This window comes from Embiotoca jacksoni, unplaced genomic scaffold, assembly GCF_022577435.1.
Source record: "Embiotoca jacksoni isolate LCO1_2020_lvr unplaced genomic scaffold, fEmbJac1.0.p SCAF_15, whole genome shotgun sequence".
In the NCBI taxonomy this organism is placed as follows: Eukaryota; Metazoa; Chordata; class Actinopteri; family Embiotocidae; genus Embiotoca; species Embiotoca jacksoni.
Window position 1 is genome coordinate 2,803,728 of NW_027185285.1, and position 255,439 is coordinate 3,059,166.

The 255,439-nt window shown below is 41.7% G+C and overlaps 15 protein-coding genes across 42 annotated transcripts; 6 read left to right on the forward strand and 9 right to left on the reverse strand.

Annotated features, from left to right (window-relative positions):
• The first annotated feature begins 831 nt into the window (after positions 1 to 831).
• On the forward strand, positions 832 to 19,248 carry elavl3 (ELAV like neuron-specific RNA binding protein 3). 15 transcript variants are annotated; one of them, XM_069148822.1, is made up of 8 exons: positions 833 to 1,333; positions 8,311 to 8,530; positions 8,621 to 8,724; positions 10,930 to 11,083; positions 11,235 to 11,460; positions 12,005 to 12,058; positions 12,620 to 12,658; positions 13,439 to 19,248. In XM_069148822.1, the coding sequence occupies exons 1-8, from the start codon at positions 1,325 to 1,327 to the stop codon at positions 13,785 to 13,787; spliced, it is 1,155 nt and encodes a 384-aa protein (XP_069004923.1). In that variant the 5' UTR covers positions 833 to 1,324; the 3' UTR covers positions 13,788 to 19,248. The 15 variants fall into 15 exon arrangements, with proteins under 15 accessions (XP_069004927.1, XP_069004931.1, XP_069004923.1 ...); XM_069148819.1 differs by having other exon boundaries at positions 834 to 1,333; positions 11,232 to 11,460; XM_069148823.1 differs by having other exon boundaries at positions 834 to 1,333; positions 11,232 to 11,460; positions 13,460 to 19,248.
• A 191-nt stretch (positions 19,249 to 19,439) lies between these two features.
• prkcsh (PRKCSH beta subunit of glucosidase II) lies at positions 19,440 to 26,110 on the reverse strand. Its single transcript, XM_069148818.1, has 18 exons — positions 26,079 to 26,110; positions 25,602 to 25,746; positions 24,720 to 24,836; positions 24,518 to 24,613; positions 24,373 to 24,430; positions 24,122 to 24,239; positions 23,555 to 23,684; positions 23,202 to 23,286; positions 22,632 to 22,710; positions 22,415 to 22,498; positions 22,162 to 22,329; positions 21,975 to 22,068; positions 21,555 to 21,624; positions 21,262 to 21,351; positions 21,104 to 21,178; positions 20,907 to 21,006; positions 20,635 to 20,794; positions 19,440 to 19,679 (listed from the first exon to the last, which is right to left on the reverse strand). The coding sequence occupies exons 2-17, from the start codon at positions 25,690 to 25,692 to the stop codon at positions 20,648 to 20,650; spliced, it is 1,602 nt and encodes a 533-aa protein (XP_069004919.1). The 5' UTR covers positions 25,693 to 25,746; positions 26,079 to 26,110; the 3' UTR covers positions 19,440 to 19,679; positions 20,635 to 20,647.
• A 518-nt stretch (positions 26,111 to 26,628) lies between these two features.
• pde4a (phosphodiesterase 4A, cAMP-specific) lies at positions 26,629 to 67,890 on the reverse strand. Of its 3 annotated transcripts, none has more exons than XM_069148815.1 (15): positions 66,688 to 67,890; positions 42,851 to 43,036; positions 42,304 to 42,340; positions 42,057 to 42,127; positions 41,197 to 41,246; positions 40,430 to 40,542; positions 35,059 to 35,152; positions 34,754 to 34,917; positions 34,331 to 34,429; positions 34,073 to 34,237; positions 33,799 to 33,898; positions 33,528 to 33,682; positions 33,271 to 33,393; positions 30,998 to 31,180; positions 26,629 to 30,772 (listed from the first exon to the last, which is right to left on the reverse strand). In XM_069148815.1, exons 1-15 carry the CDS (start codon positions 66,981 to 66,983, stop codon positions 30,260 to 30,262), a joined length of 2,349 nt encoding a protein of 782 aa, XP_069004916.1. In that variant the 5' UTR covers positions 66,984 to 67,890; the 3' UTR covers positions 26,629 to 30,259. The 3 variants fall into 3 exon arrangements, with proteins under 3 accessions (XP_069004916.1, XP_069004917.1, XP_069004918.1); XM_069148816.1 differs by lacking the exon at positions 66,688 to 67,890 and adding an exon at positions 45,247 to 46,234; XM_069148817.1 differs by lacking the exons at positions 40,430 to 40,542; positions 41,197 to 41,246; positions 42,057 to 42,127; ... (1 more) ...; positions 42,851 to 43,036; positions 66,688 to 67,890 and adding an exon at positions 37,481 to 39,259.
• Positions 67,891 to 70,574: 2,684 nt separating this feature from the next.
• raver1 (ribonucleoprotein, PTB-binding 1) lies at positions 70,575 to 90,098 on the reverse strand. Of its 2 annotated transcripts, none has more exons than XM_069148839.1 (15): positions 89,775 to 90,098; positions 88,622 to 88,688; positions 86,837 to 87,309; positions 84,980 to 85,171; positions 84,759 to 84,879; positions 84,580 to 84,680; positions 83,882 to 83,963; positions 83,365 to 83,567; positions 83,146 to 83,227; positions 82,852 to 82,994; positions 82,656 to 82,727; positions 82,397 to 82,531; positions 82,132 to 82,197; positions 81,869 to 81,998; positions 70,575 to 70,954 (listed from the first exon to the last, which is right to left on the reverse strand). In XM_069148839.1, the coding sequence occupies exons 1-15, from the start codon at positions 90,096 to 90,098 to the stop codon at positions 70,830 to 70,832; spliced, it is 2,316 nt and encodes a 771-aa protein (XP_069004940.1). In that variant the 3' UTR covers positions 70,575 to 70,829. The 2 variants fall into 2 exon arrangements, with proteins under 2 accessions (XP_069004940.1, XP_069004941.1); XM_069148840.1 differs by lacking the exon at positions 70,575 to 70,954 and adding an exon at positions 84,366 to 84,437 and having other exon boundaries at positions 81,504 to 81,998; positions 83,882 to 83,960.
• Positions 90,099 to 93,804: 3,706 nt separating this feature from the next.
• Positions 93,805 to 103,471, reverse strand: tyk2 (tyrosine kinase 2). 2 transcript variants are annotated; one of them, XM_069148837.1, is made up of 24 exons: positions 103,331 to 103,471; positions 102,567 to 102,770; positions 102,331 to 102,454; positions 102,108 to 102,240; positions 101,833 to 101,996; positions 101,161 to 101,539; positions 100,868 to 101,053; positions 100,398 to 100,555; positions 100,188 to 100,305; positions 99,907 to 100,090; positions 99,709 to 99,824; positions 99,453 to 99,620; positions 99,271 to 99,358; positions 98,906 to 99,033; positions 98,366 to 98,501; positions 97,616 to 97,767; positions 97,346 to 97,496; positions 97,157 to 97,248; positions 96,887 to 97,076; positions 96,445 to 96,563; positions 94,846 to 95,018; positions 94,644 to 94,761; positions 94,417 to 94,527; positions 93,805 to 94,323 (listed from the first exon to the last, which is right to left on the reverse strand). In XM_069148837.1, exons 2-24 carry the CDS (start codon positions 102,748 to 102,750, stop codon positions 94,180 to 94,182), a joined length of 3,516 nt encoding a protein of 1,171 aa, XP_069004938.1. In that variant the 5' UTR covers positions 102,751 to 102,770; positions 103,331 to 103,471; the 3' UTR covers positions 93,805 to 94,179. The 2 variants fall into 2 exon arrangements, with proteins under 2 accessions (XP_069004938.1, XP_069004939.1); XM_069148838.1 differs by having other exon boundaries at positions 102,567 to 102,779.
• A 904-nt stretch (positions 103,472 to 104,375) lies between these two features.
• LOC138197854 (hsp90 co-chaperone Cdc37-like) lies at positions 104,376 to 108,821 on the reverse strand. Of its 2 annotated transcripts, XM_069148843.1 has the most exons (9): positions 108,666 to 108,821; positions 108,428 to 108,550; positions 107,852 to 108,133; positions 107,015 to 107,120; positions 106,807 to 106,922; positions 106,479 to 106,601; positions 105,885 to 106,067; positions 105,720 to 105,791; positions 104,376 to 105,553 (listed from the first exon to the last, which is right to left on the reverse strand). In XM_069148843.1, exons 2-9 carry the CDS (start codon positions 108,533 to 108,535, stop codon positions 105,413 to 105,415), a joined length of 1,131 nt encoding a protein of 376 aa, XP_069004944.1. In that variant the 5' UTR covers positions 108,536 to 108,550; positions 108,666 to 108,821; the 3' UTR covers positions 104,376 to 105,412. The 2 variants fall into 2 exon arrangements, with proteins under 2 accessions (XP_069004944.1, XP_069004942.1); XM_069148841.1 differs by having other exon boundaries at positions 108,428 to 108,821.
• Positions 108,822 to 110,244: 1,423 nt separating this feature from the next.
• cmc4 (C-x(9)-C motif containing 4 homolog (S. cerevisiae)) lies at positions 110,245 to 111,965 on the reverse strand. Of its 4 annotated transcripts, none has more exons than XM_069148502.1 (3): positions 111,878 to 111,965; positions 111,710 to 111,769; positions 110,245 to 111,616 (listed from the first exon to the last, which is right to left on the reverse strand). In XM_069148502.1, the coding sequence occupies exons 2-3, from the start codon at positions 111,765 to 111,767 to the stop codon at positions 111,489 to 111,491; spliced, it is 186 nt and encodes a 61-aa protein (XP_069004603.1). In that variant the 5' UTR covers positions 111,768 to 111,769; positions 111,878 to 111,965; the 3' UTR covers positions 110,245 to 111,488. The 4 variants fall into 4 exon arrangements, with proteins under 4 accessions (XP_069004603.1, XP_069004602.1, XP_069004604.1 ...); XM_069148501.1 differs by having other exon boundaries at positions 111,844 to 111,963; XM_069148503.1 differs by having other exon boundaries at positions 111,710 to 111,788; positions 111,878 to 111,944.
• Positions 111,966 to 112,499: 534 nt separating this feature from the next.
• LOC138197706 (hemicentin-1) lies at positions 112,500 to 132,846 on the reverse strand. Its single transcript, XM_069148564.1, has 21 exons — positions 132,704 to 132,846; positions 131,009 to 131,275; positions 130,615 to 130,935; positions 130,070 to 130,291; positions 129,165 to 129,392; positions 128,800 to 129,063; positions 126,827 to 127,081; positions 126,573 to 126,725; positions 125,818 to 126,033; positions 124,612 to 124,854; positions 123,044 to 123,245; positions 120,833 to 120,852; positions 119,815 to 120,093; positions 119,375 to 119,704; positions 118,994 to 119,257; positions 117,775 to 117,926; positions 114,654 to 114,789; positions 113,800 to 114,066; positions 113,374 to 113,706; positions 113,035 to 113,289; positions 112,500 to 112,949 (listed from the first exon to the last, which is right to left on the reverse strand). The coding sequence occupies exons 1-21, from the start codon at positions 132,759 to 132,761 to the stop codon at positions 112,942 to 112,944; spliced, it is 4,473 nt and encodes a 1,490-aa protein (XP_069004665.1). The 5' UTR covers positions 132,762 to 132,846; the 3' UTR covers positions 112,500 to 112,941.
• Positions 132,847 to 155,279: 22,433 nt separating this feature from the next.
• Positions 155,280 to 171,498, forward strand: s1pr2 (sphingosine-1-phosphate receptor 2). Of its 3 annotated transcripts, XM_069148849.1 has the most exons (3): positions 155,280 to 155,816; positions 165,174 to 165,245; positions 168,399 to 171,498. In XM_069148849.1, exon 3 carries the CDS (start codon positions 168,525 to 168,527, stop codon positions 169,638 to 169,640), a length of 1,116 nt encoding a protein of 371 aa, XP_069004950.1. In that variant the 5' UTR covers positions 155,280 to 155,816; positions 165,174 to 165,245; positions 168,399 to 168,524; the 3' UTR covers positions 169,641 to 171,498. The 3 variants fall into 3 exon arrangements, with proteins under 3 accessions (XP_069004950.1, XP_069004949.1, XP_069004952.1); XM_069148848.1 differs by lacking the exon at positions 165,174 to 165,245; XM_069148851.1 differs by lacking the exons at positions 155,280 to 155,816; positions 165,174 to 165,245 and adding an exon at positions 167,103 to 167,739.
• Positions 171,499 to 173,443: 1,945 nt separating this feature from the next.
• dnmt1 (DNA (cytosine-5-)-methyltransferase 1) lies at positions 173,444 to 186,058 on the forward strand. Of its 2 annotated transcripts, XM_069148844.1 has the most exons (35): positions 173,444 to 173,694; positions 174,145 to 174,181; positions 174,731 to 174,838; positions 174,934 to 175,159; positions 175,286 to 175,358; positions 175,466 to 175,589; positions 175,690 to 175,730; positions 175,816 to 175,870; positions 175,983 to 176,066; positions 176,152 to 176,261; positions 176,401 to 176,519; positions 176,629 to 176,721; positions 176,811 to 176,962; positions 177,101 to 177,288; positions 177,699 to 177,713; positions 178,963 to 179,143; positions 179,237 to 179,334; positions 179,490 to 179,637; positions 179,744 to 179,859; positions 179,940 to 180,141; positions 180,234 to 180,367; positions 180,462 to 180,641; positions 181,522 to 181,746; positions 181,845 to 182,037; positions 182,215 to 182,305; positions 182,385 to 182,522; positions 182,640 to 182,922; positions 183,040 to 183,181; positions 183,491 to 183,657; positions 183,789 to 183,966; positions 184,060 to 184,255; positions 184,359 to 184,522; positions 185,131 to 185,247; positions 185,552 to 185,645; positions 185,740 to 186,058. In XM_069148844.1, exons 1-35 carry the CDS (start codon positions 173,648 to 173,650, stop codon positions 185,775 to 185,777), a joined length of 4,557 nt encoding a protein of 1,518 aa, XP_069004945.1. In that variant the 5' UTR covers positions 173,444 to 173,647; the 3' UTR covers positions 185,778 to 186,058. The 2 variants fall into 2 exon arrangements, with proteins under 2 accessions (XP_069004945.1, XP_069004946.1); XM_069148845.1 differs by lacking the exon at positions 177,699 to 177,713.
• Positions 186,059 to 186,635: 577 nt separating this feature from the next.
• On the reverse strand, positions 186,636 to 189,702 carry eif3g (eukaryotic translation initiation factor 3, subunit G). Its single transcript, XM_069148852.1, has 10 exons — positions 189,627 to 189,702; positions 189,473 to 189,519; positions 188,756 to 188,844; positions 188,172 to 188,231; positions 187,944 to 188,048; positions 187,640 to 187,835; positions 187,419 to 187,529; positions 187,187 to 187,323; positions 186,829 to 186,935; positions 186,636 to 186,745 (listed from the first exon to the last, which is right to left on the reverse strand). The coding sequence occupies exons 1-10, from the start codon at positions 189,647 to 189,649 to the stop codon at positions 186,730 to 186,732; spliced, it is 891 nt and encodes a 296-aa protein (XP_069004953.1). The 5' UTR covers positions 189,650 to 189,702; the 3' UTR covers positions 186,636 to 186,729.
• A 1,527-nt stretch (positions 189,703 to 191,229) lies between these two features.
• Positions 191,230 to 198,016, reverse strand: LOC138197707 (suppressor of SWI4 1 homolog). The gene is made up of 13 exons (XM_069148566.1): positions 197,828 to 198,016; positions 197,464 to 197,634; positions 197,150 to 197,251; positions 197,001 to 197,051; positions 196,633 to 196,803; positions 196,346 to 196,422; positions 195,914 to 196,021; positions 195,704 to 195,827; positions 195,541 to 195,619; positions 195,226 to 195,355; positions 194,980 to 195,137; positions 194,493 to 194,899; positions 191,230 to 192,454 (listed from the first exon to the last, which is right to left on the reverse strand). Exons 1-13 carry the CDS (start codon positions 197,840 to 197,842, stop codon positions 191,486 to 191,488), a joined length of 2,562 nt encoding a protein of 853 aa, XP_069004667.1. The 5' UTR covers positions 197,843 to 198,016; the 3' UTR covers positions 191,230 to 191,485.
• A 1,405-nt stretch (positions 198,017 to 199,421) lies between these two features.
• angptl6 (angiopoietin-like 6) lies at positions 199,422 to 203,650 on the forward strand. Its single transcript, XM_069148847.1, has 7 exons — positions 199,422 to 199,701; positions 200,316 to 200,806; positions 200,910 to 201,047; positions 201,148 to 201,355; positions 202,197 to 202,390; positions 202,863 to 203,133; positions 203,232 to 203,650. The coding sequence occupies exons 2-7, from the start codon at positions 200,342 to 200,344 to the stop codon at positions 203,414 to 203,416; spliced, it is 1,461 nt and encodes a 486-aa protein (XP_069004948.1). The 5' UTR covers positions 199,422 to 199,701; positions 200,316 to 200,341; the 3' UTR covers positions 203,417 to 203,650.
• Positions 203,651 to 203,822: 172 nt separating this feature from the next.
• On the forward strand, positions 203,823 to 208,976 carry LOC138197857 (vascular cell adhesion protein 1). The gene is made up of 10 exons (XM_069148846.1): positions 203,823 to 204,087; positions 205,047 to 205,328; positions 205,422 to 205,739; positions 205,827 to 206,132; positions 206,245 to 206,508; positions 206,835 to 207,161; positions 207,261 to 207,497; positions 207,651 to 207,875; positions 207,990 to 208,253; positions 208,384 to 208,976. Exons 1-10 carry the CDS (start codon positions 204,033 to 204,035, stop codon positions 208,560 to 208,562), a joined length of 2,457 nt encoding a protein of 818 aa, XP_069004947.1. The 5' UTR covers positions 203,823 to 204,032; the 3' UTR covers positions 208,563 to 208,976.
• Positions 208,977 to 209,211: 235 nt separating this feature from the next.
• On the forward strand, positions 209,212 to 225,306 carry trip10a (thyroid hormone receptor interactor 10a). 3 transcript variants are annotated; one of them, XM_069148853.1, is made up of 16 exons: positions 209,212 to 209,506; positions 214,863 to 214,978; positions 215,506 to 215,562; positions 215,994 to 216,141; positions 216,867 to 216,929; positions 217,402 to 217,506; positions 217,614 to 217,742; positions 218,243 to 218,389; positions 218,508 to 218,696; positions 221,120 to 221,284; positions 221,559 to 221,582; positions 222,249 to 222,358; positions 222,623 to 222,755; positions 222,987 to 223,075; positions 223,167 to 223,300; positions 223,717 to 225,306. In XM_069148853.1, the coding sequence occupies exons 1-16, from the start codon at positions 209,483 to 209,485 to the stop codon at positions 223,866 to 223,868; spliced, it is 1,785 nt and encodes a 594-aa protein (XP_069004954.1). In that variant the 5' UTR covers positions 209,212 to 209,482; the 3' UTR covers positions 223,869 to 225,306. The 3 variants fall into 3 exon arrangements, with proteins under 3 accessions (XP_069004954.1, XP_069004955.1, XP_069004956.1); XM_069148854.1 differs by lacking the exon at positions 221,559 to 221,582 and having other exon boundaries at positions 223,717 to 225,305; XM_069148855.1 differs by lacking the exons at positions 221,120 to 221,284; positions 221,559 to 221,582 and having other exon boundaries at positions 223,717 to 225,304.
• The last annotated feature ends 30,133 nt before the right edge of the window (positions 225,307 to 255,439 follow it).

Sequence of the window (255,439 nt, forward strand, 5' to 3'; positions counted from 1 at the left end):
CATGTCTCAGTGAGCACTCACCACACAGCTAAGGACATAGGAGGGAGCAGCAGGAGGTGGACAGAGAGGGCTGAGAACTACTCAGGAAGGGGATACTTTGACTGTAAAGTGAGACAAAAATCACTGATGGCCACGTTGTTGTTCATAAAGCAAAGAAAAAACATCTTTCAGCACAGCGTGGTCACGGCTACAACTGCGACTTTCTCAACTTTTTCCTGAATGGACATGAATTAATTCAGCGGGAATTTAATTTGTTATTCTCATGTCCGCACCTGACCGTATAGCTAACCATCTGCTTTGGGAGGTTCAGGAATCATCCACTCATTGGTGGCAGTATGGGTTAAATGCTTTGTTTCTAGCCACAATTCACACCCAATCATTGCATATTTCTGTCATCTTCCACTTTGCTTTAATTCTGCTGAGAATGTGGACTCAGAAAGTCTGCTGATCTGCGCTGTAAATTGCTTTTATTTGCAAAGACAAAGGCGTACGGAGTGCGATGGTTTGCTATGGTTTCAGACAGGCCCAAATGGAGAGTACGAGAGAAAGGAAGGGGCTGTGCTGAGGCAGAAGTAAGTGCAAAGTGTGGGGAAGGAGAGAGACAAGTCCACTGTCTTCTGCTGCACCCATCTGTTCCGAAAGTGCAGGTGGAGCCCTATTCACTCCGCTCTGTGTGTGTGTGTGAAGAGGGGGGCAGGAAGAAAGGAAGGGCAGCGAGAAGGAGGGAGTGGAGAGATGGAAGGGCAGGGATGGAAGAGGGAAGAGGGGGAGGACTCTTGGTGATCTCTCCTGAAGGGGATAATGGGAGAGGAGCGCATTGCAATGGCTGCCATGTAGTACCCTCCCTGCACAATTAGCCAATCAGCAGCGCGCTCTGCCAGCCAGGAGGATGCATAAAAGAAGAACATTGCAGCAGAGGCACAGAAGGAGACTGCGAGAGGAGCAAGGAATTACACACAAAAAACAGCAGAACCAGAACACCCTCCCCTGGACACACCCTGCTGAGGATCACTGCTTCTTTTTTTTCTGAACCATCGCCCACGCCACTCGGAGAGAACGCTCTCCCTCATCACCATCCAGTAGAAAACCCCTTTCTCCTCATTTTCATCCTATAGAGGACACCTACAATCTCAGAGGGCTGAGATCCCTTGGCAAAGATTGTATTTTTTTCCTTTTTTTCTTTTTTTTTTCTTTTAATTTGGACTCCTGACAGAACACAGAAGGGCCATATAATATAAAGGCCGAAGAGCATACAAGACACCCAGCCTTCAGCTTCAAGACCAGTGCAAAGAAGGACCTAGATTTCTTTCATTGTACGTCAAGAATGGTTACTGTACGTATGACTCTATTTCTCTTATTTTTGTGAGGGGGATGCTGTAGCATCACACTTCCATTGCATCTCAGCCCTTTTGTGTTGGATTTGTTGTTAGCTGCATGTACACATGTGTTGTGGCCATAAACAGATTCATTTACCATCTTTGCTGCTCGCATATCTTTTGTGGAGATGAGTATCATTTTGAGTGGAGCTCCAGGGTGATGCCCACATGCCAAAACACAGAGGAGCTTTGGGATTAGTGTCCTACGTTTTGTCCGATATGCGTTGCCATATTATTATGATAAGATTAACGATCGATACAGGCAACTAGCAATCTCATACTGAGTGATGCGCCATGCCGGCTGCGCTCCAGCCTGCAGTCATTCTCAGCGCTGGATAAAGTCTTTATCCTGCCATTTTAGATAGCAGAGGTATTACGTTTTAGCATTTCGGCCACTCGACTGTAAATATCGCGGCTCTCAATATATTTCTTTGACGATCAAGAGTCAAGGTTTAGGAATTCCGCAGGATTACAGCGGTGGAGAAGGAGAGATGCGATGAGGCGCTGCGCTCAGTGGGGGGAGGACAGGCTGTCTTTGCCTGGTGCGGCACAAGGATGCTGGAGACGGGATTCTGAGACAAAACATGATGCCTCGGAGGCTGCGGGCCCATCCAGCAAGGCAAAGGAAAAAAAGGGTCGAGTCACTCCGAGGGAGGGGGGGAGGGGGGGGAATTACGCATCCATTGGTTAGAATTGAATCAGACAAAGTCCAAATTCCTCAGGGTTCTCGTTGCGATGCAACCTAGTAAATGGCCTGGAAATCTCAGAGGCCGCGACAGTATCGGGCCGCGTACGGACATCTCCATTTTAAAGCGCATTTCTCCAAGTATCACATCACGTATACGTACAAGATGGCCATGCTTGCGTTGCGCTTGTCGGATAAAAGGAGATGGGAGCGCTTGATAAATTAGCTTTGCTGTGCGCCGACGGCCGGATTGGGCGTGTCTCTGCTGGACTTGAGCACCAAACGAGGGCCTTGAAGCCTCAAACGGCCTATTCCACTTTGCCTCTTGACACGCTCCACGCTTGAAAGCAGATAGTTTATTTAAGCAGGCCAATTAAGACCAGACGCATTTACATAAAATTACAGAAGTGAGACAATAAATAGGAAACAGGGAGTCAGCGTGGATGCTGCTGATGGTGCAACCTTAATATTACACACAGGTGTTAAGAAGTCTGTTTATGAAAGTCAGACGTAAAAAAAAAATCACTATTAGTTTCTTTTTTGTTTTAGGAATTACACCATTATTATTTGGATTGCCTGCTATTTACACATAAAATGTTTAGACTGTTCAGTCAGCGGCTAATAATAGTACACAAAATAAATTATTTAGAGGAAACAGGGCGAGAGAGTTGGTTATCCAAATATAGGACCATGATTAACTTTAAGGTCTCATTTCAATGAATTTGAAATGGCCAACTTCGGAAATTATGGAGTTGGTCAGCACTGGCTCGAATTGTCCACCTGACACGTTCAGTCGCAGGTTTTATTTCCTCTTTGTTGTACGTTACCTATTGTCCTTTGCAGGCCTAGACAGTGTCACACCGACAGTGACTGTGGCTCCCTTCCACATGGTCCGCAGTCTTCCATGTCTGTACCGCAGTGGCAAGCAAATAAAAGCGTTGAGTCAGATAACCTTTCCAAGGCACTTACACAATTCAAGGACAAGGACAGTCGAGGCCATCACTGTAAAGCAGTTGTTTGATCTTATAAGTTAAAACTACCGGGCCTATATAGAATTAAACATTTACATTTTGGGACGATTCATTTAAAAGCTTAGAGCAATTTTAGACTGTCCAAAATAAAATGATGGTTGTTTTTGTGTTATGTTTAAAAAATTTTGCAGTTAAGATTTGTCCTGTCTACAACTAGGTTGAGACGTTAAATGCAATTACGTTATGTAAGCGCTGATTTGCCTCCTGTTGCCCCTGACTTCACGTAATTATCAGCATCAAATATAACGCCTGCAGGGAAGAAAGAGGTAGCTACCTTCTTCTGAGGCTGCAAAATGAATCTGTTGGACTACAGTTTATCCTTGCATACCTCTTTTTAGGCAATATAAATTTATTGCACAGGATATATAAAACTAGTATTCATATTGATAGATCATTTTACTAGGGTTATGGAAATACATCATTTTCTCTGATGATATTATTTACAATTATAACAGTGGTCATTGTCCAATGCTCGCCGTGTTAAAGCCGGTTTACCGAGCTTTTTAATGTTCAACTTAATTCAAGACTACTAATTCTGTGAGGGAAAACAATCTCGATAAAGAATAGTAAATAATTGGTGATTCTATATTTGACCATATCACGGCATTTTGGACTTGAAGCTGGCAACTGTAACAATCATTGTTCCCGGAGAGTCTTGCAGCCCCTGGCCACGACACAAAGCGCCACTGTTTACATTAATATTCATAGTGCTGCCATAGCCTCTGCGAGGGAGAAGAGGAGGAACGGGTGGCTCTTTTGTTTGGTCGTTTCAATACGTTTATTCAGCAAATAGGCGCTCCGGTTCATGAATGCCTGCAGAGCTCACAAGTCTTGCCTTTTAAAAGAAGGGGGGGTTAAATAAAATTAAAAAAAAAAAACACACAAAAAAACCCCAGAGAAATCGAGGGATTCTGTTATGCATTTGCCAAATTGAAATGATCGGGGGGGAAAAAACAAATTCTGTTAATAACTGGGATTAAAATGCTTTTAAAAATCAACAAAATATAAATAAGGAGGCCTCGGTGATGTTTGGTTGTTTCACGGCCATCTGTGGCCTCAAATAAGATCGTCCGAAAGCCACTCCCTTTTTCAGCACGCTGGATAGCGCCCCGGATGCTGCAAGGGCTTGCAAGGCAGATTTGTCTCCCCCAGCCTTTGACGTTGTCTCCCATCGTCTTATCAAAGCGCCACATAACTCCGGGATCTGAAATCTTGTAGAAATCTTTTATTTGTAGTCTGCGGAGCGGAGAATAGGATGGAGTCTCAGTGCATGGCTGACATGAGCTGTGACTCCTGTCGTCCTGTTGTGTTACAGCTGCCACCATGATCCCTTAAGCTGCAGAGAGTGTGGCTAATGCCCTTTGTTTGGGATAATCCTGTAATCTGTGTTATTTAGAAGGCTCATTTACACTTTAGCCTAGCATTCAGTTTTGATTCATGCCTTCGAGAAAAAAAAAATCTTGATATAATGCATTATAATGTGAACTAGAGACAAGGTTATGAGGAGATATCTTATGTTCAAATTGTAATTCAAAAAATATATCAATTTATATTTACTGTGTGCTTTGATTTATAGTTTTACCTACACTAAAATAAAAAATACATATAATAGACATACAGCAATTGAATTTATTCTACATTAACTTATCTTTCCCAACACTTGCATAAGAAAACTAAATACTGACGGTGAGAACATCTTTTTGTGTTACAGACATTCAAACTGTATGTAAAATTACGAACTGGGAGAGACTTCTCCTTCTGTACATTACAGCCTTAAGTGCTGTACTGCATCTGGAGCAGAAATGAAATGGAAAAGCTGCTTGTATGCATCAGAAGACAGACAACACAGAATGCATTTACAATTAGTCCTCTAATGCTTCTGTGTTTTGTAATTTAATAGTGTACAGTGTAGGTGGTACGTGTGCTTGGCAGTGGAGGCAGGGCTCTTGTTTGCGTGCAAGTCTGGGTTCATGTGTTTGGCAGTGGAGGCAGGACTCTTGTTTGCGTGCAAGTCTGGGCCCATGTGGAGGCGATGCTGATGCAGTCCATTAAATATTAAGGGAGATCTCACAGAACCCCAAAATAGAAAAAAAGCAGAGGGGGACACAGAGCTGCCATAACAACTGAAATCATTGAGCAATTTTTCTACAATTTTTTTTTTAAATCCTTATTTCTTTGGCACATTTTTGTCTTTAGTAGTTAGTCAGAAATATGTTGAGAAAAATTGGGGGCAATTATGTGCAACAAAGGTCCCGGGCCATATTTACACCCAGGATGTGATGCACCCCTGGAGTCACCCTATTTATTGTCTTCATTAGATGAAAATTAATGGAGTTGATAACCGAGGTATACTGAGTTTATTGTGATGATTCATATTATTGTAGGCCTTTCTATAACATTACAATAACTCATCTTCAGTACATAGAAATTCGGTTTGTCTAGACTATTTGATTTTTGTTTGATTTGGTGTACAACATGAAATAATGAAGCAATCCTCTGTAATTTGTATCTATTGTATTTGTTTCTAATAACTTCAAAGCATGTTGTTGCCCTCTATTTCTGTGAAAATCTTAATCTTAGTTGCTGCTTGTGTCAGCCAATCTCTGTGCCCAGCCCATCCTCGGTGGGTCTGTGAATTATATAACTTCACACTGTTCACTGGGAATGTGTGTTCTGCCACGCTGAGGGTTATTTCAGTTGGCGAGTCAAATTTGCCCTAATATGTTTTTTTTTTTCTGTTGTTTTTTTTTTTGCCTTCAAAATGTTTTTGTTATATTTGGGACACACTCAGTTGCTCATATTTCTGTTAGTCACATGTATCGCATCGCAACGTACAAGGTTTATATTGCCATAAATATAACATAACAGCCAAATTTCACCTTTTTTTTATCAAGACAAGTAACCCATCATCATTTATAAGGGCACAAAAATGATATTCAGGTGGCATTTTAGTTGTGCATCAAAATCTTTACGTGACAGATTGCTTTTTTATGTCATTCGCCCTTTGTGCGTAGATGCATGTTTTGAAGTATCTTATTTTTAGGCCATCTTATCTCTGTCACTGTGCTACTTCTCCCCTTGTCATTATCAATTTGACTTACTGATATTCTCTGATTCTACAAAGCCATATAATGTGAATACAAGGCAGACAAATCTAACCTGTATATCCGCTAATAATAAGCGCAGACAAACACACATTCAGCTCAAAGTAAGAAAGCCATTCAGACAATGCAGAAACAATGCAGTCTTTGAGGGGCTGGTACCTGGGCAACGCGAGTCAAGGTGAGGCTCAAAGCTAGACTGACGGTTACACAGACGAGTGGAAAAAGCATGGTTCGTTGAACCGATCCATTCACTGGCACAAGACAAAGAAAGAGAACACAACATGATGAATGCATTCAGAGATACAAATGAAGAAATGTTATTTTTTTTTTAGTGATGTAATTAATAACACATTAACACAGCCTATATGGATACAACACAGCAGTGGATTTACAAGAGATGATAAGAGGTAAAAAGAAGGAAATTCAGATGCTGACAATAAACAAACAAACTTAAAGAAGCATAAAATGCCTACTCTGCTGACATAATAAAAACAAAGCTGATTGTGCATTATTAGAGGACATGATGTAAAAAGCCAGGGGCTATTGGCCAGGTAAACATTTCTGTCATAAAGGATGTTTATGTCTCAGTGACATCTGGACTAAGGTGGGAAATTCCCTGAATATAATGTTGAAATATTTCTGAAGCTTCATTAATTAAGTCCCTTTGTTGCTTTGGACTTCACTGTAAGACCCCAAGGGCTTTAGAGAAGACTCATTTAGCCCTTTTGACTCACATAGCACTCACCAGTTAAAGATCTGCAACAGCTCGATCCCACAACCTGACAGAACTATTTACATGTTGGCCCCCCTAGCACACAAGCATTATGTATGCCTGTTTATCCAGGCAATTTACAAAGCTGCTGTAACAAAGTATTGAAATAAAAAAATTAATAAAATGCAAGCAGTTTAGTTAAAAATATATACTGCAAATGCCCACACAGGGCCATTTTGAAGAGGTTATATTTGAGTTGCATCACTCAATAAACACATTCTAACTCTGAACACACATACTTATAAAATTTGATAAGTGAAATTTAAATATTTAATGATATCAGAGCATTAATTGAACCGCAAATGAAAATAACCGATAAATGCACATCATTATATTCAAAATGTTCATCCAAAACTGAAAGTAAAATTAAAGTAGTTGATGATGAGGCTGAAACTGTCACTGGTTTAAAAATGATACCTCTAGGATATATTTTCTAATTCAAACAGCTGAACAAAAGAGTAGAACCATCACCATCACCATAACCATCACTATCACCATCAACATCACCTTCAAAGTAAGTCACGACATCCTGTAATCTATCGATACATTGAAATTATTTGTATTTAAAAAGAGTTTGCAGTCTTTTATTTTGACTTTAGAAGTAATCAGACACAAAGAGCAAGGTGTTGAGAGTGAGGAAGGGGAAAACGGGGCAGCACATTTTTTTTCTGACCTCAAGGGGCTCAAGTTAAGCACCATGGTGCACACCAGAGTATCACGAGAGATACAAACAGGACACTAACCCTCCACTTATAATAATAAAACCAGCCGATTATAAAGGAACCTTAACACAGTCAGAAGAACAAACATGTAATCCCGATTTATTCTTTTTAACCAAGGCATGATATTCCAAATTTGTCGTAGCGCTAAATCCATTTAACAATGTCCCTCTCCCTTTTGTCCATCATCTCGACCTCTGCCACTCCTGATTCCCCCGACTCGCTTGGCAGCCTCACACACCACCATCACTATTATCCATTCCTGTGTAACGATGTAATGGTGTTTGACCCTGGAAGAGAGTGGGGGGAGGGGAGGAGTAAGGAAAAGGGACTGTGACATCTGCAGGACCAGAGGCAGGGAGCGAGAGATGAGGAAAGATGGGGTGAAAAGGGGGGGAGGGGAGATGATAAATCAGACCCTATATCCATCTCCATTTTAGCAATGCTGATTTCCAACCTTTCCCTCTGACAATGACAAAGTGGGCAGTCTGTTGTGTGTATAGCTTCTACTTACATATATATTATAGTGTGTTAAATATTAGACATGAAGCATATTAATGCCACTGTATATCGCCGCTGTGTCTCTTTATAAATTATGAATCTAACTCCACCCTCTTCCTCAGCAGATAATCAGCACCATGGAAACCCAGGTGTCCAACGGTCCAAGCGGAACCAGTCTGCCTAATGGCCCGGTCATTAGCACAAATGGCTCCACAGACGACAGCAAAACCAACCTGATCGTCAACTATCTGCCTCAGAACATGACCCAGGAAGAATTCAAAAGTTTGTTTGGTAGCATTGGAGAGATTGAGTCCTGCAAGCTAGTCAGAGACAAGATAACAGGTACAACACCTTCTCTGCACTGAAAATATCATCACCACAACTGGTTTTGATAATCTCAAACATCACTGTGCCTCTTTCCTTTGTCTCCAGGTCAGAGTTTGGGATATGGCTTTGTCAACTATGTGGATCCAAATGACGCCGACAAGGCCATCAACACACTCAACGGTCTCAAACTGCAAACTAAAACAATCAAGGTGAGCAAGCCTCTATTTTCGACCACAATCCCTCTTATTTTTTTTTTATATTCTTGACAGCGTGCCAGACAAAAAGATAGGAAGTGGAGATTTTGTCAAGGGGGCTGTGGAGAGAGGTGGTGACAGACGTGACAGAGGGAGGGGAGGAAAACAAGGAGGAGGAGGAGGAGGCAGAAGGGAGCGGTGCCTAGAACAAAGGAAGTGGGAGAAAGGGTGAAAAGAGAAGGAGAAAGTGGAGGTCAGAAAGCAAGGGGCGGACAGCATGCAGAGGTTATTGTGATGGAAATGTAATTAGGGAGCCTGACTGCAGTGCACCAGGGTCAGTCCAGGTTAGCCCATCTGCCTCCAATCTAGGATAATTAGGGGGGCGCTTTGTCCTAAAATCAGATGAGGGAAAGAGGGAAAGATTATTAAACCCTAATTCCTTCCATCCTCCCCCCTGAACCTGATCAAAGTACATCAAACATTTAGAAAAACTGCAGGGTTGAAAAATCAAATCTCAGAGAGAGAGAAGAGCAGGTGATCTTCCAACAGCTGTTCATGAAAAGAGGCGTTAATTCTGACTCATGACCGATCAAACAATGAGCTTAAAGTCAAGAATTATTTGCTCACTTGGATGAACAAACACATAAAGGCATTTATATAATATAAAAAATATGCACAAGATATCAAATGCAAGATACATTACTTTTATGTTGGAGCAACCATGTACATAAACTGCCATGACAATTATTATACATCATTGTTAATCTTTTCTTTTGACATTCAATAATTATGTGATGTACCCATACACAGACCGCTCCGTTTATAATTACATCCTTAAAAGTCTATTTTCTAATTTAAAAAAAAATAATTCCTGTGGTCAGTAGCATAGTTTTATGCTCCTGATTTTTGCAGGAGGCGGTGAGGATGTGAGGGTGGGGGGCAGCAGTGGAAGGGTAGGGGGTAGCTCAGAGAGCAGAATGCCAATGACAGGATTAGAGGCCATATGGGCTTCAGGCACCATCTGTACTGTGGGAGCGAAAGGGAGAGGGTTAATTATAGGGCAGCCTCTGCTCCCCGAACACAGCAACTCCCCCCTGACTCGTCCAGAACACCCTAATCACTGCACCACACAACCCTCCTGCTCATACAGTCTGTCTGTGTACACAAAAGACACTGGTGCTTAGTGCTGATGGATGAAATCAGAACACCTGTATTCATTTGAAAGATAATATGTTGATATCACAGCTTTCTTTGTGCCGATGCAATAAGCAAAAGAAATTTGACTATGTCTAAAAAAAATTCTTAAGCATTTGTATGCATCATAGCATATGGATGTAAACAATGTGTGCGTGTGTGTGTGTGTGTGTGTGTGTGTGTGTGTGTGTGTGTGTGTGTGTGTGTGTGTGTGTGCGTGTGTGTGTGAATGGTATGTTTATAAGTTGTTAAGGATCTTGCAAGTCTTGTGATGCAGTTATATTGTTTGCTGTTTGCCTGTGGAGCTGTTCTCCCCCAGAGAACAGAGACAAAGGAAAGGAGGCAGGACAGGGAGGGCAGCTCAGCCTATCTCAGACAACACTCACTCTGTCTCTTCATCACACACAAACACACCACTCTTAACAATGCGCCGGACCGGACTATCTATCCCAGAATGTGTTCACACATGCTCCCATGAACACAAACACAAAAACAAGAATATGTCTTATCGCTTTTACGATCAATTAGATATTGCTCCGCAGTACGAGATGAAAATGGTCTGAAAGCAGACCAATAGTAAACCATATGGGATATAAACACAGATGCGTGAAAAATGGCCGCGCACTAATTAAGTCACTGGTGAATTCAGGAAAATATATCAACTAAGGCCGATGTTTTTCACTGCGAAACAAAGCTGACATCTGGCCTTGTTAACCGATGATTGGATTCAATTTGGGTTTTGGGTTGCAGTCGTCTTAGAGTGTCTGTGATAGTCCCATTGTGGCTGAGCATGAGCTTAAAGGCACTGATTAAGTCCACACACTTCAAAATGACAACTGGGTGTGTGGAGATAACAAATGAGGATGAATCAGTAGGACCTAAAATAAAGTCTATTGGGAACTTAGTCCAGTTCCACAGGGTCCAAAAAACATGTTTGTGAAGTTAAAGTGATGATTCTTCTCTGATTGAAGCCCTCTAAGACAAATAAAATGCACCTGACTGATTGTTTTAATTTGTGTTTAATAGGTATCATATGCCCGGCCAAGCTCGGCTTCCATTCGTGATGCCAACCTTTACGTGAGTGGACTCCCCAAAACCATGAGCCAGAAGGACATGGAACAGCTGTTCTCCCAATACGGTCGCATTATCACATCCCGCATCCTAGTGGACCAAGTCACAGGTACAGCCTTAATTCATATCTCCTGCTGTGACTCAATACATCTAGATAAACTGTATCTAATTACCCCTAGTCAGTTTAGTCAACCTTGTTTGGCGGCGGCAGTCTCTGATGCCAAGGTAGTAACATTGGTCTGTTTTCTTAATCGGAGCAGGCATATCACGAGGAGTGGGCTTCATCCGGTTTGACAAGCGAAATGAAGCAGAGGAGGCCATCAAAGGACTGAATGGACAGAAGCCTTTGGGTGCCGCCGAGCCCATCACTGTCAAGTTCGCCAACAACCCCAGCCAGAAGACAGGCCAGGCCTTACTGACTCAGCTGTACCAGACTGCTGCCCGCCGCTACACGGGGCCCCTGCACCACCAGACTCAGCGTTTCAGGTACCTAACCTTTAAAAACCTCATGCCACCCCCCACCTATGAGTCCCCTACTAACCAGCAGATAGTCTGAAAGAGATACTGTTTCAAGACCAAGTCTGAGGTAATCCTGCTCTGTTGCTGTGCTTGAGCATATGACAATTGTTAAGTGTGTCAACGTTGCATTGTTTTAGTAAGAATATCATTACTGTGTCAATAGCCAAAGTCAGTCTGCAAAATATTATTTTTTTTATATTTATCAAGCCTCAACTACACCAGAGAATGGCTAACAGTAAATATTTCTCAGTGGCTATGTTTAATCCAGCAGAAGGAGTGGCACTTCTACAAAACAACAAATGTGATTTAGATTTATAATGCGTAAAACTGTGTGGTTTAAAACATTCAAAAAAACAAAAAAATATATCATATATTTTTCTGTCACTATAACACTAACTATTAACCTCTTCCTTTAAGTATTTATCACTATTTTATAGTAAAGAAGGAAATGGCAATATGATATTGTCCCTCCTTCTCACTCTTTTTCCTCTGACTTTCTTTTAAACTGCAGTGTGATCCCTTCACTTGGAAAGGGACCAGATCCAAATAACAGCTCAAAACCAATGTAAGAAACCAGATTTTTCCAAGTACAATAAAAAAGTAAAGCTAAATAAATTTTGGTTTAAATGCCGCCTATGCTTCATAGGCTTTATAGGCATCGTAAAGATTGAAATTGCCAGATGTTAGCCACATCTACATGGGTAATTACGAATAAAGCCTTTGAAAGGCTTCCAGAACTGAACTTGTCATTGAATCTCACAAACAACTGTAGATAACCTTTGGTTTGGAATGTTCGCTTACTTTTTTTAATCAGTAAATGTAAAATGGCCTAAGTTTCAAGATTTGTTTAGCTTACAATTAATCTATTAAAGGGGATTCTTTTTTTGGGAGCTTAAACGGAACTCAAAATAAAAATAAACAATAAATACCAGCTGAGACCGTATTCAGAGGACTATTTCACACGCCAGCAGTTTGTGGTTGGATGGTTTGGGAGTGCGTTGCAGTGAAGGATGCCCTCTGGAGGCCAGCTGGTGAAGGAGCTACATGATAACATGAAAGCCCTCCCTTCCGTGTAGATCTCATAACTAACTTCTGCATCCCCTTCATTCTCCCTCTTGCGTTGCAGACTCGACAATTTACTAAACGCCAGCTACGGAGTCAAGAGGTAAATGCCAAAGGTGTACTTTCAAAAGCATCCATGCCAAAATAAAACCTCAAACAAAGTGCCCGGAATACCACCTGCTGACTTCATCTCGAAAATCAGATATAATAGCCATGATTCTTAACGCCCTCAGCCCATTTAACCATGTTACCGAAGCAGCTCAGACAATAAAATACTATCTGTAATTGCAAAAAGCAATGATGACGCTTTCTAACAGCAGGGTATTCTGGCATGGCTTTGTTTAACCTTTTCGTTCTTTTGTTTTAATTAATAGAAATAATTTCTATGTATTTATTTATGAACTAACATTGTCAGTTTCAGTTGCTTTAATGTCCCCTTTTTTCACCAGCATGGACATACCAGATTCCGTTTGCGTCTCCTCTGTTTGCTCCAGTTTTTGTATGATTTGATTCCAATTTGCTTTTCATCCCTCTCTAGGTTTCTGTGTTTTGTTCAATACCGTGGTTTCAGTTGAACATTGTGATTCATGTGTTTAATTCTTCCAGAGGCTTTGGTCAGCAGAGAAAATGAGAAAATATGCAGATTGCGTGGGTGTCTGGTCTCAGGGCACGCGGTGTCATTTTGTATGAAAGCAGGTAGTTTGGAGCCACTGTGGTGCCCACACATATCTATCTACTTACTGTACAGCCGAGGGGATGGAGATGGGGTCCCCTGACTCCATACCCGACTGCAAGCGTTATCATTTGTCACACACACATGCTCATAAGAGACAGTGTAGAGCATTGAATGCTGTGTGGAACTTCAGAATGACACCCATGGTAGTTCTCCTACTCTCTTCCCCAGATTCTCACCCATCACCATTGACAGCATGACCAGCCTGGCCGGGGTCAACCTCACTGGTCCAACTGGAGCCGGCTGGTGCATCTTTGTGTACAACCTGTCCCCCGAGGCGGACGAGAGCGTCCTGTGGCAGCTCTTCGGGCCTTTCGGTGCCGTCACCAATGTCAAGGTCATCCGTGACTTCACCACCAACAAATGTAAGGGCTTTGGCTTTGTCACCATGACCAACTACGATGAAGCCGCCATGGCCATTGCTAGCCTTAATGGCTATCGCCTGGGCGACCGAGTGCTGCAGGTTTCCTTCAAGACCAGCAAGCAGCACAAGGCCTGAGCGAGAGAGGCTGCTGGTACCAGCTCCTTCGACCTGCATGGAGAGCAACCTGAGCTCCCTGTGCCATCACTCTACATGGGCCTGGACTGAGTCTCTCTCTGACATAATCTCACGCAAATTCATGAAATGGAAACACAAACACAGACATGAAGATGCACACATAGATGCACACAGGACACAAATGAATCCATACGCAAGCATACACAAGTCAGAGTTCCAAACAAACACACTCGTGGAGTTTTTCTTTTCTCTTTACACAACATGCTAGTCCTTCCCTATATTTGCCTGGATTGAATTAGAAGGGGTACGTAGCTGGTTTGTTGGGTAGGGGCAAGAGCTATCTATTTAGGAGACAGTCTAACGAATGTGACGGAGAATGTGTACGGAGTGCTTTGATTGAATTCAGGCAAATAATGACAACTGATGAACAAAATGATCAAAAATTTACGAATATGTGCAATTTACCCAAACTCTTTCCCCGCCATCTCTCCCATTATCTTGCTGGAGAGGATGTAGTCACTTTTTTTACACTTGGGCATTTTGAATCAGCGATTTTTTTAGATCAAAGAAAATGAAATTAAAAAACAGTGTTCTCTTATATACGTCTATTAAAATATAACTATATATTCAATATTTAAGGTGGTTATAATAGCCGAGTATGTAAGCATTTTCTAGAAACTTTGACTACTGTTTCCTGACCTATTAGGTGGTGCCTAGCGTAAAGGCAGTCTCTCTACCCTATCTGAGCTTCTTAGCTCAGACCCACTATGATTTAGGCTCACTAATGAATACTGGTCACAGAAGAGTAGTCCGAAGGCCGTTAGAATCACTCTTTCCCTCACAGTCTCACACCGAACAACACAATAGTACACTTAAATGTATCACAGAAACACAGTTCAGTAAGTAGAAGATTTACACATATTTAGTCCACTAAAACTGTATTTTTTTCTAATCTATCCTCAAGATGGATTCGATACAAGCAGACTGTCTGTGAACTTAGAGCAGAGTGGCAGCGCTCCCATGGTGACGATGTTCATTAGTAATTCTCCGCTGGGCGAGAGAGTGACGACTGCGAGGGGAAAACCGTTCCGCCACAACACAGCCATGTCAAAGGAAAATACCGGTGTTTTTCTCCCTTTTTGTATCATTTTCTCTGACTGCACCTGTGCTTTACATGATCCAAAGGCCTTTTTATTTTTGCACGGCTTTTGTCAGCCATGATCTGGTGTGGGATTTTGTTTTAACAATGAGAGGTCATTGGGTGCCAAAAGGTTAAGAAAAAAAAATGCTAATTGTCATATCAAAGGCAGGCAGATGATGCTGTTTTTGCTTACGTTTTGATACGTTGTCTTAAGACTGAATTCGATATTTTTTAATGTAATTACGATTCAAGTAGCAGCAATTATAGCTATGAAAAATGGTGAAATGCCACACCCATGGACTGAACAATGATCGAGGCAGCACACATGAGCAAAAACGCAAAGAGCACCGGTATTCTTCTTCAGTCTAGTGCACAGATAGAAGCTCCCTGAATGAATGAGGTCAGCGTTTTACATTTCAGCAGAGTACATGCGATCTACAGTAACAACAGGAGTAGAGCAGATTAAGAGGACTGCAGTTCCTAATGACTGAACATTTAAAACTGACTTAAAGCCGTGTGTGTGTGTGTGTGTGTGTGTGTGTGACGATATCTGGCGATGTAAAACAAAATGTATCACTGATCTATTGAGGAGAAAGATTACCAGCTCCTCCAACTTTGCCAAATGCTCCTCAGTTTTACTTTGAAAAACCCTTCGATTCGCTTAAAAAGCTTCCCAGAAACTTTGAACTCCTGCCCTGTCAAAAAGATGACTGTACAACATCAAGCTTACAAATAAGTGTCATAATTAGACTTCTGTTTACAACAGAAAAGTATCTATTTATTTGCTTCAGATCTGTTTGGCACTACCACAAAAATAGCATTTCTAAAATATCCCCAACCCAATTGCATGAAAATTATTTATGGCACCTTTGATGGAACATTAAGGCCAACCTGTCTAGTTGAAATGTCTGTTACAGCCCAGACTTCAGATTTACCATGGGGAGAGCTAATGTCTTTTCAATATCAAGACATATGCACATGATAATAGATGAAATAAGGTCAACTATATTCAAGACATTTTTGCTTTTGCTTTTCTAAATGACGCTGTGTTAGCCAAAGAGGACGATCTCTTTGAAAGGATTACATTAGAGATAAATCTATTTTTATACATACAAAGGAACAAGACCTTGTGCTGAATTTTTACAGATTCTTAAGCTTGGAAAAATTGGGACATCGCATGGCTTTATTTTAAACCCTCTGATCTTTGCAGAGCAAGGGGGAACAAGCATGCGGTGTATGGGTGGGGATTTAGGGAGGGGGCGAAGGAACAATGTATCTCATACAAACTTAACTGTCTAACCATATCCAAACGCTTGAAATGAACCGAACAACACCAAATTTGATGTAAAAAAATAAATAAATTTAAACAGTTGGGGGTATAACCTGACAAAACACATCTGTACTTTTGAGTGCTTAGACACACTCGCATCTCTTAGTCATGAAGTTGTGTACAGTGTTGCTTCAACGATGGTGCAGTGAAGTGAAGTTCTTTGACTTGAGAATCCCAGACAACGCTGCAGTGAGAACGGCTCGTTGCCCAGCTGAAAAACTCAATAGCTGCTTGCAAAAAAAAAAAGAAAAAAAAAAAAGGTCAAATGCAGATTCAAACAGAGACGCAGATTCATAATGAACATTGAGCATGAGTCTTCATGATTAGATAGATTTGATTTTTGCCAAAGAATTGCTTTGCAAGTCAGTACCAAGAAGGATAAATTAAGACTAACTATATTATTCCCTGAGTAATTGCTGTACAAATCTATGTTATTTATTGAATAAGGACCCTCTACGATTTCAGTTATCATTATTTTTGAACGTATAAGTTGCGCATATCAGTTTACATTTGTAAATCTTGGAACCACTAAACCAAATGCTAAAATGAAACAGATGCAAGCAATCCCATTTGCACACGTTTAATGCAGACGCTGAATAATACAAGGCATATACAAAATTCTATTTGACATATCAATTCATCAATTGACAAAAGGAAAGTTGCATCCAACTAATGTATTTCCCCTGACATTTAGATCATCTGCTCTGTCTTTATCCTTTAAAACCGTCAACATTGCACCACTTTAAATACTCCTCTCACTCATACTGTTTCATCCCTTGAAATACTCTGAATGATTGTTGCTGGTGTGTCCAGAGCTGGCCATATAAAAGGACGAATCGAGCTATTTTTGGGTCGAGCAATTTGCAGGAGATAGCACAGTAGGACTGAGCACTTGGTAAGACCAGTGATAGACGTTAGGAAGAACCGAGATAACATGCCGCGGTGAACTGCAGCTGGAGTTGTTTACCCAGCCATGTCCAATGGAGTACAGTCAGCACCCACAAACCAAACCCACAGTCGGAAATGCCCTTTTCATACACAGCCTACACAAAAACCTACACCTCGATGTACAGCAGAGAGCCAAGGACCATGGCAGGAAACAGTACTACACTGCTTGAGCAACAACAATAATCATTTAAAAATACAAAAAAAAACTTTCCTATGGAACAGTAAGTGCAATGTGCTTTGTTTTTATATTGACTGAGAACAAATGATATATATTTTTTAAAAAAGAAATTAAATGTCACACTGAAAAGGTTTTGCGGAATAGTGAAAGGAGCAAAAATGTTGGACAAAAACATTCAAATGAACAGACTAATTATTAAATCAAACAAGCAATGAGAGCTCTGATCTTAAAAAGAAATTCCATTGTCACTTCCTCAGCCCCCTAATTTGTGCTCTGACCATGCAAGCTCAAACAAACTGCATTATTTGGCTGACTTAATAGATCAATTCTCTATGACCTTGAAAGGAATACTGTCTAATATATCATCAGTTTTAGCCCATGTCGATTTCAAATATAATTTTTTTCCTGTAATTTATTGATTTCATTTACATATCAAGACTCACTTGTTAAATTAGCGTATTTGTGTTGTTGCTGTTGCCATAGAGAACACACATGGGTCAAAGATTATGTTTGGTTGCATTGATTGGGTACATTTTGTTATTTTTCTTCCATTATTTAATTAGTTGCAGTTTTTACAGTGTATGCAGATTTTAGACTTAGTTAGATTTTTTTATTTCAATCAAACTGTGTTCAATTGTGTTTGTAAAGTCTGTGGTAGCTTTTGTTGCAACATAAAATAATTTAAACAGAAAAAATTCAAAATAGCGCCAACAAACTTGTATTATTTGGGCGACTTTAAGCTTGTAGTTTTAACTTATTGTTAACTTAAAAACTATTTATTATGATTATTATTATTGCCTCGTATAAAGTATGTTTTGTGTATATTTATGGTTTATTTCATTATATTTGCAAGTTTAAAAGACTTTAAGTTTGCCAAAATTGTGGTTACACCATTATGTTTCTTAAAAAGGGGGACAAATAGAAAAACAGCTTTAGAAGTACAATTTGGAAACGTTCTCCATAGTCAAAGAATGCACTGCTATATTTAACTAATTGAAGTGTATAAACATACATGCTGTGTGCTAGATGTTATGCCTTTACTGCCTGTGTTCTGTTTGTCTTGTTAAATGAAAATCTTTTAATTATTTAATCTAATCACAGTCTTGTTTTTTCAACCACTCGATGAACCCCTGAGACATGGAGCAGCCCCTGTAGCGAGGCTTTGGCCCATTTGAGGGTCCGACGACTATCCAGGACCAGAGGGGGATGTCCTCGGTTTAATATGCTCACAAGATGCTTTCCTGTTTATGCTGATGGATTGATTTACAAAAAGGGTATCAAGAGTAATGTTTCTGTAAAAGCATTGTATTACTGGAATCACCTGTATCAATTTCAGTGTCAATTTGTGCTATTGAAACAAAGGCGTTCTTTGGCACCGATACACATTTGGAAACCCAGCCAAGAGCTCAAAACAAAAAAAATATTACGGAGCTCAGACAAGCTGCAGGAAGGTTTTCTTGGGAGTCTCTAGGGTAGTAAAGGGGTGAGTGGTCCTTCTGTTTCTCAACCAACTGTATTTTGTGTCTATTTATTTAGAAGAGGGGACGCAGTAACTTAGTGATGTTTTTCTTACATTTTCCTGGAATGGTAGAACAAATCAAAAAGGTGAAAATGATCAAAACAAGTTCTGCCGACACCAATGTCGGGGGAAAAAAAATACAAAATCTCATACTTCCAAACATGACCAAATGAACAATGTCAAAATTTAACAAAGAAAAAAAAAAAGAAATAAACCTTTCAGTTTAGACTAGGATATTTATTACTGGGATTTCAGCTGAAGACGCTTGAAGACTTTTTCATGGAATTGTTTAATTATTTGTACTTTACATGCCAGAAAAAAATAAAATAAAAGTTACAAATATGACTGAGCCAATCTTTATTGACTGTCAAAACAATAATAAAAGTTCAACCAAACGGATTAAAATAATTGTATTTTACCATAACGTAGTCACCTTCGCTACGTCTGGTTTGTTTGCTTACCTTCCATGTTTTGATCATTGATCAAGACAAAGCGACTATACTAATAGTAAAAATGGACACAAGTTTGAGACGATATGGGGAAAAAAAACAAAAACCTTTATTGAAAACAATGGAATGACGCTACATTTGACAGAAAACACCAGAATCAACCCAACAGGTAGCCGTGGTTGTTGGAAGTGTATAGATGATACTACGATGAATTACTCATTGGAATTTCCATAATTTATTCTCAGTTGTCAACAGACACCGAGGTGATGCCGCTCACAGCATGGCAACTTCGTTTTGCTGCAGTGGTTGTGGTCCCATGAGAACAGCCTGCAAGGAGAGCGCATGCACGTTCATTTCAGTGGCCAGTTTGCTTAAATCACGTCTTTCTTATTATTAGAGGGCTGGGCAATTTCGTTAAAAATGTATCCCTGTAGGTTTCATTTCCGAGGTGTAAGCATTTACGCCACAGATTTATCCGCTTCTCGTGTTATTTTAGAATGAGCACTTGCACATGGGCTTCATGCCATGTTATTTTAGGACCATGACACATTCAAAAAGTCCACTCTTGTTGTAACAGGCCCTCTCTACTCCACTCTTGGACAAACCTAAAACTGCTATTAAAGTTACACAAGTTGCAGTATTACGATCATTGACTAGTTTAAGGGAAGTTATACCCGATATCTGTTCAGTCTTTACGGCATTAGCTGTGGGCCTTGCAGGCAAACTGACAATACATCACAACATATCATTATTTTGATATGTCATATAAAGCATAACAATCTCTATGATGGAAAAACAAAACATGAACCTGTATTGGTAAAATTATTTTTTAAATGAGAAAAAGGAGAGCGCATCACAATATTACTGTCAGTTTACTGATGTGGCACACCCAACTTCCCGTTCATTATACGATGGACTGAAACGAAGGTGCTGTTACCTTGGTCTTGCTGCTGTCCTGCTCTTCCTCTAAAAATGAAGCTGTAACTGCTCAGGGGATTTTCTTCAAATCAAAATGCTAAAATTTCACACTGTACAGCTTTGACTGTCACAGATGTTCATTTTGCTTCAGTGAGCAACATGAAGACATTGTAATGATTAAGAGTGCCTTGTATCCATGTTCAAAAACATGACTTCACTAAAACACCTCGGGGCCAGAGGACCCATTTGAGGATCGATATGGGACCTCAGAATACGGAGAGAGATTTTGCTTTGAATTACCGAAGAGGTTTGCTGACAAAAAAAACCAAAAAAAAAAAAAACCAGACAAGTTGAAGTTACTCACAAATCAAGAGGATCTAAAGCTCTTCGTGCTCATGAAGCACAGAATCCAGGCTCGGAGGGTCCTGGCAGACAGCAGGGGTGATAAACTCCATCTGGTACTCACAGCGACTTGGCTCTGAGGTAGATGTCACAACTGTCTCCTTTCCACATGTTAATTTAACCTGACGGACAAAGAATATATATTTTGGCACTTTGTCCGATAAGAAACAAGCATCAAAGCACAGTTAGCATAACAAAAAAAGACTGAGTAAGGGCAGACTGGCTGAGACTCACAGTGGTGGATCTGCTGGGGCCTTGCCAGCACCCTGTTCCATGTTCATACTTCATCACAGAGTAGATATTATCCTCAGGGCCTGCCCAGGAGCCCCATGATCTAAAAGCAAATGACGAAAAATACAAGATGAGTCAAGTTTGCAGCAAAAAAAAAAAAAAAACTGAGCAAAACTGCCACGACAAAAATATTCTCTTACCCTAAATTAGTTTCTGAACCTCCATATTTGGGTTTCTGGGATACTCTGTTGAACGGACAGAACCTGTAGACGTACCTGAAAAAAAGATTTAGGTCCTTCAGATGTAGGAACTTGCATCAAATAATAAATACAGAACTTTTTTTTTTGTGTGCACATACTCGCCAGTAGACAACTCATAGCACTGGCTGTAGAGGTAGGCAAATTCTGCACTTGGTCCAAAGTCAAAGGAGATTTCCTTCTCAAGGTTCCTGCAAAAAAAAAAAAAAGACACCAAATCCAAAATGTAACTTCTTTTTGTTTTACTTGGCAGTCTTTTGACTAATAACACACTGATTGTGCTACAAAAAAATCATCCACTTTGGCTGATGAAAATTTAGACTGCAGTTGTGGTAACAAACGCTGATTGCATTATTGGCACAGAAGCTCCTTCATATTCAGGCTGAGCACTTACTTGATCTGATCATCCACTTCCCGGAGAGCTCTCTCAGCTTCGTCAAACTCATCCCTGGCTTTCTGAGCAGCTGGGAATCAGACGCAGCGACTTAAAACATACCCTCGCAGTAAATTCAGCCCAAACATGCACACGCAGTCAAAAGTCTGAGCAAATTATAACTTCTTGTTGAAAGCATTTATACAAGACAAGTAACGAACCTGTTCAACATAAAAGAAACACACCTGTTCAATAAACCCTTTTATTTCTACAATAAAGAGTTATTGCGGAACAGAATGAGTGAAATGTTTTAAATTCAAACATTAAAATGTGAACTGATGGGTTATGCAGTCACATCTGTGGTGTCTTTCTGGTATTTTACAGTGTGACCCAAATGCTCAGGACTGGCTGAGTCACTCAGTTTCATACACACACACTCACCATCGATGAGGTTCTGCGTTTCTTGGTTAAAGGGTGGCATCGTCCCTTCATCGTCGTCATCCTTCTTTTCTTGAGTCTTTGTCGTAGGAGGGACCTGCAAATCAAGCAGAGGTTAGAGGTGACGCGCCAAAATAAACTTGAGAATCATCCAACATCAGCTTGATGGGAGAAACTCGGGAGGGCTTGCCTTATAGTCTCCCTCATCTGAGTCATCATCTTCCTCCTCTTCATCATCCTCCTCCTCTTCATCCTCTGGGATGTCATCTTCAGGGTACTGGTCAGAGTCGTTGTCGGAGACTGGCTCGCTCATTTCTTCCGGTGGAGTCTCCACTACTGGTGGGGTGCCCGCGTTGGACTGATGCCAACAAAGTAACAAACTTGGAGGAGCAGCGCCTTTTTTTTTAACACAGATTTCTTTAAAGGAATTTACAGGTTCTTACCTCAGAAATATATTTCTCTTTGATGTTGTTCCAAACAGACTCAAATGCTACCGAGTCCACTTGGTCCACTCCTCCGAACAGTCCCTATACAGACCAAAGACGACATTCACAACTTTGATTCGTTCACCTCCTTAAGCTTTTGAATCATTTGGCATTTGTGACGAGTACAGTTTCTGCGCAGCGCGTTTTAACAACAATGCAAAGAGAAAAGTCTTACCTGAGCCTCAGCTTCTGTGAATGAACCGTCTGAATCTGGGTCGAGCTCAGAGTGGGACAGAAGCTCAGCCACTGAGACACTGACACAAAAAAGTGTTATTCAATGAGTTGCAGTACCACATCTTTTTTTATCTCCACCAGTCAATGAGGAAAACAGTAAAAAAAACAACAACAACAACAAAAAAAACTGAGTTACTGTCTCACGAAAGATCAGCCAACGTCTATATTCTGTACAAAAAGCATGGCCGTTCAATCTTTTCATTTGAAATAGCGATAATCTATTCATTGACATTTTTAGTTCAGAAAACGTAGTGATCTCTGTGGCATGTCATCAGATTTGAGTTGGCTGTGTGACAACATTTTGGATTTCAGTAATTTAAATTACATTAAGAGCAGTAATAAGACAACTTCATTAAATACGATGGCATATTTACAAATCCTGCATTTTTTTCTTCTTCTTTGGACTAGATAATTAATGATTGTTTTTGAAGCTGTCCGTGGTAGGCTTGATTACACCGGACATTTTCCCTCATTCTGGGTGCTATTCATTTTGGAGGTTGCCACTACTCACAAGCCATCAGCATCATCATCCAGTTCAAGAAACACTTCAGCCAATTTAGCCTTGTCTTTTTCCATGCGGACGACTTCTTTTAGATCTGAAACCAAAATAAGATTTTACTCCGTGTTCAGTTATCAGTGATTCCGAGCACACACACATACTTTTATACAGTAATACAGGATCAAACATTTCAGGTTATAAGCTTTGCACGAGTGAGTGTTTTGTCTACTACTTATAATGTACGCATCATCCTGAAAACAATATCTACCCACAAATGTTTAAATAAAAGTCACTCACTACAGAAGCTGTAATGTGATACTCTTTTCAAACAGTAGATGGCGATATACTTTCAAATCTCAAATTACCTTCCCAGGCCTTCAGATGGCGCTCTTTAGCCTCTTTCTCTGGCTGCTCTGCAGTCTCCTTTACTGTTCTCAGAGCCTCCACCCTCACTTCCAGATCCTTCTTCCTGGCCTGAACATCGGCAAGTTTGAACTGTTGTGACAAATTAAAATAATAAATTTAAACAAATGTGATCTGCACAATATCTGTAAATCCATTTGATTTAGAAAACAATGCCCAACATCTCCTCTAAACAATTTCATAGAAAATGTGTTAGATGCAAACACAGCAGCACAAGTCACATAGAAAGCTATTGTAGTATAATTCAAAGGCAAGTTGTTAATCTAAAATGTTTTTTTAAAAGGAGACTTCAGATGGCCAATATGTAGTTTCTGGATGTATAAAATAAGCAAAAGACAGGCGAGATAGTTTGATAAGGTAGTTTGTGTAAAGTAGTTCTAAATGTCTCTGCTGGAGTGTCAGTATCGCAATATAAAAACATTTTTTGACATTGCAATAATCCACGTGTCAGAGCTCTACATCTCAATTATTACACACACAAAGACCAAATGTTATCTCGTCATTCACACCTTCTTGTCTTCTAGACCACTTTTGGCCTCCTGGATGAGTTTCACTTTAATCACAAAGCCCTCCTTTGCAATCTCCGCCATCTTCTGCACGCTCTCTCTCTCTTTACGCCCCAACTCCCTGCAACATCCCACATACAAAAATTTACTCAACTAAAATACATTTTTTTGACACTCCGTGTGTTTGTAAGTACATCTATAGGCACTTAAATCATACACAAGTTATTAGAGTTATAATCCAAAAGCAGTCCCACCTGCAGGTGTTCTGACAGGCAGCACCACTGTTGTACTCATCAGTTGTGTCACAGCAGTCTGCAGAGGAAACGCGGATGTTAAAGAAAACCACGGCCACACAGCACATCTAAAAAAGACACAGTCAGCAGAGTTTAAAATCCGTACCACAGATTCCATCATTGATGCGGGAAGAAGGGATGAAGCCCGGTCGGAAACCTGCATTGGTGCAATGGAAGCTGCCGTTTGGACAAGCAGCAGTGCCTGAAAGAAATTATTTATTAAAAAAACAAAACAAAAAAAACAGCTGCATAATACTGTGGGAAAGAATATTTTTGGACAGTAGCACAGGACTCTTCAGCACACATACCGGGTTCATCAGAACCATCCTGGCAGTCACAGTAGTCGTCGTTTACCCAGTCAAAGGAAATGGTGCGGGAGCCATCCAGGCAAGTAAAAGGTTTCCCTTCTTCATAGAACTGCCGTTCTGTGGAAGTCGAACAGTGAATCGTATGAGCACGGTTAATCATATTAAAAATTGCCATCTCGATTCATACCTCGATGGAGATCTACTTCCTAAATCACAGCAATTCCGACACAAACAAATACTTCTAAAGACAAAATGTTGTGACACAGAGCATTATGAAGTTGATCGTTTTCATGTTCAGTAGATCTCATTCATGAAGCGGTTGCATTCAAGGTAAAAAAAAAAAAAAAGTTTTCCCTTTCTGTTGTCCAAAGTTGATGTGCATTGCATGCATCTCACAGGACCGTGCACAGCTGCAGGGAAAACTGACAAGATATGATACCAGATTCCAGTAATGACCGCTAGTCATCATATTTTTATTAGACCAATTAGTAGCAGCCATTCTTTGGTGGATTATTATTATTATTTTTTTTTTTTTTAAGAAAAAGAGCAATATAATGTAAATTGCCCTCCATGTAGCTTAACAACAGTCCTCCCATGTTCATGGTTTAACAGAGGGAGCCGGGGAATTGTGAATCCAGGTCAAACCCACCATTAGAAACTCTCGCCCATTAAGTAAAATTAAACGTGCAAGCAAAAGTTTTTGACTTGGAAAAAAAAACCAGGGGTCTGATTTACAAATCAAAACTTTTTGTGACGTAATAAAACAGATGGGCATCATTTACGAAATTTGAAAGCGCGTGTGACTGAAACCAACAAAACGGCGAGGCATAATTAAACACAAACCTAACTCGATACTGGTGGGTGAGATTATTAGATGCTCACTTGACAAAGGGACACCGCGGGGACGGTGGACCTCCACCGCCGAGACTCCCACACACAGCAGCGGCAAAAGCAGGAAGTACTGACAGGACATTGTTGACGGGTCCACACGGCGAAGTTAAGCACAATTCAGCTGCAGCGGCACCGCCTGTCGATCAAATAAAAGACGGATTAGATGATTTGACAACTACACGCGTGCAACGCAAGCCCCGATGACGTCATAGCCTGACAAAAATACGACGTCGCGTATCTGCGGTTGTTCTTTTAGTTAGTTAGCTTGAGCTAATAAACGCATGCTAACTAGCGAATTTAGCTCACGCTTCGGCAAAAACCCACAAGTTTACTCGCAAATAATAATAAAAAAAAAATAACAAATGCATGTCCTTACAGTGAAGCGACAATATATATATAAAGGTCAAAGTAAAACAAAAACACAACATGTAAATGATATGTTCGAGGTCGCTAATAGCTCATCCTTACCGGTCAATACGGCGACTCGTTCTGTATCGTACAAAAGCGCATGCGCGCATTTTATCCACTCGCTGCTTGTTTCGTTCTGATTGGACGACGCTTTGTGCAGCTCTTGTGATTGGCGGAGAGCGGGGAGAGTGGTTACACTCGTCTGAAGCAGAGGCTTCTGGGTACATTTGAGGATGCAGCCATCTCATGCCAGTGCCAGCCAGCGTCAAACAAAGGTATTCACAGCTGTTTACGCTTTTACCCACGTTATAGTTAATAATAGGGTGTAGACAAACAGGAAAGTAGCGTCCAAATAGATAAAAATGATATTTTAAACTCCCATAATCATTATATGCTTCTCAAATATAGTCTCACTACCTTAAACAGCCATCCATACGGACATATCCATATATAATTAGGAATAAGCTTACACTACCAGCCCCGAGTTAATAAATGAACAGTATTAATGCAAACAATGCTTACTGACAACTAATTTGCCATGAGACCACCCAGTGATCCACTAGCATACAAGGAAAGTGATAGCAAACATGACAATGATCTTGCATTTAATATAAAAATCTTGCTTTATTTGTATTTTTAACACACTTTACAGTACCGAACAGTGAAATAAAAGAAAAATATACTGATATACTATAATATTGTTTTATATATATAGATGTTTGCTTATTAAATGCATTTATTCACAAAATGACACCTCAGCTCTGTCAAGAGGAAAAACTTTCATAAAAATAATATAATAAAAAATAACTTGGACACATTTTACACATTACAGCAAGATCATTTACAAATATTACAATCATTTCATGTTTTTTTTTTTTTTTTCCCCTTAAATAATCGTTCTTACTTGTGAACAAACACGAGTTAAAGCCCAGAGAATTATTCTCAGAGGGAGTCAGTCTGCGACAACATAACCTGACAGCAACCCCGATGGGAACCAGCTAAGTAGGCCACCATGGGACGGACATTTAGGCTATCAGGCTAGATAGTGATTAAAGTTACTAAGAAAACAGAGGTGGTGATAGTGCTAGGAATGGCCAAGTTAGATAAGGACACATTTACCTCCTTTGAATGTGTCACATCCTATGTGACTACAGCGGCATACATTTGACTTTATCAGTCAAATAAATTCAATCTCACATGGACATTTAATAGAGAATGACTAGCTTGTTTGATTATGCCAATAGAGAGGGGTTAACACTAACTGCTGCACAATGAAGGTTTGTGATTTGGCCCAGTGGAATATAATCAACAAGTGACTGCCAAAGACCAATCCACCAGCATAGACTGTACACTACCTGAAACACACTACCTGCCTCAAAACCTGATGAAATAAAGTGCTGGTACAAATATATTTGACTTTAACAATAAATGTGGACGATTAAAAAAATAGGACAGAATGTTTGCACAAGTGAGTTAAAACATGATCAGAGAATGAAAAGGTGAGGATGTGGCCTGCAGTGCTTCAGTGGTTCACTTAACTATTTTAAGTGGTTATTTGTCAATCATTATGACTTGGATAAATTTATAATTTACAATCCAATATTACATTATATACAAGAGTGGTAATGCTTATAGCTATATCATCAACACGTGATTCATTTTTCCAGACCATCCACCAGAATGATATAAAAATAAACTGTACACAAACTGTTCAAAGAAAACATTTCCCATGGTTTTCTTTTCGTCATTTAAAAAGAATGGCAGCAATCAATTAATTGAATAATTTCCTTAATAAGAAACAATTGCTACAGTATCGTGTTTGTATGGCAATTAAATATTAATGTTTTCATAGTTTATGACAGAACAAGAAGCCACAAAAACAAAGCGACATGTTTAAAGTAAAAGGCCAATGCATATGGGAATCTTTTATTTAAGTAACTGCAATAGTAATCCTGGATTCCCATTCCACCAGATGAAAAGCCTGTGTGGTGGCCCACGGCTCTGCTCCATCCTGCGACAGAGCAGGTCAAACACACAGGCTTCTGTTGCACCAAGCTGTGGCGTCTTCAGATAAGCTCAGTTACTGACCTGCAGAAACTTGCTCCTAAAAGGACCACATGCGTGTTCTTCTTTTTTTTTTCTTCTTTTTTTTACCCTGTGAAAAACAAACACAAACTGTGACCTATTTAAGCTGTGCTGATTGAATCCTGGACACCGTTCAACGGGATATGGTGATGCCAGTGAGGGAACAATGACACATATGACAACATCCTGCTATCTCTTACTGGTATTCACTTGCCTACTTATGACCACACAATTAGTCATGCAAACAAACACACACACATCAACTCCCAGCCTGTCCATAAATCAGTATCCGGTCAGATTTCAACAAAGGACATCGGTAATCAATCTGAGCTCCTGCATAACCTTCATTCCCGTTTCTTATTTTCTCTGAATGCCTCCAGATAGCTTTAAGATAGTCATTTTGCCGTCCTGATAAAAAAAAAACAAAAAAAAAACTACAACACATTCTTTATGTTGGTCCGAGCACAGCAACAATATAACGACTAATTGGCAGCAATGTTTCCCTTTCCCCTTCAAATGCAATACATTGTGTATAGACACACTGATACTCACAGAAATAAGCATACAGACGTGATATAAATATACTAGGATATCTATTATATATCTTATAAATCTACATACTGGCAGGTATGTGTCCTGCGTCTGACATTAAGGCAAAAAAGCATCAAACATAACAAGGATGATTAGGAACTGCCAGACCTCCTTTTGGCCAAGTCACGCTTCTTTCCTCTGACATTCTGCCTCCCTGATTTTCTTACTCAACTGTCTTCCTTCAAATCACTTCACCCACTGAAGTTTCTCATCCTTTGGCTTTGGTGAGAATCGATGTGTATGAGGAGACATAAACACAAGTGCAAGTGGGCGTGAGATGGCGAGTGAAAATTTGTTCTGCTGATGAAATAATTCTGTATCCCTTCAACATATTAAGCAATTGGTAAATACAAAATAGGCAAAAATGTATGCTTCAAAGCATCACATGGCTTATTCTCAGAAAGATTAAAAAAAAAAAAAAAAAAAAAAAAAAATCATTCTCGTAAGAAAAACAAACAAACAAAAACAAAAGCTGGAAAGAGTCCACTGGTGGTTGTGGTGGTGGTAGTGATTGCTCTGCATCATTATATTACCAGAGAGCAACAAAGGAAGACTTACAGCCGAAAACATATCACCACAGAAACTGTACGTGTGAGATACACACCACAATACCATGAACAGTAAAGAGAGATCTTTAACAAGAGACAATAAAAAATAAAAAAAAAATAACAAAATCAGACACTCCTGTCCCACAATGCATTGCTTCACGACAGCTCCATCCAGGAAGCTGGTGTTTCAGAAAGGCACAGAGCCATCTTGCACCAGTAGCACTCTCTTTGTAAAGGGAAAAGGGGTATGGGACCCGGTGGTCCCTTCGTTGCAGCATCTTCCTTTCCTTCGATCACTTTCCCTCTCCTCCTCCAACTCTGTGGAATTTCTTATTTTTCTTTTCCGACAGAAATGGAAAAAAAAAGTCACTCGTACGTGTAGCTTTTCTGAGGAGAACAGTTTCTATTGAGATTCTAACAAACATGAATTACGAATACTGACTGAACACTAGTTAATACTCCATTAAGGGATGGCTTTTTCCAAAGAGATTCATTACTGATCAGTGTCCCTCATGTAAATGCACACATACAAACATACAGTCAAGTGTGTGTGTGTGTGTGTGTGTGTGTCTGTTCATTTCCAAAACAGAATATAAGGACTGCAATTACACTGCATGACGGCTGCATGCAGGTACACACATTGCATTGGTAAATTCTACATGACTTGCTCCTGGTCTTGTTTTTTCCATGTGTTTTGACGTGTCATTTCATGCGTGTTTATTTGTGTGCATTTCAGTCCCAGAGTGCTACGCTGTCTTCAGTTTCCCATCATTAACGCTCTCCTAAATTCCTCTGTCTAAAGTTCATTGTGAAATCAGTCGAAGGACTCACCATCACTCCAAATCTACAGTTGCTGTGTAATTAACTTCTCTTTAAGCGATTTAAATTTTTTCCCTTTTTGAAAAATATACTTAAAGGTCTGTATTGTCATTGCAGTCTTATTTGTTCTTGGTTTGGCCATTGAAAGGATGAACAAGATAATGTGTGCAAGTGAGGAGGGAGATACAGGAGCAGAACTCATGTATCTTCAGCTTGTGAAGAAGAATCTTCCTCTTCCTCTACAGGACTTGTGTCAGAAAGTCTGTCCTTTTCTGCCCCCTCAACCAACTGAGCTTTCAGCTTCTCCTCCACTTCCTCTTCCTCCATTGCCACCTCGTCCTCCTCTTCTATTATGTACTCATTTTCCTCCTCTGCCATTGTGTCTTCCTCTTCCTCCTTTTTACCCTCCTCCTCCTCATCATCCCCGTGACTGCAGTCCTGTTCCACGTGGTTCGGTGTGGCCTTGTCACCCTCGTCCTCCTGTTCTCTGTGAGAGCTCTCTTCGAGGGTGAGCTCAAACTGGAACTTGTCTATGCAGGCGTTTAGATCCTTGTCTTGGCCTACGGGAGGTGGTGAGGGGCTTTGTGGAATAGTGCTCTGGTACCAGTCCCTGTTGTCCTCCAGAGTGTCTAGGATGTCCTGGGCATCGGGATGCACAAGGTCCCCCCATGTCTCCCACAACGGGTGGACAATGTAGTCAATAAAGCCCACCTACGTCCAGAAAAGAAGATTGTTACTGACATGAAATAAACTAGCCCAGTGGTGTCACTTCGCTTCCTGCAAATCAGCATTAATAATGTAGGAGGATGACTGCTGTGATCAGAGCTGACAAATCACTCTCTGCGCTGTATTATCACCCCACCCACAGTATTAACAGTTCTCCAGTTGTGCACAGAATCACATTCATACATGTGTGTTTCCCTGCTGATCATTTACCTGACTCTTTTCCACAGATGCAGTGTGTTTATCGCACATCGGACTGATCTCCATCCCTCGCTCCCTCTCCTTGTCCCCCTGCCTGAAGAACTCCTCCATGATTCTCTCCGTCCATTGGCGATACACAGCCAGCGGCTTCGTGGGGTTACTCAGGTCAGCACAGTGTACCATGTTCCTCAACACCTGCACAAACACAAAGTCACATCACACACTATTATGTAAATGGAAGTTATAAAAATCACCCTGAATTTAAAAAAAATGATGGGGATGGTGTGCCCTTAGTCGGACATTTTGGATTTTAAACAGACAAAGCTTCAAGCAGCTGAAAGGAGGTGGTGCAAACTAAGCTTTCTAGTGACCTCTTTCACGTTTACTTTATTTTCTCCTTCTTTCACTTCTTCTGCTAGTTGCTACTACAACTCCAAAATCCAGCTTTCTCAAGCGTTTTACTTGTTCTCCAGAATCTCAACACTTGCTTTTCTCTTCACCTTTCCTTCTGTGACATTAAAGTTTGTGACGTTTCCAAGCTCAGAGAACATTCTCCACCATGTATTACTGCATTAGCTTTATCTCTACTCTCCTTGCATATGCACTGAAAACCATTTGCACCTACAAACTAACATGATTGGGATTGGCCCCAGAGCAAATATTTTTCTTGGGCCCTTTCCCCTGCCTCAAACGCTCCACATAGGTGACATACCACAAATGACAGAGAGTAAGCTCATTGGACAAACAAATCAGCTTTTCCCAGCATGCCTGTCTCCTTCCTTAACCCTTGTGTTGTCCTTGGGTCAAAATGACCCGAAGCTGTGTTCAACCAAGTTCTATTTTATTTCTCTATTTTTATATTTTTTGGGATCATTGGTCATCATTCTTTAAAGAAACCCTCACAGCCTCCTTGTCACCAATGATCCTAAAAAATATGAAAATAAAATAGAAATTTGTTGAACACAGCTGTGGGTCATTTTGACCCAAGGACAACACGAGGGTTAACTTGAGAACAAAGCAATCAGATTAAATAGGTTGAATAAGGGATTGGTCAACATAATATTCATTTTCTAGTAAAACTTTTTGGAACATTGCAATACAGACAAATAATGATACAAAACAAGGGCGATGACTCAAGTGTACAAGGTGGTAAGGTGGTATATATTCTGATCCCAATCAGTGTAAGACTTTTGTAGCATTGTTAGTTGATCAGGCTGAGAATTGAGATGGCCTGGACACACAAAATCCTGTCCCGAAAACCTTCATGGGCCCCATTGCTTTGCCCCGTTAGTAGTTAAGCCATTCACCAGCACTATTAACCAAGTCCCCTTAGCTACCTCTTCTAATGTAAACCATCAAATCAAACTTCTGGCCTTTGAGTCTCCTACTTTCTTTAATGATGAAGAAGAACTCATCACCCATCAAAATGCAATAAACCACACATTTCAAAACTGTTTCAAAAACTGCTGACCTGCTGCTTTGTAAACTGGCAGCAACCACCTCTACCTTGGCCCTCTTGCAGACACTTAGACATCTGCGAAGCACTTGCATGTTTCTCTTCATTTCCTTCCATGACCATCTTCATTGAACCTCAGGTTCTTGCTTTTGTGTCTGACACTTAACTACACCACAGTCAAGTCAAATGAGATAAAATGCAGATCTGTCAGCTGGATCACTTTGCAAAATCCCTAAAACTAGATCTATACAATGCTGCAGCTCTTCATTTCTGCTCAATCTTTAAGAAATACACAGGATCTTTCTTTCGTCATTGACAAAATAAGATAACACACACCTTATCTTTTCATATGATGCTTGATTACCAGATCTCAGCTACGAAAACATACTTAAAAAGAAATGTCAGCCTAATCTTTCTGTCAGAGCCACCTGGTTTTAGAAACAGCACAGAATACAAACAAGTCAAGATCCAGTGTATTGCCAAAAGATTTAATGGGGATCCGTGCGAGTTATACAGACAAGTTGTACATAGGTTACGAGCTGCATAGTGCAGAGGTGCCTCAGAAAGTGTTCTACCCAGCTCCCAGCCATAACCCCCGTTTCATGTTGATCCTACAGTACATCCATTTACTCCAACTAAATCCAAGCCAGTGTCTAAGTCCCGTTAAGCTTTCCCCACAACATCTTTGTTTTTACAGCACTCTGAATTAACTGAATATGCCATCTCAATGTTTCAGAATTTATTTATTTTTTGTAGCAGGATCAGGATAACATTTGCTGAATGGCTGTAATTGAAGTTAGTTGTAAGTAACTTGAAAATGACATCCTACCTGTATCCGGTCAGTGTAGTGGTCGAGCAGCAGCACTCCAGAACTTGTCACTTTCTTGGTTTCTACCATAGTCTTGAGGTCTGCCAGCAAACTCATGTGTTTAGACATATCTGTTGCCAAAACCTGGGGCAAAAAAAATAGAAAGACAGGGAATAGAAAGTTCATAGGAGATGAAGGAGAGCTAAGAAGCAGTTAAAGACAAGCGAGGAAGGTAATTATGTTCATAATACACAATAAGTGTGCAGACAAACACTCACCATATCAATAACAAGCTTCCTCAGGCTCTGTCTTTGCCTCTTGCTGAGATTTTGGAAGATGTCACAGTTGTCCTCGTGCAGCAGCTTAAAACCCACAGCCAGGTGATGGTTCTCCAACACAGACTCGTCATTATACATCAGGGCTAACTCTGAGTCTGAGGGAAGCATCGCACAACAAATATGAGTCAAAAACATACACAATAATCACAGCATCACCGCAATGTGCTTCAATTTATGCGTTTGTGTGTCTCTTAATCTCATTTGAACTCACTGGTATTTATGAGGAATTGGTTGGACACTCCTGGATGGTCCACATCATGGATGGCAGCAGCAAATAACGCAGCTAGTATCTCTAGATCAGTGAATACAGCCTGTCAGAGATGAAGAAATGAGGGAAAATTAAAAAGCAGTTTGACCCTGAACTGTTGTACTCTTTCTAGAAGACCCCGAATTTGTGAAAGACTCTGAATGTGAAGGTAGCTGTGTATCGGGTATTTATAGTCATGCTGTGTTTCTGACATTGGTAGACCAATAGAGGTATTTACATCTAGAGCTGGTGTGGATAGCAGTACATGAGTAGACTGAGTGACATCTGCAGCGTGGAGGCTGTTGTGGTAGGCCACATTGGCATGGTAGTGGTCCTCCAGGGTCATCACATACGTGACAAACGTATCCACAGGGATCCGAAAGGTCTTTAGTAGATCTCTTTCCTGCAGCGGGGACAGTGCACAGGGGTTAGGGTCACAGTCATGCTACGTTTCATTAGCTACTGCATAATCCATGGTTCAAGCCCAGTCTCTCACCTGGAAGATGGCAAACATTATGCAGCTGAGGGGTCGATTATTTGAGAACTCCGCCACACGAAAGATATTAAGGCCCCACTTGTTCAAGTCGTTCAGCTCCTGAAGGTACAACAGAAGACCTCTGGTTCATTTTGAAACTATTAGACTGTGAGTAGCCTTTAACCAATCGGCACTGACCACCATATACCGTGTGTTGTGCGCTGTAACTCCATCACTGTCGCCCTTGTTTGAACTACTTGAACATCACTTAGCAACCCCAACCTGTTGTTGATTGGTCCACCTTTCGGAGTTGCAGAGCAAACCTTAATGTGAACAAAGTTCAGACTATAGCAAAGACTGAGGCTGTGAGCGGAGCCATGCTAAGTTTGTGTGCATGTGTATACAATAGCTTTGATCTCTTGTGTTGTTTTTCCATCCATTTACCCTGGCTAACCCGTCCTCGTGTTCAGTCTTCACACCGAAGCGAGGCATGGTGGAGTTGGAAAGGCTGGAACTGTGCGTGAGCTTCTTCACCCCACTGATGTGACACATGGGCTTCTCCCTCTCCCTCAAGGTCGGGGACGGGATCTCCACCTCGTTCTGCTTATCTGGAAGGATCAAAAGTTAAAAGTCAACCTCGGGATGGAGACTTACAGAGGGTTGTACTTGACCTGGAGTCAGAACTGTTAAGAACTCTTTAACTGTTAAGAACTCTGCCATCCAACAAATGGATGGCAGGTTTACTTTACCTAGAAAGGTAGTGGAGATGTATTCTGACACTTGGTTCCCTGAGCGACTCATCTCTGACAAATGGGACAGCTCCCTGTTTAACATCCTCTTGAACTGAGGGGAGGACAGACAAGAGACAGCAGTGAGAGATTTGAATTGTAGTTACAATGTAGAAGCATGACGGATTGCATGCAGATTGGTAAACCTCCAGGTTTATTCACATTGTCCTCTGGATTCAATTTGCTGATACATATTGATACATAACAACATTCCTATGATTCATAAATGAGAAAATAAATTATCACCCTTATTTACTAAAGGGTGATAAAAATCAATTATGAATAATGCCTCCTCTTTTTCTCGGATGAGAACAGACTGTTCAATGCCCCAACTCGGTGTGCTTGCACTTTGATATGCTGTGATTTGCTGCAGTAATGTGGCACGTTTATACGTATTGCTCTCAATAGATCTACGGTGTCAGTCATGAACTACTAGTCTGCAGGTCCTTGCATTGCAGACATAAATGTGATTAAGTGAAGACATTATCTGCGCAGGCAAGAAAACACCGTTTCTGAATGTTCTCTCTGCTTTTATGTAATGTTTTATTGTCGCAGACGAACACGATGTCAGGAGACTTAACGTCAGACTTAACCCCGTCAGACGAGTCATGTGAAGGCACAATGCGATTCGGACAGACCCCTCAGTCTGTGTCCTACTGACTGATCTTTCACACATAACAATCTCCATGGCAACCGAAGCAGTTGCCGTGGCAACTGCCTCCTCACAGTCAGTCCTTCAGCTTGATGTGAGAGCGGTGGCTGCTTGGGTGACAATCTGAGGGAGTAGGCAGGTGTCTCTGACCTTTACCAAGGTCAACCCTCCCCTCCTCTGCTGTCTCCCTCTCTACATCCCTCTGTTGCTTATATCTGCTCCTCCCTCCCTCTTGAGGTAAACAACACCATTACTGCGCTCGAGCCCTAAAATCCTGATTTGTCACAGGCTCCACTTTGCCTGTTCCACACACCTCATGTATTACCACCATTTCCCCCTCTTTCCCTCACAGTTTTCTCTCTTTTTTTTTTTTTTACCCAGCCATCCTATTCCAGCCTGGTGCTCGTTACATGATGGGCCAAACGAATAGGCGCCGTAACAGAAAATCGTGGAAGGAGTCAGGCAGAATCAGTCATCGGGAGCCAGGAAATCTAGTCAAGCCCAGTGGCACACTTAGGCAGCAGGCTCAGCCCAGACCTCCTCCTCGATCTCTCCCTCTCTCTCGTTCTTTCCTTCTCCAATGCTGTAACGCTGAGTCATAGCTGCCAACCAACACTTCTACAGTGCCAGTCCGAGTGCCAGGACAAACAACACTCTTCCTCTGACAGCGACTACTGAAGCAAACATGCAAACATTGAACAGCCGACACACACACACCTGCATATGTGAGGTACCAGGAGGGATATATGTTGTCTGACTGTCAGCGGTCAGGAATAACACAAGTACAAACACACATGTGTAAAGTGTGACAGTGCTCTAGACATTATGTGCATCATGATTCAGATGGCAAGGTAAGGTAATAAATCCTGTAATCCCAATTCAATAATCAGTAAAGACAACAGCGAGTATTTGTTTTGGTAACACAAATCCAGATTAAATCGGACGTATCAAAAGAAAACTTTTCTATATTTCTACAGATACAGAATGATGAATGGTAAAATGATACAAAAAAAAAAAAAACATCTTGAGACAATAAGCTTGTCCTTCACTGACAACACGCTTGACTCCCTTAAATCTGTATTGAGGCCAGCCTCAGGCTAGCAGGAGAGAGAGACACAGGAGATGTGGGACGCAGGTGTGGAGGATGGAAACGGACATTATGTGACACTGCATCGTACCTGCAGTAAAGACTGCTGGACTACTTCAAAAAGTCCCCAAGGCTATTTCTTCGGGTTTTAAGCAGCTCAGTGTGTTCACAAAGGACAGAGATGTAGACAAGGTATGGAGGGTTGAAGAATGAGACTGATATTGTCTTTTTGTTTACAGTGCTGCTGCTGTGTGGAAACACTGAGCAGAGTTCATAAATTCTCTTCCTTTATCATTGTTTCTCCTGAGTGGATTCATGGGTGAATTAGGAACAGGAACACAGTCACCAATGTTCTGCCTCAGTTTCTCACAAAGCCACTGTCAGACCCACAAGACCTCATAAACTTAAACATAAATATATGATAAATCCCATGTAGCACTTTTGAAGACTCCCTTATAAACACATGACATTCACAGACTGACACAACCACAGTTTAATTAAAACACCTAAGTATGGAGCTAGCAAACAGGTGAGTTGTTAATGCATGCATAGATGTGGAAGTAACACTTGAAGAGTCCACAGCATCTATCCAAGATGGCCACTGCCTGGCCTTGTTTGCTCTCTGCAAGTTGTCTGAGTCCTACCTGGTCCCACCAACCGATGAGCCAGGGCCTGGAGCAGGTCTCACAGAACAGGTCCACTAAAGGCGTCCTGCGCTCTGCTGCCGTCCCACCCCCCTCCAGAACTCCTCCAGCAGCCGCACCGAGGTCCAGCTCTGCCCCTGACCTCCCCTGCAGGGGGCTGTAGCTGGAGGAGCGGGGCAGCCTGTAGCCCCCTGGTACAGGCGAGGGGCAGGGGGACGGCGTCGGGTCAATGGCCTCCACCACACCCATGTTGAGGGTGACGGGCGGTTTGGGCCGATGGCACAGGCAGGAGGTGCGGTAGTGGAGCGGGGTGGGGGCACTGCGGGTGCCCCAGTGGCATGAGGGCGTCGTCAGGGTGTGTGGGGAGAGGCCACAGCCAGTCAAGCCGGGACACTCCAGAGTGACAGCTGCCCCGAGAGGGGGAGAAGGAACGGGGGAAGGGGGCGAGGGTAGGGGCTGCTGGTGCAGATTGTCCTTGCCTACATGCAGTACCCCAAAGCAGGCCACCCAGTCAGTCCTGAGTCAGGGTCCAGCCTCAGTGTGGTCAGAAGATGAGGGTCCCCCTGATGGGCAGACCAGGAGCCCCCTGGATCCGGCTTGCTGTGGAGACTACATCTCATCCCATTTGCTGAGCAGACTGACCCAAATCTATAGTCACTGCAGGGTCGAGGTGGATGGGAGCCGAAAGAGTGAAGATGGAGGGAAAGGGAGAGGGAGCGAGGGACCGTCTGAAGGGCACAGAGAGGAACCGATGGAGGAGATGAGTGAGACAGATGTAAACTAAAAAAAATGTTGTCGCGAGAGCTGAGCTGCTTGACAAACTGTGATAAAAAAAAAAAAATTTAGATGACGGAGGTGAGAGGAATGGAGGGATGGTGACGGCAGGGCAGAAAGATAACTGTAGTATCGAAAGATGGAGGTGAAGGGAGCTTGGATGAAAGCAGGAACATCGGGAACAGGAGAGGAGAGTGGGGAGGGAGGGAGAGAGGAGAGGGGGGGGGGTCAGATGATATAGCAAGAGAAAAACAAGAATGGAGAGAATGAGAGAGAGAGAAAGAAAGAAAGAGACGGAGAGGGATGCAAGGCAGGCCTGTAGCAGACGGTCAGGCTGAAGAATCACACCAGAGCTGTGGTCTGGAAAAACATTCTCCCTCTTCCTGCGTCGACTGCCCCTCCCCCACGGTACGGATCCACAGGCCCGGCCCAGTCCTACCGGTGCATCAGCCCGTCTGTGCCGCCTCGCACCGATCGCAGCAACACACTGTCAGTGAGCAGGCGGTCAGTCAGGCTGCCCCCTGATTGCTCCTCCGCAGCTCCAAGTCCTCCGCTCCAAGTCAATCCATGCCTCAGCTGGCCAAAAATGCCAGAGGTCTAATGCTGATGCTTCAGGCTGCCGTTCCTCCTCCAACGCTCTGCCTCTTGCGCCATTTCCCTGGATGCTGTAGACAGCTCTCGCAAGCTAATCAGGCAGTGTGGCTGCAGGCGCGTGCATGTGCATGTGTGTGTGTGTGTGTGTCTGTGCTTTGCCTCCTCTCGGCGGCGGTGTGCGCATGTGCGACTAGACAGCATGTACGTCTGTCGAAAATATGTGTGTGAGCGAGGGTGTGAGTAAGAGTGAGAGACCGAGTGGGAAATATTCATGTGCGCACCTCCATGTTGGCACGGTGTGGCGGATTTCTGTAGCTTAGTTGCGGCTGCTAAGAGGCAGAAACATATTCACAGACTCTTTGTTTCCCCCAAGGAGACTTCTCTCTGCACATTGTACACGCGCACCACATGTTGACTGTAACCCCACACATACATGGCGTCCCGTCATCACTCTCCTGTTATTTCTCCTTGCGTTATGAGCCTGATTATCGACATGACGAACCCTTATTAATAGCGACGTGCAACACGGGAGGGAATTCTGGAATAAAATAAACAAGGTGCTCGATGCTGTCTCTTTAAGACGGAGCACTATTAAAGGAGCACCGCCTCGATTTCATTGGCTGTTGCCTAAACCACATGGCTTGTGGTCAGAGTGGCAAGCCAATGAGTAAAAGGGAAGGGCAGACCTTGCTGCTGTTCGATAGCAACCAAGGTTACAGCAGAGACATCAGCATCAGGACCCGTCCCCCCCCCCCCCCCCTCCCTCTCATGCCCTCCGCACCCCCCCCCCCTCCTCTCTCCAGCTCTCGCTCTCTCTCTCTCTCTCTCTCTCTCTCACCTATTTGTGCCCCCACAAATACAAATGCATGCGAGAAGCCTGCACATGCCGGCACGTAGATGTACTCTTGCAAAATGCACGCTTTCCAAAAATCCATTACAACCTGGCTGCATGTCTTGCAGCTACAACAACAAATGCTCCACCACAACAAACCAATAGTGTCTCTCAGTTTAGTTTAACAACCGCCATGAAAACCCAATGAGATGGTCGAGGTCGACCACATATGTGCTACAATACAGTCCACGTGAATTATTTATTGATACGTTCACCACCGCAGGACTGAAAATCAACCCACGAAAGATGTTTTTCCAAGAATTACTAATTATGATATCGACAGAAGAAGAAGCAGTTCACCATTAGCTGCTGAGTTGTTTGTTGAACAATATCACATGAATATGTGTGAAAATGTCATGTGAAAGGCATTGCAGCGAGGCTAGAAAAGCCTCCTCTGAGGTTTACATGCTGCTACAGATGTTCTATCATTCACTTCAATAATCTAGTGAAATTAGTGAAGCTGCATTGTTTGTATTTCCACGAGAGTGGAGGTTTAAACAGGAAGTCAGACATGTTGATTATTTCTGTGCGCTGGGTGATACAGCTCCAACCCAGTTATAATCAGATCCCTTCAGATCTGTTCTTGTGAACCACATTATATGTTGTATGTCAACATTTCCACACCCTATAACACTGAGGTAAATGTGAAACTTCATTGTGAACATGTTTGTGTGTTGACAGGTGCGCACCTTGTTGGAGGCCATCTCGCTGACTGAGCGGTGGGTCTGAATAGTCTCCAGCTGGTCCAGACACCAGTCCAGCTCCTCCAGAGTCTCCCGAGCCATCTGCTGGTATGTCTCCTCTGGCAAGGACACACACAAACACAGAGTTAATATATTTAAATGAGCAGTAGAGGAGTAACACAAAAAGTGTCATAAAATCACTGATGACTTGACAGAAAATCCGTCCCTGTTAAGGTCCCATCCTTTAGCTAAGTAAACTGACACATACTTAAATTCAGAGTTTAAGTTGAAAAGTTTCATAGTTGAAAGTTGAAAGGTTTTATAATATGCTGATATATTCTGAATATTCTTTCAACTCTTTTGTTTTTTGAGGTCCTTGATTAGCCAGTGTTTGAAGCATAAAGTGTAAAAATGTTCAGGTCAGGTTTTTCAGCTGAGGAATCAAACTCTTCAGGGTGATTTAAAACGAGCGCTGCTGGTTCTGAATTTATCCCCCAACAAATAAAAACTTAAATGTACTGTACGCAGTAACAGCTTTATATTATATAGCATATATAGCTTCACTATTATCCATTTGTAAGATCCATCCAATCTCTTAAAATGTATGCGATGCAGTTAATTAAACAATTCCTCATTAATAATAGGCACAGGAGACTGTGTGATGATCTGCAGTCATTTCCATTACTGATGATGCAATTGGGGGATGTGGGAGACTTCGAGTGTCCTTAAAGGAAACCCTTTGCACTAAGAGTTTTAATTAGCTGACAACATACCAGAGAGCGTAGCTTGGGGAACAGTGGGTTGGCTTGTCACTGGTGACCTCCTGTGGACATACACAGCATTACATCATGAGGGAGAACTTACACACTGCTGCCCCCTGCTGGGGTTCAACACACATTGAACATTACAGTATGAGGAAACAAAAGGCTTGGCTCACACAGGGGATATTAGAATTTGTATTCATTTATGTGCCCATGAAACGAGACTAATGGAGGAGTGTGTGTGTACATTAAATGTTTTTAAATATTTCAAGATGCTGCAATCTGTGCGTTTTTAAAGTGCTTATAAATGTCCTTTTTTTCTCTTTAAATATCCCAAAATAGTCAAAGACAAAGCCTGGGTTCTGCTCGTGTCTCAAATAGCTTTTGTAATTTTATAATTGCGTAGTGAGGGAGGCACTTTCAGGGTACAACACTGTGTAATTATAGATGCTGATAATTCTGTGGTGCATTGCTTTATATATCATATTGACTTGGAGCTAAGAGCCTGCCAGCTCCAGCTCCTTTCTGTCTACTGCAATACAAGGGAGAATCATTTTTAGTGTTATTGAATGTCTCCATCGTCTGGGTACAGAGTCAGGGACATACATCTGAGGCATGGAGCTCTCTGCACTCAAGTCCTCGTACAGCTAGTTGGAAACACGGCAAAATAATGCAGATGATATTTTCCTTGAGCATTGTCTGATAATCATAAAGTGGTTAATCATGAGAGCTACAGTGTTTCCCCACAGGAGCGAGGAGATGGAGACATTAGCATACACACTGCAAACTAAGCAGGCAGTCGTGACGAGTGTAAGTGGGGTGGGGAGGGGGGGGGGGGAAGAGGGGAGGTTGTCTGACAGCATGATACTGACTTGTTAGTGGGTGTTGTGACATTGGCGAGGATGGTGAAGTTGCTTCTTACAGTTCGTAGGCTGGCCAACACCTGGGGGATGGATGGACAGCGTAGGAGGGGAAAGAAGGAGGGAGGGAGGCAGGGAGGCAGTGAGGAGGGGATGGGGGAGGAGGGGGGGGGAACAAGTTCACTGCACTAATTAGCCACCTTTTCTAGTCATTTACAGCGATTAAAAATGTCAGACGAGGAGCACGAGGGAAGCATACCTGAGCAAAAGGGGTGACGATCATGTCTTCGGCGTGCCTGCAGGACAAAAGGGGAAAACAAAAAAGCGGAGAATGAGGTGAATGTGAGGAGCTTTTGGCCAGCCGCGGTGCTCGGTATGAGTGTTTATATGAGAGGCTGCATCTGTGTGCTGGGTGTTTACAAAAACCTACGTGGATCTAAACAGAGAAATAATCCTGAGACTTCACTAATGGGAAGTGTTGGGTGGTCTAAGCTGACTGAAAGATAGGCCAGCAGACAGAGCACATCAGTCAACGTTATGAGGATTTGTCATGATTTCATTAGCATAATGTTTGCATAATTACAATCATAACCCGTTGCTGTGTTGATTGAGATAATGTGCTGTGCTGTGCTGTCACCATGGTGTGTGTGTGTGTGTGTGTGTGTGTGTGTGTGCGTGTGCGTGTGCGTGTGCGTGCGTGCGTGTGTGTGTCTGTGTGTGTTTGAGTGGACAATGCGGCTTTAAAAAAAACATGCTTCAGTCCATTCTGCAACATGATGGATCCAGGATGATGGCTTCATGCTCACCCCTCACTGTTGATGGAGGAGTTGCGTGACATGGTTTTGGGGGATGTGTCGTAGTCGGAGTCGGAGCGGTACAGGAAGGACTCCCTGCGCTGGCTCTGGGGAAAAGAAGGGTGCAGCACCAACCCAGGACTCGCCTGCGAATCCATGGGGCTTCGGCCTGGTGAGGGACCATTCTCCGAATCGAAGCTGCGGGGGTAAGAGAAGACGGGGGAGGAAAACCGGGTTTACATGTGTTACATTTAGTTTAGGTGCTTGTTTTGCCGCTTTTTTTTTTTATCTCACAGTGACAAAAAAAAAAAAAAACAGTGGCAAGGTAACCCTAATGACTGAAACACAAAGCGATGTAGCCCGTCTTCCTGTGGTGTTTGTAATTTCTTGGAGGGAAAGTTGAAGACAGAGAGATGTGACAGACGCTGCAGCACGAACACACGCAGCCGTGATTCTGCCGTGCCGCTGGATTGGCAGACTGTCACCGGGCTGCTCCCCTGAATTACACTATACTGACAAGTCATGTTTTAGAGATTCATGTTTAAGTGAGCAAAATGAGCCACTTCGACTGACGGTTCTCTCCGGGGCCGAAGCTGTCAAGTCTGAAGACGTGAGTGATTGAGATTTCTGATTCGGTTTGAGATTTATTTTTTTTGACTCAAAGGTTAAAACAAAGTCTTGACCAAAGAGGAACATTCATGCATATTAAAGGTTCCCTGTGGACTTTTTGACCTCTAATGACATGAGGCTGTTGTTTCTGTGACCGTGTCGCCATTTTGTTTATCTCGTGCACAAACATGAGGAAGCACATGCACACAGTCCTACAGTGGTATCACACCGTTCCCCTGATTTACAGGTGGCGGGAACACGGCGAGACATGCAGCAGAGTGACAACAAAATCTCGTAAACGCTGATATAAAGAATTTTTAATTTAAAGTATTTTAGAAATGTTTTTGCACGTGTTTTAATGGGAAGTAAGTGCACTCTATGTTAGAGCTCAAGGATATAAGCAGTATGTTTTGAAGGGTAATGCTGCATGTTTATAAGAAAACTCCACATACTACCTTTAAGACTACTTTTACTCATCATCATCATCGAATGAAACATCAGTAGAGAAAGAGAAAAGGGTGGATAGTCACATCTAAACAGTGTTAATTATTGCGAAAAATATTATTGCCTTAAATTTCGTACATTTACACATCTGTAAGTGAGTGTCTTTCAGTTTGGAAGTGAAACACAGCATCACTCCGACACATTGCTGATGAACAATGAATCTCAAAACACAAAGCTGAAACTAATCTGCCAGGTCCGTTCAAAGGCGAGCTCAGCCACAGGGGACACGGCAACACGCGTCTCAGGTTACACGCGTCTCTGTTTTCACCACCACCTGCAGCCACGAAGCCTTTACTCTCCGGCAGCCCTCCACAAAACTCCACGGACCTACTTTTTCTGAGATGAAAGAAAGATTCGATCTCACAGCAACGAAATGAAGTCAGTATTGATTCAACCGGGTTTTTGGAGTTTGGCATCATATAACAAGAAAATGATGGACAATGTCGAGGTAGCAGTGCAGACAGATACCGAGTTATCTGACAGTGTTTGTGAAAGATATGCTTCTTGATTTGTGGGTTTGTTACACAGCAAAACAGCTAAAGCAATTCCATATGCAATAATGTGAATCTATAATTGTCAGTTTCAGCGCATTTAAATGTCAGGGTGGCAAGGACAGATATGCAAGCGCACTGCAGTGCTGCTGCAGGATCTATTTTTAATATAGGATAACTTTGATCTCCACAACACCTGCCCACTTTTCTGAGACTTCTCAGGCTTTTGTTGTCAACACAGTTGTGAACGCCTTTCAGGTTAAAATTAAGCGTGAAGTGTCATATTTTTAGAATTTACTTATAAATCGGTCAATTAGGAGCCACTCCTTTCCCCAGAAGGCTTTGTGAATTTGGCAACAGATCAAAATATCAATAAACAAGTTTACTCTAATGAAAAACACAAAAAATGTCTGCCAGGGGGATTCTGCAAACTGCACGCGCTAATCCCCATTTTTTTTTATTTTTTTTCCTGCAAACTTTGAGTGATTATGAGACTTCAGCATTCTGGATTCGGCTCTTCTCAAAATCGAATCCATCCTACTCGGGTTATTACAGTGTGTGCATGGAATAATTTACTCTGAAATCTTCTTTAGTGCGTCGCATTCCAGTCACATTGCACAAAAGTTTTTAGTCCTAACACCTTCATGAACTGAAAGGCAGAACAATCGCATATCACTGCAGCTGCTTTTTTTTTTTAAATTATTATTATTATTATTATTATTATTATTATTATTTTTAATGGAACAAAGACAAATTAGTCACGACTGGGACACTGAACATCAGTGGCTTGGTGCACAACTGTACCTGTAAATACATTGAGATGAACGTCTGCGCTCCTGAATGCTTCGGTTCAGTTTCATACGCCGAAACAGGGAAGAGCTCCCGTTTCCGCGAGACTGATCGCCCGGCGACATAGGTGAGGTGAGCGAGGGCACAGGAGGTGGACCATCAAGACTCTCCCACAGCTTCAGCTGTCGTGTCGGCTTCCTCTGACTCATCGCTGCCTGCTCTGGCCCTGCTGGAGATGACCAGTTTAAGAAAACTCCCCCAGCCTCCACTTACAACTGGCTGTCTCGCTCTGTATGGCTGTCTCCCTCCCACGCAGCCTCCTCATCCACTTTCTGGTGCGTACTCACGTCTCAGGCAGACAGAGACGCAACACCTGCTGTACGTGCCGCAAACTGTCTTCAGTCCAGAGGAAGATTTAATAACGAGGCCTGATCCTGCTCTCCCACTCGTCTCATGCCGGAGGAGTCAAAGTTCATCAACATGCATATCCTGTACTGGGATCCTCGGGGCCTCGGTGCTTAAACTCCACTTCCCACTTCTCACATCCTCAGTTTGTTCCCTGGATTTATTCAGGTCTCCTTAATCCTTGCGTGTGAAGGCTTGTTTGGGGTTTGTCTGTTCCTCTGCACCGGCAGCCTCACAGCGGAGAGCTCTTCTGAAATTTCACCACATCAGGTCTGACTGACTTCCACTGCTGCTGAAACCAGACCTCTGTCTCCTGTCTGGTCTCCAGGTTCTCGTGGTTCACCCCGTGCTGCAAAACCAGCCAAGAGACCTGCGATGATCTCGGTCAATTTCCTAATTAGCCAGCCTTTTACCCTCTTGTACGTGTTCGTTTTTTCCTCCTCGTTCCCCCGCCTCTCCAAATGCAAGCATGTGCTCTCACTATTCTTATCTCACTGCTCGCAGTTCCTCTGCGGCAACAGGAAGGCTGATCAGTAAAAGTAACAGACCACAGGCGCTTGAATAGAGCAACACACTGAGGCTGTGTAATGAGCATTTGAAGAGGAAATACAAATAAGCCAGGAAAGAGGAGGAGAGCATTGAGAGGGAAAAAAACAGTCAGGGGAAAACGGGTTGACTCATGCCCCCGTGTAAATGTTTACATGTTCTACTACAGAGCGTGCAAGGTCTGTGCCCAAAACATTTGTGTATTTTGACATCAACGGTCTTGTTCACCAACAGCGCTTTCCTTGGCCTTTACATGTGAGCAGACACAGTGCTACCTTAATGTTCTCTGTGAGCAACAATTAGACCATGAAATAGCTTTGAAACAAGGTGCATTAGGTCAACCACAACTAATTCAGCGATGACGTCGGAGAGAGACAACGGTAGACAGCCTCCAGCGGGATTTTCTTCTTCTTTTTTTTTTTTTAACACTTACATTGTTTCCTCACGGAAAACATGTCTGCTTTTTCTACTTGAAATGCAGAAACATTTTACTGCAGTGGTAATAAAATCTACGCTGAAGCCATTGAGCCACTACAGGCATCATGTCTGCTGGCAGCACAGCTCCTGAGGTGTCATTTATTACTTTCATAATAGGAGGTATTGATTAATAGCTTTGACTGACTTGATTAACCCTGGGATTACCAAAGTGGCATTTGGAAACAACACTGTGGCAATTTCCTTTGAAAAAAAGGAGGAAAGTAGTGGTGAGCAGTGAAATATTGCATAATATGTTTCTCGGTAACAATTGCGAAGTTCAGTGTTTTACTGACAGCAGCAATGACTAAAACCACAGAATAGTATTTCTCAAACAGTCCATGTAAAATTAGCATTATTAATACAAATTTGTGTTCATAAATTATATATTTCTTTGATAAAAAGAAAAAGTTATCCATGAAAAATTTACAAAAACAGCATTAGAAAAATATAGGAAACGTGTTTCTAATTAAAAGACTGCTGAGAAATAGCAGATTCCAGTAAAGTGTTTCAGATTTTTTTTCAAACAGAAATGCCTATTGAATATGTGTGTCAAGCAGGTTGTTGTACTTCTGAAGTAAATAAATGTCACAGCATCACATGCTGTTGTTTCTTAATTAAATGTAATTTATTGTTTTTGTGAGGCGAAAACTCCATCCAAATACTTTTTGTTTATGGTAGCAGTGCCAACCTATTGCCAGTGTTAGAATACAGATGAGACATTTTAGAGTGTCTCTCTCTCTCTCTGTGTGTGTGTGTGTGTGTGTGTGTGTGTGTGTGTGTGTGTGTGTGTGTGTGTGTGTGTGTGTGTGTGTGTGTGTGTGTGTGTTTGTGTGGTTTTTTTTTTCCATGTCAGTCGTGAGAAGACACAAAGACATTCAAACTTTGTGTGTCACAATTTGAATATATACTCTGCAAATACCAATTGAGGGCACAAATGAGATGACTTGTGAATAGTATCTGTTTTTCCCTCAGCCTTTTTCATTTTTCTGCAATGGCAGCTGGCAAAAAAGAAAAGAAAAGCAAGCAAAACCTGCTGCATGAATTCAGTGTTCCACCTTTCAGCAGGCAGCTTAAAGCCTGAGCACAGCGAAGAACAGAGTCAAGATAAGATGCCTTGTCAAGCTGCTTCCTCCCCTCCTCTTGCCATCCACATTCAGTAGTTCAGCCTTTCTTCTGAGTCTATCTTTTCCCTCCCTTCTTTTCCTGGTAGAGAGTAACTACCGTTTGTTTATGACGCACAGGGGATGGATAGTGAAGCTCGTCTTGGAAAGTCGCTTCTGAAAAGGCCTCGCATGCAGCCTGTTTGAACAGCGTCTTTCAAAGACAGACTTTGGAAAAATGTCAAGAATTCTAATTCACTTGACAGTTACTATTGTAATCTCTGGAGAGCTGATGAAGAGACAATTATTCTATCTCCTATTAAATACAGAGTCCCAGCTCAATAATAGCTGGCGAAGCTCTCAAAGTGACTCATGCACACCCGTGGATGTATACACACACACACACACACACACACACACACACACACACACACACACACACACACACACACAGGTGGACACACACGTTGGCAAAAAACACCCCCCCATGCACACACAGATGAGCGCAAACGCTGAAGCTCTTTTGTTTTCACTCAACAGTATAAAACAGCAAACTGGATGCATGAGCACACACACACACACACACACACACACACACACACACACACACACACACACACACACACACACACACACACACACACACACACACTACACAGGGTGATTACACGCCGGGCTGCGGGCACCGCTCTTCGTATCATTATGTGAAAGCAGAGTCCCTGGAGTGTATCGCTGCGGACGATGACATGATGATCAGAGGTTTCAGAGGGACGGGGATTTGTGCCGACAGAGTGACTCCTTCTTATGGAAGATAACAAATCGTCTCTGTCAGGATGGAGAGGAGCACATTAAAGCTGCCGTCTCTCTTGTCGCTACCTGAACTGCATCACTCTGTTAACCCACTGATGCATGCCAGAGGCAAACCTGCGGTAATGGTTACATTAACGTGCGGCCACTGACATGGAACACGTAAAGTTCGTTTATCGCATGTGCAGTCGCCCTGTGACATCGAGCTGAACTGTATTTCTGCTGAGGAATCTTTTACTCAGGTATTACTGGATTACTAGTTTCTTTATTAAATTACTCCTGTGCATGGTTTCGCAGAGTGCTTGTGTGCACTGTAAGCCGGGAAAATTAGACTGTGCTGCAGCAGCGCTTCATTTAGTCTCTTCTCTGCACACATTTCTGCAACAAAAGAAGGAGCCTGATTTCATGTCATTAATACAGCCGGCTTCAAAGGACTCTGGAGCCATGAGTCAATACAGCGATTAGTTTAATTAAACCTATAAGTCCTATGTGAGAGTGTGGAGGAGATTTACATACATCCCCGCCGTTGACCCTCTCACACCATCGATTATTCATTAACAATCATCCCGAGGAAGCCCCTGGCAGGCTGCTGCCGCATCAGCGAATCCCCAACAGTCTGGTCGGTGTCAGCTCTCCTTTCTCTCAGCACACTGTACGCTGCTGTTCATCAGGCCTCTCTGAGGGATGAGCCAACCCTCGTTTATTTAAGCTTCTTCTTAAAAAAAAAAAAAAAGAAGATCACTAAGTTAATGATTAACCTGCCTGAGTCTGTCACCCTCTCGCTCCCCGTGACACACAAACACACACACACACACACACACACACACACACACACACACACACACACACACACACACACACACACACACACAGTCTGTACTCTCAGCCTTATTGGAGAATGACAGTTATTTCCTGCCCCCGCTTCCTACTCTGCCAAGCAAGCACAGATGCTTATTTCCACGTGCAATTTCAGTACCCCCCCCCCCCCCCCTCCACTACACCCCCACCCACTACACCCCCACCCACCCGCCAATGTGCTGTGCCTCACCCTGGCATTTAGCACCTGGCTGATTGCTACCAGAGATGGGGTGGCAGTGAGGGCAGTTGAAGGGAAAAGGAGTGAGGACTTGCAAATTGGGAAAGGGTGCTACTTTAATAGGCTGGCCATATAATCACAGCTGTACTCTGCTGCTGTGGTTGAATCATCTGCGGATCTATCGAGCACATCAGTGGTTTTTTTTTTATTATGAATCACACTCAGGCTGGGGCACGCTTTTAGGGCAGCATGCCCATAACTGACACATCTCAAATGAAATGTCCAGAGCAGGCTTGCCATTTCCGCTTGCCTCAGCTTGCCCTTTGCTGCTTCTCAGGCACACACAAGAGAAGAAGAGAGACGGAGGCGCGCTCTCGACTGCTTATGTTTTTAATGCCGACATTTACAGTACAATGCACAAAGAAGCAGAAGCCCTGATGGCAAAGTGCTGGCGCCACACCACACGAGCACAGAGAGGGCATCTGGCCACTGGAGCTTCACAGGGGGCAGGATGAGAATGAATAGAGAACATACATGGAGGAGGAGGAAATAGACACAGGTGCAGGAATAAACAGTTGGACAGAGCTGTGAAAAGACTGCCAGTGTGACAGTGACAGGTTGGTCAGCAGCCACACTGTACAATCTCGCTGTTTCCTGCAATCTATCAATCTTTGATCAGCGATTCAATAATTCAGAGAAGCATTTCAGAACTTCTAATCATGTCATTCTGGCATTGTGTCTCCTTGTGACCTGGCTACTGCCGCTCATTAAACTCATCAGATTAGAAAAAAATATCCCCTTGCGGGATCAATAAAGTATCGATCGATGTTAGTTAAGAAACATTGCCGTCTGATTAGCATACTTCCCGGCATGCACTGCGTTTGAGTCGAAGCTCTCCAGAAATCTTTATCCAGCTCGAAAACAGCTGCATTACGAGTCTTTTCATGCATGCGTTGGAGATGAGTCACAGATAGTTTCTCAGATAAAAATGAAAACAATGCTAACCCCAATGAAAATTCAAATCCATTTCAGCCCCTGCCCCCACACTCTCACTTTATAAGTCACCAGAGCTGCAGTGATATCCACTTTTCTCTCCTATTACTGGGCTGAATATGATCGAGCACAATATTAGAGAAACTGTATACTGTGCATGGTGTGTCATAAACACCGTAGCAAGAAATAAACGTTTATCTGACCTGCAGCTTTGGTCCAAATGACTGAATGATTTTTGCTATCTTTAATAGCTTAGGTTAATATTTGAAGATAACATTAAAATATCAACTAAAAAGATACATTTTGTGTTTGTTTATGTCTGATAATGTATATTTTAAGGGGAAAGTGAACGTTTGCACTGTGCAAGTGGCCCAGATCTCCCTCAGCCCTGCCCCGTCCGCTGCCCCTTCTGTCCGCAGCCTCTCCCACCCGTCCAGCTCTCCGCTGTGCTGCGGTCAGATCACAGACCAGGAGATTACAGCAGATTATCCTGCCCACAGGATCACCAACCCAACTCCGGGCGACCGAACACAGAGCCGGCCACAGCCTCTGAAAGTGCAAAACACATGCCTTTCAGGAAGAACCCGGAGGGATTGGCTGCAATAACACACCTGGCAAATACCACAGGAAGGGGATTTATTTTATGGGCTACACTAGACAGGATAATCATCCTTTATTCCGCACAGCAACAGGCCCTCCACATTGTGAAAGGACAGCCACAGCCAGGTCTCTTAATCTATTAATGCACTGTACAAAATGAATTCCACCAGTAAGCTGGTGCACACAAAATGCTCTTAGCACAGTATTTTCTTTCACCTGAGAAATACGGGTTCTGCCTCTTGTGGATTGTCTTACACTCTGTGTTCTTCGAAATCCACCAGTGGCGACCGTCACTTTGCATCAGCAAGGCTCTGAACTCCCGAGAGCTCGCAGGAGTCTTTCAGGTGCAGACCGACTCACTCTGTCACCGCCTGCTTCACGACTCTCAGCTCTGTTTAGCTGCATCTTTGTGACATGGCCTACTGCACAACACACAACTAATATGTGTCAGATAGTAAATACAACAATAAGGTGAAGTCAGAAAATATGAAGAAGCAAATATTTTTGTTGTGCTGGTTTTACACTTTGAATTTTATCTGAAAAAAAAAATAATCACCATGTGGTTAAAATTCTTCCTCTCTTTAATATCAGAATGTTAACATCAAGAGGTCAAAACTGTAGGAATTACAATTATTTCGTCATTAATAAAACCCACATTTCAGGGCATAGAGAGCAATTCAACAAGTCCGAACAACTCGTCCCATTTCATATGTGGCTGTAATTCCTTGCGCCATGCTCTGCCAGGCCATCTTCACTTTTTGCAAGTTTTGTGGCCATTTTTGTTTTAGTCTGTCTTCTGAATGTGAAACACATGCTCAGTTGGACTGAGGTCAGACCACTGACTTGGCCAGCCATGACTGCTTGCCTTTTCTGTGTGTTTAGGATCATTATCCTGCTGTAGTGTACTAAAATTGGGGGACTTTTGTATGCAAGGAGCCACAAGAGATCACCCAAAAGATGCCCTTAAATCTGAAAGTCACCACTTAAAAACTGCAGCCGCTGTCATTAAGGAGAATCAAAGAAACAAAAGCCCAAATGCTCTTCCTGCACGCTATCTCCACTGTTTTGCTGTCGTCTGCAGCATATATTAGAAATTAGGGGCAACAGGGTCAGCGAAGCTTGACAGAGCAATTGGGTTCTTTTCTATTTCTGTTATGAGGTGGTGTTTGAACGGACGTGAGCACAGAGGGAAGTCCAGAATGCCTGTAAGCCGACAACAGTGACTACCGACCTGGGATCCTTCCGGGGTCGAGGCAGGAACTTTGGCAGAGGCGGAGTCCAAGCCGGCTAGTGAGTGCGTCCCCACGCTCTACACCGGGCAGCGTGGGTTCGGGCGGAACCGCAGCGGTGACAGGGGGTCACAACCAGAATGGCAGAACAAGCAAAAGGACTTACTGAACTGCAGCGTGGTACCAGGTGAGATAATCGGACGGACCGACGCAGGTGGAGTGCAGGACCGGGGCTTGATATACTGCCAGGTCGTGATTACTGGAATGAGAACCAGCTGAGCCAGCTGAATGAGGGGTGGTAGTGGGGAGGGGGGGGTCACTGGAGGCGGCCAGTGGAATGAATCCACACCCTCCAGACACAGACCAAAACATTGAACACACGACAGACAAAAACAAACAGGGGAGAAGACAGGAAACATGAGGAAAAGGGTGATCGGGGGAACAGAAGGAACGACAAACAGGGACAGGCAGAGATCCTGACATTTTCTCTCTTTTTGTGTTATTTTTATTTTGTTCCTTTTCTATTAGTGTTTTTGTCTCTCCTTTCTCACTCTGGCTGTATAAAAAAAATATTAATTACAACTTTGTTATGTGCACCCAGCACCAGCACAAACCTTCTTCCTCTCCTTCCTTCTCTCGTCATCCTTCTTGCTCCATGGAGATCCCTACCCTTTTATATGTAAATCCCCCCCCTGCGATCCCGGAGGCTGTTGAGTGTGAAAGTTAAGTATTTTAGAAACCGGGACTTCCAAAACCTTGGCTCTTTTCATAAGCAGCCTTCCAAATCCTGAACATCAGGGTGGGGAACCACGGGAACAGTTTATTTAATGGGCATTGTTCCACTCAGAAACACCTCGTGGGTTTGTGTTACAGGAGCCCCGCTTTAATTCCCCCCCTCACTGCTGTTGTTGAGACTGAGGCTGGGCTAGACAGATGGATCAACTGACATGGAAAGCCATCCTGAGAGATGCCAGATAGAGAGACGTGTTCAATTGGTGTTCTGTTTAGTTTCCCGCTACTCACATCCAGATAAATTAGCAGGTGAGAGACAAACTCCTCGACTGGAAGAGTAACCGGTCTGCGGCGGCGAGAGCAATAGAACGATATTGATTTGCTTTTGATGTTTAATGGAGTTTCTTAGAGACGAGATGTAAGCAGCAGGGGTGTGGTGGAAAGAAGGAATGAGTGTCAAAAAGATGAAAGCGGAGTAATGAACTCGATTATAATTGCAATGACCAGCATTCCTAGAAAGTGGATGGGTGCTCTTACAAAAACCCAATTAGTGTCCAATGTGGAGCAGAGATGATGAGAAAATAAAAGCCCGAAGTCGCTGGAAACGGGATCGAGTTGGACTGTGGAAAGTACTGATAGCGCTCTACTATACAACCAAATCCATAAACCTCCCTCCCCATACTGTTGCCCCCCTCGCTCCCCAACAAACCCACACAAGGAGTGGTATTTTTAGCACATCTCCCTATCTCTGAGATGGAGTGCGTAACTCCCTCTCTGCAGGCTGGGGCTGCTGGGCCTCTTTTATTTTAATCCAGACTGGAGTGATGAAAAGAGAGAGAGAGGGAGAAGGCGAGAGAGAGAGAGAGAGAGAGAAGAGAGAAGTGTGACTCATCCAGAGCTACCTTTGTGTCACTGTGGCTCTGTTCCTCCTCACCATCTCACTATCTTTTCCTCCATCTGTGTTTTTACTCGCTCTGCCACTCTAATCACGCTCATGTAAGAATCCATCCATCCATCCATCCATCCATCCATCCATCCATCCACCTATCAATCTATCTATCAATCATTGTGGGTGTCGTGGTCTAGAAATCTCCATATCATTTCTGTATTTTCAAATACCGCCATATTGAATCCAATTTAGAAATGAACTGCCGACTAATAAGCAGTCTTGGCATCTAAGTCGTTATAAATAGTCTCCAGCACAAAGATGGTTGGCTGTGTATTACCCTGGAATGGTGGATAATTACTGATATAATGTGGTGCAAAAACAAATGCTGGGCAGGGTGCAGCCGAGTGAGAAAGCGCACAAGGTTGATTTGAACACACATTGAAAAGGTCCATTTAGCTTGATGCTCTGAATTGTCCTTTAACGCACTAACAAAAAGCGAGTGCACCAATAATTTTCTTGCCCGCTTGTATTTTTTTTTCCAATGTATTGTCCTTCATATTCAACTCCAGTGGTCGTGCTATAGGTGGCTGATTTCTTTTAAATATGCAGTCAAAAGAAATCACACTTTTCCATCACACCACTCCTCTTTTATAAGCGTTTCCCACACAGCTGCAGTAGTCGGGTTTTCAGCTGCCTGGAGCCGGCAGAGACCAGCTGAGAACACAACACTGACATTTACGCTTTGAATGGTGATCTGCAAACACGTTAGCCGTTAGCGTGTCCAATATTTCCTCTCCTTTCAGCCCTGTTATGTTCGCGACCCATCCCGAAGGGAATTTTTCGACTCTAGTCTAGTTTTTATGCTCACCATCCTAATTTAGCAGAGCATGCTAACAGTTGGAAAGGAGCTCCATAGTACTGCTGTGACTAGAAGTGACTTGCAGGCATTTGGTCAGAAATTTATTTGGACAATCTCAAATTCTGACATCAAAATTAGGGGATCGCGATTTACCTTCGATCTACGTAAATTTGAATATATTGTCAAGATATTGTCAGTCTGAACTACAACCTCATGGTCAAAGCTGGGGGGCTTTTTGTCGAAGTACCGCAGCGCACCAGAGACGCACAAGCGTTGGGGGGGCATGGACGTTTATATTGTGGCTTGTGTCTAAGGTCGTGCAACCACTGTTCCTTCACAGGAATACAGGAAGTTTTGTGTTTGTATTAATGCGTATTGAAGTAACTTTAACAGGGCAAACGGTAGCGGAAAAAAGCAACACTGTGAGTTTACGTCAATCAATCAATCAATACTCCTCCTCAAATATGACAACTGTGACCTTTCCAGTTGTTTTTATTAGCTTTCTTGCTTGACATACGCTTTAGAAAGAATTGGATCTTCAAGCACTTAAAATATGTGCAGAGTTTCAACTGGATTTATTTTTCCACTTGGAGAAAAGAAAAAAAGTGGTGGTGTCATTCTGGCGCAGCACTACACCTCCTGTGGTGGTGCAAAAGGAAATGTCATGGATCAGAGGGATTTATCCTTTAGAGACCATGAACCTCTTTACAAAATTTCCCTACAATGCAATGTAGATATTGATGTAGAAGGAGGACATGTGATGGAAGTCATGTGACAAAGTACAAAGAAAGAAAAAGTTAGCAAGACAAACAGAAGTTTTACTTGGTTGACCTGGTCGAGTCCGTGAGAGAGCAAAAGTCACTGTAAATTTCCTTTAGGTAACATACGTAAATTAATTATATAACGTATTTGATTTACGTAATTTACATACAGTATGCCACAAATGTAATTGCTTACCTATATTTATTTATTAATAAACCCAAACCATGATTTATTTATTTTTTTCCCCCCTAAACCTAACCAAATAGTTTTTTGTTGCCAAACCTATAAAGCAGCTTACTTTTCATGCCCAGGCAAAGCAAAACATGCCACTGACATCATATCCTCGAGTGGACTGATTGGTGCACTTTATGCTTTGTTGTGATACTAAACCAAAGCAGCAGACGAACCAACTGAAACTGACATCCACAGACCACTGAGATGGCAAAAAAAAAAAAATCTGATATTAAATATTAAAAAAATAATCATGCAGATATAAATTATTCAGTTTCTAATAATATTATTATTAATTCATACTGCAAAAATTATATTTGTAAGGATTATACCCTAAGAATATGAATTAAATTCAGGTAAATTAAATCTGTGGAGATAAAAAATGCCATAAATTTAACGAGGACAATTAAGAGAAACTAGTCCAATTATAGCGCTGTAATGATGATAATATCAGGCGTTACCTGGGAGAATCATGTTAGCAAGAGAACAATAAGAACATCAACATGATTATCCTGGATAGCAGTTAGATATCATTAGTGAGGAGAAAGCGGTTTTATCCGTGCAGATTCATGTGTCGTGAAACTGCCTCAGGGCCATTGCTTTGCAGTGGGGCAGCGAATGCGACATTCTTGTTTGATGAGTCAATCTTTTGTTCTCATGTCATTCACTGCCCTCTTGTACCACGTTCTCCTTTTTTTCTTTCTTTTTTTTTTTTTGAAAGCATAAGCACTATAATTTTAAACTTGTGGTCCCCAAATTGAAATGCGCCCTTTCTGTTTCCACTTCTTTCCCTCACATCGCATCACGCCGGCAGCTTGACCTTGCCTGTCTGACTTTATTCTGTCGCACTGTGGTGGCAACCTCACCAAAAGTCCTGCTCACTAACCTATACGCTCTGCTGTCTGAATCTGCTCGTACCAGAGGCATCCGGTAGGTTGCTGCATTGATGTTGCTAAATAACACCTAAAAGACAGCAACAAAACTGGAAGAGGTGGATTTATTTAGTTGTCAGCGAGTTATGGAAAGATGCATCGCTCCTGCTGTCTTTTTTCATCCCCTTCTCCATTTGTCTATTTCTCTCATTGACCACTTATCAATGTGTCATTTTGATGAGTCTCAGAGGTGCAGATGATAATGTTATGTTCTCCTGCTAATGGGAACAGAAGCAGGAGATGAGTAAGCAGAGAGTCGAGTCAACCTGGGGAGCCATGTGCTCCCTAACTGATGGGAAAATGATGGAGGAAGAAGCTGTGATTGGGTAATGAGGCCTGTGCGTGGTGGTAGAAAAAAAAAAGCAGTCAGAGTCGAGAAGACCGTTCCAAAACGTCAGAGTTGGGGAATATGGGCTGTGAGAATCAGCAGTATGTCCAAACAGAATGGATGTCTCCCACTCTGCATGTCCCCAGACACTTTCCGTCTCACAAAGGCATGCAGACGAGCACATGCTCGCACACAGACTTTCAGCCACAATAGCTGTGGCAGTGTGGCTTTCTGTCTGCCTTTCACAAATCGGGATTCAACAAAAGCCATGCACAAGCCTGGCACGCCGCGGTTAACTATCACTTTTCCACTGGTGGCAACAGACAGGCTTCACATGCGCGGTACGGAAAGTGCTGGAAAAGTCAGAAAGCAAAGTGGGGAGTTCACGACGATTTCAAGCCAGCGGTTGAAGCTCCGTGACAGTAAAGCGTTCTGGTGACAAACACTTTACCATCATGATGAGCACATCTTCACGAGATGTGCAATGCCCTGCAGGGTGCAAAATGAGGACATTACAAACATAAGTCTTTCACGTTATCTCTCACGCTGTTTCTGCCTTTCCACACACACACACACACACACACACACACACGCAAACGCATATGGATGGACAACCGAATGCTCTTGCATGGACTCTGTCTCACACGCAGAAGCAGCCACACTCAATATCTTCCTTATACATATTGAAACACAGAATGGAAACTGAAATAAACCTCAATAAAACACTGGGAGCTGAGGCTGGTTTGGTTTAATCTCATTACACTGAGAGCCTGAGGCTTCTCACCCCCTATTTATAGCACCCTGAGAGAGAGAGAGAGAAAGGCTGGCGTTCAAGTACATAACATCTCTCGGCTTGTGCAACTGCGGCCTTGAGTGGCAAGGGACACAACCAATCGCAGACAGGTCTTGCATCAAATTTGATGTGACAAAATTTACAATTGCCTGCGATCTGTGAAGACAGCCGCCCTCATCTTCTATTCTCCAGACGCATAGCGTGATTCCTCGTTTGCCAAATTTACCCCGTGTTCCTCTCCGCTCTCCTTATCTTCACACCCTCTTCCCGGTTGGCTTCTCTCGTCCCACCTGTTTGACGCACAGGAATGGGTTAAGGGGGTTGTCTGTTCAAACATGCAGCGTCTATGCATGGGGGCAACCCGTACGTCTACTTCTACTGCTGCTGCGAATAAACCTAAATGTTTCACTGGTTGAATCCAGCTGATTTTATAGGTTCCTTTCTAAGACTTTAGACTATGCTGATGCAAACACAAGTGGGGATTAGGCACCCTTGCTGAGGGATACTGAAACTTTTGCCGGGCACGGTCAGTTATGAGGATTGCACAAGAAACCTTTCAAGTTCTTCCTGAATAAAAGCCAACAACAAAAGTGAGACGCTAGAGGGAGAAAAGCTGCAGGGAGTGAGAGAAGACCCAATTCTGATCTCCTTCAAGGAAACTTCTCACAACAAAACCCCCAAACCACACAAGTAATCACACAATAACCCCCTGATACACAAACATCCGCAACAAAAATGAGAGAGAGAGAGGGCTAATGCCTCACTGGTCTTAATTACTTTGTCTTTGTTTGGGGTAAAATACACCTCCCAGCCAGCATCAGCATTATTTGAAAATCCTGTCCAGTCAGGGTGTGAAGTATAAAGAGGATGTTACGAAATAAAACTGCTGCGGACCTCACTCAAGAAGAAAAAAGCATGCAGTCTGCGACACATCTACAACTCAAACTGAAAACTAGCATCAAATGAAAATACCACCCTGAACCCTTAGGCCATATTTTTTTTTATTTTTTTTTTCATTCTCTACCCTCCAACAGCCTGAATGTTGCTTTTTAATGTGTGAACATGAACATGACCTAAAAGAAATGCTCTGACAAGACAGGTTATGCTCACACTTGATCTAACAGAGGTCAGGAGCCAGAACAGTGGCTCTTTTTCTAACAGGAAACTAAGGTGTGCATCAGCTCTACCACACCTTCCGTCCGCTATAAATCATAAGCTGCTTCATGCATTATGTAAAATTCTCAAGTGTTCCCACAAACCTTGTTGCAGCTGCACAGATTGCCGGTGTTATTTTTATATATATATATTTATATGTGTTCCTCAGAACCTATTGCATCTGCTCCATTTTCATGGGTGCCTGAATCATTCTGTTTTAGTGGCAGTAAAAAATGATTGTGCGTCAACTGAGACAGGAACTAAACCCGTGCAGTGGGTTCCTAAACACAAGCCCCAGCTGGCATCATCATATCTGCTGCAACATACAGTATGAATACACTGCAGTGTGGTTACATGCACTGAACCATACATATGTATGAATTGACAAAGATACACATTGAAAGCTGCACTTTAAGCATTTGTTTGTTGTACATTTTGGAAAAATGTAAAGGAACGTATTTAACAAATAAAATCTTCTATCTTAGAATAGAGGACACGTTGGCACGCTCCTCTACAGCCTGAAAAAACTAGTAACATTTGACACATTAAAATTTTACCTTAAAAACATTAGCTCTTTTCATAAAATAATAATAGAAATAATGTAATATAGATTAAACTACACTGGAAAAAAAACAAGAATGTTGAATCGCTTCGAAAAATTAAGGTAATAGATCACACAAAATATTTGACGTTGATTAAATGTATGTCCCACTGCCAGTTTATGTTTTATTGAAATTTCTAAAAGGCCATATTTCATAAAATAAATTAGAAAGTTTCATTTAATGTGAACAAACTAATCATTTTCAGCTATTGAAGTGAGAAAAAAAAAACACATCAGCATTGTTTAACTTATTTCAGTGTACCCTGTATTATATCAAATATCAAACCGTAAATGCTGCTTGCAAATGAACACACAATAGAATAATTTTGCAGCATTCACACTCACAAGAGCCATTCTTCCAAAGATATATATATATATATATATATATATATATATATATTTTAACACTTATTGACACTGCTGTTGTAAGTTTTCTTCATTTTGATTGCAGGATTTTTACTTGTAATGACATATATTAACTTTGTGGTTTTGCTTCTTTTACTTAAGTATCAGCACACTTCTTCCTCCACTGATTACAAGACACAAGGACAGCTCCAATGACACAGAGTATCTGTCGATTGTTTTCTTAATTAGCACACTGTGAAATATTTAGTGGCAAGTTTAGCAGGCTCTCGTGCTGTTATGGTTTTATAGTAACCAAATATTATTTGTTGTCTTTGCTATTTTTCCTCCCAAGCTCACAGTAAGAGTGGGGCTGAGGCAGACCAAGAATCAAGCAAAAATGAACCATTTCTTGCTGTGTTTCTGTCCCATGTGCAGTCTATATCTGTCAATAATAATAGCGATATGTCGGCGACATATACGAGTATAATTAATGCTGTAAATAGACTAAAAATGAAGGTCTGAACAAAGCATTGGTCAGATTTATTGGGACCAGGCCACAATGTACAGTAAGTGAGTCTGTGACATGGTTAGCCACGATGAATGCCATCTGTCTCTCTACTCTAAACAGGACTGACACTCTTTCATAATCATCCAGTAAGGCTGCCAGCAAGTTTGGGCAAGAACACTGTCCTTCGGCAGGAGGTCTGGAAGTGATACCTCAGATGAGACACTGGCATGAGCGCGAAGTCGAACGAGCACGCCGTCCTCATGGGAGTCTACGAGTGCCAAGTGTGGTCTCCAGGTGCTCTCCTTCACCCCTCTCCGCTCTGATTTGTTGTGAGCTCTTGATTCAAACTCGACTTCCTCTGTGCTTTCCCTGACATACCTCACATTAGTTTGACACGGTGCTCTGCTTGACAGGTTTATGCTATTTGTTCCCTCTGCTCCACTGTGTGCGTGCTGCACTGACACACAGCTGACAGAGGGATTGTCAGTCCAGTCACTCAGACAGATCTATGCTAAGACGGCAGCCTAAAGCAAGTTTCAGCCGGGAGGGGGGTGCAGTCGCCCTCTATGTGGCGTCACAGCATCACAGACAGACAGCTGTTCCTGAATGAACGTGGTCTGTGTCCCCTTCTGGGGCACAGCATGGACCCGATATCCTTGTGTACAAGTCCACCTTCTCGGGAAATCTACAGAACGAGCTTTCTATCAGGCAGAGAGGTGAAAGCCTACCACTTATTTTTGAAATTGAATACACTGCACATTTTGACATTTAAATTCTCCCATGTCTCAGCCACAAAGACCTTTTTCTTGGTTTGAAGTGGGCGACTTCATTACGCTAAAAAGGTTTTTCCTTTTGGTTCCCCATGGCGCCTATGGGCTCGAGGAATAAATTGCTATTACTAGTACTAAAAAGCTTCATGTCAGAGCAAAAATAAGTCCAGGGAAAAGGGGATTCTTGATTCACGCAGGATGGTTCATAGAGGTGTGTGTGTGTGTGTGTGTGTGTTTTCATCTCACGGCATAATTATTAACTGTTTTTCCTTCAGATAGACTTCCCTTTGATGCTTAGCTCTATTTGAACTCCTCTAATGGCAGCTGATTTCCAGCCATTGAGTGTTTGCGTCTCCTCTGCCCTTGAAATTCATGATTTTTCAAGAAACGACTGGAGCATGAAGACTGAACAATTACATCAGCGTAAAATAGCTGTAAGGAGAAGAATATAGGAAGAGATGAGGCACTGCACATTGTCAGTGGTGGGCAGCTCATTTCACCACTGGGATGTGAAGGTTTGAGATTCAGATATGGCTTCAAGGGGGGAGAGACATTGCAGAAGAGAGGGAGAGTGGGATGAAATGATAGATTTATGATAGTGTGCTTAATGCCGCTGTAAGCAAGAACAAGGCTATCAGAAAGAATCTCAGAAGCTACAGGGAACCAGCGCGACGGGCAACACAATAGGAAGACAAAGCGGAGAACAGAAATAGAGATGAAATCAACACTCCCCATTAACTCTGAGGTGAAATGATGCACTGAGAGGATTGAGGATCAAAAAGAGAGGAACGCAGCAATCAGAGACTGTCATTTTAATGGACAAAAGACTGATTCAAACAATATTATGAGATAAGACGAAATAAAAAAATTGGTCAGCATGACGCTTATCATGATCACAATAAACATCCTGAGAGAGGCAGGGGACAGTGTCGTATAAGAAACTGACAGGAAAAGTTCCACAAAGGGGATTTAACGGACATTAACATGAAACGAAAAGGGAATAAGGATGGTGAGGAGGGGGGGGGGGGGGGGGGTTACAGACAAAATGTGAACAGACTAGCTGCACTAAGCAGGGAGATAATTATGGGTAACAGGTGGACTTGTTGTGCAACTTGGAATTTTTGATGCCGTGGCTCACTTTGTCTCCTCTCCTCTGGGATCTGTGCCCATCCACACTTGTCAAAAACAAAAAAAACAAATAACTACTGTGTCACCACTTTAAAAGGATTCAGTGTGAAATTAATTAAAATGCAAAGATGCCAAGGTTTCCAGTCGATTCACGAGGCAAACCGACTGTGCTTAATGTGAATACGAGCGGCCTGAGTGTCTGTGAGAGCTTACAGTCAGACAAAGTGGTGAGCAGAGAACAGACACAAAGAGGAGACCTTGGACGAAGCCTGTGTACGCTCCGTTCAAGCAAACAACCTGTTTGGTGTCGTTGCTAAAACGTCTCAGAGGGATTTTACCTGAGGTCTATGGGATCTGCCTCAGCCAACCAATAGTGAGCACTGAACTGCCTCCAGATACTAATTAGCGCTGAGAGTAGTGAGAAGGCACAACGTATTCACAGTAGAGCACAAGCTGTAGCTTAAACAGATGGTTCCATTACACAAATGAGATAAGAGGTCTGTTACTTAATGCAAAAAAAATGTATGGGAAAATTCCTGATTTTTTTTTTCAAGTTGAACTTGTTTCGCAAGTGTTAGAAATGGAAATGTATGATCAACAACAAAATACAGATGTTGTCATAATTAACTGGAGCTGTACCTCATTATGAGCTAAATTATTATGGCAGCCAGCCAGACAGGCACGGAAAAGAGCAGCTCCAGTTTACAAATCAGCCCTTGATCCCAAGCTCGATAAAAAATTTTTAAAAAAATACAAATAAAATGGTGAAGAGAGAATGCATGATGTGGTGGTTGAATACATGATTGAGGCTTTGGTTTGAAATTGTTGCAGAGGACTGAACGGGATGCCGGCTCTGTTGCTGTGATTAAACTATCCGAAGACTTCAGCTCTTCAGCAGAGGTGCATTAATTTCCCCTTTTTTCACCTTATAAGCATACAAGTCATGATGCATATCCAGTGGGATCTGCTACTTACTGACAAATTATACAGTCAAGCCCATCAAGTGCCTGTAGGCTTTGCCTTTTTTGGGTAAATGAAATCTATTCTACAAATGCACAAAACAAGTAACCATAGCAACAGAATTGCAGGAAGAGCTGTTACTCTGTTCAGTGTCATTCATTTTCGTGTAGGAACTTCCCAGAGCGTATTGGGCATGGGACCTGATGACTGATAGGCTCATATTAACATCCTCTGACAAAAGAGCTGACAAGACGGTCGAACAAAAGACATCGGGGATGTGAAGAGGAGGCAAACTGACACTCTTGGGGAGGGAAGCTGATTGCCACTAAGACTGCCATTTTGTTGGATACAACATAGACACGAAAACAGAAAAGTGAAAACAGCTGCAGACAGTGATTCTTCACACAAAACAACACCCAGATTCCCCCCAGTATACTACCCGTCCCTGGACTGGTGACTGCTGGGAGTGCTTCATTTTTTTTTTAAAAGCGAGCGTATCCGTTACCGTTACACTTCTCTGAACCTTGTCCTAAACAATTTCACCAGCAGCTGTGGGGCTGATTGATCTTTCAAACCTCTAAATGAGGTCTTGACCAATTCTTCAGTGACTGAACGGGCTGTTTCTTTGAGACACTAAAGGTCATCCAGTGGGTCAATCAGTGCGTAACCAATCAAAGACCAATTCGTTTTTCATCTCTGCAACAAAGTCACTCAATGTTCCAGAGCTAATAAAACTCATCTCATTACATTTGTCATTATAATACTAAAAACATGTTGGTACAAAGCAAAAAAAAAAAAAAAAAAAAAAAAAATTTGAATTTATATTTTAAAGAAAACATCAGAATATTCAGTGGCTCAAAACTGTAAGAGACCAATGTTTGTTGAGCAATCCCAAGTGAGTCTCAAAAACATTGTCAATATATGTTGAATTTAGGTGTAACTCCTGGTTCTTGTCTGTATTTTGCCATTAGGGCCAAGAGGAAGATTTCCAGACATTGTATGCATGTAAATAAGAGCTTTCAGAGTAGTGCAAGCAGATGTGCACGAAGCTGCCTTCCATAGGCTAGACTCAACGCAAGTTAGCCTTGAGGTAAAAAACACACAGAGCTGCCGGATCAACATAGATGTTCATAAAGCCTGATAAATACAGAGTAGAGATGAGGCATCTGCTCGAAGCAACCGTTATATGGAAGAAGCAGAATTTGCGGTTGCTATAATATGTGAAAAAGACTAAAAAAAAATAATAACAACTCTGCACAAATCCCCCCACCTGCCTCCCATTGATATGAAACGGGGTAAAACAGGGCCTATCGCAAACCATACGGGCTACGGGTCAGACACAAACCTGTGCACAGCCCACACATAAATACCTCCACGCACACGCACAACACACATATGGCACGAGCTGCATTTCACCACAACTCATGACACACAAGATTTATCTACCAGCCTCCATTCCTCCTTCCAGCCTGCCTCCTGACCAGTGTGTAGCACAAACACCCACAGACCGTACACATCACCTCACGGATGTGCTAAGGTACACACACACACACACACACACACACACACACACACACACACACACACACAGTTGGAGCCAGCTTGGTGTGCCCTCAGAACGGAGCTTGTTGGAATCGAATTATCTCTCTCCCATTCTCTCTCTGCCCTCTCATGGTTTGCCGCCCACAGAAGGAGAAGGGCAGGCAGAGTCAGTCCCAATGCACTAAAGATTGGACTGCCTCAGAGCGTGTCCTGGGGACTAAAATACAAATCAGCCCTTCCTCCAGTCAGCTGGAGTTGGCCCTTCTCCCAGGGGCCTGCCGGGAAGGCCGTCTGTAGCATTAAAAATAAAAAAAAATAAAAAAAAGAGAGAGAAAACAAATAATAACAGGAGTAAAAGAAAAATAATGGAACTCCACAGTCCCCTAAAGACCCACCACTTTCAGGGATGTGCTATTAGTCTAACAATCACCTTGTTTAAGGTGTTTTATTTGTGGTAGGAGTTCATTTGGGCTTCATCGGTGTCTGGGAGGAGCTGAGGGGGATAATAAAGCGAGTCGGAACTAACACTTTCACTTGTAAGACGGGGGATTTCAGGTCACACAAAGGATAGAGTGGAACTAAACTGAAAACCAACACAGAAGGCCTTGACTTTCTCTCTCTGACAGTCAATCGATCACAGAGACAAGAAGAGCAAAAATGAGTCACAGAAACTAGCTCTGACCAAACTCTAACCCATGCTGAACAGCCTGTAAAATCTCGGATGTTGAAAATGTACCTTGCTTTATGGAAAAGAAGCTGATAACAGTAAACAAACAACCTGCATTCAGTGTCTTATCTAAGAGGATAAATGGAGCAATTGTTGAGGAAGGACAAAGTAATCGCATCAAAATTGTATCCTTCCATGAGTCACTTAATGAAATGCCTTTAATCTAATCTTCTTATTTAACATGCACCATGGGATTTGATTTAAGTTGTTAGCTGGTGGAGTTTAAGTATTGTATAATCCTGCTGTGTTTTGTCTCCAGTGTTGGTCAGCGTCCTCTCCCTAATCAGTGAATATTTTACTGTCATACATCATCGGAGGGCAGCCATGTGTGCCAATTAGATGCTGTCTGAAACCATCTGTGTGACAGTGCTGTGACACCAGTCCAGGTACTGCATAACTTTGTCACATCTTATTCTTACCAGAGACTTTTTTTAACCCCCCATTCACTACAACAGGGGGTCAGAGGTCAGAATTTTCTTGGATATAGAGACTGCCATACTAAGGGGTACTTCAGCAGTGCACTTTTGCTCTAACGCCCACTGAGCCCCAAACCACCCTCTGAAAACAAGCTCATTAAGGCCTGGAGTGCGCACAGTGGCAATATCTGTCCTGCACGCATGAACGCACCTACCAGACCTTTGGTGCCATTAAAGCCACTGTGCCTCGTGTTACTTATCAACTGCTCCATGTAGCATGTGGACGCTTTTAAAATGTTACTGGTATTTACAGATGCGGATCCTGCGTTTCGAGTGGGCGGACTGGTTTGCGCTTCATACCCATCTGACACAGTCTATCCAAAGACGCATAACGCATCGGCACCGAAAACCCACGCGTCCCGCCTCCCGATAGAAAGTGCTCCATATCAGTTAACCCTTCAGGCACACTGCGTTATTACGCACTCATTAAAATGCCCCCACCCCTCCCCCGTTTACGCATATGCCTTGGGGGCTGTCATGGGCTATTATTGGGATGTTTGGAATGCACACCCCTCTCTCGCCTACCGTTTATTCCCGACACAATTTCCGATGGATGTGTTTGTGGTCCCGTGGAAAGAGGATGGCCAGGACATCCGAGACTTTTTTAGTCCTGGTCGGTCGCTCGTATCCACGGCGTCCGACCGCTCCATGTGCCGGTGGTGATGCCGGTCGGTGTCGGAGTAACCCCGGTGTTTGATTTTGATCGGGGTCCGGGGTTGTCTCCAAAGATGCTGCGGAGGCTTCAGAGTCGCCTGTCCTTCCCGGGGAACCGGGAGCGACAGGGACAGGCTCTTCTTCGAACATGGTGGTGGTTCCATCATAGTGCAAAAAAATATATAGATCCCTTTTGAACTTATTGATTAGGCTAAATAATATGGCTGTATTCGTTTATCTCAAGCACAAAACAAAACGTTTCATATCCCTCTCTGCCACTTGATCTCTGAGCGAACAAATCAAAGTGACCAAGTCCAGCACAGCCCAGATCTGAATCTTGTTTGCTGAATAACATCAAAAACTGTCACAGTGCTGACAAGTCATCCAAAAATCATTAATCTCATTGTTCTCGGTGGTGATCAGTTTTAGTTTATCCCAGAATCTCCATTCTGCCGTGATCCTCACCAGTCCTGGGTTTTGGTGATAGACCGGTCCTGCTGTTTCTCCTGAAGTTTGACGCCTCATCGCCCATGGCGCACAACCGGATGACTGTATTTATTTTAGACAATTTATTGCTTTTTATCAGCCACTTATTGCAGAGACACACAGATCACCGGCGCTGGCTCCTCTCTCTGTGTGTGTGGTGTGGTATTATTGCTGTCCGTATGTTTCTCAGCTGAGCTGAATTTTCCAAGCAATTTCCATAAAAGTACTCAAATCTGTCACGGTTCGTGTGGAGCTACGGCATCTCCGCGCGCACAGAACTCTCCAGTAATTCCTCCGTGGAGATGTTTGATCCAGTCATTTGAGTAAGATGTTAAACTGGACTCAGTAACCCATCTTCAATAAATCTGGATGGTGTGAAAAATGGTTGGACATATCCCTACCCCCCCAAAAAAACAAAAAAAAACAAAAAACAAAAAAAACGTGCGATCCTTTGTTCCTCTCTGTCCAGACTCTATCAGCTTCAGGTATGGTTTTGTCAGAATGCATCATAAAAGGGCGCAAATTGATAGTTGCAGAGGCTCAGTCATCCTGCTCAGCATGGACCATTATCTTTCCATCCTCATATTTGCTGGAGTTCGACGACAAACATTGACTTCACCATAACGCTCTCTCCCTCTCCCTCTCTCTCTTCCTCTCTCTCTTCTAACCCCCCTCCCACCCAACCCCTGCAAGTCCAGTCTATCTATATAGTGGTTGTTCTCGTCAGTGATTTGTCTGCACTGGAGGGATGTGAACCTTATATCATGTGCCCACCCTTGGGTTTTTTGCCCTGTGTGTGTTGACTGCGCATTTGCCTTGATAGAAAACAAAGCAAATTGGCCAAATGATGTCTGCTGGGTAAGAGACTTACAACATCAGGCATGCCATCCAAAGTGCCACTCTTCATCATGTGATCTGTTTGTAACTGAAAGTTGTCACCTTGACTTACCGTGTCCAAGCTTGAGGAGCACATGTGCATATCCAGCCCCCTTGGAGTGACAACACTGAGATCTTCCAGTCCTGCCCGCAGTGTTTCCTGCACCCAATGCATTATTTGTAGACAAGGAACAATAGTAAAAGACACCGTGCTGCTCTGGTAAATGTGTAGGGCACTTACATTGATGGTTAAAAGGTCTTATTCCCATCAGGGACCCTGCATGTGACAGTGACATTCATGACTATCCGCTGACCTTCATCAATGTGGGATCGATACTTCAGTTTTGCACATAATCAGTGCATTTTAAATTAAATCAATATTCACTTTTGATAAGATGGTACTGACTTTTTAAGGATTTCAGGTGTTCCGATTTGACTAAAAGAAAAACAGAAAATGTTCTTATTATTGGCCAAGGATTACACCATTCATCTTCTCATGTTTCAGCACATGTACTGTATTTCATGTAAATTTAATTACTGCCTGCCATCTCATCATTTTCAGGGCTGCCATTGATTATGTAATACAGTATAAAATTATCTTGTGCACTTTAAGCCACCATTAACTTAATACAATTATGAAAGTTTTTATTGATTTCAACTTAATGCAGATCTTACAAACACCAGTTGTTCTGAAAACTATTAGCAGACTTCCCAGCATGCATTGTGTGAGAAATTGTGTGTAATTTGAAGTAAAAAGACAATGAAAACTTGTTGTGTATCCTCATTACAGGGTAAGCTAAGTCTTGGTCGTTTCCTTTCATAATAACAAGGACAAAGGTTGTTGTTAAACTTAAAAATTTAAACAAAGTCACAGGGAGCAGCTTCACAATTTCCTTCTGTGCTAATGCTGGCACTGAATGGCTCCAACAGGAGCTGCAGCAGCTATAAATTCCTGAAATATTAACTAAAGAACTGTAATTTATTTGAACCATAGTCACTGCTTGAAGTGCAAATAAATAAATGCACGTCTGTGCTTCGGCCAATAGCAGAAAATCATCAAGCGTTTAATTTAGAATTTCTAAGATACCAGGAGATACTGCTGATGTTTACAACGTGAAGTTATTGAATTGAGGGTACAACCATTTCCGTTATAGAGGAGCAAGACCATGTCAAAAGGCTAAAATATGGGTGGTCTGTGTATGAAACGTAAGAAGGCTTTTAATTTGAAAGAAATACAGGAAGTCAGCATTTTGTTTACTAACAAAACCTCCAAAACCCTCTGGCTCCATTATACTCCCATTCAAAACAGTCAACTGCAGTCCTGAAATACAAAGTCAATAGATTTTTCCACAAGTGATTATGGTGTCATTTCTTAAAGTCATTCCTTCTGATTAGTGGTCTGGTGGTCCAGCCTGCATTTGGTTGGAAAGGATTTGACTTTTAAAGCTTTGTTGTATCATTGTCTAAGTTCATATTCTCTTTGTGCCCTTTTTGAGCCAGACCGACATTATTGTATTGTTTGGGTAAAGTTAATGAAAACTAGCTGTTGACAGGGAAAAGCAGACAGAGGAGAATGGAAACACATAGTGCATTCTGGGTAACATAGTTTATTTAGGGCCATTATGAATAAGTTGATGTAAGGAGGGCAGAAAAGAGTAACTGCAGCTTGTGACAAGTGACAGTGCGAAAGAAAACCTCACTGTACACAAAGAAGTCAAATGTAGAACTGCCTGTATTGTACCGGCCGACTTCAAGCACTGACTGTAGTTCAAAAATGAACAAAGGCAAACTACACAATGGACCACACTGGCTATCTTGAAATGCTTGTTTAAGATCAGTGAACAAAATTCAATAAATCAACAAGTAAAAATGAAATGAACAAACATTTACACAACAGAAATGTTTTTAAAAAGCCAGAACAAATTTAACTTCAAACAACTACCTAAGCCGTTCAATAAATTCACAAATCTAAGTCAGCCAAAGTGAGACAATGGTTTACCGTTCAACATTTTTTTACTCAAAGTAGCCTCACATTTCTAAGTGAATCAACAGTATTTTACAGTGTAGTGGCTTGAAATATAGTGCACCAGAGTAACTTTGACTAATTAAGGACAGACAATATGTTTACTGTAGTCATGTGTTTAATCCGAGTCTGAAATTGATTATACCTTCCAAGACTGGATGAAATTTTGATTGAGAATGAATCCTTCTAACACTTTCCAAAAATGCAGTCTGTTGTATTGTTTCTCTTGTTTTTGGATGTTAGTTTGACAGGATTTAGCCTCCAGTGAACCACAATGCTCGTCCTTGATTACAGATATCAAACACCTGAGTCAAAGTGTAAATGAGTTTCAGCTGTGGTCTACAATGTTTAGTTCAGTGGCAATTAGATCAGGCATCATTGGTTTATTTAGATTATGTCAACCTTTTACTGTGGTTTTGCAGCTGAATTTGAGTGTGTGTACACGTGAGGTCATGTTTCTTTACTGAATAACAGTTCCAGTTTAAAATGAATGGCAAAGCCCTCACATTTGCCTATTGCACAGGATGGAGCACCTGTCAAAATAAAAGTTCAGGTATTCAGTCACGACAGTGCTTTGCTTCCCAGATATTTCTTCTTGGTGGTGCAGGAAGAACTCCTCTGGCAGGGCTCATGATTGAGCTTCAGCCTCAGCTGACCTCCAGGTCTTATTCCCAAGATTCCCATAAAAAGATCTGGAGGAGGCTGCTGGGAAACAGGACATCTGGCCTGCTTTGCTTGTTGCCACTGGTGACCCTGACACAGATAAGAAGCTAAAAATTAGACAGACGGATGTTTCTGGATGTACCGCAAGCTTGTGAAAGTTGACGCTGCTCTTCTTTTCCTGCCAGTGCAGCCTGCAAGCTCTCAGGAGTGACGCTCTGAATGATGTAACTGGTGGTACTGACAACTATTAACTGGAACATCTCTGTACCAAAATGCACTCAAATGCTCAAAAAACATGTCTGGACATACAAGGGTACATCCAAAGTATTTTGGTTAAGACTTATGGGCATGCATCAAAAGTATGTTAACAGAATAAAAGAGACGTCTCTGCAGATGGTATTAACTTTGATAAAGCCACAGTGAGGGACTACATAGAGTCCTGTTGGCGGTCTATCCCTCCCACTGCTGCTTTCCTCCATGTGTGGCATGCTATCTAGCAAGGGAAAAAGCTGTATTGGATAAGTGGTGCCATTAAGAATTACCTAAACGTCCACTTTTTCCTTGGGGTTCCCTGAAAGCATTCCCTCGTTTCCCCTTAAAGGGGACGCCTCCACTCTGATAGATTGAAACGGAAGGGAAGGACGTGACCAGAAAAAAATGCAAGGCATGTCAGAAGATTTACTATAAACACAAATCAGCTTTTTAGTCTCCTTCTCCCTGAAAAGTCAAAGTATTTCCTATATTGTGGCATTAAAGCTACATCTGTCATAAATCTTCTGGTTTTTGGATAAACAAGTGCATGACCATAAAGAGACACTTGGTCTAAACCACTAAACCAACAATTTTGTTTTCTGTAATGAGCATTGCAGCCTCACAGAGCAATGAACACGGTTATAGACGTTTAGTCTGTTTTCTATCTATACTCTAATTACAGACTTTGGAAATAGATTGACACCCTGGGGAGTTGTTCTCCTCTTGTCCACAAGCTTTGTCTCTCTTAGCTTTTCTGCCTGTGTCGAACTTAAATCATGACTGAACTTGTGTTTCAGCACATGCAGGAAGGAAGAAAAACATGGTGCATTTTCTGTTTTCTGTGTTTGATGTGACGAAGTATTGCTTTGAGCTGCGATCTTAATCTTCAAACCAATATACAGCAGGTAAACAGACAGAACAGGGACACACAGTGGAAGAAATGAAACACAAACAATGCGGCGATTTGATGGTAAAGATTACAGACGTTAAGCTGTTGCAGATCATCTGATTGAAGTGACTGAAAAGTGTGCAGAGGTTCAAGAAACATTGTTTGAAAAGTAGCACATATAAATATTTTGTGTAAGTTGTAGGGGCGCATTCAATAGTAAACTCATATGTGAATGTGCAGCCTTTGTACCTGATTCTTGATTGTCATCCCTGAGTATTTCAGGACTGAATTATAATTTCATCTGATTGAGCCTGCACTGTCCTGGGAATGAACACACTTTGACACAGATTTAATTTATTTTTGAAAAATTGTGGTTGTAACATTAAAACTGGAGCTGAGCTGCAGAAACTTGGCTGATGAACCTACAGAAGGAAAGAAAAGAAAGAAGAAATCATTTTGTCTTTGTCTTTAAAGCCAGGGCAGGTCTAATTTTAGAAGTGTTTTCTCAGCTAAACAAAACACGCACAACCGAATTTGCTTCTTTACTTGTTGCATTTTTAAAATGGGTTAAATATTGAAGGCCGAACATGCAAGTTGGCTGAGGTTTTGGAGCTGCTTTTTGCAAATGTAATCTTTAGCGTCAGCGATATGGATGTCTGATGTGCAGGTCAAAAACATCCTAGATGGATAGTTTTGAGGAATATTTAAAGAAACGACAGCTTGCATGTTGAATACAGTCAGAAACCTTCACTGTGGATTTCCAGACAAAAGATGTCTGAGGTATGGAAGATGAAACCATTCAGACACATTTACAATTCATCAAGCTTAAAGATGAAAAATGTTTTACCTTGAGATAGGTGACAACTCTGAAAGCAGGATTTATATTTTTTCTTCAGACATCATACAGATCATACATGTCTGTCTGTAGCCTAGCTTTAAGTTTACATGCTCAGCTTTATGAGATCAAATGTGATTTTTCTTACTCTGCATCGCTGCAACAACACAATAAATCTGCAATTGAATTTCAACTCTGAATGAACACTATCTCCTCGGGCAGCTGCTCTAAAGTACATTCAATACCGTTTCCTTGAGAGAAAATTGTCAGTTGTAGTGTATGTCCTTAAAAATGAATAGGAAAAAAAAACGAGAAAGCTGGCTGTAACTGGATGCAGCAAGAACACTGTACGAGAAAATAGCTGTCTTTTCCTATTTGAAGCTGATCAAACAATAAATAAAAGGCTATTTTGGGCGGCGGAAAACTTCAGGAAGACACTAAAACAGCAACTCCAGACTGTTTATCCCAATCACAAATTAAGAGTATTGTTTCTAAGGCCTGAAGAAATTTGATGTGAATTTTCAGCTGAACTGCCCTGTCAGGAATTCCTCTCTGAAGAGCAATTTCAGCTCAATGAAACATATGATTCAGTTGCTTCATCGGAATGCAAATGAGCCCACAAAGACGAAGAAGTCCTTTGAAAAAATTGCTGCTTACTGAAAAAAATAAACTTGTTTTCATTTCATCTCGAAGACCTTGACCAAATATGAAAGAAAAATGTCCATATACGGTGCTGTTTGACCATTATTAATTCCTGGGCTTTTGGCCACATGACATTCTTCTGTACAAAACCCTGACCAAAACATTTTTTTCAATAACTAAATACCATGGTCATGAGTGACTGGTAATATTTTTCTGTGGCATGACAGCACATTTTTATTCAACTTCATCTGCAACAAATTTTAGCTAGTCCAGAAACATCTTTCGGAGCATATTTAATATGACGTATACTGTATAACTACTAATATTTGAATATATAATGGAATTAAAAGGAAAAGAAGTACCCCTTGATGGCATGAAAATGGGACTATGCCGAATCATTATCCATTTTTTTTTCATTACCCCCTGAATTTAAAAGAAAAAAATGTAATGAAGGGGGGGATGAAGTGGATGACTAAATGACCGCAGACCGCAGTGCAGACTGGACCGCTCCATTGTGGTGTGGAAAAAAAATAATTCCCCACAAGCTTGAGTCAGCTGCACACTTCATTTAGTGAGCATCTGATTTATTATGACCAACCTCGCCAAATGGCTTTCCATGTTATATATTCATATTGTGAGGAATAATTGAAATGCCAAGCAGTCTTACTTACTCAGTACATGTGGAAGAGATGGTTGTGCAGGCTGTGGAAAAGTACTGCCTGTAATGCCTTCTTCCTGTTTTGATTTTAACGTTGGTTAGAATATGTATACATGCAGAAATGACGTTAAACTGAACTTCAGGACAATTTCTCCACCACAGCTAAGGGCCAATTACAGCAGGCAAGAGAGCTCTGCATGTCCAGCAGAAAGACCATCATCAGCCTGTCTGGCCTCTGGGCCTCATGGAGTCTCCACATTGGGCATCAGGGAATGCTGGGAAATGTATCCGCTTTCAGCCAGAGGAGGGCCATGAAATATTAATCCATGCCCCTTTCCTGACGGTGAGTAATAGTCTGGCAGCTACTGTGTACGTGTGTGTCTGCATGTACGTGTCCAAGTTTTTGTTTTACACATATGTAGGATGAGGAAAACTAAATGGAAACGTGCTAGAATGTGGACGCACGTGAGGAAGCAAGAGAGGAGGAAATATAGGCTTGCTTGGATGTGGTTGAGCTGCCGTGACGTGTATTTCAGCAGGCTATCTGGTCATTTATATTAAGTGTTGAAAAGGATTCCTGAAATAACCTCCGATTGTCTTTTTCTTTGTCTGTGGAGGTGCAGCGGTGGAGGAGGACTGTCCTCCTACCCATTGCTGCATGCGTGTGTAAAGACTCGCGCTGATTCAAAGCTAATGTTGGAGTAAAGCTGCAGAAATCCTACAAACGTGAAAAAAACCAAAAAAAACCCACAATCATTCACAAGGCAAGACAAGAGTCTGCAATGTGTACACGAGCTGCAGCGCCAGCCAAGACCTTTCACCTCATTCTCACTTCCTGTTTTCCTCCAAAAACCAATGAGATCTCTCTGAAATGTGCATCCAGCTGAGGGCAGAGGAGGAAAAGGTTTAAACATGCATCCAGAAGGCGAGGCAGTGTTTTGACTTTAGTGACAAGCTGGGTACCAGTGAGACCTCAATAACTTAGATTTCAGAGCTACTAAGAACTTCTGCGAATGACATTGTGGAGCTGTAATGACACTTGATTCCCATCTCTAACTGCCAGGAAGACCATGTGGTTATACTTCAGTTCCACACATGTTCCTTAAATGCACTTTACAGTCATTAGTGTGAAATGTATTTTGTTAGAGCAGGAACAACTGTCGAAGAATGTGAATTATAGATAAAAAGAATTGTTTAACAATTGGCCAGAACAAGCCTTTAATGGCACCAGAAGACATCCATTTATTCATTATCTGCTGTCAGTCTTTGTATCAAAAGGTCAGTTTAGCAGGTTACAATATCACATTATTTCAAATATCACATTATGCCTTTAAGTGCTGTTTTTGAATTAGGAAAATATAAATAAATGTATGTATTCTTGCTGTTGCACTGGGTATTTTTTTTTTATATTGACAGCATAGCAACATGCAGAGTTAAATGGAAAAATACAAATTTATTAGATCAAAAATAAAGACAGCGGTGGTCTGAGATACGGCATTCTCGCAATACCTTGAAATGTCATCATGAAAATTTTCGAGACTTAATGGCAGCACAAGAATAAGAGGAATGAAAACTGTGCTTCAAGATAAAAGTGTAGCCCATTAATGTCGAGGAGGACAATATGGGGCAGTGCATATGAGTCAATAAATAAGGAGGACGAGATACTTCTTGAAGAAATTAGATTTTTTTTTTTTTTTCTGAGTGATGGAAAGACTGCTTAAAAAACAGTTTAAATCAGGTTTCTTGTAAAGTCACAGCCAATGTTTGAATTAAAGTCTGAAGTATCTCGAGCCCCAAAAAATAAGACCCACTATACGTTAAAAAAAAAAAAAAGAAAGAAAGAAAGAATAAAGCAATTTGTTTTGGAAAATCTTTTTTTTTTTTTTTTCCAAATCTAATGTGTTGTTACGCGACAATAGCACTGCACTGGGAACATTGCTTTTATTGTCTATAACCAGACGTGGTTATCTAATTTTGTGGTGCCACAGTGATATACAGTTACACAGAGGATCGAGTGGGAAAAGATGAAAATGAAGAGTGTAACAATACTCAAGCTTATTTCAGAGGGGATAAAGGTTCGTGGTCGGGCTTGGGAATTTAAATCCCTGCTATACGATAATCTTGTTTGGGTGTATAATCAGGGGTTACCGTTCAAACTGAGTAGCTTTCCTCCCCTGTGAACCAAGGAAAAAGGCAGACGAGTAGCTTTCTCCTGGTCTGCCGATATGTTCTTCTGTTTTATAGACTGTTTGTCAGAGGGGGGGGGGGGAGTGGGTTGTTTTCTATGACTAATCCTGCTATAAACAGCTCTTGTGACATACCCTATTTGGTTACACTTTGTTGCCGGTGTGCTGAAATAAAGCGGAAATAATCATTGCACATGTTAATTTTGTGTGTGCGTGTTTTACATGTCGATTACAAGCATATACGAGGTGCATATTAAAGATACACTCATTTCAATTCATCGCGCGTTGGCGATAAAGCCACTACATTTTCAGTGTTGCAGCGCACATAAAAGCACGGGAAATCAAACTTTTCCTTTATTTTCACGCTTGTAATTTGCGATAAATGATGCTGCACTGATCTGTCTTCAGAGCTCTGCCTCCTTCCTCTCTGTATTTGGGGAAGAAAAAAAAAAAAAAAAAAAAAAAAAAAAAAAATCGCAGGTTTCAGCAGCATTCACCAGCAACTGTGCAGGGTAACTGTGTGGGTGGAAATATGAAAGGCAGAAATCTAAATGTGTCTGACACAGCGTCCACCAAGCCTCGGTGGATCCCCCTGAGAACTCTGGGTAGACTGGCTGCAGGTATGAGAAACGCAATTTAGGGGTGCCAGAAGCATTATGGATAAATATTACAGAAATAAACCCAGTGGCTGGAAAAAAACACATTAATAATGCCAGTCGGTCTGAAAAAAAACCCCCAAAAAAACGCATCGTTCCCTCGCAATGTTCTCATTTTCATTGTCCTTTTCAGACTGATGGTGAAAACAGGAATATTTCTCCCTCAGACTTATTTCTTAAGTGACCTGCCATGACAGAGCTGAACATAAATTACCCCCCCCCCTCTCTTCCTCTGTCAGAAATGTCATAAACAATATGATGTTAAATAAAAGGAGCTTTATAACCAGTTGTGTTTTTGCCCGTCAGGGGAAAGCTCCATCAGCAGCTCTGCTCCTCCAGGCTCAGTGGGACCACAAGAATACGAGCTAATCAAAACCTTTCATCTTGACGGCTGCTGAGAGGACGGGGAATACCTCTTGCCCCTTCGCACCTCAGTCTGAAGGGTGAGTTACTTCAACGCAAAAGGCTCAGAACCGCCACGCATCCAATCATCCGGGCGGATGTTAAGCTCTTTCTGCCTGTTAAGATCGCTATTGACCTGCCATCACTCTCGGAGTATGCTGAAAATAGCGGGCCAGTAACAACATGACTGACATTTCAAGTCAGTTCTTTGTCTTTTTTTATTTTTTTTTTATTTATGTTTTTTTTTTTATTTTTTTTTTTTAATTAAATCTGAATGTCATCAGGTTGTCTAATCAGAGTGGAATTGATTTTGGTCGTTATTTATTTTCAGGAACCTGTCATCAGCCATTATGTCTGATAACCGAGTTAGTTGTTAAACAATTATCCATCCAGGGAGCACAAATTATCCTCTTGGCAGCAACCTGCTTAACATTCATACAGGGCACATTCACAGCAATACAGCACCGATAGAGCCTATTAGAAACCCCCCCCCCCCCCGACATCTGCCCGATAACATGTTGTAGATGACGTACACGGCAAAAGAGCAAAAACGCCTCAGCAGCAGGCAGGTTTGGTTATCAATTATTAAGCACTGTGTAGCTACATCACACAGCTGTTTGAAGTCATAAGCCTTTTTTTTTTTTTCCTCCATATTGGGCAAAGAAAGAAGAGATTTTACAGAGAGGTTTACATCCAGGAGCTTTATTAGCAGCAGATTTGGTGCAAGTACTTCATACTTTCTGTCTGGCACATCTGTTCCTCAAAATCTCTGTCTGCAAGTGTGCAGAAGCACCAACTTAGTTACGATTAATGAACCAATAAAGCAAAACATCAACGGGCTGTGCGTGCAAGCATTGTTGATTGAGAGGAGGAACTTCTGGTTCATTACTTCCATATTACCATAATAAGGCTAAACTAGAATTACCGCCTCGCGGTTGTATGCCTCCGCTAACCACTCAAGTTGTAGCTTCACATCCATATCTGTCCAAAAGATGTTGTGCAAAGAAGCTGCAAATTCAAAAAAAAAAAAATGCAGATGATTCACACACAACTTCAATCCTGACCGCACAGAAGAGCCATAAAATCACCTCAGTTTCTGAGCACCCAGGAGTGTCAATAACTCTCCATCTGACATAAATGTGAAATATGTTCACAATCTCCTCTTCTGTTCTTCCGTTATGGTGTTGAATCACGGCCAGAAAAGTGTTTCTGCAGAACATGATGTCACAGTAATGACCTTTTGGATATATTCTCATCAGTTCACCTTTGAGTCAAAGCGAATGTTGAGATATGCCATTCACAAGAACAGCAGGTCATACTGACCTTGACCTCTGACCTGTGAACACCAAACTCTGTTCACTTAATCCTCGAGTCCAAGTGGATACTTGTGCCAAACTTTAAATAAATTCCCTCCTGGCATTCCTGAAGTATCACACTTACGGGTAGGACAGTCACCTTGACATTTGATCCCTGAAAGGATGTCTTCCGAGTGCTGATTTTTTTGGTGGTCAAAAGGGTCAGAGGTCACTGTGACCCCATGTTAATCCCATCTGGCTGTCCAATATCGTGAATGCGGTATCTCAGGAATGCCTCGAGGGGAATCTCTTCCAATGTGACACAAACATTAAATCAGACAGAAGGCTAAACCAACTGGACTTTGAGGGTCAAAGGTCAAATATCTCTGACCACACAAATCATGTTTGTGGCCATGACTCAAGAATTCATACGCTAATTATCGCAGCATGTCACACAAATGTCTAATGGGATAACATGATGCATTGATGATATTTTATATCCAAAAAGGTCAACTTCACTACAGCATCAAAACGTTGTACAAAAACTCTATTCACCATAACAGACGGGGAAATCTTATAATCTGTAGCTTCTTTGCAGCAACATCTATATTTGTAGCATTATCTACTGTCAAACAGCTTTATTGGCCAAACACGTGAACACCTAATGAAGCCTCCAGTCTTCACCGCATATATTACGAGTCCGTTCTTGACGAACACGGATGTAAACTTCAACTGGACTGGTTCGGAAAGGCAGGACAATAAAAAAAAAAAAAAAAATTGTGCTATAAACACTAATTCTTAATTTTTAAGTGCAGATTGGGTCAATGAAATGAATGCGTCGACACTTGTTGACAAACATATAAACGGAAAAATAAGCAAATGCCTTTTTTTTTTCTTCTTTTTTTGCATCCTGCAATCAAGTTTTCTGGGTTTTAAAGTCCAATTAAACAAATCTTTTAAAAGTTACCATCATAACTAAAAATCAAAAGAACAAAATGAGTGTTGAATGTATCTTGAAGTCGTGGCAAAACGTTTGCAACGTTCCGTGTCAGAATCAAGATTTTTTTTTTTTTTTTTTTTTAATTAAAATGTTTCAAATACAAATATCAACCAGTCTCCATCTTGACTATTTGAAAAATGAGTTGCGAAAAAACAAGATGAGTTTAAATAACATTTACTTGTGCACATCACACGCGCACGCACGCACACGCACACACACACACAGAAACAATCATGGTGGTACAGATGAGAGGGTAGCAGTTAAATTCGAATCAATCAAAATGAATGATGCGCATACAGTACAGCTGCATCTCTTGGTCCATACACAACATGAGAAATCTGCTGTGGTGCCACATCAGCTGTCAAACATACAGGAAAAAACAACAACAAAACAACAACAACAACACAATGAGCAGCAAATATCATTCAAAACATCAGACCAGAGGCAGGTATGATTTAAGAAAACAAAAGTTTTTGACTCGGAAGGAAAAAAAAACACAAAAAAAACCAACAACCTGATCAAGCTTTAACTATTTACACAGCAAATAACACATAAATGGTAAATGTAGATGGAAGCCAACACAGGGCAGGATGATGTCACGGAAAACACCGTTAAGGCTCAAGTGTAGCTGCATTTCCTAGCAGAAGTCAGAGGTAATGGGTTTTCACAATCAAACTGTCAACCAGATAATTATTCAAAAAAAAAAAAAAAAAAAAAAAGAGAAATACAAGGACAGTCATGTCACTGACCAATCACCTGCCACTTGCTTCCATTAGCTTCTCCGCAGACAGACTTAACTCCCACCATTACTGAAAAACTTTGAACACAGGCTGCGTCGATCATTCCAGCTGCCATGCACTTTTCTAAAAAAATAAAAATAAAAAAAAATAAAAAAAGACTAATGCAACCAAGTGCCGAACCTCTCGCCGAGGTGCGATCGCAAACGTCCCCGGTATTCACCCATCTGCTGGCAGCTCGAGTGATGGCACGCAGCGCCCGTCCACCGCCCCACCCACCCAGCTCGACCGTCGAGGTGTGGTAAAGACATTCAAAATACAACTTGGCAAAACAGAACTGACATCAACACAGAAATGATTCAACTCCTGGACATATTGAGTGAAGAGGAGACTTGAAATGGCATCTTATGACAGGCGAGATAGATTAGGATCGTGACCTGTGCCCTCCGAGTGCATCACTCGACAACCAGTGACTCCGGGAACAGGCTGGAGGGTGTGGATCCCAAAGGGGGGAGAAAAAAAAAAAAAAAAAAAAAAAGACAAACGACGTGGAAAAGTTAAGGCTCCAGAAAAATATCCCAGAATGGTAAGAAGCTTCACCTCATTAACACATAAGCAGGTACACACAACTATCATTGGTGGATGGAAAGCTGCATGTTAACCACTGAGGAAAAAACACCTGAATCCAGATATAGTTATACAGCAAAATACACAACCCTGTGGTGTGAAGGGGAAAACGAACAAGTTCACAACACAAGAACACCATCTTGTTAAACAAACTAAATCATTTTTTTTACACGGCATTAGGAAGGCCGTTTTAAAAAGTGGAGCCCTTGAAGTAAAGCTTGTTTTTGTACTACGCGAGTCCCTTTGCCTGCAATTGCGGACAACATCACTTCAGTGAGATGTCAACAACTAGAAAAAGCAGCCTATAAGCTGCCATTGAAAACTGGCCAAACTATCTGTAGATCTGCTGACACACCACACTCAACAAAGGAATAATATTTAAAAAAAAAAAAAAAAAAAAGTTTTTTGTTTTGTTTTAAAGAAAAGACTTCATTTCCTATTTAACCATTTTTTTCCTCACTGTACAAGTTTTAACAGGAAATTAAAAAGCAAATAAATAAAAAAAAGAAGTAAAAACTGAATTTACAAATACGGTAAAAATCATACACACACACACACACACACACACACACACACGCACACAAAAGAAAAGAAAAAAACAACCACCAAAAACTCCCATGGAGTGACACTACTGTCCAGACAGCAACAGGCTGCACTACTGGGCGCCCTCCAGGGGTCACCCACAGGAGTACACGGGAGACAAATCCAAAATACCACCATGCTGTAAAGTTCTCTGGAGGAGATGCCGCCATGTCCTGGCTGTCGAATGGCTACTCGAATGGCTACAGCAAGAGGCATTCAGCTGTATTCAGAATATACGCTTACGCTTCAGGTAGGAGTCTGCGTAGTGACCGCCGAGGCCTTGGGAGTGCTGGCCCACGTAGCCACCTTCAGGGCTCGGCTCCGGAGATGGAATCAGCCGGGAGAACACGCGCTTGTGGCTACCGATGGGTGTCTGCAATCGCCACAAAAGAGAAATAAATTAGGACTTGAAGATGGTTGGTTTAGAGAGAGAGGAAAAAAAAAAAAAGAAGTGTATGAAATGAAGTTTAGACACCAAAGAAAACAAGAAAAGTCTCTTAAATTACCTTCATAACATTCCCCAGGCCTGGGGGGTAGTTGGCAGTGTGGCTCACAGGAGGCATCCCCACAGCCTGAGGACAAACATGCAACTCTGAGTGACCCAAGACTGCTTCTGCACAGGCACTTGCAGCAGACCATTAAATATTGAACATTGGCTTATCCTTGGAACCTAACCCTCCGCTTTTGATCTCTTCCAGTGCTGCTACCTTGATGTTCTTGCACTGACAATTAAATCGATAATCCTAATCAATCCAAAAGCTTGAGGCTTACCCTGTTGAGCTGGGTGGTAGGGAGGCTCCCGTTAATGGAGCCCTCAGGCCCCGAGCTGAAGTACGAGGACAGGGGGGGGCTGGAAGGGTAACTGTAATGGGAAAACCTCTCGCTGTAGTCGAGGTCACGAGAGAGCTGCGGGGACAGACGTGTTCACAAACTGCGTTACCTCGGACTGGGAGTCGCTTTTTGTATTTTTTTGATAGTTGATGGTCCAGAAGAAAATCAGCCGGTGGCTGAATGTTACTGTTAATGTTACCTGCTGACCAAATCCAGCCAACGCCCCAGAATCAAGGTTCTCCTGCTGTTCATATAAGTGGACCAGGGGATCCTGAGGGGAAACACCATATGGGTAATCAGAATCCATCACATCTTATTTCCTACTAAATGAGCGGTCAGGTACTATATCTTAAATTCAACGAGCAAAGCAGTAACTAGTAGAATTGGGAGGTTACCTGGTGCCGAGGAGGATACTCAGGGCTGTAGGAGTCCTGGTAACGGAGGCTGTAGTTTGGTTGTATGCTCTGGTGTGTGTGCTGGTTGGATACATTACTCAGTGTAGGTCTCTTCCTATAAGGGTGGGGCCTGCAGCTTCCTCCTGGAGAACAGGGAGGACCGACAGATATTATAGGTGCTAGATATATTTACCTTAACATCTGAGTTGATGCGGCAAACAAGAACAGACTGTAAAGTAGGACAAACTGAACCACACTGTGCAAAAAAAAATTAAAAATAAAAATACACCTCACCTGAGGGGAACACATTGTTGACATTGAGGAAGCCACTCTGAGGAAGGTTCCCATCTTTTGGAGGATCTCCAAGTATTGATACCTGTCAGGTAGGGGAAAAAAAGAAGAAGAAGAAAAAAAATAAATAAATAAAAATAAAAAAAGTAAACATTTTTCTCCTCCCCCTCAGCAAAAAAAACCTGATATGAATATCTGAAGGCATATTACTCAGGAACTCACCCCTTGTGCTGTGAGGCCATCTGCCCCCATCATGCCACCCATCAGGGGCATGGAGATGCCCTGTAGGGTGGGAGAGGAAGTCTGGGAGAAGGTGCACGCTGATGTGGGCGACTCCTGCTCCCTCGCCAAGGCTCTGCCGAGTGGCATTGGCTTCAGTGGGGGCAGAGGATCAGTCTGGAGACCCAGCCCTGGGACTACGCCACCTATCGCAATTAAAGGCATTATCGCGGATTACAAATATAACACAAATTTGCAGATGACATGGGGCTTTTTCTTGAACTTACAAGTAAAAACATGCTGAACCATGTACGTTCATGAGCATTTTAGAGCTTTGTAAATGTACTCCATAATAGTAAGCCTCATCTAGCGGCAACATTTTATGACCAACAGTGTGAAGCGTGGGAAGCTTGATGATTGACAGGCAAAGGTGGGATATGGATGTTTATCATCGGAAGCGAAGCGGAAAACATGCAATTTGTGGCTCAAGGAGCGTCGGCTGGAGCCGACGGATGCAAACCTTGGGGTAGGTCTCCGAGCAGATGGACTCCCTGCTGGACAGGCAGAGCAGCCAGAGGATTCTCCGCAATCAGTCCAGCCTGCTGGGCAAAGGAGAGAGAGGCAGCAGAGGTCAGTGTCGCAAGAGGGTCACGCAGCCGGGCGACTTCACTCCAGCCGCGATCGGAGCCACACGAGCAGACTTAATGAGCACCGAGGTCTACTCACCGCATCTGAAATCATGTCCTGGGCATTTACAGTTTTGGCACACAATGGAGGAGTACACCGACTGCACAAGACTCGGCACCACTCAAAAGAACACCACACGCACAAAAATCTCACGCTTTCGTTGCGGGCGCTTACCCACCGAGGCAACGCAAGTTTTCTATCACCAGTCACGTAAAAAAAGACCAGAATCCATCTAGCTTCACCGCCACCGCGCACACACACACACACACACACACATATACACTGATAGCCAAACACAAAACCACATTATCACTCACACAAGACACTAGAGGGTTTTCTTTACTATGCAGCACCTGAGCCCACAGAAGATGATTTCCCAGAAAGGCTTGCTAATGGTGAAGAAGGACAGAACAGAGTGGGGGGGTGAAAGTCAACATGGGTGGCAGAGGATGAATGAGGAAGGATCAAAAACAAGGCTGAAGGAACAGCAAGCGGGAGCACATCAGAGCCGAGGCTGAGAGGGGGTGGTACCTGCTGGGCCTTGGCCTGGTTCTGAAGGAGCAGCTGGAGCAGGGCGGCGGACAGAGCGGGGTTGGCCAGCAGCGGCATGGCGGGGGCTGCCCCCAGGAGGCCTGCACGGAGACAACATCAGGATCCACAGCACCGGGATGAATTTGAGAAGTAAACCGTTTAATCAAGAGCCCCCTCACCTTGTTTGTGTCCCTGTGACAGTGGGTTGAGCAGCATCTTGAGGGTGGCGGGGTTATTGAGGCCTGTAAGTATCTGCATGGCTGTGGGATCGGGGAGGAGACCCTTACCTCTGTTTACAGCCTTGAAAAGGAGGACCCACAAGACAAGGATTCAGCACAACAGACAAACCAAGTGGTGACTTTCGAAATTTGAAGACGGTGTCTTGGTTTTACGTTAATACCATGGTTTGCGCAGCGATCAGAGCAGCCAACATGCTTCTTCCCGGAGGGCCCGGGGCACAGAAGGACACCCTGATGTGTGTCCCGCCCAGCAGCTTGCCATCTGTGAGTCGCTGTGCCTCCTCAGCCATATCTGCAGTGGCAAACTCCAGCACTGCAAAACGCCGGAAACTTCCATCCTGTCCCTGAGCCAACTAGAGAGAAATAAACACCGGCGTTCCAATTTAACAGACATAATGTGCCAAAAATCAGCTGCCAATAAATACAATATATACAAAGTGCAGACTAGAGGGACTGTTTTTTTTGTGTTTTTTTTGCACCCTCAATGTTCAGCACATATTTTGGTGCAATATCTAAAAGACATTTTATTTGAAAATGTCCTGTAAAACCCTTAAAATGTACGAGAATGAAGGTTTGTCTCGATTATTAATTTTAGTTGACAATTAATTGTCATGCATATAATAGCGATTAACAACTTGATTGTCTTTTTCTGTTCATTTTATGTCACCATTATAGTCTAAGCCTAATCATAGAGTAATAATACACTTTATGAAGAAGAAGAGTTTAATCCTCGATGTTTAAGTCAATACATGTTTATAGAAATGTGGTCAATTGAATATTGGAAGTTAGGTGCTTCGAGATAACCAATCGGTGGCATTAATTCTTCAATCCTGTGCCATTAAATCAAAGCAAAAAAGGGGACGTAATACGATGACATCATTAAAAGGAGCGACGGTCAAACCTTAAATGGTGGAAAATGACGTGGAAACAGCGATGGATTATGAAATTTCTCATGAAATGATTATGTAATAATTGCGACAGGCCTTTCAAACTTCATTAAAAAGTTTGTGAATTGATAACATTGCGACTACCTTTCCAGGTGGCCAGTTTTGCAGCGTCGCCAGCCTCTCTCGTGTATCAGCCTCGTATTAAAGAATAACATTGACCAGAGAACCGTTTTTAGAATTTAAAACAATCCACCGTTAATTCGAGACTCACTTGGGGTTTGGCAAACCACCTACTGCATTTAATTCACGTCATTGACGTTCCAGAACAAGTCTGAAAACTCTGTAAAATCCAAACAGATAAATACTCTTCTTCTGACTGTATAGCTTTAAAATTTCCTTTTGAAGGACATCTACTCACCATCTGGATGTGACCGCGTGATTTATTACCACCAGATTTCACAACACCAAACAAACCAGTTGTATCTTGTTTAAACTAGCACACACACAAACACAAACAAAACTGTTTCCCTTAAATTATCACACAGTCCTTAATCATCACGGCAAGCCAAAAAAACAACAACCTGGAACAAGCAGAAAAGAACGACTGTGCGAGTCGTGCTAAAAAGACACCCCTCTCTCTCATTCCAGAAAAGCCTGCTGAATGACACCACCTGGGGGAGTCAGGTGGTCATCGCCATAGAAACCAGCATTTGCTATTGCTATAGAAACTTTGAGTGGCCACATGAAAACTGGGGCAAGGGTGAAAGGTACTGAAAGATCAAATGGGGAACACGGTTTCACAAAAGCGACTCCTACTGCCTGCGCCGCGTCCCTAAAAATCCACCCCGACACCTTCAGGCTTTGTTTTACAACTTTCTGAACCACATGGCAAGCACTTAACTGTCACTGAGCTCCAAAAGCTCTCAACGGTTTTGTTAATGTGGCCTCGCACTGCATAAATCAACAGTAGCTACACAAAGGAACCACCAGAAAATATAACTGGGGAAGCCAAGTGCGAGGTTACAGTCATTATTCCAGGTTTAAAATACAATCGAGATGATGCATTCTTCCGAAATCGGTGATTTGTCAAGAAGCGGCGCGCTTGCGTGTTTGTGTAAAGTAAATTCGAACCTGGCAGAAGACTGGGGTATGGGTGTCAGCCAGGGCATGGGTCCGGAGGTCTTGGGCTGTCAGCAGGCTCGGGGGCAAGCGGTCCACGCACAGGCACTTGGAGTGAAGCAGCGGGTACGTCAGGGATCCCACCTCGGTCCAGTGGACGTACAGCATGCGGGAACCCAGCTGCTTCCCCAAGAGCTCCGACTTGGCCCTGGCCGCCGAGTCCTTCTTCATGTACTCCACAAAGCCGTAGCCCTTGGAATGTCCCGTGGCGGCGCTGTAAACCAGGAAGCAGCGCTCCAGGTTACCGAAGGGTCGCACCAGCTCCTCAAACTGCTGCTGGGTGAAGGCACGGGGCAAGTTGGCGATGCACAGCAGGGCGTCCGTCGGCTGCAGCTGCACAGAGATCTCCCGGTCTCGCAGAGCATGCTGGTGGAACTCTTTGATGGCACACTGCGCCTGTTCCCCGTTGAGCAGTGTCACAAATGCTGAGAGTGACGGGGGGGACGGGAGACGGGACGGGGGGGGACAGAGGTGGGAGAAGAGAGAGAAACACAAACTTTGAGGTAAAGCCAGGGAGTCTGCATTACAACAAAGATCCATTTTGATCCTCAGCAGGTCTCGAGCAGCAAACTTCGAGTTTGACAGCGTTTCTCCTTTTGCGGGTATGATGAAAGGCGACGCTGGTGGCACAATGTCAGCACACGCCTTTTTATGCCAGTGAAGCTTTACCCTTACTGAAACTGCAATGGTTGTTATAGTAACTGACAGGAGTCAAAGGCATTTCATCGGCCCTGAGCATCACTGATGGCATTAAGTCACATCTACACCTGTACAAGTTTTAATATCACTCGCTGTCCATCAATGTGACAGACTGTTGTTACAGTATGGACAAGTATACTGGAGCCCCGAAGTGCGTTGCTCCATGTCAAGCCAACATCCTGTTTACCATGTTTTTAAAGCGAAGCAGTTGGGCTAGAAATGTTTATTTGCAGTTAGGGTTTGACAGCCACAATTTTTTTTTTTTTTTATTTTTTTTTTTTTTAAAGTTGTTACTCTTTTTTTTTCTCTCTCTCTCTCTCTCTCTCTCTAAATCAGCCGAGATGTTGTGTGAAAAAAAATAAAAATAAAATAAAAGCCCATAAATTCCATTGGTTTTCTGCCACAACAGCTTGGTAGATACCAGGCGTACCCTGAATTTACCATGTGGCTCATACAATTTTATGGCCTATTATTATCAGCCACTTTCTAGTGAAAGATTGCTGGGCCGTTTCACATGCCATATTCCAAGCCCACGTTTAGTTTCATTTGTTGTAACGTAAATTCAAAGGCAAGTTAATCTTTTACGCACTGAACCTTCGAGCAAAACAAGTAATTATCTTGGATTAAGATCACCGAGCGGCATACGGTTGTATATACACAAGGAAACGGATGGTCTTGCTTCACTTGAACCGATAACAGTGTGATGGGACACCGTGACAAGCGAGTTCCACCATTTGTCAACAAAACGGATCAGTAACTGCACGACTGTCAAAACGCAGCAGCACACTGCACATCTGAACAAAGTCTTTACTGAAGGTGCAAATTTAAATGTTATGCTAAATATGTCCGCTTCAGAAACATTTTGTCCCTTTTGTCGCCTTTATTTAACATATTCTAATAAAAAAAATTGTGAGGTTTATAAAGATGGCTGTGGCCATCATTTTTATTTTATTTTTTTTGCCTTTAAAAATGAACCGAGATATATTGCCAAAAGCAGATACGAATGTCTTAACGCGACGGACAAGCAGTTGGACCAACCTGTGCCCTTGTATTTGTCCACAAAGCAGTACTTCAAGTCATAGCTGCCCAACAGCTCATGGACCTCCTGCAAATAAGAAGAGACAATAATCACACCCAGTTATTTCAATTTAGATGCATAAAACATGCAGCAGAGGAAGATTGCCTAATTGCAGATTTTTGGCGATTGACTCATTCATGTCCACCAGGAAACTAGCGCCAAGTGCACCTGTGGTGGAGGTGGAGGAGGTGGTGGTGGAGGTGACAAGAGGTGAACAACTCATTGTTGTAGGAGAAATTGTTCTGCTGCTGCTTTTGCCCATTCACAAACGAATGGCGATGCTGTCTAGCATTTTCTGAAACGTTTTTTTGTGTCCACCACGCCTTCCACCTTTTGTTATATTGCAACTCACATCTCGAAATCCACCCCCCCCCCCCCCACACACACACACACACTATCCTGCCCCCCCCCCTCCCTCCCTCCCTGTGTGAACAATGGTACCGCCCGCAGGCCCACCGCTCCCCACGAGTCAGGCACGTTCCAAAAAAAGTGTAGCATCATGAGTAAAAAAAAAAAAAAAAAGAAAGAAAAATCACAGGCAGGCTGATACAAGCAACACGCCAGCTTTAACAACAGATGGGCTGATTGGAAAAAAAAAAAAAAAAAGCAACTATGCACCTGTAACCCCCGTCCCAGGTCGGAATCACCAGCAGATAAAATAAAATTAAAAATTAAAAAAAACTAAGCATTGTCAAAAGTTAGTGAATTGTTTTCCCAACAAAAGCGCCGGACTTGGCAGCTCGTGCGGGCCACGGATGACCATTATTGACAGTTATCTGACCACCTGGCAAGCTAACGCCAAGTCGTGTTTATTTAACCAACAACCAAACCAATGGATCGATGTCAACTCGTTTGAGGGAGGAGGAGGGGGGGGGGGGGTCACCGGTGAACTTCGTGTTGACTTTTAAACCAGTTGCGGGTGTTATAAATCAAAACATCAAGCAAAAGTTTAAAAAAAAAAAAAAAAAAAAAAAAGGCTAGCAGGCTAACATTGGTAGCATGGCAGGAGCTAGGCTAACATTAGCCAACGGGCTCCTGTCAATCAATCAATCAATCAATCAATCAAATCAGCGAACAATTAAACTCGTAGCGAGCGAGAAGATTTACTCATACCTGGTTGCTAACGTCGGAGGGTAGATTTTTTATGATAATCTTTCTACGGTTGTAAAACTCCCGGCGAGTTCTCTCCAGGCGGCTCTCGACCTCTTCAGGGTCCAGGGATGACAAGTCCTCGTCGAACCTCCGCTGACACTCGCGTCCCGGTGTTGCGTCCTCTACGCCGGGTCCGAGTTCGGGATGCCGGCGATCTCCGGGCATCCAGTTTTCTTGATCCTTAGCGAGGTCGTAATCTTCTTTCGGTGGACGAGAGGCGAAACTAGGCCCGGTGTCTGTGCTTTCATCTCTGGCTGCTGGGCTAACAGACGCGGCGTCCGCCATCACTCGGTTTGGTGGAAGTTTTGTCGGTCTGGGAACTCCGGCCGATTTGAGCAGTTTAAACAATACACACATGGCCCCAGCGCCGCTTCTGATTGGACGAGAGAAGGACGCATTCTCCATGACTACGACGTAACGGAGGTTGGGGGCGGGGCCACGCGTGTCCCCGTATTATACATATATACACACATATATATATATAATTTTTCAATTATTCTCAAATATGTTTGAGTGTTAAATCTCAAAACTAATAGGTAGGTAGGTAGGTAGGTATATACTTTATTAATCCCCGAGGGGAAATTAAAAAAAAAAAAAAAAAAAAGAAAATTCCCCTCGGGGGATTAATAAAGTATATACCTACCTACCTACCTTGATTTAACACTCAAACATATTATTCTCAAATATGTTTGAGTGTTAAATCTCAAAACTAATCTGTGGAACTGGTTATAAGTCGTTTTTTTTTTTTTTAAAACCGTTTTTATAATATATTTCCTAACAGAACGGTTCTGCATTTCTAGGCTGGGTCAGATTCAACGATTTGGACTACAAAGATGTTTATACTTTTATTATTGTTATCATACTTTTAACAGTCCAGGATAACATCAGGAGAAATGAATGATTAATAGGGTTAGAACATAACTGGCATATCTTTTAATAAAATAATAAAAAAGCCTTTATAATAACCAACAATAAAAAAAAAAAACACTTATAAATAAGCTTCCAGTCACATACATAGTTTTACTCCTTTTGTTTAGATTAATGTTTTTTTTTTTTATCATTAGTTTAAGATATTTGTTATTTTACTTAAATATGTGCTATTGTTTTTTCTGGATAGGTAAGGTATAGGTATAGGTAAGACCTTTTATTTCTCAAAGTCCCATGGTAAGTGTGTTTTGTATTATTTTGTAGTTGTTTTTGTTTTTATGATACGATACATTGAATAATTAAATGTAGAATTTGTCACCCATTCGTTCATATTTTCTTCTCTGAATAAAAAGGCTATATCCCAAATCCCTGCTTGCTTCTTTGTATGTATAATGACAGGACTGGATGTTGTACATGTTTACATACTTCTTCTGTCGATCCATAGCTTTGATGGACAGAAATGGATGCAGGTTTTTGTTTAGGTAGTTGAAGAGTCTTCTCCAATATGAAAGATAACACAAGACAGGAAATTAGATGAGTGTTACTGTAAAATGTAGAGTTATAGAAGCTCTCAACTAGAATGTAAGAGTGTGTGTCATCTGATAGGACAGTATAGTCAGCACAGTTATCAAATGATACAGAGAAACTGTTCTATGTAGCCATGGAGAATGTCTGTCCCTTCACGGGAAGGAAAGGAAGGTCCAATATCAAGTCCAGAAGTCATCACTTGGTGGACCACAAGTTTTACTCTAAGATTATGTCAGAGCAATAATGTTGAAAACTGCTTGTCGTCTTTTCAGTCAGTTTTATGTTTCCAGTCTACAACAGCGTCATGATATGCATTCAGTGACTCTGCGGTTGGTGGCATCACCCTGAACTGTCTCTTAGTACTGGACATACCCAGTGGTACATTCCTCATACTGTATTAGCTTATTGTCCTGGCAGCACTCTCCTTTGAACACAGGTGAGAGCTTGCAGCAGCTCCCTCATTGATGAATGTGGTTGGAAATCCGCTGAATCTGCTGTCAGAAGGGTCTGTTATATGTGTGGGTAATTGGGCTGATCCTATATCCGCACAGTTCTACATGTTAAGCTGTACATAACAATAAATCAGTCAAATGTCAAAAGAGGAGTACTATATGTTTGTCGCTCTGCAGCAAGACCGTAGGGGCATAACTGCCAAGAATTGGCCAGGTGTGGCACCCTCAGTGGTACAGCATGTTTTCATTTCCACAAGCTGGACACACATGCTCTCCCACCTTCAGCAGTCAGGCGTGCGGACTGTCACCTAATTAGTCTAGAACACAGGCTTTTAGAAGATAATTCCCTGAGTCAGTGACCTACTTCCTTTCATTATTCTGCTTCAGTAAGCAGCTTTTATGCGGCAGAGATATACAGTGGGTACGGAAAGTATTCAGACCCTTTAAATTTTTCACTCTTTGTTTCATTGCAGCCATTTTCTAAAATCAAAAAAGTTCATTTTATTTCTCATTAATGTACACTCAGCACCCCATCTTGACAGAAAAGTAGAAATTTGTGCAAATTTATTAAAAAAGAAAAACTGAAATATCACATGGTCATAAGTATTCAGACCCTTTGCTCAGTATTGAGTAGAAGCACCCTTTTGAGCTAGTACAGCCACGAGTCTTCTTGGGAATGATGCAACAAGCTTTTCACACCTGGATTTGGGGATCCTCTGCCATTCTTCCTTGCAGATCCTCTCCAGTTCTGTCAGGTTGGATGGTGAACGTTGGTGGACAGCCATTTTCAGGTCTCTCCAGAGATGCTCAATTGGGTTTAGGTCGGGGCTCTGGCTGGGCCAGTCAAGAATGGTCACAGAGTTGTTCCGAAGCCACTCCTTTGTTATTTTAGCTGTGTGCTTAAGGTCATTGTCTTGTTAGAAGGTGAACCTTCGGCCCAGTCTGAGGTCCAGAGCACTCTGGAAGAGGTTTTCTTCCAGGATATCTCTGTACTTGGCTGCATTCATCTTTCCTTCAATTGCAACCAGTCGTCCTGTCCCTGCAGCTGAAAAACACCCCCATAGCATGATGCTGCCACCACCATGTTTCACTGTTGGGATTGTATTGGGCAGGTGATGAGCAGTGCCTGGTTTTCTCCACACATACCGCTTAGAATTAACGCCAAAAAGTTCAATCTTGGTCTCATCAGACCAGAGAATCTTATTTCTCATAGTCTGGGAGTTCTTCATGTGTTTTTTGGCAAACTCTATGCGGGCTTTCATATGTCTTGCACTGAGGAGAGGCTTCCGTCGGGCCACTCTGCCATAAAGCCCCGACTGGTGGAGGGCTGCAGTGATAGTTGACTTTGTGGAACTTTCTCCCATCTCCCTACTGCATCTCTGGAGCTCAGCCACAGTGATCTTTGGGTTCTTCTTTACCTCTCTCACCAAGGCTCTTCTCCCACGATTGCTCAGTTTGGCTGGACGGCCAGGTCTAGGAAGAGTTCTGGTCGTCCCAAACTTCTTCCATTTAAGGATTATGGAGGCCACTGTGCTCTTAGGAATCTTGAGTGCTGCAGAAATTATTTTGTAACCTTGGCCAGATCTGTGCCTTGCCACAATTCTGTCTCTGAGCTCCTTGGACAGTTCCTTCGACCTCATGATTCTCATTTGCTCTGACGTGCACTGTGAGCTGTAAGGTCTTATATAGACAGGTGTGTGCCTTTCCTAATCAAGTCCAATCAGTTTAATTAAACACAGCTGGACTCCAATGAAGGAGTAGAACCATCTCAAGGAGGATCAGAAGAAATGGACAGCATGTGAGTTAAATATGAATGTCACAGCAAAGGGTCTGAATACTTATGACCATGTGATATTTCAGTTTTTCTTTTTTAATAAATTTGCACAAATTTCTACATTTCTATTTTTTTCTGTCAAGATGGGGTGCTGAGTGTATATTAATGAGAAATAAAATGAACTTTTTTGATTTTAGAAAATGGCTGCAATGAAACAGAGTGAAAAATTTAAAGGGGTCTGAATACTTTCCGTACCCACTGTACACATGGCAGATTTTGTAATATGTCTTTATACACTTTATAAAAGGGCTAGTGCAAAATGGTTTATTCGATTATGAATGTGTTCTCTTCTGTTTACAAAATGAAACTAAGCATACACCCAAAAATTTTTACAAAAATGATGAAATACAATACCCCTTACCTCATAAAAATTCTTAATACAATATATACAAAGTTATAAGTAGGAAGATAAATAACTTTTGAAATAAAAAAAAAAATAAAAAGCTGACACTATGTGGCTGACTGCCCAAACCATAAAAAAGAAGAAGAAAACCACAGTTTAAAAGTCTATATACTCTGGGGAGAGGCAGCAGGAATTGCAGAAAACACATTATTGGCTATGCTGTAATATGGTTGCCATTGTGATAAAGTGATGACAGTCAGGTGGATCATCACTGAGTCTTGATCAGCAAATCTGAGCCAAGGAAAAGTTTAAGTTGGACTTCCAGTCGTACTTGCAGCGAATCGCCTCAAAGCTTTTGATGAGGGATTCGAATGTTGGCCTTTTTTCAGGATCTGCACTCCAACACTGCTCCATCAACATCTTCACCTGTTGATAAAAAAAAACAGTAACTACTGAAATATCAGTCCACTCATGATGCCAACAAAACAGGATTTTTGTTTAATGGGGATCTATCGTTACCTCAACTGGGCAGTCTTTGGGACAAGGTAATCGCACATGTCTCTCCAACATTTTGACGAGTACCAGTACTGTCATCGGTTCTCGGTCATCCTCCCTCATTCCACGGAACTTCTACAAAATAACACAAAAGAGTACGTTGTGCATTTAACTCAGGGACTGCAGATTTACTCATCTCACTCATAAACATGCAGGTTTGAGCTTGTGATAAGGAGTCAGTGATGACGTACTACTGGAGGACTTTGGGAATGGTCACAGCGGGTCAGGATCTCGTACAATGTAACTCCAAAGGACCAAATGTCAGAGGCAAAGGAAAATTTATTCTCCTTTAAGCACTCAATGGCAAACCTGCAAATGAAAAAAAGATTTAGTGGTTACAAAAATGCAACAAAGCACCAAAAAACTCTGCTGAATTTTTTTGCATGAACTGACCAGAACACTGGACTGTCCCCATCCTCACGGACACGATAGTAGTTCTCCCCTTCAGGAATGTTTTTCGTGAGGCCAAAGTCTCCGATCTTTACCAAACTGTCATTTTCCACCAAGACATTGCGGGCAGCTAGATCTCGATGGACATATCGCTCTGAGTGCAAGTACTTCATCCCCTTTAAAAAAAGAACCACAGAAATAAAATATGGATAAAATGTGAATTTTCAAACAGAGTACAAAATCATGCTAAAGAAAAATAGTTGTCATTTTTAACCATTCTGGCAGCACAAGCCCGTGGAAGGAAAATTCTGTCTCATGTTCAGTCCTGCTATATGAAGTGGCATGAAAGTTGAACAAACATTCGTTCTGTCTGTCGATTTTTACGTCGAGCACACTCATGGGTTCACATTCGTGGCTCTGAGCAAATCATCTTGGCAATTATTGGATGGACTGCCATCAAATTTGGTGCGGACAGTCACGCTACCATCAGGATGAATTGTAGATTTCATCAATTTTCATTGAACACAATCATCAGGTTTAAATTTCAGTTTGTCTAATAATTACATTTCTAATCAAAAACGTGCAAAGCTATTGATATTCCCAGCATTCTTGGCTGTAATGTTTTTGTTCAATGATACGTTTCCATGCTACGCTAAGATGGTAAACATGGTAAACATTATATACCTACTCACTGCTGAAATGGTCACTTTAATTTTGACATTACAATTTAGCTCTGCTAAAGTACAGCCTCACAGAGCCTCACTCAGTCTTTTTTTTTTTAATATTTCACACCTTTTTTTTTTTTATCAAACTTAACATTATTATGTGTCCTTCATCAAAGGCAATATTGGTATATTATCTATAATAAACTGCAGATTAAATCATTAAATAACAATTTGACAGTGTTACGCCTGGTTTAAAGTTACAGAACTGGCTAAAATGATGCTAATGTCACTGGTGTGACAAACGGCAGCTCGCTGTGATTATTTCCTGGAGGACTTTTTCCACGTTATTTGACAGAAAACACAGTCACGTAATGCTCATGCAAATGAACTACTCGAACAGAATGAATTAATGACAAGGACACGAGAATCTTGAGTGTTACAAAGTGGAAGTGAATCCTAATGTGATGGATTTGCTTCTTCAGGCAGTTACAGGATCAGAATAAAGAGTACAGAGGTAAACTAAAGGAGAGCACAACCAGACATAACTGCAGTTTTTACACCTGCAAATACAGATGATTAGCATAAACTAGATCTGTAGTCAAGACCACTGAAGTCAAGTCAAGGACAAGTTCAAGTCCGAGCATCTTAGAGTCAGGAATGAATGCGAAAAAGTCACGGAAAAAAAAGTACAATAGTGTCTACTAGGTCTGAGGAAAAAAGGAACCTTATCAAAAAGAAAATATGCATAGTAAAACAAATGGTGTTCGTAGAGGAGATCATTTGAATGAGCAAGACTATAAGAGACTTAAAAGTTGAGATGGGGGGCCAAGACAAAGTCTAGTCCAAGTGAAAGCGTTCGAGACGGAGAGTCTGAGATCATAAAATAATGACTGAGTACTGCAGCACTGGCAGAGAATACTAAACCACCTAAACTCACCTGACAGATCTGGTGAGCAAACATGAGGCATTGGGGCAAGCCGACTTTCTGTTTGCCAAGGTAACCTTCCAGACTTCCAAGGGGTAGGTACTCCATTATCAGCTGCACCACTTGTCCTCCTGTCCATGGACAATGCAACAGTGTTTTATATCTTCCTATTTTCAATATTTTCAAAAGGCAAGAATGACCTGTTCAATATTCTGGTAACATGGGCGCTGTGGTGCTCTGCATGCTGTGTGAAAAGCTGAAATTACTGGTGGACCATGGAAACCGTAATGCACTTTGAATCGATTTTGAATATCGTCAGAGGAAGAGCAGGAACCCAAAGTCACTTCAGTGATTAATCATGTGAGCGCTTCAAGTGAAAAGATGTAGCCTGTGTCTGTTGACAGGCGTTTCACCAAACACATTCAAAGCAAACAGATGACAGCTGAGGACTCACCCTGTTCACTACAACAGCCTTTGTACTTGACAATGTTGCTGTGATCGAGGGACTTCAGGATCTCAATCTCTTTCATCCAGCCCTCAGGCACTTGACTATTTTCTTGCTTCAAAGATTTCACTGCCACGTACTCTCCTGTCTCATCGTCGGCCGGGTCATACAAGTAGAGCGTCACCTTCCCGAAGTGACCCTGCAGACAAAACAATGAGCGGCAGATTACTCTCTAACACACAGGAAAAGAAAAACGACTGACGCGGGGTACAATCTCACCTTTCCTAAGACCCGCCTCTTTTTCATGTAGCGCTTATGGAACACGCTTGGATCTGTGTCATGGACAATTTCCCTGGGCAATATATCAGGATCTGAGTGTGGAAAAAAAAAAAAAAGCATCCGTGTATTAAATGCACTGAAACAGATTGAAAGAAAAACTGAAAGGGAGAACAGCAAGTAAAGACTGACTTTCATTCATGATTTCGGGGAGTTTTCTAAGCACGGTGCGGAATGAAGGCCTCTCCTCCGGCTCATTGGTCAAACACATGCTGATTAACCTGGCCAGTTCCTGGGAGGATGGTCGAGCTAAGCGTCCCTTTTGCTGGTAAAAGCGCTCTCTCTGTTTGGGGGAGAAAGGTTCCACCGTTACAATTAAAATGTCACAAATGATAATATGGGCATGTGAGGCTTTTGGCTATTGGAAGAAAAGTCAAAGTCAAAGCTGCGGCACGGGCCGACCTCGGACAATGTGCTGGCACTCATGGGCAGATCGCCGTTGTTGCAGATTTCGAGAAGCGTCACGCCAAAGCTCCACTGGTCAGCAGTGTTGCTATTAGGTGCACTGCTGTCAACACACTCGGGGGCGATCCACGGTATACGCTCCAGACGCTCTGCAATGCAGAAGAGCAACGATGAAAATAACATGTATCAACACGTTACATGTATCATGTGAAGGTGACCTCAAACTCTGATTTAATTTTTTGAAGGAGAATTTCTGTGAAAGCAAAATGCAGTGAAACGGGGTTTAGGGTTTAAGGAAGGCTACAGAAAATCTTTTTGATGTTACGTAATTCATAAAACTGCTAAAAGTACTAAAACTAAGTTCGTTTCACATGTGTATTTATTGCCAGTAACTGAAAAAAAGTATCTACTTAATGACAACTGGTCTTCGTTTGATTTTTCTTTGGGGGATTTTTACACCACAAACTTCATGAAACACGAAGCAACGTGGCTGCAAATTTACCTTAGAGCTTAATGTTTTTACTTCAGACAGCCTCAAGCAACACACTGCACTGTGATGCAAAACAGCAAGACAGCAAGACGACAAGAAATAACTTTGCAGGAAGTGGTCTAGGCTGTTTCCTAAATCTGATTGAAGAACTGAACAGAACACGAAACATAGAACACCTAAAGTTGACTGAGTTGGGAGACTTTCTTGTGAAGTGAGGCTCATTAAGAGTTCACGTGAAGTGCTTTGCTGGGACTGACCTTCATGTGAGAGGACACTCAGGGAGATTCCAGGGTCACTGAGCTTCACAAAAGGAGTGGTGCTGTGCTCCAGACCGCGCCTTGCCACCAGAATGTTCTTGCCACAGACGTTGCCATGGACCAGCCGCTTGGTTTCCTGCAGTCGTGAAAATGGCACTGATTTGAACTATTTAAGTGTGTTGTTGAAAATGTTTTTACACAAGCTACTGATGCTTTTAATTGTTGAGCAAAAAATTACTTGCAGCACTTATCTTAAAACTTGGTCTGATAATAAGATTATTTCACTTCCTGCCTGCATGCAGCAACTCCCAACTCAAAACTTGATATCCAGTTAGAAAACTGCAATACCTTCAAAATATTTTACCCTCTAGCCAGCAGCAGCTAATAAGTGAGACTATCAAGAGACACATTATCCAACACTCTCATTACTCCACTTGAATCAATTCACTTCAAAAACCACCAAATGTACTGAGCTTTGGCATACAAAAGCATTTTTTTTAAAAATTTTTTTAATAAAAACAAAGTAGTGTCTAAACTCACAAGATAATTGAGAGCACTGGCAAGTTGTTTTGCAACAATGAATTTCCACTGAGGAGTCACAGATGCCTTTTCTCTGCGAAGGAAAACATCCAAAGACCCAAACTCCACGTATTCTTCCACCATGATGTCTGCAAAGGAGGGAACAAATCTCAGAGTTCTAGCCTGTGACGTACATTTTTTTTTTTTAAATGCAAACATATTTAAAATAGAGCAGCCCGAGAGTGGTTTTGCATTTGCTACGTGGTTCGCTTGCTACCAGAATCCTTAATTTAACAACAAACATTGAACATATGTGTGTTGGGGAAGTAGCAAATGAGGAAGTAGCGAAAAATAGAAATGAGGGTGAACAGTGCTATCGCTCTTACTTTCAGATCCTTTGAGACACACACCGTGTAGGAACACCAAGTGACGGTGGGATACCTGGCTCATGAGGCTCGCAGTTTCAAAAAATGCCTGAGACAGACAGAAGAAGGAGTAATGAACGAGTCAACGACAAATACACAAAAGGAGTTGGGGTCTCAATTCACTCTTAGATCACATGTCTTACGAAATCTTTATGGCTTTGGTCGAGAATCTTGAGAACCACTCGGATGCTTTTGCGGTCAGCGCAGTTGTTGTTGAACTCAAAATCATCGTCATCATTCTCTTCTCCTCCTCGAACTAGCAGGCGTCCGGCGTAGATGTTGGTTCTGGTGCCACGGCCCAAATGACGGTCCTGCTCATGAACACAACAATCGCACCTGGTCAGTGACAGAGCAGTGAAACACGAAGCTTGTGCAAAGGCGGCGTGTGGATATCATCACCTGGATGATGTCTTTGTCCTTGATCGGGTAGAAGTGTAGCTGGGTCATGTTCAGGGAAACGGGTTTGGCGGAAACGCAGAGATCACCGTGCCTCCTCACCAGCAGGTTGGATATCTCTACGTCACGCAAACAGACAAAGTCAAACTTAGATTATGGCATGAAGCAGGATAGCATTTAAAACGTCAACTTAACACAAACCTCCTTGTCGTGGCAAACAGCATTTTTTGATAGTGAAGCTGTCCGAACCAGACTTCAGGACAAAAGTCTTGAGGCTATCTGCGAGCTCCTTCATGCTGGAGAATTCCTTATCCCAGCCCTGCATACAGAACACTGAACCCTTGTACTGAACACAAAACTGCTTGCGGGTTGAAGGTGAACCGTCCTGTGTGGAGAAACACAGGTGCACGTTCAGTATCTGAAAGATTTCACCAACACTGCAGTGCAATATTTCCCAGCGAGGAGTGTGGGTGTTGACTTACCTCATTTTTTTTTAGCATCACAAGGATGATGCGGTGATAGTCGAGAGCACTCCAGCGGACAAGGAAAGCTCCCTCCTCTGCTGTCTCCTTTTTCAGCTTAAGTAGCACAAAATCATCACTGGAAGCACACCAGAGTTATGATATAACATACTGCGTTTCTTTATAGCTTGTTGGCGTCAGAATGTGCATGTATGAGGGTAGAAAACTCACTGCATGGGTCCATGCAGTAGATTTGCTTCACTCAGCACTACCCTTGGGGGAGCCACTTCACGACAAAGGTAGTGGTGGGCGTCTGCAGTCAGTCGGTAGTATCCGTCGAGGAGGGAGGTGAAGGAACGGGCCTCCTGGCTGGAGTTCATCTGAGCCTCCTACATACATATACAGAAACACCACTAGCTTACAATCAAGAGCTCCCACCTACAGACACATACAAATTCAAAACATAACGAAATGCCCCAAGCAAAACCAAAACCCAAAGCTTTTATAGTCACACACATATAGAACTGAAGAATATCTGGGCATACATGCCAACTGTACAATATGTTCAAAGACTGAACAGTTCGATCAGTAGAGTGACTAATATACACGATATCAATTGGGACTAATGCATCACAAGAACATTTACCAATCAAATGAACGTAGTGCAGCTTTTACATGAAAGGATAAACAAGCGCCCTCACCATGCAGTGATTGTCCTGAGTGCTAATGCACACATTAGCATCAGTAATGGTTATGTGAGTTATTTCAGGGAAATCACAGAAGGACGTCCAGTTATTGGGAGTGTTTGCATTCGGTTGGCTGGCCTGCTGCTTGGGTTTCCACATGTAGTTCATGTCGTCATTCCTGAGGTAAGAGTTCGCCTGCGCCTGAGGTGAAGAGATTGAGTGAATAAAAAGTCACACACAAGCAGAACATGTCAGAGAATTGGCCCGTCAGAAGCTCGGGAGCTGACAAAACAACAGAAGAGACAAACCCTCTGAAGCGACACCTCCCTCCACTGAATCCCCTTGGTGCCAGACACCATTATTTCATGTGTGGCCGGAGCTCTGAAGTTGTCTTTCGAGACGCCCTGGGCATGGGCGGTGGCGGAGGAAGAGCTGCCGTCGTCGCCATCTTCCCGCAGTTCCAGGTGAGTTACAGGGAATGTCTCCATGCCAAAACGTGGTGCCAGGTGTTCGAGAGTGGAGATGTACTTATACATCATGTCCTGGGCGCACAGCCGCCCCTGATCCACGGTGTGCTGCTGAAATGTTCGCACAAAGTCTGCGAACACCCGCCGGATCCTGATTTTCGTCAGGAAGTTGTCTTTGGAGATGTGTTTGGCGAACGACTTCGGAATGCAGCGCAGGAAGCTGGGGAAAAAAAAAAAGAAAAAAAAAGAGATGTGTTAATATTACCAGGGTACAACGGAAAATAAATGTAACAGCACACATAAAATGAGTCAAATATATGTCTATCTTCAGAAGCTATTCAAAATAATATCGACCATTTAACATCTTCAATTACAAGTTTACAGATCTGCTAAAAGTGCAATTGGTCACGGTTACTATTTCACGTTTTTAGCTGTAAAGACAATTTAAAAAAAAAAAAGTTTAAAAAGATTTTGCTTCAATAATACCACAAGTACTCTGCCCAAAGTAATTACCTGTTTTTTTCCGCCACATCTTGTAAGGTAGATTCTGTTTCCATTGCCTGGTGTGAGAGGTGAAGGACAGCCATTCCCAAGCTCTCATTTTTAAAGCGAATCAGCTCCTCCTCTGATTTGATGTCTTCCATTTGTACCACTTCATTCACAAATTCGTATTTAGCCTGGTTTGGAGGCACAAGAGGCAAAAGATGTTGGATACTCCACTATTGACATCACAACAAAAATGTGCATTCATTTAAATAAATAACATAAACATCATGTTAAGCACAAACCTGCGAAAACAAATACTCCAAAGATGTGATTTCAAGCAGTGGGAATCCCCCCTGATCTGCTCTAGATTTGGGAGCGTAGCGGGACACAATTGGCTCCTTGTCATTCAGTCCATGCCAATTCAAAAAGTAAAACCTAGGTACAGAGAAACCAGAAAACGTATGTGAGTATGTTTACTGCGTTTCATTGTCTTCCAAATACTGTGTTACAAAAACACAGACTTACCTCATACAGTAGTGAAGTACAAGGCTGGAGTCCTTCTCTGGATTGAAAGTGTGGTTTGGACTGTACCACAAGCGCGCCTCAGGATCGTACAGTGCAAACAACACATGGCACAGAGGTGTTATCCCTGAGGAAGAAACACTGAAAGTTAAGCACACTTGCTGCCATAAGGCCGCATGAAAAACAAAACGATGCAGCGTCCTTCCATTTTGGCCCGCAATGCGTGTATTGTCTCTCACCAGCAGCCTCTGAAGCTGAGATGCACAGATCCTCGGCTGTGACTTCACCGGCTGTGTGAGACAAATATCTTTCCCCTTCTTTTGTCCAGAACAGGTAAACGTGGATGCCCCGACCCTGAGGAGGCTCACTGGGGCCTGGAAATGCTCTGCCCTTTGAAGATGGGCACCTCCCTCTTCTAGACATGTTGGCGAGCAGCCAAATCACTGACAGACCTACAGAAAGAAAGAAAGAAAGACAGACAAGACACAGATAAACCACAGGAAATCCGCTGTTGCATTGGCAGCAATCACTTACGCAATGGGTGGTAGGTAAAAGTAAAGACAATTTTAAAGTAACACTTTGCACTTTTGGTTTCTTTAATAATTGTATTCGATGTTTTGTTTTTGTTTTTTAAACCAACTCGTTAGCTTCCCAAATGACAAAAACAAACAAACAACAGCAAAAAAAATAAAAAATAAATAAATAACTTTTATTAATATGACGTCAGGCAGTCGGATCAATTTGTCAGAAGACCTTCCGGGGATTTACACCTTGTCGAACTTGTTGTTTACATTATACATTAAGTTACATACGGCGCCGTATAGCACAAACAACGTTGTATTATTCTCATTTATAAAAAGGTTATAACGCTGACTGCGTCACCGAGTGGCCCAATGCCAGCCCTCAAGCACTTGACAGTATATCCGCTGCCATAACACGGAAATAAATACACGTTATTTTTAGACGTATTCTTCGCTGCGCGTGTGACAGCGGAGTATCTTACCGTTTACCGACGAGCTTTGGGAGGCCTTACAGACCGCGCACGGTAAAGGTAAACTTAACAGTTGGACCTCATTATTTTCTGAGCGTATTTCCTCCGCCTCCTCTTCTCTCGGATTCTCGTGAACTGTGAGCAACGACAGGAGGAAGGTTTCCTGAAACCACCAAAGCCACTCCTTCTGCCTCCAGCAGACAGGCGCGTACACACGTACTGTACTGACCTTTCAGAATAAACGTCGACCATAAGTGATGACAAATACACGAGAGGGTAACTTTGGGGATTTTTTTTTTTTTTTTTTTTACCCAGTTGCAGTAATTACAAGTATGAGTCCCGCATGAATAACCCCACGACAGTAAAGGTTCCAAAGTATGAGCAGCAAAATTCATGCTCAACAAAAATATTAATGTTTTCGCTCCCATTTTTCACAAGGTGAAGTAAAGGACTTCCTTAAAAGTTTATTTGTCTAAATTTGAGTTCATACATTTGTTAAAATCCATGTTAGCGAGCACTCCCACCTTTGCCAAGATAAGCCATCCACCTGACAGGTGTGTCACATCAAGATGTTGATTAAACAGATTATTATAGTAGGTCTTGGCCTGGTCACAGCAAAAGGCCACTCTAAATTGTTTTGTTTTGTTTCGTTTTTACAGTAAAAGGCACAATTTTACATATAGCTACAGATAAGCAGTTTTTGAAAAAACAGTCAGCATCTGGTGTGATCACCATTTGCTTCATGCACTGAATCAACCTGGTGTGAAACACTAAACGCTGCAAGACCCACATTTTTTTTTCGTAGGGCTGCAGTTTTAGACTCGACTGTAAAGGTGCTGGTATCTCAACGTACCGTGTGGGTGCATATATTGTGACCACAAAATGTTTAATGGCATTCATTTTAATTTGACAGTCTTGAGGTTCAGATGTTCGTCCTCATTTACTCAGCAAAGACGCAAAATAAAGCCGGGAGGAAAAGCGGACTGGTTTTTGCCATAATAGCTTCCAGCAGTACACATTGAGCAGTTTTATTGAGTGATCTCCAAAACAGTCATAGTGTTTTTGTTTAGGGTATTTTATTTTCAAAACGTCAGCTCTGACATCATGCAAAAGCCCAAGTTCCTCTCACCTTCAAAATAAAAGCATAGAAAGAAAAAGTATAGACTCCAGCCACACCTAACCAGCATTTTCAGGCACAGTGCCACATCACAAAGGCCCTGCATTTAATGGGGCCAAAGTGGGAACAAGTAGGGCCCATGTAAGCTGTCAATACACTGAAAGACTCAACTTTTGAAATATTACATCCATTTATGTGCTAATGTTTCGGCCATATAAAGCTAGTTAAAGTGGAACCAGTGTGATTATGGTCAGGTCTGAACAGACAGCCTTCTGTGATAAATAATGCTTTTTGTCCTGTAACGTACACCGTGATGTACGAAAGGTCATAACTTACTCACCACTTTACCTATGATGCCACTGAAGTGGAGCAAATTTCAACTACTAAAAAAGTAGCGGTTACCTTTTTTGGTAGATCATTTGTATATCACTCACATTTATGATTTGAAAAGCATGTCACCCACACCTTGAGACATAACCACAACAACTATGGTCTTCAGAAGTTGGATATAATTCAACCTTTAGTTAAGCAAGTTTGTAGAAAATGTCACTTATGGAGGAAATAACCATTTCAATACATTGGCTACTCCAGACCTAAAAGTCAGACAAAAATCGTAAATTTGGAAACGACAAATTACTTCTATGCCCAACCTAGAAACTATACATGACTACAAATGACGCAGGCAGGTAGGCATGTGTGCACATACGTACCCACACAAATTATACACAAATAAGTGAAAGAACACAGCTTAAATGATGTTCAAACAAATAAAAGACCTACACAAAAGCGGCAGCGTCGTTTCCAAGCAGGACTTACTGATGCAACGTCGCTGTGAAGTTCAGTGAACGCTAATCCCTCAGCTAAATATTTTAGAGAAGTTTTTTCATTAATTGGCAAACTAATCATACACATAGTGGAGTAGCAATACAGTCGGTAAGTACATTTGCAAAAACAACAAATCATGGGGTCAATTTTGGTCATTCCTTCTTAGTTTCTTCCTGCTCCTGTTTCACCTCTTCATAGATGGCTTCTTCCTCTTTTTCATCCCCAAATTCTGTCTTGGAGTTGGGCACCCAAAGCCCCGACTCTATGCACCTCTTCATGTGAATCTTTGCCTCCTAAATTATGGAACACAAGCACATCTGATAAATGACTCATATTAGGACTTTAAAAAAAACACGTTAATCAGAATACACTTTTATTATTTATTACTGGAAATGAAAAACATAGTACCTAAAAACTTGCCTCAATAAAAACATGCGTGTTTTAAACAAAATAACCTACCGTTGGGTCCATTTTGCTAATGACGTCTTGCAACATTTGGATGTCCTTCTCGTCAAAGCATTTCTGCATCTCCTGCAATTAACGACACAACGTGTGAGGCATTTTAAACTAACAAGACAGGATAAAAACAGAGTGTCTTGGCTTCCTGAGAACAAATGAACTTACAGCTGGCAGGGACTCGTACACTTCAACAGGATCTAGCCCTCCAGGACCCATACGCTTTTGTTTCTCCTCTTCCTCGTATTCCTTCATGGCCTTTTCTATGCGGATCTTCGCCCTGCCCCGAACCCGTTCCTTGAATGACTCCAGCTCGTCATTGAAAGCTTCCTGGTACTGCTGATCTGCCGTCTGTGAGGGCACACATGCACACAGTCAGTATTAGGATATTTCCACCGCAGGAATTTTCCCAGGGGACTAAGAACCTCAGGAACTTCTGCGAGTCATCTGGAGAAACCAAGGACTAACTTTAGTTCCTGTACAATAGTTCTACTTGACAAAAACAGTGCCTGTTCTGGAGGTATTATCTTGTGATTATTCACAAACCACTGGGCCATAACCAAGAGATCACTGGACTGATTTGCCTGATATTCGCAGTTCTTCAGATGGAGTGAAAACACAAACAGGAATGTGAAAAACTGACTTAAATCCCTAGTCAAGTTCCTCAGTTTAAGCCCTCTGATTCCTCAAAGGTTAAAAAAAAAAAAAAGGATACAAGTTGTTTCATTAGATTTTGCAACATCCAAAAACAATTCAAGTCACCTTAATCTTGGAAAAAAATTGACGAAAGCAACCGCGGGGGTCCACTTTGAGGCTTTTTGCCAACTCTAGAATGAACTGCATGACGATGGTCTGATGAGCCACTTGCTCCATCAATGCGTGTTTCTGCAAACATAGGAAAAAATTTTTTTGAATATTGTACATACTTTTTACATACAGGTTGTGGCAAACGGACAGGATCCCCGAGTCGCAGTTCATAAGAATATCTTTAGTACACCCGGATCTTAAAATATATGCAATGTATGCAATATAGAATGAATGTGGAAAGAAATGGTGAGAAAAAAAAAAAAATCAGTTTGTTGGTGTTTACCTCTTCAACTTCAAGGTCAATGCACATGATGACCAGGTAGTTGGCGGTCTCTTCACATACTAGATGAGGATTGTCGGAGAGGTACTTCTGGCTGTCATCCCAGCGTCGCAACATGCCTGTAATAAAGACAGTAATGAAGGAGTCTCTCTACCTATACCCTGTAACAAGGAGTGAATCACAATGGTTCATGGAAGTCAATAATCCTCACCAAAATGTTTGATCTCTTTCTCATATTTCTCCACAAAGGTTTTATGCTTTTGCTCCTTCTCTTCTTCGGTCTCCTCTGCGGATTCCGGTTTAAGATTAACGACACTCTATAAGGCAAAGGGGCAGAATATAATCGTTAAATTCATTTAGAGGGAACTTTATATCACGCATTACTGGAAAAAAGGGGTGTAAATATTCACAAATGTATATCTGGAAATTACAAAAACAAATGTATCTTACAATGCCACAGAATTCAACCAAAATCTGAGCAAAAATAAAACCGCCAGGAGCAAACCGTAGGTTACATTTCAAGTTAATTTGTTTGTGTGTCCGATTCCTTCAATCTGACATCCACTTCAAGGTCATCAACTTTTAAATAAATTCGACATTTAAGACAAAACTAGCAATGGTACCGTAAAGTATACCAGTGGTGCTGACCTTGCTACAAACTCCTTGCCTGTGATACCAGATGCCCACATGGTGCCGTTAAAAGATTTGAATGGAGCTTGGAACCAAGACATCTAATCAGATCGTCGAAATCAACTGTGAGTGTCAGCGCATGGCAATGTAGTGTCAGTCCTTTCTATATCACAGGCCACTCTGTATGCTAATGTAATAACCTGAGAAGAGCAGACACTATCTGTATCGACTTTAAAATGTTGTCCAGCTCTTGTGAACGTGTAGAATAATTTAATCAGAGCGAGGAAAAGTAAGCCGATTCAGACCGCACGCTCTCAGGTAACATCGGATTTTCCAGAATCTGCTGTGAAACGTAAAGTCTTTTGCTTCAAAAGAAAACCCGGTGTTTTCTTGCAGCCACCTTGACCTTTTGCCTCACCTTGCTGAACCCCTCCTTGCTCAGAGTGTCCACGTTCCACGGCATCTTCTTCTCCTCCCGGTTGTGTTCGTCCATCTTCTTCTGCATCTCCCGCTCCTCCTTTTTCAGTTTTTTCTCATCGGCTTGGGCTTTGGTCAGCTCTACTTTCGTATCATCGGACGGTGAAATGTTCAGCTCCTGTATTTTCTTCTGTGCCTCCGCCAGTTTACGCCGACAGTCGCCGAGTCCCTTGTTCAAGTCCTCACCCTTTGTCTGAAATTCTTCCATTCGCTCCACACGTGCCTGAGAAGCAAAAAAAAAAAAAAAAAATCACAACAAGCACAGGTGTGAGCTTCAAAGTCGATATAACTTAAGGTTCACTTCCTCTATTTACCAGCTCTCTCAAATCTGGGATTAATGTAAAAAAAAAAAATAAAAATAAAAAAATAAATAACCTTAACGTTTCTACCAACTTGAAATCATAATGTATATAACACCAAAAAAAGAGCAAAGGAGGCCTGCCAGCGGTTGAACTGTTAATTGCGCCGGCGTGAAACATCCTCGGGTCTAATGATCTGGAAGGTCTTTCAACCTCACCTGGTGTCTCCATCTGAAGAGGCTGGGTGTGTCGATGTTTGGGTGGGTGTCATCTTCGTCGTCTGACACCTCAATGTGGTCCCACACGCTGTAGTCTATCCTGGACATCCTGCCAACAAGAACCTAACGCTAACAGCGTTAGCTTCGCAATGTGACTCGGCTAAGTTAGAGGGCTTAAAACGATGCTTAACCAGAAGTTTGAATCAAAAAAGAAAAGAAAAAAAAAAAAAGCATTTACCCCCCGCGATTGCTGCGCTTCTCGGAAATGTGTACTTGTGTTCAAAGCAGCGGCTGGTTGTATTTGGCCAAGACAAATTCAACAAACAAACAAAACAACAAAAAAAATCCTCCTTAGCATGAACTAGCGAGAATTCTAGAAAGACTTACCGCTGCTCGTTTCCGTTCTACGTAATGACGTCACCGCGTCAAAAGCACGTACGTACGGATGGGCGCGTGAGGGAAAACCCCCATCGTGTCTCCGGGAAAAGAGCTCGAAACTGTTCAACGTGTTTTTAATTCATATTCGGTGACGTCACAGTTTTAGTGGGGACAAATAATGGCTTAATTTTTTTTTTAAACAAATAATGTGTAAACGCGATGCAAATTCTCTACATTGAGAGATGATCTCGTTAAAGCGACTTTTGATAGGGTAATTATTTTTTGTATAAGCATTAATCACGTAAATGGAAAACTCAAAAAACGTCTATCAATCTGTTGCTGAATTTATATTATGGGATTATTATGTTAATATTATTTTTCTTTGTCACAGTGCAGTTTTAGCCTATAATTATATTATTATTATTTTCATTCACCGGGTAAAATACTGTATATATATTTTGTGTGTCAGTAGCTTGTTGTGTTTTTGTGTTCTACTTTTGTGTTGATCTACTGAGCAGAAAAGATAGATATAAACTGTTGGAGGCAGATAATATGATGCTGATATAACCAGTTTAATAGTTATTCAGTGTGTGTACATTGGGTGTCGCTGTGGAGCTCAGGTATACAGTATAGCTATAGGTAACTGTCACTGTTGTTGTCAGGTGTTTAACCCCGTAAGGGCAAAGGATTTTTGACTGCAGTGGCGCCAACGTTGCGTGTTGACATATCCCTGAAAACTGGATATGCATTCACTGTAGAAACAAACCTAAATAATAAAATGGGATTGTACAACTGAAGTAACAGCCTGCAGGATACCGGAAAGTACTGTAAGCGAAGAATGTCGGTCACGTCACTACTGGGTTAATTTATACATCTCAGTAGCTTGAAGTACATGATTAGATTCTTAATACTGAAGCACCTGTGTAATCTGCATGTTTCTCTTGTTGCTAATGGAGGTGGATTTGGTTTGAAGTACTTTATATCCAGTTTTATATCCAAGGACAGCAGATAAATCTGAGAGGTCATCAGATGATTACTGGGAGAGAAAAGAAGAAAAAACAAAGTTCTGACACAAAGCTGTTTTCAGTTTTTGGGTCTTTTTCTCTCGTCTTTGATTTTTAGTCTTATATTGGATCATTTGAACATTTATTAAAATTACTTGATTAGTTTAGAGGGGGGGAGGGGGGAATCACTATTTGGTGGAGCTGTTAACACCTCACAGACATCTGAAATGTGACCCGTGACCCATTTTCTGTGAAATGTTGTGGAGTGGAAATATGATGGAAATATCCAAGTAAAGTACAGGTATCTTGAATAAATATACAGTACTTGGTTACTTTCCAGCACTGCCATGTTCTAATAACAATGATAACAGTGTAATTTGTCCTTGAACCTAACAGGTGACTCAACCAGGAGATTCACGCATTCCAGATCTCCCTTTGTCTTTTATTTATTGTACATAAGCAGAACCTTCAACGACACACACATTGAATAAGATGCAGACAAGCTCAGACATGATTTAAGGGTGTGGGCACATAGATATTAAAATAATTCAGTTGAACTTCCCTTAAATTAAAAGCTAAATGCTTCAGACAGCTTGCATTATAATTTTCAGTTTAACAGTTTCACCTTGACAGCAAGGTGTGACATTAAGCTCCAGGGCCCACAATGTTTATGTGGCTTTCTGCCACAAAAATGTCTGCTATGAAAAGACCTATTCAAAGTCAAATTATAAAAAAATAGCTTAGAGCCTTATTTGCAGCATGTATGCACTTCTTCTAAATGATGTAACAACCAGTGTTGGGGAGGAGCTTGTAATTAAATTACAAAATAAATGTAATTTTAATTAGTTACAGTGACTGAGGAAAAAAAATATGTGATTAAATTACAGGTACTACTGAAAAGTTAGTTACTACAAAGGGGTTTCCTCTGAATGTTTTCCTTTTGGTAAAAAGTAGAATAAAATATATTCATTCTGTTGTTCTGCATTTTTTGGCTGCGTAGGAATCGCTTCTGTCTACATCTAAACAGGCTTCATTCATTTGGCTCAAATTTTTTTCTTGTTTTTGATTGATTCTCTTGTTTGAATTTGCACCGCTTCTCCTTTGCCGATCAAATCACCGATCAAACCAGCCACACCACGGTGGTTGACCATGTTGTTGGAGAAGAAGGTGTTTAAAAAGAGTCAATCAGGAAGCATCGAGGAAAAAACTGTGAGCCGCACGCAGCCCTGTGTTGATCGAATCATAACACAGCATGGAGTGCATGTAGGCTTGTGATTTGTTTTGGTGGTTGTGCTTTAAAATCAAAACTTTCCCATCTTAATTCAAGTTATATTGAGGATTTTTTTTTTTTTTTAATTTGTTGTGAGGTTTACACTGCCTGGTTTACATATGTCATATAGGACGTTTCAGCTTTATTGCCCAATTTAAAACATTTGTTTTTAGGATAGTAATCAAAAAGTAAGTTACATTCCATTGAAGTAGCCTAATTCATATAGTCACATTACTTTCCAACAAGGTCTGCAACCTATTATATTTCAAAAGTAACCTTAATATTTCCCTACAGTGGTAAGAACTCAGTCCACTGCACAGTTGCATATATTAAAATGTTACAAAGGTAATCAAACATTGATCCAATGTGCGTCTCTACCATCGGTTACATCCCACAGGGAGAGCTATGTTTATTTTTGTTCCGGAAGTTTTGCGTCTTTGAACCCGGAGCAGCAGATGGAGTTTCCAGCCTGCGCCTCGCAGCAGCGCCGCATCTCCCTGATCACGTCCTTGCACATGCTCTCCACGTACTTGTTCGCTGCAGGACGCAAGACAGAGTCGGGTCAGTTTCGTGTGGATTTCCCTTCAACAACACAGAAATGCGTTCAAGTAAGCATTTGGAGTAGGCTACCTTGTAAACACGTCTGTATTGCACATGCTTGTCTTTGACACGGGTCCTTCCGTGGCATGTCTGTAAGAGAACAACGAGACTTTTTTTTTTTTTTTAATTTAGAAGTTGTTTACTTGTAGTAAACAACTACATACCAGGCGTAACAGGACCCAAGAAAAGGACGTGCACCTTTTATTGGTAGAAGGCAGTTGACGGGGGACGGAAGGTCGTTAGGTAAATGTTAGACGCTCATGCTACTTCCTCCTGCGAAGCAGTGTTTTGATCACGTGACATACCGGCAGCCAATCATATCCGAAAAAGTACAACAGCGACATCTTGTGGTCGAAGGCCAGTATGAAAGACGGACAAAATCCATAATGGCGAAAATGTCATAAATGTGTAAAAGTCTATTTTAAACCAAAGGCAGTTTTTAAATCAAAAACCTTAATATGTAAGTTACAGTATGAGAAACGTCTCATAACATATATTGTTTCACTACAACAACTCAATCACAATCACTTCTACAATTACCACAGGACATTTCAATAGCACTGATGGTGATGATGACAACTTCATGTATGTATTTTCAAAATAGTTTTCCTGGTATTTCTTGTCTTTGTAATGATTATTTGAATAAATATTTGCTTCGCCTGGTAGAAGCTGGAAACCAGTGTATTGTTAATGTTTGATGAAAAGTCTTATAACCCCGTGATTATGTCGCGACATGATGGCCTATTTTTAATTATATATCATACTAATATTAAAAAATAATCTTATTTAATGTGTAGGTATAATATAAACAAGTGAAAACTGTTTTTTTTAAATTTTATTTTATTGACAAGAAAATTAAGAAACTGTTCATATTTACAGTAATGGTCTGCTACTATTCATCGTTGCTATATCAAGAGTAGCTACGCTTTTGTAATGTTACAAGATATCTTCATTAATAGGAAAACATAGACTATAGTCAAAAATATAAATTAGATACAGAATGTCACAGGAAAAGCATAAAAAGTGAACTACACCCAGACTAAACCAACACTGACAAATTAAATGGCAGTTACCAAACATAGTATATTCAGGTCTTTCATTTTATGAGATCTAATTCTGGATGATAACAACATTCACATAAATATCCATGGAGTTATGAATGTATTGTCATTTTCCATCTCCAAAGCAGCAAGAGTAAAATCCCCTCTGTGGAATTATCCTTGTGTGTCTGATGTAGTCATCTCATTCCATCACAGCTCATCTCAAATACCTAAGTAAAAGCAAAAGAAGCAGCAGGTTAGGATACAGAGTATGAAAACAACTTGCACATAATGTACTTCAGAGCTTCCTTCTACCTTTGGTCTTTTCCTTCACTATGAACTGCTTGCTTTTCTTCTCCAGCGTATTGGAGGCAGTGCAGGTGTAGGTCCCTGGGTGCAATGATGAGGAAGTAACAACTGCTTCGTCCTCCATCCTCTCCGGCATGGGACTGGAGGACTGCCAGCTGTATACAGGTATAGGGTTTCCAGTGGCGGTGCAGTTTAAGGTCATTTCGGCACCCTCTATAAAGTCCATAACCTCTGTTTCAGGACTGAGGAACGTTGGAGGAACTAGACAAAAGATAACATGCATCACTCTTCTACGTGTAAAACGTGAGAACTTGTGTTACAATTTACGATAGCTTTATGACTCACAATACACAGATGCATTAAGAGGCTCCGAAGTCACACTAGGAGGTGGCTGTGGTCCCTCTGGTCCGAGCTCCAGCTCTGCTACACATCTATACTGTGCTCCGTTCTCAGCCTTGGTAGGCGTGATGACAAGGATAGAGGACACTTGGACAGGTGAGGAGGACGTGAGGTCAGAGAAGGAGTGGTTATAGACCTCAGTCTGCGCTCTGTACCACCTCAGGGTGAGATACTGAACAGGAGCGATATTCTGAACCTCACAGAGCAGCTGGTACTCTTTTCCCTCCACCATGGGGCCCGTGTGGTTCACCTGCCTGATGGAGACGCTATCTGGAGTTTCTAAATTAAATGATAAACAGGGTTCAGGTAGGTCAAACAGATTAATGTGAGTCATTCATTTTAAAACCAGGTGTTAAACAAGAGTTGACTCACTGTAGAGGACAAGGTTGAGCTTCTCCTCACACTGTCTCGGAGCTGTGAAAAACACCCCGTAGCAGATGGGCTCTTCTATCCAGTCGATGAGACTGTCCACTTTCCACTGGACGGACCGGTCCTCTTGTGTGTGTGTAGCACTAATGGCAGACTCCCAGCCCAGGACACGTACTGGGCGAGCGGCCTCACAGCTGACCGACACTGCTTCCCCAAAGCCCACCACAACCCTGGAAGGCTTGAGGATTAGGGAACAACCTTCACCTGACACTGAGACATAAAGTCATCATCATCATCATCATCATCATTATTATCGCCAGTGGCATCACCACATTTCATTTTCATATTAAGGTAGGCTACTGCATAAAAGCATAGGCTCCCTGTTATGTAACCCTGTTACAACACACACCAGTCAAATCCCAAGTAATAAATGAGCCTAACATTTCCAAAGTATTGCAAACAATGAATTTAGCCTCTAACTATATTGCTGATGATTCATTATTTATATAGTGACAAAATGTGCGCTTTGTAGAACTACATACAGGATTTTACTTGCAGCTTACTTTAGCTGACAAATCCAATCAAATCCATGCAAACGTGCATTTTTAACAGTTTAACTGTGTCACTGGTAGCCTATGATACCCTGTAGTGTAATCTAAACACAAACAGGCCTATTTTCAGGCTAAAAAAAAAATCCTTAGTCCACACAATACTAATTAGTCTGTTCTAATCCTGCGAGGACCGCCTTAAACTTTCACATTATTACAGACTAGAGGATCACCAAACCACTATTAATAAGACAATTATTGAATCAAACATTTTCTGTAACCCCAAGAAGTGACAAGAAACCCTGTTACCTGAACAAAACATGCAAAGCACGACAATCCATCTCAGAAAGTTGTTTCCCATGTTATTTTCTGTACTGAGCCGTCGATTAAGGGTCGAGAGAGAGAAAAATTCCAACTTGAACAACCTTGGCAACTCTGCAGGGAACTATGTTGGAACAAAACACAGTTCCCTCCCAGCTGACTTTGGTGGGTGGGGGGTAAATGGGAAAGAGGGAAATTTAACAGGTGGCAGGCCTCTAAGAAACAATACAAAGTGCTGCAGTGATCTTTTAGGAGGAATTTTTGGGGGCCAACAGATAACTCAGAAAATGTCTTAGCAGGAATAATGGAGGCAATACAAATATACCACTCACATTAATATATGTATTTTTCATTTTCAATATCCAGTTTATAGTGAAAGCAGGGCAAAATGTTGTTGACAAAAGGGATAGTGTTACTTTAGAAGTGTACCAAAGCACATAAATTATAGTGTAACCAAGTTCAAATTATAAAACTACTTCTGTTGTGCAAACTTTCTGCTCTTCTCAGCTTTGCAGACATGCAGGCCTAAATCTATAACATGAAGATAAAATGACATAAATCAGAAATAGATTTTCGTCATTGTATCAAGTAAAGTTGGTTAAACTCCAGCCTAAGGTAGGTGTGGCCATTGTACACTGTCAAACCACCGAGTCCATCTCCTGTTTTAGTGTCAAATCATGACTGGCTATGACGAAAAAGCTTGTTTTCGTAGTTCTTGCGTGCTCGTCTCCTGTTGGTTCTGAACTCCGTGCTTTGTGAGATCCCAGCAGGCAGGAGGACTGGTCTTGTGCAGCATGTAGCTTGTAAGACTCCCACTGTGACCAGAATGCTGCACAGCGTATCGGCTCTGACCTGCAACTGCAGTGCAAAAGAGCAAGTGATTGGATGCTTTTCTGTGTATTTATAGAGGAGCACAGCTGGTAATCTCAATGCACAGATTACAGTACACGATCACTTCACTTGCAGCTTTGAATATGCTGCTCCTTCTACAAGTTCTCTAGAGAAACATGTTAAGCTTGCGTGTTAATAATAAAGCCTTTTTGTTAAAAACTCCATGACAAATTGAGCAGTGTCTACTGTGCCAGGTTGCCACGGCAACACAGTCAGAGCATACACAAACAGCACTTTCTGGTGAAGGCTTTAGTGGGAATGACAGGGACTGAACTTAAAGGACACGGTTTTAGAAAAACAAAATTGGTTTATATGGGCAACCGTAGACAGGCTAACAAACACTCTCCTTTACATTCACTTTGTCCGTAACTAATTAGTATGGCAGTCTCAACACGGTATAATGTAAGCAAGACTGAAAGAGACAGAGAGAGGTCCAAGGGATTGACAAAAGGTGGCAGGGGAACATAGACACGGGTTTGACTTTGCCTCAATCAGTATTCTGCCTCAGGATGTCACAGACAGAGAAGTTGGCTTCATCGAAACAGCTGATGCATATGCTTGAGCCACACATGCACACAATACATTCACATTATAAGCAATGTATCCCTTTTAAAATCACATCTCTCACGCTAATGTTCCCCTTTTCAATTAATTCAACTTTCATAATAAATGTCCACTTTTTTAAAGAAATTTGTTTCTACTGGTACATTTGACAAACTGTTTATCTAATACAAGATTTAGTGGTTTATATTCAGATGGGCTCAAATATCCAAATCTTTTTTCATTTGACAATGCACGCACATCAAATAAATGGCATGGGCTGTTTATTCAGTGCAAAAATAATTCAACAATCAAAAACTTTACCAGTACATAGATAAATCTAATTTCACAGGACACGATAGAATAATTTATGCTTACATCAAAATAAGTTTGATAAAAACCTCATCGACATTATAAACCATTGCAGTGTAAGTAATTATCGTAGCGGTACCGATATTTCTGCTCAACATGTCATGATAAAGGCAAATTAAATTAACAGATTAATAACATGATACGGAGCACCTTTTTACCTCAAAATCTAGACTCTTTGGTGTTGCAGCTGCATTTCTTGAACATTAAACAAAGAATTTGTAACAAGGCAATAATGCAAGTAATAAGTAAAAAGTGGCTGTTGTGTCCCGTTGATACATATCCTTTGACTCATCATTCGTGTATTATTGCAATAAAAAATTATTCTATTGGCAGACAAAAACGCCCCCCCCCAAAAGCTTTCAATGTTTGGTTGCCCGGCTGCTGAAGAAATCTTCCACAAGCTGGAACACCCACTGTTCTGATTGATTGTCCGTATATATGTATCATTGCTAGCGTGTCCAAGATAAATTCTTCTTCCAGTTTTGATTTAGTTTCATCCTCACAGTCTTCGATTTTCAGAGGCTCCCTGGAGTATGTGGCTCTTTTCCATGCTGCTAACTTTGTCTTCCCATTTGGTGTTGCACAGTCAGGTAGCATACAGTACAGTGGGTTTATCAGAGCTTTTCTGTTGCAAACATGGTGATAAGTGCAGCTCAGATCAAACCTTACATTAAACATGCAAGAAACAAAACCAAAACAAGAAGCTATAGGAAGCTAAAATGGTCAGTAGAGCTGCAGAGTGAGGTGTTAATGCTCCTGGTTTCAACACAAAATTTGATTTAGTCGGTGTGTTTACGTGCACTGAAGTAACCAGCAGTCTGCTTTTGATATGTGCTTTATGTACCGATGATGCATATGGCGAAAAAATTCAATCCAAAGTCAGACTAAAACTGAAACAGAGAGTAGCTGTGAGCAAATGCTTTTCTATAAAAAGGTCAGAGAGCAGCATCACTTCAGAGTCAGAGAAATATTATTACCGACCTGTTGCATTTATGGGCAGATTTACTGCAACAAGATTACTACAGTGCATGTAAACACACTCTCCCTGCTGTAAATGTACTGTTTGTTAATACAACAATGCTGATTAGTGGCGCTTTGACCCCAGCTGATGAAATTATGCAATTTTAAAGCTACAGTGGGCCAGCAGAATCAGAAGTACACCAACAGTGCATGCAGAACAAGCAATACCCCACAACCTTTAAAATAAATGTCACTATGTTTCTCCAAGCAAACAAAATAATATTAAAAAGTACCATTTTTATGGTTCAGCCATGCAAAATAGAATTTTAAAAAGTCTGCCTCATACAGGTCCTGATGAGGTAGGTTGTCCTGGGAGATAGTTGCCTTTGTTGAGAGAAAATGTACCATCAGGTGTCATAAAAACGAGACCACCAACGAAGAGCAGGATCCCCAGGGGCACAAACACTCCAAAAATGACTGCCATGGTCGTTCGATCCCCTGTGGGAGAGGGGGATTTTTTGTTACATTCTCTCTCTTTACTTATTAGGTCAGACCTTCTAGTCTGTCAACAGAAGAGTTGCTCTGTTTGTGGTAAACCACACATCCCAAAACAAAGATTACAACAAAGAACGCAGCAAGTAAAATCCCAGCAGTGGTCCCAGGGTGACTACCTATTGGAGAACAGCATGAAAAATTACAGACAATAACGCAATACAAAAACATGTGAAATGTGATGTATTTATGGTGCGTTCATGAGCAACTGGGAGGTGGGAAGTTCCAACTTCACAGTGGGAGAAAACACCGAAAACGCCTGTTGAACTGGGAATATCCTACTTGAAAAGTCGGAGGTGTTTTGAGAGCTCTGAGAAAAGGTTCGACCTCACATGACTTGGCAGTGTTTGTGGTGAAAGGAAGAAATCTGGGCTAATTGCTTAAAAAATAGCCAGACGGTAAACCAGCCTACCTGGTTTGCTTATTGTGTTACCTGTAAGAAATACAGCGTAAAAATAATATTGACTTCCTGAGCTCTATTTCTACTGGGTTGGTTTATATCAAGTGGCAACCTTGGGGTGGTGGGAGGAGGGTAATCAAACAGACACACACCCTAAAACACAGCTTTTTGAAGCTTTTTTCCAAATAATTGGATTATTTTCAGTTGGACAATCAGAAATCTAATCAGAAGGAGTGACTTTCGCTAGCAAAACCGAAATAACTCGTAGAAATGTTTTATTGCCTTAAAATTGAATCAGACTAGTTGAGTCTATGGAGCCAGAGGCTTTTTTGGAGCCAACCCATAGCAGCACTCGGTGGTATCGCAGCTTAAGACACTACCGCATCGGCCTTATTTCTCAGACCCGGAAGCTACGTCCACTTTTATATACAGTCAATGGTTTATATGGATGCTGACTGTGTTGTTTAACACTTCTGTGTTTTGACAGCAGCATTTTGCAGTGTTGGTCATGTTGCCTGCTTGTGAACGCTTCGTACTTGGAAGTCGGATGTTCCAAAATAGAAACTTTTCCACTTCCCAGGTGCCTGAACACATGTTTGAGACAATATCTTACTTGCAGCTCCGACGACAGTGAAAACTTTGGTGCTGGTGCCCTGGGTGTTAGAGGCTATGCATGTATACACCCCTGGAAGCTGAAAGGATAGGGTCAGAATGGGTTGATCCACATGTTGATTCTTGTTCGTCTCTTGTGCGGGGTGTGGGAGAAGCCAGCTATATTCCGGCATCGGGTTTCCTTTAGCCATGCAATCTAAGGCTAATGATGCATGAGCTGGAAGTTCCAGCGTCTCATTGGCAGGCTTGAGGAAGGTTGGCGGGTCTGAGGATATGCATGAGATAAAAATGCAGCCAAAGAGAGAAAAACAAGGAAGCATTAAAATACAATCAGAGAAAAGAAGATCTGACAGCTTAATTTAAGACGACATTAAAAACTCACAGTGTACAATAACTTCTTGTGACTTTGATGACATCGCGGCGGGATTTTGCTGTCCTGGCAACAAGTTCAGCTTTGCTTCGCACCAGATCTGAGTTCCATTATCACTTCTATGGGCAGTCAGAGCGAGGACAGAGGACTTACTGACTGGAGATAGCCTGGACTCGACAAATGTCTCATTAGGGAATGTCTCATTTCCTTTGTGCCAATATACGACGAGGCTGCTGGCTGGAGCGACATCATCAACTCCACACTGGAAGTGATACTGTCGGCCCTCCACCATGGGGCCCACTTCACTTGAGATCTGAGACATGGACACACTCTGCGGCATTTCTGTAACAGTGTGATAAAATTAGAGAGAGGAAAAATAACTATGACAAATCACAACACCGGTGGCATTAAATGATCAAAAACAAAAGCTGATAAAGTTAAGGTCTACTTACTGTAAACAGTAACTGGTAGGTGTATTGTACACTGACGGTCATCAGGGAGATTGAGAAAACAACTTGAACTAATGTCCCAGTCGTCCACAGGGTTACTATTTAAGGGAAGATAAGTGACCCCAGATACAGTGCCTGTTCCTCCGGTAGTGGATTCCCAGCCCATTCCAGTTATCGGGCTGGTTAATGAAGAAGTACAATTGGCTGAAAAGGAGTCTCCAAATCTCACCACAATACGGGGAGGGTTCACCTTTGCTGGACAGGAGGCACTCATTGTACTTCCTACAAGGACAAATTAAGACTTAAAGTACAAGCAACCATTTATAAAACAGTGTTACAGCCCTGCGGGTATCTTTCTACTCCACTACATTTATTTGACATTGAATATTTTACATGCTGGCAATCTAACCAGCGTTTGAAATACAACACACTGCTCCAAAATTTTTCATTTTTTTCCCTCAAAACTTCTCACGTGGTTTAATCCCAATAAATGTTCAAATGATCCAATATCTCACAAAAAATATCAAATATTAGAGACAGCACATAAACCCCTCAGATTGATGTGGTCTCTGTATGTAAAACTGTATGTAAAGCAGGTCAAAATACCTGCAGCATCAGCAATGGTAACATGCTGCTTAAACACAGATTAGAAACGTCATATATAATAAAATATAAGTCAGAGGGTCCAAACCAGCACATCCACTTATGATTTAACCACATTTTGCAGCTACTATTTATTTTATACTAGTAATGTATTTATCTCAATGCCACTTCCTTTTGTCCGAAAAAGGGATCGGAGGTCATAAACTTAATAGTTTACATATAAATAATAGTTAGTCAATGAGTTACAAGTTGCCAGATTCGATCTCTGAATATAAAAGTAATCATGTTTAAGCAGACTAATGAAACATTGGGCGTCGGCCCCTGATAAAAAATTAAAAAAAAACGACGCTGTAATGTTCAAATAGTGGCGACACAACTTAATGTAAGCGAACTAAAAGCGCACACAAAACAAACTTACCTATGCACGCGATTAAACCGCTGAAGAGGAAGAACCACATCATGTTTTCAGTTCCTGGTCAACACTGTAACTAGAGAAATAAATAGCCTGTACATTTGCAGCTACAGAGGAAACGTTTTCCAAATCCGCGTTGCTCTTGGCTTTTACCTGACCAGTCTCGAAAGTAAAAGTTATCTTGTGGTGCATTGACGTGCGACTCGTAAAACTCTACATGCTACAACGTCGTGCGTTTCTTCCGACCAAACATCCCCTTCATTCGCCATCATGGGTTTACATGTGGGTTAAAGGTTAAATTCGACAATTTGGGAAACGCTTGATAAAACAGATGTTTTCAGCTGGAGAGAGCAACCTGTTTACTTAACAGCATAAATACGGAAACGGCTAATTATTTGTAAGTTTTTAATTATTATCATCAATTTTGAAGCCATTATTAATTTATTTATTTATGCTTTGCGACTTCCGTTACTGTCAACACTCGGACCTGATGGCACATGGCGATTGAAATACTGGAACTCCCCCGTTTCTCAAGCGGGTACTTTGGAAATTCCTGTAATTGCTGTAGTTCCGACAGCACTGGAAGGCGTTGAGCTTGGAAAAGCTGCTGGATATTTCAGAATAACCGCCCTTCCGGGGAGCATTTCCATCGAAACTGCAGGATTTGGGCGCCGCCTTTTGTTTTGTGTGTGTGCGCAGCAAACTGCCCCCAACACCCATTTTTACACATTTAGCATTTACACAGATAACTTTGTACCTGAAAAAATAAACCTGTCAGCAGGCTACAGCAGAAGGATTTCTACACTTTGTACTGAGGGCTCTGTCACGTTTTAAGGAGTACATATAGGACTGCAGGATAATGAATACTTTGATATTATATATATTTAGATCCCCTTTTATTTTCTGTTGCATACACAAAGCTTGATGCAGACTACCTATAAAATAATGTATTTCTTACTATTATTAAATACAGTCTTAAGTGATTGTAAATTTAAATACATTCAGGCCTACAGTTTTCTGATCTAACTTTGAATTTCACTTATGACAGTGACAAAAGCCATTCCTGAATATTTGTGTTCATTTGTAAATTAAACGACAATTTAAAACCTCTACACAACATTTTCCTTTCTTAAGTCCTCCCGATAATTCTGCACTGATTTTGTTCTCATACAGATCTTTGTCGTTGTCATGTTGTAACCATATTAGGGAGTACGATAAATACCAAAAGAAAGTATTTGAAAAGCCGCATTTTTTATGATAAAATACTGTTTTACACCAGTCACAAATATTTACAGCAGTATTATCAAATGTGGTACACTGTCCTCATGTCCCTTATATCGCAAGCAGGACTTCCTTAGATCAACGTTTAATTACATGTGCAGTCCGTTTTCAATACTAAATTGTTCAGTCTTTACTGTTTCTTATAAATAAATATAAAGTTTTTCATTTACAGAAAATATTATCCAGAATATACAGTTCACTCATACAAAAGCACACAAGTGTGGAAGAAGAGAAGTTGTCCCATCAGGCCCGAAGCCTGACACAGTATGGCACAGAGAAGGCTCCAAACTCAGAAGTGCAATGGCTTACAAAATATAAAGGACAAAAAGATCACACATTCTGTAAAACTGGTCGTCAGTGTCACACTTCTCGAGGTGCAAACATGCATCTTTAACAAAAACAGTTCTTTTCCTGTTAGTGTGAGAACTGAAACCACAGCAGTCTCAGGTTCACAACATCTTAAACCCTCAAGTCAAGTTTGGTTTGTAACTACATACAGAGATCTGACTTTGAGTTCATCTTAAGGGGAAGGAATTCTAGAAAAAAAAAAAAAAAAAATCAAGTATTAGTAAAACTAATCCAAAAAACAACAAAAATAAACTATATTAGATTCCCTTTGTGCTCATGAAAAATATAAAAAAGTGATTGTCTTGCAAGTCAGAGCCAAATTCTGAGTCCTCGCGCCTTCTTTTCTTTGTGTCCAGTGAAAACTGGTAAAAATCCAGTAGTACATACAGAACTGTACATCTCAAGCCAAGTTGTTTAACTATATCAATCCAGAGGGATAAAAGGATTACACATAGGACAATAGATGTGAGGATAACGGAGCCTGAGTGGTATTCAGGCTCTAAATGTGCTGTAGATTCTGGTGGCTGGGAGATGCGGCTCATTCAGAGTGGTGAGCTATCCGTACTGCTCTATCAGCACATGTACTGCTAAGACAGTTTGGTCATGGGCAACGGCAGGTCCCAGCCGTTGTGAGCCACGTTGCCGTTGTGAGTGCTGAGTTTGGGGTTTTTAAGACTGTAGCGGCGCATCTTGGTGTTCTTGTAGTAGATTGAGTAGATGAAGAGGAAGATGATGGAGATGGCCACCACTATGACGGCCACGAATCCAGCAATGAGGGGAAGGTAGTCCTCTGTAATGAAATGAGTAAAAAAAATTAAAAAAAAACAACTTTTAATAATTCCCTTTAAGTTCAATTCTCTATATTTTTTTAACATGGAAGAATTCATCTGTGAACTTTTCACGCATTTAAGTCGTTTTCTACGATGTGATCAACAAACATTCACCTCAGTGGAAGCACATCCACAAATGAAAATTATAAACAGGTAGTTGATCATCTAGTTTTTACAATTATATGTTCTAATAGGAAGACTGGCTTTTACTCAGTTTTAATTCACACTTCCCTGGCTGCTATTGTATCTATTTTGCTCTGTTGGCAGTAATATGCAGTCGTGGTACCTTTAATTCCTTGAATCAGAAGTTATATTACAGTCACAGAGAAAATTCAGGAAGGGAGTGGTTAAATGTCCATCTGAAAATTGTTAAATAGTCTGGAAATCAGTGTGGAGTTTAAACACTAACTGAGGACTTTATTAGGAACACCATACTAATCTTTAGTATGGCCTTTGTTTGCCTTCAATTCTTAATTTATTCCACGAGGAAATATTCCTTTGAAATTCTGCTGTGTTGAAATGACTGCATCACTTCCTTTATGCAGGTTATTCAGCTGCATATTCACACCATGAGTCTCCTACTGTATCACATACCAAAGGTGCTCTGTTGGATTCAGATCTGGGGAGGCCACTAAAGTCATTGTCATCTTCATGAAACCAGCTAGAGACTGCTTGTATTTATGACATGGTCCACTATCCTGCTAGAAATAGCCACAAGAAGATCAATTATAAGTGTGGCCATGAAAGTATGCACATTCCCCACAGCGTTACACCAGCAGCAGCAGCAGCCTGGACTGTTCACACAAGGCAGGTTGGGGTCTGTGGATTCATGGTGTTGATGCAAAATTGTGAGCCTCCATCTGCAGCCTCAGCAGAAATCAAGATTCATCAAAACAGGCTAAATTTTTCCAATCTCAAACTGCCCAGTTTTGGGGAGCTTGTGCCCACTGCTGCCTCAGTCGGAGCTGAATTCCTGCTCAGCACACTGGTAAAGCTACTGCAGTTCAAATCAGTCTGATAATTCTTCTTCTGCGTTTTTATCCACAGAACTGATGCTCACTGGATTGTTTTTTTGTTAGCCGTACCATTCTGAGTAAACTTTACAGACTGTTGTGTGAGAAATTTCCAGAAGATCAACATGGTTTATGTGCTGCACTACTGTTGCATGTTCAGCTGATTGAATAGTTCTATGAATAAGCAGGTGTACGGGTGTTCCTAACAAAGTGCGTTTATTGACCTCAAAACCTCTGGTTGGGAGATCTGGTGTCCCCGCTGGAGCTGGTAATTTACGTACTTCAGTTTTCTACAGGAAGATATTTACGTTACCTTTTAAAACCACATGAACCACGTATGTTGCGGAATCAACATCGTTCGTGGCAGTGCAGTTGTAGAGGCCGGCCTCAAACACCACGAGTTTGCCTTCGGACAGAGAAGTCGTTTTGCCTGAGCTGTAGAGCCACTGGATCTTTGGAGGCGGGTGACCGTCAGCTTCACAATCAAGCTGCTCCGGATAACCTCTGAACACTGGGATTGCCTTCGGAAGCTTTGTGGTGTTAATAATGGGTTTATCTGTCGAGACAAAGAGGTAAATAGAGCAGTGTGAGGACAAAGACTATTCAGAGACTATGACCCAAAATGCATGTACATTTTGTGGAACTATACTTGCGCTAACATGTTGGTGTGAAGTCCCCAATTCATAGTAATCGTGTTCACTTTGTCCAGCACATACAACTGGCGATCAAAAAGTTCAGGAGCTGTTCTTGTTGCACACAAATAGAGCCCAGTATGGTACGGAGCAGGGGGAAGCAATAACCTTCTCGAGCGTTTCCAAGTTACGTGGTTTGATCAGCATCAGCACCTGCGTTTGCACACCTTGTTGCGACCACTGCTACGCGGACATTTGAGATTTCACCACGGACCTGAAACTTGAGCGGAGAGCGAACGTCTCACGCGCTGTTAAAGTTAGAAAATCCACGACTAAAACCCTCGCCAGGATTCGTTTTGGAGTGGCATCGACGTTTCAAGGGGGGCAGGATGTCACTGTCGAAGACCGAAGACGACGCTTCAAAGTCGGGAGCGCAACCGACAGCATGTTGGTGGTTTCCTTTGATATTCGTGCGGTTGCGCACTGAATTCGTCTGAGGGGAAAACACTCAATGCACTGAACTGTGGTGCGACGGCACACCAGCTCCCTGCACAACGACACAATCGTCGCTCCACACCACCCCTACCCACTCAAAATCAAGTTCAAGTTGAAGGTTTGGAGACCGTGGAGGAGATCCGGCGTGAATCGTCGGTGGTGCTGCGCACGCTTACAGAACGGGACTCCCAGGGAGCGTTCCGAGCGGGTTAGGAACGGCGTACTGCTGCACAATGTAAATCAGGTATGGTTTTTGAATGTTACAGTTGCACTCTCTGAACTTTTTGATCGCACAAAGTACACGTTGTCTTACTGACGGGCTTTCTGGAATGACCCATCACCACAGTATCTGCATTGTGACTACTGAGCAGCAAATGTAAACGTGATCTCACAGAAGACGGTGATGTTGAGAGGAGTGGACGTGGTCGGAGAAGGCTGTGGTCCCTCGTGTCCCAGGTCCAACTGAGCCTCACATCTGAACTCGGCTCCATTGTCCTTCCTGTCCAGAGTGACTATAACCGTGGACGACACATTTACCGGAGATCTGATCGCACTGATGTCGCAGTTAGAGTTGTTCTCGGGGTGACAGCCAGTCAGTCGCATTGAGCCTGATAGGACAAATGAACGTGTTGGGGAAAATATAAGATGAGAAACCAACATAAAAGTTCCAGTTAACCAATCAGGGGCTGAGAATATATAATAAAACATAATTAACTCTCAGATTAGTCAGTACGACCTGATGTGTTGATTTGACATTTACACCCTGCTGACTCTAAATAATCAGGACAACTTGTTCAAGGGAACGTGTTTGCAGCAGCTTTTGTTCAATTCTCTGTGCTTTATACAATAATGCAAACCATTTCTTGTCCTCGTGTTGATAAATACAGGCTTGTGTGCTTAATATCTGCTTAACGAGGGAGATGACGCGTTGCAGTTTTAGGAAAACTGACGATTACTACAAATGTTCACGCTTCAGTCGTGAGAATGAACTAACCTACACTTCAGCAGTTAAGATCAGATTTCTGCCTCAATGACAATTCCTGCTTTCCATTTAACATCCTATTGTTTTCTACTGCAGTGTGGCTCACAGTGGTTGATATCTCCGGCCTCACAGAAAAGATTAAACATGTAGAGAAAGTTACACCACCTGGTTCAATGGTTGTGTTGCCTCTGTACCACCGCACACTGAGGTTTTGTACGGGAGAAACGTTGAGTACGTCACACTGCAGCTGGAACTCTCGGCCCTCCACCACTGAGCTCGAGTCATTTACACCACGGAGGGAAACAATGTCTGGTGTTTCTACAAAGGCGGGACAAAATATCAGGGTGGTTAAAACAATTCGAGAGACACATTTAAAAAGTTAATGATAGAAGAGCAAACGATTTGTTAAAAATATTTACTGTAGAGAATGAAGTTTAAAGGTTTATCGCATTTCCCTCGTCCCCGAAACGTCCCGGTACAGACAGGCCTTGCGTCCCAGTCTTCATGGGTGTTGGGAAACCAAACTGTGCTATTGCGTCCCGCCTGCCAGTATATTCCAATGACATTACTGGAGTTGGTCGACGTCGACGTGCAAGTTACCGGCTGACTTTTGCTTCGGTACGGCATCACCATCGTGTCTGGAGTTATTTTAATCGGGCATTCTTGCTTGGCACCTGTGGAGCAGTGAGTGGGGGTGTAAGATGTTATCCCAGTCCGAGTCTACATTAAAGTAACACAACATTGTCACATCCCGCGGTGTAGGGAAATAGTGCTGAAAGACTTAAAGGTCTTAAGAACAAAAGCTATGTCTCTGGAAGCGACAGGAAAGGACTCAGGAAGGATATACCCCTCCCTTTGGGAAGTCTGCACTTGCTGCCCACCATTCTTTGTGCTGGACCTCAACTATAATATCTACATTTCTGTGAAATGCCTCACACCTAACCCAGCCCATGTCTTCTTGTAAATCAATAAGCTGATCTTAACTGAGACTTTTGTTTAATCATATAAATGGAACAGCCATGGGAGGAGCGAGGAAGCTAAAACAGTAGATTGCCTACAAAATGCAACGCTTACTAATAATCACACTTTACAACAGCACACGATTTTCCACACTTAAGTTATCGTGCGTCAAACATAAATAAGTCTCGTTACATTCAAAGTTTCCAGTGTCCTCACATTTTTTTTTTTTTTTAAACAGCGCCGTGTGTTGCTTTAAGTTGGCTCCTAATAACGCAGGCAACATAAATAGACACCGTTAACCGCTGAGCCATTTCAAACTCCACACAAAAGAAAGCATGAGGTCTCAAAAAGTGACACAACTTACTCGACTCTGTCCCGTTAGAAAGCGACAGCAGCTCTAAAGTCAAAAAGACTGAAAGCAGACGAAGAAGGCAGAAATTCTCCATTTGAAATAAGTTTCAGCGGTTGTTGTTGTTGTTGTTTTTTCTTCCAAACAGCTGTTCGCCGTTCTTCCGTTTCAGTTTCTACTGCTTCACCTCAGCTGCACGCAGCGAACAAACCAGCGGCGGCTCGTTGACTTTTTAGGAGGAAGCTGAAGCTAAGCTATCGCTGCTACCAGACCCACATCACCGCAGAGGAAACCGCCGGCCCCCCCCCCCCCCTTACTGGGCACACACACACACTGCATACCCTCACTCCCACTATGACTATAAATGTAGCAGCTGGGGTTAGGCTTTAAGTTGTCACGACGCCAATGACAGATAAATATATAATAATTGGAACTGGTAAAAAGAAAAAAAGTATATAATATAAAGTACAAAATGAAAAATGAAATGATTTTGACCTCAGTGGGGCGACTTCTGAGTGGGGCACAAAGAATTTAACTTTCCAAAATTGGGGAAACAAAGAATAAATAAATAAAACTCCATTTAACTATTCCTGTGGTTAAACCTAGGGTCTGGGACCCCTCCAGTGGGTCAAGAATAATATGAAGGGGGACGTCACGTGAATATGATTGAAAAGAAGGAAAAAAAAAACATTGCCCTGCTACCAAAACTTATTTTGATGTTGCGAGGTTTTTCTCCAGTTGTTGCTTTTTTGTGATTTACAGGATATTTTTGCCTCCTCAAGCTTTAAACAATTATTCAAATTAACACAATCTAAAGCCCTTTTCCCACTGGTGGTACCGACTCTACTCGCTTTTGCCAGCAGGTCGTTTTCTGGACTCGGTTTTCCACCGCTAATAGAACGAAACAGAGTGATGTAATGACGCAGTTTCTGCTGACCAATCAGTCTGCAGTGTTTTCACATCACTTTTTACTGTCGACTCCACGAAGGTGAGACCAAAAATAATTACAGGCATCAAAAACTTTTGCCCAATGGAAAAAGTATATAAAAAAAAAATATTACGTTCATTATATTGAGTTTGTACCTGTCACAGTGACTTTGGCCATTTTTGAGACACTTCCTTTGCTGTTCCAGGCATGACATGTGTAGGAGCCCATGTTGTACGCAGTGGCATTGCCGATGACCAGACGGGACACTCCATCTTCATTTTTCTCCACCACGTTGGCCATCTTGTAATAACTCCAGGAATATTTCGGTCGAGGGTTCCCCGTGGAGGAGCACTTTAGCGACACAGTGGAACCAACGTCGACTTCGGTGTCGTCAAGCTCAACTATCGGTGATGGTGGGTCTGCACACAACAATTCAAACAGTATAAGCTGGAGAAAAAAAAACCCAAATACAATAGAGTAACAGAGTAAATCACTCAAGCTAAAAGTATTAAGGACTTACATAGGACAATAATATCCACCGTGGCGTTGACACTTGAGAGAACATTCGAAGCTGTGATCAAGTACTGCCCCCCATCACTTCTTGTAAGGTTCTCCGGAAGTTCCACCTCGCCCCCGTCTTTGTACCAGATCATTTCGGGTTCAGGAAAGCCCTCGACAGTGCAGGTGAGGTTGTGAGGAGTGTTCTCTAGTGTAATGTAAGAGCTGGGACACGTCAGCTTTGGTCCATCTGTAAAGAAAAACATTGTTAGCAGTGCATTATGTAGTACAGTTATGTAGTAACAACTTATCACATAAGTGGTATGGTAAAAAATTAAATCAGTCAACTGCAGTATTTTGAAACAGTTTTAAGATATAGTATTTTTACTCCACTGCATGTTAGAAGGAAGTATTGTGCTTTTTATTTCTCTATCTCACAGCTACAGTTTCTTTTCAGATTTAGATTTCACTTTCAAAATGTGTCGTCAGTTCATTGAATAAAATGCATTATCCAGCAGTATGTGCAAGTTGTTGTAATTACTGTCACCCTGACCTACAGTAAAATGTGGTTTTCACACTAATACATCCATTAAAGTAACATGAAATAATAATTTATATTTTGCATATAAAAGTATATTTTTTTTTTGTATCTTTTGCTGATATACTTCTACACTTTTAGTTAAATAACATTTTAAAGCTAGCGCATTCAATTACAATGGATTCATTTTTACTTAAGGACCTGAGGACTTCTTCTACTAGCACCCAAATAGCAGTGAGGTCCAAGCTTTATTTGTGCATCAAGAAGTTTGCAAGTGGAGCCTAAAGAGTCTTTACATTCGAAAAAGGAACTAAGATGAATGATATTGGAATCTAATTTTACTGTCTGCCGTATGTAGTACTGCCATAAAGACTGAATGTCACACTCACATAAGACAAGAACCCGGATGTCCTTTTGGGCAGAGGAGAAGCCCTTAGCTTCAATTGAATACATCCCTGCACTTTCCCTTCTCAGAGGGACAGTCCAGTTGAAGGGCTGTCCATCTTTCAGCCACCTGATGTCGGGGGTGGGATTTCCTGTCACAGAGCATTTATTCGCCAGCGTTTCCTCTTCCAATAACTCGATAACAGAACACAGTATTTCTGGTACAACTGAACAGAAAGAAAGGTAGCAAACATTTATACTATTTGACTTCAATTCAACAAAAACTCAGCGTAGGCACAAATGAGGCATGAGAAGTGACTGAAATGCAGAAGTGACTGAAGGGCATACATGTCTAAAAAATAGACATATATAGTTCCCTTTTAGGTACATAGGGTCTTATGAGGTCAAGATATTTTACACATGCACTACCTGAAACAGTAGCATAACTTTTGTTGGTGGTGTGAAAACAGTACGGAAAAAATGTACTCTGACTCTAACATAATACACATTAAAAATGACCTTTGACAAGTAAAATAAGCACCATACTTACAGAAAACTGTAATATTATTCTCCTGTGAGGTCACAATAAGTTGTGGTCCTTCTGGCCCAAGGTCCATAGATGCCTCACATCTGAATGTGGCACCGTTGTCTTGTCTCGTCGGTGTAAAGCTATAGACAGATGACTGATTCACTGGTTTCTTACTGTTTATGTTTCTGTAATGTTGTGTAGAAATGATTGCATCTCTTTTGTACCACCTTACGATGAGATTTTGAACTGGTGCTATATTGAGGATGTCACATGTGAAGTTGCTTTTCTCCCCTTCTTTCAATACACCATCGGAGCTGCTGATGTTGATTGTTTCTGGAAATTCTGGACAAAAGGAAAAAGTTGTCAGACACAGTCATACTTTCATTCTTGTCCATGACCAACAAACAAGACTTACTGTAGAGAACAACGTCAAGGGTCTTGAGGCACTGTTCTTTTGGATATAAGTTCAAAAAGCAGAAGGTCGTAATGTCCCAGTCTGTCAGGCTCTCCACAGTCCAGGGCAAAGGGTTGACTTGCTGCACACCTGTGCCGTTTTGTGAAGCCTCCCAGCCTATTCCTCTGTACTGGCTCTCTGATGTGGTGCAGTTGACTGAGACTCGGCCTCCATATTTCACCACAACTCTGGGGGGGCTCAACTCAATGGGACAGGAGCCATGCACACCTACAGCATGGGGGTGAGGTTAGATATTTATATAATTACCACAAAAGAAACATTCCTTGGCAATGTTTGCTCTCTGTGTACTGTCAGTCATTTAAAAGGGGGTGGTATAGTCATCACGTTGGCTCTGAGTGCATGCCCATGTATGTCGCAGACTTATGAAAAGCTTGACAAATTCTAGCCTCGTCTATCAACTGACCAAAGAATGTAGAGTTATTTTTTTCCCACCAGATAAAAAGCCCCTTGCTTGCCATAATATTGTTTTTTCTAATGTATCTATCAGTTAATAAAAACCCTTAGAGTCTTTTGTTTGTTATCATATTCCACACAATTATTATTAGTAGAGAGAAAATATCTAAGTGAAAACAGAAGAAAAACTGGTTGAGAAAGATAGAACAGTGCTCTTTTAACAGCCAAACCTCCATCTAAAAAAAACAAACTAAAAAAAATGAATACAAGTGAAAAGACTTCACCACTTTTCAATATTTATATGTCCACAAAAAGCCAAAATGGTCAGCAAAGAGAGATCAGTGACTGCGGAAAAAGTATGTCGAGGCAAAGTGGTCAAAAGAAGTGATAATCATTCAATCAATTAAGATTCATTAATTTAAGGAAGGATCTCTACAAAACAGCCTTCCATGTTCTGCCCTTTCATGATTATCACAGCTTTTTAAAGACCACAATGTCAAAGAAGAAGTCAACATCACAGCTTTAACAAAAATAGAGAACGTGCATATCTGATTAACATATTCAAAAATACGTTTTGACTTTTTTTTCCACACCCTCGACCTTCACATTCCCCTATAAATCTTTTCAACCACACGAGTGAAAATGTAAAGGTTTAAAGTATATACAGGCTACTCGTCACTACAGTCAAGGTCAGCAAGTCGGGCAAGTAATTTATTGCAGAAATATACTTATTGCAATTTAGCACTCATAATTTGTAGTAATGAAGTTGGTCGTCAGGTTTGGTGTCCCTTCACACTTGCTGGACTGGAGTTTTTAATGTTCTCTCCAATGCAGGAGGATTACCCTATGAAATCAGCTTGAATCTAAATTTTAATCAAAGTTTAATAGCAGCCTGTATGTTGAGCTTTTTTTTTCTTTCTTTTTTTTTTTTTTTTTTTTTTTTTTCTCGGTGCATAAAGATCTGAGTCTCTCCCCCCTCACATGCTATCACTCCTTTCTGGTTATTACAAAGTTGTGCACCGGTGGCATGGATCAGTTTGACCTGTTTTAATGACGACGTGCCTCCTCGTCAAAGCATTATATTCACATTTCTGTGTAGTCCGTATGCAGTACAGCTTATACTTTATAACTTCAATATGCCCTCTGTCACGTGACAAACATGACACAGATATACATTATATATATTTAAAAAAAAAATCAATTCAGACCATCATTTCAGCAGTGAAAGAGAGAGCAGCCTACCTGTCGCAATGAGAAGGAGCCCCACGACGAGTCGAACAAACAGTGTACTTTCGCTCATTTGTTTTGAACAGTGTCCCTTCTGTCGTTTAATCCAGCTCTGCTCCGCTTCTCTTCTGGGGGCTGCGCTGTGTCGATCCGCCGTAAATCAGACAGAGGAGAAAGAGAGAGAGAGAGAAAGAGAAAGATACAGCCTGAGCACACGCACGCTCTCTCTCTTTCTCTCTCTCTCTCGTCTCTCTGGACAATCGGTGGTTTGTGTGGGGGGGGATCATGTCTGTTATTCATGAGTCAGGCGATCCTAGTGGTTCTACTGTAATAATATAGTGTGTTTGCGACATATTCACAGATTCATGTTTGTACTTTTTTTTTTTTTTACTTTCAATTGGACAATTTCATATCTTTTCAAACTTTCATCTAATAACAATTTAGGCTGTTTATTTTTGGTTGTTTAATGGATTAAGTAGCAGATCACTGCAGTTTCTTTTGAAATTGTCAGGCTACAAATGAAGGAAAAGACATGAAACACAGTGCAGAACATCACTTTGGGCCACTTTTTTTTTTTAAATTCCCAATACACCTGTTTACTACAACATATTTTATTTTTTTCATAATTAAAATAAACAATTGAAAGTTGGACTGATATATCCCAAACTTCAACTTGAATCAATTTACCACTATGATACATAAACCATAGGAAAACATTGATGACAGTGATGGTATCATGCTCCTCTTCTCAATCATCTGAACAGTGAAACATGTTTTGTATGCATGCTGAAAGTCTTCATTATGCCCACTCATCTTAAGGTCACCAGCACATAGATTCACACCCACACAACACCAGCTTTACCAGTGTCGTGTTTGCATATTTCTTCACACAAGAATTAAACCGTTTTTATCACTTCTTGATGCAGCAGTGCTTCAGAAATGGGATGTGGCACCTTATCATTACAATATCTCTAAACAGAGCTTTGTAAAATAATAAACACGTCGGCTTATTTGTTAGGAACTGTTTTGTGGCTATGTGGCATCTCACTGTCTGGAACAAGTAAATACTAACTCTGAACTTTCCACATTTATATACCTTCACATCCTGTTGTTGATCGTTTCAAATCTCAGAAGTGGGATATTCCAGGATATGAAAAATACTTCCTGGAAAAGAGAATACATTTGTCCTGACAAAGGGATAAAATGGATAGGAATGCTCATGCTTAGTCATCTTGAAGTGATGGATTCTTGGGAGACATCTCCAACAATGATTAACAAATCTGGAGGGGGACAGAGATTCTGAAGGAGGCATGAAGGCATGAAGTGTAATCACATCCTCCCTGAGCTCCCGTGACCCACAGAAATGATGAATAGAAATCAGAATAATGTGTTCGTAGTTAAACACAGGAAAGTGAGAATGCTAAGAATAAACAGCTGCACACAGCAAGTTATCTTTAATCCATTGGGGGTTAAAGGTTATTTGAGCAGTCCATGAGATGGGAGCTGAAGGAGGTGATAGACGAAGATGTGCAACAAGGGAGGCTCTGAAAGACAAACAAGTCGCTTCAGTTAAAAAAAACAAGCATTGAAATTCCAGTCATGTCGCTGCTCCACTCTATTCACCAAAAAAAAAGAAAGAATTCATGCACTACTCTCCACTCTCTTCCCACGAGTTTTACACACAGCAGCATATCACACTCAGAAGGTTGCTATTAAAGTTTCAATCAACTGTTATTGGTCACATGCCAACAGTGATCTTTCATCTCTTTAATCTCAAGAGGTCTATGTTTCCCAGAAACAATGTCAGAGGAATTGAAAAGGAAAAGCAGTGTTGCCAAACACAACAGGAGTATGCAAAAATGTTTGAACACCCCCTGAATTTGGTCAAGTCAACATTGTTATCACTATCAGCTTCATTCACCAGAGGTAGTTTCCATTCCTGTTTTCAGACATACAGGGAACGACCTCAGAGAGCTTCGACCAGCTGCCTCTGAGGGATCCAGATTATTTGGATAAAGCTGTGCTCACATGTTTACCCAAGTGACTCGCAGACTAATTAATGGTGTGAAAAATAACAGATCTTGCGCAGGATTATTTTAATTATATACTCTCACAGTAAATTGTTTCTTGTACATTCTGCTGATGTGATGATGTTGATCCTTTTCCAGCAGCATGAGATCATGTTTGGTTTGAGTTGTTTATATAGTGTTGCCAAGACAAATAAACATCAAAATCAATGGACTCTTCAACATAAATCTATTCATCTTTAATATAAATTTCTCTGTCGTCTTGCCAAAAAGACTATTCTCGTTAGTATTTCCACAGAAGAGTTATGATTGTTTGTCTCAAATCCATTCTCTTACTATGAGGGAAGTGATATAAGACCAGAAATTTCCGGCCAATATAAAATGAAATCTGAAAGTGCTAGGGTAGTAAAAGAGAGGAAATGAACCACGTGATTCTCATGAAAAACCCCAAACTTCGGTTTGACTCACTCTTTGTCAACAGCACTGATTACCGGTACTCTACTTGCTCTTTGTGAACATGACGGGCAGCTGAGAAATGAGTGAAAGGAATTAGCTGTCTATATTCACAAGTAAACAGTTCTCAGGGACACCAGGACACGATGGTACCTCTTTAAACCTTTTCCTGTGACAGACAGGACATGGCTGGGAAAATATGACAGTGATAAGGTCAAGGAAAAACACTTGGCTCTATGTAAATGCTTGAATACGGACCCTGTATCCGACAGAGACTGATCACTTGTTGGACCGCTGATAGGGCGACCTTGAACTTTAAGATAAAAACTTACATCAGCTTCGGTGACCAGATGCTCTTTTCTCACCTTGTGTTATAAAACTGAGCAACCATTTAATGTTTAACCACTTAATTTGTGCAAATAGAGAATAATACGAGAGTTATTCACAGTGCAACAATATGAGTGTTGTCCGTTTACTTGCTGGAGCCCAGCTTACTGTAACGTGATCATGGAAAATGCATCAGCGTAACAGAGGTCCTTCTGTGTCCACAGATTCTTTGTGTCTCTGCTGGCATTTCGCATCCACTTTCTTTATCTTGTGCTGGAGAAATTATCCCAGTCTCAGGGTGACTGGATGGGCTCTCTAGAGAATAGTTCATAAAATGTATTTTAACCCATGTAAAATCATAAAAACGAGTCTGTGTAACTTTATCTTACTTGCCATAAGAAAACAACATAAGTCGTCAAACTACACGGATAAAGCTTACTCATCTTGTTTCCAAAGAGGATCTCTCACTGCTCAGATAATTACCTTTGTCATAATGTCGTAAGAATTTCACAGTAAAACTGCTATTCCAGTTCCAACATGCTGTTACACAGGGGAAGTCATTTGTTTCTGTTTAAATTTCATTTGAATTTAGTTTCAACATACTTTCCTTGATTTCTCTGTACAAACTCCCCACCGAAATCTAAGACGCTACATACCACAACTCTGAGAAAGAGGAATTTCCCTACCAAGCATTGTATTCTTCCCCCAGTCATTATCCTGGAAAGGAGTCATTTCTGGAGTGCATGTGTGCTTTTGGGAAGGATACTGTCTATACAGATCCTCACATCTGATTTCATGCAGACATTCTTGGAGAGATTCCCAGAAGTTGCTATATTCCAGTCATATCTGCATTCAAAACCTTTGTAGGAGAAGGCTGTAGTTTAAAGTCTCACCCTATATTTTTGCAACACATATCCAACTTAATTTTAACAAATGTACCTCATGCCAGACTATTATATATGCAATGACAGTTTTGGCTATAGTACAGAAAGGACAATAATAAGAGTCAGAGCATACAGTCATACTAGAGGCTGTACTTGAACACTATGATGCTTTAAAGGTCCCATATAGAATAAATTAAGGTTTCTTTTTTGATAATAAAGTAGGTCAAGATGTTATATAAATACTGTGAAAGTATCAAACCATTCAGTACTCAGAGAAATGCTTAAAAGCCTGTATTCAGTAACTATGCCGATTGGACGAGCCATTTTAGACTGGCCTGGGTGTGTGTCACTTAGAAAAGAGCCGGCCAATCAGAAGAAAGGTTCATTGATATCCATATACCTTAAAGACACAAATAGTGTCTTTAAGCATCTTTAGTGTCTTTAGGAGTGTCTAAAGTTTGAGAGAGATGTAAAACCTAATTGGTACTTAAAACCACAAAAAATATCTTCTTTTAGATATGAAGACTGCATTAAAGTGTAAAACATGGGCCCTTTAAGCCAAATGTTCGCATCTACATGCCAACATGCTGATAAACATGCAATGTACATCATGTTCATCGTCTTAGTTTTGTGTCTTAGCTTGCTAACATCGGCTAATGAGCATTAAAGACGTAGTAGAGCTAAGGCTGGGATGTCATTATCTGGTAGCCTTTGTGCATTTAAAGTGGTGAACTGACAGACCGACAAAACGATCAGCAGCTTTGCGGGTATGTTTTCATCATCAAAAGCTAGCGACTGACCTTCTCGTGTGAATGTTTAAAAAGGCATTTGCCATGTTTTGCCTGGTGATTAAATTGTGATGGAAATATTCTGGCACATTCAATATTTGAAGGGAGAGTCGAACATTTGGAGGAACCAGTTAACTAACAGGAAATATTTAATTGACTGCACATATTTGAAAGGAGCTCACAAAAAACAGGAAGAGTGTGTCAATAGTTGGCCCATGCCAAAAATTCTTGCAGCCTGTTAGACTCTTTACAATTATCAGATAATTTTCTGTCTTGATTGCTGGACAATACATACCAGGATGCTCATTGAGATAGCTGTGCCCTTGGTCATTTCCTACTTGTTTTGTAGCACTTCACTTTATTAATCTCACTGTGTGATTGTTTCACTGTTTCACCTTCAACAAAAGCAATACATCCTGTGCTTTGAGCTGAGTAGATTTACATCTCTGCCTGTTAATGCAAAGTCAGAAAACATTTTGTGACCTAAATCATTCACTTGTCTGAAGTCTGCTCCCACCCATTTCTTTCCACTGTATACTCTCTGTCTGCTCCTTTCTCCCTTCCCCTTTAAAATGCAAGAGCTCTCTTCATTTGGAAATGAAGCAGTGTTATCCCTGATGGCTCAGCTGAGACTAAAGGCCTCTTTTCACAGTAATTACAATGCTTTGTTACTTTGTTTTGTGTGGAGAGACTCTCTCTTGTCCAGCTGGGTTATAGGACAAGGCCTCTCTGAGAACAATCTGACCCTTCCAGGCTCCCCCCTTTTGCTCAACTTAACAACAACAAACAAAATCAACCAGAAACTCCCAGGTGGCAGAGGAAGGATGAGTTTGAGGATCTGCCAATTAACCCACTGATTACAGTCAGGAGAAGATCAAATAAGACACATTTAGATTTGTACAAGGTTGCAGAGATTCTGGAGAAACACTGAATCAGAATATTTCTCTCCTCTCTTTGTACTGAAGGCAATTTCAGGAAAGTTTAAAAAGCACATTCAGCATCACAGATGTTTTATGACAGTAGGTTTTAGATCAAGATCGTCCCATTGAGGGAGGATCTACCTACTCTATCGGGGCCCGATGGTCCCAAGAGAGAATCATTTCTCTGCAGCATAAAGCTTGACATCATAGCCATGTGGAAATGTTTAGGGGCTTAACGATGGGGACGAACAAAGAGCTCAGACAGAAGCTCATTCGGTCTCATTTTTAGTTCTAACTTCTATTAGTTTTCAGAGAATATTAAGACAGAAAAAAAACAATAAGTGATCATTTAAACTTTAAACAGCCACAATTTGATGAGTATAAGAAAACTAGTTTTAGGAGGGGCGTGTGCTGTGCAAACAGATTGTGAAAAATGATGTCATGCATTCTGGGAGTAATAAACTGTAAATATTTTTCCAGATGAACGGCAAATACCCTCCTACATCATCTGGGTGAGATTGCTCTGAGGAGACCCTTTGCATGAAATCCTCCAAAACAACCATCAACATTGGTTCATGAGGTTAAAAGCATCTGCGGGGAGAAAAAGAAACACATGGAAATGTTTTATATTTTGAATCAGTATCAGTGAGGGTGTTGTGAATTATTCATGGCCGGCAACAACAACAAACTCTTTCACTATCTGTCACCATCTTTCACCATTGGTTCACCAAGTTATAACACTGTATGCCAGACTTAATACAGTAAAGTGTGGAATGAACAGATGTCTGCGTGTTCTCTGGCAGGAACCCTGTAGTGGTCAATTTTCATCTTTACACCAGTCTCTCAGGGGTCGAATCCTCAACAGTACTGAAACTGCAGAGGTCACTGAGCCGCTGTGATCTCTGGCTCCCCCTGGAGCTGGAGTCAAAAAAAGTGATCCCATGGTAAATTACAGCACACAATCCACCACTTTAAATGCCTTCACTATGACATACACCTTTAAGATTTAACATAGGTAACACAAAAAAAATTGCCTATAACCATATTTTCATGTGACAATAGTTTTCCATTGCTTTACACCATTATCCAGGATATAACACGAAAACCAGACCCGATTGTTGTTCACCACTAGATAGCAGCATAGTGTCAAATCACATCAACTCTAAAACACACTCTTAAACCATTATAGGGATTTGATATCCTCTGGCTGTGCACAGACTTGTCGGACTGACAGGCTTTTGAAGGTGGAGGAGGGGGCTGCTGCAAACAGTCGGGTATCATATGGATTTGGGAAACTCTGTGGTGGCAACCACAGCGACCGCATGCATCCACTCTGAGCACATAACAGAGCTCAAACCCAATTAGCACAGTCAAAACACTGGTTAGAAACGTGGGAGTCCTTTTAGTAAAATTTTATGTGAATTGATCATTATTAGTGACAAGTAAGACAAGATCTTACATGTACTGAAAGGCCTCTGTGTTATTTCGTAGCCATATGTAAGAGGATCATTTTTCCTGTTTGTTCTCAAAAAGCTGCACAACGCCAGCCTGATTTAGTTGAAAGTCAACCTTTTCACACATATTGGCAGGAAATGTGGTTCAAAGGCTGATTTCATGTATACCACAGCTTTGCGAACTTGTGTCACAGGTTAAAGAAAGGGTCTCGCACACTTTGGTTTGATTTCTGTTTTATCTCCAAGGAACAGACACATATTTGGTTTTCTGTGGTACTAAATAATGCCACACTACTTATAAAAATAACACCGTAACTTCAAGCTTGCTGTCTCACTGTAAAATTCAGCAGATGGTGAATGTCACATATTTTCAACACAGTTTTTCAAAATAATTTTTGTGAAAATAATGTATGGATGGCAGTTACTGCTTTAAGGAAAATTCTTGTGTAAAGTTAAAGCTCTTGCTACACATACAAATTTCAGAACATTTTCATACTGTTTTGTGCTATCTTCCTTCATTTAGTGGCATCCAACTGTGCCTCAGCCAGCGGTGGAGCTGTTACAGAGATTATTGGCCACATTGTGGTGGGATAAACCACAAAACGGACAATTTCTCAGACCTTTGAAATGGTAACACGGTAATCCCCTGTTTGTAAGAACGTTAAACACACAGATTGGCTGTCTTTCTGTGGTTTAATTTTAACCTGTTTGTTTTGGGCCGTTTCCAGCATGTGTTGCAGATGGACACTTTCTCACAGGGCTCTTCAGCTTGGAGCTTTTTCCTTCTCTCTCCAGCTCACGCTTTCCTCTTTGGGTTTCAGTCTGGGGCTTGCTCATGGCCTCAGCGGATCCACTAGCCAGCCAAAATGTTATTGTGTCGTCTTGCTTCGTGTCCCTTTGCCCTAGCCATGGTAGTGTGTGTCAAACGGTCTGTCTTCGCTGCGCCAAAAAGTTGCCAAAATAACAGAAACATCCCAAAACCATCTTTGGAAGTGGTCCGGTGTCACTGACCGTCGCATTTCATCATCAGACTACCACAAACCTCCATTGCAGAGAAGCATAAATAGATAAGTAACAGTTTCTACAGCAGCTGGATTAGTTCCAACGCTGGTTTTAAAGCATTAGCATTTTCAAAAATATGCCCTGAGGGACACTGGCTGTCTACCACGGCCCAGGGAGCTTTAGAACAGATAGGACCCTAACGATTGGCCATTTTAGCTTGGAACATTGTATGGAACATAAATCTGAGACTGACACAAAATCATTTAGTGAGGGTCACAGGGAGAGAACGGAGGATAGATGGTAACACAAGCTAACTCCTGAGAGTACCCATTGATTTTTTTTTTTTTGAATGCTTGAGGCTCAATGAATTAGACCGGGAAAGAGAAAAAGGGCAGGACTGTAATAAGTTGATGAGGAGCAGCTGATACAAGATATCCAAAGGCCCCAACCCAAGGATGCAGACAAATGAAACCTAATAGTATTTACCACTAATACCGATCTGGATAGAGAACAGCTGCAGAGGGTTGTTTGTCAGGACGCCTTCCTTTCTCCAGGATGTCTTTTTAAACCACACCCAGGGTCTTCTTCAAGTATTTCCTTTGAAACCCTGCTGATCGATGCAAAGGCAAAACAGATCAGTGATTACCCTGTGAAAAGGGAAAGGATCCTGAGGTCCTTTTTGTGGGCTCAGTAGGAGCCTGAAAGGCCCCCCCCCCCCCCTTCTCCTATACCCCCTCTCAAAGGCCTCCTGGGCACCATTAACACCATGAGAGAGGGGCACTGACTTCCAAGGTTTGGTACGGCCAGAGAGTACAGCATCCCAACATCTGGAAGGCATTACACTGTAGCTGCCCGGGGGTGAAACATGGGGAGACGATGACGGGGGAGTGAGTCTGTGTGTGTGTGTGTGTGTGTGTGTGTGTGTGTGTGTGTGTGTGTGTGTGTGTGTGTTTTCAGAGAAAGATTTAATTGCATTGTTTTGTGAGAGTGAGATTATAAAACTGTGACCTCGGAGTTGAACGAGGGTGGCATCGCTAATTAAAAACAGTTCAAATGAGATGGAAAGAGATAGCGAAGTACAGTGTATTCTTTCAGTGTGTGTCGGAGGAGTGTGCGTGTGGGTGCTCATGCACACAGCCTGTATGGCTCTTTGTTCATGCAACTTGTTTGAAGACTGGGTCTTTCACTGGGCCAGCAGGATGTAGAGTTTTGGGCCCTTGGCAACAAAGCAGTTCCATCTGAGCCTGGTCTAAAACAAGATGGCTTTGTATGCAAGATCACCATCCTGCCCCTCCCTTCCTTCCCTTGAACCCTACCTATAGGGCCGCAGCCACCAGGTGCTCCCCCTCGTTAGCCTTACAGCAGTTTAGATCCATGCTGCTCACAGGGACCAGAAGTTACCTCAGAGCAGCCTGACCTTCACTGGGACTAAAGGCAGCCCGCTCTTTAATCAAGAGGGCTTTGACATCAGCCGGGAGCCAACGAAAGGCAGCCAGCTGTCAAGGAGCAGCATGTGATACCACAAGGTAGCTGTTCCTCCCAAGACTCTTCCCTTCAGCTTCATGACAGCTGTAAAAGCTCAACAGCCAATCATGTGGCCTGCTGAAAGCCTCATTTTGTTGGTCATAAATGAAGCCAGCCTCAGGGTGATGCAAAGCATTCAGGCAAGTGGAGCGCAGATCTTTATCTGAACCCACAGATTAATACATCAAGTCAGATTTTAGGTCTGAGCACTGCCTCGAATTGGAACTGGCCCATATGTGATTAATGAAAAGCAGACAGCGGAGGAACATTTCGTCGTCATTTTGTGAGATTTTCCTGGCTGTGTATGATTCACACCCCCACCCTCTTTATCTTATTTTTAAAGAGCGAGCTGAGTCCTCTCCATAACATGAACACATGCTATGTGCCGCCAACTGCCTCGGGCCCACCTGGGACCGGCCCTGGATGATCTTTTTCCCCTCGCGTCCTCCGCCACCCCCACATCAACCTGTCATCCACTCCTCTACATCTCTCATTCCTGCTTTTTGTCCCGCAGTGCCCCGCCATCAGTCGGCTGTTATTGAGCAAGCATTTCACAGACACTCCCACTGAGACCAGTGCAGTGACCTCATCAGCGTGCAGGAAGTCAAAGGGTTCAAGTTCCTCCTGTGAGAGTAATCCCACACATCTCTGTGTGTCTTATTCAGGATAGGGGAGCGTAGTGGGGTCATGGGGGTGTGGAGTCCCCGCACTTAATAGTTTCTCACTATCAGACCATGCCACATCATTATTGTCATCACATGACCATAGACTTTGACGTAAGTTTCCCTGGATGGAGAACAATCTCCGCTCGATCCAGGTGTCTCTACTTCCTGTAGTTCCAAATGGCGACAGTGGAACAATATGGAGGAAAGAGATCAGGAATAGAAAGGAAAGGAGAGAAGAGGAAGGAGCCTTTAACAAATGACGAAACTCGTCCTGTATGTTTAACCATTAATGGTCAAAAAGATGTGGTGAGTGATCATTAATAGACAAAGACCGCTCTGTTCCCTCATCTGTTGTCCTACATCAAGGAATAATCATTAATTCGAAACATCAGGGACACAGAAACTGATTGGTGGCTTTTCCCCTGGAGTGGGTCAATGACCTTGACTCTTTGTCGGTCCCTTCCTGCCAAAGTTCTGTTGCCACAACAAACGACATCAGTAGGAGTATAAACCAACAACTAAATCAACTCCTGGCTGGACACACCCTCCTGGTCTTATCATGGAGATCAGACCATGTATTTTCTTTGTGGTCATGATGCAAGATTTAAATATATTTTATTAAGATTACAAAAACAGACACATAGCACAATTTTATCACAACATAACGTGGATGAACATAAACCAGAGGGGGAATAAAAATGTTGTCCTTTGCTTTTGTTCAGGACGTTTTTAGGGTTACTATATTGATCCATTTCATCCATAAAAACTGCATGGCATTCATGTTTACAGCAGATCAATGGGGCACCAATCAAATATGTCCTGGAGCTGTATCAGGCAAGCAGACAGCCTCATAAATGCACGCTACCAAATACAAGTGGGAATTATACTATACATATTTGCTTCACATCCTGTACAGAACTCTTACTCCTAATCTCTTTCAGGGAGCCAAAAGTGAGTAAGTTGCAACACGTTTGTTACCGCTTTGTGCTGACTAGGCAGAAAAACACTTCAGTCCCATAGAGTAAGCGTCTGGGCTTGGCCACTCCCGACTTGCACGGCACAAAGAGGTAAGGCACTGCCAGAAGTCCCATAGCAAACCAATGAAGGAGGAGAAATACAGAGAGCCCAGAGCAGCTCACAAGACCGGGCAAAACTCAAACGGAGGGAGTGGAGGAGGGGGGGGGGGGGGGGTGGTAAAATAGCTGCAAGCTGGGCAGCAACTCAGCTCAGCTCATCAGAGATCTTTGCCTACGGGAACATTGACGGGTTTGTACCCAGATGTGTGGGAGGAAGACAGAGCTGAACAGTCATATCCAGTGTTTCCAAGCTTCCAGACACGGTTCTCGTCAATAAATCTGCCGTACTTCCAGGCACTTGGCGTCAGTGACCCGATTAGTGATTGTAACAGGCCCAGATAATGAGTTTTTCTGGCCTTGGAGATTGTATGTGTGTGTGTATGTACGTGTGCTTCGACACCAACCAAGGTTGCACAGCAAGAGAAGAGCAACAGAAGGAAGCGTTAACATGTATTTTTACCCCAGACTTTCACTTTCATGAAGGATAATGTAGAGATAAAGTGATGCAATTTAAACAGTTCCACATATCTGTGAGACCCACTGTCACCAGCCCGTGTCACAATCAACCCTCTCTGCTTGAGATGTACCATCAATGTGGAGGCTCTATGTGTTTTAAGGGTCCTTTCTGCTCTCGGTCTGACTCTCGGCCAATACTCATACTTTAGTGAAACAGAACATTCAGATGGAGACAGCAGGGAGACTGGGAGGACATTCACTGATAAACTCTGGACCCTCACAATGAGAACAGTCAGACTTTGTATCCAGGGATGAGCTGCTCTCACTCAGCAACCAGCCGACCTGAACTACATGCTTTCGTCATTCAGTGGAAATCTGATTATACCGATACTTGTACGCAAAATGTACTCTCATTTGAAACACACGGCTTGTCATAAAGATAAAGAGATATGGATTGGACTGGGAAAGAAAATGTCGGCATTATGAAAATGTGTGTGTGTAAAGCTTTGTGTGTACATGTGTGATGTGTGATGTGTAGACGGAGGAAAAGAGAGTGGGAAAGAGGAGTGATAGAGAAAGCATGTGAAAGTGAGAGAAAGTGTGTCTGTGAAGATAAGTGCAGGTCACTGGAGTCTGGTTGCTTGAGGGTCAAGAAGGTCAGCGCTGATGTAGATGCGTGGAACGTCACGAATCGTTGCTGTGTGGGAAAACTTGGGGAAGGGAAAAGGGGAATATTTTCAGGTCTGTTTGGGATAATTGAAGTGCGTCCTTCAGCTGGAGTGTTGGTCATACAGGGAGGGGGGAGGGCGGGGGAAGGGGGGGGGGATGGTCCTTGAGCAGGTCTGGTTCCCATTACACCAGAGGCCCGGGGTCGGTTTGTTTGTGCAGGCAGAACGTCCCAGAGGAGAACTGAGGCGGCCTGATGTTGCTCCTCCCAGCTGGGCCGCCATGGAGGCAATATCAGCTGCAGTGCTTCACTCTCTTGCCCTTCTGTCTCGATCTGCTTTTTGCATCCCTCCTTCCCACCCACCCTTTTGGAACAAAGTCCAAACGAGGCCTGTAAACTGTTTACGGATGTTCTCTGTTTATGTGCTATTCATGAGAGCTGTGCCGAGAGTTCCTGTCAGAGCCCGTGGCCATACTGTCCCAGAAATGGAGCCATGTGATGGATATGTTGTTCAGACGTGAACCTATCCCTGCATATTAATCAGCTCACCTGGATCCAATGGACATGCAGGGACAGGCCTATAACTCACATGGGTTGGGCTGCAGCACTGCCACCACACATTGCTTTTAGGCATAAACACAGGTCACTCAATAAAAGTCCTTTTCACCAGAACTGTAAAACAATAGTTGCGTAACATATTTTTGCTATTAGCCCGTGTTGTGTCATGGAACATTTTCCCAGCATAACCTTTGCAGCTCCGCCCTTTGAAATATTTGTATACTTCTGTAAAATGAGATTCCCTCCGCTGCAGGAGTTCTTGTTCATGTTTCTTGCTGTTTGCGGCTGCGCCCATTATAAAATGAGTGCTAGCAGATAGCAGTCTGTCAGACTTTACTGGCACCATTGTTGTGGATTGCAGGCAATAAAGGCTTAACAACAACATGACCACATGCAGAAACACTAACAGGTAAATAAAGCAGGGAGACTGATTGAAGCAGCATGACTTTGACGACATGGTGGTGTGACAGTTGGGGCCGTAAAGATCTGAGCACCCGATGAGTGGCTCAAAGTGAAACAGAGACCTGTTGAGTTTGTGGTAAAACCATGAGGAAGTTCTCATCTGCTCATTTTGAGTGCATTAAAACAGTGAGAGGAGGGTGGGCGGAGCTGGAGGAGGTTGAGGGGAGGGAAGGGGATGAGGTTTCTCCCTCGGTGCTCTATGGGCTGGGGAGTGGAACTGTGATTTATGGAAGCCAAAACTTTGCTGAAACTTTTTCCTGGAATTCGGGGCTGTTCTGGGGGGTGAACTGAAGAAGGGGTTAAGGGGGCAAGACTGGTCCGAGGCCAGGATAAGAGCAGTATTTCACTGACACCATTAAATCAGTTTACCTCAGATGGAGTCAAGCTACAGAGCTAATGAACATTTTGTCTTTTTCTGTTTCAAGTTGTTTTGAGTTGGCGCCTGCCCAGGTCCCTGCGGGGGTTAAAGGCTGTTTCCCAACCTGGACACCTACAGTTTTATCATGTTATTGGAAGCATTTGAGGTCTGTGATGCGAATCATTAGGTGACAAGCATTCGCCTGAAGTACAGACTCGAAGAAGAAAGCTGGAACTGAAGTTCTTCAAAACAGTAATAAAAGTCCCGCAGTTAGTAGAAGGGGCCCTCCTGCTCTTTTCCACTGGGAGCAGTGTGAATTTATTTGGGTAGAGTCTGTGAAAAATTAGATAATTATCATTCAAAAAATTACACCCTCACTTGCTAAATATTTAGTTCTACAATATTAAAACATATAAGTAACGGAAAGTCTTGGCTTACAAAATTACTCACTTGTGGACTCGATTGGTAGGCCGTTTCAGAAAAGTAGCTGATTTGCTGTGTGTGTGTGTGTGTGTGTGTGTGTGTGTGTGTGTGTGTGTGTGTGTGTGTGTGTGTGTGTGTGTGCAAGATCAGAAAACAATCATGGGTCTGGATTAGTAACACCAGTCAAATTTAGTAAAAATAACCTGTGGTCCCGTTGCTGCTTTACTATAAGGAAGAATGTCTAATTCAGTCTGTTTTAGTTTAGTGAGATTACTGCCAGTCATGGAAGAGTTTATGTGAGCTGTTAATTAAAGCCACATTTCTGTTTTGTTATCCAGCAGCGATATTCGTCAGTTTTATGGAGCATTCTCTGTGGCAGCAGCAGGGTTGCCAAATTCAACATTTTACGATTGAACATCTCTGACTTTGCATTTTCCGTCATCCACCTCAACACCCCGAAGGAGTGATTGTTTATATGTCCCCATCAAACCTGGTGTCTGATGAGATAATGATGCAGCAGTCTCCGTAGTCCACCGTGCAGTCTTGAAGCTTTCATGGCATGACTCACCAATCTCCAAGCAGAACCAGACCAGCTGGCAGGTAGCAGCATGAGCTAACACTCACCATCACGTGAGAGCCTCACACACAGATGTGTGTGCATAGATCAACTGACGTTAGAGCTCCCCTTGAAATGTATTGAGTGCGAAGTCAAATAGAGGGCGGTGTACTTTAGTCATCATGGCTCATCATGGACTGCAGCAGGGAAAAACTGATGGCTAGATGTCATTAGCCAATGTGATTATTTAGTGATGAGGATGGGATAGGTTGCCAGTTCTTAAGCAAGTTTGTGGAATCCAGAGCTGCAGTTAATTATCTTTTTAAGTATTGTTTATATTGTGATTCTACAGCAGTGCTTTTAATGTGTGGGGATTAACTTTAAATTTGGTTCCCTCTCTATTGGATCTGGTAACTTTCCTTTATTTGCCATCTTTATTACAGTTTTGGCTGTGGGTGATAAGTAATTTTGAACTTGATTGGATGTGGCCAGTGAGGTCATCGTGCAATTAGAGTACAGCTGTATCAATATTACCAGTCTCTCTTGGCAGCTTTCTCTTCACCTTCCCCCTCTCTGAAAGTAGTAGGAAAGTTACTGCGCTTTTCTTTGTTACTTTTCTTTGCAACTCTAAATGGTGCTTTCAAGTGACTGATTAACCCAGCACAAACACATTTATATATATATATATCACAAGATAAAATATAACCAGAAATGTAAACTCATTTAGAATTTTTTTTTTACTGAGGGTCAAAAAATGCTGAGGCTTTATAGCAATGTTGAAACCTTGACTATATGCAGGGCTTTTAATTTGGCAATTTCTGTAACAAAGGCTTTCTGATAGATAAAGAAAAAAACCTATTTCACCACACACAAAACATGAAATAGATGTGAGATAACTCAAAGTTGTCATGTGCTTGAGCACAAGCTGTTGCTGATTGGCCTAATTGGTGTTGTATGGCTCCGTCCAAGCCCCTTTATTTGTTTCTTCTTCTTTTTTTTCTTTTTTTTTAAGCACGTGCCTATGAGAAGATTTTCACTGCATATGACAATATAGGTTTTGGATTACTTTACCTTTAAAGTGTCCAGTGAGCCACTTTTGTGCTATATTGTTTTGGCAGGGAATCTGTAATATTGACTGGTTAAATTAAAGCACAGTCCTTATAATATTTGCTTGTTTCAATACATGATTTATCATTGTTTTTGATTGTGTGTATTTATAAACTTAAAAAGGGTAACATGTTGGATTACTTCTTGTAGGAGAGAAGTAATGCTGATCAGGTGCATATCGGAGCTCTATCACTGTCATCGTCCACACACAGAGGTTAGAGTGGGTTTATTAACAGAACAGCTTGATAAACACGATTTAACAAAAGGAAAAGTGAAGAAATGATCTCCAACGGCCTGTAATGTATTGAAGAGACTACACAGAGTTTTGTCAATCACCATTCAGCAGAAGGAAGTTAAAGTCAAACAGAGGTGGGCTGTTTCAGCTTGGTCGAGTGGGATTTTGTCAGCGCGACCTTGGTGGTGCGAGGTCTGAGCGACTGGAGGTATTCCAGCTGCAGCCAATAATAAACACTGGGGAGGGAAGTGAGATGATGATGGGAAGAATGTGTGCAGTGTGCTGATCAAAGCACCACTTCCTGGGTGGTGTGTGGAGCTTGACCACAGGGGAGGCTACAGTGTGCAGTCAATAAATCTGAGAGGGTTTCTCCTCCCGGTTCAAAGGTGATTTTGAGAAATATTGAGAAAGAATATAAAAAAATATTATGACAAATGATGTTCGCTGTTTCTTCTTAAATATTTATGTTGATTCCCTACCTTATCTATCTGCTAGTTGGAAAATAATGTCAGTACTTCTAGTATTATGTTATTATTATTTCTATGACCCAGGGCTTTATTTATTTTCCTTTTTTCAGGCCTTCCGTGCTTGACATTCAGGCAACAAATAAAATGACACATTTGCTCATTTGTCATGGTCCCTGCTGATTTGGTCTCCCACCCCATGTCAAAGTAATTGTCTGGACTGGTCTACTGGTCTGGCTAATGTTCAGTGTGTGTGTGTGTGTGTGTGTGTGTGTGTGTGTGTGTGTGTGTGTGTGTGTGTGTTTGTGTGTGTGTGTGTCAGCTTTAAAGATAGACAGTGCTTCAGGCTGTATCAGGAGAGTGTGAGATTTAGACCCCTGTTGCCCTCCTGCCATCTTTCCTCACACTCTTTGTTGTTTTTATTATCATACATTTTACCACTTTGACGACATATCTCGGCTCTGTGAATGTTCACGTTTAACCAAGGCCGTGGAGGTCATGTGAGAGAACAGCTGGATTAAAGTAATGGCCCAGACCCTAATCCTTCTTATCTGATGACCCCCAACATTGACCCCGGCAGCCAAGTGCCAGCTTCTCTTTGGGAAACAGGAGATAAGTCCTCCTCCAGGAGAGTAACATGCACCTTTTGACGCATGTGTTGGGACAAACGCTCTTTTAAACACAGCCAAACACACTTTTACAAACAAATATTGAGCCCTCTGCGCCGAGCAAAAATACACAAAGATTAGCTCATTGAGTTCGGCTTACCTGTCTCAACTACATGCAAGTTTCTCCTGGCAACAATTCAACAGATGCACGCTTGACCTGGTTACTGAAAGCTTATTTTACCCTCTATTGACCAACTTCACTTCACTTCCTTCCCTCCTCTGCTAAAACACATCCATCTCTTTTCTATTTCCTTTTTTTTGACTCCACCACACCGCTCCACTGGCTCCTTCTGTCTCCTTCTGTCTCCTTCCGTCTCTTTTTTAGCGTAAAATCTTCAGAAACTTTCTGCATGAGAGGACAACAAAGGAAGGATCTGTTTTTTTTCGTCTGTTCCTGCTGAGCGTTTGCTGTGAAACATCTGTGCATACATTTTCGCTTTCCTCGACTAGCACGTATCATTCTTTGAAACCCGCCGTCACTGGCAGAGGTGAGAGAATGTGGTTTATTTTTTATCACACATGACAGAATATGAAACAGCGTCAGCATTAAGCGTCAGCATTAATCTTAAAATCTAAATTTGGAGCATTCGGACAAAATGTCAGGGTTGGGTTTCTTTGCCAATGCAAGAGGAGCCACTGATGGCTGCCATATGGTTTCAGGTCAAAACAACAGATTTTTAGCCGTGCCCTCTGCGATGCTTCTGAAGATTAAATGACAGGGAACCTATCTGTGGCTCTGCTATATGCTAAACATTTATGTTTCTGTTCATCAGAAAAGACTCCTGAACTTCAACTACAAAATAACTGTTTGACCACAGAGCAGACAGGAGTTGCAACCCATCTCCTATGACTACAGTATATAAACACACACTTTGAGTTCTAATCTTAATGGAAAAGCCGCTAATAATGAATGTGTGGATTTGAATGTGTTTTGCTAAGGGTACTTCAGCAAGGCTCTATAAACATTGTCCTAATCTGCAGGAAGCCACAAAAGTCATGACTTGCCCCGTCATCCATGTGGGCCCCCACGCTTTAAAATTCACTGACAATCTTTTCCATCAGCGGATCGAGAACGAAACAGACACCCAATACTAATACTCAAGCTTGGTAACCGGTAGACAGACCAGTGCAAAACTGGACCGTGGGAACAGTCTTTTCAGGCCTTACTGTAAAAATAAGGTAACTTTATACTCCCATGAGAGACACCTCAGCAGATGGGTGGAGCAATTGGAGACAAATAACAGAGACAATTCTGTGAAGAAAAATGTATAAGAATATTTTTGTAGCAGAAACACATGAAAAAATGCCATCCAAGGAGACACAAACAGCCAAAATATCATAAATTATGTTTTTTAAAGGTTATCATCTGCGACAGGAGGCCTATATTTCCTTTGTGTGTGAGTAGATAAAGTGACCTGAATGCAGACAGTAATTCAGACTTCATCCCTGCACAGTGAGCAGATCCAGTTCTTTTGTGCCAGAAAGAAAAAAAAAAGTCTCAAGATGGTTTCGAGATAAGCAGTAAGATAACACTGCAGGTTTTGGGGGGAGTGAATGCGGGGTGGACGGATTTCTTCTAAACCTGTGAACAACAGAGACATGGGGCACAGCCAGCTCTTAAGCCCACTGTTTAGAGTGCAGAGGGAGATAAGCTGCCCTGACTCCAGGCAGCACTCTTGCTGTTTGCTATTGAGAGACGAGACTGAACCTCTAACTTCCACTTGCAGTCTGTTTGTGCCATAATTTAGTGTGTGCACAGAGCAATAGAGCTTTTTGTTCTTGTAGCAGTCTTCATTATGAACTAAAGATGCATTTTTATTTTGCATTGGGCTAATTTAAGTGCAAAAGACAACAAAGCAATGGTGACAACTTTTTCAGAGGAGCAAACTGGCCAGATTTCTTTCTCCGTTCGAGTGACCTACAAACCTGTCATCCGAATCACATCAGTGCTGACAGAACTTACATGCATTTTTTTTTTTTTTTTTTTTTTTTTTTTTTATGTCTTAGAGGCTATTTTATTTAGAACAGGAAGCGATGGGTTATCTTTCCATTACGGCTCACTTTCTGTGTCTATTTTCTGTTTGCAATCAAATCGGTTCGGTGTTCTGTCTGGATAGAGTGCAAACACAGACACAAAAAACACACCAATGACTCATTATTGGACAACAAAAGAGGGACACATCGTGTCGGGGCCCGGAGTGATTTCCACTATTTCTTATTTTACGCATTGACAGCTGCATCAGTGGTTTAACTTTATAAACGATAGAAATGTGGTCAAACAATGGATGGAAAGTCCCCCATCTCGTACTCTCATCTCGGCACAGAGCCTGAGAATAGTTCGAATTTACGTTAATGACTTCCCTAGTGTAATCCTGTCTAAAAGTAGGAACATAGAATATTTTACCCGCTCCTCTCAGACGACTTTTCCTTTTTGGGTCTTTAGGAACAAAGATCTACAGTCATCTCTGTAGATCTTTGTTTTGTAGTGCAAACAGGGCGTCCTTTTGTGGGTTTGATGCACTAGTTTCTGTCGCTTCTCAAACTCTGACAATACATGCTGCTTACTGTCTTACTTCTCGTAAGTTCAAACGTGGGTCACCAGACCGCAGCCCAAATGCTTCTGTACATGAAACAGTTTTGTACGGTGGCGGTCTGTATGGTGTAAATGGGAAAGACATAGTTCCACATTTTTGGAAGCAATTTTCTCCTTTTTCTTCGAGAGTAAGATTACAACATTGATATAATAGTTGATACAATAAAACTGATGTCCAAGTCAGCCGTCGGTTAGCTTAGCTTAGCATAAATTCTGGAAACAGCAGCAAACAGCTAAATGCTTACCTGCACCTACAATGAGCACATGAATGAACACAATTGATCTTGTTTGTTTAATCTGTACAAAAACCAGAGGTTAATGGCCATTTTTAAATGGGGACTATTGACATCTTTAAATAGAGCTTGTGAGCTCATGGCTACATAGGAAATTATGTGCATATGTTTAATGTTCAAGAGGCTATGAACACCATTACTGGGCAATGGCAACATGGACGGCATCTCAAAGCCACAGGGGCTAACAATTTAGCAAGCTGGCAGGCAGGTAATGTAATGCAGGAAATGGAAAGACAACGACAGAAGGAGAAAATTAATCCATCGGGATCATCAACATTTTCCTCAAATGTATTAAATTCCAAAGAAAACCTCTGTGTGACTAAAATTACAATAGGCCTACATTAACTTATTTTCCTATAAAAATGTCTATGGCCTCTGCCGTTTCCTAAAACGTCAGTGAAAACATCTAAAGTTGAGCACTCTGAGCTTTTAAAAAATTGCAAGGTCTAAAGTCGTGAATACCACATAGGCACAGGGGGGGCATTTGGACGGACTGTTCACGTAAACACGGTAAATATAACCTGCAAAGGCAGCATATTTTGTTGCTAGTGGAGATGCCGGGAAGCAACAGATAGCGACCAAGATGGAGTTTGGAGCAAAACCCCTTTTAAAACTGTGAATTGTTTTTACACTACACTTTTGGTGTGGATGTTGTGAGATAGTTCGGGAACTTTATAGTTTAAGGTCGGTGGATGTTACTGGAGGACAGGCTATTGAGAGGCTCGCTGCTTCCCCCCTGTTTTCAGTCTTGGCTAAGTTAACCAGCAATTGCCTGTAGCTTCAGGTTTAACAGGCAGACAAGAGAATGGCATTCATTATTTAATTAACTCTGTAAGAAAGCAAATAATCATAAAACTCGATCTGGTGTATTAACATTGCTCCATCTTATTGTACAGACAAATTTATAAAGTACAATGCAGCTCATGAAACAATAGTATCCCACAGAGTTTATTTTGAAGTGTGTTCTGAGGCGCACATCCACCAGCGCATGTAGTAATCTTCCTCTGGGGTGGAGGGCTGGGTACAGGAGGTTGCTAATAACAGCTGCCAGATGTGCAGAGTCCCCTGAGCCCATGCACATTCTCACAGACAATGGAATGCTTGTGAGGAGCCCCAACAGGAAGTGAGGTCAGGGCTCTTGACCCCTCCCCTAAAGGCTTAGTGAGATCCACAGCGTGGGGCAGCTTTAGTAGAGCTGCTCCTCAAAGTGTCCCATCATAAACCTGCTGACAGTGAGCAGTGAGTCCATAAAGCCTGTCTGCTTCATGTCCATTACACACTGCTCATTCAACCTGCCAGCAGTTTTAGCTGAGAGAACAGAAAGTGAGAACAAAAGGCTTTAAGATGCACCGTTAAACTGCCTACGTATGGCTCCAAGTCCTGAGATTGCATGTTGAAAGGTTTTGGCAACTTCAACAGAAAAGAAGTATTGCAAAGTTGATGATTTTTTTTGTTTTTTTTGTTAGAAGTTCTTCCTTTTTCTTTAGAGAGCACTTTCCATATACCAGCTACTGCGGGGGCGGCAGGGATGAGTGTGGTGAGAGTGGATTGCACAATCAACCCCCCAACAGCACCAGTAAACCATCAACAGACACGACAAAGTTGTGGAAACTGTTTGATATAGCCCAAGGACTCATCTGGGAACTGCCGGTGTGTTTAGGGAAGTTTTGTTTACAGCTATAGGTGGGCTGTATGAAGAGCAGTTATTAGTAACGTGATCTGATTTCATTCAGCCAGGTTTGACTCAGATCAAAAAGTCTGTGCGTGTTAATATGAAGAAGTGCAACCTGCTTCCTGCCCTTTGGATTGCAGTAAGTAAAAACGTCTGAAAATTACAGTGACGCCACTGTTTCATTTTGTGTCAACCAAAATCTTCCCCATATGCTTTTTACACATTTTCTCTCAAGAAATTCCCACTTCAAAGAAATAAAAGATGTGATTCAGAAATCTTAAAGCTTTACCAACAGTCCATGATGCAAATTCAAACAACAAAGAAGCCATGGGGGCTTTCGACATTTCGTAAGCTAAGCATTATGATGACATATTGCAGCTCCTTCTTTTTCACAGACACATGACATCATAGCCACTTGGGATGACTTTGACTTTCAACTTAATGACAGTGAAGACATTATTACCTCTTCTGGGGTTGGATCGAGGCTTTTTCATCGGATCCACCACCTGTCTGGTGTAGGCACAGCCCTGATGACTAACAAGTCCTGACTTACCTCCACCTCACCCTCCTTATTACACCTATACCCAGACCTGAGGGACAACAACGAAAACATGAGTCATCAGAAACAGCAAATTAAATAGACTCAACTTGGAAGTCAAAATGTCAAACAGCCTGAAGCAAAACAAATGCTGATATTTGATTAACTTAATTTCACTGTCAAGGAGCTACAGTGGGCTATATATGCATTTGCAGCTGCCACTGCTCTCAGGGGAAACTGGGGCAGGATGAGTTGAAAAGCGTGGACTCCGGTTCATGCTGGGATCTGCTTGGAAAGAGGAAGTGAGGAGGTGGAACATCTGGCTTTCATTTGTGTGTTCCAGAGCGGGGAAAGGGTTCCGAAATCGGCTTAAAGAGTATTTTCCATATTAATTGCTGTCCACAAGTCTACATCGTCTAATATATATCGCCAGTGAAACTTGCGACTCTTTATGGGTATATGACGTTTCCATACACCCCATCCTGTGTATGTGTGTGTGGGTGTTTTTGTGTGTGCGCGCGCAAGCGCGTTTTGGGTGCGCGCCTGACGCTCCAAGCCCCGTGAAGCTGTTGTTCCCAGAGAGCAGGAGGACAATCAGACGGGCTGTTGGATTAGAGATACAAAAGAGAAAGTGCAATCTCTTAATTTTTTTTGAATAAAACCGTCAGTTTTGGCTGGCATCACTTCTCGGGGAATCGTTGTGCTTTCGGGTGATTTTTATTCGGTTCCCACGGTTGCGCACAGACCGGTATGGATTTACCACAGACTAGACAAGACACGCCGTCTCGTCCTTCACCAAAGTTTTGATTGTCATCGGCGCTTCTCGACCCGAGGAGCACAAGGCAGCCCTGAACTTTGACGCAGCATTTGTCGAAGCTGGTGACCACATGTGAGGACGCTTGAAGACAAATATTTATCGGAGCATCTTTTCGCTGCTCCATACTGTATCTCTCATGGGGTAAGTAAAAGCACGTTCTCAAAACATTGTTAGTGTAACAGCATGCGCTGCAGCAACCTAACAAAAGATTCGGTGTTACGTGCTTTACTTTAAAAACTCTGCAGTGACTTAACATGAATGAGATAATTTCATGGGATGAAATAAAGAAAAAAAAAAAACCTCTTCCCGTAAACTCCACGAGGGCACCCTCATGGCATTACCGATTAGTCAAGGGTGCTAATAATGAACGCAAAGTCTCCATTTACGCCAAAACTCTCGTAATGCGCCGCTGACTCACAAACACCTGACGGCTTGCTACATTAAGCAACACTCCACTTATGCGCTTGTACTTTCCAGAAGCACAAACACTGTTGCAGCCTCGGGACACACTGAATATTTGGAGTCCGTGTCACAGCTGCGTTTGTTAAACACTCTTTAGTTTCAACGAATAACATTGCGTGGTGTTAAATATTAACATGCAGGACTACAGTTGTCGATCATAGAGGGGGCATACAAAGGGGCGGGAGGGCGGCGGCGGGGGGAGGGGGGTGGGTGCAGGGGAGATGCAGCCTGCTGCATCATACAGTATGGAGACTATCTTGCTGTTGTTGGAGGCTGAGATGAGCTCCGTGCGCCCCAGACGCGCGCAGGGGCCTCACACATTCACACACTCGGTTCCATGGAGCCGTTGCACAGCCTGCTGTGACCCCCCTCCCCCCTCTCGCTCTGACCCCTCTAATGTTGTTGAGGCTTGTTCATCCGTCACTCTAAAGAAGGAATTGTATTGAAAGGATGTATTAATAAGACAAAAGCCCCCATTATCCCCATGTACGGAGTTAATCTCATGGGGTTGGTGATGGGCTCCTCGGAGGAAGCCAGCTCAGAGCTTTAACAAGCAAGGTCTTAGCAGAGCATTGTTGTCAGAGATTTAAAATGAGCAAAACAGAATTTACATTTGAATACAGTTTCATAATAAAGTACAGTTGTATTACAGACAAGTGGATTATTTGCTAAGTTGGCCTCGTATATTTCTTTATCTCCACACTAAGGCCAAACTGAAACAGCACATGTAGTTTCCCTCTGTCCAAAAGAGAGGGATGCACAGGTGTCAGAAGGCCAGTAGGCATCCTGGGAGAATCTTCAAGTCACACTGAGATAAGATGATAAGGTAGAGGAACTAATGTTTATTGCCCAGATAAAAGCCCCTATCCATCATCCTCTATCCTGTGCTCGGTCTGGTTCAGTCTGCACAGTGTGGGGCTCATTAGCAGGCTGTCTGAACCTGCAAAGGCACATGATGATATTGTCTCAAGCCCCAGTCGAGGTAATAGGGCGAGAAACCAAACTTTGAAATGCACACGAATGCTACAAAGTCTGTTGGATAAAGACAAGTAAACATCTTACTGTGATAACATCAAGAGAAGGAGGTGAAGAGGAAGCACGGTCAGCAGCATCAGGATAGGAAGTGTTGAAGGCCCTGTCAACTGGTTCAGGGATACTGGTGTTGCGCAAGAGCAGCTTGGTTTGTTTGGGGCATGTACGGCCACTTATGGGCTCGGGTGCTTCTCCCAGCATGGACCTGCAGGAGACAGTGCATGATACAGCCGCCCGTCCATCTGTGTTTGGCCCATGTGACCACATGGCTCATTGCACCTGAACAACACCCGCCACCCCACCGGGCCTTACCGCTGCCAGGCCTTACCGCTGCCAGGCCTCTTCACTTTCCCTCCAGCCATCCCTGGTCCGGGCTCGAGTAGCCGGAGGTCGCTGTGAGCAGCGTCAACTTATTGGCCAGATACTTCATACGCAGGCTGGAAATTAAGCACACACCATGTGTGCTTAATTTCTCACCACAGAGGAGCTTTAAAATCTTTTATGTTGAGATTTACTCAGTCCAACAGCCCATGACATCATGAGTTCAGGATCTGTGTGTGTTTCTGACCCAGCTCACTGTGCTCAGTGGCCCCGTTTTCCTCTACGAGACGACTGTCGTGATTGGACCCTCCTGAATGGGAGACTTCCAAGGATGGCGTGAGAAATGAAGACAAATAGATGAGTAGAATAAATAAATAGATCTATAAATGCATGGACGGATAAATAAATTAGTGGTAATTCAACAGTGGGAACTGGATTTACGAGCCTTTTTTTTAATGGAACAGGTCACTAGGGGGTTGAAGGCGGGGATGGGTGGTGAGTGGGTGGTGTCGATCCCTCAAGGATGCTCGGGTTTCAGCTCAGGCCTGGGAGCGGTCCGCTAATAGGAAGCAGTGAGAAGGCTTTTTCTTGGGGAGGCTGACTTCTCTTTTGTTGTCTGTGCTCACCACTTTATTCAGGCAGATCAGACAGGTAACAACACTGGAAGATCAGAGGGGCGACCTGCCAGAGGCGCCCTGTCTTTTACCTGGTTAAACGAAACCAGTCAAGGGGTCAATACATACATGCATACATGCATACATACATACATACATACTTTTTTTTTTTTTTTTTTTTTTTTAAGAATAGGTACCAGATAACAGGAGACAATGCATGTGTTTATACATTTCTTTGAGGATTTCTCTGTGATGTCAATAGTTGTCTTTGAGCAGCCATCTGGGTTCTAGGGGCTCTGAGTTCTAGCTGGTACTCCCCTTTGCAGTAAAACACTTTCCTTGGGTGTGGCAGCTGGAGCAAAATAAACGCCTTCTGTTCACAAGCTGCCGAAGCGCAAGTCACAACACACAGCTGACAGCATGTAGCTTTCTGATTCACGGCCAAGAGCTGGGAGTGTCTCAGATCTGAGAAATAAATATGGCGTCCTTCGCTTTTTTTTTACCCTTTCTGTAAACACGAGTGAGAATAGGATGTGCTTGCACTTTCTTGGCAGGTAGAGAAATACACATGCACTCTTAGTTGCCCTATCTGTCTCTCCCTTTTCAAAACAAGCTTTCTGGGCTGTAGAAAGCGTGCCGTCAGTGCTGCTCTGATTATTACATAAACATTTACATAAACCAATAGTTTGAGGAGAAAAAAAAAAGTTTCTCTGAGTGTTTTAGGAAGGTGTTTTAACCAATGAAAGAAGCCATTAGCTTTAAAGTCTCCTGTTACATTCCTTTTCCACTTGATGGACTTGGACAAACTATAAGACCCCCCATGACCAGGCGCTGATGCTTGTAGCAGCATGCCAGGATTTCCTTGACGCTTTCTGGTGTGGGAATAAGTCTGTTCTTCTTCTCTCACATTTCAACTTGGACCAGCCCGTGCTCCAAAACGCTGCCAGTTGGAAGTAATGCAGAAAATGGTTTTCAGAACTCTGACTGGCATTTTTCATTGTGCAACGTTGCTATGCAGACAGGAACATTATACGTCTTTCAGAAACAATGACAAGTAGATTGAGCGCAAGGTTTCTAGTTACTGCTGCGGCTTTGGACGGGGATCGGCAGCACTTTGCAACCTCTCTTTCGGTTTACACAGTGATTTATGAACTGAAAGAGAACGACCTCATGCCGTCTGTCCTAACGGCGGGCTTAATCAGTGTGGTCATGTAGTGGTTTCTTGATTTCTGGTCATTCTCGGAGCTCACTGCAGTGATTTTGGGGCAGGTACACATAAAGATGCTGTGGTTCTGGAGACCTCCTCCTCTTCTGTCTTATTCCCCGCTGGAAGTCTTTGTTATCCAGTCGGCTTTGTTTGTGCAGCTGGAAAACTCTGTGGGATTACTTCAACACCCCACCTCCTCAGACCTAAAAGTAAGCTGGAGACAGTTTTCTTGGATTTTGAATTGCCCCGTGCAGCCAGTGAGAGCCTGCTGAAGCTATTCACTTTGTTTGGAGCGGAAAGTTAACGAGCTCTTTAGTCATTTCATTTCCTAATGACTGACAGACTTTGAGAATAAGACAAAATAGCCAATTGTGATGGCCCGTTTTATTAGAAATAGCTATCAAGATTGTTTATCCTGTAAAGTCTTTCCAAGCTTAAAGACGTGATGGACTTACAGCCATGCACAAGCCGGGTCACAATAGAGGCCAGACAGCTCTGTTCGAACAGACAGATTGAGTGGAAGTGGATGCTGTTTACTTAACTGTTGACTGCTGAAGCATGGCCATTTTAGATGAGCCTCGTCCACGTCAAAGTCAAGTAGCCGCCTTGTATCTCTGGAAAAGCTGCACTACAGCCAATCGGACTTGTTTGCTATTTTTGCTAAATATCCCACGGCAAGACTCGACCCGAACCTTTCATAAGGCTCCTTAACCTGCATAAAAAGCCGACTTTATTTACTGTTGAGTATTTTGTTTAAAAAAAAAAAAATGTACTCCTGTAATGTTGCCAGGACATAAAACGGACATTGTATCCCTCCAAAACTGTGTATAAATACCCCGGGGTCTCTTCCATGCACACATTCACAGGTCTTTAAATGCAGATTGTAACTGCACTGCACAAGTATATATTTTTTTAACATACCATGTGTTCAGGCCAGAGACTTCATCAAAAAAATACATTCCACTCCTCAAAGTAAGAAATTCTCAAATTGTATAACATACTGGGGATACAACTGTGGACACAACAAGATCTCCTCTCCAGGCAACCGTGTTTTTCCCCAACAACAGAGCCATGTTTAATGGATCTGTGTTTGCCAGAGGAGTCTGGAGTTGTTTTCCTTTACTGAACCATGTGGAAAGATGGAGGACCTCCATCAATTGATCATCTTATCAGGGTGCACTCAGCAGAAGAAAACAGGGTGGCTTTGTGCCGCTGTGTGTTGACTCATAGGTGTTATTATTTTCCATTGTGTGGTACTTTGCTTTCACATCAACACCTTTTTCTCCTCAGTGTCTTTGATTTTTGTCATCCGGTCCCGTGACTGTCTGCCCTGATATTCAATGCACTGAAGATCACCGCATCATCAGTGGAGCAAACACGAGTGTCACAGTCACAGCAACGCCACGATACACAAAAACACACATGCATTGATCTATGGTGTCTCATGTATATTGGCACGCCATGCAACAAATAATCACAAGTTCTCTCACGGCATCCAAACAACTTCCCAATGAAGCAGGAGAACATGAGAAGGGGTGGAGTTCAAGGTCTAGCAACAGAGGAGAATAGGAGCAGGGAGCCAGGACAAAAGATATCTAAAGAGGGCTGAAAACCATTCATTAGTAGAGAGCTCACTGTAAAGACAAGAACATGGGAAGGTGTGAGAGGGGCAGAGTGGCTGAAACTTGAATCAAGCTCAACTCAGCCCTGACACATTAGGTTTGTGATGCAGGCCATGCAGACCTGACCTTACTCTTTTTTTTTTTTTTTTTTTTTTTTTTTTGGGCATCACAGCGCAAAGAGAAGTTGCCATTACAAAAATAAAATCCAACAAGCTGGTTCAGAGATAAACTGTCAGCATGCGTGTCCTGTGTCTCAATTAAAGATACCCTGTGGTTACCACTAACCAGCCTTTATGCACACAAACCTGACAACTTCTCACTTACATTTTCATGTGTGGTTGACCTCTGTCCCTTGTAGTGCTCGAATTCTGAGAATAGTCTATTGCTTTTTCAGGCTGCTCAAAGCAGATTGCACCTGCATGCTGTAGTCAAGCCTAAATGTATCTTAAATAATAGGGATGATAACTTTTGTAATATTATTATCAGTGTGGCTTCATGAAACGTCTGAGTTACTTAGTGCAGAACTGCAGTTTCCTCAATCAAGAGCTGATTGCGCACTATATGTGGTAATGAACTCTTTAATGGGTGGCTATAAAAACATGTCTGCTCCAGATGTGTGCTAAATAAATCCTTCTTGATGTGCATTTAATCACCTCTTTGTGGCCTTGTCTTTTGATCTCAGGTGAAGTTGAAAATATACGAGGCGAGGAAGTGACGACGATGTGGCTCTGCAAATCAAGGAGCAGCTTAAAAAGGAAATATGCAAAATAGGACAATCTAAAAAAATCTAAAAAAATTATTTAGAAACATGACTTAAGATGACAGGAATGGTCTGAGGGTGAGTGTATTACAGTAATTGCCTCTCAGGCGCCACCTTTGAGATCCCCCCCAGTAGGATAAAGTGGAGCGAAGAGGGGGGTTGGAGTGTGTGTGTGTTTGTGTGTGTGTGTGTGTTTATGCGTGCACGTGCGTGCGTGCGTGCGTGCATTCGTGTGTGTGTGTGTGGTGGAGGGGGTGGGGGGGTAGTTATGGCTCCTAAGGCTGTATGATGCCCTTCTTAATGCTGCTCTTTGTCTCCAGCACTTCTCACTGCCACCCTAAGAACCCTACAGCACATGAACAGCTGCAATAAATAAAGCATTGCAAAGTTGCAGGGATGAAGTGGCTGCAGAGAGGAACAGAAAATAACACAAGTCAGAGAAACATGAAGTAGAAAAGCATTTTGTTCCAGACTGAACTGTCTTGACAGATTGGAAGCCTCAAAAGAGGCTGTACCCAAACTGTCAAACTGTTTGACGAGCGAAAGGGTAATCCCTAATTATATGATGAAACCCTATGTATTGGGGACACCCACTCCCCTAGTATCTAGAAGCTTAGCAGTGGATTTTAATGGGGCATAAGTGTGTTAGCATAGAAGCAGACAAAGAGAGAGGAAGGTTAGCGGTGGAGCTAAAATTGGACTCCGTATGAAAAGACAACAAGGAACCGTTTAATATGTCAGCAAAAAGGATCTTCCTTGTTTTTTGCCTCTCATCTGATGCCATGATGCGAATTTGACACTTAATTCAAATTTGTCGTTAGTGCTTCTGTTTTTTTTACACACAAAAAATAAATGATGTCATGTGATATGTGTATGTCTGCAACAAAGTTTGGCAAGTCACAGACATTTATTTGCCAAGTTTTTCTGTTGAATTTGTTCTTCCCCCAGCTCAGTTCCTCTTTGAGCTAGAAACTGAGATGTTGGAGGCGCTTATCTCATTGCAGTGTGTTCAACTTCTCAATCGTGCAAGCACACACATTCTCTTCTTTTTCGATTGCACTTCCCCTTAAAAAATTTTGTTCACGTAGTTTGTCTGTGATTTTGTAAACTCCTGCTGTTTCAAAACAACACGTCCCGCCAACCTATTCGCCAATATTCCACTCCTCCATCCTTGGCCCACTTTGTCTTGCCTTTGTCTCTTGAGCGTTGAGCTACAGTGTGAGAAACCCCTGCCAGAATGTGTCTCTGGATTTTACTACTTCAATGTCCGGTGTTTAGGAAATATCAGTAAACAGCTGTGGGTATTTTATCAAAAAAGATGAGAGAGAACAAAAGTTTCTGCATGTTTAACACTCATGGCTCAAAAGAAAGCTTTGAACTCTCCCTGTAGGGGCATTTAGCCTTTCTAACTTCTAGTGATGGATGGAGTTTTGGGTTGAGGGCATTCCTACTTTGGGTAGAAAGACTTTTACTTTGTAGGAAGTTGAGGTTGTTAATGATTTGGGGCATAGTTTGACCTCAAAAACGTGTGTGTTTTGAATGTTGCCTTCATGTCAGCTTCGCTCATTTATCGTCACTGTTTTTGGCATCACTTTTGTCAGTGAGCTTTTCTGCAGTGTGGCATGCTGCAGAGATAAAAGCGATGGCTTTAGATAAGCTCAGACATTCATGATTAAGTAAGAACTGTTGTGGATTTTCTTTTTCACCTTATGGAGGAGATACTGCCGTGTGATTATGTAGTGTCATTTTAAAGACCTGGACAAAGTTCAGTCATGTTACAGTAGCTACATAATCCCACCTCATCCCTGGTATAGTGATACTGAAAACATGAATCATTTTTTTTCTGGAAACTGCCAGCGAACAATCAATAGTGCAGCTGTGCTGATGTAAAATATTTTTGCACAGAGGCCGGTGGCTCGGTGATGGATAGATCAACAGAGATGCTGCAGCCACCTGCCAGCAGACACAGTCAATCCCTGTGTTTTCTGGTTGCTGCATGCGGCTGCTCAGTGCAACAAAAAAAAAGGCCTCCCTTGATGGACCCATGTGTGCACTGGCTTGTGTCGGCTCTGAGGAGCTTTGAGCTGTCAGTACAAAGACACGGACGTAATATGTCATCATTGAAGTTCAAGAAACAGAAAAGTTTAGAAAATAACTGCAGCTATTCTTTGAGCCTATAGCTTTCGGTTTCGTCATTTCCTCTGAAATTCTGTTGCAACGGGTGAAACTTTGTGGTGGTAATAGTTGTTTTCTCTTTTCTGTCTGACATGTCAACACTTGACTGGGGAAAGTTTTTGACTACTTTGCTGTGCTTTGCATGTGGAATTTTCCTTCTGAGAAGCCTCAGCTCTGCTGTTGAATCTCCACTCTGCAGTCATGTTCACATCTTTTGGTCCAACTTAAATTGAAGAGACAAAAAGAAATACAGATTTCTGCTTTGTCTCCAGGTCAGTTACAGGATGCTGAATGTCAGTGGTAGAGGGTACAAGAAGACTGAGCTCACTGCAGTTACAGCAAAGCACTCTCACGAATAAGACAAACAGTCACATTTAACGGCAGAAAAACAGAACAGGAAAGAACAAATCGCAGAAGCAGAAGCATTCTCTGACGGATTACTTGGATGTGGCTGATCATAAAACTAAGGAGAGATTAAGTCTCTATTACAGAAGAAAAGCCCAATGTCTCGTGGAGGACGCGGGAAGCCATTAAATCTCCTTAAAATGGAAAACTTATGAATTACCATTTTCATATTAAAGAAGAAGGACCTCTCTTTTACAGTTTGATAGTACGGCGTTTTTAGAGCACTGTGAAGAGGCACAAGAGGCTGGATTGGTGCTTTGTTGCCATTACAGTGGCTTGAGAGCAGAGAGTGTGAAGGGCAGATGGAGAAAGATGTGCCACAGGATGTGTCGGACCACAAACTGCTCAACAGCTAAATACAGTGGGTGATTCATTTTTGTAAACATATAGTAAACACATCTCAATCCAAACAAGATAAGACACAAATGTAAGCTGTCTAAAATCGCAGTTACTCACTGCTCTTATCTAAAATAGCTGGGGGAGATTGTACATGTGAGTGACGGTGTGTGCACAGATGGAAAGGTGGGAATTATTGTTGCGTCAAGGTGCAGGAGTTGTTTTTGTTTGCAGTGCTCTTCCCCAGAGAAAGTGGAGGCAGGTTTAAGTAGAGTGTAACAGGTAGCAGGTGGTGCAATGGGGAGGTGTTGCTGTGGTTTTTCTGGTGAGCAGATGCTCTGCTAATTGGGGTTTATCAAGTGTTTCTGGGGAAAACACCTGAGGCTTTTGTGCAGCCGTCAGGCCTGTGATGAAGAGGGGAACTTTGTCTCTCGTTAGGATTAGAAGAGAACAAGAATCAGCTTTCAGCAGCAACCAACAAACTCTTTTTCAATAATCTTTTATATGCACTAAATGCAGCTGTCTGTGGTTCTATTTTCAATAAAAATATGTTTTTGTCTGCAGGTGTGAAAATCATAAACATTTGGTGGAATCCGTGCATGGGAATATGCACCACATCTTTGCATCATTTTTCAGGTGATGAGAAACATAAATAGCCTAGTTTTGACGATGACAAGAATCTCATAAGCTCTGTTAGGATCTCCTCTTCTAGGTGTCTATTTTTAACTTCCTTTGTGTCTCTTGTTTTTACTCTCCAGTCTACAGTTGTTTCTTGCATCACCTTCACTGATCTTGTTTGAGCATCACTCTGAAATCCAGACAGGATATCACGTTGTCTCTCTGTAACCCTGCTACACCTTCACCTACATCACAGTACACGAAAAGGTTTACATCCTTACATACATACATGCACTACTTTGAAACGACTTCAGTGTACTTGCATAATGTTTAAACTATAGTGGAATGATTTTTCCTAACCTAAGTAGTGCAAGTTTGTTGTCCCAAAATGCAACACAAATGTGCATGTTATATTAAGTTACATGGACATATATCCTATAAACTGTAGGCAGTTGCATAGAATGTAAGAGTATGTAATCCTAAGGCACAACATCTAATGCACAAGAAATATATTTAAAACATTTTAACAGAGATGTAACTAAACTTTTCTGCCTCTGGTTGTAACTCAAATTCAATTTGGAAATTGTATTCAAATGAGTCAGTTCATAAAATGCCTTTTAACACTTCTTCAGGAATATTTATATGAAATTAAATTATATCATTATCAAAAAACTTGAACTACTCTGTTGATATACTGTAATTTTGGGGGAGTGCAACGGGGATGCTGCTGTTTCTTTCCCATTGTGTTCGTTCAGAAAGGAGTCATTGGTCGCCTTGGTATGACAACATTTTTGACAATGTGTTATGTCTGTTGTGGAAGTGTGACAATGATGTCTGGGTCAAACGCAGGGCACCACTTTGATGACGGGCCAGGAGGTAGGTCATGCATTGCAGGAAGTCTGCACTGCTGTTGACCAATCACCGTGGAAACATCTGAATGGCACACGGCAGGTAAAGAGGGACGGGGCTTGACTGCTGGGAGACGGTGCTGTAGGCAAACCAGCCTGTCAGGTTTCCCACATACAGTGAAATCCCTTGATGACAGACGCCAAAGGCTCTTTGGTGACAGGAGGACCTCGAGCTGTCTACACAACAGATGGAAAGAGAACTGTCCTGAGAAAACCTGGCAGAGCAGAAACAAACCAAAGCAAAATTAGTGCGTTTCTCTCTGAGCAGACTGCAGATTTTAGAGATACAGATGAGGTCTCCTCCATGAAAAAAATGAAAGGCTGCAATAATGTCAGCTAATGTAATGACCGCAGTGCAGCTGGCACATCTGCTCATGCTCAAGCCTCCTATCTGTGTCTATTAACGGATCTAAAAAGGATGAGGAGGAGACTGATAAAGCAGTTCGATAAGGGAGAGCTCGGCTCTGAATACTTTTCTGCTATGATACAGTCGCCGCAGCCAAATGGAAGTGTGCTGTCCCATTATTAAGGCTGAAGGCCAGTGCTACCCACACTGAAGGAGACTATTGTTCTTTGTTCTTGCTTGAGGAAACACTGCTAGTTATTACTGGCAGCCAATAGCAGCTGTGCGCTCAACCTGCCTGCATGCAGCGGAAGGCTTTGCCCAATTAGCTGTGTGTGTGTGTTAAGAAAGATTTCTGTGCATGTGTAGAAACTCTGGTTTAACACATCACATCGATGAGTTTGTGAATGTGTGTGCTGTCGACACAGTGATGTCTCAGATTCCGGCCTTTGTGTGTCCAGATGCCGTTCCACATGCATGCTCTCTGTCTGGCTTTGTCTTGTTCCTTCTGTATCTTTTGGTCTCTCAGGTTTTTGATTCGAAGCCCAGCAGAACAGAGACGAGGTCCTAGCCCAGTTTCCATAATTTTTTTTTTTTAATTTTTTTTTTTAGCCAAGAGTTACTGCAGCCGTCCAGGCTAGCAAAGACGAGCAGTGGAAGCAGCAGTGTTGAATTACCTCGGGATCTGGCCGGCAGAGGGATCCTGTTACTTTTGACAGGTTTAAGACACCAGCTCCACCTCTAATTAGATTTCCAGATCCTCCAACTTTCCTTTGCTTTCAGTCCCGCCGCTGCAGCTCATTTTGTTTTGTTTTTATTTGTTTATAGGTTTCTCCCTTGAAAAGGGTCATTTCAAACCAGGTTAGAAGTCAACAAGGTTTTTTTCTTGTGAATTTCTTTCAGTGCATCATCATAAAACTCTACACCTTCTTAGTTCGAAAGTTTCCCACATTGGTTTCCAGTAATTCATTTGATTGAATACACAACATTTAAATGCAAGACAAGTCTTTTTCTCTAAAAGCTTGTGAAGACCACTCTTCCCCTCCTCTCGGGTATCTATTTGATTTGCTGTTATCTTTTTTTGACCTGGTTGGAAGTGGGTGGTTGGGCAGGTCAGGATGAAGAGGTCTGGCTGATCCACAAACTATGCTGAAGTTTCAAGAGGTAGCTCACTGGAGTGGAATGGTGCGCTCCCCACAACAATGCCGTGTGTTGACAGCCGAGTGCTTGGACGGGGTTAGTGGAATGTCCCCTTCAGACTGTGAGTCTTTTGTCTAAGCAGCAGCACTCACACAGCCTCACAGAGCATTTATTCTTTTACCTGAAGATGATATCTACCCATGCAGGTTCACCATCCAAAAAGGGAGGACCTTTGCGTGTTATTATTTCTGTGAGCAAATTAAAAAATATATTCCCCAGATTAATTTCTTTGATAATATACAAAGCCCTTGTCAAGCGAACTACAATACTACAATACAAGCAATACTACTTTCCATTCCTTTTAGAAAGCAACAAACTGAAAGTTTCCTTCAGGATGTAACAAACAGACACAGCGAGTGCAGCGTGTTCACTATGTGGCCTTTCATTTGTGTCGTGATTGCTGGTCTTTCGATATAAATGCAAACTCTTTATTTGAACCTGAGGCTTTTATTTTGAAGCTCTGGTTTATTGCTGTTTCTTCTTACATTTGACATTGGATGATTACAGTAGAGTCATATTCAAGTAAATTAATAAAATATTTAGCTTCCAGTGTTGAAACAGGTCGTTGCCAGGATACTTTGTTTTGCTTTAGGCTTTTACTTTGGCGAGTACATTGCTTTGCTAAAAATGTATGTTTGCTTTGTCACAGTTGATTTCATTAATGCATCAACATTTCTTTTGTCAGTAATCCGGTACTTCTCTGTGTCTTTGTGTCTGCAGGTGACCCACATAGAGCTCCTGAGACGTGACTGTGGGACAGGCAGTCTCCCTCCCACCCCGCATCCTGTCCTTTCCTTAGAAGCAGCAATTATTGGCATGGACACTCTTCACAACTCCACTGTGTGAATGAATCTTTGCCGTAAAGCCGCTGTGCTCTGCCACCCTGTCACCATGAAGAGCAAGTATTCCCAGTACTACAATCGGAGTCTGATCCACTCCTACTATGCCTTTGCTAAGAACATGACCACCCAGGAGTTGGATAAACACATTGAGAATAAAAAACATCTCACCACCCTCAACATTGCCATCGTGGTCCTCTGCACCATCATCATCCTCGAGAATCTGCTGGTCCTGATCGCCGTCTGCCGCAACAAGAAGTTCCACTCTGCCATGTTTCTCTTCATCGGCAACCTGGCATTCTCGGACCTGCTGGCAGGTTCGGCCTACATAGCCAACATTTTTCTGTCGGGGTCAAGGACCTTTGAACTGGTGCCTGTGCAGTGGTTCATCAGGGAAGGCACAGTGTTTATCGCTCTGGCAGCTTCAGTCTTCAGCTTGTTGGCGATAGCTATAGAGCGCTATATTGCTATCACCAAAGTCAAGGTGTACGGCTCCACCAAAACATGCCGCATGTTTCTTCTGATAGGAGCCTGCTGGGTCACCTCCATCCTGCTCGGAGGACTCCCCATCATCGGCTGGAACTGTATCTACAACCTCCGTGAATGCTCGGCAGTACTGCCGCTCTACTCTAAGAAGTACATCCTCTTTGTTGTCACCATTTTCAGCCTCATACTACTCTCTATTGTCATCCTCTATGTGAGGATCTATTTGATTGTACGCTCCAGCCACCAGGAAGCAACCAACTCACAAGCCTATTCCCTTTTGAAAACAGTCACAATAGTGCTGGGAGTCTTCATCATGTGCTGGCTACCAGCTTTTATCATTCTACTTCTCGATACATCCTGCAGGATACAGTTCTGCCCTATCCTCTCCAAAGCAGACATCTTTTTTGGCTTCGCCACTCTGAACTCAGCGCTTAACCCAGTGATTTACACACTGCGCAGCAAGGACATGAGAAAGGAGTTCCTGCGTGTGCTGTGCTGCTGGGGGGTGCTGCATAGCGGGCGGGCGTCTGACCGCTGTCTGGTCCCTCTAAAGAGCTCCAGCTCTCTGGAACACTGCAGCCACAAACACGAACACCAGTCCACTCCCATCATGCAAGACTGTACCACCTGTGTCTGATACAGTGCAAACACATCAGACAGCTTGTATGTATGTATGTATGTATGTATGTATGTATGTATGTATGTAAGAGAGAGCCTTCATGCACATGAGATCAAGAGGAAAGGCTGTGATGAGATGGACAGGTGTTAAACGAAAAGCAAGCACACCCTGAGACTGAGATGTCTGGTGAGACACTCTACAATGCAAACTCTTTTTCCCCGATTACAATCAGATTTGTGTGAATTCACAATCAGCATTCGATGTATTTATCTATGCAGCGTGTGTAAAAACACAATGTTTCAAGGGGGAACCAGTTTAGTAGGCAAGAACGTTCATTAATGTGAAAAAAGCTTTTTCATGGGTACTTTTATTAAATAAATATACAGCAAGCAATTTTCATGTATATGCCTATCATCTTTGTTTTTCTTTCTAAACATGTAAGTGTAACATGTGTAAGCCAAAAATAGAAACATAACGTGTATAATATCATAGTTATGGTGAGTTGTTTTGGGCCTTTCAAGAACTGTGTCAATGCAAAGGTTGCAACGTTGCACTTTGTAGATTACTGTAGAGATTGTTGTTGTTAAGGTTTAACCACATGACTTCCCCTCATTGTTATATGTAGACATGAGGCCTAAAGATTCATCATTCGTGCTTTACAGAGCCAGAGGCTGCGATTAACTTCAATGAGCACTCCACTTCACAGAAGACAAATTACTAAGCGGTCCCTCAACAAAACCAGGGCTATATATTCCCCATATAACCTTGCTTAAACCATTTGATAAACTACAACAAACTTACATAACCTGCTTACATTTAATGCATGAAAGTCTAACTCATTTGTAAGCGCTAACGTGTATGATATATTCCAGCTCCAACTTCCATCACTAACACCCCTTCCCTCATTCATCCTCATAATCTGTCCCTCTTGCTTTTACTGTTGTCTTTTGTATCTTAACAGTTTCCGTCGAGGAAGGCCTAATCAGAAAGCACATTTCCTAAAGTGTGTTGGCACTGATGATTTTTAATCATGACAGCTGTCCAGCAGCTTTGACTAATGGGGCCGAGGTCCTGCCAGTGTTGTAGCAACGTAGCAGCAATGTGCTGTCTCTGTTTGTGCCTTCCTCCCGAGGGAAAAAAAAAAAAGGCTGAATGTATGTATGAAGTGTTTGGGGCATGTGCTCCATTGTTGACAGTATTATTGATCATCGTTTTTGAATTACCAAGTCATTGACAAGCAGAGAGTGGTATGAACAGGGTAGCCCACTCTCATTGTGAAGTCTTAAATAGCACCATGAACAAGAATTGGTTGTGAACATCCTGCTTTAATTTGCTAGCCATATGCCTTGCGCAACTGAAGATGTAAACACATCTCATCTTTCCAAAGACCACTCGGCCTCCTCTACAAAACGGGAGAGGATCTGGTTTCAAATGCACAGGAGGGATCTGCCCTCCTGGGAGGTCTGCTTTATCCTCATTCTCTGACATCCTACAACACACAACTTCCTCCAGCCGTAGGAAGTCCTGTTTTCATTGTCCGGTTCCTGTTGTTCAGGGTTACATTAACCTTCTTCCTGTAGACACACAATTAAAACTCTTCTCTCCGACAGTGTTCTTAATATTGACTTTTTATGTTTAGATGGCCAAGTAGAAATGGTGAAAAGCACTTTGGCAGCTTCAGTGATGTTTGCTTTCCCCCAGTTTTTTGTTTTTTTAGGTGGAGAGGTGTTTTATTCTGTGTACCTATGACTTCATTGTATGTCTGACTATGATTTTTTTTTTTAATGCTAAATATATGAAAAACTGTATGTTTGTAAGTATGTATGTATGTATCTTTGTACAGTATGTATGATTTTGTATTGAATGAAATGTCTCGTGTGCAATAGCCTTGTGTGTCCAGTAGCACGCTGCCTATGTTAAATTGGTACAATCTGAAACACTAATGTAGGTACATAAACATTTTTGTTAATTGCATTCCAGTTTTATAAAATAAATGAAATACTGAAACAAATGAGTGTGTTCAAGTTTAATTTTGTGCCGAAAACAAATTCAAAAGCTGCAGCTATGACTCCTCTGCAGGTCCTGAGATGTCTTCTTATTTGCCTACATCTGAGACTACTCAAAATACAGCATTAAGTCCAAACATGCTCTGACAAGGTCGGAGAAACACTAGCGTCAACATGAAAGGCAGAATTTTTTTTATGCTTGGCTATTAATCATGGCTCTCTTACCTAATAAAATTGTTCAATTACTTAAAGGCTAAAGCAAGACAGAGCTATGATGGGAAGCTGGGCAGAGGGCAGGGAGGCGGAAAATGGGGTGCAGTGAAGAAGACTGTCTATTTGCAAGATATTTTGCCTGAGACAAGTATAAAGAAAGGCCCCCGGAGAGATTTTCGGGTAAGGGGGAGACGAGGGGAGAGGCTGACTTTTAGTGGCCTTGGGAGAGTTGGGCCTGTTTCCTGTCAGACATCCAGGATTCCTGGGTGGGAACATTGGCTGAATCAGCCCCAGGAGGCTGTGCTGCTGGGAAGTCTGCCAAGTCTTTCCAGTGCCCTGCAGGATATTACATCAGGCTTAAAAACCTGTAGGTGAAGTCAACACAAAAACATGTAGATCATCACATAAAACTCGTGAGTTTGTCCCTGTAAAATTAGACAGTTTGGAATACAAACACTCAATAACTAAACAAGGACACGAAACACGCTCGTCAATCATCCCCATGGTAATGATAGCATTCACACGCTGATAACCGTTCAATTAATGGGAACAAAACTTGCAGTAAATGTGGCCATGGTGGGTTTCCATGTATATATGTGAACCCGATATGGCAACCTGACAAAGACAGTGACTCCTATTTTTAAGCAACAAGTGACATAAGTTCCTTGCTGGGTCCAGGAGGCTGACACGCTCTCTACTGCCAAGACTAAGTTTAAAACTTATTTTTTTGATAAAATTTACAGTTAAGGCAGGCTAAAATGACCTTGAACCATCCCTTTCCAACGCTCTCCCTTGTTCCCCAGGCATTTCCATTTTGTTTAGAACACTGACATTTTACCGGTATTAATATTTTTAACTAATTCCCTTTTTTTTTTTTTTGTTTCGACATCTATATTTTTCTTTTGTTATTCCCTATATTTGATTGTTACACTTTGATTTTACACCATAATAGCCTACTGAATAAAATTGTATTGGATGGTGCCACCTGGTGGTGAAACAGGCACTTAACCGGCCGTATCTGAAGGACGTTTTGTCCATATACTTTCTAACTACAGGTCCAAAACAAAAACCATAGTAATCGCTCAAATTTATGCAACATATAAAACAGATTGGTAGTATTACCCAGCTACGTTTTGAATCAGACACACACATTAGAGTTACTCTGGGAACTAAATTGTCCACGGGCTGTTATCTTGCACAAACACAACTACTATGGTAATGCACTATTACTATGATAACAGTGCCATCTATTGAATGTTTTCACTCAAAAGTATAGACACACACATTACATACATTTGAAATGCATAAAGCGCTCATTAGTAAACAACAGTCAGATTGCTTCCGCCTGGTCTTCGACATCCGTCAAATATCACCGGTCGGTCGCATTACTTCTTCATTTCCAGGAAAGTATAACACAACAACCCGACAGTCACGGATGTATTTTATAAAGCACATTAACATATTTACGATGAGGAAAATGTGGGTTTTTTATTGCAAATTATCCATTTAGCAGGGGCATATCGCGTCCCGGACTGAAATGGTTTACCCGTAGATCGCTGTAATGGTACAGTCCACAACACCCGGTTTTCCCCGCGAAAAGACGGCCCGCGCGCCCGAATTTGCATGTAGCATCCATTGCGAGAAGCAGCGCGCGAATAAAGCAGTCACCGTGGAGCCGCGCTGAGGTTATCAACAGCGGGCTTAAACATTGTTTTTAACAGCTTCTTAAAGCAGTTTTTTTTTTTTTTTTATATATATATATATATTTTTTTTAATCCCTTGTGTCTTTTTAGCTAGCCGTTCACGATGCCATCCAGGACGTGCGTGTCTCTGCCAGACGACGTCAAGAAAAGGTAACGATAGTAACCTGAATGCTAATCACGTCCCTGGTGATGTCGCTTAACGTGCAGCTTGTTGTCTTAAACCACAACATTAGCAGTGATCATCAGCCCGGCTTGTCCCGGACTTTACCCGGTTTTTGTCGAGAGCCTGACCGACACTTCACCCTTTTTGCTTATACTCGTAGCTGCGGCTAGCGGTAGCTTGTTTGCCTTCTTGACAAGTCCTGGCTGATGTGGCATGCGTTAGTACACTGTTAGCCAGTTAGCATCAGTTAGCCTGTCAATGGATTGGGCAGCGTGCAAGATTTGGCGCCACTCAGGAAGTTTTGTTACCTTTTTTTGATCTGCTAGCTCGCTGTCACTGTGGTTTTAATGCTCCTGTGTGGTAAAGATTGCGCCCCTGGATGGATTTGCGCGCTGTAACTTTCCGCGGCGTTGTTTTGACGTGCACTTTGTTTACAGGCTGAAGATGCTGGATGAGGATGGATCTTCAGACGAGGTGAGTTCCTGTGTGGATTTGCTGCAGCTGAAAAAAAAAAACCTTCATGTAATCCGAGTGCTAACTGCAGCTGCTCACTAATGGATGCAAATGCAAATTTGGTTTCCACTTCGATAGAAAGCTGCAATCTCAATTCAGATTTCACTCATCTAAAAACAATCATATTGTCCATTTCTTGTGTCCTTATTTTGTAAATGCAAATACAATAACCACGTGTAATTTAAAACGAAGTGGCAGGGCTGATCCATGTATGTCGTTCATTTTTATAAAATTCATCTGCATTTAATCTCGCCATTTACTCTCCAAAATGTCACAATGTACATCAGTTTGAGTCTTTTTGCTGACACTTTCAAGTTTAGGAGTTTTCGTTGATGTATGTGTAATTACATGATCAATGCTGCAACTTCAGTAGGCCACATTAAAATGCTAGAAATCTAAATTGAAATCTGCCTTTTTAAGTCTGCATTTTGAGTTAATTGTGTGTCCTTTTAAAGTGTAGCATTTCTTACTTTTTTGTTTTTGTTTTTGTTACTTTAAATGTCTTTCCAGGATAATGTGAAAGAAAAGCTCAGGTTGGTGCAGGACTTCCTGCATGTTGATGCTCAGGACCTGCTCACCAGCCTAGAGGAAAAAATGAAAAGCTCAGAAATCTCAATGGTCAGTGACTCTTAAAGATATTCACAGTCATTAGCAATCCTGCAATTTCACTGATCATTATTTCTCATGTGTTGTATGCCGTGTACTTTCCTCAGGAGGTTTACATTTCTAAAGTGAAAGCCTTGCTGGGAAAAGAACTCCATCATGAAAATGGCTCGCACGTTGGAGTAAAGACGAATGGCTTCACGAATGGTTCCCACAAAGAGGAGGACAATGAAGATGTTTCCATGGGCGTAGAGGAGGAGGGAGAGGCTGTCAAGTCGCCAACTACTGCCAAGGGGAAAGGTGGACGCAGGAGCAAGGCAAATTCTGACACAAAAAGTAAGTTGGAGATCTCTTATTGTTATTTACTGTGGAACAGATGGTTGTTAAGATGGAGACAATGCATGAATTCAGTGGCTTGATGTGATTTAATGAGAAAAACTAAATGTTTTTCTTCTTCTGAAGAGTCTCCAGCCAGCACCAGGGTCACAAGAAACAGTGGAAAACAGCCAACCATCATGTCAATGTTCTCTAAAGTGTATGTATACGGGTTTTATTTTGAGCTTTCTACTTTCTGCATTTATATATTTCAGCAAGTTTAAAGAAAGTTAAAACTCTTGTGAAGTATTTAAATCTGTCTTGCAGTCAAAAGCGCAAGTCTGAAGACTTCAATGGAGAAGCTGCCAATGGACAAAATGAACTAAAGAAAGAAGAAGAAGAAGAAGAAGTAGTAGTCGTAGTAGCAGAAGAAGAAGATGATGTTGAGGAGGTGATGTGTTTTTATGTGCCAATGATTTCTAAACGTCTAGATGGGTGTGCGTCTCAGTGTTTGGTAAATAACACTGCACGTACTTTCAAATCTGTTGCAGTCTCAGGAGGAAAAGCGTCTGAAAGTGGACCCAGATGAAAAGTAAGTCTTGTACCTTCTGAATATTGATGATGACGCTCGCTCAAACGAATGTACTAACACTTTTTGTTTTGTTTTGTTAATGCAGCGCTGCTCCAGAAGAAATTAAGACTGAGCCAGTTAAGACAGCTCCTGTTGCAAAGGTAATGGACTGGATAATTCAACTGGGTGTCAATGCTGTAAATTGTTTTGTAGCATCTGTGCTCTGTGCTGGCATGACCTGTGTTTTTTCTTTTTTTCTTTCTTTCTTTCAAGACACCACCCCCCAAATGTCCAGACTGCAGACAGTACTTGGATGACTCGGATCTCAAGTTCTTTCAAGGGGATCCGGACAATTCGGTATGTATGTCTTACATTCATTGTCATCAGAAAATAGTGCTTATTTTGACTATACTGACACATTTCTGCTGTTTTGTGTCTTTAGCTGGATGAACCAGAAATGTTAACAGATGAGCGCCTCTCCCTGTTTGATGCAAATGAGGATGGATTTGAGAGCTATGAGGATCTGCCACAGCACAAGATCACAAACTTCAGGTAGGCGATTCTCCATCAGCATTCATCTGACACATGTTAGTTTAGAGGAACAAATATTTCCCCTCTAATTGCACTGTTGCATGATTCTGTATTCCAACACGTGAGGTTTGGTCACGAACGGTATTGTTGTGTTTTGCAGTGTGTATGACAAGCGTGGCCATCTTTGCCCATTTGACTCTGGACTGATTGAGAAGAACGTTGAGCTTTACTTCAGCTGTGTTGTCAAACCCATCTATGATGACAATCCTTGCTTGGATGGTATGAAAACCTGCACGTCAAGAACAGAAACTTTATGTAACTGCTACATCATCTTTTTAGTTTCTACAATCATGATTTTGTTTTTTTCTTTTCTTTTCTTCTTTTCCAGGTGGTGTTCCTGCCAAAAAGCTTGGACCCATCAACGCCTGGTGGATCACTGGTTTTGATGGTGGAGAAAAGGCTTTAATTGGTTTCACTACAGGTAATAAACTATCCTTTGTTCTTTTAAAAGGAAAAAAGCTGTCCATATACGTGACGTACTAATTATTATCTATACATTTTCTTTTTCAGCTTTTGCTGATTACATCCTGATGCACCCCAGTGAGGAATATGCTCCCATCTTTGCACTGATGCAGGAGAAGATCTATATGAGCAAGATAGTGGTGGAATTCCTCCAGAAAAATCCAGATGCTACTTATGAGGACCTTCTCAACAAGATTGAGGTGAAGTCTGGTGTGATCTGTCATGTTTGTGTTTTGATCAAAGCAGTTTCCCGCCTCTTTATCTATTTGGTGTTGAAAACACATACGTCTTATTCTGCATGCACAATACTAACAGCCTTGTCTTCCTCCTGCCCTCAGACAACTGTGCCTCCTGCAGGGCTGAACTTCAACTGCTTCACTGAAGACACACTGCTGCGTCACGCCCAGTTTGTGGTGGAGCAGGTGGAGAGCTACGATGAGGCCGGTGACTCGGATGAGCAGCCCATCATTGTCACTCCCTGCATGAGAGACCTGATCAAGCTTGCCGGAGTCACTCTAGGGAAGAGGTACGACTAAAAAGGGATTCAATTATGATTGTGTTTTTTTTCTTACTATAAAGCAATATGAGCTTATGGTAGTCAAATATCCTAAAGCACAGGCTTTGATTTCTGAGTTAAAAGGATGTGTTTTCATTAGAATTGGACTCCTGACCGTTCAAGAAATACAATCTGGAATATTGTTCTAAATGTTTGAAATATTTCACCGTTCATACCACTCGGACCGCTATAACTGCTGTGCCTGATATGAGCAGTGTGCCACATAATAAATCTTAAAAACGATTACTCCCACCATCACCAAATCTTTCAAGCTGCAGCTCATGCTTCAGGATTTTGAAGTTTTCTTTTTTGCCCTATATTCCTGTGTTTCTGCTCCTTCTTCTCCCTGATGTCTAACACTCTGACATTTCCTAACGCAGCATGCTGCTGTACTGGTAGGTAGGCCTTATTGTCGATGCATCCTGAGCTTGTTTGGTGGTGTGTTACTGTGAAGCATTTAAAAACTTTCTGGACAAAGAGCAATACACCAGAAATCATGCCAGAATTTTGTTTCTAATTTGATTTATTTTCTATACATTTTGGCTTTACATTGTGGTTTATTTTAGTTTATCTGCCATATTTGAGTCCGCTCCCATAAGATGTCTTTAAAGTCACAAATGTTAGTTTATTCATCTGTAGAACAATGTGGTGTTTGGACTGGCTCGTTTCACTGTCAAAAGCTAAACAATTTTGTTTCGTTCAAATATGCAGAATTGCTCTCCTTCCTGTTCCTCATTGAAGTCATGCAAACTCTTTTTCCAGTACTTGTGACACGAGTATATTTAGAAATCGGTCTAAGTCGGATACATGTCCTCAAAAGGTAAAGGGTAGAGGAGGGAAAGTATTATTATCATTTTTTTGTTCCTCGTTCCAACTTGTTCCTCATGCAAAGTCTATTCTTAAAGGAAAATAGAGTAAAACCTTTCACCTTTCACATTATCCGTGCCTGTTAAGGGTTTTTCCTCATGGAAATGAATCCATGGTACAAGAAGTCCTGGGAAGTCCCATGTTCATGCCCTGGGTTTGAACCTGGGACATCCCCTCTGCCTTCGGTGGAAACTCAGTGCTGTAAACATGTCAGCCCTATTTGATGGATAATGTCGGTTCTGTGTTATTAATTAATCCACGGTTTAAATTAATTCAAGTTAAGAGTCACAATGTTAAGCTACTTGAGGCTTTCTGTAGGTGAGGGTTCTCCATGGTGAGAAACTCAACACCATTACAACACAGTTGAGAGTTTAGTGAGTGAATTTTTTTTTTTTTTTTTTTTTTTTTTTTTTTTTTTAGAGGTAATATAGCCTTTATTTCTAACTTGGAGCAGGAAGAACAAAAGTCAGATGAGATCAAAGCAGTCCAAACTTTTTGGGATCTTGGCACGTGTTGGTGTTTTCTGTGCAGGCAGCCAGATTGCTTCCCAGTTTGGAATCAACTTTATTACCAGTTACATCTAATGGAAACTCTGCATTTTACATCTTTACTGTCCGTTTCAGTTTTGTTTGCTTGTTTCTCATGTTGCATGGCCTGATGCTGTGGTGTGTTGACGGCCAGGGGCTTCATCATGCCATCGCTCCGCATTTCATCAGGTATTTGTGCCAATTGAAACGGGCCTCTTGTCTGAATGCAAACTTTCTATTCTGTTGACAGGAGAGCTGCCAGAAGACAGGCTATCCGTCACCCAACTAAGATAGAGAAGGACAGTAAGGGACCAACTAAAGCGACCACTACCACGCTTGTGTACCAGATCTTTGACACCTTCTTCTCAGATCAGATAGAACAGACTGAGAAAGAGGGCGGAGCCAAAAGGCAGCGCTGCGGTGTCTGCGAGGTGAGAATTGTGAAACAATTCACTCTAGTGTCTGATGTCCATTTGATTTCCATTCTTGATAACTAAATCCGTACTGTTTTAATTTGTCTTCAGGTTTGTCAGTCTCCTGATTGTGGCAAGTGCGCAGCTTGCAAGGACATGATCAAATTTGGAGGAAGCGGCAAAACCAAACAAGCTTGTAAGCAGAGAAGGTGAGCATGTCTGAACAGTTTTTACAGTCTTTGATCGGCTTTTAGCGCCTGAATATTTCAAGCAAGAAAAAATGTTTTCCTCAAACTCTTTGTCTGTACTCCTTATTTCCTTTTTTTAAACCAATATATATATATATACACACATCCCTGTTTAGATGCCCAAACCTTGCGGTAAAGGAGGCTGAAGATGACGAGAACATCGAGGAAGATGATGTTCCTGTGGAGAAGAGCAAAAAGCTTTCTCATGCCAAGAGGAAGAAGCAGACCCAGTGCAAACTTACATGGATCGGAGAGCCTGTTCGGGTATTTAAATTTTTTTTTTTTTTGGTTCTTGAACAGTTTTCTTGTCATCCATGAACCCAGCAGTGTGCTGTACACATAAAAATCTATGTATCTCCATCCCCCTCAGTCTGAGGGAAAGAAGCAGTACTACAGTAAAGTCTCTTTGAACGATGAAGTGCTGGAGGTGGGAGACTGTGTCTCGGTTTCATCAGAGGATCCAAGCATTCCTCTGTATCTGGCAAGGTAGGACATTTAGAAAGAATCTCCTGGATGACATGTTAATACGGAGTGTCTTGTATAAATCTCACGTTGTAACTTCTCAGGATCACTTCACTGTGGGAGGACAATAATGGAAAGATGTTCCACGCCCACTGGTTCCTTCGTGGGATTCACACAGTGCTTGGAGAGTCTTCTGATCCACTGGAGCTCGTCATTGTGGACGAGTGTGAAGACATGCAGCTCAATTATGTCCAAGACAAAGTGAATGTCATGTATAAGGCTCCATCTAACAACTGGTTCATGGAGGTAAGTCAAATTCACAGCTGGTCAAGCTGCTTTTTATTTTTGTTTTTTGTTTTATTCGCTGTTCTTCATCCCCTGGTTACTCTGTGTTTTAGGGTGGCCTGGATGTTGACATGAAGGTGATCGAGGATGATGGGAAGAGTTTCTTCTATCAGTTCTCGTACAACACAGAGTTTGCCCGATTCGAGACGCCTCCCACGATCGCTGCATCGGAGGAATGCCAGTTCAAGTAAGCACCAGCCACGAGTGTATTTGTACTGCTCCTGACCTTTTCTTTGTTTCTTTTATATTAACTTTGTGGATATGCTGGTGTTTGCCTTCAGGTTCTGTGGTAGCTGTGTCAGGATTAAAGGGAGAGAGGAACAGGAAGTGCCTCGTGCTTTTGAACCCCTGGAGAATGAACACAGCGACAACAAGGCTCTGTATGCTTTGGCCTGCTTTAAGGGAGACCAGTTCAAGGTGGGAGACGGCGTCTACCTGCCTCCCGAAGCTTTTAATTTCAGGTGAGTGAAAGGATTTTTATATTTCCTTAAACCTGTTCAATGACTAAGGCTGGGTACGGTTGGAGCCAGACAAATACTGGAGTTCAGGATATCACTATATTGGCTGATATATTTTTTTAAATATACATTCTTTACGCAGTGTATATAAACACAGGTTTTTCAATTATACTTTAAATGTTTTTATTTAATACATTGACACTTGTGACAAAGGTAATGGCAGCAGTATCTTTTACATTTCATTGTGCAAACTAATATCAGTGCATTGAAACGGTAAACTTTTCATAATTATGGTTTACTATATTCGAAAAACAAACTAACAAGTAGAATTTTTCTTTTTCCCCCCAAAGCATCTTTTTCTGCATGATGTATAAAAAGAAAAGCTTTCATATTAGCCAACAGATACAATGTATCTGTAATAAGCTAATATCATGCAGTTAACATCGGCCTCTAATATTAAGGTACACGGTTGTATTTAGAAAGTACGAGTGCAGGGCTGTCAGAACGGGCTCATTTCTGTATTTAACTGAGCTTCTGTGTGTGATGTGTGATGTGTAATGCAACTCGTGCCACCAGAGGTCCTTCATGATACAAGCAACTGGCTAAAGGCAGACAGTATAGTGTTCAATTGGTCCGCTAGATACACTATAAAATCGATTTCTTTTCTTTGGCTAGTTTGCTTTTGTTGGCTAAGGACTGCATTGGAATACATTATTGATCTTTTTTTAAAAGAAGATATTGGCCTGTTTTTCTGCATTCAGTTTCAACTCCTACAAGATTAAAGTTGTATTCATGGCGTTTAAGTTGTGTATATATAAAAAAAAATGGATACGGCCTAAGCTGAACAAATATATATGTTAAATTCACTGCCTCTGTCTCTCAGTGTGAAGCCAGCCAGTCCAGTGAAGCGCTCCCACAGGAAAGAGGACGTGGACGAGGAGCTGTATCCAGAGTATTACAGGAAGTCCTCCGACTACATCAAGGGCTCCAACCTGGACGCTCCAGAGCCTTTCCGTATCGGGCGCATCAAGGAGATCTTCTGCCACAGGCGCAGCAACGGGAAATCGGACACGTCAGAGGTCAAACTGCGACTCTACAAGTTCTACAAGTAAATGCCTTTTCAGTTAAAGTGGTTCTCACTCGTGGTTTAATGTGTTTATAAAAGAACGTGTTTGGAATGAACTGGATTTTTGTCTCCTCTTCCAGGCCTGAAAACACTCACAAAGGTATCAAAGCCAGTTACCACACGGACATCAATCAGCTGTACTGGAGTGATGAAGAAGTGACGGTCAGCATGACCGAGGTGCTCGGCCGCTGTCAAGTAGAATACGCAGAAGACCTGAATGAATCGGTGCAGGACTACTCCAGCGGTGGACCTGACCGCTTCTATTTCCTGGAGGTACAATTCTCAGATGAGTTTGTATCTGCAGTAATCTCAGAATCGGTTATTGTCCAGTTCAGTTTGTAATATCACTGCACCTTGATTGTGACCGTGTAGTGAGGAAAACACAGCCATGAAACACGGCATTCGTAACTTCAGTCCAGTGTACACGCTTATAAATATTATTTCTCACAGGCCTATAATGCAAAATCTAAAAGCTTCGAAGACCCTCCAAACCACGCTCGCTCCGTTGTTCATAAAGGAAAAGGAAAGGGCAAAGGAAAAGGTAAAAATGAAGAACACATTTTCTGTCATTAGTTTCAGGCTCACTGAACTCTTAATCCATTGATTGTATTTCCCACCAGGTAAGGGCAAAGGAAAGGTGTTGGCAGCACAGGAACCGCAGGACTCTCCCGTAGAACAGTCGCCTAAAGTGTCCAAATACCGCACACTGGATGTGTTCTCCGGCTGCGGCGGACTTTCTGAAGGCTTCCACCAGGCTGGTAAATACTTCGAGATCCACTAACGGCATCAAGTTTGGACATTTGATTTTTGACCTTTTTTTTTTTTTTTTTTTTTTTTTTCCCGATGCAATGCTCAAAACTTTTGACTGCTCGTAGGTGTCTCCGAGACTCTCTGGGCTATAGAGATGTGGGAACCTGCCGCGCAGGCCTTCAGGCTCAACAACCCGGGCACCACCGTGTTCACGGAGGACTGCAACGTCTTGCTGAAGTTGGTCATGTCCGGAGAGAAGACCAACTCTCTTGGCCAGAAGCTGCCTCAGAAGGGTGACGTGGAGATGCTGTGTGGAGGACCTCCGTGTCAAGGGTTCAGCGGGATGAACCGCTTCAACTCTCGCACCTATTCCAAATTCAAGAACTCGCTTGTGGTCTCCTATCTTAGGTGAGCGTCTGTCAGAGGGAGCTCCTCCTGTTTCCCCTCGCACTACCCGTTTCCCCTCAATGCAGAACACGCAGTCCATTCCTGCACAGTTAAATTGACCTGCGTACTTCCTTGCAGTTACTGCGATTACTACAGACCCAAGTTTTTCCTGCTCGAGAACGTGAGGAACTTCGTCTCGTTCAAAAGCTCTATGGTCCTGAAGCTGACTTTACGCTGTCTTGTGCGAATGGGCTACCAGTGTACTTTTGGTGTCCTTCAGGTGGGTCAGACTTTACGGACTTGTTTTTGTTTTGTTTTTGTTTTTATGTAGACACTATGTATTCTCAGTTGTGCTTCTGGCATCAGCTCCGAGTAACTGGCATGAACCTCTTCTGTAAAACTGAAATGACCGTTAACAGTCCGATGTTATCATGTGATCCCGAAATCTGACTCTGTCTCTTGCAGCAAACAATTGTCCTCCTGTAACCCATTTTCAGAGCGGTTCTGTTTTCTCGTGCCAATATCTTTACGATGGCTTGAAATTGCTTCACGAGACCACCGAGTTGCTCACTTCTGCTCTGCTCACCAGGCCGGTCAGTACGGTGTCGCCCAGACCCGCCGCAGGGCCATCATCCTGGCTGCTGCTCCAGGAGAGAAGCTGCCTCACTATCCTGAACCTCTGCACGTGTTTGCCCCCAGAGCTTGTTCTCTGAGCGTCGTGGTGGACGAAAAGAAATACGTCAGTAACGTCACACGGTAATGTCAACGTTATCCTCTGCCGTATTGGTGATCTCCAAGTCCAGATCGCAAACTTTTACAGATCCACCGAGAGCATATCGAAGCCTCAGCGTGACTCAAGATTTGTTTTTGTTTTTGTCTTTTAACAGAGGTAATGGTGGAATCTACAGAACCATTACCGTCAGGGACACCATGTCTGATCTGCCAGAGATTCGCAACGGTGCAGCTGCATTGGAGATTTCCTACAATGGGGAACCTCAGTCCTGGTTCCAGAGGCAGATCAGAGGCACACAGTATCAGCCAATCCTCAAAGATCACATCTGCAAGGCGAGCTGGATTGTGTTCACGTACTGTTGCCGCTTCACTAATTGTTGGTCAGGGATCGCTTTATAACAAGACGTCCATTACCTGTGTTCTCAGGACATGAGTGCTCTGGTGGAGGGCCGGATGCGTCACATCCCGTTGGCTCCGGGCTCCGACTGGAGAGATCTTCCCAACCTGGAGGTTCGGCTGAAGGATGGCACCATGACCAAGAAGCTGCGTTACACACACCCTGATAAAAAGAACGGACGCAGCAGCACCGGCGCACTCAGGGGTGTTTGCACTTGTTCAGGAGGTATGCAGGTCTAGTATAGTTTAGGACTGATGGAAATTAGAGTTTAAATCTCCAGCGTGGAGACATCGCTTATATATATTTTTTTTTATCTATGTCATTTTAGGGATTCCATGCGACCCAGCAGACCGGCAGTTTAACACCCTGATCCCCTGGTGTCTGCCCCACACTGGCAACCGCCACAATCACTGGGCTGGACTCTATGGCAGGTTGGAGTGGGACGGCTTCTTCAGCACAACTGTGACCAATCCTGAACCCATGGGCAAACAGGTACACCAGCTTTTCAGAGCCCATTCTTTAAATGATACCGCGAGATATTCCTCTGTATCTCATTCAACTGAACACGTTCGTCAAAATGAAAAATATCAGAGGGGGGGACTTGCATTGGTTATGCAGACCGTCACTTAAATCTCCAGCGAAGTTGAGGTTTGAGGAAATGCTTTAGGGCGGCACGGTGGTGCAGTGGTTAGCATTGTCGCCTCACGGCAAAAAAAAAAAGGTTCCGGGTTCAAATCCGGTCCTGGGCCTTTCTGTGCGGAGTTTGCATGTTCTCCCTGTGCTTGCGTGGGTTCTCTCCGGGTTCTCCGGCTTCCTCCCATCATCCAAAAACATGCACCTCAGGTCAGGTTACCTGGCGCCGCGCTCGTGGCAGCCTGTTGCAGCAGCTCCCCCCTGAGAGCCCCCTCCTGCTGTAGCGAAGAAATTTCCCCTCGGGGATTAATAAAGTGAAATAAAATTTAATAAAAATTTGAATTTGAATGTTGAATCAAATCAACTGATTCAGCTTTGGGTAGAACAATGTTTTGTAATATGACTGAAACCGATGCCTGCAAGAGATTTCCTGCCTTTTGAGTCGTAACGTGATCATTTACTTTCAGGGCCGCGTTCTGCATCCCGAGCAGCACAGAGTGGTCAGCGTGAGGGAGTGTGCACGCTCTCAGGGATTCCCCGACACCTACCGCTTCTTTGGAAACATCCTGGACAAACACAGACAGGTAAACTGCAAACGCAAGCTGAAGTCGGGGTGTTTTTTTTTTTTTTTTGGTAACCAACGCTGACGTGGCTCTAGTTTTTTTTTTTTTTTTTTTTTTCTCCTTCTCTCGAGCTTTATAGCATCTCTCGGCTGTAATGGTTTAGCAGCACTAACTGTACTGCTGTCCCCTCCGACCAATCTGTTTGGTAACAATGATTGAATGTATATTGGACTTGGATTCATCCAGTGCCGAGAAACGTGACTCCAAATGAACACTCGTTCTCTGCCAGCTTGCATAATTGCTTCTCTCTGTCGCTGCCCGGCAGGTTGGAAATGCTGTGCCCCCTCCGCTCTCCAGAGCCATCGGCCTTGAGATTAGGAGGTGTATCTTGGACAGAATCAAGGAGGAACAAGCATCAGGTGGCTTTATCGGTCCAGATTGTACTTTTCACAAATTCTTTATTGACATTCAACGCAGACATCCTTATACAAATGTGTGTTCTTCCGTCCACAGAGAACGTCAAACAAGAGAAGATGGAGGTCTCCGATTAGTCATCCGTTCCCTCTTCAGCAAGAATCGGTTTCACTGATCCTGACGTTGTCAGGAAAGAATTTCTTTTTATTAAGCTGGCTTTCAACTGTGTCACTAAGTGGCCACTATGGACATTCTATGTAGTACCATTCCATGTTTTAAATGTGCTTTTAATCATGTTGTTGTTGTTGTTGTTGTTGTTGGGAAATGTTCACTTCATGTGGTATAAATTGTATGTAGTTTTTATATGTAATATTTCAAATAAAGCTCCTATGAAATCTTAAATGTATTTCAGCTGAAACAATGAGGACGATGGCTTGATACGGAGGTCTAAATATTTATATCAAGGACCCTCAGACCTAGATTCTCACGTCCAGATTAGTTAGATATTTATTAGTTTGTTGTAGGGCTTTGCTCGGTTACTGTTAAAAAAAACAAAAACACTTTGTCAACCACAATTTTTCTAAAATGTTGCCATCTCAGGCCTTTGAAGACTGCGGGACTACTTGGTGTCAATATTGGGTTTGAGAAGTTTGAAGGACTTTAACCTGCCAAGTATTAGAACAACTGGTAAAATGCAATGTACCTTAAATTTAGAGCTGATTTGTATCCACAATTGTTCCTTCCTAGTCTGTTCTCAGCAATGCAGATCAAAACCTTTGAGGTGAAGGACAAGTCACCAGTGACTAGTCTTTACCTGCGGTTAAATACACGGCATTTATCATTTGTCTATTTCTCCCAGTGGCTCTGCTTTCAGGTGGAACACGGATCTTAACGGGACTTTATAGTTTTGAGCGTCACGCCTGTGAATGCAGCTTAAAGTAAAGAACGGAAGATTTAAGTCAGGAAAACAAGAAGGAAAACCAAGACAAAACAAATGTGACAATTACTCTCTTTTATTGAGGTACCAGACATATATTTACCACAACCATAAAATCTGGCATCTTCTTGGAATCTATTCTGTTGAATTCCTCAGTTGTTTGACGGTCTGCAAAGACAGTTAAAATCCATTAGCGACATAAATTAATAACATGCTGATGGCTTAATTGACAAAACGGACAATTAACTCACTTGGCCCATTCAACATTGAGAATAAGATGATCGTATCCAAATCCTGACACTCCTGCGATGGCTCTGGCTGCATCCTCCCGGCGGTGGAAACTGATGAAGGCAAATCCCTGCAGGGAACAAAGCAAGCAGTGAATACGTGAGACAGATGTGCCACGGGGTGATTCTGGTCATTTATCACACAACAATTCTTGGCGGTGCCTGCAAGTTAAATCGGTGCAAAAAGCAGCTCTGTCGCAGTCAATTTACCAGCTGCACTTACAAATGATATATATATATATATATATATATATATATATACCAGGTGAAACGCCGGCTTTAATACTTCCTCTCCGCAGGGCTTTCTAAAATGTGAACTAACCTTTGACTGTCCCGTGTTCTTGTCCTTGGCCAGATAGATCCTTGAGATGGAGCCAAATGGTCTGAAGAGCTCCTGCAGGTCCGTCTCGCGGGTGTCCTCGGACAGGTTGGTCACACGAATGGTGGCGTTGTCATCAGCTGTCGGGTGCAAACGTACGCGGTTTATACTTGGGAATATTCTCCCTGCTGTAAAAACACTCGGGCACAGGATGGATGCGCCGACATCCGCTCACCTCTGCGGTTGGGCTGCATGGACTCCCCTCGCCGCGTGCTTCCGTCCCTCAGACTTGGGGGCACGTACTTCCCAGTCTTGCTCTGTGCGGGTTGCGCCGGCTCTGGCTCCGCTGATGAAATGGACCAAAAAACAAACAAACAAACAAAAAAAGACCACATTAGTCCTGACAACTTTAGGAAGATTGACCACCTGATGAGGTGAAGAGCGAGTTGTTCGTACCGGAGCCAGCAGGCTTATCCTTGTCTCCGGTGGAAAGCCCAAGCTGCTCAGCCAGCTCCTTCTGCATCGGGCCCAGGGTGTCCTTGTACGGACAGCGGGTGGTCCAATGGTCGCCTTTGCAAATACGACAAGACACAATCTTCTGTCCTTTCAGTTTGTTCATGGGATCCTCGTCCTGGTCTTGGGCGTTCAGATCCTGCAAACGGCAACATTTGGCGATCGATTACCAAATCAAAACCATTTTTTAAAAAAGGGGTGTTCGTATAGCAGTTGATAATCTTAACGGGTCGCAATGGGTTCTCACCTCTTTGCTGGAGATGAAAGTCATGAACACATCATCACTGACTGTGGTGGTGGCGACGTTAGGGCCTGGTGCGTCAAACTCCGAGTTACCAAACTTCTTCCAGTTCTGAAACGAGAGGGCAGAATATGACGCGACACCCGACTTTACCCAGAGTTTTGTTTCTTCCAAAGCGAACGCAGCTTTAATTTCGACAATTCACAATTGAACAAATTCCATGTAAAAACAGACCTTCCTCCTGGCAACAGCTTTTGATGCTTTCCTGTTCTCGATCTTGAAGGTTCGCACGATCTAGGGGACAAAAAAAAAAAAAAGATAAACCCAGCAAAGTCATTCATTGATTTAGTTGAACAAGTTTTATTGCTAATGGTAGTAAAAATATATATATATTTATGGGCGTGACAAACTACTGCGGTAATAATTAAGATGTAGGAAAGCCTTGAACGTCTATTCAAAGCGCTGATGGGCGTTGTGGCCGCGAGGGGATGTTTAGTAATTGTCACTCTTGGAATTTATTTTTGTTGATAGCTTCAGAAGAACCAGTTCACAATCATCACAATAACAATGTTATTTTAGCTTTGATAAACTGTGTAAAAAAAACCCCCCAAAAAACAATAACTACAAAACTGCCTAATGATTCAAACAGATTTAGTCCTAGTTTTGACTTTTGAATGGAAAAAAAAACCTGACAAAATGTCAGTCTGGACAATCAAGAGCTTCAACAGTATTTGCGCCCTTTAATGGTGGTCCTATACCAAACGTGCGTGTGTGAACAAACTTAACCGATGAAACGTATTCACGAAACGTAAAATTACCTTGAACTTCTTTCCGTCATCGTCTATTTTATATTCTGTGACAGTTTTAATATTTCCTTTGATGGTTTCCTTGGGGGATGGGAGTGTGCCTGTGAAAAGAACAAGCAGTTTTAGTCAAACTAATTGTTTCTCTTGCCCTCTTCCTGAAGACTTTGTGTGTGTGAGATATATATATATATATATATATATATATATATATATATATATATAAGTCTGTCCAGTAGTTGCAATAGAAAATCCACTATTGAAGCTCCAGAATTTCTCATCTATCGATCACATCTCCAGTTGTGAATTGGTCCCGGGACCCCGCTTCAAACCCGATTAACAATATGCACAAATAAATAAATAAATATAATACACTCGTTTCCGACACGGTAACGTGAATTGGATCAATTCCAGTAGTCTCGTTCATGCCGGTCCGTAATTCAGCTTTCCTCGCTGCTAGCCGTAGTGACGTCACTGTTGGCCGAAGCGCACATCGATTTTTTTTTTTTACATTAAAGGCCGATAAAAATCGTCCATCTGCGTCAAGTCACTCAATCTTCTGATGCACCCTTCTTTTTTTTTTTAACAAAAACAAAAAAAGGTGAGACACCCAGAACTTTACCTGTACGTATATTTTAGCTACAGCATTTTACAGCCCTACAACCACGTGGGAGTGGAAAGACACCAGCGAGCTAGAAATGCTACCGAGCTCATTTTTTTGTTTTGTTTTACCTTCATCCCCTTCCTCCTCCACTTGGTCTGCCCAGCTGGGCTTCGAGCTGGAAAATAAAGAGACAGATACGCAATATTAGATCGATAAAAGACATCCGGTGGGAGCAGATGTTATAAATAAAATTCGGTTTTAAAAGTTAGTAATAACACTCACTCGTCGTATTCAATCGACGGCATCCTCTCGGCTAACGCTGCGCTACAGAAAAGCGGACTCCGTCACCCGTCACACTTCCGGAATCTGAACTTCAAAATAAAAGCATGACGCGTGTCGACCTTTTCACTTCAAAGTAAGAGTCCTGCGTTACATTCTTTATCTTCGATTTGAAACCCCCCCCCCCCCCCCAACATTTCATTAATGTACATAATGTATATAATATATATAGATATATACTGTACTGTATATACTGTGCATTTTATATTTTATATTTTACTGCTATTTTATTGCTTTTCTATTATTCTAGGTAGGTAGGTAGGTAGGTATATACTTTATTAATCCCCGAGGGGAAATTTTTTCGCCACAGCAGCATACATACAGAAGCAATAATAGAAACAATAGAATAAAATAATAGAATAGAATAATATAATAGAAAAGCAATAAAATAAAATAGCAGTAAATAGCAGTAAAAAATATAAATATAAAATGCACAGTATATACAGTATATATACAGTACATTATATATCTATATATATTATATACAACAAACCAATAAACACAGTCAACATATATATATATATGTATATATATACATACAGTACAGTATATATCTATATATATAATATACAAGCAACCAAGATTCTATTATTATCTTATTGCTTCCTGTATGCTGCTGTAGCGAAAAAATTTTCCCCTCGGGGATTAATAAAGAAAGTAACTACCTACCTACACATTAATATTACTTTCGCTTCACCCTTTTAATGCTTTGAGTCAAATTTGCATAAAATGTCTTGTCAACTTGTGAAGGCATACCCAGAGTAAACTGAAAGCTGTCCTTGAACCATTTGTGTACAAGCATGAGGTTGGTCTCTATTGAAAGGAAACACTCTAAAGTTATATCCCCAACAGTCAGAGTCACTATAAATGTTACTGGCACTGAGTTATACAAGTTTGAACACACACACACAGGTTTTTTTTAATTTTTTTATTCTTGCCTGAACTGCCCCCGGACACCCGCTAACCCTGGGGTCAGAATCTCATTGGCTATACAAAGCGTCAATCATTGCCAGCTTGTGAGTCTGGAGACAGGAATTAAAAGGTCCTATTGGCTCAGTGAGCTGTCAATTAAACTGCTGTACTTTTTTTTTTTTCCCCACAAAATATTTTTTGTTATATTTCCCTTATTTATGTTTTTCTGGTCAGGATTGCATGAATACTTTCATAATTTTACATTTCTTAAAATCTTTGAAAAACTATCGAAAAACAAATTTGAGAACTGCTTGTGTCCACTAATGTGAGTAATAGGTTTCAAGTCAACTTTGATTGCTTCATTTGTAAACCACTTCCTCAGAAAGAACCTCAGAAAGAAATGAATTGAATAATTTTATTAAGCTTGTTTTTTTTACCCTAAGGGAGTGACGCCTCTCATTTAATCACATTTAACAAGACACAATTGTATTCAATTATATCTAATTAAATGTGATTGTGTTTTTGTTATAGACAATAGAAAACGTGAGGACTTCAATGCAATGAAGAAAAATAGATAGACACAAACTACATTAGCATACATAATGAATTAAAATCAAAACTGAGTCAGTGGATATTAATAGTTCTTCAGTCTAACTTTTATTCTTGATATGTGGCCAGAAAGAAAGTTGAAGATCACAGATTACAGTACATTACAGTAAAAAAGCTTATGTTTCAAAGTTAAAAAATACAGCACAGTAACATTTAGCAAAAAGAAATATAATCCCAAAAGAAGTGTAATCTGCCTTGTGAAGAATTTCTTTGTACAATTTGCTACCGTTTTTCAGCATGAAGTAAACATGGTTCACACAAAAGCCACCAAGCAAGCAGTGCTACTTCCTCACCGTCCCCCTGATTCTGTCCTCTGGGCTCTTCCCACAACACGCTACTCTTATACTGTCGAACACAGCCATGTAAAGTATCGGATGGATACACATGTTCAGAGTTGCCAGTCCCTTCGACACCTGATACATGTGATAGACGTAACAGTGAAGGTTGTCGGGATCCCGGATTCTCCGATAAAAGTGATAGATCTGGGTGATGTGATAAGGCAGAAAGGAAATGATATACAGCACAAGCACTGATGACACTAACAAGGCAACCTTGCGTTTCTCAAGAGTGGTTATGCTGACATTTTTCCACACTACCCAAATCACCCCGCAGTAAGAAGTGAGCGTGACCAGAAAGGGAAGGAGACACCCAAACACGGCAAGAAACAGTTTGTAGATGAAGTGAGACATTTCCTTTTCAGAATTCTTGTTACAGATGGACACACACAACATGTTGTTATTGTGCTCATTGGGGCATTGAGAGGCAAACATGAAGACAGGGCAGGAAATGACTCCTACGACAATCCAGACGATGCCACTGAGGGCCTTGGCGTGGGCCGGCCTCACGTGCGAGCGGGTGAAGAAGGGAAAAACGAGGGCCACACATCGGTTCACACTTATCGCCATGATGAAGAAGATGCTGACGTACAAGTTGCAGGTGAAAAGAAACCTCTCCATTTTACACACAGCGTCTCCGAACAGCCAGTGTTTCCCCAGTGAGTAGTAGACAATGAGCAGAGGCAGGGTCAGGACATACAGCAGGTCACTGATGGCCAGGTTAAAGGACAGGACAACGCCGGTGTGCCAGTTCCTTCTCTCTCTGACCACTAGGAGCCAGAGGGCGAACAGGTTTCCCGCCAGGGCCACAAGGAACTCGACCCCATACATAGCAGGCAGCACTCGTGTCTGAAACTTCTCGCATTCTGAGAAGTTTAGCACCATCTTCAAGGTAATTTTGTTATTCAGCTGCTTTTACCTTGTCTTAATGTCCAATATCTGTAAACAAAGTATGTTGAAGTCACATTAAATTTGTACACAATGAAGTAAAATTCATATATGATTTTTGTGGTTAAGTAAGGGAAGATAGGAAAGCTATTCAAAAAACTATTTAAAAAAAACAACAAAAAAACCCCAAAAACAATAGGCAACAGAGTGAAACGTTACATTTTTGAAAATGCCACAAAGTTGTGACACAGATTTGATTTAATAAGAAGAAAAGCAGAAATGAAAACGATCGTTTTCACTTACTGAGAGGCAGATGTGCAGTGCGCTGTAATATGAAGACTTGTGCTGAGAGCTAATTTCTTATATACAGATATCAGTAGAAGAAGCACGAGATACCAGCCAACCCACAGCCAACGATAAGAGAGATAGAGACGGGGAGAGCTCAGACAAACCTTAAAGTCACTTCCTCCTACCCTCTGCAAACATTTCTCAATTTGAAGAAGCAAAACCATGACGACAAAAATGGCATGCTTTTGCAAAAACATGGGCCATAAATAGTCAGCTTTTAGTGGTAGTCATAGAACAACTTATTGATCAAGAGATTTCTCATTTCAAATGTGATGTCAGGACAGAGTTGCTGCTGCATCAAGTTTCGGGAACTAATTACACTTTTTTTGACACATCAGAGCAGACAGGAAAGCAGCACAAGCCTGTTTATCTGACTTGTGTCAGAAATAACTCTGAAAAATACACCATTATTTTTTTAGGATACTTTTGCACCTACTTGTGAGAATGTATATCCTCTAGAGATGTATGGTCCCATCTTGTATTAAAGACGTTCCTCCTACCAGGACTGCAAATTAAGACAAATACTGTAGTCTATCACAGTTATAAAATAACATGTGCATTATCTTTACTCTTCAGACATGAAGTCTTCCGGACATGGAACATTTCCCCCCTAAAAAAAGCCTTTCTGTGTCTGCTGATTATCGAAAGGCTCAGTTTCTTTAATTAAATGAGGTCCGGTTGCAGCTGACCCTCCTGTTGTGTTCCCAGTCCAGAATGACCCATTACACCTGATTATAAATCCATAATAATACCTCCAGTATATTATCACCCAGTTGTATATCTTTTTTATTTTATTTTTCTATATCAATTTTAATTCAATTCAAATCAATTTATTTCAAATGGGCTTTATTTGTGTGATTTAAAAGCAATTTTGGCCTAAGAACAATATGGGCCAAATGTTTGGACAGTGCACAATAACCCATTATAACGCACAATACTGCTATTTTATTGCTTTCTATTATTCTATTATTATCTTATTGCTTGGTGTGTGTGTAACTTATCCCCAGCTTCATAATTATCCCCAATTTAATGAAAATTATCCAAATGAATTTTGGATGTCAGATATAGTCTGACAGAAACACAACAGAAGGGTTAACATTGTTTCTTCCTGCTCATCAGCACGAAGAGAAGCGGCGTGCTACATAATGCGACAGGCAGCTTTTTTTTTTCTTCTACTTTCCTTGTAACGAAGTGGGCAACTGTTCTTATGGTGGTGACTGTGAAAATCGTATTTCTCTGTAAATAGATTAAAATAATTTTTTGGGGGAAAGACAGGTTTTCAGTTTAATTACCTGACCGGCAACAGTAACTAAGAAAGTGATAACCGTACCTGCTCGATGCTTTCTTAAAATTAAAATGTCTGAATTCATCATCTTTTCGCCAGCTTCCAAAACAAAGGACAAAAACTGATTAAAAGGAGGCATGTTGGCATCCTATTTATTCATATATTGAGTGGCACCTTTATATTCAAAGATGTGAGTTTTGACAAGAACATGTTTTCATAAAAATGACAAACCAACCAAACATTTAGTTTCTGCAATGAACTCCAGTTGTAAAGCTGATTTATAAAAAAATATCAGACATGTTTTGTCTTTGTTGCTCAACAGTCTCTCAAGCAACATCCATCGCCAGCTGAGCAAACGCACGTTTGCTGCCATCTGCTGCTTCAGTGTGGTACTGCAGCCAAAGTCCAGGTTCAGAGAGAAGACAGAGTTCAGCCTTTTCCTTTCCTCTGCTTGAAGCCTTGCTTTGTTCCCGCACCTTTCTTCTTGAAGCCCATCTTGCCTTTGGATTTGAAGGGTCTGTCCTTATTATTCGTCCCATCAAATTTCTTTCTCCCACTAAATTTATTGTCCCTATCCCCAGGTTTCTTTCCTCTGAACGGCTTTCCTCCAGGCCTCATTTTCTTTCCAAAAGATTTCTCCCCGTCCCTGGGTTTGCTCCATCCTTTTCTCTGCTGGTCTTTTCCCGTTTTGTCTCTGTGCTGTCCTCCTGGACCTTTTCTCTTTGGTGATTTGGAATCTCTGTCTTTTCCAAAAGGTTTACCAGGGGACAGCTTCCTCTTCTTAGCAGGTCCATGAGACTTGTCTGAGCCCCACCTCCTCTTGGCAGCCGGGAACATGTCTGCACAGAAACCATTGTGGTCAATAAAGGAATTGAAAAAAAACACCACAGACCAAATGTTTTAAAGAAGTTCTATTCACCTTCATCTGGCTCCTCTCCTACAGCCTGCCTGTAGTACTCCACCTCATCATCAGATTCAACAGCAGCTGGTTGATTGTCCTGCATCCCCGGATCCTCCACCTCACTGTCCTCCTCAGCTTCAGCACGTTTCCTCTTGATGCCTTCCAGACTCTTTTTCCTGGGAGGAGATGAACAAACCGTTTTACACTTCAACCAGGTGACAAATGGACATAACGGAGGGGTCAAATTATTTCGGGTCAAATTACTTGTTCTCTTTTTGTTTCTCTTTCTTCTGAGCAACATTCTGCTCCTGGTTTTTCCTGCGATCCTCCTTCTCTTTAATCTGGGCCTCCTTCCTGTTCAGGATCTCCTGCAGCTCCTCCTCCGTCTTGGCGACTGCGAGCATGGCACGGGACAAAAATTAACGAACAGTTTGTTCCGGGTTCACGGAAACAAAGTGAGCTCCGGATGCATCAGTAAGCGTTTACTTTTGGGGAGAAATCATAGAAATCATATTGCTTCTGTCATCATGTACACCTGAACACAAGAAGAATAAATTCAAGAGGAAGGAATGTACTCACTCATCGAATGATAACACACGTTCCCCTCGCCCATCCCTTCTTGAATCTTCATCAGCTGCAGAGTCATGCGGGGACCGATCTAAGGACAACAAATGTAACATTAAGCTGCCACCCAAGCGTCACCGAAGTAGTTCCCAAAATCTCGCTCCCTCTGTGTACTCACTTCGGTCAAACGGACAGCACTCTGTTGGGACGCCATGTTGCCTCTTCCAGAGTAGACCTGCGGCAGCTCGGTTATGTTGTGCTCCCCATCTTGTTCGGCTTCGCTTTCTGAAAGGTTTGCTCCCCTGAGAGTCCAGAACATTTTTTTTTTTTCATCAGACAACACACCACACTACTGATTCCGCAACAGCTACTTTCACAAGACCCTCACTTCATCATCAGCTCACTGATATCCTCGAACTTGCTCATGTTCGGGAACTTCTCCTGCATGAGCTTCTTGACGCCGCGGCTCATTCCCACCGGGACGACCTTCAGGCTGCTGCGGGTTGGGAACATGAACACGTCGGTCAGTTTGACATCTCGACAATAAATAGCAGAAGCGTGTTTTTAAAGTGCGGTGGCCCATCAGTGCGTTTACTTTGGACAAACATCACAGAACAGTCAAGTCAAAGTCTGTCATCATCTGAGGCCAACTATCATTTCAAAAGATTTTTTTATTTATTTATTTTTACAATTTTTTTTTTTTTTATTAATGCAAAAATGTGATTTGAGTTCAGGTATGCAGCTGCAAAGTTGTCGTCTTCTTGTTTAGAAGACTCTTGCGATCATTTACTAATTTAAATGTTAAATATTTTGTACTCACTAATGTCGAAATTCGATTTCCTGGGTCACCGGGTTGTAATCTAGCAGCACACACCTCTTGATGTTGTTGAGGCTGACCTGAAAACATAATCATTTATCAGCAGAACTCAAAGAGTTCGGCTTTCACGGCAGCGAATGACTCACTGGTACAAGAATCAGAAAGCGTTTACTTTTTGACAAATCTTCACAGGAACTCAGAAGACTATACTTTCATCATGACAACAAGGCCTTGAACCTCGAGTCCACCAAAGTGACAATAAAGCTACAGTTTCACTGGAAAAAACATACCTTGTGCACATTAATGGAGGGAAACATGTTTTGGAACATGGTGGCCATGAGTTTGACCTGCATGCCATCCGACCCAAAGTTATTGAGGATGAGTAGCGGATGATGCGTGAACTGCTGTTCGTGCATCCTGTGCTTCTTCAGGGATGAAACCACATCTTTGATGAGACCGTACTGAAAAAGAAGTTAAAAAAAAAAGGTCCTTATTAGAGCGGGGAGACGTTCAGAAGTAAATCGGGCTTTGACAATTTGGGTACATCAGATCGTTTACTTTGAAAAACATCACTTCACAATCAAAATTGTAATCGTCATCATCTGAACCCATCGTAGTGTCGAACAAATTTTTTTACACGGGAGTTATAGATATTTACCTTGAGGACTCTGAAATGAAGCATGGGACCTTTGGGAAGTCGAGCAAGCCTCTAAAGGAGGGACAAGATAAACGAGTTACCGGATTGATAGAAGCGCCGGCTTAACATCACCAAATGACAAAGAAGTTAATGCACTCCTGTCATCTCACCATGTTGATACTGCTGGGTGTTTTGCTGAAGATCATGAAGTGCGTCACTCCCAGTTGTCCTGCGATGGCCACAAAGTCCTTCAGCACATTCTTTTTCCTAATCTGTTTTTTTTTTTTATTACCCCCCCCCCCCAAAAAAAAAAAAAGAAAAAAAAAAAAAAAGTGTGTTTGATGAAATATCTCAGGCAAAATAATAAATAAATATAATATAATATATATCCAAATGTTTCATCTAGGCTTGTGAAGCTGTCTAAAGCACCACGTCCCTACCCCCTTTTGTTACTGACATGCAGCAGAAGCTTTTACAGACGGACCTTCAGAGACTCTGCGGTGTAGGGCTCCATGACTCTCCGCATGTCCAGGATGAGCTGCCCCACGTTTTTGCCAACCTGACCCCGGTTAAAGACGAAGGAGTGGGGCACAGCTGCGTACGTCTCCTCGGCCACGTGGTTGGCTACTGCTCGGGCTTTCTTCTGGTTCTTCGTCTTGAGGAGCACAACGTTCACGTATTTAAGCGTCGCGAAAACACGTGATCCTTGACCGACCGCTCAAAGTTAGCTTCACTGTTCACTACAGCCCAGAAACTATATTATTAAATATATTGTTTTTAAACAAATGAACAACAATGAAATGCCCTCTTTAATATTAGCACCCTGCTAAGCGAAGGCCGGTACTTACCTTAGATTTCCCCATTTTTCGGCACGACGTGGAGCGGTTGAATCTATTCAACTAACTCGCAATAATTATTGTTAAGCAATTTTTGAGCTCCTAAGTAGGATTCATTATTGTAGTAAAATGCTGTCAACAACAGTTCTAAACCCTCAACTTCGAAGTCAACGCAACACCTTCCACATGGCTCGATCGCTGCGTGTCACACACTAATATGTCCGTGTTTCCCACGTGGCTGTTGTTTCCTGACAGGCATAGATCCGGTGGTGACATTTTCATTGCAGCCTCCAGTGGGCAGAAAACAAACGTGACAATAACATCGTTTTTTAAAATAAACCATAGGCCTATAATACACTATAAAATGTATGTTTATTAGATTTTAATCATTCGACAGATATGACTACAAAACTGAATAAGTAGAGAAACAAACAACAAAAGCCTAATTTATTTTATTAATTCATTTATGCATCCATACATTTGGGATTATTTTGAAAGGCAAGTATGAGTTGCAGTTCCAATTATTACATTTCAATAAGCCATGAATAAGTGTAATTCCTACCTCCAGTTAATTACAGATGTAGAAAATTTATTCAAGAGTGTCAATAAAGAGTGGGGCAAGAAAAAAAAAAAGAAGAAAACATGTATTTGTTTTATTTTGGAGAGCAGAGGGAACTAAAATCGCAAAATGTTATCATTACCAGAATATGACAGGAGGCACAGGCAGTGTTGCAGTGTTGCACTGCCTGTGTCTGTGTCTGTGAAACCACAGCAAAAGAAAAAACAATTAGGGTGTGGCTTTTTATAACTGGCTTCAACCTCATCGCTGTCTGTTAACAGCAGATATTCCTGAAAGGAAACTGACATAATACCAAATATTCTGGCTCATGTTGTTATGTGAACTGTGCCTTTCAAAATTCTAATCTGACCCTACAATAATGAACGTGGTGCAAAACCTGTTACACTGAAATTATTAAATCGTCTGATTCAGTGATGAGATTACTGGCCACCGAACATGTTATAAAACCAAATTTAAACATGAACATCAGCAGCAGCACAAGCAGCTAGACACCATCAGTTAAATAATTAGCTTCTTTTTTTTTTCTTTCTTTTATGTGATGGCACAATCTGTTCCAACCTCAAAACTGATGACCTTTCATATCAGAGACTGGGTGTGACCATCAGTGCAACAAAATAGACACACGATAACAAAGCTGTTTGGTCAGATGATTATCATAGCAGTGCTGCAGCAGCCTTCTCTACGGGGTAATTCACAAATGAAACAAGGACACTTTTTCTGACATAATGTAATAAATGTGAACATGAGAAATATTCCAGCTGAACAACCAGAGGGCATAAAGGCCAGGAATCGAACTACAGATGTTTCAGAAATGGGGTGAAAGTTCAAACCAGCATTATACCACCCCACATTAATTCAGGTCTTTGTGGGATAGAGTCTATGGCAAGATAGCAGGCGGATGGCAGAGGGAGGAGACATCCCAGATTCCTGCACCGAGCACCCAGCTAAACAAGTCCAGGGAGGCGGTGTCATTAGGAGAGTTTGTAATTAGTTGTCGCCTTCTCCAGAGATCCTCAGACAGAAACTCCGGAGATGAAGAAGTCGTGCACTTCCTGACAAAACCTCGTTGCCATCCTGCTTTGTTTTTTTCTTGAGATACATTTTCACCCCAAATCTCTATACTCTGAGTTTTAAATTCAACATTTACAGAGGACAACGTTTAATCTGGAAGAAGCAGCTTGTTTATGCAACTCCTCATCATTTCTGAACATGTGATTTTTGAAAAGTAAATTTCACATCTTTGTGTTCTGGGAGCTGCCTCAACACACTGGAGAAGGAGAAAGACATCCAAAACACATTTACCACAGTAAGTTATGAATGGTCTCACTCTTTTCAGTACAATGCTTTTTTTTTAGGTACACAGAAATGTGCTTGCACCTTTTACAGCCATATCAATAGCCAGTTAAATCATTACAATACATACTGCTAATAGTCTTTGCCAGAAAATAATCTTTTAAGAATAAGAGAATTAATTCTCAAATAGCAGAGAATCAATAGTATATTAGGATATAGTAAAAAAAATATTGTGTGACTTGTGGACGAATACAACCATTAATGGTACCATTAAAGTATATCCGTGAATTGTACATTTTTCAGTCAGATGTCGGTGTATTTGCATTGTTTATGGTGTTGACCGTGGTTGTTGTGGCTGCATGTGGAACTAACTGCTCTGTTGACTGTGAGATGGAGCACTGTTTATTCTGGCTGGGTTGTGTTGACTGTTGTCCCCTCAGTGTTGACCTGCTAAGTTCCAGCCAGGGAGGGAAATGTGTGTACTTTAACTTTGCTATGAAACATCTGGTGAACAGTCAAGACCCAAATGACACTTTTTTTTTTACTTGAATACAAAATGTATGTCTCTGTGAAGTGTTGGGAATGTTATTGCTGTGGTGATTATAATTATGTCTTCTTCTCTACCAGGGTGTCCTAAGAGGTCTAACAGATTCATGGAGAAAACACTGACGATAGGTCTGACTCTTTACCTTATTCTTTGTGTGGACATACCAGAAGCTGGAGGACAGAAGGAGGGGGCCAATGGCGAAAACAAACGTTCATCACGTTCTTCAGAGACAAAAGCAGGGCGTTGCTCCTACACCTTCATTGTCCCACAGCAAAAACTGACAGGGGCACTGTGTTTGAACACGCAGGCTGCTACTACCAATCACTCAGAGGTGGCAGCGCTGCGGGCGGAGCTCAAATGGCAACAGGAACAGCTAGAGAAGCTCCGGGGCCAACTGGAACAGGAAGGGGCCCTTGCCATTGAGGTAAGAGCCCTGCGCAAAGAGAGTAGCAGCATGAATTCCCGCATTGCTCAGCTCTACGCCCAGCTGCTACAAGAAGTTATACACAAGAAAGACCTGGCTTTGGAGCAGCAAAGGGTGGAGAACCTCCTGTTGAATGCAACAACACAGGTGAGCCAAGAACTGCAGTGTTGATGTGTGAATCCTGCTACATCTTATTTGAATTATAATCAAACTCTTCCTTATGCCATCTGTGGGTGGTGGGACATCTCAGGCATTGCAGGTTTCCAGTAATTACAGGGAGCTGGAGAAGAAATATGGAGCCCTCACGTCCATGATGAGCTCCCAGAACCAGTTTATTGCCCAGTTGGAGAAGCAGTGCCAGTGCAGGGACTCCACCCAGCCCTCTATGGTAGGGAACAAACCGTGGTTTACCAGATACAGTTTCATACCGGCCGGGTTTGTACACAGGAACTCAACATGGTGTGCTATTTTTGTGTTGGTCTGAACAGGTGATGACTGAACCACCAAAAACCCAGTCTAACGTGCATCCTAATTACAGCTCTGATGCCAGCGAAATGACCAACGATGTTCAAAGGGACCAAAGTGCTCCTCAACCACAGCAGGACAAAACAGGGGGAGTTCAATCCATTCCCGCCACTATCACCAGCACTCCTACAGACCCTCCCTACATTAGCTTCCCTGTCACAAAAACTCCAGGTAGTGTAAAGCATCACACAGCAGCATCGGATTAGACTCAAACCTGTGTGTGCAAGTGTGTCAATTTTCTGTCAGAGTTATTTGACTGCATAGATAAGCAACAGAAGCTGATGGAGTCAGTGACCAGCTGGTTGGTGGGAGTCCTATCTCTGTGGGAAGGCCTAAACAATGTTTAAAGCAGCCAGCAGCTCTTATCAGAGCACAGACCACTTTATAATGAAGACGTACATGTAACCACAGCATTTGCTTGAGCTTTAAATGACACTTCTCGTGTGAAGTAGCACAACTGGAATGCTTGAAATTACAAACCAGAGCATTTGAGCTGTCCTTCTGACAAGTTAGCAGAACCATAGTGAATCAACACTTCCTAAACAGAGTGATGAAAGAACGCACATTGCCACATCTTGTCCGTTTGATTCTGCTTGTCATGACAGACCATTAGGCATTATCGCTCGATGTGGGAGATTTTCCTCTATGTATACATTTTGTCTGTGTTCATCTTATCACTGTGACATGAGACACTAAACATGTTCAGGGGGAAAAATTCTTTAGTTCCAAATAGATAAACTGAAGACCTTTGCTGTCAGAATTATAAGATCAAGCCTCTGTAATACTGCTGATTTAATGTCAGTGTAAAAGCAATGAAAACAAATCCTCTGAAGTGATGAACTCTATTTCAAAGTTTGTCAATGAAAAAAAAGGCTTTTCAGTATTATATTTTCCATATTATTACCTTAATAGTGTTGATTTTCAAAATGTTTTGCACTTGTAATATTACATTATACATCTGTTTAATGTTTTTTTCCCACTCTCACTTGGTTGCATATTACCCTCGTCTCAGGGCCATGGCGGGACTGCCAGCATGTGCTGGAATCAGGTGAGACCACCAGCGGGATCTACCTGCTCCGCCCGCAGAGTGCCAACCGACTCCTGCAGGCCTGGTGTGAGCAGAGTCGGGCTCAGGGAGGGTGGACGGTCATCCAGAGGAGACAGGATGGGTCAGTCAACTTCTTCAGGACCTGGGAGCAGTATAAGGTCATTTCATGTGCCTTTAAAGACTGAAAACAGGAGTTGATTATTCTTTTTATGGCAGAAACAACACTATCTATGAGTGGATCTATGAGTCTGTATTCAACCTGTTGATGGTCTGAAAGCCAAAACTGTTCACATGTTTGTGGAGATGAGGAATGAGAGAATCACTGAAGACAGTAGGAGTTATCCTCCATGAATGTTTGTACAAAATGATCATTTTCCATTCAATAGTTATTAAAAGTTATTATCATTAGTTATTAATATCATAGCTAATATTTTACAGGTGAAAGACGCGCACATTGGCTGCGAGCATCACAAGAGGAAAAGTATGATTACAGTTCATTCTGAGGGGGGCATTAATGCATTCACCAGCTTGGCAACCCGTCCAGTAATTGCCAGACATTGCTAACGCCACAGTCATAATTTAAAATCAGAGTGTAAATTATAATTAAACCAGACTATTGGTGTGTTACAGCAAGGCTTTGGGAACCTCGATGGAGAGTACTGGCTCGGCCTGGAACACCTCTACTGGCTGACCAAACAGGGCCAGTATAAGTTACGGGTGGCCCTGGAGGACTGGCAGGGCCGGCAGGTGTTTGCTGAGTATGATAGCTTCAACCTGGAGCCAGAAACTGACGGGTACCGTCTGCGGTTAGGACAATACCACGGCAACGCAGGGGACTCCCTGTCATGGCACAACAACAAGGCCTTCACCACTTTGGATCGAGACAAGGACAGCTACATGGGTCTGCTCTTCCTCTGGTCCTGTTTGATAGCTCTTCTGCTGTATGATGATTTTTTTCTGGTTATAACTTTTTTCTCTTTTCTTCTGTTGTGTCATCAGGTAATTGTGCTCATTACCAGAAAGGAGGCTGGTGGTATCACATGTGTGCCCACTCCAACCTGAACGGGGTGTGGTATCGAGGTGGACACTACCGAAGCCGCTACCAGGATGGGGTCTACTGGGCGGAGTTCCACGGAGGGTCCTACTCCCTCAAACTAGTTTCCATGATGATCAAACCCACATAACATAGTTGCATAATGGACATGAGAAGGAAAATAATGCAGAAGATTCTCCGATATATGTAGAGAGAGTTAAACAATGTTAGCTTTTCACTGTGTTCGATAAATGAATTGTTTTGACATGAATCCAGTCAGTGACATGTGTATAAGCTGTGAATCGCTGGGTGATGACTAACATGTAACAAATTGACAAATCTGCTCTGTGTTGCAATTCCCTGCCAAAATTGTCTGTTTTCCACTTTGTACGTTTCAATAAAATTATGTAAAATCATCTCCTTTAAGACAGTTTTGAAATACACTTTTTTAGAAAAAAAAACCTGATTCAAAAAAATATGGGAGGAGCAGAATATGTCAGTTGCACCACAATGACTAGTAGTGGTTTCCTATTTCCTTTTTCGAGTTTCCTGTTCATCAGGGCGTTGAGCGTTGAGTTTCCTCTTAATATACATTACTTTTTTCCAGCAACTCTTCTGTTGTTGTCAGCAGCAGATTATCATCACCAGGGCCAGCTCTGAAGCGGGATTGATCTGATCCAAGTCCTGAAGCTGGATGTCCTCTGGACCATCCTGAAACACACCTCACCTCTTCCATCCACCTCCTTCCCCCCGCATGCTGATCAACCATGCTGCCTCTCAGGATGCTAGGCCTTCTCATGCTTTGTTCGTTCTTGCTGTGTGGTGAGTGATAATGAGGCTTTACAACACCTATCTTCTGATTTAAAATGTTATATGTTATTTTATTCCATAGCTAAGGACAAAACATATTTATACTTTTTTTTTTTCTTGCTTGCTTTTAATTTTGCGAGATCCATCTGTTTCCAGTGATGGCAACTACAAAAAAAAAAAAAAAAAAAAAAAAAAAAAAAAATCATTCCAATTCACTGTGTAACTTATGAAATAATTTCCTTCTGGTAAAGTTCTGTTCATCTAAAGGATGAAAATTGTCATGAATTAAGCCTTAAACTTTTAAAAAGAATATAGTGTAACAGATAAAAAAAAAAAAAAGAAGAGAGTTCTGTTAACTTCAAGATTTTAAGTGGGAGAGGTTGGTGTTACATTGAGGTAAAAGCTTCCGCTCTACTTTCAGCTTGCCGCATAAAGTAGGTGTTCTGACGGAGTCTTTTTTTTGTTTTTTTGTTAAAAAGTATTGGAACTATTTAGCAGATCAACAACAGACTTAGTTGAACACTGGTGGGGTACGCACAGCAATACGTACAGAAATAGCCATCAATATTTAATCAGAATTTATTACAATTTATCAAACTTTCTGCGTCCAAAAAATAATTTTCTCTTACAACACCCTCTTTTTAAGTGTGTGTGTGTGTGTGTGTGTGTGTGTGTGTGTGTGTGTGTGTGTGTGTGTGTGTGTGTGTGTATGTGTGTGTGCGTGCATGTTTCACAATCGTACTCTTAGACGAGGGGCCCATAAAGAGATATCTATCAAGACACTTTACTTTTATATTATATTTTACAAATGTTCATCATTTGTATGACTAGATTAGATTAGATGATTACATTTGACTTTATTAATCCCACAGTGGGGAAATTCAGTTAAAGATCAAGTCCATGTAAACTGCTGAGAGCTACAATTGGAGTGCAGCAACATCTACTTTGCATGACTGTTTGTTGATCCACAGATGCAGACAGCACATGCCCCACAGAGCGAAACCCTCTTGTCCTGGATCCTCCTGAGATCATAGAGGAATATGGAAAATCAGTCCTGGTAAACTGCAGCACAACATTTGAGAAGCATGACGGGATGTACTGGAGAGCTGGAAACCAAAGCTTTGACACAAAAAAGAACGAAGGTGTAGTCTCTAAATTAGTGGAACTGTCGGACTGGAATTTGAAGTTTGAGTGCAAAGTAAAGCTAAATGATTCACTTGAGTGCAGCAAAGAGCTTAAAGTCACCGTGTACAGTAAGTGTAATTTCAAATGAATACCGTGGAATGGATAGAAAGTTAAAAAAAACAGTCTATGTAACTACCTTTTTTCAAATTTTGTTTTGCTAGAAAATCCAGAAGTCCTTCTGTTTGTAAAACATACGGATGCTGCAGCAGAAGAGACACAGTACGACCTGCAGTGTGATGTCAGCAATGTTGCCCCTGTTCAAAACCTCAATGTGAGGTGGTACAAAAACAACAAAAACATCAGAAATGACTCTTTCAAGAGTACAACCGAAACTCCAGAAAACAAGTCTTTTGTTCTGGTAGTCAACATCAGCAGAATAGAGAATGTGGCGCCTTTAAGATGTGAGGCTCAGCTGGACTTTGGGCCAGATGGACCACAACTTCCTGTAATTTCTCAAACACTCAACATTTCATCATACTGTAAGTAAACATTCTGTCACTTTTGCTTTTAATTTTCAGTCTAGACAAAAAAATAAAAATAAAAAGCCTATACTTTTTCCTCTTCAGATGCTCCTGAGTTCAACACAAAAAATGAAACCGATGAAATCGTTGTGTATAAGGGTGAGAATATCACCCTGACCTGTGAAGCTGAGGGGAACCCTGCTCCTGTCATTCATTGGAGCGGTGATGGGCTCAATATACCAGAGGACTCAAACAATCTCACTATCACTCGAATAAACGCCAGCTCAAATTACACCTGTACCGCTTCTAATTATCTGGGAAACATAACAAAGCAAATACGTGTTCATGTGATACAAAGGTCCACAGAAGCCCCTATAGCCATGCCCATCCCTAATGCACCGACACCAAGAGGTACACACCCTTCTTTACTTTATCTGTATTGATCATCATGTGGATACTGTCAATGACTTATTTCATATCATGCACGAAAGCAAAGCTCTGATCGAATGTGTTTGCTTGTTAGCGGAAAGATGCCCCCTGACATTGACGCCCTCTGAAATTGTGGTGAGATTTGGAGATCCAGTTTCAATTAACTGCCGCACGTCAGCCACAGATGCTGCAGGAATTGGCTGGGAGGCTACAGTTGGAGGCACAGGTTTTCAACTTAAATCTACTAATTTGACTTGGGAGGTTGAAAAACTGGAAGAATGGGACTTTGACGCTTCCTGTTACATTACTCTGAAGAATGAAACCCAGTGTTCGTTGCATCCAAATATCACTCTTTATCGTAAGTACAAGTCTAAAAACTGCATTACACATTGTCACATTATCCTACAAAATATTTGACATATTAAATAATATCTATTGCCTACAGAAACTCTTCATTGTACATTAACAGTGCCCATTCATGTATATATGTAAGACATGATGCTGTATAATAGCCTGGAACATGGACTCTAATGTTGTATTTTTGTGTGGAAATTAATGAGCTCGTAGACCACCACCAACCTCTTTATTACCAATAAATCTTTGCACATTGTACATTTGTGGTTATGTTAGGTATATATCTGTGTTTGTTTGTTTTTCAGTAATTTTCCTTTGCTTTATTTACAGAAACTCCAGACACGGTGTCAGTCTCTGCACTGGACCATGGTCCGATGTTGGAGGACACACAGACCCAGCTGAAATGTAATATCCACAACGTGGCTCCAGTGCAGAAGCTCGAAGTTAAATGGTACCGAGACAATGAAACTGTGTCCACACAAAGCTTTAATGACTTCAAAGTGACCCCAGTAAACGTGTCCTCTACCATGACATTTACTCCTCTGAGAGGTCACAACGGGTCTATTTTTAGATGCAAGGCTGAGCTGCACCTTGGACCCAAAGGACCTGAGGTCCTCCCTACTGTAACCTCTGCACCATACACTGCTGTAGTGCACTGTAAGATTTCCACACACCTTATCTTTCATTACTTTTAACTTGCTAAACACCTCTCTGAATATACATTTTTGAATAATCTATTCTGATATTCATTTGTAGATAAGCCACTCATCAAAGGTTGTCCAAGCTCTTACACTACTGCAGAGCACAAGTTCAGTCTGGACATGTTGCACTGTGAAACTGATGGGAACCCTCCATCCATGGTTCAGTGGTACTATAAGGGTGAACTGGTCAATTCATCCAAGCACCTCACCAGGAATGACTCAGGAACCTACACGGCTGTAGCTGAAAATGTCCTTGGAAGGAGCAGCGCCTCTGTTTATATCACAGTTGAATGTGAGACCTGGTTCAAAATATATTTCATTGTTTTATAGATAGACATAACATTTTCTGTGATTCCCACATAAACTGCACTAAATTGTTTGCAAGTTTATATATTTCTCCTTCTGTTATTTATTCTAAAAAGTATTTTTGCCACAATGTTCACAGACAAACCATCTTTCACCTGTAATGATCGTTATGTGCTTGAAGTAAATGAGAAACTCCAAACGTGTGAACCGGAGGGATTACCTCCACCCACGGTCATCTGGTTTAAAGAGGGAAAAATGATGGCTTCCCCGCTGCACTGGACAAAGCATGATAGTGGAGAATACTTATTGAAAGCAGACAACACACATGGAACAGCCGAACACAAGCTATATGTCAATGTTTTGTGTAAGTTTTATATTTTAGAATTACATAAACCATCTTTACATGTTGTGTTGTTGAGTCAAGTACATTTTGCAGCATATGTAATCAATCTAAACTCTGCTTTTCTTTTTTTTTTAGATGCGCCAGAGTTTAAGGAGGAGAACAAAACTAAGATGGTGATCCTGGGTGAAAATGCGACTTTAGATTGCAGTGCTGAGGGGAACCCTCTTCCTGAGGTCCAGTGGAAATACACCGCTGCAGTGAATGTGATTAAGTCCACTGTGGGGCGCCAGAAGATCATCACAGTCACAGGAGCCACGTCTACCAATGCTGGTGTTTACATCTGTGTTGCCACGAATAAATTTGGAAATGTGACAAGATCTGTCACACTGGTCATGCAAGGTATGCTTATTATCCCAGAACAATTAACGTAACTGGTAAAAAAAAAAACAAAAAAAAAAAAACATGAATGATGTCAAGAATTGACATGTACTCTTTCAACTAAGGTCATTTTATTTTGCTTGTCTTACAGGTAAAACCAATCAAATCCCCTCTGTAGTCATTTGGGGGTTGCTCATTATTTTAGCCATCCTCATCATCTTCATCCTCCTCGTCTTTTACCGCAAACACCAGGGAAAACATGGACAGTACAATTTTATCCCTGACAAAGGTTCAGATATTCCTATGACTCCTGCGGGGGAGACAACTTAATGCTGAAAAATGAACTGAAAACTTAACCAGATATGACATTTGTCCTGCCTGTGCACATTATACTGACACCTTTGGAAACAGACCATTGCAAAATGGCTATGTTTGAGAGGTACTGAGCACTTGTTTGCTAAGCAGTCACGAAACATGTAAATAGTAGTATTGTTGTTTTATGTCTCTGTTTGAAAAGTCTTGTGTTGTCTTTATTTTAGTTTTTTTTTTGTTTCAACAGTGTATCTTGAATTATTATGTATTATCCATATGCTTTTATGTTTTTTTTTTTTTTTTTTTGTTTTGCTTTTGCTTTAACAGTGTATCAGTGTAAAAATTAGTTTTTTTTGATTACTGCCAAGTCTGTTTTCTTATTCTCCTTAAAATTTTGGATGTGTAAAACAAATACAAAGACTGTTGCCTATTTCCATGCTTCAGCTCTTACTTATGAGTTATTCGTGAGTTGAATCATGCTATATGAATTTCTGAATCTGCCTGCCACCATCATCTGTGTGATGATTGATAATGAATTGCAGGATGTGATTCATGTGTGTGTGTGTGTGTGTGTGTGTGTGGTGTGGTGTGGGGGGTGGGGGTTGGGGGGGGGAGTTAATGCAGTGCGCTGCCCCTTTAAGACTTAGGATTTGGGAGTGACGCGGATACGAAAGCTAGTTTGTCCCCGTTTCCTTCGCTATAAAAAAAAAAATATTTGGATAAACTAGACTAACGACTGCCAGTCCAAGTTAATTGGTTAATAATGATGCCCGTTAATATTATTTGCTGAAGAAACCAAAACCGGAGCACGTAGCGGTTGCGTGGATCTTGCACTTCGGGATTATAGTTGCCAGGGCCGTCCTCCGAGCTGTTGGGATAACTTTGGAGAAGTTCTTTGTATTCGGGATAGGCAGACGGCTTGGCCCAGCAAGCTGACCATGGATTGGGGCACAGAGCTTTGGGTGAGTCCATCATCCGACGAGCCTGTTTGGTAATATTGGCGGCTTGGCAGTAAATGCAGTTTAGTTGGGCAGTGCGTGCAGAGAAAGTGGGAAACGCCAGACGTCCTCTGGTGAGCAGTAATACATGTCTGGAGAAGCGGTGAAACGCTGGCGGCTCCTGTTTGCAAAATGCTGCATCCATAAACACTGTCCCATTTTCAAAGCATGTTCCTTCGAAGTTGAAACTCAGTGGGTTTGCAGAATCTCACTACCAACATGTTGCTCTTGTGGCAAGTGAAGCTTAGTGATGGTCAATCCTGGATCCACGTTTGGTCACAGGATATTCGGCTTTTGTTTGGAGCTCTGGTTTGACTGTAATTTTCTCCCCGTCTTCTCCTAATTTCACACGTAAATCACCTAATTTTATGCATATTTAAACACTAAATAAAATAATCTTGCGCAACAAGTTTCCAGATAACCCGGATATTCGTGCACATACTCTTATAATGACGAAAATTTATATCGGGCTTAAAAGATACTGTAAAAACGCCATTTATTCTGCCTGTACAAAGGTGTTGAAACTATGCTGAGGTGGGTTGTACCCCGTGGGCTGCTTCACTGTTTACAGTCTGGCACACCTCGCTTCCATAGAGATGAATTCAGATGTTGTGATTTGCCTTGGCAACAAACTTCATCACTGATAAAGTGCCTTTTGTGTCCTCCTCCTGAGCTGCATGAATATTTATTGAACAAACAGTGCAGTGGTTTAGAAGTGATTTTAATTTCAATGTGATGGGGGTAATTTGGGGTGTATAAATAGATTTGTTGGCACATTACTTTTTTTTTTATTAGGCTCAGCTGGCCTACATAATATTTAACATGAACTGCTTTGGCTGGTAATTGTGAAATATGAGTGCTGTTTACCAGGTCAAAACACATCCCGGTGTTACAGTCTGTTAAGTAGCAAACTGGAAGCCACTTCCTTGGTGCAACAGTAAAAGCAGTCACACTATCCAGAACGGAAACAGACCCTGTTGTCACACATTCTTAGGGAACCTGAATGTATAAAGTGGAGCATTGCAAAGATGAGGATAGGGAGGTTGTGACCTCATTACAGAGTCTCCCCCTAGGCCTCTTCCCCTGTCCCTTTTCCATCCTATGAGCTGGTGCAACAGCCTAATTAGTTTTGCCCTACTTCGATTGATTCAGAGAAACATCCGTACCCCAATGTTAATCAGAGGCTCCGTGTGAGTCTCTCCTGCTGCATCACGTGAAGTTGTTTCACTAGTTTTAGAGGAAATTCTCCACACACAAGCCATTATTCTGTCCTCAGTCAATGTGAAATACAAATGATTGAGTTTTGGTTGGAAAAATAGTTTTGTGTAGTTGGGAGTCTTTGGTCGTAGTCTCACCTGTCTCGTTAGACAAAGCCCCGCAGGCACTGCTAAAGTTTGGCTGGAGAGAGTCATCCCTTGGGCCAAGTCAGCTCTATAGCATCTGTCCCCTGATTGTCGTTAATCCAACGGCTATTTTAAGGCACCAGTTTGCAGAGTGCAAGATCAGTGTCTCGGCATTAGCTTGTATGTTGAGTGCTACCAGGCCACTCCTGAGAAGTGCAGGGTGGCAGGCCAGGCCAGGCCAGGCCAGGCCCGGGCCCTCGTTCTCCAGAAGACAGGGTGACTCAGGGCCAAAACATCCATCCAAGCCTTGTAGGTTGGCGGCTTTCAGGGTGATTCCTTTAGAAGTTATGTGCCTTTCGCATGATGCCAGTTCCTCTCTGATATTACAGGAAGTATTTGAAGATGAGGTGTAGAGGACATGCTGGATGCTTGCCGGGTTTAGATGAGACCTTTAAAACCTCAGTTTTCATCATACTTTTATTGCTCCCCGCTTTCCCAAATCTCTGCAATAAGAAATAGGTTATGGCTTTCCTTATTTGGAAGTTCTATAATTACGAAGGCAGAAGTAGAGTCTTTAGCCTATCCATAAAAAAATGGTGAAGGAGGAGAAAGATGCTCCAACTGATTCTAGCAAGTTTTCCTAAGGAATCCCATTACTACTGTATATGTAAATACTAACTCGAAGTGTCTAAACTATATATAAAGCCTCATAAAGAGGGATGCAGTTACAATGAAATAGCAGACATGCAAGCCATAGTCTTCCCACAAACATGCCATTCAAACTAAATAATTTGGAAACTATATATATATACACAACCATCTATGACTTATGAAAATCAGTTCAGTACAAACCCATTTTATGGGTACCTATAAAGGTAATTTAGACTGACTCTGGATGGCGATAAACTGCAGTAGTCTGACAGCTACTGGTGTTTGACAAGACACTGATTATGTCCCTGCAAGCTACTTTGATGTGTTTTTTTAAGACAGTTTTAATGTGGTTTGCTTTCTCTAATTGGGAATTCATGTTTTGCATCAAGACATAATAATTAATTTATAGATACAAGAAAATCAAGACATCTCGGTTTGAGCTCATCCAAGAGGTATTTTCCTCCAGCAACTCTCCACTCCACCTTGAGAAACATGATACGTGTATAATTACTTTGTCAGAATAAGAATAAATACTTGCATATAACCCCAGACATGTTTAAAATTGTAAATTAGAGTTTACTACATGAGTTGGAATGTGTTTGATCAGCTCCAACCATTTCTCATAGTTCTAACGTGTCGGACCCCATGTCTCTTCAGTCATGTTGCCAGCTGCCGCTCAAGTCAGTTTCTAGCTCCTTGTTCTACAAACTGATGATGATTCTTGAGTTAAGGCTTGTGTCCCCTTATACTGAATTACTTTTAGGGATGATGTGGTATACTAACATGTAGCCTGACATCATCCTGCTAACATCACTATACTCCAATAATTTGAAGATCACAAACAAACACAACAAAATCTTTTATTGTGGGACAAATAGATATGCTACTTGAATCATTTGCAATCTTGTGATGTTTTAAAAATGCTGTTTTACTGTTGAGAACCAAGAAACAATACAGGAAAAGTCCGTGTTTTTGTCCCCGATGTGAAAAGTGTAGACTCGACAAAGGGTGAAACACGGGGTATTTTGCACCACTCTGAGACACAACTTCGTCACAATATTCTTGACAGCATAGAAGTGTGGAATGGATATACTGCATGTGTAATGACTTAGTGTTATATCACACTGTAGTAGATAATATGATTCAAGGGAAAGGCACCAGGACACTGATTGACACCTTAATCTACTTACAACAGGTACAGTGACTGATCTTCAGATGGATGGCAAACCATTAAAATACAGCTATCATACTCGGTATTTTATGTTCAGTCCATAGCTCTTAGTTGTCTAGCCTAATATTTCTTTCATCTGATAGCCTTTGCCAACACTCATAAGTATGCACTCTGCAGCTGTATGATACGGAAGTGTGTAAATATTGAAATGATGTTTTGGCAAATACTTTGTCTGCAGGCCATTATTTTGTCTTGAAGTGGGAGGCAAAATCCTGGTCTGGTGGACAAAATATCTGCCCACCCGACACAAGGGCTACACCAAACACGTCTTCTGCCCGCCCCCTCAATTTCCACCATAGTTTAACCTTTTTCTGTACATATTGTTCCACACATTGATCAGCGGCCCAGAAACTGAATATGCAAATATTAGACTTATCTATGCAAAATACCTGTATGAAAAGCTGAAGGCAGAATGTAATCATTTCTGCTATCATAACCTTCCCCTAATATGACACAATGCAATGTGACTGACAAGTTATAATTCAAGCCTCAAACATTTAGACATTTCATCCCTCTCAGTTGCCCTGATGCAGGGTTTGAATCTTTATAAGTCAGAGTCAATGTGGCTACAGGTTGATAGCACTGCACTTCCATATTTCATACTTTGACTCTGCAGTTGTGCTGTTTAGCCTTAGATGTTATTTTAGGCCTCCCTCGCAAATGACATTTTGCCACATTACAGTGAGTTTGACAACAAACATTAAATCGAGCTTCAACTGACAAATGTTGTAAATTACCAGTTGTATGTTTTAATTCTGACACAGTCCGGTATTCATACTTGCTCCTTGAATATATTTTAGTTGAATTTTCACTGCTTTTTCCCCCTGCTCGGTTATTTTATGTGTTTGGGGTTTCTGGGTAAAACAAAATAGTTTTTGGGCTAGTGGCAACAATTTGAATTTTTTTTTCCCAGCTATTGATATAATCCTAGATTCACTATGTTTTATGGACACTGTAAATAATTGCACCTTTAGTCTTCTGTTGATGTTGTACAGTTATACTGACTGGAGACCATGACTGCTCAGTTTTAAATCAGTCATAGATATGTTGTCGCGACATTTGAATTTAAAACCCTGCTATTTGATCACTTCACTACTTTTCTCTACCTTTTTGACTTGTAAGAAGAAAATCTGTTGTTAACACGACCACCTTGGGACCCTTGAAAGTTGGCTGTATTGACTATCATTTCTTCTGTTCCACAATTAACGGCCCTAAATTAACCCCCCAAAGGTGCCTATTGGTTAGGTGTTATTGCGCCGATGGATTGCAGGCCTCTGTTTTAACTTCTAACTGTGTTCTGTAATTAGGTCAAATAGTGTCTCAGTCATTTGGGGGTTGGTCTATTCTTTTGTTTTACCTGAAGGGCAGAAGAACATGGCTCGACATGTCAGGAATCACCTTTCAAAATGCCCCCACCTCAATGCTGAAGTCAGCAGCAAAGAAAGCGTGAGGGAACTGCTCTTTGTGCAGAGTGAGAGAAGATTGGTTTCGGTATCATCTCGCACTCCTAACAGACTTGTCTGAGCTTGAAGGTGTCATGAAGGGCCTTACGAAATGAGCAAAAAGAGAGGAAGAGAAACTCGTACTGTACAATCTGAAAGCAAAAAGTCAGCAAATGTTCTTGTTAGTGAAGCAAACACGAAATCAGTCGAAGGTTTCGATCCGTAAGGACTTTAATTAGTTGTAGTCATAGTGTCACATTGTTTTCAAGATTACTAACCCAAAACATTTGACTGAACACTGTTCAACCAGATATGTGTGAGAAGAGCATCTCCCTTTTCCTGCCTGAGAAGTGTCTTATGACCCCATGTCCTTTCACTGTCTTCTCCCTCCAACAACATGGGTGCCCCAATGATTTAATGCCAAGCGGAAGTTTGGAGACCGTCGCTAAGGCTCTGTGCACATGTGGAGAGCATTCTTGCAATCGAACTCGCAGGAACAAACCGTGATGTGTTTAGTTTATTGCCTTTCACTCAAGATTCCTCCAGATGACCTCAAACTCACATCTCGGTTATTACCTGGAAGATAATACATGTTGCGCATCATGCTGTGTGTTGACTTTTCTTTTCCTAATTTGTGTCTCATGCTCCTGCAGGACCAATATGACATAATTGAGAAGCACACACAGTCCGGCCTGGAGCTGGTGGAGAAGTATGTGAAATTTGTGAAGGAGAGGACAGAGATTGAACAAAACTATGCCAAACAACTGAGGTAGGCCTCGTTCTTTTTGTGCTATCTGCCTCAAATACTTGTGTGCCAGTGTGTTTTTAACAGGCTGTTTATGAAATGTTTGTAGGTCTTATGACTTCTTTGGGACAGAAAGTAACTTGTCACTGAAACGTTAGCCCAATTCTACAGCTGCAGTGATCTCGCTCTCTCCCTATACCTCTCCTCCGTTTCATCATGCATCGTGCTTCCTCTCCCAGTTGTTTTCCAGTCTGCAGGCGCATATCTGTTGTAGTGCTGAGCTTTGCTGGAGAGGAGAGGAAGTGGGAGCAGACTGGCACATGATGGACAGGATGTGGAGAGTGAAAGGAGGAAGAAGAGCTATTGAAATATGTTCATAGTGAACTTTTGATTTGAATCCTAATGTGTGAAGAAATACAGCCAGTGGTTACACAAAAATTGTTTAATTTATTGAACTTTCTTCTGCTGTCCTCTTATCTTTTCAGTAATTTGAGTATTTGTTAGATATTTAATTGTCTACCAGTTGCTTCATGTACTGTCACTGTCCACAGGACCCTCTCAAAGAAATATAACCAAAAACGAAGCAGTAAAGATGAGCCAGAGTGCAGGTGAGTGATTGTTGCAAAGTAATCCTTCAAAAAAGAAAGAAAAAGAAAATAGGTGCAACTGATTAAAATGTTTGAGGTTCAGGAATCACTTTTTTCATTACATTCAGCTGAAATTGAGCTTAATGGGGGGGATTTTAATTTTACAGCTTGTTAGGCATTTACTGAGGAAACCAAGAAATGAAAACGAAGATGAGCTGCAAATAGAATCGTTTTGTGACTGGTGTTATCCACGCAGTGGTGTGGGGCTGTTGTTGGTGCCGTTCAAATGTCCATGGAAGGAAGCAGGAATAAGGAAGTCATGAACTTCTTATCATGACTTGGCTCATTGCTGACTTCTCTTTGAGCCTGTGTGTATTTATCATCTTATCAGTAAACCCATCACTGTGTCCTTATCTCTCCACCCTTTCCTTTCTCCTCCTCTTAAATGATAGGCTGTCCAGCTACCAGTCTTTTTTGGACATCCAGAACGAGATGAACGACTATGCGGGGCAGAGAGAGCTAATTGCTGAGAACTTGATGATGAACATTTGCATCGACCTCACCAAGTACCTGCAAGAGCTCAAGCAGGAACGAAAGACGGTGAGATTGATGCATACCAGAAACGCAGTGTGTTTTAACTGTTTAAAGTCCATCTTTATAACAACCAGTCTACTGCAAATAAATTCAACTTGGGATTTTTTGCACATTCATGAACGCAGGCTCTTTTCCTGCAGCCTTACCTCTAGCTTGTTAACCATGTTGTGATGGTGCTCTGGGCAAATTTCCCCCAGTTTTACTAGTTTAATTTTATACTTCCTGATTTGTATCCACTGCAAGTTCCTTTTTCTGCTGTGTATGACACAAATATTAACAATTAGGAATTGTGTTTGCATTAGTGTGTTGGTGTGTGCCCACGGCACCATATCGACACCAGCCTGACGACATGCCAAACGGGATTTTTATTCGGCACTTACAGCACACCTTGCTAATGAGGAGTATAAAAGGTGGGGAGGGGAAAAGAAGAAAATGTAAAAGAGGAATGGTGATAAAGCGGGAAAGAAGCATGGCATGAGCCATGGTGTGCCATTTCTCCATGAGGAATGCTTTGGCTTCGTCCCGTCGGTTTGCAGAACAGTGCAGCCGTATACAGCCTCTCGCTGAAGACGCTATGTCTCAAACAGACACACTGGTATTTGTTTTCTTGTCTGTTATGCTGTGCGGCTTTTGGAGGTCATTGTTTATTCTGTCTGCCCTCACACATGGTTTTCTCGCTCTCTGTCATCTGACCCTCCTCTCACTCTGTCTATTTTTATGAATGTCTGCAGTATCTGATGGAGGCCAAGAAGGCCCAGCAGAGCTTGGAGGGCACGTACAAACAGCTCGACAGTGTAAGTGTAGTCCTAGAAATTGAAGTTTGGTCCAAACCTTTTATTCTGCATATTTTTAACATCCAACCTGTTTGATGTTGTTCTTTTGCAATAAGCAGAGCTGGTATGTTACATTTGGTTGTTGTTGTTGTTTGTCTTGAGCTCTCTGTAAGTCAATGGTTGCACATTCAGTGTGGTCAGCCAGGTGACTATATTTGTCAATAGTAAAAACAGATTAACATAGTGGAAAGCCGCCTCACGAAACTCCTGTTGCATCATCAGTCCAACACTTATTTACTGTTGATTTGAGTGTGATGTCCCAAAAGCCTGGAACCTCCTCTGCCCCTCCTTCCAGACAGTAAAAAACTCTTTACTTAAAGTAGTAGTCTTCATATTTCATCCAGGCAATGGCCTCACTTGGCTGGTTGACCTGACAACTTGGCTGTCTCTTTTTCTCTCTCTCTGTCTCTCTCTATTTTTCTGTTTACATCAGAGTAAAAAGCGCTTTGAGAGGGAATGGAGAGAAGCTGAGCGTGCAGCACAATATGCAGAAAAGACGGATCAAGACATCAACGCCACAAAAGCCGACGTAGAAAAAGTAACAAGGGGGACAAAAAAAATATGATATACTAATGCGATTTAACATGACCCAAATGTAGGATCAGAAACTCTTTGCTAACTTATTTGCTTTATGTGTGGATTTAGGCCAAACAGCAGGCTCATATGAGAGCGCATGTCGCAGACGAGTGTAAGAACGACTACGCTGCTCAGCTCCAGAAATACAACAAAGAACAGAGCCAGTTCTATTTCAATGATATGCCACTCATTTTCAATGTAAGTGAATTACCTATTGCAATATGACAACCTGTCGACAACATGTCTTTGAGCTTTTAGCATGTGGTGGAGTGATAGCCTCTGTTAGTAGGTCAAAATCGGAAAAACTGAATTTTTCAGGGGGAAAAATTTAATTGTATGGTATACTGCAAAATTAAATAACTGTGTTCCAACATTTTAAAATAAGTTTTACCTCATATTTAGTACTTTTTCTTTTTAACCAAGTAAACAATTTACTCATTGGATAAAGCTAGAGAAGAAGTCCTCAGATCATTTTATTAGACCAATAAATTAAAATTAAAAAATATTTTATAATCATAGAGTACTAAACCTGCTCACTGTAGTTGTTGTATTTTGTCCCAAGAGAGGTCGTGTACGATTCAAATATCATCCTGTGAGCCTGATGTTGAAATACACATTGTATTATAGACTATGTATAATGCTTTGTCTTGACTCTAAGAAGGTCAGTGTTTGAGCAACTGTTGATTTGTGTTCACCAGAGACTGCAAGATCTGGATGAGAGGCGAGTACAGAAGTTGGCGCAAGGCTACGTCTTGTTCTCCGACACAGAAAAGCATGTGATGCCCATCATTGGCAAGTGCCTGGAAGGCATTACTAAAGCCGGCACAAATGTTAATGAGAAGAATGTGAGTTGGTCTCAAAAATTATAAATGGATTTGAATGTGCGACATGACTTTATGCAGGCGATTTGTTTTAGTTGTACATCTGCTTGAACATGACTCTCCATAATTGCATTTAACGCAGGACTCCATGGTCGTAATAGAGCAGAATAAGTCCGGCTTTGAGCGTCCTGGGGATTTGGAGTTTGAGGACTACAGTCAGGGCATCAATCGAGCCTCCTCTGACAGCAGCCTGGGCACACCTAAAGGCCCCATGGACCTTCTGGGGAAGAACAGGAGCAAAAACTTTTGGCTTTTCAGCAAGAGGAACAAGGTAGGACACTTCACTCTAGCAGAACTTGTTAGTCTAATTTAGCCTAATGACATGGCCTAACACTAACACGTGTGTGCTTTGTAGAAATTATGAAGTGAGTGTGTTAGCAACCCCCCCCCCCCCCCCCCTTCTCCCCCTCCCCCCGTATTCATGATTGGGAAACCTGCAGGTTGGTAGTCGGTCAGATTGGTGGGTGAACTCCTTGCATAGCAAGCCAGGAGATCCCCTACGGAGAGCACTCATGGTGGTCCTGTGGTTGCAGCTACACACGCATGCAACACAGACATTCACGTCCTTTCTTATCTCTAAAGCGCAGTATAATAATGCATGTGCCCCTGTTATTACATTATACATGAACTCACATGCACCCCAACACTTCTGGAAAAGGTCCTTTGCATGAATCTGTCCCTGGCTGCGAGTGAATAAACCTTGCCTACCCCCCCCACACTCTCCCTATCTCTGCAGCGTGGTTTCCAATAGGTCAACTGGTAGTCAGCATTCTGCTGTGCTTGTGCTTTCATCAGCACGGGACCCAAACAACATTGAATTTTCCTCTACAGGCATCCACAAACACACTGCTTCCATTATGCTGCCCAGAACCTGGCATTATGTGTCGCATCACAATATAATCTTTGTACCAACATCTGAATGACACCAGGTTTGACAGGTCAGAAAACCTGGATCAGGTCCAACCACACATTTATGCTCTAAAATGTAAACATTCACATATTTGGATTTGCTCTTCCATTTAGGGCAATAGTGCTTCACTACACTGTGAATCTTATCTCAATGGAGCACTCTCACTGAGGTCCAAAATTAAACTGGTGATATCAGTGGCTGACCACTAACCAGCGTATGGTCCCCCTCCTCCGGTCCCAGCACTAAATGATCCCTTCTTTCTTCCCCGCAGTGTTTGCCTGTTCAGCACCTCTCTTCTCTCTGCATGTCTTACTGGCTGTGCTCCGCTCTGCACTCTTCCTGTTCTGTGTATGTGTGTGGCACAGTGCTCTGTGTCATCAGTCATGCTCTCCCAATTAGGCCGGAGCAGTATGAATAGGAGGCTGACTGTATTGGCTTGAGTGAGCCCTTGGTTTATGTCTGGCTCCTAAAACATTCCCATTCTTAACTGCTCGCCTGTACTTAGATCTTCATAACTCTCGAGAAAAGTAGCACCTACCCAGTAGATGTTCACATAATAACAGTGTTGTACTTCCAGCCCTCAGTATTTACACAAGGGACCTTGTTGTCAGGCTGTTTTAGACATTCAGTATTGAAGACTAGAGGCCATCAGCCTCCTGTGTAATTTAGCTAATAGATCCCACCCCCACCTCTCCACATGTAGATTTATGTAGTTCACTCCAGGCATGTTTTCATTTTAACCTCTTTCTAATAGGTCACACAGGGTATTCATTAAGCCCCCCCCCCCCCCCCCCCCCCCAAAAAAAAAAAAAAAAAAAAAAAAAAAATCTATATTCACATTCCCACTGTAGTAATTAAGCAGCCTATTTTTAACAACCCTACTGCTGTATGAAATGGTATTTTATCTATATAGGTCAGACTCAGGATAGAGCCGGTTGAACTGTGAACATGAATTTTCACACTGAATCCCAATGATTGAGTTGGCTAATTTGGCATGGGATTTTTTTCTTCACAGCATGGGTCATATTTTCAGTTTTGGCAATTATACCTGTCATTTGAAAAAAATAAATACTGACCGAACTCACTGTAGACAGTCAGGAATGCTGCGATCAGAACAGACAACTTCACACAGCTCTGTAAACTCTGAAAACAGTGCCATATAAAAAACATTTTTTTATTATTATGGCAAGCCGGAGCATTGGAACATAGCAAACACAAGAAATCAAAAGCAGACTGTGGTAGTAAAACTATGAGTTAGCACTGTCAGAAAGGAAGTGGTGGAGTAAAATATCACCATATGATATTATTTATGATGATAAAACTATGAAAGGTTGAGCAACATAGAAATATTCAAATCTAAACAAAACAAATGTGATGAAGTCTAGCTGGCTTGCCCCAGGGTTCTTCCTGGGGCTCCGCCCTTAAATTTGACTGCAGGTGTTGGGCTGCTGTAGCACTAGTGTGGGAGCTGTGGTTGGTTGGTTGCTGTGTAGTTTTAAATTATTTTTTTTTTGATGTGTGTTTATTGGAGCCAAAGAGACCTACGTGTGTTTGTGCTTTCATGCTCTTTGGGCTCGTGTGCTGGGTTCGCTCCAGTGTTGTCTTCCTGGCTTTGTGGTGTGCTTTAAGGTGTTGACGGTGTCTTTTTATTTCCCTTGTCACCTTGTTGTTTTTGTCCTCCCAACTTCTCTGTTACTCCAATCCCTCTTTCCCCTCTATACACCAACCTATGCCTGCATACCTCATTCTCGGGTGCCGGTACTTTTGATCTTACCCCACCCCAGCTCTCTTCCTCCACGCTTACTCCTTTCTCCACACCCCCCGCCCCTTCACCCGCTAACGGACCCCCTTCCCCCAAGTTTGGCCGGGACCCCCTGTCGTACTGTTTGAAGGAGATCAATAAGACAGTCAAACCCAGAATCTCTTCCTTCCGGACACTCAGGAGATCGGTGAGTCACCAGAGGAGATGGTTCGGGTGCCGGGGAACCTCCACTCATAAGGGCTCACATGTCACCCTGTGTTCATGCCTCTGCAAGAGTCCCTGAAGTCCTCAGATGCATCAGACAATTATTGTCGTTCAGATGTGGACATGCAGTATAGATCTTAAATGTTTATGTGTGTTAAAAACATGTAATGAACCTCCTTTTGGGGTAGAAAATAAGAAACATTTTTAAGGTTATTATGTGATTTTTCTATACACGTACTGTCTCTCTTCCCCCTCAGAAGTTTACTCCAGAGAGGACCATGGTAATGTTGACAACTAAGCTTGTGCAGAGCTGGTGTGGGGTGGTCTCAGTTGTTTGACACATAAAAATGGCCACTTTTTCTCTACAAGAACTCATCTCATTATAATTTTACTTTACAAGCTTCTGCTGGTGTTTCTGTGCTCCAGGGAGTTAACATGCAGCACATTATTATGTGGCTTGAGTTTGTATTCAAGAGGTGGCCACCTGGTGGTGGAAGGGAGGAGTGCTTTGTAGCGGAGGAAGCAACTGAGCAATCAATTATTCGATTTTGAACTAGCCGTAATCGTGCACTTTTTTTTTTGCATCTCCTGTTTCAAGCAATACTTTATTTTTTTTAAAATTTGTAGTTAAGAAATGGGATTTTATAAGAGGTTTGGAGTGTGCCATATTGCATTTGTTGGTCAATGGGTGTTGGTTATGTGTTCAGCTCACTGATGGACCATACGTCATTGGATTTACATACATTTCAAGAGTAACAAATGTGAAACTGGAAGATCTGAAGCTGATGTTTGTCAGTTAAACAATGTCCTCTGAGCTGAACTCAAACCACAGTCTTGGTGTGCCCACTGAGTTGTCTGTTTCTCTTGCTATGGTGACTGCCGTTATGAAACTCCTTGGTGTGAAACTTGGTTCACTGTTAACCCACCCTTCGTTTGACCTTTTGCAGCCCACGGTGACAGAGGACTTCGGTCATCTCCCTCCAGAGCAGCGCAGGAAGCGGTTACAACAGAAATTAGAGGAAATTTGCAAAGAGTTGCAAAAGGAAGTAGATCAGAGGTGTGTTTGTTTGTGTGTTCATGTGGGTACCCTTCTGCGTAATAATAAGCATCTCTGTGAGAACTTCTCTGTCGGGAGTGTGGATATAATATTCATGCAGTGTACACAACTCTGTGGTGTCTGCGTGTGTTTGAATTGTTTACCTACTCCTGAGCTCTGCAGGGATCCGATTTCGACTGAAAGTCACTTTCCCTCTTCCTCCCTTGTTCCTGTGTCTCTCTCTCTCTCTCTCTCTCTCTCGCACACTTCTCTTTCTCTTTTCAGTGAAGCACTGGGAAAGATGAAAGATGTTTATGAGAAAAATCCTCAAATGGGAGACCCTGCTAGTCTGGCATCCCAAATCACCCAGACATCCCAGAATATAGAGCGGCTCAGAGGGGAGCAGAACAAATATGAGGTAACCTCTGTTGTTTCATGTTACGAGACCCTTATTTGATAATGTATTATTAGGTTGTTTTCTTCAGTATCAATGTAAACCAATCATAGCTGTTTGTATATCCATGGGTACACTGCAGACAAGAACGGCTAATAACAGATTAAGCATGCTTTTAATGTCACTTTTACCAGCATTATCTCGCAAAATAAACTGTTAATTATGTTTTCTTTGTGGCTCTCTTCTCTCATGGAGACTTGGCTGGCTGAAGCAGGAGGTCGCGGGGACACATTGCGCTATAAGGCTCACTCATTTAACAATAATGGAGGGCACGATGTACACAGGTAAGATCAAATTCTGCTGATAAAATGATTATGTTTGAAACACTAGTTTGTTGTCTGGTCTGTAGAGTAAACTGATGTATTTTGTTTCCAGCCCCGATGGAGCTCACTCCGATGAAAGCACTCCTGATCCCTCCCAAGCCATTTACGCTGAGTTTGATGATGACTTTGAGGACGAGGAACTCACTGCTCCCATTGGGAAATGCACCGCCATGTACAACTTCCCTGGTATGTAACTCACTCACTCCATTGCTGAAGAGCACATGTGCAAGATGATCTCAGTCTTTGGACCCCACTGTTGGAAGACTATTTTTTGTTGTTGTTGCTGTTTGGCAGTAACAAATACAGAGAGGGTATTTTTTAAGGTTTTGTCATTTGTGATTATTTTTCTTTCTTTGATTTTTCCTTCTGGTGATCAAATAATACCTGTAGGTTCTGCCATTATAATAATTGTTTTGAAAATATCCAGCTGCGTCTAGCTTTCGGTTGGGAGGAAAACATTTATCACACCAACATAAGAGCTGAGATCACAACCAATTATTGAGAAAATGTTTTTTTTCTTCTATAATCTGACTAACCAAGATTTGTGTGCATAAACTAGCACAGCGACATTTGCCATATCCCAGTCTGTCCTTCCCTTTCAGGTGCCAGTGAAGGGACCATCTCTATGCAGGAAGGGGAGGTGCTGGCTGTTGTGGAGGAGGACAAAGGGGATGGTTGGACCCGTGTCCGGCGGAGCAATGGGGATGAAGGCTACATACCTACTTCTTACGTCGCCATCAATTTAAACAAATGATAGACACATGAGGAACGAAATAAAAAAATTGGATGAACACTTCACAAAACTGTACGCAGCTCTTCCCATTGGACCAATTATGAAGAAGCCACGGCACTAATGGACAGGACCACCACAAGATCCACATCAGGTGCATTGATTTCTTGAGTGCGGCGCTTCTTATATGGGCAGGAGAATGGTGCCAACATTATGTTCCTCATGGTTTACATTACATAATTGTAATCCGACTTACCTAAACCACAAGGTTATTTTACTTTTTGATATCATGTCATTATAATTTTTTGGTTTTGGTTAAAAAGTCTTGCTTTCAAGAGGCACCATTATGGTACAAGTGCTTGCCTCATTCCACTGCCTAGTGAGGTGTTAGCCTGGCGTGTGAGACGAAGAAATAGAGGAGGAGGAAGATGAGTGCTGCTGCCATCTTTACACTGAGTGTTGACACCAGTAATGCTTAGGAGGAAGTTACCTCACTTGTTTACCTGTTCGGTTCAAAATGGACCTGCTCTAACTCACCACTGAAACTAGAATATATGACTGGTTTCAGTTCTCATTTGTCTCAAGTGTGCCATTTTCTACCTTTTAATAGCACCCGAGTGTCCCCGGGGGATGAGGTTTGGAGGAAGAATGCTTCACTTTTGTTTTTCAGCAGTTTTGTAAGACCAAAGGTGTGGACTGCTCTTCTGCCATGGTGAATCACATACACACCACCATGCAAGCGCTTCAATATTCAGACAATCACAGCCATATCTTCATTTAAGTTTATTTCAGAACTTTAGCAGTTGCAAGGAAATGCATTAGCTCTTTTCTAACAGTCACAACCTGAAAGTTGTACTAAAACTAATTTATTACAAATGTGTATAAATAAAATGTTCATGTTTCACAGAGGTTTGTATTAAGGATGTTCTCATGTTTTCTCCTTGCACACATAGTGGACAGTCTAGCCACAAAAGGGAGTAAATAATGCACACAAAAAATGTGCTCCATTAAAACTATTGTATTTATGTAATAAATAATATATATTTTAGCCATCACAACACCACTATTGTCTTATTAGCTTTTTTTTTTTAACTATTCAAATAAAGATTGTTGCATTGTCAGCGAAAACTATAGGTATCTAATTTTGTCGCTAATAATGTTTTATTTGGATTTACTTCACACCTTCTCAAGTTGATCCACATCCTGTTTTATATGTTGTTATGGAGCCAGCAATAAGCATTACTCCTCAAGTAACTGCTCATGTGTCTTCGGTGCCTTTCTGGTTAAAAGCATTGTGTAAATACCATTTTTGCATACAAGATATTTTCTGTTTTTTTCAAGACTTAATACATGTAAAGCACATTTCAAAGTGAGAAGTGGTCATCTCTGCACTTGAGAAATAAATAATTGAAATAAACATGGTATCTAGTCATTCTGTAAAGTTTGTGTAATTTTCAGTGTATTGACTCCATTGATGCAAGCTGACACAGCTCGAGGTAATTATTATTGGGAACGTTGGGTCTGTCTCTAGTTCTAGTTGTCCAGTAGTTGCACGTGCTGCAGTAACTGAGTGGAGACTACAGTCTTGTCTGTGTGCAAGTGAGGCGTTTAGGGAACATCCGTACATTGTGGAGTCTACTGATAGTCTAAATGTTTAGGGAACAGATGTAAATTGTAGCTACAGAAAATAATTTGGGTTTCACGCCCCCCCCCCTCTAAAGTGCATGAGTCGCTGCATGAACATTGGTCACGCTGCACGCACCCTCACAAGTAAATTCCAAACCTGCTCACACGAGGAAGAGAGGGACAAATAGATGTACACACAAACAAGAGAGAGCAAGAGAGACTACTAACTTACCTTTTGAGTTGTAAGCTAAAAGTAACAATCTGCACATCCCACAAGTGTCCATGTTTGTCTCATTTCTTATATTAATTCTATATGTGGTGTGCAATCAAAAACCTAAAGGTACAGTCCTACGGATTGAAAAGCAATGTTTCATTTTTGGAAAATGTAGCTGGTCAGTAGTAACTTTTTTATTCTACCAGACTGGTAAGCCAAAAAGTTAATTTTGTTCCCCGACTGTAATCGTAATATACAATATTATTATTCCTGTACTGTAACATCAGAGTTGTGCATGTCACGTCTGCGTCATCTGGAACAACCCATGTATCTTTCGTAAAAATGTTAAAAGCCCCAAAGTCTGAGGGGTCACGGGGGAGTCGAGGATAAAGATTCCATGCTCAAAGTGGGCTTTGTTCTTGTGGCGTAGTATTTTACCCATTTAAGTGTTTCTGTCCCTTAGAACCACCCAGGCAATATATTTTCTACTCTCTAGTTGATACTTTTGAAAATGAATCACTTTTACTGGAATCTGGAAACGAGAGTACAGGAATTTGTAGTTTCTCTGGAATGAAAAATGTGTCTCCATAGCCTATAACATGAATGAAGCAGTAAGAACACAGAAGATAAAAGATATAAGAGAATGGATGCATTGAAATCACTACTTTCTAAATCATGTCATGGCTCGACATATTAGTAGTTGTTTAAAAGAAAACCTTTAATTGTACATCTCTGTGACATCACTTATCTTTCACCCTAATTTGTAGATTAATTGTGTAATGTGCAACTTTACAAACGCTGATTTAGCTGGTGTGTGCACAGAAATAGCATGACTATAAATAGTTTTGTCTGTTCATCACAAGACAATCGATCGCCACCCATCCACTGATGTGGTACATGAACAGTACATGCAGCTCCCTCTCAGTAGGTGGCATTGTTGCATCAGTTCTTTGGAAAGTGTCATAGATCTTCCATCTACTCTCCTCTCTGCATAATTATGTTTTCAATATAGGCCATGCATTTGCATACCTGATTAAATTGTGCTGGCTTCAAAACCATACTGTTTATAATGACTAATTAAATAACCCGAAATTGGCATGTGCCCCACTTTCTTATCACCTTATTCACAACAGCAGACAAGTGAAGAGATTGACAATGAACATAAACTTGGTTAAAAACAAGATTTCAATTAATCATTCTGCCACATTTTTGATGGAAATTAAAAATCGCTGGGAGAAAGGAGAGAACTCTGCTCTGCTGAGGGAACTACAGCAGTGGCATGCTGTGGCGTTGACTGACTGGCCAGATGACTGAGGAATGAGATCATCATTTGTATGCAAAGCCTTTATTCTCAAGACACGTTAAAGGTCAGCTTTTCAATACTGGATCCAGCCAACAACGCTGCATCCTTGCACCTCAGCATATCTTGGTGGGGACTTTGCTGGGCAAATACACAGTGGTTATATGGCAGAGAATAAAACAGCTGCTGCTGTAGTTCTTGCTGTGGGTTCATGCTTTATGCATATTGCACTCTTGGCCACACCCCGGGCTGCTACAAAGACACTTATTATAGCATTAAGGAATCAGGACAGAAATGCAAACATGCTTGGAAGTGCGAACCAATGCAGTAACTTGGCACAAAAAGAGGGGCAGTGGCGTTTTTGTGGCCTTTGTGAATCAGTCCAGATTTACTTTTTAAAATAGATAACAGAAAACTTAAAATTTTCTCTAATTTAACAACATCTATAATCTCTCATCAGATAACTGGAGCTGTTTCAGTTGTTTCGAACATCCATCCTGCAGAAATATGTAGAATGATGCTTTGGTTAGAACAGTGTTCCCCACAGTGTGGAACATACCACCGTTTGGTGCAACAAACGGTTTTTTTTTTTTCTTTTCTACTGAGCGCATGGAAGCCCCGCCCCTTAGCACAGTACATTTATCCACCACAGCACATAGCCAGACCCTCTCAAACACACTGGATTAGTTAAATAACCTAAGCCTGACCTGACATGTTCAGATTTTGAATTACATCGTTTAATGTTCAGACATTTATAAATGTGAACTAGCCTACATCATAAGTTTCTCATTGACGGCGCTGTGAGAAGAGGCTTGAGTGATCGAGGATGTCTCAGTTTGTTAAATACTTGTTGCTTTGACTCCTCTATGTGTTCAGGTGTTTATTTACTTGTTTATGTTCAGACTATTTGTTCATAGGCAAATGTCTTCACACCACAGCGGTTGGTGTGGATCCAGGTGGGGGGTGGGTGGGGCTGATCGTGATGCCAGGCTTCCATCGTGATGAGTATCAGCCATCAATGATGGATGATGCCATCATCCATCAGGCCAACCTTATCAGTCAGTATAATCTTTGTTTCATTAATCTACTTGACTGGTCCATTTAAGAAACTAATAAAAAATATTGTTGTTTCAACAGTGGAAGAAAAAAAGATACAGTATTTGATATATAGTTAGGTTTGCTCCATCGTGGAAAATTCAAACAGTTCCTCTAACCTTGTATAAAAGTGACATCACACACAATTTCAGAGTCAGAGGATTTCACTTAAAAAAATGTGAGGCTAGAATAGCTGAGTCTTCCATGAGAGTGCAGTGAGATGGTACATGGCGGCTGGTAGATTAGCTGTACCTTTGACACGTTTCCAGCAGCAAAGACAAATCTGGCTGTTGGACATCAGAGGTTGCTGATGTTTATGTGGTGCCATGGTTACAGGCAGTGTTTGTGTTTAGTCAGTATTTGTTGTTATTTTAGCAGAATCAAAGATGGTAGAAAGCTAATGGTGCTCACCTAATCGCCACAGACCTAATTTCAAGGCTTGATGGCTGATCAACTAATGAGTGACAACCTGCTTGTCATTAGCAATTCTTTCTGTTCAGTTGAATATCATGGTAATGTTGACATACAAACTGTATCAACAACCATCTCTTGGCAGGGATTCAGTAAGTGTATTCTGTGTCAGTTTCCATAAGGCTGTAAGTGAAGCACAATACCCCTTTTATTATGGTGGTTGCTGTTACAAAATAAGCAATTATTTCTCTGCCTACTGCACCACAGGTGATTAAAGATTTAAGAAATCGATCTTGCTGGAGTTGCTACAGAAAAAAAAGACAGAGATGAAGGGAAACCTTTATCGTATGATCGCACTTTACTCTTATGAAAGCTTGAAGCCAATATCCTGTCTGTTTGCAACTTCTTTCTTCACAGCCATTCTGTTGCCAAGCTTGTTCCCACCACCACGTTGGTGACATTTTGCATAACAATCTCCACCAATCAAAAATATTTAAACAGTGCCGTCAAGCCTGTATTCAGCTCAGGCAAGAGTGAGGGGTAACACAAATCTGCCACGACTCAGCTGTCAGTTTCACCACTCAGACATAAATTATTAACATGAGAATAAATCCTGGATAGCCAGTAAATGGACAGTGCCATATTGAGTCATTTACTTTTCTGAGAGTTATCAAAACACCAAAGTGAAACAAAGTTCGTATCCCAACAGAAGTGATTACCTTGCCTTTTAAGCACCATTCTTAAATACATGTGCTGCAGTCTTCACGGGCTAGTTAGGCATATACGAGACTGAAAAATGCTTTAATCTAACCTTTTTTCCTGGTTAAACAAAAAATGTGACAAAGTAAATAGAAAAATGAAACCATTTAGACATTTTTCAAATTTGTTTATTTTTTCATTTTATTTTTTATATCCAAAACTGAAAAAAACAAAACATCTGTTTAGAGTTTAGCAAGACTGCCAGAACATTGCAACAGATTTAGCCATTTTAGACATATGATTAGAAAAGAGTGTACTAATTAAAATGCAAGTTAAAATCTTGATGTTTAGGTTAAGGTTAGAAGTGGTAGCGGAAAGGTTTGGGTTTCAGGTGTAAGAGTATGCAGACAAGTTTTTCCTTTAAGATCATAAGAAACAAAAATAATATGAAGGAGAAAGCTGTTTCAATCACTGTCTGAGAACTCTTACCCCAGGTTTCCCCTCTTGTCATGTGCTCTCATTTGCTTTAGCTCATTGCTGCCCTCATTGCCAGTCACAGCTGGGTCAGAACTGTTTTCATACTACAGGATTTGGGCTCCCCGACAGGTCCAGATATTTGTCTTGCTTAATATCTTTTGGCCGTCCGCCATGCATCTGCAAGTCTCGTGGATCTTGTCTTTGAACAGTTCCCACATACCGATCAAGCACTTTTGTTGGTGATCTCCAAAAACCTTTTGCCAATGGAAAATCAGCAATTGTCAGCTTGGCATAATTGGACAATTGGGCCCAAACCTTGCCAGCAAAATGCCTTCAGATCCCCTCACTGTAGAAGTCGAGCATTCAGGCCTGTACCAGTCTCTTGGTGTACTCCACACATGCACTCGCCCACTTGTCCAAAATATGGTGAAGGATGACTCATCTGATCATATTACTTTTTCCCACATCTCCGTAGACGAGTGCCAATGGTTTTTGCACCACTGAACTTTCAAATTGGCATTCATCTTTGTAATTAGGGGTTTATGCACTGCAACCCTGCTATAATATCCCTCTCCACGTAATTGTCAATGACCATTCTTGCTGACACAGTCTGATCATGTCCTGCATTGACATTCTCCTGCACAAGAGTTGCTCCTCTGTTTTTCCTTGCGTATCGCCCTAATGCACGAGCAACACGCTCATAAAATCTGCACCGTCAACCTCATTTTCCAACCCTATCTATTGATGTCTTTCCCATAGATGTACCCATTCTACCCATATAAATACTAGACAGTTAAGCAGTTTTTGTGACTGAGGCTCATTCTGCCATTCATGGTCCAACAATGAGCCTTCTGTCAAAGCCGCTTAAATCTTTGATTCAAAATCAGAATTAACTGCGCCTGCTCAGCTTTTTTACACATGCCACAGGGCATTATTGAATCTTAATTGCTTAATTATTTAATGCATTGGTAGCTTTGTATTATGAGACACCAATTCACTGCATGAATACATGGGTCTGGCCATGCTCCATTGAGGATTATTTCCAGTCGTTGCACCCTAATGGGCGTAGAACTCGGGTTAATTTGGAAACCATTGGAGCAGCCTTTAATCAATTGGTATTGACAAACATATGACGTATGTTGTGTGCCAAAACTCGCCACTGCCTTTGTTGGAACTACTTCAATGTCATTGCTCTAAGCCAATCCCACTGGTTGTACATTGGTCCAACCTTCAGAGTGAAGACTGCAGCAGACTGAGGAATAGTCAGGCCGGGCTAATGGGATGTGTGAAGGAATCTGCATTGGTTATGTTTCCTCTAATTTTTTCAGTTTTTCCAGTTACTGCATGTCCTAATTTCTTGGAAGATGAATGTGTTAATACTGCTTGAGCTTGAGTTCAAATGTTCTCTAACTTGTTCGAAATGCTTCACATTCCTTGTGTTCATCACATATTACAACACATTTTATTTTGTTAACTTTTCTCATTGAAGCACTGAATAATACAAAATATGCTTTGTTAATCAAATGAACAGGGCTTTAAAATATTCTTGGCAAGTTTTTATGTTCTCCTTCTACTACTCACTACTTCAGAAAATGAAGGATCTGAAGTCATTGGTATTTTCTTTTCTTTAAAATGGAGCCGAGTATCTCTTGAGATTTGAGAAGTTTTCCAGTACTACACACCAAGTTGAATGAATCACTGTTTTTAATTGAATTACAGGGCATACAAAAGAGGTCATCACATTTTAATTGTTTGTGTAATGAGGGTGATTCAGTTAATAGCCCCTCAGTCAAATTGCCAGGTACTTAATGGATAAGTATGTGCAGTGCTCAGATTTTACATGCAAATCGGGGGTGAATAACTGAGGAAGGCAATTAGGGTTGTGCAGACATTTGTGTAAAGACTTGACAGATATTTGTACTTATTTCTGAATGGAATGGACCAACAATAGAAAAATAGAAAGGACAGACGTAGCATAGAGAAACATTATAATTCAGAAACAATGTGTGTGTCCTGATTTTATCCCCTTAGGTATTAGGGCTCCAGTCCATGCAATGCCCACTAAAAGTTCAACTAATTAAATGGCTATATTTTTGAATTATATTTGAGATTCACAGAGTTACAGCCATGGTTAGGGTTTGGGTGTTTCAGTCTGAGAGAAGGAGGTGGGATTTGTGTTCTGCATGAGAGGAAGTTCTGTCTGGGAAGCTCAATTGAGGGCACAGAAGCTAATGAGCTCTTTTCACAGAGAGAAAATGCAGGATGCCAAAATGTGTTCCCTCCCTCCAGAAAGTTTGGACTGTGATGAAATGCTTTTGTGAGCTGTGTAAAATTCTGATAGAGATACAATATTTTGCGTGACACCTGCCTTTTCATTATATTGTGGGTTCATCACGTCATACAATCTCTTTTCCTTTGTTGCTTTACTATGGTGCTGGTTATTTTACCATTCCTTACTTTAATATAGAGTGGTGAAAGTGCCAACTCCAAGATTTTTTTTTAATGAAAAGTCTATCCACGGCCTCTAATTACAAATAGCAGGGTTTTCTGATCTGACCTCTCCTAAGGAGAAAGCACAAACATAAAGAGTAAAATCCATAAATACAAAAACTCTCCAAATACAGTTACATATGCAAATAGGGAAAGCACAAAAACACACTCCAAATACAAAATGCTATAAATGTGAATCCGCCAACATGAAAGGAAACACCCTACAAAAAAAAAATAAAGTGGCGTACAAATAGAGAAAACACACACGAAAAGAAAACTTCAACAAACAAATGTATTACTCCAGAAGTGTTCTGAGAAGGGCAGTCATAAGCTTGATTTCACCTGCCACCTATAGGCAAGCCATTTGTTTCTATCATTTTCTACTGTTAGCAGATTAATTCATTCAATGTGACTGATATCATACTATTGAACAGGCAGTTATCATCACACATCTGTCCCAAATATATGGGTAAACATACTGGGCAAACTGCGCCTGCTAGTGGGCAAGAAGATTACAGTATTTTAGAATAGAATAGAATTTTTCCTAACCCTAACCATGTGATTATGGCATCTAAACCTAACCAAACTGCGACCGTGTCACAACATCAACACGTGTATATTATTGTTACCATGATGAAGAAGGTCCAACAGACTCCTAAACCCACCAGTGGGTTTATTAGACCCTTCCCAGCCCATATTGTATATTTCGAACAGATTTGTGATGTTATCTGCCGTTAGCAAGGTGATTACTCCTTTTCTTAGTGCAATTATTCTGGCCACTAGAGGACTTTGTCACTTGAATGTAAATATATGTTTGATTGCTTAAACCACATCAATAAACCTGACAGTATGAAAATATGAATTTTGAGCTTAGAATGCAAAAACAGTAAAACAAAATAAAAAAAAAAATAGTTAAATGTTACAGCAAAAGTTTATTTTCTCCCTGAAATCTTGTGCTGAAATGTCTTCATAAAAATGTAATCAGTATGTTAAAATAGTAATAATATCAAGACCTTTCTCTATTTTTAATCACAAGTTAGTAAGATTGGTGTCAAAACGCTCACATTAATCACATGGCTGTTTATTTCCTGGTGTATAGCTGGGAAAGCATGTAAATAATTTACTTTACTTATGCTGTTTGATCATTATGTGAAGGCTAAGTAAGCTGTAAGCATGTAGCATATTTATTTGTCTTAGAGGAAACTGATACATCAGTCTATTATTAGAAATATAATTAAATATATTTAATATAATATACAATATAATATAATATAACATAATATATAACAATATAATATAATTAAATATATATGACAGGGCATTGCATACTTTTTGCCAGTCAGATGCACTTATTCTGTATGTTATAATTGTGTTATGATTGTGACAGCTGCATACAATAGCTCTGGAAAGAAAGCAGCAATGCCAAAGGGCAGCTCAGAGAAAAGGTAAATCAGAGCTAAGATGCGTAGTTCATCTTTTCTCTCGTCAGCGTGCTTCCTGCCATCGGCAATAAATGGGCTTCTTTAAATAGCTCTGATTAATTAGGGGTTTTAATTGGAAGGGTGTTGGTGGCAGCCGTGCTCTCTCTCCTCTCTCAACCAGTCATTTAGGGGAGTGGTGCCCATGTCAAAAGGACACCTGGCACTGTCTGACTCAACGCCGTCAGCCAGTGTGCTGAGCTTCTGCTGTATCGGCTTGACAACAGCCGTAACTACCACCGCGTCCTCTCTGTGTAGGTGTTGGTGACAGGGAACGAGGTGCTTGCACCCCATGCACTAAGCTTTGTTTCACTTCACATTTCCCCCCTTTTCCCCCCTCTTTCTACCGAGTTGCATCACCATCCTTTCTTCTGTAGTTTGAGTAATTAAGCCCCCCCCACACCCCCCTACTCTCAACCCTCTTGGGTCTCTTTCATTGTTCCTTGCATTGTTTTGCATCACTGTGAACCCTCCCTACAGTGCCTCCATTCACCAAATGTATTAATGATTTATTGTTTCTCCCTTAATAATATCTTCATGTCAATGATGCGCAATCCATAAACGGCTTGTACATTTGGTTGACTTTCTAGTGAACTATAGTGATGATGATTTTCTCCTCTGTGGTCACTGGTTTTGTTTCAGCCAAAGCTCCAAAGCAAACACAAAGCTGCACACCACTAGCTGAGCCAACATTCTTTCCAACATGACTCTCTTGTTTGTTAGTCGTGCTGTACTGCTTCTACTTTATATTGATGCAAATGAAGAAAATTCATCATGAAGTTTCAGTTGATTTTTCACCTTTCAAGTGTACATGCTTGAAAAAACCTTGAGGAGGATGCAATCAAGTTTTTTTCCTCTTTCCAAGATTTATTTATTTCTGACCTGAAAAAAACAACCCAGAGGTTTTGTTTTCATTTCACTGACTCGTTTAAAGTTGATACGGTTTTTCTTCATTCTGCAAGTGGCTTCTTGGCCTAGTAAATGACATTGCTTGGCCTTTCCCACCTTCTGCAGCCTGCTTCGGTATGCACAGTAGCCCCTGGTGATTGATGAGTGGGCAAGGGGAGAGGAAATCTATCCCCAGGTTACAACGCAGCTCTGGTGATGGATGGCCCCTTAGAGGTCTTAGCAGAACTGATGGGTCATGGGCCTCAGAGAGGCCAGAGCTGGGAATGGGAGTAAGAAGACAGATAAGGGAGGGAAGGATGAGGATGCAGACACAAAGGAAGAGAATGGGAAAAAATGTATGACACAACCTGTATGTTATTGTCTGCAATACAGCAAAACATACCCCCCCCCCTCCCCGATGTCCTCAAGATTAGCTGTAGGAGAATCACTGAACGCATTGGGTTTATTGTTCACAACACATACAGTGGTAACAGATTTAAACAAGAATTTTCTAATGCTCAGGTATTTTAATTAAAAAAAAAAGTCCAGGTAAATATTTCCTTTAATCTGTACACAAATATCCCCCTTTGCAAGGATGGTATGAACATAACTCCTAACTGTAGACTGTATGTAAAAATGGTTGAATCAACTATGGAAGGGCGTGAAACTGCAGTACCACCGAGTTCCACAAGGGGCTAGCCACAAAAAACCTTTTTACTACAAGATAATAATTTTTTTCCCACTAGTCAATATGGTGTAATTTGCTGAAGTTGTTTCCTCTAATAAGTGTTCTGGCGGTGCATCTGACAATATATCCATAGTCAATTAGATATTAAGCCTCAAACAGGTACGTTTAGTGGTGTGTCTAGTTTGATTGACATGCCTGGGGTTCAGTCAGGTTTCCAGTACAGATGGGTGGTCATAGTGTCCTTGGGATCTAAGTCATAACCGGTGTTTGCTCCTCCATAGCTCGTCCAAATATTGTCACACCTGCCTCCAAAAAAAACAAGATGGCAAAGGCCAAAATGCCAGATGTGAGGCTTCAAAATGGCAATTCACAAAGCAGGTGGGCTGCCATTTGGTCTCTGCAGCACACAGTTTGAGATTGCTAGAGGACCAATTTATAGGCTTAAACAACAAAAATATTGTTTGAAATATTTAACAACAAAATATTACGGTGTAACTTGTACTTGCTTCTGGGGACAGTTTTGTTTTCTCTATAGGTATCCTCACTTTATTGAAAATAAAGTTAATGTGTTTTCAGTTCATGACAACTGAGTGTCAGCATCGTCCTAAATAAGGGTTTGTATTGGAGACACACTGTTGCTCTTCTAATCTGTTGTTTGTACCACCTTTTTGGGACACATATTTGATCATCCCCCCCTGCAGTGAATTAACTGAAAATCAATCACGATGATGCACAGGGAGCGTGGAGAAACTGACAGAAAATAATATAATCTGTGTTTTTATTATCACAGGAGATGCAGGAGATGCTCCAGAATGCTGCCAATGATTTTGGGAAAAATATTATGTCTGACAGGTTTATCAATGTGAACACAAACAGCTCCTATTACACTTGGCTCCTTGATGTGAGCCTCTTTGATGAAGAGATTTAATGAATACTTCTACATCAGCCTTATGTACGTGATCATCCCTTATTCTCTTAATGCAGCAGATATCGTGATAAACCTCTTAAGAAACTTTGTAATGCTCTTTTCCTCCACAGGCTGTTGAAGAGATTCATTAGGGTATCTCTTCACAACAGGAAACTTGGCCCGCTTCTGTACAGCCGTAAAAGGGGCAAACAATGCTTTTTATGATCATTCTCTATTTTTATTCTAATATGAACAAGTCCACCTCAGACCTCTATGTATATATGCAGCCTCTTTACACACACACACACACACACACACACACACACACACACACACACACACACACACACACACACACACACACACACACACACACACACACACACACACACACACACACTAACACACACTGAAATTAAAAGAAAAAAAAACACCTGTCATTTGCTGTATCTGTGCCAGAGGTTCACTCTGAAGCAATATACCACCCAGTAGTATCTGCTGGGGTGGGCTGCAGTAGTGATAAATTGGCATGGATTAAATGTCAACAGTGAAGCAGATTCACCCTCACTGGAGCTACACTGAATCTCTTCATACGAGAACAGGTCAAACAACTTTGTATAAGCTCCATCTTCAGCATAACATGATGTTATTTTGTGAGAAGACAATTTACCAGTCAGGAAGACTAACCGAGACTCAAGACAGATATGAAGGTTCATATTGTAGATGACTTGAGACCGGCTTAAGCCATCTATCATTTGAGACCAGCTCTGCGGCTTAGTTTTTACGGCATGTCGTATATTTCAGTGGGTACAGCTATTGTGAAAAATATGACAACATTTTGAAAACAAACACTTCACTATCTTTAAAGTGGTTCTAAACTTGTCGTATAAAAAAAGCAGTCCTAGTTGGGAGTATTCATGTCTTCTAAAGCCCCTTTTCCACCTGCCTGTACCGACTCTACTCAACTCTACTCTCTCTGGTATCAGGTACTTCTCTGGATTCTGTTTTCCTCTGCAGATTGTTGCCCCTCAATGCGACGTCATTACATTAGTTACTCTGCATGAAACTGCTGTGACGTCATCTTCAACGCTACACACACAAGAACAATGGAGGATATCGAGGGGATGTTGTTCTTGATTCTCGGTATGTGACAATTTGTCACGGCAGGGAGACAAATTTACTTTCGAAGAGACTTAAGGCTGCAAGACGAAAGACTGCTGGAAACAACAACCAAATTGTAAAAAGAATTTTGGCCGCTATAGTAGCTCATTAACAATCACAGAGTTGTGCCGGATGACCCACATCCAACAAACAGCGACGCAGTGATTGTGTCGATTTTCTATGACCAATCAGTGGTCTGCTGTGTTTTCACGTCACCTTGTCATATCGTTTCAGCTTGCTTGAAACCAGAAGAAGACAAGTGGACATTCTGCAGTGGCCCACACCTTTGTCTTTGGCTCCATGTCTTCTTGTCTCATGTCCCATTGTGGCAGTCTTTCTCCAGTGTTGTATTTCAATCATACCTTCACACTTGCAGGAACGAGGGCAGTAGCGGCATTCCAAAAAAACAAAACAAGGACTATTAGATTAATCACTGTTTGGATTTCAGGAATTTATTTCCTCTCCGGCTGTATTTCAAACAAATCAGAAAGCTGCATGAAAGCTGGATAGCTCAACAGTACGAGAGTATGGGCGTGTGTGTTTGTGTGTGCCTCTACAGTATGTGTATGTCTGCAGAATTTTGAGAGCACTGCTCATTCGCCCAAGGGCTGAGCAATTTCCCATGCGAACTGCAATTAAACAAAATTCTCTAGAGTAGGAATCAGATCAAACCCCACAAAGCGAGAACCTAAATTGTGCCTTGTTTTTATAACCTTATGTGAGAACTGTAGGTGTCTCTTATGGAAGACTTGTTCTTCCCTTTCCTTCTGAAACTTTTTTTTAATGTGTCTCTGTTACTTGTCTTCTGGAGTGCGTAAAGTGGCTGTGATGTGATTTACAAGCAGACTGGCCTCCTTCTGGCAAGTTTGCATTTGTATTTTAATTTAACAGAGACCTCGACACCGTGCCGGTTCAGCGAGCAACTGCTGAAATTGTTAATTGGCTTCTCTGTTAGTGTATACCAGGCTCTTCCACCTCTGGTCAAACCCCAAGACATGCTGCTGTTCCATTATCATGCATCCCTGCATGAGTATACAGTACATACAAGTACAAGATATGTAGCTGCCTGGAGGCCTGTAGAACCATCACTGCTCTGTTTAAAAAGAGACATTAAAGATAACTTTGCATAAATGTGTGAGCAGTGAGCCATCAATCATTTACCTCCCTGCGCAACTGCCTCTTATATTACAGATTTTTTAATATCTTCAACCTCTCTTTCTTGCGCTGCTTGGACCCCTTTAAAGGTTGTAGCAGAGACCAAATTTGACAATGCAGATAAAGCTTGCAGTGGTGGCGAAAACGGGGTGAACACTTTTTTTTTTTTTGATAGCTGTAGGGGACAGACCAGCACGTGTCTTGGGATGACTGGTTTGCCTGGCAGGCAACCAGGCAAGTGATGAGGGCTTGGGATGTAGCAAGCTGGACAGAATGGTTGTACCCCTTGCACCACCCCTCCCCTCCCCTCCTCCCTCCCTCTCTCTCACTCGGTTTGGACTCTGATGGACGACTGCCCAGAACTAAGTTGTTTCTGGGAATGGGGGGGTTTTGAGTAAGAGCACGACGCTTGTTCAGAGCAAGCGGGGTAGTAGGGTTGTTTTTTCATTCTAATGAACACAGAGAGCAATCATAAAACACAAACTGCTTGGCAAGCGGGATGCTGAAAATGCCTCAAAAACCTAATCATTAGTGCTAGAAGGCAGTTTGTGGATTCAGTGAGCTACATCAGACTCCAGTTCGCAGACCTCTGTCAACTTTCTCCGTCGCGACTTGAGATGCATCCGGCACCTGTCAACAGCCACTTAGTTCCTTTGGATGGGCAGCAGAGTTATAATACACCTGCCTTCTCACCATACTGCCTGTTTGACTTCTATGGTGCGAAGTGCTCGGCAGCACTCATTTGGCTTTAAACCAGAAAAGGTACTGCAGTGGCAGAGATGTTCCATTGAGGTGGCTGGTAATTGATGTATGGCTTCACCCATGTTAGGGCTGTGTAGAGGAGAGGCGGAAAGCAATTTGTGGCTCGGCTAGGGGCCCTCTCAACAGCTTCAGTAAGCACTCCAATTTCGCTTTCATTCTGCCCGGCGCTTTTGTCTGAGGATAAACGGCAAGCTGTGAATTTCCTCTGATCACATGGGCTCTCTGTTTCTCACACACACTTGTGGATGGATTGGGCTTTTTGGCCTCTTAAATAAAACCCATCTTCTACTTCTTCTTTATTTCTGATGTGTGAGTAGGACATGCAGTGTCCACACAGAGGAGGGACAAACGAGTGTGTTTGTGTTTTTAGCGGAGAATTGATTCGCGGGCTGTTTGGGCTGTCAGAATAGGGGAGGAGAGTGACTCGGTTGCATTTTTGGCTTTCAGCTGCACCACTGAAGTGTTCCCATGTGCACGTCTGTATAAATATTCATCTTCCTCAGTGTTCTGCATCAACAGCTGAAACACTTTCATCTATCTGCATTTGCTCTTGCAGAAAATAGACCACTCTTGGGGTTGGGAACAGTAGTGTTAGCAGTAGAAATAACTTTGTGAGGATCAACTCTGAAGTGATCATTATTTCCTAAAGCAGTTCAACACATATCAGTTTTTATAGAGATGTCTTTGCTTTATGACATTAAAAGCTATAAACATGCTTTAAGACCATACACCTGCCCAACGCCTCCTTCTTAGCTGACGTGCCATGTAAAAATACAGCCAACTTAAATTTACACGCATTTCTGAAAGGACCAATGTGTAAGAATTAGGAACATCTATTCATAACATTCATAAGTGTTTTCATTAAAGTTTAATCACCTGACGCTACAAATCATTATGCTTTTGTTACCTTAGAATGAGTCCTTCATATTTGGGTAGTTGATCCTCCTTCAGGGAGCTTGACATGTTTCTACATTAGTCCAGAACGGGCAAACCCTTTCGTGTTTGTTAGTGAGCCACGGTGGATTCTCACATGTCTGGAAGGGGAGTGTGAGGAGGGGGTTTATTCTGTTGGTTTCAATCTGCAGCATGAGATGCCACTAAATCCTACACACTGCTCCTTCACTTTACAGCCAGCGACTCTGTTAGAGGTTAATACCGCAAAACCTGTTTGGCTTGAGGTGAGAATTAGTATAATGGTTTTGGTGAGGATGGTGGAGGGAGACTTTGAAGTCTCGCTGCAGGCGGTCTTGCTGGATATGTACATATTGTGATATTGGTACACAAACGTTGTAGTGTTCAATGGCAACTGCAGTCTATATTCCACAAATGAATAGATGAGGATAATGACATCGTTTTTTGAATACATTAAAAGATTACGATCATGATTAATTCTTATTATCAATTTAATTGATTAATTGTGAATGCCAATAAATAAATGAAGTGAGGACAACTTTAAAGTATTTACAGACTCATAAGTACATTTTTGTTTTGATTTTAATTTTTAGAATAAATCATCATACAATCCTTTTGAAACCTTAAATTTAAAGGTGGGGGAAATACATTTTGATCTGATTTACATTTGATTTCACAATTTTGTTTGTTGTGTTAGTTTTTACTTTCATATTTGCAACACTTAGCCAGTCCCTCACATGATCTTTCTGTCACAATAATTATTGCAAATTTAACCAATATCTGCAAGCTGTGTTTTATTTTTTAACAAAAATAATTTGGCATTTACAGTCAGCAACACTCTCATCATCAAAACAAACCTCTCCAGGGAAGACGGCAAAATCAGAAGTGACACTGTTTATGGAAAATGTGGTCATATCATGAGAATTAAGCTACTAATTGTTGAACTTCTCTGGTTCACTGTATTTATTCCAGCAATTTTGACCAGCAATGACAAAAATGTCTAAAATCCTGGAGCACTGATTAGCTGTAATATTTTCTATACATTTATAAATATACAGTACTTGGCAGTATTTTTTCTATACTGCAGAAGAAGTTAATGTTTTTGCTGTATCTGATAGTTAATCATAAGCACTTACCCTGTTGATGAAAAGCCTTGTCAGTGTTTATCTACCATGTTCAATTTTCAGTTATTGCAAGGAAATTAAACATGCCTGTCAGTTTGGGTTTCCAATGAGGTCCATCATATGATGACAACTACGGTGGAACATTTTTCTCTCCCATGCTCCTTATATCCCTCCCTCTCTCTCTGATAAAACACACATACACACTACACACACACACACACACACACACACACACACACACACACACACACACACACACACACACACACACACACACACACACATCCCAGTTTCTGCCTCAATGCAGTTGCTTGCTGTTCCATTACATACATCATTTTTTCTAGAACTGTTCCTTCTTTCTTATGGATGTCAAGAAGGAATAACAATTACAGTAGTAATGGAGAAAAAAAAGAAAAAGTAAGTTTCATAATGAAAAGAATTCCTCAAAACTTGGATTTCAATAAAATTGCAATTTCTTATATATTTAATATACCGCATTTTTTTTTATAACCACTTAGATGCCTGCTGCCATGGTAATACTTATCCTTGGTTTCTGTGGTAATGCTGCTCTTGTCTCTCACTCAGAAATATACATGATAATGTTGAGTTTAGTGTGAAGGGGGGCCTTAAAGTCCCAGGGGCTTGGACTGCTGTCTTAATGGTCCAACTGAAATTATATGAATTATTGTAGCACATCTGAAAAACCTCTTGATGTTAATTAAACATGCCTCTGCTGAAAGTAACTCCTGATTATCCCATAAATTAATCCATAAAGCCAAATGCAAATTCATCCCTTCAACCCCTTTAGTTTCTTAACTGTTGCTGCTTTTTCAGATGGCTTAGAGAGCCCGTCGCCCTCCTCTACATCATTCATAATGCATGAGCCACATCATATGATGATCAAAATTCCCATTTTTCATGCTCTTTTCCTTCAAGGTCCATATTATCTTCTATTATTCTCATCTTTTTTTGCCAAATGGACACACTCACACTCACACTTGCACACATATTTTTCCTTGAAACAGATGATTAAACGCAGCATATGTGTTTTATTCTAATCACTTGAGGAAGTTATTAGCAATTTTGAAAATGCGCCTGCCCTTTTCATGCTCTCTCACAGTGCCAATCTCCTATTAAAAAGGACATGTACTGACAGATGCATTGAAGAAAGAGAAAGCGTAATATACTAGTTCAAATATAGAAACCATAGAAGCTTTTAAAACTGATTTAAGGCTGTTGTTATTATCCTTTTCTCGGCCAGATATTACATTGTAATTTCTAGAAATATCAGAACAAGTTAATAGTTGTAATAGGCATTCCTTTAATTGATCTAAATGTGTTATAGATTTAGTTGACTGATGATTACTGAGTAATCCATACAAAACAATAATGGATTATACCATCTGTAATTTTATTGGAGACATGAAGTGCACTCGTTTAGAATATTATTATTTTTTTTTTAAAGATTTTTGATTATTTTGTTATATCTGATTGGCTTCTGAATTTTGATTGAAAACCACCTCACAGTTTTCAACTTCTCTTAATTTAGTCAAATTGAATTTGTCATAAGCAACTGATGAGTTTAGATTAAGCCTACACTTTATGCAGACTTTAAATCAGTCTGCGCCTCAAGATGCATCATCATGTGGTGATGTGGTGACTTTGGAAAAAAAGTAAAGCATACAAATTTGAAAGACTGTCACACACCTTGAAGAATGGTCATACATAATATGAATCTGAGTGGTTTTGTCCGTTCCATTGTCCCTTTTTTAAGATGATTTCCTTCTGGCTCGATTAACAGACGCTCTGAGTAGCATTTTTTTGTGCAATATTGTGATTATACAACAAATTACCATGTAAATAAAAATATGTAATCAAAGTATATTCATATTGTGTTTTGTGTGATCTTTCCATGGTTTCCATGACAACTGGGGTATGACAACTGGAAAACAATCAGTTGCATCAGTCGAAGCGAATGTAATGTACCTCCAGGAAGTAGTCCGACCCTTAGCATAGACTGTAGCAACAGAGACAAGATCTAGCCTGTTTTATTGCTTACTGGAGATCGTTTCTCAAACTGAATAACTACAGCACATAGAAACACTAAACTGCTTAGCTCGCCCAGGCTTGTTGTAAATAAGTTATCCGCTGAAAAAAGATATCGATGGAGTCATGTATTTATACCTGTGTTAAACATATCAGGTCAAGCTGGCCGCCACTAGGAGTGCGCCACTATCTGTAGTGTTACGGTGCTCGGAGCGACAAAAAAGGACCAAGAGAGACCAGATTTCGCCAAATGGCTCACCATTAGTAGGCCTATAACAAGTAAAAACAGCATTATATTACATATTCAATTTCAATTCCAATTATCTATTTTTTTGTTCCAAATGTGCAGTTGACCAATCAGATCGCTGGGTCAGAACTACTTGTTGTATAATTCTGCTCTTTTAACTCCATATTAGGTCTGGTGTTGGTCGTACCCCTATTCATTATATCCAGAGTTCAAGAGTCACTGGGCCGACTGGCGGTGATGCTGTTAGATTTGCCCTCTCATTGACTGAATGCTCTCATCCACATTTAAAAAAAAACAACAAAAACATTTTTTTTATGGGTCTTCTGAATATTCGGGGGCTGTTAAGCAGAGTTGTTCCTCTTGTAAGGACACAGCCCAAGAGCTACAGGGAGTCATAAAGGACCAAGCAGAATAGCAATGGATGAGCAAGTACAGCAAAAGGACCTCTCTAAGCTATTGTGTGTGTGTGTGTGTGTGTGTGTGTGTGTGTGTGTGTGTGTGTGTGTGTGTGTGTGTGTGTGTGTGTGTGTGTGTGTGTGTGTGTGTGTGAATAATAACTCTTTTCATTCACCAGTGGCCCTGAGTGTCTGAGAAGTCACTGCAAATCCTCATTTTTGCAGACAAAGCAAAATGCCAAGGGGAAAGAAATGAGTTTTATTTTAAAGCTTTGTCTCATTCAACAGATTACATTCCTCTCCATCTTAGGTGACTGCTCACAGCCCGGTTATCTGGCTGCACTGACAATATGTGGAGACTGTTGCCCAATTTTACAGCCTGACTTATAATGCTGCCTTGTTACAGTGGCAATTTACTCCAACTCAGGAGTCTGCGCTTCGGGTTGTTGTGTCGCCTGGACTAAAGTGGCTCCATATTATATCCATATTTTTATCCAGTCAACCCTAAACTTTCAAATAGTACTGCGATGCCTCAGTACAATATATTATTTTGATAACACTTAATCCTCCTATTTTTACTTCCATGTTCGCTTCCAAAAGCCAATTATGTGTAGCTTGGAGCTCTTGCTAATTGGGATTTTTTTTTTAAGTGCTATTTACAACTCCAAACATACCAGTAATTTATATATTTGTTTGCCTGTGTGCACAATCTTGTTCCTCCCTGCAGTTATAGTACCATTACGGAAGAAAACCTGAACTGCTTGCATTCCCCGCAGGTCCAAACAACTATTTGTTGAGCTTTTTGAATTTTCTCTGTGGAGAATATCTCAGACCTTCCTTTCCAGCAAAAAATTAATACTTTCACATTTCAGCACTGATGCCCAAATTCAGGGCGTTTTGTAAGGGGCAAGAAAGAACAGCCTGTTCTCATTCCGAGGGCTCCACAAATTGCTATTTTCTCAGAGCCCTGGTGTCAGAGATGCGTCGTTTGGCGTCAGCATAGTGACACCTAGGTTGAAGAAGGAGGTCATGTGGTCAGAAAACAAGTCAGTGTAGACTTTTTTTTTTAAGTGACATAAGTTACGTACATAATGCAACTTATGTAATGAACGCAAAATAACAATGACGTATGTAACATTTCTATGTTCTATTTCTAATTATTTATTTCAACCAAAACCACGATCTATTCCCAACGCCAACTCGGTTGTGTTGATGACAGGTAGTAAACAAATTGCAGCCATGTTACATTTAACCCAAACCGTGTTCTTTTTCTATAACCACCAGGTTTTTGGTGCCCTACAAGGCACTTTGTGTTTATCTGAGATGCCAGCAGGCTGTGACAAAACAGCAGTATTTGATGCCCTGGAATGAGAACAGGTTGGAGAGTCTTTGTGAAAATTGCTGTATTTTCTGCAGATGGGAACTGTCGGAAACATTTTGGAAAAAGAAAAAACCATAAAGCCTAGAAGGAATTCAGTAGAAACACAAACAGACCTTTATGAACAACAAGCTTGTTTGAAAAGAATTACATAAAAGAGAAATATTAGACTCTCAATATTCTTGTCCTTCTGTGCCGTCAGTGTTTGCATTAGGAAAGACGACATTCAAATTCGTCAAAATAAAAATTTTCTGTGAAAAGCCAATAAAGCAGCTCAATCACAAAAGGGGGGTTGCCAGGCATTCCTGGGGTGTAATTGGGCACAAAATGAGTCAGCAATTTAGCTGGCACTCACCGCTAACAATTTAAAGCAATTCTTTTCTGCTGGGTCTCACTTTCTCCTTCTCCCCTCATTCATTCCTCTTTCGTCACTCACTCGGTACATACTGTATATGCACACACAAGAAAATCGGACCCATGCACATATGTGTCACGTACACAAACACCAACCTTGGGCACATTTACAGCGCTCATTTACAAAACCCTTTGCAAACAGCATATTTTCGTTTCTCTTTCTGTCGTCAGCGTCCATAATGGCATGACTCACTTCGAGAGAAATAATTAGACCCTTCCATTTCTCCACATCCTCTCGGACAAACTTGGCCAGTTCCGGGGAGCCCAATTCCTTTTTGTTGCTTTTTCATCCTGTGTTTACCTGTAATTTTTTTTACATTATACAGACTGAAAGGACGGAAGCAGGTTTTTTTTTTTTTTTTCCTTTAAGACTTTGAATAATGTGACAGCTCCTGTGTTAAATCCAAGTGGTTGGTGCAGTTTTGACGTGGCCACTTGTCACATGCTGTCGTTTCTGTGTGACAGGGTCAGCGACGCAATCTTGGCTCACTCGCTCAACGCACTTAAACTATTTGAGGCTCTGATAAAATCACAACAATGTGTTTTTTTTTTACCGTTGCTTGCTTTATACCTTTCAGCATTAGCATTTATCAGTTGTGACAAGGCTCATATGAGATGCTGCAACATTTATCTTTTTATTCTTATATTATATTATAAGGATTGGTACAGCGTATACTTTTTTCTATCATTTGTGCACAGGCTTTTGTGTGGTAAATTTTATTCATCGTCCTACTCTCCTCTCTTAATGTGGTGTAAAGAGAAATGAATCGATACTTGCTCTCCTTCAAAGCAAACAGTTAAAGAAGAATTGAACGAGTGCCCCTTCGACTGAGACAAATGACTCTAATGTATGAGTGGTTGGACTTGTTGCCGCCTTGCCCTTCGCTATATTTCTCTCTCTCTCTCTCTTCTTATTGCCTTCCTCCACGCCAAATTGAAATTCAAATGAGCCTCGTTGGCTCAGTGGCAAACAATATTTGTCCGCCAAATCATCTTGTAGACGCTTTTGAAGCAAATGTTTTAGAAAAGAAGATGAGATAAAATGGAAGTTTAACATCACATATCCAAATAGGATGCCGGAGGTTCTTGTTTGAACATGCAGGTGTGTTTTTTTGCTTCATTATCATGCCTTTCCCTGTTGACATCACATCTGATTCCGGCACAAATTGCTTCGGTAAAACTCTGGCGGTCCAGTGCTTTAGATCCAAGAGAGAAGTAGATGCAGGGCCCAATTATAGATATAGATGTCGGGTTTTATTTCTCACAATATACCTTGAATACTGGGTAAGTGGTCTTTGCTCTGCTTTATTGCCAAGGATATACTAGTAGTTCTCATTTTACACTCACTGATGCAGGACATCTCTATTTTATACTGTGGTTTTATGACTAAAGTAAAAGGAGGTACCGCTTGTTCTTTATTGTCAAAAGTGAAGCGCCTTATTTTAAATTTGTCCATTATTTGTATTCGAATCAGCTGCATCAAATATCACAAAAAAGTTCAATTTTAAAGTCCCATCTCACCTATTGTTTTATTTATTATTATTTTAATGAATTAAAATTCACCGTTTGTAATGGTGTGACCTTGTATTGTTTCTAATTACTGGCAGTTCTGTTCTCTTTTTGATCTGTTATTCTTTGTTCTTCTATTTTTATAACTTTCAGTCTTTGAGTTCAATGACAATAGAAAACTGTATGATAATTATAAGTGATATTATCATACCACAGGTGTACACTTTCTGGAAAAACCATGTGTTTTATTGGCATGAATCCATACTCAGTGATTGGACTGGCCCTTAGTCCATGAGGGAAGCAGGACAGCTGGGAGGTTAATTAAACCTACGGAGTCCTAAGAGGCTCAGATGCAGAGTTCAGTAGCACCCATTATCTATTTCTCTGTGAGTCTGGACCCGGCTTTGTCTGGGTGCGTGTGTTCCTGCATACTTACATAAGAAATATTATCATATGTAGCGAAAGTAGGCCGAAACCTATATAAAGAGGCCATGTTAATCAAAAGCTCAGTCTATAATTAGAAATCTGAGATGAAGTTTCTGTTGGATGCTCTGGTGAATTGTTATGCGAGTGGTGCATTGCAGCGTTCAACACTGTCTGGAAAACATAAATTAAATAAATGACTGCAAAAAGCAAATGAAAAAGGCTCATGATAAACCTTTTTTACTGTCCTGTCGCTAAATGTGTTCAGCTATAACTCTGAAAGTTAGGAATAAGTACATTTACCGGCCTGTTAGCCAGTTTTCTGTTTTGAAAATTGTTTGTAAACAATCTGTTGGCATCGATGATTTTGATAGAGAGTTCATGTCTTGGAACTCATGTCTTGGAAGTCCTATTCTCTCTGCTCTCCTCTCACTCCAACCGGTCGAGGCAGATGGCCGCTCAACCTTGAGCCTGGTTCTATTGGAGGTTTTTCTCCCTTATAAAGGGGAGTTTTTTTTCCCTCTTAGCTTATGTGGGAATTGCTGAATTTTTGGCTTCCTCTGTATAATGTTGTAAAGTTCTGTTGAAAGGACTTGACTGTGTTAAGTGCCTTGACATAACCTGTGTTGTGATTTGGCGCTGGATAAACAAAAACATGTATTGAATTGAATTGATTTTTCAGAGGTCAAAAACAAGATTGTCTTTTTTCACTTCATTCGGCTTTATGGGATTATTCAAGATGGTCCTTGTTTTCTGTGATGTCTGTCCCTCTTTTTGTAACTGCACAAAGTTGGTCTGAGCGTAGATCCGAGCGTATTTGCAACTTGGTACAGCAGAGTGTTTTTCTTGCACTGGTTTGCTATTTTGGTGTCTCCAAATGAACCCACCTGTGCCGAGTTGGGTAACAAGGGGTATGTTGGTAAAGATATGCTCATGCAATGCAATTTGGTGTCATTTTTAAAAAATGTGAAATCCTGCTTGCGATCCCTCCAGGTCAAACAAGGTCAACACAGCCGACGGGGGAGCTATTTTCATGGCTTTAGTGGACAATATGGCACATATCCAAAATCCCACAGACAGGTTTGTCTCCATGACATCGGTGACGTTTGGAGCACATTGCTCTTCATCAGTGTTGTGAATAAATCAATCGCATCGGGAGCTTTGAGTGTGTGCAATTTTCTTATGCTCACTCCTCAACATTGTTCCAGAACCTGATGTCAGTATATTGGATGAGTGTTCTTTGTTCACTTTGCATTGGACTAATGATAAGGTTAAAATAATTATCCGCATTTCCAATGCATCTTTTGATATGCCGACCTCAACGCTCCCAAAACCATCGACGCTCACAGCTGAGACTGATGAGGCTGCTACTTCTTCCGCCAGTGAGAGTATCTCAGTTGTTGAACTTAGACCTGCATTTGTGCTACGACTAGATTGACAAAAATAGGCCGCAATGTCTTTAAATGAGGCAGATGGAGTGGTGATTGAATAGCTTTGTGAAGTGGGAGCCTTTGGAAAGGCCTCCTGCTTCCCTAACAAAGATCAGGATGACCTCAATCTCTCACTTATCACAAGAACCTCCCATTCACATCTCAATTTCCACATCACACAGAAGTATGCTCAGATTTCCTCTTCGATATGGATGTGATGCATTCCCGCCACAGACATAAATATGTCAGCACATTTTAAACTTAACTAAAAGTTCTCACATCTCTCTCTTTATTTTCTGAACACAAACGAGCAGTCACAAAGTAAACCACCGTGGCGTGCGTAGGTCAGTTTGAACTTACATCAAACAAAACTTCATGCAAATTAAGCCCTTTAATTGTGTCTATTAATTATACATTGCAGACGGTTTTAGTCACATCAGCAGCTGTAAACCCTATTTCATGCATGGATGTGTTCACGCAAGACATATGCACAGGAAACATCCGTGTTCTCCTGGGCCACCTCCTGCTGTAGGACCTGTCAGCTGCTATCAGGTACTGCGTTTTAGTGCGATGGAAGGTTGTAAAAGAGTGGTGAACCTGCTGTGGTCGTGTATGACTATTCTCCGACTGGCTGTCTCGCTCTTCTCTTTGTAAAGACCTCTGAATGGCAGATTTTTCAGTGAGACTTCTCTCTCGTCACGCTGCTCCGGCGCTGCCTCTGTCTCGCTTTACTTGCCTCCCGGTGAGGATGAAAGAGCCCCATTCCTTCCTCTACTTTCCATTTTGGCCTTCTTTTTCCTTCTGTTAGGCAGTAAGATACAAGTTCAACCTTAAAGCAGTGACCCACAGAGGGGCTGCTGCTTTTTCTGCAATATTAGAGAGCAAATATGGCAGTCAGTCAGTGGGCGCTTGCCAAGCAGGGATGAAATAGCGTGTTGGGACCCACATATATGGGGGAGAAGAAGATGACAGGAGAGCAGGGATGATGGGGGCTGAAAAGGAGACAGATGAGAAAAACCTGCACCGCATGTTTGCCTCCACACAGTTGAGTTGTTGAGTTGAAGTCTGGTAATAAAGCTCCAGAGATTCTCTTCAGAGTGACAATATTAGAGTTTGTTGTCTGTCTCGCAACTTCCACCTCGTCTCTCTCTCTATCTGTTTCCTCCAGCAAGAACTAGAAACACACTGTGCTGCATAATCATAATGATTTGGTGTCCTACATACTTCGAAGTAGAGTTATTAGTAAGTGGGAGGTTCTGTAGACCAATGGGAAATATAACAAATGGCAAATTCTGACCCTTCTGTCGTCTTCGGTACGTTATCTTTGTAGCATCTCTATAGTAACCGCCTGCTTTGAGCTTCTTGCTGCTTTTTTTTTTTTCCAACACTGGTATTGGTGGTAGAAACATTTAACAAAGAGAATGTGTCTTTAAGATGGAGATAAGGACAGTAAAAGTGAAACCACTGATGAAAGGAAGCAGATTTCCTAGATTAATGTTGTTGCAAATTTCTACCACTAGAGGCAGAATCTTTGAATGAATGTAGATTCACAGACATATGATTGCAGATGGCTGCATGGCCCCTTGATAATGATCCCACATCTTGTCTTTTTCAACTTCTAAACCCTCTAATTATTTCATCAGCCGCTCTTCTTTTGCTCAGCTGCTCATCACAACCTCTTCATCCCCTCTCGTCTTTGGCTCTGCATTTTCAGTGCTGATAAATTCACCTCAGCAACAAAGGACTTGTTTACACTTCTCCCGGCATCTGGTTTCTATATTGCAACTTCAATTTCAGCCGCTCACTTGTGTGAGCCCCTTGTCTGTGCTGTCTGACAAAGTCCCATAAACTATTGATTTTCAAACCACAGAATTAGCTTGATTTATAAAGCATCCAAGGCTGCATTTTCAATGAAATTTCACTGCTGTGAGCTATAAAGTTGACAGCTGTTGTTGGAATAAAGCCGATTTCTTTTTTTTATGAGTTTACAATACTGCAAGAAAATATATTAATTTTGATCCTCTACCCGTACACAAATGCACACAGACAAAGAGACACATATATGCACAAACAGATAAACTCTTAGTGAGGCAGTGAAAATAAATTATTTGCTCATTCTCTTTGTCCAAAATACCAACTCTGTCACATTATTCTATTGTCACTCAGAGGAGACACTTAAAAGCTGAACAGGTTTCTTCACCTCTTTTGTGAAATGTGATGGTATCGGCAGAAAATGGTCTGGCACTGACTTTGTTGACAGTAAATGTGGTAAGTCATCATTTTCGGCACGTCCGTTTTGCAAACTCTGGACCTCCATTGTTTGTTCAGTGAAAACTTGTGTTTAACCACAGTCTGAGCAACTCAGGTTTTAATCAGTGTCATCATGTTAACCTCACCTTGCACCACTGCTAATAAAACGTAGGCTTAATTGAGCCATAACGGCAGCCCTGACAGTAATTTTGTCTGGAGGATCATTCGAGGTATTGAACTTTGAGTGAACTTTGAGTGACCATTGGAGCGCATTACGAATTCAAGTGACGATAATCTAAAACTAGGCGTTGCAAAAACAAGGCCCCATCTTAACTGTGTTTGCTCTAAGTAGGCAGATGATGCCAATTTATAATCTTTCACTTTGTTCCCAGTCTGTGGGTGTCCACAGGCGTCTTCAAGTCTCCTGTCAATTTTAGGTTTCTGCTTTGCGTCCTTTATCCTTCCCTCAGCTCATCCCCTTCATCCTCCACTCCTTCATTCGCTGCATCAGATGTTGGTTTGGTGTCTTTGCTGCTGGATCCTCTGTTGCAGCCGGCGTGGTGTTTGATCCGCTGGGTGGCCTGTACACTGCTCCTCCTCTCCTCTGAAAGTCAAGCGCACACTGATATGAATAATTAAAGCGCTGGGGAGAGGCTGATTCGTCTCCTTTACAGAACCCGACATCCCGACAGTGTTAGCCTGTTTGTCTGAGCGCTAAAGCTTTACTGAATCTGTTTGTGAGTGTGTTCTCTGATGTTCTCCCTCTCATTCCCTCTTGAGATCAGCTGCAGCTTAATCACTGGTTACAATAACACTGTCAGGATATTAAGATTTTCTGGGCCATTGCTGTAACCTCTAAAGTTCCCAACCCTGCTCGCAGCCATCTCCTGACACTCTTCCTCCTCTCTTTTTTTTCTCACGCATTCCTCTACCTTTCTCCTGTTCTCCTCAGCTGAGATTGGGAAAAGGGCAAGAGGAGCCTGGCTGTGATATGAAATGTTCTGATTGCGGCCTGGACCCCTGTGTCCTTAAGGAAATTGAATTGACCGGCGGTTATGTCTCAATACAGTGAGCTCAGTGACCTCCTCCGATCTCATTCTTATCAGCCGAGCCAGACCCTGCCTGCTCGTGTCGCCACACCAGCTCGTTCCTGCTCACGTCCAGCCGTGTGGACATCTACAGTGCAGGGACACTGAGACATTTGAGATTTATGCCTCAAAGGACCGAGATACCGAGGGGCTACTGGTTGTTTTGTTCCTTCACTTTTTTCCTCACTTCTGTTCACTCTATTACACTTAAGTGTGCACGTCTCTGCTATTCAAATGTCTCTTGTTCCCTGCTCTCCTCTCATCTTCTTCACACTTCTGACTGCTGACCTCCTCATCCGCTGCCTCCTCTGATATTTCACCTTGCCCTTTCATTGTTTCCTCTCCTCATCCCGCACTCTCGCTCCACTTTCTCCCACTTGCCTACAGCCCAATTTTTTCAATGCATGCTCTTCTTCATCTTTCCCCTCCCCTTAGCTTTCCTATTGCTGGATTTTAAACACAAAGCACATAATTGCTCCCTGTGGCCTCGTGATTTCCTTGTAATCGTTATAATGATGCTCACTGGTTTGCTAATGTCCCCTTCTTCTTTGCCCAAGGTCACTTCAGATACAAATAATAGAAGACAAGTTAAACAAGCAATCCAATTGTTCCCTACCATCACCCAGGAGGAAGCCTTCATTTCACCTGCTCTCCACTTTGCTGATTTGATTTTTGGAAGTAAGTTGTTTTCATATTGAGGAAAATCGGTTTGATGGCAGACCATCTCGCGCGCGCGCGCGTGTGTGTGTGTGTGTGTGTGTGTGTGTGTGTGTGTGTGTGTGTGTGTGTGTCCCTGTGGGTGCATTTGCCGGGAAAAAAAACCAAACTCCAACAGGAACTGTCGTTTCCATTTTCTTTAGCAGAGTGTCACTGCCCTACCATTGGGAACTCTTTTCTTCTTGTGTGTGCCAGTGCCCATTCACACACACCGTGTACTGTGTGCATAACCCACACCGTATATGTGTGTTATTCACACTGGATTGCAGTCTGCTGCTATCTCCAGTACTTTTTGGAGGTCTGACAGTGCCACTCCTCAGAGACTGCAGCATTTTGGCTGCTGCGGGACCTCACCTGTTGATGTCGCTGCAAAAAAGTGCCATCTCAGTGCGTAGCTATGCATGCAGCTCCAGACAGCTTGAGAGGAGGGGAGGGCAGTGAGATTATATGAAGATCGTGGATCCCCTTGTGTCCCCTTGGGTTGCTTTGGTGATGGACGATCCTGTGAATGAGTGTGACTGCGGAGCGGGGTGGCCTGCGACAGGGGGGGCGGCGCCACCATGCACCGTCCCCTCCATCTCCCCGCTGTGATGAATGTTAAATTGATAAAGGCTAATTAATATGCGCAGATAGGGGGGCGGGGTGGGGGAGGTACCCATTGACTACCTCAGCAGCTCCTGCTGCTTGTTTTGGGGAAATTAATTTAATAACTGGATCAGTAAAGCACCCTGATCGCAGCCCTAGCTCCAATTTACATATTAATGTAGGACAATGCGTGCAGTCTGCAATGTTTATGGACGAGTGGGGCTGAAGCGACTGTTTTTTAATTACCTTCACTTTGTGCTGCTCCGGAGGTGTCAGGGGTGGGGCCATGTCGCGTCACAGTTTAGGCTGGAAAAAGGCAGCATTTCCCTTGCGGAAACTTTCTAATGCCTCTGCATATTTATTAAAAAAAAAGGCATATTGCTAGTGGGTTATTTCTTTTTAATGCAAGTTGAAGAAAAATAATCACACCACTACGAATCCACCCGCATGTATTTCTTTCTTCAGTAATTTCTCTTTGAGGCTTTTTGTGCGTTCTCACATAAATGAATACCTAAACTCAAACCTCAGTGTATTAATGTAAATGTGAAGTATGGTAAAATCATTTTATGAATGTGTGGGCATGATGAAGATTTATGCGATGTTTAAAACTGAATATATATTCTATAGGCATGAATTATACAACAGTTTTATGGGAGCAATCGGAACGCACACATGTCTCAACCTGGGAGGCAAATTCAGCACATGCTGTAGGCGGAGAGAGAGAGAGGTGTGTGTGTGTGTGTGCGTGTGTGTGTGTGTGTGTGTGTGTGTGTGTGTGTGTGTGTGTGTGTGTGTGTGTGTGTGTGTGTGTGTGTGCAGATAAGCGAAATAGAGATGCAGCTTTTAAAGCTGCCTCAAAACACCAAAACACGCCGGAGCCACTGTACAAGCAATTTTCAAAAATGATGTTTGAAGGGTCACAAACAGTTATACTTCATTTAGAATTGATTTCTTAACCTCACTTATTGGACCCTTGGTGAGATAAAAAAGAAAATTAAACAATTCTTGCTCTTTGAGTAGTTCACCTGTTGTGTCATAAACAAGGAGATGTAACCATGGCAGCAGCTGCCATAGCAGATACCATTTCACTTATTTAACCATGTAATGGCATCTGAAAGGCTAAATAACAACTCACAATAATTACTCAAATTCAGCAGTTGGGAGTCATGAAGGAAGAGGTATTTGCTTCGACCTTGTACCCATTTCAAAGTATCACTCATTTCGCTCGTTAAAATCAGTGACTGAGGAGTCTGATTCAGACTGTATCATGTTAGTGTTATGCTTCGATGTACATGACATCATGTCACTTTACATGGCTAAGCACACGGGCAAATTTTATTTGTAAAATAGCCAGGCTAATTATGTAATAACTGTTGTCTGTAATAATAGGAAATTAAATGACAGGTTTTTGAACTTGGGCCAGTTGGGATGCAATTGTTAGGCCTTTTATTAAGTACCACCAGGTGGAGTCTAGCGTACTGTCGGTGGCGCACGTACCATAGTTTGGAAATCACTGTTTTAAAGAAACTTAGAAGGAAATATGCCCACATGACAAAACTAAAATATTAGCCCTGGATAATCTTTACTCTTTTCAGCAACATGTCATGCCAGGGGTCCAAGAGTAACTTAATCTTGGGCAAACAGGAAGAAAACTTTTGACATCTGATGGAAATTAAAAGAACACATTTAGAAGTACAGCTTTTTTTTGTTTTTTTTGTTTTTTTGT

Bases quoted from the DNA above. Each gene is read 5' to 3' on its own strand.
- eif3g (XM_069148852.1), bottom strand. From the start codon at position 189,649: ATGCCGTCGATTGAATACGACGA. The intron at 189,520-189,626 runs GTGAGTGTTATT...TTTATTTTCCAG, and splicing joins CCGTCGATTGAATACGACGA to CTCGAAGCCCAGCTGGGCAG. The intron at 188,845-189,472 runs GTAAAACAAAAC...TTCTTTTCACAG, and splicing joins GGAGGAGGAAGGGGATGAAG to GCACACTCCCATCCCCCAAG.
- tyk2 (XM_069148837.1), bottom strand. From the start codon at position 102,750: ATGTCTAGAAGAGGGAGGTGCCCATCTTCAAAGGGCAGAGCATTTCCA. The intron at 99,825-99,906 runs GTTTGTGTTAAG...TGCGTGACGTAG, and splicing joins CTGTTTGCCACGACAAGGAG to AGATATCCAACCTGCTGGTG. The intron at 99,621-99,708 runs GTGATGATATCC...GTTCATGAGCAG, and splicing joins AGGACAAAGACATCATCCAG to GACCGTCATTTGGGCCGTGG.
- pde4a (XM_069148815.1), bottom strand. From the start codon at position 66,983: ATGATGGAACCACCACCATGTTCGAAGAAGAGCCTGTCCCTGTCGCTC. The intron at 43,037-66,687 runs GTAGGCGAGAGA...TTACCCCCGCAG, and splicing joins AATTGTGTCGGGAATAAACG to CTTCGATTCGGAGAATGGTC. The intron at 34,238-34,330 runs GTGAGAGACTGG...TCCCCGCTGCAG, and splicing joins TAATGTTTGCCATCTTCCAG to GAAAGAGATCTACTAAAGAC.
- elavl3 (XM_069148819.1), top strand. The intron at 11,084-11,231 runs GTACAGCCTTAA...TCTTAATCGGAG, and splicing joins CCTAGTGGACCAAGTCACAG to CAGGCATATCACGAGGAGTG. The intron at 12,659-13,438 runs GTAAATGCCAAA...CACCCATGGTAG, and splicing joins GCCAGCTACGGAGTCAAGAG to TTCTCCTACTCTCTTCCCCA.
- cmc4 (XM_069148502.1), bottom strand. From the start codon at position 111,767: ATGCCACGGAAGGACCCGTGTCAAAGACAAGCATGTGCAATACAGACG. The intron at 111,617-111,709 runs GTAGCCTACTCC...TGCGTCCTGCAG, and splicing joins AATACAGACGTGTTTACAAG to CGAACAAGTACGTGGAGAGC.
- raver1 (XM_069148839.1), bottom strand. From the start codon at position 90,098: ATGGCGGACGCCGCGTCTGTTAGCCCAGCAGCCAGAGATGAAAGCACA. The intron at 84,681-84,758 runs GTGAGGGGGCTC...GTCTCCGTGCAG, and splicing joins GTCACAGGGACACAAACAAG to GCCTCCTGGGGGCAGCCCCC. The intron at 81,999-82,131 runs GTAATTTAAGAG...TGGCGATTGCAG, and splicing joins GCCTGGGGAATGTTATGAAG to ACACCCATCGGTAGCCACAA.
- LOC138197854 (XM_069148843.1), bottom strand. From the start codon at position 108,535: ATGTCCAGGATAGACTACAGCGTGTGGGACCACATTGAGGTGTCAGAC. The intron at 106,068-106,478 runs GTGACTTGAATT...GTGCCCTCACAG, and splicing joins AATTTTTTTCCAAGATTAAG to ACGGCAGATCAGCAGTACCA. The intron at 105,554-105,719 runs GTAGGTTATTTT...TCCATAATTTAG, and splicing joins TTAGCAAAATGGACCCAACG to GAGGCAAAGATTCACATGAA.
- LOC138197857 (XM_069148846.1), top strand. From the start codon at position 204,033: ATGCTGCCTCTCAGGATGCTAGGCCTTCTCATGCTTTGTTCGTTCTTG. The intron at 207,162-207,260 runs GTAAGATTTCCA...ATTCATTTGTAG, and splicing joins ATACACTGCTGTAGTGCACT to ATAAGCCACTCATCAAAGGT. The intron at 207,876-207,989 runs GTAAGTTTTATA...TTTTTTTTTTAG, and splicing joins GCTATATGTCAATGTTTTGT to ATGCGCCAGAGTTTAAGGAG.
- s1pr2 (XM_069148849.1), top strand. From the start codon at position 168,525: ATGAATCTTTGCCGTAAAGCCGCTGTGCTCTGCCACCCTGTCACCATG.
- LOC138197707 (XM_069148566.1), bottom strand. The intron at 196,804-197,000 runs GTAAATATCTAT...CTTCTTTTTCAG, and splicing joins TTCATTTCAGAGTCCTCAAG to TACGGTCTCATCAAAGATGT. The intron at 196,423-196,632 runs GTATGTTTTTTC...TTATGTTTTCAG, and splicing joins CCTCCATTAATGTGCACAAG to GTCAGCCTCAACAACATCAA.
- dnmt1 (XM_069148844.1), top strand. From the start codon at position 173,648: ATGCCATCCAGGACGTGCGTGTCTCTGCCAGACGACGTCAAGAAAAG. The intron at 175,359-175,465 runs GTATGTATACGG...TCTGTCTTGCAG, and splicing joins ATGTCAATGTTCTCTAAAGT to TCAAAAGCGCAAGTCTGAAG. The intron at 183,182-183,490 runs GTGGGTCAGACT...TCTGCTCACCAG, and splicing joins GTACTTTTGGTGTCCTTCAG to GCCGGTCAGTACGGTGTCGC.
- trip10a (XM_069148853.1), top strand. From the start codon at position 209,483: ATGGATTGGGGCACAGAGCTTTGG. The intron at 218,390-218,507 runs GTGAGTTGGTCT...CATTTAACGCAG, and splicing joins CAAATGTTAATGAGAAGAAT to GACTCCATGGTCGTAATAGA. The intron at 223,301-223,716 runs GTATGTAACTCA...CTTCCCTTTCAG, and splicing joins CGCCATGTACAACTTCCCTG to GTGCCAGTGAAGGGACCATC.
- angptl6 (XM_069148847.1), top strand. From the start codon at position 200,342: ATGGAGAAAACACTGACGATAGGTCTGACTCTTTACCTTATTCTTTGT. The intron at 201,048-201,147 runs GTAGGGAACAAA...TGGTCTGAACAG, and splicing joins ACTCCACCCAGCCCTCTATG to GTGATGACTGAACCACCAAA. The intron at 202,391-202,862 runs GTCATTTCATGT...GGTGTGTTACAG, and splicing joins GGACCTGGGAGCAGTATAAG to CAAGGCTTTGGGAACCTCGA.
- prkcsh (XM_069148818.1), bottom strand. From the start codon at position 25,692: ATGTCCTGTCAGTACTTCCTGCTTTTGCCGCTGCTGTGTGTGGGAGTC. The intron at 24,614-24,719 runs GTATGTGTGCTG...AATTTCTTTCAG, and splicing joins GGATGGTTCTGATGAACCCG to GCACTGCTGCTTGTCCAAAC. The intron at 20,795-20,906 runs GTGAGTCTCAGC...TTTGTCCGTCAG, and splicing joins GCCCCAGCAGATCCACCACT to GTTAAATTAACATGTGGAAA.
- LOC138197706 (XM_069148564.1), bottom strand. From the start codon at position 132,761: ATGAGCGAAAGTACACTGTTTGTTCGACTCGTCGTGGGGCTCCTTCTC. The intron at 127,082-128,799 runs GTACAAACTCAA...ACTGCTCCACAG, and splicing joins GGCCAAAGTCACTGTGACAG to GTGCCAAGCAAGAATGCCCG. The intron at 120,853-123,043 runs GCAGTACATGTG...CTTCCTCTTCAG, and splicing joins CCCATGACCAAACTGTCTTA to CGGTTTAATCGCGTGCATAG.